This window comes from Gobius niger, assembly GCF_951799975.1.
Source record: "Gobius niger genome assembly, chromosome: 10".
Lineage (NCBI taxonomy): Eukaryota > Metazoa > Chordata > Actinopteri > Gobiiformes > Gobiidae > Gobius > Gobius niger.
In genome coordinates this window covers 10,310,626-10,598,983 of record NC_136861.1, presented here as the reverse complement: position 1 = coordinate 10,598,983, position 288,358 = coordinate 10,310,626, and the positions used below count along the sequence as shown (strand labels likewise).

The 288,358-nt window shown below is 42.1% G+C and overlaps 2 protein-coding genes across 2 annotated transcripts; one reads left to right on the top strand and one right to left on the bottom strand.

Annotated features, from left to right (window-relative positions):
* The first annotated feature begins 31,149 nt into the window (after positions 1 to 31,149).
* Positions 31,150 to 83,047, top strand: med25 (mediator complex subunit 25). The gene is made up of 20 exons (XM_079564653.1): positions 31,150 to 31,277; positions 31,997 to 32,144; positions 32,218 to 32,263; positions 32,342 to 32,466; positions 33,866 to 33,964; positions 34,111 to 34,231; positions 35,332 to 35,488; positions 39,445 to 39,569; positions 39,793 to 39,847; positions 41,572 to 41,825; positions 42,204 to 42,302; positions 51,044 to 51,129; positions 52,018 to 52,075; positions 52,171 to 52,278; positions 56,507 to 56,683; positions 72,814 to 72,933; positions 73,954 to 74,025; positions 76,075 to 76,236; positions 80,290 to 80,410; positions 82,807 to 83,047. Exons 2-20 carry the CDS (start codon positions 31,999 to 32,001, stop codon positions 82,905 to 82,907), a joined length of 2,232 nt encoding a protein of 743 aa, XP_079420779.1. The 5' UTR covers positions 31,150 to 31,277; positions 31,997 to 31,998; the 3' UTR covers positions 82,908 to 83,047.
* An 83,336-nt stretch (positions 83,048 to 166,383) lies between these two features.
* On the bottom strand, positions 166,384 to 284,108 carry lrrc4ba (leucine rich repeat containing 4Ba). The gene is made up of 3 exons (XM_079564427.1): positions 283,826 to 284,108; positions 184,232 to 184,771; positions 166,384 to 168,327 (listed from the first exon to the last, which is right to left on the bottom strand). Exons 2-3 carry the CDS (start codon positions 184,502 to 184,504, stop codon positions 166,396 to 166,398), a joined length of 2,205 nt encoding a protein of 734 aa, XP_079420553.1. The 5' UTR covers positions 184,505 to 184,771; positions 283,826 to 284,108; the 3' UTR covers positions 166,384 to 166,395.
* Between the last annotated feature and the right edge of the window lie 4,250 nt (positions 284,109 to 288,358).

Below are 288,358 nucleotides of genomic sequence, written 5' to 3'. Positions count from 1 at the left end.
TTTCCAAAAGTTTTTTACACTTTCCCCCCAATTTTTTCATGTGTTTTTTCCCCAATTTTCCCGAAATTGTCTTTTATTTTTATTCCAATTTTACTGAAATGTTTCCACATTTGTGTGAGGTGAAACAACAAAGAAACTTCCTTTAAAGCAGTACTAAGTAACTCTTCCCCCTAGAGGCCATAAGCGCAACTGCAGGTGTAGTAGCAAGTTACGATTTTTTAACTTATTAATTGTCTTGGAGAGTAAATACTACGCTGACAGAAAAGGCGAAGGGACAGAGGGATATTGTACATCCAATTATACAATGGAAATATTTTTTTTCACTCAAACTTGGCTGTAAATACTGTTTAAAGTGACGTTAGCCCGCAGTTAGCTTTGCCCGTTAGCTTCTTCTTCGTGATTCCATTAGTGTGTATTGCTTTCTCCGGACCGGTGGCAGTGAAGTTGCAAACATGGTTTTCTGTCCAGAGACACCAGGGGGAGATGAAAAACCCTCCAATCATCCCATAAACACTTGTATTACCCCCACAGGGACTATGAAACAGATTTATTAAGGGAAACACGTTACTTAGTACTGCTTTAACTACAAAAGGGCAGAAAAAGCAGAAATTTATTTTTTTTATTTATTTTTTACTTTTTTTTTCATGTTTTTCCCAAATTTTCCATATCTTTTCTGAAAATGTTCCCCAATTTTTCCACTTTTTCCCCATGTTTTCCACATGTTTTCCCCCCAATTTCTGCAAAATTGTCAATCTTTTTTCTTTTTTTCAATTTTTCCCGAATATTCCATGGGTTTTTCCCCATTTTTTTTTGAATTTTCACCCCAATTTTACCAAAATGTTTCCACATATCATTTGTTTGAGGTGAAACAGGTTTTTCCTCTACCCAGCCCATTTTTAACCTTTTTTTCATGTTTTCCCAATTTTTTTTAAATTTTCTTTAAAATTCTTTCCCCTAAATATTCCTCAATTTATCCACTTTTCCCCCCAAAATTTTCCAAATGTTGTTTCCCCAATTTTCCCAAAATTTGATATGTTTTTTTTTTTTTTTACTTTTTCCCTTGAATATTCTCAGGTTTTTTCCCAATTTCTTCAATGTTTATCCCAATTTTACCACACACTTTTTCATTTTATTTATTTATTTTGTTTTTTTACATTTTGAGCATCAAAACTTGAGATTTATATTTCTCTCTCGATACTCGATACTTATTATTTCGATACCAGTAGAACCTATACCAGTGTCCTTTACCTGTACCCAGCCCTACAGCCTGTAGGAATGACTCACCTTTTGGAGTTGAGATGTTTGGTTTCCTCAGACGGTTGTGGGAAGCTCTGGCGACTTGTTCAGACGGTGATTGACAAGATAATGAACAGCCACAACTAATTGAGACTCGAAAAGACGTCTTCTTTGTATTCCACAATCAGGCAAATTATACAGTTGGAAATAATAACTAATGCATCGACAACCGGGTCGACATGTTGCTCTTGAATATTCCAAAGATTATGTCACTCACAAACTTGTTTTCTTCATCAAGAGCTTTGTGTCAGAGTTTGGGCTGGAATGTTATAAATGTTAGCACAGAAATCTGCTCGGTGAGTGACAAAGCATGTCCATAGACTTATATAGGACAATATTTAAACGATAGAGAAAAGAAACAAGTGTTTCATATTTAAACCTCCTTTGTTTTAGTGTTATGGAATCTGGCAGAAATGACATTTATTTAAGTGCTTTGCATTGACACAAACCAAAGCTAGTATTCACTTATTCAGCCCCGCCCAGTTTTACTGTTCCTCTTTGTGTAAGCGCTTCCTGTGAGCTATGGGAAAGAGTGAAGAAAATGCAGAGAACTCACAAAACAAACAAAAAGGAAATAAGCTTCTCTCACCTCTGGCTTATAACAGTGCCATGAAAAAGTGAACTCATATTAGTTTCTAGCCATTTTTATTTATTTATTTTTTATTTAGCCAGGAAAGTCCCTTCCATCCATTTCCTTCCGCTTTATCCGGGGCCGGGTCGCGGGGGCAGCAGTCTCAGCAGAGATGCCCAAACTTCCCGATCCACACACACCTCCTCCAGCTGTTCTGGGGGGACCCCGAGGCCACACCAGGCCAGCTCGGAGACATAGTCCCACCAACGTGTCCTGGGTCTTCCACAAGGCCTCCCCCCAATAGGACATGCCCGGAACACCTCCTGAGGGAAGCGGCCAGGAGGCATCGGGAACAGATGCCCGAGCCGCCTCGGCTGCTCCTCAACGTGAAGGAGCAGCGACTCTACTCCGAGCTCCTCCCGGGAAACTGAGCTCCTCACCCTATCTCGAAGGGTGCCCCAGCCACCCTGTGGCGCACCATTGTCTCTGTTTGTTTGTGTTTTTAATAAAGTATTTTTCCATGCAGACAAAATCCAGAGCAGACAGGACTAGCCCGGCTGTTGCACTACATTTTGGCACAGATTGTTCTTAAATAGTGTGACCCCCCAGTACGCCCTGGGTGCACAAAGAACTCTGACCTACACCGCCTTTCGGATCATCATTTTACAGCACACTCAACGTCAGTCGTGTTTCCGAGTTTGTTTTCGTAAAAGAGGAAGAAATACGCTTTTTCGGATGTTTTCGTCGCAGTGAGAGGTAATATATTCACACAATTCATGTCACCCGCTGCAACAGAGAGTAGTTATAGTATTGTACACAAAGATGTCCCCCAAGTAGAATATTAAAAAAATACACCAAGTACCATTGTCTCTGTTTGTGTTTTAAATAAAGTATTTCAAACTACAGCGCACATTCCTCTATCATGACGTCACACCAGAAGCTTCAAGCAGGACTTAATTCATAAGTCATACATACAATTGCTCCAATGCAAAGAGGGCAGGCGAGAATAAATACCAAATTACTTTGCCTATAGCGCACAAACTTTTAACATTATTACAAATACATTTTTTATTCTCGTTTGTTTCCTTTACAGTGAAGCATTTGTATCATTGCCCGGACAACGTGGCGCTGTCAGGGCAACGGTCACCATGGCTCCCAGCTGCAGATGGACGCAGGCGCATCAACAGGCGCAGGCTGGGGCGCAACTACCCACCCTCGGGGGGGCATGCAGACACAAAGCTGCCCCCCCAAAAAAACTTGGAATAAGGTAATACAACTTTAGGCGTAAGAATCACATCATTTGTCTTGTAATAAATTTAGATTTTTTATTTATTGTGCTTAACACATTTTGCCGTTTAAGGAGTATTCCTCCTTCCTATCTTATAATTATTATAGTTTTGTTTTTGAATGAACCGCGAGTTGTGTCCAATAGCGCTCAGCGCTGGCCTTTAAAAACTCGGGGCTTGTCGGGAGGCTCCCCCGGGCGCTGCTGATTTCTGGAGATATTTTTTTGTAATGGGCTATATGCACAGTGACCCCACGTGATTTCCGCCTGGACAGTCAGCCAGACGCTGTCCTTCCTGTCCGTTATCTCTTCCCATTAAAAATTAGCAGGTCCCACAGAAATGAAGCAATAGCTTAAGATTTGGTAAAGGACAGCGAGTAAAAGTTAAGATGTGACTGGAGCAGGTTAAAAAATATTACATGAGACGTAACGACTTCCCTGGAGGAAACCTCCGTGTTCATAACGGTGGATGTTTTTGTCTTGAGGCTAACGCGGCAAAAACAAAATAAAAAATAAAACTCGCGCAAAGTTTTGAACGAGTGTGCGCAAAAAAGAATCGTCCTGTTAGTCGTTTTAATAATATTTACTTGTTTACATGTTATATTATCATTTTTCAACACTAGCCTTTAGCTCTAAGATAAAAGCTCCGCCCCTTACGACAGCTGGCGTTTCCTTTGGGTGCTGGATTCACAGCGAATTTACACTTGACTTTACTTATGTGTGATAAATAACTTCATATTCCACCAGAAAATGGCTAAAAAGAGTGAAAAATTGTGTATCTCTAAAGATTCTATTATCCCACTCGGCAAACGCCCCCTTCTATGACAAGATGCCGTCTGTATCTATGGATATAGATCAGGAATCTAACTTCTTGCCTCCAGCTAAACCCGGAATGTTTACAAACAACTAAAGGGTCTATAAGTGATTTGCCTCAGGTGCACTGTGGAGCGGGTCAGACTGTTTTTAATGCAGGCTAGCTGATACCATAGAAATACGCTAGCCTTGCACTAGCCTAGCGCCACGAAACTCTTGAAATATAAAAACAAAACTGCATGAATTACAAAAAAAAATATCTCCAGAAATCAACAACACTCTGGATAACTAGGAAATGAGGCCCTATGTCAAAAATCCTGAAATATCCCTTTAACTTTTGAACATGAATCTAAGGCCGAGTGTCAGTTCATTCGTAATTGAGATTACCTGTAAAAAACATTATGAATCTGCTCACTCTTGGTCCTGATTTGGATTCTATAAGGCTGACTTTCGCAGACATGGCCGTGGCGTGTGTAGCGCTCCCGTCGAGATGCTGTGGGGGTTTGGGAGGCAGAGCTGAGGTGGGGCTGCAGTCACACATGGCAGGCTGTTGATGCTATATTTAACCCTGATCCCGGGGCGAGCGGCGCGTTACAGAGAGGCTTCACATCCGCCCCCAGCCAAAGCAAAAAGCCCTTCTTCACCTGAACACCAGACGCACTTCAGCCCTTCTGCTCGGTTCGTTTGTCTGCACCGTAATCCACTTTGTAACGGGCAGGATTTAGGTAGATTTTTGCACAAGCATGAGCCAAGAAACCATTTTGAGCAGTATTTTTATTTCTATTTTCCAAAATCAATACTTTTCCAACCGACAGACACCACAAACCAGTTTTCTTTCCTTATAGTTTTCACAATATGGCCTCAGAAAGTGCAACTAGGGTTGATTTTACAAATCCGAAGGGATGCAGAAATATCACGGCAGCGGTTTGTTTTCTCCCTGCACAGGTTTCCTCCGGCTGCTCCGGTTTCCTCGACCAATAAAGTCCAATCCACTTATTTATAGCACATTTAAAGGTACACTGCGTAACATTTTAGACTATGCTGTGGCCGCCAAAACAAAACATGCTCCTAATGACCAGCTCAACACAGAAAATGCTGTTGCTGCAGTGGGTAATAAAATAATGGATCTGGATGAAAAACTGACCTGTCAAAATCTCAAATTTTATTGCCTTTCGTCACATCTCCATGGAAACGAGCCAGGGACGTACCCACTCCCAGTAAAGTACACAGTCATATCCTAGGAGGGGTGAGCTTTGTTAATGTTTGTTTGTACATTTATATGGTATTTATCAATGATGATAATATCTGTTATAAAATAAAAGCTTGTATTGCAATTTTGTTTATTGGGTAAAATTCTACGCGGTGTGGCTTTAAACAAAGAAAACATTTCCATGTGTAAAAAGAAAACAGCCATGTGTCTAAAGTGCATAAACCAAATGCCATATGACATTTATTCCATTTTAAAGGTGCATTATTCAACTTTTTATTGGTTAGGACAAAAAGTTGATTGATTTGTGCGAGGTCAAATTGCATGAATGGATCATTTTTTTCACATAAAAGTTGCATAATGCTCCTTTAAAAGGGGCTATATGCAAGTTGGTAATTTTATGCTCACTGCTGCCACATCAGGTCATTCGCGTAACTGCACTTTCTATATTAACCCTGTGCATGACGGCACTTCAGACCTGAAGTAACACCTTTTTGTGTGACAGTGCAGGATTTTAGAGGCAGTTGAGGTGAACAGGTCTGGGCTCATTCTACACATTAGGACATGGCTGGAACATGAAGGGGAGGAAAATACATAGTTTAACATTTTTAAACTCTGTATAGTCCCTTTAAGATTGGACAGTGCATTGACACAAAATCTAACAAAGTGCTGTGTAACTGTTACTGGAGAGCAAAGGAGTGCATGATAAAAATGCTTCCAAACACAAGTATATAGAATATTGCAATACTTGATAGAGTATTGCGATACTTGATAGAGAATTACGATACTTGATAGAGTTTTGCGATACTTCATAGAGAATTGCGATTCTTGATAGAGAATTACGATACTTGATAGAGTATTGCGATACTTGATAGAGAATTGTGATACTTGATAGCGTATTGCGATACTTGATAGAGTATTGCGATACTTGATAGCGTATTGCGATACTTGATCGAGAATTGCGATACTTGATAGAGAATTGTGATACTTGATAGCGTATTGCGATACTTGATAGAGTATTGTGATACTTGATCGAGAATTGTGATACTTGATAGCGATACTTGATCGAGAATTGCGATACTTGATAGAGAATTGCAATACTCGATACTTGATCGAGAATTACGATACTTGATAGAGTATTGCGATACTTGATCGAGAATTACGATACTTGGTAAAGATTTGCGATACTTGATAGAGTATTGCGATCCTTGATAGAGAATTACGATACTTGATAGAGAATTGCGATACTCGATACTTGATAGAGTATTGTGATACTTGATGGAGAATTACAATACTTGATAAAGATTTGTGATACTTGATAGAGAATTATGATACTTGATAGAGAATTGCGATACTTGATAGAGTATTATGACACTTGATAGAGTATTTAGAACTATACTGTTGCCGGCAGAACAAAACATGCTCCTAATGACCAGCTCAACACAGAAATACTATTACTGCAGTGGTTAATAAACAAATAGATTTGGATGAGAACCTAACCTGTTTAAATCTCAAATTATGCTGCCTTTAGTCACATCTTATGATACTTGTTAAAGTATTGTGTTATGATACAATATTTTGTCCATTCCCTTATATACTGCGTGTGTTGAAGAACTTTTAAATGGGCTTTTGTGCAACTGACTAAAAAAGTCTAAATTGTAATGATGATTTATTTCCCTCTGTTTTCGGCCCATGATGTGATTACGAATCAATATTGTAAAAGTTCAGCGTATTGTCAGATTACACTAATGCCAATATAGATAAGTAATCAGCAAACAACAAAGGCTGCAATTAAAAGTTCTTTGCAGAGAGCTAAATGTCCTGCCTCACAGGGTTTAAAACCTCCTGTCCCGTATAGACCTGTTCTTAAGGTTTGCCTGTTCACTTTCAAAATAAAATCTAATTACATCACTTGAGGAAAATTGCAAGTTACTCTGGAACTCGGGAACCCTGTATAGAGAGCCTTTACCCCTGTCCACTTCAAAGTAGTTTTTAGGGCAATACCTGAGCTGCACCGACCTGGAAAGGGCTTCCTCTGAGGCTGCGCGGGGCTCTCTGTAATTATTCAGCCACTTGGTCATGAATTGTTTATTGTGGCCGCGTTTTGCCTAAATGCAAAATGGAGCGTTGGGCCCACAGCGGATTACCCACTGCAAATGCAGTGCCTACTGTTGTTTTCATACCACAAAATAAACACACGCCTGTGCCACGTGGTCGCTGCTTGGCGCTAAGCTGCGGTGGCTACAAGGCAACATGAGCTAAATAAAACCTTTAGTTGGACAATCCGTGTGTGAGAATGAACAACTTTTTCACAAACTGAGCCAGCAGAATCCTAACATGGACGTCAGAATCTGCATTAGAATAGGTTTGATTGCCCTTGTTTGGAATTTTCTTGGGTTCAATTGTGCAACATGAAACATACAACATAGACAAATACTAAACTATAAAAACTATAAGGTGCAGTTAAGTGATAGCAGCTGAGTGTGGACATACCACATAGTGCAAGAGCAGATTACATTCAACAGTCTGTGAGTTATTGGTTCTTGTTATCGTTTATGAGTCTGATGGCGGAGGGAAAAAACTGTTCATGTGGCGGGAGGTACGAGTCTGGATGGACCATAGCCTCCTGCCTGAGGGGGAAGGGTCAGCTGTGATCCGACCCACACGTCTCCGGGTCCTGGAGGTGTACAGGTCTTGAGGTGCGAACACACCAAACGCTTTTTAGGCGTCAAAAACGTGCCTAAAGCCCGTAGTTAGACGCTTGTGCTTACCTAAAGTCAGACGTTTTATTGTCACACTTTATTGTCAATGTAAACCTGACGCTTTGCCGCGCTTGGTGTGAACGCACCTTTGGAGAGATGGGAGCTCACAGCTGCACGAACAAAGCGCTGCAGTTGATGCTTGTCCCGGTCTGTGGTACCGGGGGACCACCGGGGAGGAGGTGAGGATGGACTCGATGATGGCCGTGTAGGCCTGCACCAGCATCTTTGTCTCCAGCTAAAAGGTACACTGCACAACAACACGATAATTACGATACTTGATAGAGAATTACGATACTCGATAGAGAATAACGATACTTGATAGAGAATTGCAATACTCGATACTTGATATAGTATTGCGATACTTGATAGAGAATTGCGATACTTGATAGAGTATTGCAATACTTGATAGAGAATTCCGATACTTTATAGAGTATTGCAATACTTGATAGAGAATTACGATACTTTATAGAGAATTGCAATACTTCATAGAGAATTACGATACTTTATAGAGAATTGCAATACTTCATAGAGAATTACGATACTTGATAGAGTATTTAGAACTAGACTGTTGCCGGCAGAACAAAACATGCTCCTAATGACCAGCTCAACACAGAAATACTATTACTGCAGTGGTTAATAAACAAAGAGATTTGGATGAGAACCTAAGCTGTTTAAATCTGAATTTCTGCTGCCTTTAGTCACATCTCTATGGAGACGAGCTGGAGACGTACCCACTCCCACAAAGTGTCATATCTTTGGAGGGGTGAGCCTCATTAATGTTTGTTTGTACGAGGGAGCTGATGGTTGGTTGCCGTTTGAGGTCCTGGGTGATGGTGGTGCCCAGGAAACGGAAGGAATCCACAATGGAGGGCGAGGGGGGACAGTGGGGCTGAGTCTTTCCTGAACTCCACGATCATCTCCACTGTCTTCTGGGCGATCAGCTCCAGGTTGTCGTGGCTGCACCTGAACGCCAGCTGGTCTTTGAAATATGCCTGTTTCATCAGAGGAAAAAAAAAAATCCTTTGATGGAATAAGCTGGCCTTTGTAAACATGAGACTAGTATCAAAAGTCATAAACGAAACATCTTAAAACCCTCCATTGTTTGTTACAAGCAGATAGGTGAGCATCGTCCTATAGAGTTATGTTAGCCCAGCAAAATATTAATAAAGTAAAGAAAAGTGAAGTGAATATTCCTTTAACTGCTGGGTCGCCACTGTTCTTTTGAAATTTGTCATGGGCTCACTTTCCAAAATGCCTTTGAGGGACTGGAACTCTTTCCAATTACTTTCATGGCCCTCAAAACAAATCTCTCCGTTTGTGTTTTGCTCTGCGCCGTTAGAGGACCGAACCAGCCACTGATGCCATGACAAATGCGGTTCTCTGAAATGGCATTAGAGAAGCGAGTCCTAATTTCCATACCCAGACCAAATCATTGCAAAATTCTTAGAAAGTGAAGTCTATGGGACAGTTTTGAGCAGAGATGGGAGGTGTTCACGTTATCACTGTGCAGGCTCAGATACTTGACCTTATAGACCATGGTGTCAGAATACTTAAGTTCTTTACATTGTGGAAGGCTCCCATCTATTTCCTTAGTAAATTCCAAGACATACTTTTTATGGTACCAAGGGGCCCCAAGCATGAATGTCGGTAGGGGGGCCTCGGTAGGGGAGTACTGCGCACTGGGAGAGAGGACGTTATTTGGGCAGGAGCGGGCCACCTTAAAACTCCCACAATGCATTAGGGAACCATGACTCACTAAAGCAGCAGTAGGATGGGGATGAACAGCACCACGAAGCATTGGTGGAGAGATGATGTAACTGCATCACTAAAATCCTTAGGAAGACTGTGAAGCGTTTACTGCAGGCTTCTGAATAACGGGTTGGGACATGGGGGCCCTTGACTGTTGGGGGCCCCAGGCAGCTGCCTGCCTTGCCTCATGGCATGCTACGCCTCTGATGATGAATACTGACCAAGTGTCCGCATGTTCTGATCTGGGGTTGCTGCAGTTGGTCAGGTCTTTTTCAACAACACTATGAGCCCAAAGAAGTGAATTTCTTCTTCCCTGATGGTCTGGCGTATTCCAAGATAACAAGGCCAGGATTCATCGAGCTCACATTGTGAAAGGGGGATTGAGGGAGCATGAGACATCATTGATGATGAGACATCATCCAGATCTTAACCCCATTGAGAGTAGTTGGGATGTGCTGGAGAAGGCTTTGCGCTGTGGCCACACTCTCGCTCTTTCCAGGTCATGGGGAAAGTCTGTTGTGTTTTTATATTCACTGGGTCCTGGCTTGAATGTAAAGGCTCATTCACAAGGCGCAAGAGCTTCTTGTTCTTGCACCCTGAGCTGCAGAACAAAATGAAGTCACTTTTGCCTTGTCAACCTGGAACAGTCGTCAGTTACAAAACATTTCCATGGCTACAAAGCAAAAGTGACTTCATTTTGTTTGTGAAGTATGAATGAGCCATAAGGCAGAGTTTCACAGGTGACACTCAGGTGAGGAATGGTGTCAGAGCCAGGGGAAAAGGAGGAGCACAAATTTAAGAAGGAACGAGATGAGGAGGCGGAGGGAGCTGCGCAGGAGGACTGAGGAGGTGAAGGACCTGATAATGTGGGACAGGTCGCTCTGAAACAGGGACAAACCCTGGAGGCGCTGCACCGTTTCAGAGGATCGGAGGAGCACTGAAGGCAGCCAGCCAGGTTTCCTCCAGGTTCTCCAGTTTCCCCTATATGTCCAAAAATATCTGATCTACAATGTGCAATGACAAAGCACCTACTTACTTACTCTCCCATCATCAATACAAGATCTTCAAACAATGCCACAGTGAATGCCTGCTGTAATCAAAGCTAAAAGCTCAGTCAGTTTTCAGTCTGGCCGTGCTTAGCCCAGCATCAAAACAGCAGATGCCTCGCAGGGCTCCCCAAATATTGCTGGTCTGATCCAATAGAAGGACAGTCTCAGCAATTACACATATCAGAAACATGTCCCGTCCGGCTTGTTTGAGATTTATGGACATCGACATCCACACTAAAAACAACCCTAAAGAGACGACAGCTTGAGAACCCTTTCCCTCCTCAAATGTTCCTCGTCATTTTGCTCGGGGTGGTATATTTTTGCAGTGTGGCAGATATTTCTCGCGGTTACACGGTGCTAAATCCGGAGCGTGTGGTGACTCCGCGCTGTGGGCTGAGGATGTGTAAAGGCAGAGCTCTGAGGAGGAGGATTAAAGAAAGAGCAGCCGCGGAAACTGCCAGAATCCACACAGAGGAGGAGCGTGGGCGGCCCGGGGAAACCTGGGCCGGGGGACGACTGTAAATATGGACAATGCCGGGGCAGACGTGGTTCAGGAAAGGAACTGTCCACACGGGGGAGGAGTGTGGGTGGATCATGGGGGAAACCATGGGAATAACTTTATCGGCATGACGCTGGGAGTAGAAATGTTTTAGTTTAGTCTAGTCTTGGTCCATTGTTTTAAAAGTGGTACTTCTTCAGGTGATACTTACAGTCACCCTGAAGTTATAATTAATACTTTAGTAATTCATTCTAGTTAAGGTTTAGACATGATTTACACCATAGACTGTATATTAATGGACTAATTATAGCCTCCTTCTTCCGGAAGTCCCAAGGAAGTGCTTTGCTCTAACGGACTTTCTATTGAATCCTTTTTGCTTCTCTTTAAATCATTATTGAACACAGGCTTGTCCTTCTTACCTTCACATGTTTGTCTTTTTAACATTGGTCAATTTTCCTTTTGCAGTTTTGTTTTTGCTGGCTCCAAGACCCCAGCCGAATGAGCTTCCTTCATAATCTTAACAACGTCTCCAACATAAAGTCGGAACAAACTTTGAACACAGTCAGTTTTACAAAATGCAGGATGTGTAAGGGCTCCAAGATGTAATGAAAATATAAATCTGTCTACGCCTCAGCTGAAACAAGGAGACATGCATGCCTCTTTATTGTTTTGTTTATCTATGTTTTATTTACTTTGTAAATGTGTTATATATGTGCAAGTGCATGTGTGTGCAATGCTTCACTCTTTATTGTCTTAAATGTTTGTCGTAAAAATAATAATAAATTCGTCATCACTTAAATGCGACTGGATATTGAATACAGTTGAGTTTGTCTGGTAGAAATGTTTTCATGGCTCGAGTGTAATACGGACATATATAATTTAATAAAGATGAGCGGGTTCCATTCAGCCCCATTCATTGAAAAAGGTTCCCGAGTTCTGTGTGAAATTTAATGGCCGCTCTATCTCCTCCTACGCAGCCTGTTCCTTAAAAGGGCAAAATGGCGGGAAGCCCTGCACTCGCGGGGCGGGCGGAGCCTCCACAGAGCTCCAGAGCTTGATTGACAGGCTCTGGAGCCAGTCAATGCTTCCAAAAACCAGCGTGGTTAAAAAATATTTCACCTGCAGCGTGGTCACATGGGTCAAAGCAATTTTTAGACAAACAAAAACTCTTTGGAGCCAGGCTTTTAAGCCATTCTTGGGACGTTTGAAGTCTCATTAGAATCAATGATCCCAAGTGTCTCTTGGAGTCGCCCCTGGCCACCAGGGGGTGGTATTGCAGCAATGTCAGCGCCCCGCCATGAGGACCAAACAGAAGCATGTTCCTCGCCCATTGGAGACGGAGCAACAGCAACTGTTAGCATGATTGATATATATATATTTGTTTAATAAAAACATACTGTCTTAAACTTAAATCATATGTTTGTGCCTCTGATAGCTGACTCAGAGGACAGAAGAAGAAGAAGAGCTTTATTTATAGAGCGCCTTTCACACACATGGCCACAAAGCAAAGTAACAGTAAAAACATAAATATGTACATTTATGATCGCCTCCATTCTGTTTTTAATCCCTGTGCTTTTCCTTTAGTGAGGACATTTACACGTCTGATTTCTGCTTAACACAAACAATAAAGTAACAATGTGTAAAATACCACAACAAACATCTAGGTCTATATACACAAATGTGGAATGATTAATGAGAGCCTATCAATAAATCAGGACGCAGTAAAACATGTGGCGCTGTAATAAATGTGTGTGATAAAAGAGTTAAGGCTAATATAACTTAGCCTACGGTGTAGTCGGAATATCCCTCCTTCACCGGACGATAGCTCTCACCGAAACAGCCCGGCACTCGACAGCAGCGCAGCGCTTTAAAAATAATGTAGACGTAATAAAAAGAGAGGGGGAGGGAGGGAGGGAGGGGGCCAGCGCTGTCTCCATGGCAACGTTCCCACCGTGCAAAAAAGAAAAGAGAGAGAGGGGGGGAAAAAAATCATTTAGTCGGAAAGAGATTTGCATCAGTTCAGTGAGCTGAGAGGGAGAGGAGGCAGCGGCGATGACAGGGGTGTTAGCAGGCGTAATATCTGCAGCTAATATCTGATTATTGAAGATAATGGGAGGGAGAAAAGGCGGCGCCGTGAAATATTGATGCAATAATGTAAAACGGGGAGGAACAGGCTAATGTCGAACAGGGGAGCGGGGGGTTCTCACGCCGAGGGCGGGGGCAGATGGTGACACAGAGGCAGTTCAGAGGTCCTTATGCTTTAGCTGGAACTTTTGGGCATCTCAGTCTCGATGTTTTAGTGGAATTAAACAAGTGTGTAGCAGCAAATCTATTCCACTGCTTTTCAATGCAATTTTAATGTGGAAAATCTATAGGTATAACAACACAATGCAAAAAATCGGAGCGCTTTTTTGTCTCTTAGGATTTGCAAGGATTCCATCAAACAGAGGAATGAGGGAAATTGCAATGTTCAAAAGAAAACTGGAAACTTTTGAGGCAAAAGAAAGGAGTAAAATTTATATTATATTATATTTCAAGAAATTAAAGCAGCACTAAGTAACTCATGCCCCTAGAGGCCATAAGCGCAACTGCAGGTGTCATAGCAAGTTGCGATTTTTTAACTTATTAATTGTCTTGGAGAGTAAATACTACGCTGACAGAAAAGGCGAAGGGAGAGAGGGTTACTGTGCACCCAATTATACAATGGAATTTTTTTTTTTTCACTCAAACTTGGCTGTAAATACTGCTTAAAGTGGCGCTAGCTCGCAGTTAGCCTTACCCGTTAGCCTGTTAGCTTCTCCTTTGTGATTCGATTAGTGTGTATTGGTGGCTCCGGTCCGGTGGCAGTCAAGTTGCAATTGTGGTTTTCTGGCCAGAGACACCAGGGGGAGATAAAAGACCCTCCAATCATCCCATAAACACTTGTATTACCCCCAGAGGGACTACGGAAAGGATTTATTAAAGGGGCTAGGCGCAAGTTTAGCCATTTAATACTCACTACTGCCACCTCAGGTCATACGTGTAACTGCACCTTCTATATTAAGCTCATGAATGACGGCACTTCGGACCCAAAGTAACACCTTTTTTAGTGATAGTGCAGGATTTTAGAGGCAGTTGTGGTGAACAGGTCTGAACTCATTCTACACAATAGGACATTGTTGGAACATGTGGGGGGAGGAAAATACTTAATTTTACCATTTTTAAACTCTGTATAGTCCCTTTAAGGTAAACAAGTTACTTATTTCTGCTTTAAGATTTAATGCCAGTTTGAATCCAATTGATTTAGGCACATTAATACCTCTAATGTTGAAGTTATTACTTGTAGTTACACATAATGCCAGCAGAGGGTGCACTTGAGTGGACACAATGGTGATTCTAATTAAGAGATTTGTCAGCAATAGATCCTGGAAACATGCAAATCAGTGCAAATATATAATATTCCAATATAGCCTAATACAGTTTTCCCTTTACGGTGTTATGACAAAAGGAATTTACGTCAACAATAATAACCCCGCACTATTACAAATTTGAAAAGCATTTAAATAACCCTAATCATTTGTCAATCATTCATAAGCAGCGAAATTTTGATTACTTTTGATGACCATGAATATGTTTAGACACAATAAAGACAGTGTTGTACAATTGCATTGTTTCGGGGCTCATAAATAATGAACAATAGTTTGTAAATGGTTGTTTAAATGTGTCTTCACCAGTGCACTGCTGCTGAATACTGTGTCGAATCCAAATTTACCACAAAATGTGTTCAGGGAGTTTATCACAAAGCATGGCACATTATTACAAACATTTTGCCATTCAACTACATTTTGAACTTCTTACACAATGCTTCACAATCCTGTTCAGCCGTAAAGTCAACTTGCCCTTTCCCACGCATCATCATATCACTCATCATCCAGCATCCACTTCTTTTTACCCATAAACACAAATCCCATCTTTGTTTTACCTGTGGGCTCGTTCAGCTCTCTCACGGTTCGGTGCATCACGGTGCAAGTACAATATAAAAAATAATGCAATGTTTTGTCATTCAAAGAGCCTAAATGTTAAAGGAATAGGCCACAGTTTTTACATACTGAGATTATGTTCTTACCTGACCTTAGATGAGTTCATTTGTACCTCAGTACAAGTACTCCTGGTATTACTACGCCTTACAATATAGTTCCCCTTTTTACCCGCATAGAAAATCCACTATATTTTGATCGTGTAACACTTCATGTAACCATATTTAAAATGGGAAAACGTAGAGGAGCTTGGTGGCTTCTATCCTCACCTCGTTTGGAGCTATAGATAAATGCTAATGCCGTCTGTGCTGTGTTGACGTGACTGAGGGCACACGTGAAGACCATCCATCCATCCATCCATTTTCTTCCACTTTTCCGTTGCCGGGTCGTGGGGGCAGCTGTTGGAGCTGCCCAAATCACATTGCCCCTTATGGCTCCTCCTGCAGGTGGTGGGTCCACAGAAGGACGGCCTCATGGTTCCAACCGGGCCTGTTGGTCTCTCATAAGGGGCTTCTGAACCGCTCTTTGCCTGACCTGTCACCTAGGACCTGTTTGCTATGGGAGACATTACCATGGGCACAAAGCCCTCGACAACAGAGCTCCAGGATCATTCGGGTGCTCAAACCCCTCCACCACGTTTAGGTGGCGCTTCCAGGAGGGGTACGTGAAGACCAGACAGGTACAAATGAACTCGTCTAGGTTAAGATAAGAACATATCTCAGTATGTAAAAATGGTGGCCTATTCCTTTCATCATTAGACAGTATTTATAGTCTCGGAATAAAACGGGCAATGCATTCAAAGCTGCTTCATGATAAAATGTGTAATCGTAGCGCTCTAAAAATCAGAAGCAGTGCAGTCGCGTGCTCATACGTTTCAGTTTGAGGCTCGTGTTCTTGGACAACATTCTGCTGGGACTTTTTGGGAAAAAAAGCTTTTGAGGCCTCTGACAATGCGTGATGCTCAGGATCTATGATTTACCACAGCCTGGTCATCAGCAGGAGAAACAAATACAAGGACACATCGATCTCATTTGTTTTTGGAGGATGTAAACTGTACAGGTGTGGACTGTCTACAGCAGGGGTGTCAAACTCATTTGGGTCGCGGGCTGAAATTCAGCTCCCACGGTGGGTCGCGGGCCGCATATAGTAATAGAGAACATTTTCCCAATAAATGAATAATAATAAACTGTGATTTGGCTTCATTAATAACAACGGCTTACACTTGTATTGCACTTTACAAGCCTGTGTCACAAGTTCCTCAAAGTACTACACATAGTCTCCACACTCGGCTGTCTCGACTGTCCAATTACCACGTGGCTATATAATTAGTTGTTCATATCCTGAGCTCTTATTATGTCAGTGCCCTCTGCTGGACACAATTTAATGCCCCCTAGTGGCTAGAATGAACATTCTGGTTATTCTTTAATAAATAAATAAATAAATCATAACTCCGCACAGGATTGGGCTAGACACTTACTTTTTATTTTTTTACATACTCTGGAATTTATGCTCTACAGGGCAGGGGCCGGATTAAATCATCTGGTGGGCCTGATCCGTATGTTTGACACCCCTGGTCTGCAGCCTTCAATTTAGCAGTAAGTGATGATGACACACATGCGCCCTCTTTGGATGCGAACACACACGCATGGAACGCACCACGGAGTCTAAATATTTAGAAATATAGAGTAAAACTTGCACCGTGGTGGCATGGTGTGTTGTTTCACCCCTCTCCTTCACTCTCCCTCCTCTTCACGAAACCAAACCGTCTCAATCGGGAAACTTCCTCCTCGAAAAACATGAAAAATTAATGGTCCCGCTGATGTCCTCATTTCACTGGAGAAAAGTTAGTGGGTTGTAGATGCTGTGATGTGACGGAGAGGCATTAGCGCTAAATGCTCATACGTGGGATTATTAAAGCTAATGGTAATGGATCCCACGCCCCGTTCCAAGATGGCCGCCGTGTCTGTGGGCGTCCGCTGTGACAGGCCCATCTGCTGAGCGCTGATGTCTGTGTCACACGTCTAAATGGATTTAAGCAGTGGGCTCCCAGCTGTGCCCGCGGTGGTACTACGCTTTACAATGACAGGAACACATCCACACACGCACACGAACACAAACAATGTCATTATCGTCGTCTGATACAATCGGATAAACCTCACACGAAGAGGCGCATTTTGAACTGTTGCCAGATTACACGCCGTTGATTTGAATAAAGCTAATTGAATATTTGGCAAATCGCAAAGTCGGCAATTAAGCAACATAATGTTCTCTGCGTGAAACGGGATATTCCGTCACCAAAAAGGGTTTCAGAAACGTGCTATTCCCTTTAGTTTATGATGATTCTCAAACTGTTCACACAAAGTACCACTTACAGGTCTCGATCGAGATCAAATCAGGACTAGACCACAGCTAAAACCGACAAAACTGTGTATAAACTGGGTGTAAACTATGTCTAAACCAGACAAAACTATTTAAAGGAACAGGCACCGTTTTTACATACTGAGATATGTTCTTACCTGAGCTGAGAAGAGTTGATGCGTACCTGTCTGGTCTTTGTGCGTGCCCTCAGTCACGCAAATGCTGTTCAAATGTTTGTCAAAAAAATATCCCACGGTGACACCAGGCTAGTGAGAAAAAGAGTGTAGTGAGGGGTTTTACAGCCTTAAAACATATATAATAGTAGCTGACTACTTTGCAGATTTTGTTTATCGTGGGTTATTTTTAGAAAGTAACCCCCGCGATAAACGAGGGAACACTGTATTGGTATTCCTCTTCTCTTCAAAGAATAATTTTCTCATTTGGACTAAAGACATGAGGAGAGGACACATTTGAATTATTTTGCTGATCTGATCTGAAAGACAGATCAGCTTAGATTTGAGCCGTTTTAGAGCTGGCATGCTAAAGCCGTTTGCTAGCTAGCTTACCTTGCTGGTAAAGTGGACACTCTGGGTTATCTGTCACAAAAACAGCTAGTTTTCATCGATATTTCCCCTGCCAGATATCATAAAGCATCCTAGAACTTGTTAAAATCACAAATTACAGCACACTAAAATGTAAGTGTAGTGAAAGATGTCGGATTATTTTTACTTTCTTGTTTGTACTTTTCATGCACTATTTGCATCCCAGTTTTCTTAAAGCAGTACTAAGTAACTTATGCCCCTAGAGGCCATAGGCGCCACTGCAGGTGTCGAAGCATGTTGTGTTTTTTTTACTTTTTAATTGTCCGTGAGAGTAAATACTACGCTGACAGAAAAGACAAAGGGACAGAGGGATATTGTTCATCCAAATACACATTTTTCACTCAAACTTAGCGTGTATTGGTGACTCCGACCCGGTGGCAGCGAAGTTGCAATTGTGATTTTCTGTCCAGAGACACCAGGGGGAGAAGAAAGACCCCCCCAATCATCCCATTAACACTTGTATTACCCCCAGAGGGACTATGGAAAGGATTTATTAAGGTAAACAAGTTACTTAGTGCTGCTTTAAGAGCGGCTGTAACAAATACATATCAACATTGGGAGATTGATAAAGTCTTATTTTGATCTGTTATTTAAATGAATAAAGTCCTGAATACCACCTACAGAAGCCCAAGTTTGATCAGTAGCAAGGGAGCAAGAGAACCACTGGTTTAGAAACATATTTGTAGCCTTTTTACACAGCTGTGTAAGCTGTATGCAGAGCTGCCCTGTGATAGACTGACAGAAGATTGACCTATACTGTACTAATCTGCAACGTCAGCCGCTCAACACCAACCACTCACTCACACATCACTCAGCCAGGCTCCCTGTTATTCCTGCACGTCCTCCCTCCTGTTACCAAAGAGCTTTTGAACTCAAACGAGATCGACCGTTTACAAGGCGGTGTGGCTCTACTCACAAATTTTACTCGGATATATCAAACTTCAAATGTTCGTGATAGGCCATATGGGAGGTGAAGTGTCTGAATCTGTTACCTGCCAGCATAGGGGTTTAGGGTTAGAGTTAGGGTTAGCAATGATCCATCCATCCATCCATCCATTTTCTCCCGCTTTATCCAGGTTAGCAATTATGCATATCCAAATCTCAAAGTGTATTGACTGGAGAGCTTGAAGCCTATATCCCAGTGTGGTACCTCATTTGAAAGCCAAGACCTTCTCGTTTCTAAAAATATGTGTGAGATCTGTGTGAGTGAAACACAACATACATCGCATCAGAGGAATAGTGTCAAACCCAGACTTCGAGAGACTTATCCATGCGTTTGTCTCCAGCAGGATAGACGACTGTAATGGCTGCAGAACATCCAGAACGCTGCTGCTCGAGTCCTGACAAGAACCAGGAAATACGACCATATTAGTCCAGTGCTCCGGTCTCTGCACTGGCTTCCTGTCACTCAGAGAATAGACTTTAAAACCGCTCTGCTTGTTACAAGTCTTTTCAAGGTTTAGCGCCGAAGCACATCTCTGACATGTCACAGCCGTATGAACCATCTCGGGCCCTGAGAACTTCAGGGAGGGGCCTCCTGGTGGTTCCCAGAGTCAATATTAAGCACGATGAGGCTGTGTTTCAGTTTCATGCAGCAAAAATCTGAAACCGTCTTCAATGTTCAAATTTAGGCTGAAAACAGTTCTATTTGCCCATGCATATGACTGAAAGTATTTTATCTGCACTCTTGCCTTTTAATGTAGTTGATCAATTTTATGTTGATGTTTTATTGATTTTATCTGTTTTCTTGCAATTTTAAGCGACTGTGAAGCACTTTGAATTGCCCTGTGTATGAATTGTGCTCTACATATAAACTTGCCTTGCCTCTGAGACATCTCCATGACCAGCAGCGACTCAAGTTGCCAACTCCGGGCCAGTGAGACAGACCCTTTACCCAGCGAGAATATGTGGAGCTGATGCGGTCCTGTAGGCCATCACCTTCTTCGCTTTTTCTATATGACAAGCTTAATGCATTTACATATTGTGAAAATGTATATTGCCGCGACTGCAAGGAACTCCACTGATTTATCTGTGTAGTTTGAAGTGCTTGTTTTCGGGGGTGCTGCTGAGCGGTCGATGGAGTAACACGTGTATTCGGTGGCTCCTGCCAATTTCACTCAAAAGGGTTATTTAACCGTGCATGTTTTGCTACAGCCTACTATATTTTCTTGTTGGTTGCGTGGTGTGCCCGAAGACATATTTTTGGATCACTTTGCAATGACGGGAAAGGGGAAAAGTCGTACTATTCAGACGCACCTGAAGCCTTGCTCACAGGCCTCTACATCTGAACCCGCCTCAACACAGGTCGGTATGGACGCCGAAGCCATAAAACTCGACCTATTGTCGTCCCTGAAGGAAGATATTGCTGGAATTATTAAGAAAGAGCTGCAAGAGGTTATTGGAGATGCGCTGTCGCCTATTAAGACTGAACTACAATCTGTGAGATCCCAGCTGGCGAGTGACAAAGCTACTACGGATGCTAAGATGGCTAAGCTAGCGGGCAGCATGGGGGACGTGGAAGAGGCGCTCTCGGGATGTACTGATGACATAGTCGAAATGAAAACATCCTTCGAACGCCTCACTGCCAAGGTCGCTATGTTGGAGGACAAATGTGAGGACTTAGAGTCAAGATCGCGCCGCAACAATATCCGGATCCTCGGGGTCACAGAGGGTCCTAATACATGTTCCCCTAAAGCCGTGGCCATGATGTTGAAGGAAGCGTTCGAGCTGGATAAGCTACTGCTGGTTGATCGATCTCATCGCACTCTTCAACCTAAACCTAAACCGGGTGAGCGACCAAGAGCCATAGTGTGCAGGCTTCACTACTACAACGACTGCGTTGATATTTTACGTCGTGCGAGAGAGCCTCAGCCAATCAAACTCGGAGATAAAGTTATTTCGATCTTTCCGGATTACACTCCCAAGGTGGCCCGGGCTCGGGCGGCATTCAACGAAGTCAGGCGGCTACTCCGGGGCATCGAAGGAGTCAGATATGGTCTTTTCCACCCGGCGCAGTTACTTGTTACTTACGTGGGGACTGAGAAGAAGTTTACCTCACCGGAGGAGGCGAAGATATATGCCAAGAGTCTGATCCCTGGGTGAGCTGTACTCGTTTTATTGAACTTCCACTGTAGGTTATAGGTGTGTATACACTGCTTACTTCTGTTGGGATCTACGGTTCATTTGTATCATTTGGACAGGTGTTAATTTCTCGTTCGATGAATCATTAGGACATTGTAGTATCATGTAGTTGTTGCATTTACTATTGGGCTACTGCATCGAGTATTAATGTAATTTATTATTTCTTTTCATTAAGAGAGTGTTGTTTTTTTTTATTTGTTTTTTATTTTATTTCATTTTCCATATGGTTTTTAGATTAGGTACTATGCCACTAATCTATCCTAAAATCATAGTTTGTTAGTAAAATATTGCACATTTTATTTTCATTTTTTGAGGTTGGCGGGAGTCACTTTTCACTCAAGTCATACTTCTGCCTTTGATTGCTCAGTTTGTCTCTGAGTTGTTCCCATTTTACTGTGAGCAACTTTTTTGCTTAATATGACACTGCTGTCTCCATTGTTCTTTGGTTTTATGGGGACTTTGGGTGTACTCGTTCGGGGTTTGATGGGGGGAGGGAGTTTTAACTCAGCTCACTTTTGTATTTTTCCTCATGATCCTAAATGGTTAATACCACCATAGGACCCGGCACAACTAGTCCAGGCACAGCTCTTCGATTCATTAGTTGGAATATTAAAGGAATAGGCCACCGTTTTTACACACTAAAATATGTTCTTACCTCACTTTAGTCGAGTTAATATATCCCCGTCTGGTCTTTGTCCGTGCGCTCTGTCACGCAAACGGAGCACATACGCAGCCTCTCCCACATGTCATATAGCTCCGAAAAAGCTCACGATAGAAGCTACCAAGCTCTTCCACGTGTTCCCTATTTAAATAAAGTGACGTGAAGTGTTTTCATGCGAAGTATATTTACACAGAAATGTAACGTGTCGATTTTATAAGCAAATAAAGAGGGGGACTATATTGTGAGGCGTAATGATACGAGGAGTAAAACGTCCGCGCAGTAACTCCTAAAGGTTATTGACGGAAGTGAGCGGGGGAAGTCTTTAGGAGTTACTGCGCGGACGTTTTACTCCTCGTATCATTACGCCTCACAATATAGTACCCCTCTTTATTTGCTTATAAAATCGACACGTTACATTTCTGTGTAAATATACTTCGCATGAAAACACTTCACGTAACTTTATTTAAATAGGGAACACGTGGAAGAGCTTGGTAGCTTCTATCGTGAGCTTTTTCGGAGCTATATGACATGTGGGAGAGGCTGCGTATGTGCTCCGTTTGCGTGACAGAGCGCACGGACAAAGACCAGACGGGGATATATTAACTCGACTAAAGTGAGGTAAGAACATATTTTAGTATGTAAAAACGGTGGCCTATTCCTTTAAGGGTATGGGACATCCCGTAAAAAGATCAAAAGTATTCACACACTTGAAAAACTTAAAATCTTCTGTAGTTTTCCTACAAGAAACTCATCTTCGTACTATAGACCATCATAGGTTACAGTGCTCATGGGTGAGTCAAGTTTTTCATTCAGAGTTTAATTCTAAATCAAGAGGAGTCGCTATTCTGATAAACAAAAAAGTACAGTTTTCGGCCACTAACATCATAGCTGATAAAAATGGCAGATATGTGATAGTTGCAGGTATGTTGATGCAGAAAAAAGTTCTGTTAGTGAATGTATATGCCCCAAACACTGATGATGCTGAATTTGCCAATAGATTGCTAAGCAAATTACCATTTTTGAATTCACATTTGTTAATTTTTGGTGGCGACTTGAATTGTGTCTTTGACCCACCTTTAGATCGATCCAATCCCCGTAATCCAAATAAATCTTCGAGGGCCCAAGCATTCTCAGATTTTATGATGCAGAATGGCTTTGTTGACCCTTGGAGATCCCGCAATCCACTCATGCAAAAATTTTCTTTTTTTTTCTAAAGTGCATCATTCTTATTCCAGGATTGATTACTTTTTTATTGACCAGACTCTAAATTCTTGTGTTGTTTCCTCTGATTATTTGAGTATAATTATATCGGATCACGCGCCATTGCTATTAGATATTCAGATAGGTTTCCACAAGCGTAGCCCACCTCTGTGGAGGTTTAATTCTCTTCTTTTGGCAGATAAGGAGTTTTGTGATTTTATTTCTTTTTCAATTGATGAGTTTTTGTTGTTTAACAAGAACGACTCTACTTCATATTCGTTATTATGGGAGACACTTAAATCCTATCTTAGAGGTCAGATCATTTCTTACTCCTCAATGTCTAGTAAGAGGCGTAATTCTAGGATTGTTGAACTTACCACTGCTATTAGTCAGTTAGACCAAAGATACGCCTTAAACCCTACTCCTGAAGTGTTTAAACAGCGCATGGATGTACAATTAGAATTCGATTTAATTTCAACCAAAGAAGCTGAACGGTTGATATTACATAGTCGTGGTTCATACTATGAATATGGTGACAAAGCAAGTCGCCTATTGGCACATCAATTACGGCGTCAGGCTAGTTCTCGGCTAATAAGTAGTATTCAAAATACCTATCATACCATTACAACTGACCCCAATGAAATTAATACCACCTTTAAATCATTCTATTCCTCGTTATACACGTCAGAATTTCCTCCTGACTCAAAAAACATGAATGAATTTCTTCAAAGCCTTGATAATCCTATTATTGATTCAGATATGGCCAAAAGCTTGGACTCTCCACTCAGTCTCATTGAAGTAACACATTCTATTAAAGCAATGCAATCAAACAAAGCCCCTGGCCCTGATGGGTTTCCCATCGAATTCTACAAAAAATGTACTGAAAAATTGGCACCACTACTTTTAGCAATGTTCAGTGAATCGTTAGAACAGGGTACTTTACCACCGACACTGACACAGGCAACTATAGTTTTGCTTCATAAAAAGGACAAAGACCCAACTTTGTGTGGCTCTTATAGACCGTTGTCTTTGTTAAATGCTGATGTAAAAGTGTTGGCCAAAGTAATTGCCTCTCGTTTGGAGAACGTTCTCCCATCGATTATATCTGAAGAGCAAAATGGTTTTATCAAAGGGCGTCAATTATTTTTCAATATACGCACTCTTCTCAATATAATCTATTCAAAACAGTCTTCTGACTTACCCGAAATTGTAATATCGTTAGATGCTGAAAAAGCATTTGACAGGGTGGAGTGGGAGTACTTGTTCGCCGTGTTGAAGAATTTTGGATTTAATGATAAATTTATTTCCTGGATTCGCCTTCTTTATTCATCCCCAAAAGCTAGTGTTCATACGAATGATACATTCTCTGATTATTTTCCTCTTGGCCGTGGAACCCGGCAAGGCTGTCCATTATCGCCTTTGCTCTTCGCTATTGCTATTGAGCCTCTGTCTATTGCTTTGAGGTCTCCTTCTTCATTTACAGGGATTATCCGAAATGGAACTGAACACAAATTATCTTTATATGCGGATGATTTGTTGCTATATGTATCAAATCCAGCTAGTTCAATCCCCAAAGTCTTGAGTATTCTAAATAACTTCAGCTCTTTTTCAGGTTATAAATTGAACTTGGAGAAAAGTGAATGTTTTCCGATAAATTCTTCTGCCTGTGACCTTAAGCAGTCTGACTTACCTTTTAAACTTAGTTTTACTGGGTTGAAGTATCTTGGTATAAATGTGACGCGTTCATTATCTTGCCTAGCTTCAGCTAATTTCTCCCCCCTCATTACAAAAATAACTTCTGATTTTCAGCAATGGCGTAATCTTCCTCTTTCCCTTTTGGGTAGGATTAATGTTGTGAAAATGAATATTTTACCTAAATTTCTTTACTTATTTCAGTCGATTCCTCTTTTTTTGCCAAAATCCTTTTTTGATTCGTTGGACAAAATGATTGGTAGTTTTATCTGGGCTGGGAAACCTCCTAGTTCGCAAAGCATTGCTGCAGAGATGTAGACTCAGTGGGAGACTCGCTCTGCCCAATTTTCAGTTGTATTATTGGGCAGCTCATATACATAAAATTTGTTATTGGTTAAAATCATTTAGCTCCCCCTGGTGTAGAATGGAATTATTATCTTGCAGGGGGTCTTCTATTCCCACATTGATTTTTTCCTCTTTGCCAGCAAAACCCACGTTATATACAGATAATCAAGTGGTTCACAACACATTGAAAGTCTGGTATCAGTTTAGACGTCACTTTAACTTCGTGGCTGCCTCTTCTTTGTGCCCTGTGGCCAAGAATCATTTGTTTCCCCCCTCTATTTCAGATTCAGTATTTTCAATATGGCATGACAAGGGCATCAAACAAATTAGAAATTTATACTCATCCGGACTCTTTGACAGCTTTACCAATCTATCTTCCAACTATAACTTACCAAGCACCCATTTATTTCGTTATTTTCAAATTCGCAATTTTGTTTCTAAAGTTTTCCCTAACTTCCCCTCCATACCTTCAGAACAGATGTGGGATAATGTGATTTCATATAGTCCACGCCAGAAAGGGTAGATATCCAAAATTTACAATTTCATTTTAATGTTAAGCAATGAATCAAGCGACAAAATTAAAAACTCATGGGAGAGAGAGTTGGGTATACAGGTCAGTGAAGGGCTCTGGGAGGATGCTTTGAACTGCATTAGAACGTCTTCTTCATGTGCCCGTCTTAGCCTGATTCAGTTTAAAGTATTACATAGGGTCCATTTCTCCAAATCTAGGCTTGCTGGAATTTACCCAGAAGTGGTGGATATATGTGATAAGTGTAAGGGCTCTCCTTGTCATCTTGGCCACATGTTTTATCTATGTCCTTGCTTATATGACTTTTGGTCTAATTACTTTAAAATTATCTCTTTGGTGCTTAAAGTGAATCTACAGCCTTCTCCTTTCATTGCCATATTTGGGATACCCGATTCCTCATTGGTTTTAAATTCGGCACAAAAGGATGTTGTGGCTTTTACGCCTTTAATAGCAAGACGTTCACTATTGTTGCATTGGAAGTCTGCCAGGTGTCCTCCAATACGAGCAATCGCGATGACGTCACATCCGTTGGCTTTGGTAGGCATTTTACATTTTCATATTTGATAAACATTTTATTAAAATCCTATAATCAGCAAAAACAATGTCCATAAACAGTGCATTGCCTCTCTTGCGCTGTAACAGATCTATCCTTTTATAAAACCGAGCTAGAGGCCTGTATGCATCAGCTGTTGCCTACCATTCACCAAAACATCCGGCGAAAATTGCGGAAGTAAACAATAACAGCGATCGCTCGTATTTCCCTGTGGCTTAAGGATATGACGTCTTTTTTAAAACTTGAGAAAATCAAGTATTCAATTAGAGGATGTACTGAAAGGTTTTACCAAAGATGGCAATGTTTCATATCTTACCTATCAAACCTAAAAACGTTACCTAACTAGAGGTGCCTGGCTGTGCCCATTTTATTATTATTATTTTTTTTTTTTTTTTACTTCTATGTGTGTGTAAATTTGCAGGATGTTTATATGTCTATTTCAACAGTTGATTTTGGTGAGCTGGGGGGTGAGCTGGGGAGGGTTTATTACTAATATTATAATAATTATTATTATTATTTTCTTTTTTGTTTGTTTGTTTTTTGTTCCAGGGCTGGTGGGTTTAAAAAAAAAAAAAAAAAAAAAAAAAGACATTAAACAAGACTGTGCTTCTTGTAATATAATTGAAGTGTAAGTTGACAATGTTGTAGTGGTTGCATATATGTTTACTGAGTACATCTCACTGTGTCGTCAACCATATAAAGGAGCATGTACCTCAATGTAATTTCTACTATTGGTCTCAATAAAAATATTTGATAAAGAAAAAAAAACAAAAAAAAATAACAAACAAAAAAAAGAAGTGCTTGTTTTCACCTGCAAAATAACAATGCATCAACACAAAGCAGAATAGTCTATAGCGACCACATTTGCTTGCTTATTTCAGGCTTATGAGGTTTAAAAACAGGTCTGAACCGCCTATTTTTCCTCATTTGCTTCCTTCAGTCTCCAAACGCTCCGACTGTGCTGTGTGTCGGTCTTTGCAGTGCTGGTCCAGATGAAGGAAGCGTTGGATCTTGCGTTGGCTGTTTACGACACACCGTCTGGGGCCGGAGTCCAGCTGAGCTCCCCTGGTCTGAGAATAGTCGGTATCATCTGGACACCCACACAACCAGCGCCAGTCATATTCCGTAACAACATTCAGCACCAAAAATGGGCAATAAAGAAAGGCGCACTGGCTGGGTTTGCGACGCTAATGCAGGCTTTCAAAATCACCTGGCAACTGCGAGCAGACTGTAGAAAATAGAAGGCGAACACAATTTCCTCCCTGATCATTCATCCATCCGTCCAACCATCCATTTTCGCCCCTGCTTTTCAGGGGGCTGGGCTGTCGAAATCACATCCACCATAATGTTTCTCGCTGACAATTCAATATTCTAAATATTGTTTAAAAGAGCAAGATTGTGTACATGTTAGATTGTCTGCTGTTTTCTAAATCAGTGGTTCTCAAATGGTGGGACACATTTTCATTGCATGCAAGGATTTCTTGGGAACAGTTCTTTCACTATTTATCAACAGGAAAAACACATAAACCTCACTGAGTCTGTTGAAATGAGTTCTTTGATCATGATTTCAGCTTTATTGGTGTATCTATTGGATTTGGAATGATGTTACTTTCAGAACAGCTGGAGGAGGTGTGCGAGGATCGGGAAGTCTGGGCATCTCTGCTGAGACCCGGCCCCGGATAAAGGCTCATTCATACTTCACAAGACGCAAGAACTTCTTGTTCTTGCACCCTGAGCTGCAGAACAAAATGAAGTCACTTTTGCCTTGTATCCATGGAAAAGTTTTGTAACTGACAACAGTTCCATGGCGACAAGGCAACAGTGACTTCATTTTGTTCTGCAGCTCAGGGTGCAAGAACAAGAAGTTCTTGCGTCTTGTGAAGTATGAATGAGCCTTAAAGCGGAAGAAAATGGATGGATGGATGATGTTTTAAATGTTGTAATGTGTAAAGCACTTTGCGATACCCTTCTGTATAATAAGAGCTTTATCAATAATGTTTGCGTGATTGATTGATTATGTAAAGCTTGTCCAGAGTAATTTACAGGTAAATACAGTATTTTAAATGTCAATGTCAGCTTTATTTGTATAGCACGTTTACAACAACACTAGGTGCCCAAAGTGCTTCACACACAAGTACACGATGTATAAATTACAGTACAAAACAACAAGAGAAACGCACACAATAGAGTCATAATGCAGCTCAGCTTGAGTTAAACGCCAACGCAAACAGATGTGTTTTAAGGGCAGTCTTAAAGGTTTCTATGGTTGGAGCAGCTCTGACGTTAAAGGGGAGACTGTTCCAGAGTGTGGGAACAGCCGCACTAAACGCTCGATCTCCTCGCGTCTTTAAACGGGATCTGGGCACGTTCAAAGACAGCTGGTTCGCAGACCTGACTGATCTGATTGGGGCATAAACAGACTCAGGAGCAGGTAAATGGACTCAACTTATAAAGCGCTTTTCTACCTTTATCAGGCCCAAAGTGCTTTACAGTAAGTAACCAGTCACCCATTCATTTTCTCATTCATACACCAAAGTACACACTGGAGGCGAGCTGGGCGAAGTGTCTTGCCCAAGGACACAACGACAGTGTGCATTTGCAGGAGCTGGGATTCGAACTTATGACCTTCCAATCACCAGACGACCCCCATGATTTATTCTTACATGATTTATACAGCAAGTTTCATTCTTGTTTGGTCTAAACCAGTGGTTCACAGCCTCGAGTTCTTTATACTCCGAGTACTCCTGACCTCCAAGATCCTGCCAAAACTTGAACAAAAAAGATTTATCAGTGATTTGTAGAGCGTCGAGTTAAAAATGAAGCCAAAATATTCTTAAATTCAAACCATAAAAGCAACATTGTATTGAACTTATATCTGAAAGTGACATTGAAATATAAAAACATTTCTTTTCTAACTTTTCTGATGCATTTCTAACATCCCAGTTCTTCACAGGGATTAATTCATAAGCAATTTTGGGCAACTTTCAGGAATGTAATCTACATTTCTCTGAAAATGATGACATTGTCCAACTTTTTTTTTTACTGCATGAGTTCATCAAAAACACACACAAATAAAGTCCAAGTTCAATTGTAGTTTTGGAAGAAATTCAGCTCAATTCTTCCTCTGTTCTCAAAAGTTGTCTTAAAAGAAATATGCTCAGATTGCCTGTGTTTGTAGTATTAAAAACATAGCATTGAAAATTTGACTTTCAGCTGCCTGTAATTTTAGACAATGATTACAGTGACAATTGTAGGTATTTTTCCAGCAAATTTTCCTCAAATGTTCAACTGTACAATTTGATTAGATTAGGTGCACATGTCAGACATGATGCGTAATAATAATCCAGTGAAAATCACCTCAAATGAGATTATTATAATCCCTTTCCAAATTAGTATATGACTCAGTGGATTAATGAGTTATAGGAGCTTTGTCGTATGTGGGTAAAGTATTTAACCCGGAGCAAAAAGGAAAGTGTGCTATCTTACATTTAGGGGCCTGATGAATGTACAAAAATGGTTGTGGAGGAAGTCTAAACAATTAATTCTCTCAGACCCTTCATGGTAGTAAAAACAAGGATTTACTAGCATGCCATTATCCAAACGTTCTGTGGAGCCTCATCATCCATGCTGTGTCCACTTCAATAAAAGCTGCAGTCCTCCATTGTTCGTCTTATGGAGTTGAAGCTGTTATTTCGTGGTGATATTTGAAGCAGCCCGGAGCAGAGCAGACAGAGGTGGGGGGGGCCACAGGGGAGAGGCAGTGCTATTGTTGGCTCTTCCCTGTGCGGAGAGAGTGCTGTCAGGGGCGGGCGTGTGTGGGGTGCCCCTGACACGCTGTTAGCACGGTGATAGCACCAGCGCTACGCTAATTAGCATCTGTTTGTTGCACATGCCGGAGCAGAGCGAGGTGAGAGGGGGGATATTTTTAAAACTGGAAATGCCACATAAACCAGGCTCGTGAAATCAGGAAGCGTCGTCTCATTTGCTGCTTCAGAGGAGTTTCCAAAAGTGTATTTTCACAACAAACACATTTGAGGATGTGTATGAGAGTATTTAAGAGTATGTGACATGATGGTTAGTACTCTCAGCATGCTGGTCCTGGGTTCGATTCCGGGTGGGTTTGTGCCATCTTCCACATTAACCTTCATACCATGCACAGAGGGTTAATCAGACAGTGACATTTGTTGAAGGATGAGACAAAAAGATGATGGATAATGTGATAATGAAGACTCTACCCCAAGTTCTGACTGGACAATAAACACTGTATAGGCCTACAGCTACATTCACACAGTGGAGTCTTAGTATGTCCTATGCCCCCCTTTAATTTTATATAACAGTAAATTTAAATATAGGCTTATAGGCTCAAATCACCACTTCATGGCCATCTGGCTCCTATCAAGCCCTCAACAATCTGCCACAGCAAGTTGTACACAGTGTAGAGATCTGCTGCCCTCTGCTGGACATTATGCTGAACAACAGCGTTTCAATAAGACATTATTTCCAAACGTTCTCAACATGGTTTAGGCAGGGTATGGTTATTAATCATGTTTATTTTTTTCCAAAATGAGCAACAATATTGCACTGTGTGTGTTTCAGTTCGCTACCTTTTCATGTACATCTTGTGCTTTTTGTGGCAGTTTTTTCTTCTGGTTGTGTAGTATTTTTATACTAATATTTATAGTTTATTCCTATATTTTGAAGATGCAATAAAACAGATTTAAATGTGTTTTTATATTCCGTTTTCCTTTGCCTTATCACTAATGCTGTAGTTCCTGGTTGTTCCTCCAGGGGGCGAAGAGTTTTCAAATTAAGCGGCGAAGAAGAAACCATGACGTCACTTCCGTGAAAAGAAAACAAATGGTTAGCATAATGCTATAGCATCCTGTGTTTTTGGAGCGTGTTCTACTTTTTAATCAAACAGAAAGGTTTTCTAGTCCGACTAGCACCAGGTGAGTGAAGTCGCTTTAATCCCATGCAGCTAAATGAGAAGCATTTACATTTTAAACCCATTTAAAGCGTTTCCTGTTTAACGTTACTCCACCGAGACAATTCAGCACAAGTTTATATTAATTAAAGAGACTTTTATTATATGGGCACAAATACGGGAAAATATATTATACAGCCCTGTATGAAATAGTGTTTTTCTACAAGCGGGGCTGCAGATGCTCAAACAAGGAGACCAGCTCAGTGTTAACAAATACAGCGTTACATTGTGACCAAAGTGAAAGTATCTTAAAGAAACCACTTCAGAAGAAGAGTCCTGGCTCGGACTCTACACTTTGTGACGTTGACAGAGGGTTTGAAAGATTAGGGCAACATACCCTAATATAAGGAGATCTAGAGATCTATAGATCCTGTCTTCAAAGGGCCTGTACTGGATAAAACCTGCTTTAAGACCACTGCAAACATGTACTGAAACATAAAGGATTTTCTGATTTCAGTTTGTTTTCTCTCAAATGAAAACGAAATTAGTTTCACACTGGCACAATCTTGATTTGAACATTTATTGAACCACAGTCAGTACAATACAGGAAAAGTAACGTTCATTTCAATACTTTTCAACAATCTTTCAGCCAGAGTTCTCTTGTCTTCAGATTCGACCGTAGAACTTTACTGGAGGAAATATTGCACAGCCCGTCTAACCCGTCCCCCTGTGTGTTTTCCAAAGTGATGGTGGCCGGTACATCACTGATGGAGCCCACAGCAAAGCCCGGTCCGAGCCAAGTGGCCGACGTGGTGTTCGTGATCGAGGGAACGGCGAACCTCGGGCCCTACTTCGAGTCTCTCATGAAGAACTACATTCTCCCGGCCATCGAGTGAGAGCGATATCTGTGTGTGTGGTTTGTCTTGGCTCCAGTCGTGTATTAATGCCTTGTTTATTGTCTCCAGGTATTTTAATGGTGGACCTCCAGCAGAAACTGATTTTGGTGGAGATGTAAGTGGAGATTTATATCATTTATATTTAGACCGGCGTTTGTATTCCTGGTTTTACCCTCCGTGCTTCTTTTCCCAGTACGGCGGGACGCAGTATGGCCTGGTGGTTTTCAACACGGTGGACTGTGCTCCTGAGTCGTACGTCCAGTGCCACGCTCCGACCAGCTCCGCCTTTGAGTTCGTCTCATGGATCAACAACATCCAGTAAGAGACGGTCACACCTCATCTCTCTACCTTGCATTTTAAAACATTGGCAGTGGAAAGAGAAGGAAGTTTTATTGAAAGCAGTGAAACAACTGAGTTTGCTCTTTTTTAATCATAATGAAAAAAGAAAGTACCAAAATAACCCTGATCAAAAGTAGGTCTGGTACTGTGGAATATGGAGATGTTTCGTTGACGCTACTGGCTCCAGCAGAATCAGTGAAGGTAATAAATACTATAATGAGACAAAAAAAAAGTCAAATAGCCAAAATCTACTCAAACTCTAATTCTGGCACTTCAGAGTAATTTTCCAAAACAATTATTTTCACTGTTGTTGTTGTCTTTCATATTCTTTAAAAAAAAATAGTCCAAAAATCTGCCAGGGTATGTTAACCTTTGAGCACAACTGTGTGTCGTACAGAGAAATAAAGTTTTATGGTTCAGAGTTCAGACACCTTCACCAAACTTGTGCTGATCCTGTCACTCCAGAACAAGAGGAAGAATAGCACAACTTGCTGGTGTTTTGTTTAACTACACACACAAAAGGTTTTTTTCATTCATAGTTAGTGGTTGTGTGAAGCCATTTATGTTGAGTTTGATTTTTGGATTTTTTGACTACTTTTTTTAAACAATATGACAGATAACAACTACAGTGGAAAATAATTGTCTTAGAAAATTAATCTAAAGTGCCAGAATTAACAGATTTTGACTATTTGACTTTTTTTTTTGTCTCGTTATAGTATTTTATGTGGAATAATGCTTTTTTCAAAAAGCTGATTGCAGTTATTATTTACTTGTGTGATTTTCATTGGATGTTTTGATGAATGATAGAGCTGATACATTCAGGCGTGTAGGATTTATTTAAATTGCAGATGTGTTACAGCATAAGGGAAGCATTTTTTTGTATGTGAACCCTGTTTTTGCACATCATAGAAATATCTTTTATTCAATACATTTATGTTGCTTACAAGAGCTCCGTAATGAAAATCCTCTGCTGCCTGCTCACAAAAAAATCTATATATTATCTTAATTCAACACTTTTCAAGCCATTTGACTGAATTAAGGCAGTATTTTTTTTCCAGATATAACTACTGGTGTTTTCGAGCCTCATGCAGAATTTTTAGTCAAAATTTCAAAACAGACAAGTTTAAAGTGGATTTAAAAGCCTGAATGAAGCACATTATGACCCCTTTTAAAATGTTTTCCGCTGCCTGAACTTGTGTGTAGCACATGCTGTTCTGCATATCCCCACTCTTCATGTGCTTGACTTTAATGTTCAGTTTGACACTTTGTTCTGTGAAGCCGAGTCGACATCACGGCAACTCGACACCAACAACAAGCCCCGTTATTTAAATGTGTAATAATGACATGTTGTACTTTGCCTTTTCTCCTTTTTCTCCAGGTTCATGGGCGGAGGAGCAGAGAGCTGTAGCCTGATCGCGGAGGGACTTTCTGTGGCTCTGCAGCTCTTTGACGACTTCAAGAAGATGAGGGAGCAGATGTAAGTCTCAGTACTCTGACAGTAAAATGAGCACTGGCCTCATCACCACTTCTTTATCTTTGAAAGTTACTGCTGATGTGACATATTTACTTTTGCTCTACCCTCAGACCGAAGTATCTGAAAGTATTGTGTTGTGTGTTTTGCAGCGGTCAGACCCACAAAGTTTGCGTGCTCCTGTGTAACTCTCCTCCGTACCTGCTCCCGGCCGTGGAGAGCGTCAGCTACACCGGCTGCACGGCCGACAACCTCGTCAAGATCATTCGAGATGTACGAAACACAACTTCTACTTTCCTCTGGTTAATTGTCACGCAAAGTAACATGAAATACAATGAAATAAAGCAAGGAAGCACGATTACAAAGTAGTGGTTCAGTTGGTGAAATTTTCTGCATTCTATCTACTACTTTCAACTTTAACAAATGTATTCAAGGCATCATTTTTTAAGCTCTCTGTTGGTGAAAGCAGTTTAATTCTTCGTGCCCCGGTTCCTGAGAAATCAAAGCTAAACAGCTGCTAATTTTGATCAAAATCACTGTTTTTTTTTCTAGAAGCTGAGATGGGGGTTTTGTGCAACTCTCTCCTTTCCGATTAACTCCTCTCTCCTCACTGGACGGACACTAACGTTATGTGAAGAGGCAAATGCCTAAATATCTCCATTTCAAGTCAATTTTCAGTTGACAACATTGTTGACACGTTTTGAAACACCGCGGGTTTCTGCAGATCGATCGCTTCGACCGCGTGTGCCTTTAAACAGCCTGGTTCCCGGGCTGAAGACTTAACCCAGATGTTTCTCAGTCGTTCTTGGACGGATTTTGACCATTTAAAAAAAAAACTCAGAGAAACGTTCAAATCCCGACTGTTTCGATCTGTCCATGTGAAGCTGCTCTGCTTTGTCAAACGCGCTCCAGAGAGCGAGAGTGAAGTGTCGGGTTTACAGCTGTTTGCTAAGCAACACCACACCCCCTCAGACAAAAAACAAAAAGAAAGGCAATACTATTATGAAATGTCCAGATCGTGACTCTTCACAAGTTTTTGATTGTCATTTACTTCACTTCTGGTAATCACAGAGCTAAATCACACATACGGTGTATTAGAGTGTCTAGTTTTCATTTTCCATTTTTGGCACTCGCTGTGTTAACTGTATTTAGTTGCTTTATTGTCTGTGATAGTTGGGTTGTGTCAGCAAGAAAACCTTGAACCAATTCAAAGTAAGGAAAAAGATGAAACCTTTCGATCCTCAGTTGTATAGTCGGCAGTTATTTTGTCTGTCCTTTACCCACTTGTATCTGATGATGTTGCAGCATAACAGATGCATAAATTCACAGAAGAATACATTATCATAATCAACTCTTCTCTTCTGTGTTTGTAGAAAGGGATTCACTTCTCGGTTGTGGCTCCCAGGAAGCTGCCAGCTCTGAGGGCTCTGTTCGACCGAGCGTCTCCAGTGGGGGGCGCCGTGGAGCCTCTGCAGGACTACAGCCAGGAGGCCTTCCACATGGTGCTGGTCAGAGGCATCTCGCTGCCAGGTCAGGAATACAAGCGGCAGTGTAGTTGGCCATTTTATACTCGCTACTGCCACCTCAGGTCATATGTGTAACTGCAGCTTCTATATTAAGCTCATGCATGACGGTGAATAGGTCTTTTCACCTTCACCTTTTTGAGTGATGGTGCAGGATTTTCGAGGCACTTGTGGTGAACAGGTCTGGGCTCATTCTACACATTAGGACATTGCTTTAAAGATATCGTTTTTGGTCATTAAAATGGCATTGTTAAAGCAGTACTAAGTAACGTGTTTACCTTAATAAATCCTTTCCGTAGTCCCTGTGGGGGTAATACAGGTGTTTATGGGATGATTGGAGGGTCTTTCATCTCCCCCTGGTGTCTCTGGCCAGAAAACCATGTTTGCAACTTGACTGCCATCGGTGCGGAGAAAGCAATACACACTAATGTAATGACGAAGAAGAAGCTAACATGCTAACGGGCAAAGCTAGCTGCGGGCTAACGTCACTTTAAACAGTATTTACAGCCAAGTTTGAGTGAAAAAAATATTTCTATTGTATAATTGGATGCACAGTAACCCTCTCTCCCTTCGCCTTTCCTGTCAGCGTAGTATTTACTCTCCAAGACAATTAATAAGTTAAAAAATCGTAACTTGCTACTACACCTGCAGTTGCGCTTATGGCTTCTAGGGGGAAGAGTTACTTAGTACTGCTTTAAGCATTAAATTTGACTTTCTGTTATCTGCAAAAACCCTGTATAAAAAGATAGTCCAGTATTTTTGTAGAACTTGCTTTGATAAAACCCTGAATATAATTGTGTTAACAGTGTTCTAACTAAATCATTTCTTTCCATCCAGACGTTTTAGCGTAGTGTCTGTTGACTTTTCACCTCCTGACGGCCTAATTTGTAAAAAACACGTCACTCTAATTTACTTATCATTGCATAATCGAGTATCGGAGAGCGGGACGTGCCCATTATATCACCAGCAAAGCCACATTACGCAGCGCTTCAGCTCGAGTGCAAATTATGCTACATCCCTCTCCTTATGACGAATGCTTAAATCCCTCGCTCCGGTCTCTTTCATGAATCTCGCTAATGGCTGTAGATGGAGCGCTCTGGCACGCGCTTTCGTAAAATAGACAGTCCTCATTGGCACCGGCGAATCCTTGTAAATCGTTGGCCTCACTCCATTTGAGAATACGGTATGAGCGGGCTGTTATGAGCTCATGTAGCCGCTGTTATGCAAATGATGGGCTTTGTTGTTAGTTATTGCATAAATATGGCCGCACTAAACGCGAGCACGCGCCAGGCTGAGGCTCATTACAGAACATATAGCTTTGTTCAAGGGCTGCAGCATATGTCGCCGGATTCTCATTAGGGCAATGTTGGATAACGCAATGTCCACAAGAGGCCGCAGTATTTATCGCATAACCGCTGAAAGTCTTCCCTCTGACTGAGTTTCACACTTTTTTTTTCTCACATGGCCAAAGGCAAAACCTCCATGTAACTTAAAAATGTGCAAAAGTGCTTGATTTTCCTGATTTAGAGGCCATTTTAAGCGACATTTATGCTCTTCGTTTGAAACATATATGCGTGTAGCTCTCTGTCGGTGCTCTGTCAGTCGCTTTGTTTATCCGTTGTCATAGAAACGTAACAGTACATGAGTAACTGCCATAACTGCGGGGTATACAAGTGAAGAAGAGCAAACAGATAAACAGGCCATCACTGCTTTACCTCATTTTCTTGGTTATACTTCAGTAAATGTGGTGTAAAAAGCATCGTGGGTGGCGCCATATTGTTCGCAGTTCTTCATCTCCCATTTGGGTACATTTTCCAGCGCCCTCTGGTGGTAGCTTTCGATAACGCATGCTGGACGCAAAACTGGAACGCACGGATCTAAATGTACAAAATTAAAGCATAAGTTAGCCTTTAGACTCATTTAAAAGAACAGACCTTTTTATTTTCATATGCCCGTGGAAGAGCTTGGTCGCTTTTAACTTCACCCCGGTTGGAGCTATAGGAATGCATTAGGAGAGGCCAAATGCTAACAACATCTTTGGTCGTTTTGTGTGACTGAGGGCACACGTTCTTTCAAACTGAGATATGTTCTTACCTGAGCTTAGATGAGTTGATACGTACCTGTCTGGTCTTGGTGCCCGTGGAAGAGCGAGGCAGCTTCCAACTTCACTACGGTTGGAGCTATAGGAATGCATTAGGAGAGGCCAAATGCTAACAACATCTTTGGTCATTTTGCGTGACTGAACACACGCACAAAAACCAGACAGGTACGCATCAACTCGTCTAAGCTCAGGTAAGAACATATCTCAGTATGGAAAAATGGTAGCCTGTTCCTTTAAAGAGACTTGATGGAAGTTGGTCATTTTATGCTCACTACTGCCACCTCATGTCTAACTGCCTGGGCTCATTCTACACATTAGGACATGGCTGGAACATGTAGGGGATGAAAATACTTAGTTTTAACATGTTTTAAACTCCATATAGTCACCTTTAATGGGGTTTTTCAAAGTTATTATGCCACAGTTTAAAGGTGTATTAAGTAACTTTTTATGCAAAAAAAGCATGGCACCTTAAATTTCCCTCACAATGGCCTCTACAACGCTCCATTATTTTGAAGGGTTTCTGGTGAGAGGGTCCATCAGCAGTGAAAACCTACTAGAAACTCAAAAAAACAATTGATCCTGGAACATCATAGACACCACTGTGATGGAAAGTAAAGGTGCCATGCTGATCACTGGGTCACTAAAAGGTCAAATATGCACAAATATCAAGTTTGCTTTTTGTATTAAAAGTTCCATACTGCACCTTTAGTGAAAAATCAAATTAAGATATTTAAAAAAAAAAGTGTTTTAGTAAATTATCACCGTAATGGAATATTCAAGACAGTCACAAATACCTTAATGGTTTCTTACTTTCTGCGACTTCTAAACTTTTTATTTTTATTGATCCGATCCTGCATGTGACTAGTGTTTTCTGGGCTTCTCTCTTTCAATTGCTGAAAAATCAACAAATGCTGCAGTTTTCACTTTTCAGGGATCTCCCATAAATTTGGGCTCCACAATTTCAGAAAAAAATGTCTAGGAGCTGCGAAGTGCATGTTCTGATCCGCGCTCCAATTTCCTTCACCACTTAAAGGGGCTGGATGCAAGTTCGCCATTTTATACTCACTGCTGCCACCTCAGGCCATATTTGTAACTGCACCTTCTATGTTAAGCTCGTGCATGACGGCAATTCGGACTCGAAGTGACACCTTTTTGAGTGACAGTGCAGGATTTTAGAGGCAGTTGTGGTGAACAGGTCTGAGCTTATTCTACACATGTAGGGGGAAAAAATTCTTAGTTTTAACATTTTTAAACTCCCTATAGTCCCTTTAACAGTTATGTTAGCATTCTGTTGATCATAGCCATGCTGCAAATGAGCAGTTTCAGTATGACACAGTATACTGAAACTACACACTACACAGTATGACATGAAGGTCTTGCTATAAAAGTGCTCCTTTGACATTTCTGTGATACTGATTATTTGTCTTAAAAGGCACCAGACGCTTAATAATCCGTAGCTGTCACCATGCAACCATACTGTACATAAGGGCCATAAATGAGTCCCCGAACTGTCTGTGGAATATAATGTTCTCCCTGTTCATTTGTCGCTTACGTTTTATAACATAGAGTAGGTCTTCTTTAGGTTGATGTTGTTTCTTTTTAATTTAAAGCCGCTAAAACTAAATATGTGTACATTTTCTTACATATTATAGCTGTTTTAAATTGTCTTATTTTGGAAGGATTCGTTGATATTTACTTATTAACCTGATTCATTGAGCTTGTAACATTTCAGAGCCACTGATGATCTGTACAGTGATCAGTGGAGACATTTACTTTGCATGGAGACCCTACAGTGATTTCCAAAAGCATTCAAAGACAGTGCGCGGCTTCTTTAAATCCTGACCGTTCTCTTATGTTTCCAGTCTCGTCGGTGGGCGGATCAGGAGGTCACAAACCAGTGCTCCCGCCCCAGCCGCTGCCCGCCGTTCAGCCCATGGGAGCCGCCCCTCAGCCCACAGGACTCATGGGCTCCAGCCACCCATTCCAGGTACAGCCGGCTCCAGTCAGCTTCACAAGTAATCGTATTTATTAGCGCGATAAAGAGTCAAGCTTTCCAACAATGCTCCAAAGAATTACACAACCATTCTTGATGTCGGTAAAATTACCATCGTTATGCAATTTTAAAGCCTCTCCTCACCATAAAAACGTCACATTATGCTTTTGCTATCACTATTACCACTTGATATAAAGAAATGTCTGTCTGCTTTCAGAATGCCCACATGGCCGCACAGATGGTGGTGGAAGTTGCAACCAACCAGAAACGATGTAAGTTTCAACTAATTCAGTGTTTCCCAACCGGGGGGTATGCGAGAGTTTAGCAGGAGGTACTTGGAATAATTTCAGAGGATTTACATATAAGAATCAATATAAGATCAAGATTAATGAGAGGTTTAGTCGTTTACTAACTAATCCACAACACGGCCAAGACCGGTAGTGCTGGGAGTTTAAATGAAAGGACCATGGGTTTAGAGGATCTGTATCATGCTGTTTTAGCCATCCCAAAGCAAGGTATAGGCATTTATATGATATATTGTACCTCTACCACTATGGAGCACTATTTTTTGTGTGTAACCGGAAGACATGACAGGTAAGAAAAAAGAACAGGCGTGTCCAGAGTAGGTTAGAAAGAGCTCCTTCTTCTCAGCTGTCAGTCCAAACACGACATCTGTTCAGTCGCTCAGGGGGTGCGTTTGTTTTTACTGCAGGGGCAGCGCTGACACCTCGGGCACTTCTGTTTTATTAAAGGATCTATATCATGCTATTTTAGCCATTCCAAAGTTAAGTATAGGCATTTATATGAATGATTGTACTTCTACCGCTATTGAGCACTCATTTTTGTGATAAATATAAGTGTTTTCTGGAGGTATTTTTCAAACCCGGAAGACACAACGCTTCGATTCAGTTAACTCCGCCCCCGCTCTCCGCACATACTTTACCGTAATATAAATAAACAGCAATAAGTGAAGATACTTCACAATGCAGTTATAAGGAGTTGACATCTGCAACACAGCTTAATAAATGGCTAACACACATGCTAATATGCTAACCCGCGTTTGGACTGACTCACCGCTCTGGTCCATCGCTGTTTACATTATGGGACTCGCGTTGGTTATAAAAGTTAATCCACTTTGATTCAGGCGAAGGTTCACCAAACATCCATCAGTGACAGTCAGAGAAAAACAACCAGAATAAGTTGCAACGAGCTCCATCTTCACAGCTGCAGCGCAAACATGACTGATCTGTTCAGACGCTCAGGGGATGTGTTTGTTTTGGCCACAGCTGACTTGGAAGCACCTCGGGCACATCCTTTTTTTTTTCTTCTTTTTTTTTTCTCTTTGCATCTCTCTTACGACAGAAATAATGAAAAGGGTGGTTTACAAATTAAAATCAGTCCGTAAGCATAGAATTAAGACATTACATTACAGACGTCGAGCACTTCCGTTCCGCTATGTCGACACAACTGAACAGGTCAGTCGTTCACCAGGACGATTACTGAGAGCTGCGTGAATGAAGCCACAAACCACTCTGGGGGTGTTTTTGATGGAAATAGCATGACAACATGGCTAAAAGCTCTAAAAAGTCGATTTTGCATGATATAGGACCTTTAATTAAAATCAGAGTGTCACAAGTGAGTCGTTTTCCAGGAGAGGGCGGAGCAACTTCTCAGAGAGCAGGATTCAGGAGGATTGCTTAGAACTGCGTGAATGAAGCCAAAAACACTCTGGGGGTGATAAGGAAATAGCATAACAACATGGCTAAAAGCTCCAAAAAGTCGATTTTGCATTATATAGGACCTTTAAAAACTTTACAGGAGGGCCGGGCCAGTTGTCTTTTGGGGCGGTTCAGACAAGCATAGTTCACAAATAGTCTGTAATCACCGTAACACGCCTTAACAGCAGTGCCTTTCTTGATACAACATTAATGGCGTTTCTCTATTCGGGGCAGACTGAAGGGTTCGGCTTTATAAATGTACATATTTCCTGTTCCAGTCCAGAGCATCAACCAGGGTCCTCAGTTTGGGAACCAGCCCAACATGGCCAGCGTGAAGCTGAACACGCCCAGTATCTCCACGGTAACCACAGGCCCCTCCTCCATGATGCCCCAAGCCCAGGTGCCCCAGAACCAACAGCCACAGATCCAGCCCCCCGGACAGTCGGTGGCCAGTCAGCAGCAGCCTCCTCCACCGCAGCAACAACCGCAAGGACCCAACCAGGCCACGACCGCCACCGGGCAGCCCAACATGGTAAAGATCATTTACGGTTATTGAATAAAGAATATGTGTACTAAAGTATTGCCTTTGCTATGATGATAAACTGACTGGGAGCTCCGACATATTCAATGAAATCTTATTGTATATTACTGATTGAACCTAGTGAAATGCTAAGACTGCAAATGAAGTTAACTTGTAGAAAACAAAAATCGTGGACGACTGACAGTCTATATAAACATAAAGACTACTGTTGTGCTCAGCTAAGCCGCTGTGTTGAATGGACCATGCCATTCTCTGATTAATCTGCCAGTCAGCCTTATTTCTTAACATTGTCTTGTTTTGCCACTGAGTAAAATTGTCAAAGTGTTAAGAAATCTGAAACTGAAATCTGACGCTTTTTTGTGCCACCAGCCTGGAGTTTCCGGAGCTCAAGGAAATGCCAACGCCATCGGACAACCCCAAGGCCCCAACAAGGTGGTGGCCTGGTCCGGAGTGCTGGAGTGGCAAGAGGTAACACTTTCTACTCCTTTTTTTTAAAGTTTTTTTTTTTTGGACTGTAGGCTTTATTAGACAGGGCAGTTCAAGGAGAAAGGGGATTAAGAATGGATGAAGAGACAGTCAGCAAATTGTCGGGGCCGGGACTCAAACAGAGGACTGTGAGGTTAGGTTGAGACGTCATGAGTCATATCAGGCTCGCTCCTTCATTCACCTAAAGTATTCAACCATCCCACAGATAAGAAATATGACTAGAAGCTTTAGAGTCTTTCTAGTTGGGGTCATCTTTAAAATTGCAATTTCGATTTTATTGCCATCTCGAGTGTATCATGTCCTCAGTAAGTCGTAAAAAAAAGCCATCATTGATTATTGTTCCCGCGAATAACAGCTCATCATTGTCACCTCTTCATCGGTTTCACTCAAGGTCACATCGATCGGGTTTACAGCACAGAGCTGCTGAGTTCAGGAAACCTAGGTAAATGATTTTTATGTCTCGCGAGCCCGGGCAGCGTCTGTGATTCTGTGGATGGACCTGATCAATCCTGGATCGACTGTGTTCATTCAGAAGGCTCTGTTTTGTGAAATCGTTGGAGACAGTCAGACTGAGAAGAGGAAGACATGCATAAAGAACGTCCAAATGGCAATCAGGTAGAAGATTTATGGTTTGTTTTTGCATAGGGAAGTGATAGCAGCCACACATTGATAAAAACATGATAAAAAGAGTGCCACACCCAATGGAGTTTGAGCCCTGGGCAAATGGAGAGAGGTTTTGGGGATTCTGTAAACTATACCTTTTGAAACTTGGTCCTAGAGTGGAAACATTTCAAGATAGTGTTCAAGAAACTCAGACGCTCAATCGGTATTTCTCAAACTGTAGTAAGGGGGCTGCTCCAGTTGTAGTTAGTCCATGTTTTAAAAGTACTGGAAAAACACAATAACATAAATCTACGCACTGAGGAGACTGTCAGCAGGTTTTGAAAGAGTTTAATTTACCAAGTGAAAATCAAACAACCATACATATATTTGCAAGAAAACAAGTAACCTTTTTTTTGGGTAAATTTAGTTCAGAACTGGACGATGTTCATACAGTACACAACACAATCTGTATTAAATATAGTGAAAGTGTATATTGAACTGTAGATGAATTGTAGATGATTTCAAATATTGTGGGCTCTCATGTGGCGTTTGAGATTACTCTGAAAGGCAAAGGTGTTGTCACAAACTGAACACTTGTAAGGTTTCTCTCCTGTGTGTGTTCTTCTATGTACATCTTGATTGCCCTTACTAGCAAAGGTGTTGTCACAAACTGAACACTTGTAAGGTTTCTCCCCTGTGTGTGTTCTTCTATGTATATCTAGACTAAGCTTATGAGCAAAGGATTTGTCACAAACTGAACACTTGTAAGGTTTCTCTCCTGTGTGTGTCCTTATATGTACATCTCGATTTCCCTTACAAGCAAAGGTTTTGTCACAAACTGAACACTTGTAAGGTTTCTCTCCTGTGTGTGTCCTTATATGTACATCTCGATTTCCCTTACGAGCAAAGGTTTTGTCACAAACTGAACACTCGTAAGGTTTCTCTCCTGTGTGTCGTCTTGTGTGCATTTGTAAAGTCCATTTTCTCCCAAATCTCCTCCCACAAACAGAGCACTGGTGCTTCTTGCTCTCTCCTCCATCAGGTCTTGACTTGTCTTCATCAAATGGAGGTTCCCATTCTTCATCATTTCCGGCAGAGTTCTCAGTATCTCTCTCTGAGTGGACATGTGGCTCTCCCTGTGTTTTCTCTCGGTTCTCAGTTTGTCTGTGATGAAGCTGTGCGGACTGTTCTCTCTTCACACCGACCGCACTGGACCCTGGGACAGGCCTGAAAAATGAATAGAAATTTAAAGTAACATTTTTGTGAAATGGTGTGAAAGTCGTTGAACCTACACTGGCCTCCGCTCTTGCTCCTGTGTGACGCCCTGCTCCTCTGGCTCCTCTTTAATCCGTGGAGTTTCTTGGTTCAGACCGAAGCCAGAACTTTCTCTATGCAGCAGAACGCGCTGACTGCGGGCCCGGTCCAGGAGCTGCTGTGTCCTCTGGTTCCCCTTTTCAGATTGATGTAGTTCCTCCTCATACTCTGCATTCATTCTTTTGTACAGCGCAAATATATCTTTAGCAGCCGCCGCCTGCCGCTCTTTCACCAACGCGCTGAACTTTTGGCCTTTAGACATTTGTACAAAATCACAAATGGGTGATGACCGCTTCAGCACTAAACTGTGAAAGAGAAAATAGTCAGTGACTCTTCAGTCAATCTCCCATAGCAGGTAAAGCTGGACTTGGAATATCAAATTATAGCCTTTATCTCAACAAATTATGATATATATGGAAACATTTTTACCATAAAGTGCCCAATTGGATTTACTCTTCAAGTATTTTAGTAAGACAGATCTTTGTTGGGAGTTAACCAAGCTAACTGACGGTTGAGCTGTTAGCATTTCTCCTGAGGTTTGAAAACGTTGTCAAAAATTGATGCTGTAAATCCTGAAAATATGTGTAACACCCCCTCATAAAACTTAACACATAAATAAAACATATTTACTTACCTGTAAAATATCCTGTATTTCTAAAATCACCGTTTTGTTTGCCTCGTAGCAGCAGCAACAGTTTGGAAAAAGCTGAAGTGCGTTGCTACGGCAACACACAGTGAAGGCAAGACAATGCAGGCAAATGATAGATGGATGGATGGATACTTTATTAATGTAATGAATGTAAAATTTTCAGGTTTGGGACCAGGTTGCTCTTTTAACCTCTTACCCCTCCAGTTTGGCATTACCCAAATCTAAAAGCGAAAACAAAAAAGTGATCGAAATGCAGCAAAAGAGTGATAAAAAACTACAAAAGCAACAAAAGCTATGAGAAAGCAACAAAAAACAATAAAAACATGCCAAAAAATGACAAAAGCAATGAAGTAATGAAGTAACTAGCACATGACAAAAAGCGACAAAAACGCTTCAAGAATGTGACAAACGCAGCGATAATGTGACGACAAAGTTACGTTCACTTTTGTAGATCTTCAAATGAGGCATTACACTGTTGCTCTCCAGTTGAGAAACTTTTAGATTTCGGTAATGCCAAAATAGAGAAAATGCGCTTGGTTCAATACGATTTCACCTGTAATGAAAGACATTCTATAGTCCAGAGCTTTCAGAACTTTTCAGGTGTGCTTCATTATTACCCAGAACAACTTGTTGCCCCCACAATAAAACGTAGAAACGCTTGTTAACTTGAGCGCTTCCACTTAAAGAACAAACTAAGTAACTTGTTTACCTTAATAAATCCTTTCCGTAGTCCCTCTGGGGGTTATACAAGTGTTGATGGGATGAGTGGAGGGTCTTTCATCTCCCCCTGGTGTCTCTGGCCAGAAAACCACAATTGCAACTTTCCTGCCTCCGGGTCGGAGCCACCAATACACTGCTGGTGTAGTACATACTTTAAGTTATGCTAAAAAATACTACGACTAAGGTGCCTTAACACATTGAGGCCACTCTGTTTTTGGGATTTAGCTGTCGAGTGCCATCAATCCAGACCATTTTTTATGATATTTGTAGCACCACAGCGTATTCTATGTTATAGCTCTCGTTTTAAAGACGAGAATCTAAGCTCTCCGTAGGTGAAAGCAGTTTAGTTCGACGTGCCTCGGTTCCTGAGAAATCCTAAGCTAAACAGAGGCAAGTTTTGATTATAATGACAGAGATAATTAATGTTTTATCAAACAGTCTCCTTTCTGATTAACTCCTCTCTCCAACTCTCTCCTTCTCTCTCCTCACTGGAGTCACACTAACGTTATGGGAAGATGCAAATGCCTAAATATATTTGTTTCAAGTCATTTTTCAATGACAACATTGTTGACAAGTATTGAAACGCCGCGTGTTATCGATCGCATTTAAACAGACTGGTTATGGATTGAAGACTTTAACAGGATGTTTCTCAGTCGTCCTTGGACCCATTTTGACCATTTAAAAACTCAGAGAAACGTTATAGTCTCAACTGTTTCCATATGTACATCTGTAGCCGCTCTGCTTTGTCAAACAAGCTCCAGAGAGTGCGAGAGAAATGTGGGGTTTACAGCTGTTCGCTACGCAACACCATGCCCCAGCAACGCAATAATATATAGAAAATGTCCAAATCCTGACTCTTCACAAATCTATTTCACTTCTGTTCATCACAGAGCTACCAAAATCACACATAAGGTGTATTAGAGTGTCTAAATATTACAATGTAAAAACAAGTTTTCTGTTTTTGGCACTCAATGTGTTAAGTAGTTGTAAAAGCCTGAATAATACATGAGGATCTTTTAAGAACACAACTATGGCTCAGCTTTTTCAAACTTGGCAACACTGTCCGTGTTCCATTAACGTTAGTGTGAGAGAATAAAACACTATTACAAATGGGGCTTTAGCAGTCTCAAATTGTCAGATCACTCTGCTACATTTCTTATTAGTCTCTCGGAGCATGGAGTGATTTGTCCTTACGTTAATGTCCTAAGTTTCGCAACGGCAGCAGTAAAAACTCATTTGAGAAATTAGTTGTTGATAAAAGCCTCGCGCTCTGTGCCAGCTTCGGCTCGGCACGCCCTGATTGCATTGTTAACAGCTTCGTGATACATTGCATTTTGGCCAAATTGCAACCTTCTGTGACTCTCCAGGACTAATTTAAAGCATATAAATTCAAACTGCAATTGCTTTTTCCATTTTTCCGTGGACTGCAAGATTAATTCAATTGAAATGGCGGCAATTAGCAAATCGCAAAAGCAAATATCTCTTTGTCTTCATTAAGTCTCACTATATATGAAAGTTAAAGCTGGGGTACCAAGCTGTATTACATTTATATTTATATTTATATTTATAGACTGTAATTGCTCACTCTCGTCCTGCTCGTCATATAATTAAAATATCATGAAAAAGTGCATTTATTTCTGTTACTCAACTTAAACTGTGAAACTAATATATGACATTCATTCCATGCCAAGTGAGATATGTAGCCTTTATTTGTTATCATTTTTGATTAATGGCTCACAACTTGAAAAAATCTCAGAAAATTTGAATATTTTAAAAATGGACTGTCAAAATTATAACAAAAAAAGGCTTCACATAAGTCACTTTGCATGTAATGAATCTATATCATATATTAGTTTCACATTTTAAGTTGAATTACAGAAGCAAATGCACTTTTTCGTGATATTCCAATTATATGACGAGCACCTGTGGATTCATCTATCCATAATAAATCCATAATAGTAACTCAGTCAGTTCAATATTTTCTCTCCTGTTTCTCCTCCAGTCTGGTTTTGTTAAAATGTACAAATTACGTCATAATTTTTTTAGCGCAATATTTCTGGATTTAACTAAGGCCTTTGATCTGGTTGACCATTACTAGATAAACTTTAATTTATCTGATCTTCACAATAGATGTCATGTCAGTTTGTGTCATTTAATCGTGCTCCATCAGATCAAAGCAATATGGAATTTGGAGTGCCTCAAGGTTCCATTTTAGGTCCAAGTCTGTTCCTATTGTCTGCTTTTTACTGTTGTTTTGACGATTTGTTTAATTGTTTGATTTAACGTTTACCGGCCTGTGCCTGTTTTCATCTTGGATAATAGCTCATGGAGCTTTGTTTGACTTTGTACCACTGGTGGTTCAAGCCAATCACGTGCCAGAATTTCCTGGGCAGCGTTTTCGTTTGTTGACAATGACTGTTAGCGATACTTTTGCTGCGTTCCACTTTCCAAGCTCCGATCTGTAAATGGAAAACCCTTCCGACATGTTTTTTTGGGAAAGTCCAGTTGGATTTCTTTTACGGGAGTTAGAGAAAACATCCACCTGTCGGAGAAGTTATAAAATGGACTGAGATACTAATTTTTGAAAGCAGTTAAAGGGGAAAACAATTTGGAGAAAAAACTTTCTCTAATTATTCAAAAACTACTTTAACAAATGCTGAATTATGATTATAGTTTTCTACTAAAAAAAGATACAAAGACATGGAGAGGGGCAAAGTGGTTCAACAGCCCATAAATGCATAAAAAACAGAGAATGCTAGCATGGTGCTATATGTTAGCATCGTGCTAATGCTAATACTAGCCAGCGCTTGCTATGACTGCCGTTTTTTTTCGCTTCTACTGAACAATCTGCTGTGAATAAACATCCATATGGACCCGATTTAGACCTGACTTTATTTGTATGTGATAAATAAGTTGATATTTCGCCCGAAAATGGCGAAAAAACTGTTTCCCAAAAGATTCTATTTCCCCCCCCCGCGAGGCCACGCCCCCTTCTATGGCGAGATGCCGTCTGTATCTATATAGCCACACTGTTTGGCTTTGTTAACTAGCTATGGTAAAAATCTTCTTCGCAAATGATTTAAACGGGAGCTATTCCAGGTTGAACCATTAGCCGCAGCCTCAACTCTTTTCTAGCTCTCACAAAACTTCCTGCACATTCTGATTGTTGATGTATATTAAATATTGGCATGTTTCGGGCGAGTGTGCAGCTTTGTCAGGCGGCGAAGTGAAGCAGGGCGGGGGCTAATTAAAACTCTTTTGTGTTACTGATCGATAAAAGTGTGTGATATTTAGATGCAGACAATCTACAGCATCTTTTTGTTGCAGCTGCTGTATTCGATCGGATGCTCCTGGGCGAGTTTAAAATGCGCACCATCGCAGTACTTGTCAGAAAAATAACAATTTCATATTTCTCCCCAATTCATTCAGCCCTATTCCCATTTGTGCTTCGTGAAGCCATGCAAAACCTCTTTGTCTGCAGAGAAACCTCAGTTGCTTGTAATGGGTAGACGGAAAAGGTGATGAATTGCGCATTGATTTAGCATTGATTGCTGCAAGATGAAATGCCCCATGGGATCTGTGCAATAATGTCTTTAGAAGGAGGTCTTAATTTTCTCTGACATTTTGCAGCTCAAAATCACATCTTCAAAAGCGCATCAGAGCATTCTCGTCTTAATTGCTTGTCCTGATTGGGGTCAAAATGGATGAATGAGTGAACCAATACTGGAGATATTTTCTAACTTGGCAATCTAGTTGAAGTGTTCCCAGCGGACGAATAGGACACAGGAAGTAGCCTTGTCGTCCTTGGAAGTGATGAAGGACGTCTCATGGCTGAAGTATTGCTTTAGAAGAGCTTTAATCAGGCCCTGGTCGGTCTCACATTGATGATTCATTATTAAAAGGACAAAGAAGAAGAATAGGGTTCTCTGAAATCCTCGTATTAGGGACGATTATACATAAATGGATCCTTTATTTAAAAGCATTTAACTAGGTTCTAGTGTAACATCCTCATCAAAAACATGCCTGGAGGTTTTTTATACATGTCACACTGAGAAATCTATGAGCTCTCTCTGAATTTGTATTGTCTAAACCAGGGGTAGGCAAGTTTGCGTCGTGAAGGGCCGATTTTCATCATTCCCATGCAGTTTCAGATGGAAAATATTGAATAAAAGTTTCCTATAGGCTCGCGACCCACTGAAATGGGTTCCATGACCCACTTTTGAGTCCTGACCCACCAGCAGAGAATCTCTGTTTAACATTATAACCAAGTGGGATGTTCTAACAGGATATTTTTAAAATACTGACACTATTTCTCGCATTTTTAGACTACTTTAACAGGTATTTGATCTCTTATTTGCACAATAATATTTCTCAAAATCGTCTTGGGGACCAGAGGTTCTCTGCTGGAGGGCCGGATTTGGCCCTCGGGCCTGACGTTGCCTACCTCTGGTCTAAACACTTCACCTAATGTTCAGATCCGGTCTGTGGCCAAACTCCCTCACTATCATTGCAAATACTTTTAATTCGAATGCTTTCCATTGCAGCAGTAGAAGCAGGATGAGTGCCCCCTTCTGGCGTTGTGTATAACTGCTACATTATTTAAAGTGGACATATCGTGTATGTGGCTTCAAATAGACTTAAAAACATTATTTTGAGTGCTGCAGCATTGATATTTTCCATTTTATATTTTGAGATAATGGCTCTGTAAGAATTAAATGGTAACAATGAAATACAGGTGATGAAGACTTTGACTGTAGCTCCTCCTCCTGGCAGCTGTAAGAATAACCTATTAAAAAAACTAACTTTCAGTTTTGATTTACGGCCTGGTTTACAGCTTCAGCACAGGCTCAGAACCTAAATAATGTTGGATTATGGGCTTTTCAAATGGGGAGGACAGTTTCAAATTGGAACGATGAAGCAATACTATCCAGGAAGTACCAAACTAAGCGCTTAGTTTGGACAAAAGGGCTAAATTAAACATGATTACCCGAGGATTGCTCAAAACTGTGTGAATTATGTCTTCAACGAGGGAAATAAAGTCAATTTTGCACAAAAAGTTCAAAGCTAAGCCAAAATTAGTTTTAAGAATAAAGCATATTGTTGACAGAACGTTTAAAGAATACCTTTTGTACCTGTTGCTGTCTCTGCTGTCTCTACGTTTTTGTGGAATCTGTAAATTGAAACATGCAATTCTTAGTTTATTCTAAAACTAGGTTCCTAGCTCTGCTCTGGAGGAGAGTTTCCAAGCATTTCCGTTGACCCAGAGGAATTGAAGGAAAGGGGTCAAACGCAGAGGAACACTCCCTACATGGACAATCAATAGCGTTAACTTTGAAATAGTGGTTCTAGTGCCTCTCTCTCTGTTCTGGGCGTACAAATAGCAGGGGTTATAAAACAGCATTTTGACCTTTTTTTGGTTTTGTTTTTGTTCCCTCAGAAGCCGAAAGCCTCGACGATGGACTCGAACACAAAACTGACCAGATCGCTGCCCTGTCAGGTCCACGTCAACCAGGGAGAAAATCTGTGAGTATATCTTTCCAAAGTTAAAATAAAAAAAAACGGTTTGAGAGTCCTGTAATAGGAGGAAAGTCACCTTTTAGTTTTATTAATTGATAAATGACTTGAACAGATTATTTTGTCCAATTTATCAACAATAATTGAGTTTTTCTGAAGATGATGAGTGGGATAGGTCTTGAGGGCAGTATAATTAGTCGAAATTCAATTACAATTTTGATTATTAAACTACACAATTACAAAAATAGCATCACGAAAAAACGATCATTGAGGATGCTGTCCCGCTTGTCCATCCAAAGCGCAGAAAGTCTGTCCTGCGCAGTTTGTTTGTGTGATTCGCTGAACTACCGGCATGATAGAACTGTTGTATTTTTCAGGGATCATTTGAATTGTTTTTAGACATAGCTCTTGAGATAATGCTACCGATAAGTGCTCACCTTTTGCTCAAGGAGAACAGAAGTTTAGAAGCCTCTCTATCCATTGGCCAGACCCTGGTTATCTTCAGAAGAGCCAATCTTACGAACGGATCTCAAAGCAAACTCGTATTTTCCATGCCGCTGTGATGATTTCTGTTCCCTCTGCATTTCACGTGGCAATGGCTCATGCTTTGGTCCAACATAAACAAACAGTGCTGTATGATGATGTCATCAGGCCTCGTGCTTGGTTGGCTTGGGCAGGTGTGAGGGCTGGCCAGCAGGGGGCAGGTCAGACATGGAGGATTAGTTTAGAAAAGACTGAGCATATTTTATGTAATTTGGGCTTTTTTGTAATGTCCAAATAAAATGAAATAATCATAATCATGTTTTTTTCTATAATCGAGCTGTTATTGTCTGTGATGGGGTTGATTTGTTTTGTCATTGCCCACATTTCGCTTTCATTGCTTTTCTTCTATTTCAGGAACACCGAGCAGTGGCCGCAGAAGCTGATAATGCAGCTGATCCCACAGGCTCTACTGGTGAGAGCTTTATCACTCCCACTAAAATGTAAATTACAACTCTGTCGTCTAACTATTTCTCCATCCTCCGTTCGTTATGTCCTTTCTATCTGCAGACGACCCTGGGACCCCTGTTCAGAAACTCGAGGATGGTGCAGTTCCTCTTCACGAACAAAGACGTGGAGTCGCTCAAAGGCCTCTATCGCATCATGGCCAACGGTTTCGTAAGTTATTTTGATTTCTTTGAAGTTGCTACACCAGATTTCAGGATTTTTGGTCGAGCATTAAAAAGCACTACAAGACGTTAATTAATAAGTGCCAAAATTGAAAAAAGGCTTAAAAAGTAAAGTTAAATAAAATGTATTGTCATTGAAAGCATTACATTTGTTTCCATTAGGCATTGAATCGGAATTTCTTTGAAAACAGCAACATTACTTTATCTTTTATGCCACAATTTTATGCTCAAAATTGCATTCAACTGCATGCTTTATGAAATGTATGTAAACTTTTTGTCCGTTCTACACATTTTCTTTGCTCAAAAGTTGCCCAATTTGTTGGATATACTTAAACATATCACAATTGTGCTAAATTCCTCCAATTCATATAATCTTTGCAAGTCTTTAAGGCAGTACTAAGTGACTTGTTTACCTTAATAAATCCTTTCCGTAGTCCCTCTGGGGGGGAATACAAGTGTTAAAGGGAGGATTGGGTGGTCTTTCATCTCCCCCTGGTGTCTCTGGTCAGAAAACCACACTTGTAGCTTTCCCTGCTCCGACCCGGAGGCATCAATACACACCAATAGAATCACGAAGAAGAAGCTAACAGGCTAACGGGCAAAGCTAACTGCGGGATAGTGCCTCTTAATCAGTATTTACAACCAAGTTTGAGTGACAAAAAACATCTCCATTGTGTAATTGGATGTACAATATCCCTGTGTCCCTTTGTCTTTTCTGTCAGCGTAGTATTTACTCTCACGGACAATTAATGAATAAAAAAAAAAAACATGCTATGACACCTGCAGTGGCGCTTATGGCCTCTAGGGGCATGAGTTGCTTAGATCTGCTTTAAGAATTATAAATGCATAGAATTGTTGTGTTGTGGCTGAAGTAAATGTATTCGAGCATTAAAATGGCATGAAAAAGCCTTAATCCCTTTAGGGGTGCAACAACAATAAAAACAAACAATATGACGTGATGAAAACATGATCAAAACGCAAGGTAGGCCTTAGCTTTCAAATGAGGCGTATTGTGCTCCATTCAGGTGGGGTTTCTGAGATTAAATGTGACTTGCTGTTACCTGCATAAACCCTGTATTTGACCCAAACACTCGACAACAGAGCTGGAGCTTGGGCAGAGCCAACAACCTTTGGATTGGTGTGTCCGGTGTGCCACTGCCCCCCAAAGTTCTACTTAGTTTTCATTTAAGGATCTCATTCATTTGATAATAAATCCCTTAACTGTAAAGAAAACTGTTACCATTGCAGTTCAGCATCTATAGCTGTTCCTTTTGTAGTACGGCAGGAATATGCGATGCAACACTTCATACACATGCTTGTAATTATTACCACGTGCCTTGAGGTAGTTTAGGCGGCGCTCGCGTGTTGAGCTATGTGCGATCTCTCTTTGAACACAGATGCAGGCTTGACAATCACCGTGGCTGCACTATAAAGACGATATAAAGTCCTCTGCAGTGAGCAAAATATTCTGAATACGTTGCTAGTTTATTTTGGACTAGTTTAAGAGTCCTTATTACAATCATACAACATAGTTAACACAATCATATGTAAAACCTTTCTAAAATTGTATCTAGTTTTCTTAAAGGAATAGGCCACCGTTTTTACATACTAAGATATGTTCTTCTTACCTTAGCTTACCCTCCCCCTCTCCTCTATAGCTCCAAAACAGGTCAAGATAGAAGCTACCAAGCTCTTCCACGTTTTCCCAATTTAAATATGGTTACGTGAAGTGTTACACTACAAAGTATAATTACACAAAATTAAACAATGTGGATTTTCTAAGCGGATAAAAGGGGAAACTATATTGTAAGGCGTAATAATACCAGGAGTACTTTGGCATCCGCACAGTAAAGTGAAGATTACTGCGCAGTAAAGTGAAGATTACTGCGCGGATTTCGGACCTAGATAGAGGCAAACAATTTGAAACTGTTGCCGTGCCAACCAATGTTATGTCAATGGAAAATGAGTCAAACTGCTCTGGAACTTTACCTCTATGTCACTTCCTGTCGTTAGCTCAAGAATTAAAATAAAAATGACTTTTCTGCCCACCATGTTAATTTACTGCTTCACTGAAGTAAAGTGATAATTATTACAGATGTTATCCATCTAAAAGAATTAAAACCTGTCATATGCATTTTAATGTGTTAAGATGTATTCCTATTATTAAAAAGAATCACCAATAGATGCGCTTCAAAGATGGCATAAACATTAAAAACATAAAAAAAATACATTTAACATGTATAACAAAAGAAAATATGTCGCCAAATTTACATATTTTGATCGTTTTAAATATTATGTTCTAAACCATTTTAATGTTGTTTTTTGAGGGACAGTGCACTTTAATCAACATTATACAAGCAGAAAAAGCTCATTTTTCTCAGCAGCCCCTTTGGCAGATGTCAAAGCCAGCCTAAAAACGAAATAAAATTATACAACAATTTATAAAACACAACTGAGCCTCCACTAGCTAGTTTTTGGCATTATTTTAAAATGAGTAGAATGAGGGAGACTCGCGAATTGCTTCAGGAATTCAGTGTGTTCTGTTTTTGTTTTTTTTCATCCAGTTGTGTCGAAATTAGACTTAAAATGACCCAATGAGGTCCAACCCGAGGCTAAAATGGAAGTAAATTATGAAAGCATGACCTAAACTGAACTTGTTCTTGTTGTCGTCTGCTTTTGTTTTAGTCTTTTTATTGTGGCTTCTTGCAATACTGATATTGCATCACCTAATATTGCAATAATTTCTCCATATATTATGCACAATATTCAAAGTCTGCCATGCACTTCCTCTTCCCTCCTCTAGAGGGAGCTCCTGCCCATGCATTTTCCTCTGCGCCCCAGACAATATGAATTATATCTGCTCTCTCTGCCACTGGCTCGCTAAAACATTTAAATAGTTGAGCTGTTGACGTGAATTGTTAATCGGGCGATACCGCAGAGAAATCCCGCGCTGCCCGCTCTCCAGCTGCGCTCCTTCTCCCCGGCCCCGCGTGAACCGCAGCTGAGGGAAGAGGCGGGCGCGCTCAGAATGAAGTTAACATCATTTGCATTCAATTTGCGAGCAGCCATGTTTGAGTGGGCAGAGGATGTCCCTAAACTGCAGCACATCCCAAATTACATCTGGGGGTCTCGCATCCGTGTGGAACCCTTAGAATGCGATGTGCACTTTCACTGTAGACGTCCTTGATTCATGCATGTGATTAGAGAGGAATTTCTATTTTACATGTTTAGTTTACTCTTTTATTTTTGGGGGTAAAGACTAGCAAATTAGGCCCCTTCAAGTTTTAAATGAAATGTGATTAAATTCAATTATCGAATGGCACTTTTTATTCACTTATAATTAAGGCCTGACCAATATGGATTTTTGGAGTCCGATACCGATATGAAAGGGGTTGGCATGGCCGATAACCGATATAAAGGCCGATCCATCCATCCATTTTCTTCCACTTTTCTGTTGCCGGGTCGTGAAATCACTGTGCACCAGCCCCCTATGGCTCCTCCTGCAGGACGGCCTCATAGTTCTAACCAGGCCTGTTGGTCTCTCATGGGAGACAAAATGACATAGATGTAGTTATTGACAAAATAACTACGTTCAACGGGGAAATCATGGCGGATTTACAGACTCTCCCTCCCTAGCTCAGACGAAGCATGTTCCTAAAAAGGGCATAAGAGCGGGATCTTCACTGTCGACTCCGCCCTTACAGGCGTGTAGTTCGCGCTGCTCCAATGCTAGCAGCCCGGTCCTCATTAGTACGAGATTTTGAACATTTTTCTTACAAAAACCAGCCTGGTTTCTTTAATTGTAACTAACAAGCGTTATCATAGGAGGAATATATAGCTGTAGAAAGTTTAAGAAAACTAGAAGCCAGGCTTTAAAGTTGTTTTTAACTTGTCTAAAGGGCAATGCTTTCCAATGAGGTACTAGCGGCTATATGGAGGTAAAAAAAAAATTAATAAAAAAATTAATAAAAAAAAAAACAAAAAAAAAAAAAACAACACACACACAACAGCTCTCTCCCCTTTGGGAGATCATATAAGGGAGATCATATAAGATCATATAACTTTTATCACATTTGAACCATAGACGTTAGACAATAAACTTAAATGTGTAGCAGAATAAGTCAACTCAGCTTATATTTCACTTCAAGGAAAAGAGAATAGGAGAATAAGCTGTGAGTCCTCTGTGTCTTGAAAACTGAAACATGATTGCTTTCCAGGCGGGCTGCGTGCACTTCCCGCACACCACGGCGCCCTGCGAGGTTCGGGTGCTGATGCTGCTGTACTCGTCCAAGAAGAGGATCTTCATGGGCCTCATCCCCAACGACCAGAGCGGCTTCGTCAACGGCATCCGACAGGTCATCACCAACCACAAGCAGGTCCAGCAGCACCGCGCGGTGAGTCCCACAAACCAAACGCAGTCAAGACCGTGCACTTTGTGTTGTCCAATATCACAACAACAAACTTTATTTTGAACTCTAAACAAATCCATGTGAAGATTTGGGCCGTGTCCCCAGGCTGCTGTGAAGTTCGAAATGATTCGAGCGTGAACACAGCAGTCTGGCGTTAGACAGGTTGCCAATATTTAGCTCAAAAGTTGAACGTATCCAATTCTCATTCCTCTGTTTGTTGAAATGTTTGCAAATCTGAAGAAATAATATATGCGTATTATCCTTTGGGTTTAAGGTAGGGATGAACGATATGGAAAAAATTTCATATCTCGATATTCATACCAGAAATCTCAATATCGATACAATATTGACGTCAAAAATGAAGCATTTTTCTGAAAAATAAAATCATAATATAAGAGTGCAGTTTTAAAAATGAAAATCTATGTCATTTATATCTTGCTTTTTCAATTTTAATATTGTGAATGTTCATATCTCGATATAAATACGATAACGATGTATTTTTCTTTTGCGATATCTCGAAATAAATATGATAATGATATATCTTTCAGGCCTAGTTTAAGTAAATATCTAGTATTTGGGCCCTAAAACGGCGTTAAATGGCATAAAAGAGGCTAGATGCAAGTTAGCCATTTTATGCTCATTACTGCCACCTCAGGTCATACATGTAACTGCACCTTCTATATTAAGCTCTTGCATGACGGCACTTCAAACCCGAATTAACTCCTTTTTTGAGTGACAGTGCAGGATTTTAAAGGCAGTTGTGGTGAATATGTCTGGACTCATTCTACACATTAGGACATTGTTGAAACATGTAGGGGGTGGAAAATACTTATTTTTAACATTGTTAAACTCCTTATAGTCCCTTTAAATCTGACTTACTAAACCCTGCTTTATTTCTGTGGAATGTCTCAAACCTCACGGAGCCCGGCCTTCATTAGGGGCGTCAGATGAATAAGAACGACTTGTGCAGCCCTCTTTGCTCACATTTGTGTCTGTTGTAATGTATGCTGCTGTACCTCCAGGTCCCTGTGGCCCTCTTTAGTCTAGTCGTCTCAGTCTTGACCATCTCGGGCTAATGCTGTTGGTTAATGACCACCAGATGTTGAATCCAAGCCCCTCGGAGACTATCTCTTATGGCTCCTAACGCGGCTCAGAGGTGATAATGAGTGGGAATTACGAGCGAGCGGCGCCTGGGAATCGAGGTGCACTGTCTACGGGCATTAAACTGCATTGTTATTGACGTTTCATTTAGCCGGCCGCGTATCCTCCCCGCAAAACCCTCGGCGGCGGGCTAATGGGGCTAGCTTTAGCTACACTTGCGTCTGCTCACAGCGGCGACTCCCGACTCATTATCCAGCTCTAAATGAAAATGGAAGTGCCCCATACGTCCCGGCATTACGGTAAATGTACGCTCCGAAGCAGTTGTTTTATGCATGATCGTTTAGGATTAATTGTGCAATCTAAATCTGAGGGAGCGGCTGTAATTTTAGCTGAACAGTAAAACAATCAAACCAATATAAACCGTTAGGAGAAATGAGGTGAGCGGGAAATTAAAGGAAATGTCTCAATCCGACCAAGTGCGAGAGAGATGTTGGAAAAGCCGATTTGCACCGCGTTTTAGCCAATCGGAGCCAAGTAAAAACGTCTCTGAACATTAAAGCACTTTACTTACGTAGGACCTGATTTATTAAGTGTTAAAGACGCAGCAAATGAAAACACAGTGGCCTAAAGTAAAGCCCCCCCCCCCCAGTTTTCCAAATCCCAGTGCTGTTCATCGTATCTGTCCTAAAATGCGGGTGAGAGGTTATTAAGTAATTTACTGTATTTTCAGTATTTTCATGGCACTTTAACGGTATTTGATCCTGGGTTTCTTTAATAATATTTCTCAAAATCATCTCGGGAGCCTCCATGCTGGATTTTCTCTCAAGGCCTGACATAGCCTAAAACCTGACCTACAGAATCTAAACTTTCTATTCTTGTACTTCGTCATTTTATACTCATTACTGCCACCTCAGGTCATACGTGTAACTGCACCTTCTATATTAAGCTTGTGCATGACGACACTTGTGGTGAACAGGTCTGAGCTCATTTTACACATTAGGACATGGCTGGAACATGTAGGGGGAGGAAAATACTTTTTTAAACTCTAACTGTATAGTCCCTTTAACCATATTGTGACGGTCCTCTTTTAATAGAGGAATTTGTCTTGTCTTATTTAAAGGAACAGGCCACCGTTTTTCCATACTGAGATATGTTCTTACCTGAGCTTAGACGAGTTGATACTCACCTGTCTGGTCTTTGTGCCTGTGGAATAGCTTGGTTGCTTCTAACTTCACCCCGTTTGGAGCTATAGGAATATACTGGGAGAGGCCAAATGCTAACAACATCTTTGGTCTTTTTGCGTGACTGAGGGCACACACAAAGACCAGACAGGTACGCATCAACTCGTCTAAGCTCAGGTAAGAACGTATCTCAGTATGGAAAAACGGTGAACTATTCCTTTAAGGCAACATTTTTTTCACTTATGAATACTTTATTTAAAAAAATAAACAAGATTCAAAATCTCTAACTCATATAAACAAATTGAAAACATAAATTTAACCGATCGCATTTTCTCCAGTTCAGTTTTTCTCAAATCTAAAAGCTTCTCGAATGGGGCTTACAGCCTTTAGCCTCATTTGAAAGCTAAGACCTACAAAATTGATCGTGACTTTTTTGTTGCATTGTCGCTGCTTGTCACAATTTTGTCTTGTCTTCTGCGATTTTTTTCCCCTTGCTTTTTCACACTTTTCTGTTGTTTTTTGTTCACATATTTGTCACTTTTTAGTTGTGTTTTTGTCACATTCTTATTGTATTATTGTTGCTTTTCCGGCACATTTTTGTTGCTTGTTTTGTGGCTATTTTTTGTTTTATTTTCATCCTCGTTTCTGTCTCTATTTTGACGCTTTGTTCAAGAAGCTTTTAGATTTAGGTAATAACAAACTGGAGAAAATGTGCTCTGTCCAGGTGGGGGTTAAGAGTTTAAACCTGGCTCCATCCATTATTTAGATTCTGTCGCTGACAATATAGGTCATTCTCACACATACATGAAAACTTTCCTCACTAACCTCATTGTTCCCATCATTGTCATCTGCATGTGTAAAAGCCCGTACATCCCAGTGCACGTTTCCCTCCCCCTTTCATCATTCGTCAGCCCGTCTGTCTGTAAATCGCAGTGGGACGCTCAGCACTCGCTCAGCACATTTGTTCATATTTTTGATGCTCGTCCGGCGCTCGCGTGTTCGCTCCGGCTGAGATAAGTGTCCGTGTTGCATATTTGTGACAGAGAAGAGCTCCGGGGCATAAGAGTAGGGCCATAATAAGCACCGCACACGGGTTTTATATCTTTGACAACACCTCATTGCTTTGTTCTTCGCGGCTATGTTGCACACAAGGGCCATAAAAGCGGCTACAGTGAATTTTCCGGCACATATCCGCGCGTAAATCGACAATGCTTTCCCCTTCTTCTTTTTTTTCACCGCTAAACAGAGCGACGAGAGCTGCATCTTTGTGTTGGCTGCAGTGTAAGGGCCACTGGTTGGGTAGTTTTAGATGGTGTTGAACCTGGAGGGCCAATGGAAACGGAGTAGTTGTTTTGTCATTTGTCTCAGAAGGGAACGGGATGAAGGCAGTCACCAAATGAACATCGGAGCTTTAGTCTTTGGGAGGATGCTGAAAAAGAATGTGTCGTTGGCAAACAAACTGTTAGTGTAATGTGTTAAAAAACGGCCTCAATGCGATGGTTGATTTCCCCATTTAAATGCAGCCAACGTGAAGCAATTACTACTAGAGCTGCACATTTCATCACAGTGGAATTGATGGAACCTTTTCAGCCCCCCTGTCTGAACTGAGCGCATTTTCTCCAGTTCAGCTTTACCCAAATCTAAAAGCTTCTTCACTCATTAACTGCCAAAGACCTCTATAGACGTCAATTTGATTTTTCAATGGGAACAGCTGCTGCAAAGCCTTGAGCATGTCTGGTGTTACAATCTTAGTTGTGCTGCCTAATGCTGCCACCTAGTGACTCAATAAAAGAACTAAAAGTTATTTTATTGAGTCACTAGGTGGCAGCATTGCTCTTTCGTTGTCTCAGCTTTTTGGTCAGAAAACCGCATTTTGGGTGATTTCACCTTTTTTCTACAGACCATTACCAAAGAATGGAAAGAGGTACAAACAAACTCTTTTTTTTTTGATGAAAGAAGAGAGTCTAATCTTTCTTTTGGTGGGTTTCGTGTTGACATAGACCTAGACCTAAATTTTCTGTGGGTCTTTGAAAAAACAGTCAAAATCCTGAAAAACCTCTGGCAGTGGGGAGCTCTCCGATTTGAAAATGGCTGGCAGTCAATGAGTTAACTGGAGCAACAGTGTAATGCCTCATTTTAAAGCTAAGATCTACAAAAATGATCGTAACTTTTTTGGCAAATTGTCGCAGCGGTTTTGTCACATTTTTGAAGTGTTTTTATCTATTTTTTGCTGATTTTTCATTGCTTTTTTGTTGCTTTTATGACGTGTTTTCGCTATTTTTTTGTCAATTTTTTGTTGTGTTTTGGCCACATTTTGGCCACTTTTTAGTTGCTTTTCTGTGGCTTTTTTGTAGGGATGCACCGATACTGATACCACATGCTTGTACTCATACTCGTACTCATTAATGAGGTCCCGATACCAGACCTCATTAGCCGGCAGCTACTTCTTAGTTCTTCTTTAGTGGAAATACAATATTCCACATAGAGCTGACTTTATTACAGACGACACTCCCTAAATCAGAGTCTGTGCTGGATTCAACCAGAGCTAAATGTTGTTAGTGCTGCAGCGTGGAGTCTGCAGTGTTTACAAGATACATGCTAAAGTTGCTAAACTAGCCGCTAACTCGCAGCTAGCAGTTCAGGCAATTCTTACCCCGTTTTATGCGCAGAGCTTATTCAGCTGAAAAACTAACCCAGCGACTAAAAAGTATAAAGACATACAGCATGTCCCATACTGAGCGAAAATGAGCTGCAGCAAAACAATCAAAATGCTGTTGGCCACTGGCTAAATTGCTATAAACACACGAGAAAATCTACACGGAGCTGAAGTAAAGGAGAAAAGAGCATTGAGCTGCAGTAATAAGTAACATCTCAATACTATTGTTAAATAAAAATACATAAAGGAAATGTAAATGAGTAAATGAACTAATTACAAACCAATCTCCTGCGAAAGTCAGTCTATAAACCGTCTATTCACTAAGAAAATGCCTTGTACTCGTATCGTATCAAAGTTCTTGTACTCGTATCAGTTTTAGAAAATGTGGTATCGGTGCATCTCTAACAATAAGTTGATATAGTAATAATCATGACGGCCCCACATACAGCCAATAAAAGATGAAGTATGTACTGACAAAAAGTTCCATAATTCACCTTTAACTCCTTTAACTATCAAAGTAAAAACACTTGAGTGCCACATACGCAGCATCATTACTGCAGCTAAAAAAAAACACTTTTAAAAATGGTCCTCTGCCTCCATTACGTGTCTGCCTCCTCTCATCGCCGCTTGTTTACTCACTTCACTAATTTCGTGAAACGCGACAGCTTTATACGTCTCCAGTCCTTGTGTCTGCGTGAGAGAGAGAGAGAGAGGGGGACACATTTACCGCAGACATTAAATTATGATGATTCTTCCTCCCTCTCTTGTGTATCGTTGCATATTCAGCCCTGCATTGCTAATAGGGGAGCGCTACAGCAATCTTAACATAATTAAAATTTCAATTTCACTCGTTAAATGCTGTGCAGAGCGGCAGAGATCCAGGGAAAGCCGAGCAAAGTGCGGGGTGTATCTGGCTGCGGAGCAAAATTGAGAATTAACTTTATTTCTGTAGCTGTAAAAAAAAATGGAAGCATGTGACCAAATTAATAGCAATTAAATGGGAAATAAAGGGAATCTTGATTTGTATTATTTGTATTATTATATACTTTATATACTTTTTAAAGACATCTTGGATATTGCGGGTTTAAGTATGAACTTTCAAACGTGGATGAGTCTTATCTCTGGTCTCTGGTATTTGTTTAATCTCAATCAATCCAATTCATTTGATTTACTGCCCAGTTCTAGCAATAATAGATACATTGGCGCGTGATCTAAGTCAGCTCTTTCACACTAAGCTTTCAGTTTGAGTAAATCGTGTCTAAAGTGGTCTGAACTGAACTGGTCTGAACTGACTGACCCGGGCTGATACACAGACATAAACATCTCAAGGTTTTCTCTGCAGAGAATGCCTCATACTGCACAACACGAAATGTCCCGCCCCTATCCGACCCCCCCTCCCTCTGAGTCCGCCTCACCACTTCTAGCCCCCACCACCCCTCCCTTTTTTGTATCGAAGAAAAAATTCCACCGTGCTTTCCGCACGTACTGTGTATCATCCAAAAAATGTGTTATGTGTTAATGTGTGTGTATGTGCTTAAGACTTGCTTCTTACTTTTTCTGTAACTTTCGAAAGAAAAGAGTGGTGCGCACTGAATGGGTGCTGCTGCCGGGATGCTCTCTCATCGAATGTAATTTCTCCATCTGTGAGATCAATAAAGTATTATCTTATCTTATCTTATCTTATCTTAACTATGTTTAAACTATGTCTATGCCAGAGAAACACTTAACTTCAATCCATTACTGAAGCACGGGAGCGGCCCGAGATCTACAAAACAAGACACGAGAGTGCAGGGTTCACGAGAATGACACAAGATTTTGACATGATTTGTACCAATGAGCAAAGATTTCCTTTTAGTGAACAGTTTAAAAAGAGAAAAGTGAAAATCAATATTATGTAAACAGTGGTGAGTAACTAAGTAGTAGTAAAAAATTCCAAGAGGGTCTGAATTAGAGGCCGACCGATATGGGTTTTTCTAAGACTGATGCCGATATGCTCGGCCGATATTTTCGATTGATGGTTTTGGCTGATTTTTCCAAATGTCTGCTCTATAATCCTGTAAAAACACAAATACTTGGCCGCTTGAGCATTGGCCGATTTTATTTTCTTACTTTAGGTGATCCAATCATATTTTCTGTCCCAGCTTTGATTAGTTGTCATTAGCATATTGTTACTAGCCGTGACATTATGCGCAGCGATCAAAAATACAATAGTGGAGGTTAAAACTAACTCAGTGATTGGATTCTCCAGATTCTGCACTTCAAAATGACGCAGTCTACTGTCCATATTGACCGAGGTTTAGTGAAACCTGTGATTAACAAACTTGAAGGTAACCAATTTTTTCATAGCAATGTTTCTCACCTCCCCTGAGGCCTAGGGAGTTGTAAAGCCCTGACTTTGCTCTTTCCAGTGCAAAAAACAGGAAGTCTCTATCATTTTCAGTCCTGGAAATGTCACCTTTTTTCAGAGCTAGATCGGCCAGTAGCTGATTTTGTAAAATCCCCAAATATCGCCTCGATATATCGGCCTCTAGTCTGAATGCAGCCATCTTGGCGCTCCACACCTCCACAGGATGTGACGTCACCTCCACTCACTTTTTTCCGCAACATTTATTTCAATGAATCTCAATAAGACGTCTCTTGTAAACTTGACTCTCCTTAAGGTTAGGTTTAGGCTTAGTTTGGATTAGTTTAGTCCTGTGGATGTGTGGAGCTCCACGAATCACATGCCCATCCATCAGCTGCATCCACACCCTTCTCAAAAATTCCTTAAGGAACCTTTAAAGCCACACTGCACAACATTTCACCCAATAAATGGAAAACAATTCCTAGCATGTATTTTATTTCCGAGATTTTGTTGTTGTTGAAAAATACCTACGAAATGAACAATGAAAGCCTGTGTGTTTGCTGTGAGCTGCTCACTTCTCCTCAGAGCTAAATGTAACTTTACTGGAAGAAGGACGTCTCCAGCTCGTCTCCATGGAGATTCCAATATTACTCTACTCAGGGATGAAAAATCTTGTAGCTTTTCGATCTTGTGAGATCTTGGCCCATTCTTACTAAAGCATGTATTTCATTTTCTCCTATCTCCTAAATTAATAATGTTTTTTGTTTTTTTTACCCAGCCGCCAATACCTTTGGGCTGGAGTTTTTGTTTGTTTTGTTTTTTTTAACTTCAAACATGTAATTTGACAAAAATGTATCATGACTTTGAATACCTCCTGATGTAGTCTTCTTATTTAGTTAAAGGAATAGGCCATCGTTTTTACATACTGAGATATGTTCTTACCTAACCTTAGACGAGTTAATATATCCCCGTCTGGTCTTTGTCCGTGCGCTCTGTCACACAAACGGAGCACATACGCAGCCTCTCCCACATGTCACATAGCTCCAAAAAAGCTCACGATAGAAGCTACCAAGCTCTTCCACGTGTTCCTTATTTAAATAAAGTTACGTGAAGTGTTTTCAAAAGGTTATTAAAGGTTATTAACGGAAGTGAGCGGGGGAAGTCTTTAGGAGTTAATGCGCGGACGTTGTGCTCCTCGTATCATTACGCCTCACAATATAGTCCCCCTTTTTATCTGCTTATAAAATCGACGTGTTACATTTCTGTGTAAATATACTTCGCTTGAAAACACTTCACGTAGCTTTATTTAAATAGGGAACTCGTGGAAGAGGTTGGTAGCTTCTATCGTGAGCTTTTTTCGAGCTATATCACATATGGGAGAGTATGTGCTCCGTTTGCGTGACAGAGCGCACGGACAAAGACCAGACGGGTATATATGAACTCGACTAAGGTTAGGTAAGAACATATCTCAGTATGTAAAAACGGTGGCCTATTCCTTTAAAAACCCCATTGAGACTAATCCAGACCTATTCTATTCTATTCGAATTCGCCTTGAAGGGATATTTCAGGCTTTTTGACATAGGGCCTCATTTCCTAGTTTTCCAGGGTGTTGTTGATTTCTGGAGATATATATTTTTTAATTCATGCAGTTTAGTGATGCTAGTGCTAGGCTAGTGCATGTCTATGGTAACTTGTGGTATGGTAACTACCAGATGATTTTGAAGTTTTTAATGCAGGCTACTAGTTATCATAGTCATGCGCTAGCCTAGCACTAGCCTAGCACCACTAAGCTCTTCAAATAAAAGGACTGCATGAATTAAAAAAAAAATCCGTAAATATCCCTTTAAGCTCTATCAGAAGACCCTACCCACATACCATTAATCATTTCATTTTCAAAACAACTACCACAGTCATCTAAAAGAACTGTATTTTCTCCTGCTGTTCTGGTCCACTGTAAACGTTACGTAAGATCTCGCGGGTTAGTTGGTCAAGGACGGGGTATAAATCATGACTAATGCATCCGAACGGGGCAGCTGTTGTGGGTGCGCGGCGTGGACAACACGTGGAACGGCCGTACGCTCCCAGCCTGATCCGGACTGTAGTAAGATGGATCGCCGAGGTGCCTTCCACACCAGCGTGTACTTAATAATTCAGGCTAAAACAGGCACAGAACGCTAGACTTACCATGACGACGACTTCTACTACTACTAACACTGCTGCTGTAGGGCTGCCATCTTCAACCATCATCTGGGGTATTGTGACTTTATGAAGATAATATAGATGAGATGTGGAAGGTTTGATATATCCCCATATTATATGGGGATTTTAAGCAAATAATGCAATTATTGAATCCGGCTTTTGTTTTTTTGCTCTAAAATTAAGTTTGGGCTCCTAAATAGCATAATGCATCGCCTCTATTATACACAATTTGCACATGATATATGACTGTGATGTGTTTCTCCTCTTTGCTCAGTTCAACACACTGAGCCATGCTTAGTCAAGGCTTAGTCCATCTGGTTTAGTCCTGGTTCTGACCGGCTGCTGATTGGGAAACAACAGCAAGCAAATTACGATTGCGCATGCATATTTTCCTCCGCCTTTTTTTTTTTTTTTTTTTTTTTTTTTTTTTAATACTTTTATTTATAACTTTTTTATACATTGCAATAATACAAACAAAGCAGACTGGTCAAATATACATTGGAGATTTACAATGATTACATTGGCAATACAGAGTCCAAATGCAGCCGGTTAGGACCAAAGTGGTAGTCCGTTAAGATCTCTATTGCATTCTAGTCCCATTGCATCCAGGGGTTTCCTCCAAGTCTCTGCAAAGGCCTGAGTTTTGCCTTCAATAAAGTGTCCAAGTTTCAGCATGGTCATCAAGTCGACGATCAGAGATTTCCATAGAGAAATGGAGGGAGGGTCATCCCCCACCCATTTCAACATTATACTTTTTCTGGCCAGCATCAATAGTGATTGAACCACATTTTCATGCTTTTTAAATGAAACTGGGACAAGACCAAGCAAACAAATCAAAGGATTTTCAATTACTGGTTGTCCTATTGCTTTGCTTATGTTAGAGCAGACGTTTTTCCAGAATTTCTGTATGTAAGCACATTCCCAAAGGCAGTGAAATCTTGTGCCCACATGAGTTTTACACTTTGAACAGTTTGGTGATATTATATTTACTGAAGATATTTGGAGATATGTACACATTATGTAAAATGTTGTACTGCACTTCTTTAAATTTGTTACAGATTGAAACCTTTGACGGTAAAGACAGTATTTTGTCCCAGGTCTGTGAAGTTATCTCACATTTAAGTAAGACTCCCCATGACTTTCTCAGCCAGGAAAGTTTGTCCACACTGATGGAATATAATTCTGAGTAGAATTTGGAAATAAAATGTTTATGTTCTTTCTTATTAATTAGGAAAATTTCCAAGTTATAGGAGTCTGATGTAAGCTTAAGAGATTTATTTTTTTGTTGTACATAATGCCTCAGTTGTAAATATTTATAAAAGTCCTTATTCTGTAGGGAATATTGATTTTTGAGGGAGTCAAAGGATTTAAATTCTCCGTGTTTGAACAGGTCGTAAAACCTCTGGACCCCGGCCGAGTGCCAGTTTGCAAAACTTGCTCTTAAGATTTGTGGAGAAAGATTTGGGTTATGGACCAGTGTGGACAAAATTGAAAATGAATATTTACCTTTAGAAAGTTTTTGAAGTTTAGCCCAAGCTTGTAATACATTATTCAATAAAAGATTATTTCGAATTTTGTCAGACAGTGCGTTCAATTTGACACCCATTAGGTTGACAGGCGATGTTGGCTTACAAAGTACTGATTCAATATTAAACCATGGTGACTCTGATTTTTCGTGTATCCATGCACTCAGTATCCTAGCTTGTACTGCAAAAACATAATAATCTATATTAGGAAGGTTCCAACCGCCCTGTTCTTTAGGTAGTTGGAGTGTTTCTAATTTGATTTTTGGTTTTCTTCCTGCCCATATAAAGTCTGCCATAGCTTTATTAATTATTTTAATGTCCTCAGATTTCAATATAATAAACAACATAGAAATAGGATATAATATTTTAGGTAGTATAACCATTTTTATGAGATTAATTCGGCCTAGAAAAGAAATTGGGAGAGCCTTCCATCTTGTCATTGTGTCACATATACTCTTGATGGTCCCATCAATATTTTCTGTGTATAACTGATTCAACTGTGGGGTTACTCTTACTCCCAAGTAAGTAAACCCTGTTGGTTCCCAACGAAAGGGCTTAACATAAAGAGGTTCTGCATTTCCCGTGTCAGATAAAGTCATAATGACTGATTTGTCAAAATTCACTTTGTAACCAGATATTAGACCAAAATCCCGTATACACCCAATTAGGACTGACAAAGAACGAGGAGGATCGGTCAATGTCAACAGAATATCATCAGCGTATAGTAGTATTTTATGTTCCATCTCCCCAATCCTAACACCATGAATATTTGGATTCTGCCTAATGGCCATGGCTAGTGGCTCGATGGCCAAGGCAAACAACAATGGTGAGAGGGGACTGCCCTGAGCTGTGCCCCTGCCCAGCTCGATAGGAGAGGAGAGCAGACCGTTAGTTAAGACCGACGCTGTTGGACATTTATATAATAATTTGATCCAACCCACAAAATTGTGACCGAAACCAAATCTTTCCAGTATCTCAAACATATACTGCCATTCGATTCTATCAAACGCCTTTTCGGCATCCATAGAAACAACTGCCCCTGGAATTTTGTTACAATTTAGAAAATGGATAATATTAAACAGGCGTCTGGTGTTGTAATAAGAGTTGCGCCCCTTTATGAAGCCGGTCTGGTCAGCTCCCACTACCGAGCACACTACTTTTTCCAATCTGAAGGCTAATATTTTTGAAAGTATTTTGTTGTCTACCCCTAAAAGGCTGATAGGTCTATACGACGAACATAGTTCAGAATTTTTACCCTTTTTTGCAATTAGCGTTATATTAGCATGATACATAGAATTTGGGAGTCTAGCTTCTTCAAAGGACCTGTTGTAAACTCTAAGCAAAAGACTGCTAATTTTCCCTTTCATAGTCTTGAAAAACTCCACCGGATATCCGTCCGGCCCCGGACTCTTCGCTGATTGAAGAGAAGCAATTGCATTGTCTACCTCTAACTGTGTAATAGGAGACTCCAAGAAATTTGTTTGAGCCTCAGACAATTTGGGGAATTTCAGATCGTTCAGAAAGAAGCCAGACTCAAGTTTTGGAATGTCCATCTCAGAACTGTACAAATTTGAGTAGAACTCTTTAAAACTCTTGTTAATTTCTTGATTTCCTATATGCCTTACATCATTGCAGTCCTTGATAGCTGTTATATATGTAGTTGTGGGTGCGTTTTTTGCAATTTTCGCCAAAAATCTGTTGGGTTTATTGGCCGTTTCAAAAAGTCTTTGTTTGGCAAACATTACGTCCTTTTCGGCTTTGCGTTGTGTTAAGTTGTTTAAAGCTGTTCTTGCCCCTTTGAGCTCAGTTAATGTCTCAGGTAATTGTGTACTGTAATAATGTTTCTCCAGTTTTTTTATTTTATTTTCTAGATCTAATTGTAGAGAAAGTCTCTCTTTTTTCTTATAAGCTGTGTATGATATGATTACTCCTCTCATAAAAGCCTTATAACAATCCCATAGGATTCTTGGGTCAATATCTTCGGTATCATTGATTTCTAGAAATACAGTTGTTTGCTCTACTAACATATCAACACATTTATCATCCAAGAGGAGCAATGTGCTCATTCTCCAGGATCTAGAACGCTCAGTAGCCCGTAATGGATGCATACTGAGAGATACCGGTGCATGATCTTATAGACTAATAATGCCTATGTTCACTTGTGTGATTAGTTGACAGATGTGTTTAGACATAAAAATATAATCTATACGGGATGCAGAGAGATGAGGATTTGAGTGAAAAGTAAAATGTTTCACCAGTGGATTATGGAGGCGCCAAGTATCAATCAGATCAAGGTCAGCGAGTATCTGCAACAATAATTTTGAATTTTTGGTCAGAACTGATTGTGGGGGCATCCTGTCGGACTTCGGGCAGACCGTACAATTGAAGTCCCCTGCTAATATCACGTTGTCACACTCCATATTCACCAGTTCTGTTAATAACGTTATGTAGAATTCCTCATCTTGCAAGTTTGGAGCATATACATTTCCAAGAAGGACGTTTTCCCCATATAAAACCCCTTTGACTAGTATATATCTCCCTTCTCTGTCCTTATGGGAGGAGATAGCAGTAAATGGGATGTTTTTGTGTATTAGAGTTATAACCCCTCTCTTATTTGTAGAATAAGAGGAATAAAATATTTGCCCCACCCACTCTCTAAGGTATTTCTTATGCTCTTCGTCAGTTAGATGAGTCTCCTGCAGAAAAGCGATATGGACTGACTCTTTCTTTAAACAGTTCAGGATGGACTTTTTCTTAATCACGTTATTGGACCCTTTTATATTCCAAGTAACTATCTTAAGTGTCATTTGCAAGAAATGTAATACACTTCACCCATATTCCCACTTTAAAGTATATCTTAACACAAATAGACCAGTCTGCAGCAACGAACACAACTTCAAATATAGCGGAAACCAGGCAAAAACTAAACAACGAGCCTGGTTCCAGTAAACTTCTCATTGTCAATGAGAATGAAAAATAAAAAAAAACAAAAATAAAAAATAAGAACTTAACACACACGAAAACTCACTAGGTGTACTTTAACTTTAAGTACAACTAAAAGAGAGTCCGGGTTTAACCCCGCACCGAATTATTTTAAATATTTACCCAAATGGCTCATTATTATACCATACAAAAATAATAAGCAGCCCCAAACATTCAACCTACTTCACATTAACAACGTCTTTGCAGATCCCGTTATTTGGCTCCTGACAGCCTCTTCACAAAGTCATTCACCTCCGTCGTGGTCTTGAGGGTGAGACTGGTTCCATCAGCGTTGAAGATCTTCACGGTGGCGGGATAGAGGAAGGCGTTCTTGATCCCTGCATCCCGTAGAGCTCTGCGCGCACCAGCTGACTCTTGTCTCTTCTTCGCCACAGCCGCGGAGAAATCTTGATAGAATGACACTGTACCTGCCGCGGTGGCCACTGTGCCTTTGGCCCTAGCCGCCCGGAGGATCTTTTGAGCGTCGGTGTAGTAATGCAGCCGGACCAGGACCGCTCGTGGCCCCAGCGTCCCCGCGAGCCTCGTCTGCGGCCCGCTGCGGTGGGCTCTGTCGATAACGATGTTGTGCTGCAAGCCAAGAACCTCTGGTATCCACTTTTGGAGAAAATCCACGGGCGAGGCCCCCTCAGATCCATCTCTCAAGCCAAAAATACGCACATTTCGTCTTCTGCCTTGGTTCTCAAAACTGTCCAGTCTTTCCAGCGCTCTCTGGAGCTGCGCCTCGAGTGTGCTAATGCGTGACTCACTCACTGCTGCGTCTTCCAGGTCCGAGACTCTCTTTTCCACGGTGTCCATCCGCTCTATTAAACTGTCAAACTTCCCAGAGAGCTCGTTCAGGGGCTTCAGTTTGTCGTCAAGCATTTTGGATATGTTTGCAGTTACTTTAAGCACAATTGAGTCACTTTCCTCTTCACCGTGGCTAGCTAGCAGGCCTTCATCCTCGTCCTCGCCTGATTCACGCCCGGGGCTGCTGGGGCCGCCGCGTGTTAGCCTGCAGCTATTGCTAGCTTTGGATTTGGCTCCTCGTTTTCCCATTTCCTTCTTGTTGCTTAATCCCGACTGCACAATAAAGTCATCCAACGACATCACACACGCGTTTGGGGTGTTAAATATTCAATATGAGCCAAAAATATTAACTTTTATACACATTCGGTGCGGAGAGCAAAAAAGTACGTCTACCCCTCGGCGCTCATCACGTGACTCTTCCCGCCTTTTTTTTTTTAGCGAGCCATTTCAGTAATTCCGAAACCGTTTCTCAAAGTGTAAAAAGTATGATGCTTTTTACACTTTTAGAAACGGTTTCAGATGTAGAACTTTCTCTTTCTGTTCATCTGAGCTGTAGTTACTGCTCTGCTGCAGTCAGAGGGAGGGAGAGAGAGTGCACACGCAGCCGCTCGTCTGAGGGGATTCAGGGTCAGGTCCAAAGTTCGGATCCAAGGTTCGGGTCCGGATGGGCTGGTGAGTGGGTCCGGATCCGGGGCAAGGTTCGCCGTTTGGTGACCTCTGCAATAGAGGTTGTGTCCACGACATCCTAGATCAGTGGGAGAACCTTTGAGTCTGTTAAAATGACAATTATCTGGGTTTTTTCAGCTTTTTTGGCTTTATTTACGCCAATTCAACATGTTTTGAGGAAAAGACAACATTTTACAAGTGTAAGTTGTATTTGGGTCGTGGCTTGTTATCCCAGGGTGATTGTGGGTCCCAACACTGTACCAGTGTAGAAACACTGTCCTAGATTTTAATAGATCATAATTTCTATACAACTCAATGGGAAAGACATAGTTTTGGAATGAAATCTCCAAACAGAAAATCTCCAAACCTTTTTCCCTGATCATTATTTGGATTACAAAGCTGCCACTTTCATCTTATAGCTGAAAATCCTTTCATTTGACCAACATTAAGCACATCATTTTGAATGTTGTCTCCACTTTTGAACACCTTTCTGACAGTCATTTTGATTTTGAGATTTGTGACTGTCTTTGTTTCATGCGCAGGTCCAGCCATTACAGTGATATTAACCATACACCATGTCCACATTTTCTACAAAAACACAATCTACACATTTTCTCTATTGAAACTATTGACTATCCCTGTCTGTGCCCCAGCAGCAGATGGGCGCAGCCGTTGGCCCCATGCAGCCGGGACAGGTCCCTCAGAACCCGAACTTCATGAACCGAGCTCCTGGTCCAGGGATCTCCGTCTCGCACGGCAACGTCCAGCAACAGGTGACCCTTACCTTTCCCCTCTGACCTCTGAGTCAGACCACTGCTGTTCATTTTAACCAGAGGGAGACGGCGGGAACACTAGAGTGGCACGAACACAGTCCCGGCGGCCATGTTGTGACTGTAGGTGCAACTGGGAGAGCTCACCGGACTATTAAAGAGGCTACATCACACACAATTGACTAAAACGTATACCTGGAGTAGTGTTTTGTTTCATCTGTGCATGTTTTCTTGCAAATTCAGTTTTCTATCCCTCTTTCAAACTCATAACACACTCCGGTAAACGTCACGCAGAGAAACCCATGAACCTCCTCTGCCTTTTACGTCCAAGATACTCAAAACAAAACTTGTTCTGAATGGTCAAACTCCATTTTCTTGCGCAGATTACCATGTTTTTCACTAGCTGACTGTCTCCAAAGGTTTAATTTCCGCTGCTCTGATCTCCAGAGAAAACAAAATGGTGGTAGCATTGCAGCTAGCTGCTGAAGCTAATAAGAAATGGGGGCAGGCTCCGTAAATTCCTAGCTACAATGAACGTCCCATTAAAACCTTTTGGTTGGGAAAGACTGACCTGTACATCTATGCAACACCATTTATTATCTTGATAGAACAATAAAACAAAATGATTGTGTAGATTTGTATCATTAATTTGAGCTGGGAAAACCAAACTTGGCACGTAAAGATAAATAATTAGCGGCTAAACCACTTTTCTGTACCTGCACCTTAACCTTTACGACACGCAGCTGTACAAGTGACTGCTAAACATCTGTTATTGTCGTAATATTAGTACTTCATGTCTGTTTCTACTTGGATTAGCCTCTTCCTACTGTCACAAGATGGCAGCCTTGGCAGCGGTTGCTACGGCCGCTCCGCTGTTCTCCCTCCGTCCCTGTGATTTTAACACTTCTCTCACCTCTTCTGCTCCTCTGCCCGGTGTTATGTGCATGTTGACTGAAAACTCTCCTCCACTGCTCCCCCTCTGCACCCCCCCCTCCCTCCTCTCCTCCTCACGGGACGCTCCAGTCTGTGGTGGTGGGAATGCCCAGTGTGAGTCAGGTGGCTCTGATGGAGGAGCAGCAAAGGCAGAACAACATGGTGAGGTTCGACACGGGACACAGAAGAGATGAAGCTCAACAGTGTCCACGCGCTTCAAAACCTGCTCTGGTTCCGTTCATTTAAAAGGGTCACTGTTTTCCCAAGTTATAACACATCTGGAATAGTGTTTAGCTCATTTATGCGAATAATCCTGTTTACTTCGGTCATTTCGTCTTCTTCCTGTATTTCGTGTAGTAATAAAAAGGAGAAGTGGCGTTTGATCCTACCGTATGTGGATCAGGGTTTCCGTGGGGCATTAAAAGTCATGAAGTGAGATGTGCCAAAATTAAGGTCTTAACACATTGAGTGCCAAAAACCGAAAAAAAAAGTTTTTGCTGTTTTTTTACGAAACTAGACACTCGAATACACCTTATGTGTGATTTTGGGAGCTCTGTGATGAACAGAACTGAAATAGATGACGATCAAAACATTTCTCTGAGTTTTTAAATGGTAAAAATCGGTCCAAGGACGGCTGAGAAACATCCTGTTAAAGTCTTCAATCCGAGAACCGGGCTGTTTAAATGCACACGCGATAATTAGCGAAAGCGATCGATAACACAGTGTTTCAAAACGTGTCAACAATGTTGTCCTTGAAAATTGACTTGAAACTGAGATATTTAGGCATTTGCCTCTTCCCATAACGTTAGTGTCTGTGAGAGTGTCTGAGAGCGGAGTTAATCAGAAAGAGTGTTTCATAAAACACGCGATATCTCTGTTTCTAGAGAAAGAATCAGTGATTTGGATCAAAACTAGCCTCTGTTTAGCTTAGATTTCTCAGGAACCGAGGCGCGTAGAATTAAACTGTTTTCACCTACGGGGACCTTAGAGTCTCACCTTTCAAACGAGCCATAGCATGTGTCTATAGCTATAACATAGAATACGCTGTGATGCTACAAATATCATGAAAAATGGTCTGGATTGTTGGCACTCAACAGCTAAATCCCCAAAACAGTGCGCCACTTCATTAAAAATTCACTATAGATTAAATGTAGATCAGTATTTTTTTTTCTGCATAAATTCATCAATAATACAAAAATGATGGTCCAAAGCCATTCAACAGCAGTTTTGGATGAAATTGTGCACATTTTTCCCCTCAAATGTTTCCTGTTGTTAAAACTTACTTACATGTTTCTCTGTTTGATGAAACTCTTAAGAAATTAAATATGTACCGATTTTGTTGCATTGTGGCACTAAAAAGCATTAAATGTGACTTGCCTCTGCCTGTATAAACCCCACGTTTCAGCCTAATTAGCTGATACTTTAGAAACGGAAAACTTATGAAACCCTTTTGCTGTATTTTCAACTATTTGTTATATGACTTTTTCTCCCTTTAAAATATTCATGCTATGGCCAGGACTCACATTATCTTCCGTTGTGCCTTTAAATGATTAAATTTCAATATTAAAGCCTATGGGGGAAATGAAGGAGAAACCAGAGCGGGTTTTTGAAGAGGGCAGCACTGTTGAGCTCCATTTCCAAAATTCAACACGAGTCACCCACTCGAAATCATAAAAGTTGCAATCAACTCAGTACCTTTCACTGTTTCTGACAGTACGTGTAATTATGAAAGACATTGAAAGGATTACAATAGCCAGAGCAGCATAAAAATAAGTATCTTTCATCATTACAACGGACACTATTACGCTGCTAGTGTGTGTTTCTTTTTTACTCAACATGAAAGTGTACATGCAAATCTCCTAGATGACAGATTATCCAAAATAAAGCTCGAGTTTTTAAGTTTTTCCCAACAATATCAACTTCTTCAGAGTACTTTTTCTTTCTTTTAAGACTCCTCCACAACTCCTTTATAACATTTTCACGGGTGGTGGACTGCGACTCTTTGAGCATGTTTCTTTAGTTTGTTCTATACCTATAATAAAATGCATGAAATACTGCAATTAAACCCTCAGGTACATTGTATGAAGCGAAACAGTGTAATAAGTAACATTAATAATATCTATTATCTATATATCCAAAGGTAAACCAAACAGCGGCGTTGCGCTAGCTTTAAGCGTGACCCTCACTGTCTGTGCCTGGTGTTTTCCTCAGATGGCGATGCGAGCGACGGGCCCGGCCAATCAGCAGCCCCCGGTCAGTGGAGCCCCGCCCACTCAGGGAGGTCAGGCCCAATCACAGGGCCAGATCCTGCGCCTGTCGAACCCGGGTGCCAATCCACAGCTGCGCAGCCTCCTGCTCAGCCAGCAGCAGCCGGTGAGAACGCGGCTCAGATCTGCACTGAGAGATACAGGGGTTAATGCGTGTTGAGGAATTCATTTAGCACCTGAATCTGTCACTCAACACCGCAGCACATGTAGAGCAAAACACTATGGGATTAACAGGTTTTTCTATCCCTCCAGGATTTCACAGGCATTTTTTTTGCTTGTTGGGGCTAAAATGCCTGATTTCGAAAGCCATCTTTCCAAAAGTTGCCATTAAAGCAATATTACACCAAAATCAAAGAGATTCAGGGAAATAATTAAAGACTGAAAGTAGCCATGTTTAGTTGTATCATCTAAAAAACAGAACCATGTGCGCCCTGTGTCTTCCGCTCAGCTGTGGTCAGTGGGAGGAGCAAACAGGCACCTGTCTGTTGCTGTGAGTGCAGGCTTTGAGTCCACACAACCCTGATAATACAGAGCCCAGAACAAACCCAACGACGAATATTTATTTCACTCGACAGAGCTGTGACTCCTAAAGTTCACGCAGCAAAGAAAGCATCAGCACACAGCACCTCACGCGAACGCCACTGCATCAAGGGGGAAAGAAGTTATCTAAATGCACACGCTGTGCTTGATCACAACATCCTGGATGGTCCAAATGAAACAACAAAATAAATAGCGGAAGTAAAGAAAATACAACAAACAATGTAACAGTTCTTAGTAAGGCAAAGCAAATGATTAAAAGTCACTTCGACCGTCACGATGTCACCCCCTCTGTACGCAACCTTGGCATCATATTGGACTCCACCCTCTCTGCAACATTGCCCGCCTCCGCCCCTTCCTTACCCAGTCTCTAAGTCTCACCACTCATCTCCAATAACTGCGATACATCCAGAACTCTGCTGCCCGCCTCCTCACCCACACCCGGTCCAGAGAACACATCACCCCCGTCCTCCAACAGCTCCACTGGCTCCCTGTTCAATATTACATTCAATACAAGCTCCTCCTCCTCACCTACAAGTCTCTCCATAACCTGGCCCCGCCCTACTTTACAGAGCTCCTGCAACAACACCAACAGACCCGCCGCCTCCGCTCAGCCGCCTCCAACCGCCTCACTCCCATCGCCGCCCCCACCCTCTGAAACGCACTCCCACAGCCCATCAGAAACACAGACTCACTCCCGAACTTGAAATCAGTACTCAAAACCCACCTTTTCAAACTGGCTTTTTCTCAAAACTGTCTCTTTTCTTTGTCTGCTACTGTCAAGGGTCTTTGAGTGTCCAAAAAAGCGCTATATATGTTTGATGCATTATTATTATTACTTAATCGTCACAAGACTTGCTTGCTTTAAGCCTCACTTTGAGTTATTATGACCTTCCGCTGTTGCTTCCTTTCAGACCATTTCCTATTTGCGCAACAAAGCGAAAATCAAACCAAGCGACACATGAGAACGCAGGCTTGCGACGCAATAGAAGATCGTTGAAACATTAAATTTTTGTCACTGACAAGAAATCAACCATCTGAGAGTGTGTTACAGAGCGCTTGTCTGCATCAACGCCAGGAATGGATTCAATTAATAAACCAAAAATGGAAAAGAACATTTTTAACTTGTGTAACGACAAGGGATTTAACATTATAAGCCTGTTAGAAAACTGATTTTCGTTCTAAATGGAACAAGATCCGAGACACTCCAAAAAAAATAAACCCCTTTTTGGGTTACCGGGACATTCAGACGCGTTTCTGTAGCTTTGACTGTGTCCTCGTTTGTTTAATTAACACAATCTACCAGATCCCGAACAGCACCGGTTCATGGAAATACAGTACACTTTCACCCACTGGAGCACTCACTGTTCCCATTTTTGAACGGCCAATATTTCTTCCCCCATTTATAACCATTATCAATGATAAGTAATAATTTAAACCATGTATAATTCCCTACAATTTCATAGCTCAACAAATCTGTATAAACGAGCGAACCGTGCTGGAAGAGTCGAGCCAATTAAATGAAATGTGCCAAAATGAGGGCCTTAAATGTCATTATTAAGTATTAAATTGGATTCAGAGTGGCATTCAATCTTAATTTCTTGGAAAATAATGACGTTGCTCAACATTTTTTTTTTCATAAATTTATCAAAAAAATACAAAAATTATGGTCTTCAACAAATTTGACCAGGGCTCTTCAATTACAGTTAGTGAGCCTACCACCACCAGCAACGTATTCATATTGTTGGGATAAATAAATGGGAATTTCATTATCATCTATGCTTGAATAGAATAGGACCTAAACATAGAAGTTGTATTATATTCCAGCATTATAAAGCTTTAAAAAACATTGCAATAACAGATTAATACAGAATAATGAAGAGCCTAATAATAAACTAGGACAACTCAGAACTAAACCAGGATTAAAGCCAGGGCAAAACATGCGATATCAGGGCTAAGGCAGGACTAAATCACATAAACCAGACCAAAGGCTTGAAACAGAATGAGAATGTTACAGGTGAGGACCAACTGAACCAAGACCAGGACGTCTCAAACAACATGACCAACTCCTGCTCAGCCACTGCTCCTCTCAGCTGAAGGGACATGCGCTGACCAAGCACCTGAGCTGCTGTTCTGTCCACACCTCGTGCTTTATGAAAGAAGTGAATGAAGATGGCGGAGATGGTGCGCTGATTCATATTCAGCCTCTCTCTTTTACCTGTTAACTTCACAAAGAGCATCTCTGCACTCGTACATTTTTCACAAAGACGTATTGAATGAAGTCAGGGAAGAAAGCAAGCAGAAATGCATCTGTCAGATTCATGATACAGATGTTTTTTAGCTAAGTTAGAGCCCAGATAGCGAGGCTTAGCGTGTTGACCTGTTGAATGCTAGCTGGTGCAGGGCAGTTTTCCAAAACTCACACACCATCAGCTTCATCGTCTGCTTTACAAACATCCACAACTGAACAGGTGTTCCTTACCTTGAAGTAGCTGTTCAAGCCCTTAAAGGAACAGGCCACCCGCGGGCCACTTATTGAGTAGGCCCAGATTAGACTGAGGCCTTGGCTGAAATTCTTCACAATATTTTGCTCAAAAGTTGCCCATTGTGTAAATATTTAAGTTTTTCCTCATTCCTCTGATTGAATGTTTACACATCTTCAGACATTAAATATGCATAGATAAGACTGCATTTTAGATATCAAAGTCTGGCTGGCAGAAAACTTTCTCCAGCTTAAGCAAGACAAAACTGAAATGTTAATCACTGAGGGAGAGAAACGTTTACCCAAACTACAGTGACTGTCTATTAATCCTTCCTCACAGGTGAAAAACCTGGGTGTGATCTTTGACTCTGAGCTGACTTTTATTCCACACATTAAGAATATCACAAAGATAGATTTTTACCATCTGAAGAACATTGCCAGAGTCCGCCCCATTCTCTCTCGGGCCAACACGGAGACGCTAATGCATGCTTTTATCACCAGTCGTATCGACTACTGTAATGCCCTGCTTTCTGGTCTTCCCAAAAAGAGGATCTCAGGTTTACAACTTTTACAAAATTCAGCAGCTCGTGTCCTGATGAAGACCAGGAGGCGGGACCACATTACACCGGTTTAGAATCGCTGCATTGGCTCCCCGTGTGTTTCAGGATCAACTTTAAAGTTCTTTTAATGTTTTTTAAATGTCTTAATGGTCTTGGTCCTTCTTATCTCTCAGAACTGCTTTTACCTTATGAACCTTCACGGCCCCTTCGCTCCTCCGGCAGGGGTCTCCTAGTTTTTCCTAAAGTCAACAAAAAGACTCATGGCGAGGCGTCTTTCCAATATTACGCCCTCGCCTCTGGAACGACCTGAGGAGGAGCTCAGGGCTGCAGAGAACGTTCATGTTTTTAAGAGCAGGCTCAAGAACCACCTTTTTAGCTTAGCTTTTTACTGACATCTATTTATTTAATCCTAATATATAATATATATGGGAGGGTGTGCCAGGCGTAGTGTTTTCCGGTGTGAAAAGCTTTATAAATAAAATTTGATTGATTGATTGATTGATTGATTGATTGATTGAGATATGTTGTGTACGTGGCTTAAGAGCATTAGCTTTGACTTGTTTTACCTCTGTCTCTGCAGCAGGGCGGTATGTCGCACATGGCCGGAATGATGTCCCACCAGGGAATGGGGCAGCAGCTGGTCCACCCCACGCCAGGAGGGGGCGCTCAGATGCAGGGCCAATGGAGGCAGCCGTTAGGAGGTCAGTGAACCCCCTTACCCCGCCAAACCGAGGATGAAACGGGAACAGCCCAAAAATACGACTCCGAAGATAGCGTTCTAAGATCTGTCGGAATGAGAGAGAACTCGCCGTGAACCCACTTTCAAACTCAAACACAATTAAGTCGGACGTCGCCTTTTTTGCGGCTGTGTAAGTGTTGCATCAAGCGCTGAAAGTTTGAACCACTGTAGGGAAAATTTAACAGGCTTTGCAGACTTTTCAACCATTTGCAAATCGTTAGTGGTGCCGGAAAGACTCTTTTTACAGCGCTCTCACGAAACAGAATACAGTTGTTTTCAAGGCTTAAATGACGAGTTGAAGGTTCTCGTGTAAACTTTCACAAACTTTGAGATGCTTAAAAAAGTTTGGGCTAAGTGTTTTGAGGTTGAATATTTATGTTTCGTAAAGAACCCAATGTAAAGTAACCTCTTCTGCTATAATTTTGTAGTGGAGACTTGTTTCCATTTATTTCTTCTAAGATCTGGATCCTCTGACTTTCTTGAAATACATCAGACAGATTTGTATACTTTTCTAATTATTAGTGTGCAATTGTTAGTTAAAGGGACTATACGGAGTTTGTTAGAATTAAGCATTTTCCTCCCCCTACATGTTCGAGCAACGTCCTACGTCCAACGTGTAGAATTGTAAAGCGCTTTATGACTGTCTGTGAAAGGCGCAAGATAGATAACTATATTCTTCCTCTAAAATGAGCTCAGACCTGTTCACCACAACTGCCTCTAAAATCCTGCACTGTCACTCAAAAAGGTGTTAATTCGGGTCTGATGTGCCGTCATGCGTGAGCTTAATATAGAAGGTGCAGTTACACATAAGACCTGAGGTGGCAGTGGTGAGCATAAAATGACCAATTGGAATCTAGTCCCTTTGATTAACAAAAAAAAGAGTTTGATTTAAATAAATTCCTCCAAACGCGGCAGTCCTTTTACCTGTGCACAGCTGTTGCATGAGTATGACTATGAGTAACAGGCGAGAGGGTGTTGCTTAGTAAAAAAAGTGAGACGTCTACTGAGGTGTGGTTTATTGCAAACAGCACTGAGCGCTGCCCCTCAATGTGGAGCTGGAAGATCTCACATTGCAGTGAGTTATTATGTGCAAGTTATTATTGAATCACAAATTTCAAAGTTTTACGTCACCATTTTGGTGTGGAAGTCCTGCTCTAGAGTTTATGCACATGCATCATTTTCATTTAAAAAATAAACCCTCAACGATCCTGACGTGCTGTGACATCGTATTCCCTCTATTCACGTCACTTTCACCTTATTTAGTGTTTTAAAAATTGAAACCGTAACACCAATGATTGCGCTCTCTTTTTGGTCGTTGTGATAGTGCCCCCTAGTGATGAGGAGCGACTCCGGAAAGTGCGCTATAATATGGAATCCTATGAGGACTTTACATCTGACAACACATCTTAAAAGTCTGGCTCTTAAGAATATTATTGTTTCTAAAGATAGTTTCTTCGTGGGACGACCTTGAAGGGATTGTCATATTTTTACGCATGTTGGTTTCTGCGTGCATTCTGAGGGCCTTGATTGACAGGTCTAATAGAAACAGACGACGGCATCTCTGGAATCGCCCATGTGGTCATTTTTCAAAACAGTCAAGGGGGAAAACAATTGGGAGAAAAATGTAAACTTTCTCTAATTATTCCAAAACTACTTTAACAAATGCTGAATTATAAATATAGTTTTCTACTAAATAAAGATACAAAGACATGGAGAGGAGAAAAGTGGTTCAACAGCCCATATTTACATAAATAACAGAGAATGCTAACATGGTGCTTCATATTAGCATGGTGCTAATGCTAACGCTAGCTAGCTACGACTGTGTTTTTTTTCACTTCTATTGAACAATCTGCCGTTGAAAACATCCATATGGACCCGATTTAGACATGTCTTTTTTTGTATGTGATAGATACGTTCATATTTTGCCCGAAAATGGCTAAAAAGAGTGAAAAATTGTGTTTCCCAAAAGATTCTCTTTTCCCCCTTGGCGAAGCCGCGCCCCCTTCTATAACGAGATGCCGTCTGTATCTATGCCAAGTGTTCATCTCACATTTTGCTTTGTCGTGAAAGATAATTAGATGTCACAGTAGGGATTGTAAAATCGTGGGGCTGCTCTCGTCTCCACCGTGCGATGGTTCAAAGAGACAATCGTAGCTACTACACTGTAAAATGCGGAGCCGGACGCGCTCGTGCCCGTCCTCTGTTCGATCTGCCATCATGGAGTCTCGACACGTGGTCAATGCTCTAAATGTGGGGGAGAGACGAATAACCGTCTATCTTTACTATGTCTATGTATAAATCTTAACATTACGTAAGTCCCTCCTAACAGCCCCTTCTCTCTCTGTGTTCCGTCCCCAGGTCAGATGATGATGTCGGGGCAGAGGGGGGCGGTGCCTCAGCCCGGGATGCCGCAGGTCTCCAGTGTGATGGAGGACGAGATTCTCATGGACCTCATTTAAAACAAACACGCTCCATTTACATCCGCAAACACAGACCTGTGACAGTTAACTGGAATGGGACAGCGCTCAAGGACGTGGACTACACCAAGACCAAAACCAAACTTAGATTTGGCTTCGTAGTTTTGCATCAGACAGCCCTGCTTCTCTGCTTGCATTTTTTTTTTTTTTTTGTAGCAAGTATTCAGTTTTTGGACACAGGAACATTTCAACCAGTCTTTTGCTCTTCATGCACTTTAGAATGAGGAGTTTGCTATTTATCATGTTTTACACAGCCTATGAAGATATATTATGATGAAGACTTTAAAGTGGACATATCATGCATAATCAGGGGTTAAATGCTTGTTTTTTTGCCACTTCCACATTGGTTTCTTTGCATGTTTTACTTTAAAATTACTCTGTATGGACAAGACACTTAAGACGCATCCGCAAGCTCTGTGTTGGTCTTAATTTTCTTGTGAAGTCGATCATACGAGCTTTCATTTTTGATAATGGCGCAAAGTGATGCGGCAAAAAATGTATCAAAAAACAGCAACGTGACAAAATAATCTGACTAAATAATTGACAAAAAAGCAACAAGAACGTGATAAAAATGTGCCAGAGGTGTGACAAAAATGACTAAAACGTGATAACAAAAACAACAAGGATTTTTGTAGGTCTTAGCTTTCAAATGAGGCGATTCACTGGCACATATGGTGTGAGCTCCAGTCGAGAAGCTTTTAGATTTGGGTAAAACTGGAGAAAATGTGCTCAGTTAAGGCAGGGGGTTTTAAGCTTGTCGAAAATACAACAATGATAGTTCAAAACATATTCGGTTTTGGCTGAAATCGTACAACTTTTTTTTTTTTTTTTGCTCAAAAGTTTTCCGTTGTAGAAGAAGAACCAAACAAAGTGAAAAAAGGATGACTCAAAATTGTGTGACTGGAGTGAAACACCACTCTAGGGAACGATACAACTTGGATAAAAGCCGATTTTGCATGATATGTCCGCTATAGATAGTTCACGCTGACAGTTTTTTTTTCAAATGAGAAGATGTGAGAACAAAGTAAACGGCGCTTCAGACGGTGCGGGAACATCGCCCTGCCAGCCTCCCAGACTCCCATGCAAGTCTTTCCCCTGGCACTTGCAAGAATGTCACAGGAAAACTTTATAATGGTCACTATTTTGTTAATCCGGTCCCGTTTGCCGCCTCATGTTGGACAAGTACCCTCTACGCTTCCCGACTCATCTCCTCTGTAGTTTCTCGCCGCAGAAATGTTGGACATAATTAAGAAACAAATCATGATGCGGTTCTGCTGAAGTTAATTGGGAGCAGACTGTCCCAGCTTCAGCGTTTCATGTAAATCACAAAACTCCCTAATCCCCCATTCTGTACCACTGCAGACTGGACTGTTTTTGTTACATTTTATAGGCTACTGCTGTGGAACTGCGATCAGCCATAAGATTACGACCACTGAAACAATAAGGATTCTCTTTGTCTGTGTGGGATGTCAGTGGTTCTCAACTGTCATACTTTGGGGCGTGGCCGAGCAAGAGGAAGGACGTCTGTTATGGGAATCAGTATTTTTCACTCTTTTTAGTTGTTTTCTGGAAGAATATACATGCTTTTCAGTCATGTGACTTTTGTTGTTATGGCGGCCATTTTGAATACCGAAGAAGAATTATGCAGTACTACAACATGTAACAATATCTCTACTCAGGATGAAAATGAAAGACAATTGATTGACAGTGGCACTTTTATTTACTCATTGCTCAAGAAGATAACAGTTAAAATACGGCCTTTTATGTGAAGAAACCAGTGAGTGTTTATCTGCTCAAAACGTTATCATGCTACCAGTTAGCATTTAGCTTCAACAGCTCAGCTCTGACCTCCAAGAGAAAGCCCTGAACCACACTCCAAACATCTAGCCTTGGATACAACATGTGACAGAGGTCAGAGCTGAGCTGTTACTGTAATATTTCCTCAGTGTTCATAGATGTGAGCCACACATGTGTTTATCGTGTTGAAGCCATTGGTCGACAGTTGCTAACGGGTAGCATGGTAACGGCTTGAGCAGCTTAAACACAGACTCTGTTGACATGCCAAACTGTAAAAATCACAGAGAAAGGTTTTCTATTTCCTCTTTGATGTGCTAATGTAGTCTAAGGAGTGAAGCAGATCTTAAGTGAATCCTGCTGTAGCTCGACTGCTACGTCTGTGCCACATTTGCTGGTTTCTTCACATAAACGTTTGTCTCTGGGGCCATGTTTTAACTGTTTTCTTCTTGAGCAATGATTACGAGTACATAAAAATGCCACTGTTAATCAGTTGTCTTTCATTTTCATCCTGAGTAGAGCTATTGTTGCATGTCGTTGTACTGTATAATGCTACTTCAGTATTCAAAATGGCCGCTGTACCTATGTGTGATGTATAGGCATATCTAACGCACACAAATAAAGTCGAGTCAAATTCGGGTCCTTATGGATGTTTTGAGACAGCTGATTATCCTCTAGCCCCTTCACCTCCACCTGAACTGAGAACATTTTGTCCAGTGTCCCCGTCAAAATGGTAAAAAAAAAAAGTGCATCTCTGCGCTCAAAGCTAGCTGTTAGCATGTAGCCTTAAGCTAATGTTAGTTTTAGGCCCCATCCCTGGTGGGAATCGAACCCAGACCTTCTAGCTGTGAAGCACAAGCACTAACTGCTGTGCTACTGTGCCGTAAAATACATCCATAATCAGCCTTTGTTGTAGTAAATGGAAATCCAACCAGGACACACAAATTATTCATGATAATTTGGCTAATCTCAACCCAAAGACAACGTCAGTTATTAAGAAACATGGCAGCGTGACCCTTTTAGCCCATTATCCCCTTTTAAACCTTGTTAACATGCCATTCCCAGCCCTTTCTTTTGGTTTTATATGGATGTTAAGTAAAGTGCAACGGGTGAATGTGTCTAAACTAAAGGTTTGTGAGTAAAAAGTGGGACTGGATATTATGTTCTGTCCCCACATTGCCCTGTTTACAATACAGCTTTGCTAGCCTGTGTTAATCTATATCTACAACCAGAAAACGGAATAATAATGTTCATAAATATAACCATAGATTTTGTCGTTTGTGTTTAGACCTCTCCATAGCGCTGCCTCAGTGTCCGCCAAGTCTCGTAATTTGATATTGAGAGAAAAATCTATATATTTTTTGTGGAAGTGTGAAAAGGGGTGAAGTGCAGGGGAGTCACTTTTAGCAACTTGTTTGTGCCAGGATGAACTTGAACTCCCATCACTGAGGCAAATAAAGTGCCCAGCAGATGTGCGCTCCTCCAAACCCCTTGGGCAGTCGTCCTCAAAACTCTGCTTTTTGGGCTTCTTAAGACTTTATTCATTTTATATTGAGAGATCATATCATTTATGCTTTAGAAATGAATGGTTTGGACACGGTTTAGTCCAATTTAAGTTGATTTAAGATAATATTTGCCTTAATCTTGACCTGGAGGGACTTGGAATGGTTATTACCAATTTTTAACAGCAATAGACAGGCCGTTTAAATTGACCGTTTTGATTTTTTTACTGTGACACAATGTTGTTCTCTCATCAAAAACACACCTGGATCTGTGTTTCAAGCTTCTTGCGCATCTTTGAGTGATCTTCGGATCTTCTCCAGTGGCTACTCTTAGCAGCACAGGCGGCAACTCCCAAAAAGCTCATCCTGAGGTCCTACGTTTTCAATAGGTGCTTTCCTCACAGCTTCACTGGAAAACATGCTATCTTATTTTAGACAAAAATTACATCCTATCACCAATGGACTTCAAATGATTTTCTTCTGACTTTTTGTCTCATTTCAAGTGTTTGTGTTATTCTATGTGTTGAAGTTATTTTATTTTAAGCTACAATGCTTGTTCCATTGACAGTCCAAATCTCCCCAAATTAGACAAGATGTCATTTTTTTTCAATGTTGATCTCTTGCCAAGCTTAATCCTCTCATTGCTGAGTAAAACCTTTTGTCAAAGCTTTACTACAGCTACACGAGCCGCACTATTTTTATTTTCCTTTCTTTACTGAAACAGAAGTGCAGCAAAGGGGAGCCGAATTACCGAATACATGCAGAAATTGTAATACCCCTTTATGGGAGGCACAATGGTTAGCACTCGTGCTTCACAGCTAGCAGGTCCCAGGTTCGATGCCCAGGTGGAGGGACCTTTCTGAGGAGTTTGTATGTTCTTCCTGTGTCTGTGGAGGCTTTTTCTACCACTAAAACAATTGGCCAGAATGAATGTAGTAAGTGAGTGGTTGGTGGATGGCACAGACTGGTAAAGCGCAATACAAGAGTAATCCATTGTTATTTAATCTTAAAGGGACTAAACAGAGTTTAAAAATGTTAAAATGATGTATGTCCTAATGTGTAGAATGAGCCCAGACCTGTTCACCTCAACTGCCTCTAAAATCCTGCACTGTCACTCAAAAAGTTGTTACTTTGGGTCCGAAGTGCCGTCATGCACAAGCTTAATATAGAAGGTGAAGTTACACGTATGACCTGAGGGGGCAGTAGTGAGTATTAAATGGCCAACTTGCATCTAGCCCCCTTTAAAGAGAAATGGAAAATAGTTTTGACAAATTAGGACAGCTGGACATTTGGGTCTGGGCATGTCTAGAAGTGCTGCTCTTGTTTTCAGGTCAGTAATTGACTCTTCAAAGCATAACGCCGCCGCCCAAGAAGGGACTTCCTCTTTCAATCCAGCACACCAAAATAAAAGCACCATCTTATTCATGAGTTCAGCAGTTAAATTTTCTTTCTGCCTAACTATTAACAGACAAAACACTTAAAATGTGTGTATTTAATTATATTTTTGTAATGCTGTAAGTACCTGCTGAACTAATCAATGAGACGAGCTGTGTGCTTTTATTTTGGTGTGTTTGAAACAGGAAGTCACTTTTTAGGCGGCGTTAAGATTTGAAGTTATGCATAGTCAATTATCAGCCGTGCTTTAAACCTACAGTTCAGTCTTGCTTGGTTTAGTCCTGGATGAATCTTGGTTTAGTCCTGGTTTTCCCTCGTCCCCAGTCGGCAAAATGATCCAAGAAGAAACTGAACTGAAGTTGTGACAATAAGTTTTTGTTACGGGCGCTCAAATGACTGACAAGGGTAACGTTCACTTTACAGAATCCATATTAAACAGTTGGTCGTAATCTTCTGCTCGAGTCGCCTGCTGTGAAAGTTTCATTTTTCTATGGTGATGTTCCAATAAAAATCATGACGTCTGTCCGATGGTGTCGTCTCAGTGTCTCCACAGCTTATTTCACAAACGCCGTCCAGTGCGTCCGGGAGCTCGTGGGGGTGAAGGGAAGTGCCTGAAACGGTTACAGTTATGAGGCGCTCATTGCCTTTTTCCTGCCAAATAGTGTCAGCGAGTTAATTTTAACCGCCCCGACATGTTGCGGGCGCCGATAGGAGGCAGGGAAAGCAGATGGCGAGATTTGGACATGTTTCCCGTTTGGCATCGCGCACAATGAGGCTGACCGCGTGAGCTGGTGGCACCAAGTACGACCCCTCCTATACTGACAAATACTGCGCCCGCGGCAAATACAGGACATGGTCAGGCCTCAACGACTTATTCCTTGTAGCAGTCTGGATATTAAATAAAGGCGTTGCTTTTCTAAAGGTAAAATTCTACATGTTCAGAAAATTATGGAAAAGGAAAATCTATTTTGTACACATTTTTAATGAAGCCTATAACAAGAACCCATGGTGACATTAAAAATGGGTAAATGTGGTAAAATGTTTTAGGCAAGGCAAGGCAACTTTATTTATACTGCGCATTTCGTACACAAGGCAACTCAATGTGCCTTTTAGTCACAAGTTTAGTTTAGTTTGGTTTCGTTTATTTGTTCGAGCAGTAAACGTTCTGCTCAAAAGGAGTGGGCCGGAGCAAAACCCCCGAATCATTACAATAAAATGTTCATATCATGATAGTGCAAGTTACATATTGTTAGCCCCATAGCATAATTGCCTAATTTGTTTTTGTATTGTAACAATGGCAATAGTAGAACTCCAATGTGTTGCCTAAAAAACTGGATAAATGAGGTAGGCAGTTATGCTATGTGGCTAACGATGTTAGAAAGTAAATAGTACAAGGAACCTGCGAAAACAAGTTTCCAAATTTATTTCCATTTTGGCCCCAATTTTGGTCCTGATTTAGTTATTTTGTTTTTTAAGTCTTGCTTGCAATTTAGCAAAATCTATTTTTTGTCATATTTAACAACTTGTTTTGCATTTTTTTTTCCTTCAAAGAAACAAAAGGTTTGCGGTAAATCGGTCCAAAAATGTGGCATTCGTCTCTGGAGCGCACCTTTGTGGAGGGTGGACGTCATTGCCCGTGTTCTTGGTGAGACGCTGAGTGATTATTTACGTTACCGCTAAACAAGAGTGTGCAGTAAGGCGCATTGAGTTGCCTTGTGTACAAAATGCGTGTTATAAATGAAGTTGCCTAAGAACATGGTTGTTGTTGTTGTTGTTGCGTGAAAGGAGTGCAGGTTGAGCAGCTTTGAGGCGCGATGATTTCCTTCTCTCCATGATGCAAACCAATCAACACGATTGACAATTGTCATATGACACACAGGCAAAATGTCGTCCTCCAGTTGTCGGTCACGTGTCATTTGACCGATTCCATTCATATCTTACTGGGTTTTTTTGTTTTGTTTTTTTAGTTTATTTATTTATTTGAACAGGGACAGTGTACAGTATACATTAACCTCGAAAAGGAGAGATGCATTGTACCCGGTTGTAGCACGTGTGCTCATTTCCACCTGCAGTTTTCTCTTCATTTGTAAGATTGCACCACTGAAAATGAAACTGCTCAAGATCTAGGTTTACTGCTATAGATAGCTGCTCAAAATCGACTGCACATTTAAAAACAACAGTTGTTGACCAAAGTGCTTCACCAAACGGTTTACAGTTAAAAAAATATATATATATATATAATATACAGGCAGCAAAGCACTCACGGCTCAGATTCTGGCCATGATATGTGCTAGACAATGTTAAAACGTGAGATTTCATGACACAAATTAGATTTAGGGCCAGGGATACGGTAGATATTTTAATACACACTCAACATCAATGTAAAAGCACACTTTTTTTTGTTTTTGCTCTCATTTTTCTTGGGGTGAAGACAAAAAACTTTTTGTTTTTAAACACAATATCCATTTCTCCCAAATAGTCTTCCCCTTTCTGTTTTAGTGAGCACTTTTCCTTTGTTAGAGACTCCACCTCACATGCTCCAGGTGCCTCAGGCTGTCTACAATAAAAGGACACTCTGAAACGTTCAGTTTTGTTATATTGGGGGGGTCAGAAACCCAGTCAGTATCAGGTTTGACCATTTGCATCACGCCGTGCAGCACATCGAGTTGTTAGAGTTATTGATATGGACAAAAAAACTGATGCCTTTTATTGAAGGCATTTTGAAACAGATTTCCCCTATTGAGCATGTTCTGCCACAACAGACAAATGCAAGTGATCTTGAAACAAACAAAAAAAGGTTTTAAGATCATGCTAACCGGGTCAGTCAATGGTCAAATCCTGTTCTTTTTAACAGAATAAATATATAAATAAAAATAATTTCGACTGTCTGAACTTAAATCCCCTTCTTTGTCAAACTCCAAATGCCCTCCATGCTCCGGGACGGGGCCCGTATATAGTTTGTGAGGGACTGGAGCCCCAAACGTACAGTACACTATTATCAGCTTCTCCCACAAAAGTGACATCTTGCGCCGAGGTAATTAGTCTTTCATCACAGTTGGATATTGCCCCCCCCCCCCCTCCCCTCCGGCCCCCCCTCGGTGGCGGGAGGTGGTTGCTAAGTGACGCTGACAGTAGTTTCTTGTGTGGCACTCAGACAGTGGACCTTCTCTCCTCGCTCCGACTCCATCCCATAATAACCCCGGCTCTTCCTTCGCGGTGAGTTTTGTCTCATGGGCCGTGTTTTTATTGACTTGAAGAAAACACAATACTCTCCTTTAATAGAGGCGCTCCCTCCGCAGAGCGCATGGACCGTGTTGTTAACAGCGATAAGATTTCCGGGGCTCGTGAAGGCTCTCTCACATCGGCGGGAAAGACACTTTCTGGCTCCGTGATTGTAACGGTGGGAAGTGTGCGGGGCCGCGGCTGCTTAGGTCAGCGCTCGGCAAATACTGACAACTAATGAAAAGAATGGCTTACACTTGTGCTTTACAATCCTGTGTCACAACTTTCTCACTGTAGTCATTATTCACTCACTCCACTCTAGTAAGGAAAGTTTTCTTGAAATAAGGAAATTCGCCCGTGATTCAAGGCACTAATTTAAAAAAAAAAGTGTCTGCGGGTTCCTACACTTGAGATAAAAGATTTCATTGCACTCAAAATTAGGCCTATATAGATACAGACGGCATCTCGTCATAGAAGGGGGCGTGGCTTCACCGTGGGGGAAAATAGAATCTTTTGGGAAGCACATTTTTTCCCTCTTTTTAGCCATTTTCTGGTGGTATATGAACTTATTTATCACACATAAACAAAGTCAAGTGTAAATCGAGCTCATATGGATATTTTCTCACAGCAGATTGTTCAATAGAAGTGAAAAAAACAGCAGTCGTAGCTATCCCTAGCTAACCGCTTGCAGTAGCCGGATGCTAGCATGAAGCATCAAGTTAGCATTCTCTGTTATTTATGGGCTGTTGAACCACTTTGCTCCTTTCCATGTCTTTGTATCTTTATTTAGTAGAAAACTATATTCATAATTTAGTATTTGTTAAAGTAGTTTTTGAATAATTAGAGAAAGTTTAGATTTTTCTCCAAATTGTTTTCCCCCTTAACTGTTTTCAAACATGACCATATTTGGGCGATTCCAGAGATGCCGTCTGTGTCTAAAAAATATCTTAATTTACTTAAAAAGAAGGTTGTTGTTGATTTATACATACATGTTTGAAAACAGTTAAGGGGGAAAACAATTTGGAGAAAAATCTAAACTTTCTCTAATTATTCAAAAACTCTAACAACTTTAACAAATGCTGAATTGTAAATATAGTGTTCTACTAAATAAAGATGCAAAGATATGGAGAGGAGCAAAGCAGCATCGGGCTAATGCTAACGGTTAGCTATAGCGCTAGCTCCACTGCCGTTTTTTCACTTCTACTGAACAATGTGCTGTGAGAAAATATCCATATGGGCCCAATTTACGCTTGACTTAATTTATGTGATAAAGAAGTTCATATTCCACCAGAAAATGGCTAAAGTCTCGACGAAGTTATGCCCCCCTCTATGACGACAGATACAGACGGCGTCTCTGGAATCGCCAATATATGGTCATGTTTGAAGCATTTGAGGTGGAAAACAAAGAGGAGAAAAAAACCAGTTAACTTCCACAGACTAACAGAGCTAAAAAACAGTATAAAAAGTGGAGAAGAGCTGTCGAACAACTCCATTAGCTACTGAGTAAATACATCTAAGCGTTTTGATGTTAATTATTGTTACCATTAATCAGACACAATGCCGTCTGTATCCTACGAATATTGGGGTCTAAAACAGCTGCACTGTTGCTTGTTGAATGATGACATTTCCTCTTATTTCTGTTTGACAGAACAGTAAATGTAAATTTACTGTAAATTTACTGTTAAGTAAATTTGTAAATCTTAAAAAAATAAGCACAAATCTTTGCGTTTGTGGGATTTAAACCAGTACTAAGGAACCTTGTTTACCTTAATAAATCCTTTCTGTAGTCCCTGTGGGGGTAATACAAGTGTTAATGGGATGATTGGGGGTCTTTCATCTCCCCCTGGTGTCTCTGGACAGAAAATCACAATTGCTTCGCTGCCACCGGGTAGGAGTCACCAATACACACTAATGGAATCATGAAGAAGAAGCTAACAGGCTAACGGACAAAGCTAACTGCGGGCTAGCACCACTTAAATAGTATTTACCACCGAGCTTGAGTGAAGAAAAATGATCTCCATTGTGTAATTGGATGTATAATATCCCTCTCTCCCTTTGTCTTTTCTATCACTGGTTTGGTTTGGTTTGGTTTATTCTATCATTAATAATACCTTAACCATGCAAAAACACATGTAAGTAGATAAAAGGATGCTAGCAAATTAAATAGTTGCCTAGTAGTAGTAGTAGTAGTAGTAGTAGTAGTAGTAGTAGTAGTAGTAGTAGTAGTAGTAGTAGTAGCTGCACTGTCAAAATTAAAACAAAAGAGCACAGCGGTCTTACTTTTATCGAAAAGTACAAAAATAATAATAGAGAGTGCAGAGGATGGAGGGAAAGGTAGAGCGAGGGGACGAGAGCTGTTCAAACAGTTTCCATGGTTTCTGGACGTTTCCATGGAAATGCTGTGTGCCAATAAAAGCGACGTGGAGCCGCGCCGGCAGCAGGTCGCCACCAACGTGAGGCTTTTCAGCGGACAGGGACAGGGACAGGTGAAGGGCTGTGCGCTGGCACCACGCCGGAGTAGTATTCGCAGTAGTAGTCGTCATGTTGGTTGCAGTAATATTATTCGTATCAGTGTTAGCAGCAGCAGCAGCATTTTACTGTGGAAATGCAAAAGTTCTAACAAATAAATAAGTGCGTATTTGAAAACTTGTGTCAGTAATGAAGCAAAAGTGCTGTTTTTAAGTAGAGTTTTTGAATCGCTTTACTTTACTTGAGTAGTATTTGTGTTGAGAACGTATTACTTTTATATTACTACATTTGAAAACTACATTTCCCAAAAGCCTCCTAAAAGTTAAGGCAGTGGATATTTATTCATATTAATTTAATGCTTTTTAAGGGGAGACCGGGTAGCAAAAATATGTTTCCTAGGATAGTTGGTAAATGGTAAAATGGTCTCAACTTATATAGCGCTTTTCCACCTACATTTGGCACTCAAAGCGCTTTACAGCAACGATCCACTCACCCATTCATACTCTCATTCATACACCAATGTACGCAGACACTGGGGGCAATGTGGGTGAAGTGTCTTGCCCAAGGACACAATGACAATGTGCACTTTCAGGAGGTGGGATTCGAACCCCTGACCTTCCGATCATGAGACGACCCTCTCTACCATCTGTGCCACTGTCGCCCCAGATGATGAATGGTGGACATTCATCATCCAATCAGAGACTAACTTAAGATTAGGCACCAGCCCACTATCCCTAAGGTTATTGGCTAGGGCAGGGTCAGGGTTAAGCTGATTGGTTGATATATGTGTGACGTTTCACTCTCATGACTTGTGACTGGTGGATCTACCAACTATCCTAGGAAAAATATACTTACGACCGGGTATGGTTGTACTCACTTCCTCCCTGACCCCACATGGTGGTTGTCAAGGTTGCAAACAGGTGCATGCAGATTCTATAGAGAGAAAAAGAAATGTAGGTAAGAAAGCAAAATTTTTTGACCAAGACTATATTTTGTTTAGTGCTTATACTATTGCACATACAACTATATAAATTGTAGTTTCTCAGGCAGTTGTGATGCACATTTCCCCTGCTAATCTCAAACCATTATGCTAGTACAAATAGCTGAACAATGGCTGACAGGGGTGGGGATGGTTGTAACTAGGTGTGCCTTCAAATGGTTTTAAAAAAGCATCTGATGAGGTCACAAAGAAGGGCAAGTCAGTCAGATCAGTTGCGACGGCACATGGGATCTGCCATAACACAGCAAAACACAGCAGAAGCTGATAGAACAGGGTCCAGTGATCTTCCCAGTGTAGGTTATTGGAGCATCAACAAATCATCAAGTTTTCTCTGAGGTGCAGGAGGAAGTGTTGGCTGACTATTTGACTTAGATTGTAGACCCGGCTGAACGGAGGAACCCTGCATCCTGGAATCCAAGGACTGGACGCTCTGCAATCTTGGCCCGTCTGCTGAGGGATCCTTCGGCCCCGGGTCTCTATAGCCTGTCCGTCCATGGGAGGGGATCTCTCCTTCTGTGGTTCTCCCCAACTTTTCTCTTTTCTCCTGCCGGGTTTTTGAGGTTTTCCTTGCCGTGCTGGAGAGTCTAAGGACCCGGCCACTCGTCGCCACCTGCTGCCGACGCTTATAGGACATTATATTTGTCTGGATTCACCTGAACTTTGCATTGTCATATTCATTGCTCTGTTTTATTGCCTTAATGTTCGGTGCAGCCCTGTGAGGCGACTTCTGTTGTGATATTGGGCTATACAAAACCTTTAAACTTAAACTTAGACCTCTATTATGGACTGACTCCATGTGAGGTGAGCATAGGACAGGTTAGAGAGAGGGAGAGATTGTTCTGAATGATTTTATTTCAATAAACCTCTTTTTGAGGTTGATTGAAATGAGGTTTGGGTCTGTTTGTGCTTCTTTTGTTTAACTGTTGCAACTTACCCCAGCATGTGTTACAACCTACTCCAGTAGTGGTGTAGGTTGTAACAAAGGACCACCATGTATTTGACATCAATTCACAAGGTTTGTGATATTCTTGCAGAGGTTTATCTGTTAACAAATGTGGGTATTTTGAATGAAAGTTTGAGAAGTCTAGCTCAAAAATTCTGTGAGTTTCAGGACCTGAGGCAAAAAGTGTTACAGCCATACCCGGTCTCCCCTACCTGCTTTTCGATACCTATGCTTTTTAATGTCTTTTAAGGCCTTGATTTTTGCTCTAAATAGCTAAAACTGCACAAATACTCAGTAGTAGTAGAAGTAGTAGAAGTAGTCGTGGTGAGTGAAGTAGCCCTATAACGGTGACTGCATTTTGGATGGATTTATGACTGAAATGCAGAGACAGAGCGAGCGCGGAGGGAAAGTATAGCGCGAGGTAAACACACGCCGAGCTCGCCGACTATTTTGGTGAAGAGGGTTGTCACGGCAACGCGGCGCAGGTTCATAAACACTGGCGGAGTAACGGCGACGTACCGGAGGGAGGGCTGATCAGAGCCGACAAACAGGTACGGGAATCCAAGCGTAATGTATGCAGCTAATGGGTGCAGAGGGAGCGTTTTGTTTTCAGGGGCCGGAGAGAGCGTCGCCTCACGGGCTCCTGCTCGATGCTGTCGGGTCAAGAGGCCGAGGGTTCGTTTAACTGCCCAGCAGGAGGGGGGGTGGATACCAGGAACTCGATACTTGTTACTCTCTCATGAAAGCACCTATGGACTAATCATAAATGAGTAACACAAAGCCTTTCCTCTCAATAGGTTTCTTGGAATCGAAGCGTCGCTGAACTGAATGGGCTTCAGACATTTGTTTTTGCGAGTGCACGTCTGTGGTACAAGGGCTCGACTGCTGTCCTTGGGCCCGATCTTCCGCCTGGAACAAAGAGTTTTTTTCAATTAAACTCATGTATTTAAGCTTAAGTTCTTTAAGTTTAAGTTATGCTTTATTCATCTCTGTAGAGAAGTCGCTGATCCCACGCTGGCAGTTCACTGCTCCGACAGGTCTCCTACAAGTCTCCTACAGGTCTCCTACAAGTCTCCTACAGGTCTCCTACAAGTCTCCTACAGGGCTCCTATAAGTCTCCTACAGGTCTCCTACAGGTCTCCTACAAGTCTCCTACAGGTCTCCTACAAGTCTCCTACAGGTCTCCTACAAGTCTCCTACAAGTCTTCTACAGGTCTCCTACAGGTCTCCTACAAGTCTCCTACAAGTCTCCTACAAGTCTCCTACAGGTTTCCTACAGGTCTCCTACAGGGCTCCTACAGGTCTCCTACAAGTCTCCTACAGGGCTCCTACAGGGCTCCTACAGGTCTCCTACAAGTCTCCTACAAGTCTCCTACAGGTCTCCTACAGGTCTCCTACAAGTCTCCTACAGGGCTCCTATAAGTCTCCTACAGGTCTCCTACAGGTCTCCTACAAGTCTCCTACAGGTCTCCTACAGGTCTCCTACAGGTCTCCTACAAGTCTCCTACAGGTCTCCTACAGGTCTCCTACAGGTCTCCTACAAGTCTCCTACAAGTCTCCTACAGGTCTCCTACAGGGCTCCTACAGGTCTCCTACAGGTCTCCTACAAGTCTCCTACAGGTCTCCTACAGGTCTCCTACAAGTCTCCTACAAGTCTCCTACAGGTCTCCCGCAGGTCTCCCACAAGTCTCCCACAAGTCTCCTACAAGTCTCCTACAAGTCTCCTACAGGCGACAAACAGGTACGGGAATCCAAGCGTAATGTATGCAGCTAATGGGTGCAGAGGGAGCGTTTTGTTTTCAGGGGCCGGAGAGAGCGTCGCCTCACGGGCTCCTGCTCGATGCTGTCGGGTCAAGAGGCCGAGGGTTCGTCGAACTGCCCAGCGGGAGGGGGGGTGGATACCAGGAACTCGATGCTTGTTACTCTCTCATGAAAGCACATATGGACTAATCATAAATGAGTAACACAAAGCCTTTCCTCTCAATAGGTTTCTTGGAATCGAAGCGTCGCTGAACTGAATGGGCTTCAGACATTTGTTTTTGCGAGTGCACGTCTGTGATACAAGGGCTCGACTGCTGTCCTTGGGCCCGATCTTCCGCCTGGAACAAAGAGTTTTTTTCAATTAAACTCATGTATTTAAGCTTAAGTCCCTTAAGTTTAAGTTATATTTTAGTAATCTCTGTAGAGAAGTCGCTGGGCCCACGCTGGCAGTTCACTGCTCCGACAGGTCTCTTGCAGGTCTCCTACAAGTCTCCTACAGGTCTCCTACAGGTCTCCTACAAGTCTCCTACAGATCTCCTACAAGTCTCCTACAGGTCTCCTACAAGTCTCCTACAAGTCTCCTACAGGTCTCCTACAGGGCTCCTACAAGTCTCCTACAGGTCTCCTACAAGTCTCCTACAGGTCTTCTACAAGTCTCCTACAAGTCTCCAACAAGTCTCCTACAAGTCTCCAACAAGTCTCCTACAAGTCTCCAACAAGTCTCCTGCATGTCTCCTACAGGTCTCCTACAAGTCTCCAACAGGGCTCCTACAGGTCTCCTACAAGTCTCCTACAGGGCTCTTACAGGTCTCCTACAGGTCTCCTACAAGTCTCCTACAGGGCTCCTACAGGTCTCCTACAGGTCTCCTACAAGTCTCCTACAAGTCTCTTACAGGGCTCCTACAGGTCTCCTACAGGGCTCCTATAGGTCGCCTACAGGTCTCCTACAGGGCTCCTACAGGGCTCCTACAGGTCTCCTACAAGTCTCCTACAGGTCTCCTACAGGTCTCCTACAAGTCTCCTACAAGTCTCTTACAGGGCTCCTACAGGTCTCCTACAAGTCTCCTACAGGGCTCCTACAGGTCTCCTACAAGTCTCCTACAAGTCTCTTACAGGGCTCCTACAGGGCTCCTGTGTGTGTGTGTGTGTGTGTGTGTGTGTGTGTGTGTGTGTGTGTGTGTGTGTGTTGTGCGCGCGCATCCAAACAGGGCGATGTGTGTCATCGTCACTCACCCTAAACTGCAGCTGTAGACGCTCCGCACAGGTACAGTTACCTCCTCCAAAACACATCTGCGTGTCTTTGTTTAAGTCTCATCCAGCGCTGCGTCATGTCAGAGGCGCAGACAAATGCGTAAGATCCAATCCTGGCCGTATTCCGTCTCCAAAGCTTTGTCTCCGAAAAAAAGGACACGCAAAAATTTTCCCAAAACCTGCTCAAACACGAGCCTCTAATCAAACCAATGCTCCGACTGATTTCTCCTCCGTGTGAGTAAAAGTGAAAATGAAACTACCACTTAACGAGCGCACGGCCTGCACTGCGTAGTTTTTTTCTTTTTTTTTTACGTTGCTGCTGGACCATTTGTTTTCTATTTTGCTTTCACGTATTGTGAGCCCAGAGATACACTTTATTCTAAAGCAGCTTTGAACGCATTGCCAATTTTATTGTAAGGTTATAAATACTGTCTAACAACGATCATTAGGCTATTTCATTTCAAAACTTACTTATTATTTTTTTGATTGTGCACTACCGTGATGCACCAAACCACGGGTCCTGCACCGTGAACCAAACCGTTAGAGCTGAACCCCTAATATTTATCCATTATTATCCCACTGTCTCTTGAATTCTATTCCCCGAGTTTAGCGAACATATTGTCGTTGTAGTTTATAAGAAAGGAGTGCGGGTGCAACACTCAAATTGCAGTTTGTTTGAAATAATTTTTAGCATTCATTATTTTAAACATTTGTAGTGGCCATAGTTTTTGGAATGGGTTGGGAACCACTGGTTTACAGCTGAACTGTGTGACGGGTTGGACATTTCTTTGTAATAACTCATAATCTCAGAATATCAATATCATATATCATATAAATGCCTATACTTAACTTTGGAATGGCTAAAATAGCATGATATAGAACCTTTAAAGGAGCTATACCTACCTACAAAGAAACAGGGTCACTCAAATTTCAAATTGCTATTTTCTAGTCCAAACTTATCTCAAACTTCCCTAATGCATTTACAACATCAAAATTCATCACAGGGACTGAGTTTAAACCAGGTTTCACAGCTTTCAGGGAGGAAAACTGTCACTTCACTGTAAAATATGCACAATATCACTAGCCTGACATTTTATGACTGTTTAAAAGGCTTTAAAACCAGTGCTTTTGGATAAATGTCTGCTTTTACCATATACTAAAGGAAAAAACTAATTTTATTCCATAACAGAAAATAAAAAAAATCAAGTCTAGCTCCTGGCCGTCACTGCGTCTTCTCCGTCCGTCATGTTTGTTTACTCTGAAGTCACGTTTTATCTCGCGAGGTTTTGCGAGATGTCCCGCCTGACCTGGGAGTGTTCATGAGTAAAATCGGTTCTCAAATATCAATTGCAGCCTTAATTAGCGGCTAAAACTGGTTGTGTTATGTCCTCAGTGCGCAGTTTGATAAATCCAGCTTGAGTTGAGTGGTTATGCTCCCCTTTTTTAAATCTAGAAAAAATGCGTTTACACTAAATTTATCGTTGTTGTTTTTTTTACGGCGTCAGATGCTTATGGTATCGGCTGCATCCATCCGTCCTTCGCTCCCGCTGTCGTCGCCGATGCTCCTCAAACTGCTCTGTGGCCTCCTTGTTTCCTTTCCTCGCTGAAGGACAGAGGTTTTCCCACAGTCGCTGCTCCCTCTGTCGCCATGGAAACGCCGCTGCAGAGGAGAGAGACAGGACGGTGCGTGGAGGTGATGGTGAGTGTGTGTGTGTGTGTGTGTGTGTGTGTGTGCGTGATGGACAGGCCGCGGTGTGAGAGCGATGCTAAAGCGGTTCAAGCTAATGTTTCTTTCTTTAGGGAGCCGTGTGAAGGTCCCGTGTCCGGTGTTTGGTTTAGTCGGACAGTAATGAATATACAACTGATGATGTCCAGTGATGAAGCAGTGTTAATTTTGACAACATATTTTTATTTAGTTTTACAAATCGTCTCAATTTTAGTCTAGTTTTTGTCGACTAAAATTGCAAGTAAATTTAGTCGACTAAATTTAAGACTAATTTAGTCGACTATGCATTTGTAATATTGATTATAATCATATTTAATCTTGTTCCTCTGCTTCATGGAGCTGCTCCACATGAACAAAGCTCAGAGCTGATCCTTTGGCAGAGAATTTAAATGTTATGAGGCTCTTTCAGACGGTCAATAGAAGTTTGGATGATTTTAGTCTCTCCTTTTTATTTTTATTTAGTCTTATTTTACTCGACTAAAATATCTGGACATTTTAGTCATAGTTTTAGTCACATGAAAAACTTTTAATTTAGTTTTAGTCCAATTTTAGTCGTCAAAAATATCACTGACTAAAATTAAGACTAAATATTTTAGTCGACGAAATGTGATGAAGTTCATTTTGTCTTCTTAATCTCTTAATCTAATACGTTCTGTGCTGGAGAGAAACAGTGTTATGCCTCATTTGAAAGCTAAGGCCTATAAAAGTGATCGTAACTTTTTTGTCTCTTTTTGTTGATTTTTGTCATGGTTTTTGTTGCTATTTTCATTTCTTATGTTTTCACCTAGTTTTTTGATGAGTTTTCTCCTTGCTTTTAGATATGGGTTAAGCCGAACAGGAGGAAATGCGCTCATTAAGAGGTTTAAGGGGCTGTACTTGATATCATAGTAAGAGGAGGTGGAAGTTAGTCGCGTCCAAACTTATCTCGCATTTGTAACATACAACTTTTCACTTTTAAGGATCACTGTCACAGTAAGGCTATAAAAACTAGCCTGCAAGCTCACAATGGAAAATAAATGCTTTTGAATCCGTCTTTAAAAAAAAAAAAAAAAAATCCAATTAGGCTTTGACCTCGCCTAAATGTGGTTGATGCACAACATAATAATAATACATTTTATTTGTATAGCGCTTTTCAAGACACTCAAAGACGCTTTACAGAAAACAAGAATAAAATCACACATAAAATTAGCACATTAAAATAGAGGGCAGTTACTCGACATTAAGAGCCTTTTTAAAGAGGTGGATTTTGAGTTCTTTCTTGAAGGTGAGGAGGTCAGAACAGACACGGAGCGGTGGGGGCAGTGAGTTCCAGAGTGTGGGGGCGGCGATGGTTCGACGCTTGGTCTTACAGGAGAGGGACAGGAGGTTGGCGTTGGAGGAGCGGAGGGAGCGAGATGGAGTGTGATGGTGGAGGAGGTCGATGAGGTATGGAGGGGCCAAATTATGGAGGGCTTTGAAAGTGATGAGGAGGACCTTGAACTGGATGCGTTGAGGGACGGGGAGCCAGTGGAGGTTCTGAAGGACAGGGGTGATGTGTTCACGGGAGCGAGTGTGCGTGAGGAGGCGGGCAGCGGAGTTCTGGATGTACTGGAGTTTATTGAGGGTTTTGGATGGTGAGCCGTAGAGGATGCTGTTGCAGTTGTCAATTCTGGATGTGATGAAGGCATGAATCAGAGTTTGAAAACATCTCAGTCCTTCTTAATTGTCAATGTCTGATGGCTAAAGGCTAACGGCTAGACCGGGCCTAAAAACCCCGACCCAAGCTCCACCAATTGACTTGAATTGTCGGCCCATGCCCAAAAAAAAAAAATCATTTAAGGTTGCCGTCCCCCTGATCAGGGGGCTAGGGTTAGGGGTTCAAACACTGTAGTTTTAGAAACTTGAAGGTCTTGGCTTTATAATGAGGTATCACTCTGGCATACAGGCTACACACTCTCTTCCTCCTGATGTGCATAATTGCTAACTCTAACCCTAACCCTAAGCTGGCAGGTCATAGGTTAAGAGCGCTCTCAGCACAGTGCATTCAGCAGCAGCAGCAGGGGAGATCGAGAGGTGCACGAGCAGGCAGACCAGTGACATCTCGGCCCGAATTTTGGGCACGGGATCAGGTCTAAGACCTAAACCAGGGGTCACCGATGAGGTGCCCTTTGAGGCGTGCCCAGTAGCCCTTCAGACTTTTCAGGTGCTAAGGTGTAAAACACTTTCTTGAATCTGATTCTTAAAAATACAGTTATTTCTCTTCGTGTGACTCAAAACGAGTTTAAAATAAAGCTATTTTGATATATGGAGTCAATAATACGTTGAAGTCTTTAGGATTTGTTTTTAACTGGTAGCTCTTGAACAACTTAATGCTCTTGAAGTCGCCCTTGGCTGAAAAAAGGCTCTAAAGGATCTAAACTCCGCTGTAGGAAAAATACATTCAACAGGCGAACAACAAACCCCCTGGATTAGCCGGCTTGCTAACTGTCCGCATACTGTAGGGTCTTAACGCCGCTTCTCCTTTTTATTTCTATGGCTGTACGTACAGAACAAAGTGAGCCCTCTGCTGGCCACTAGCATAACTGCATTTTATGAAATCCTCAAACCTATCCTCGCATCTTTTCTCACAACAAACATTATTTCAATAGATCCTGAAAGTAAATACAAAGGCGAAGGGGTTGAAAGCAGTTGTGAAAACCTAAATTAAACATTTTTGGCTCATTGTCGAACTGCTCTTTTGTCACATGGAAATTAATTAATGAAAGTGTACTGTACCAGCCTGCGGGCCCCTCTCCTCCCTTTTTGAGTGCAGCCCCAGTCCCCCGTCACACCTCTCCCGCCCGGTTGCTTCCTGCTGCATGTGTCCGGGTCCCCTGTGTCTTAAGCTCATTGTCGCCATCATCATTATTGGGTCATTTAGCAGACAGCGGCTCCACAGAGAATACCAATATAGACATGCTTCAGTCAGTCACTGCAACTCATTATCAGACCAGCACTGCCGGGGCCGGAGCGGGGCCTGTGCACGAGGAGAGCGTGTTCGTTACATTTACAAACAGAGAAATGCATCGGCTTTCGAGCATATCCATAGATTCTGCATGACGTCGGAATGTCCCACAGGCCTGCAGCGTTTCACTGAGATTCAGGGCAGGCAAAATGACCATTATATTAAACACTATTTGGTAAAGGAATATTTGCTTCCAAAATAAGCCGAATGCCCATCTCGACTGCGCATGCCTGGGTCAATCAGGCTCAGCTACAAAAGAAAACACTCCACCATTGAAATGTGTGAGCGAGTTCAGGTAGCGGAGCGTGAACACTGAAGTGTATTGAGCCATAAAGGCTTAAAGGAATAGGCCACCGTTTTTACATACTGAGATATGTTCCTACCTTAGCTTTGACGAGTTCTTTAGGACCTGTCTGATCTTCCCCCGTGCCTTCAATCACGTAAACACAGCGCAGACGGCGTTAGCATTTAGCCTCTCCCCCTCTCCTCTATAGCTCCAAAACAGATCAAGATAGAAGCTACGTTTTCCCTATTTAAATATGGTTACGTGAAGTGTTCCACTACAAAGTATAATTTCACAAAATTAAACAATGTGGATTTTCTAAGCGGATAAAAGGGGGGACTATATTGTAAGGTGTAATAATACCAGGAGTAGTTCGAACCACCACGTAACCATATTTAAATAAACTTGCCTTGCCTTGCCTTAAATAGGGAAAACGTGGAAGAGCTTGGTAGCTTCTATCTTGACCAGTTTTGGAGCTATAGAGGAGAGGGGGAGAGGCTAAATGCTAATGCCGTCTACGCTGTGTTTATGTGACTGAAGGCACGGGTGAAGATCAGACAGTTCCTATAGAACTCGTCAAAGCTAAGGTAAGAACATATCTCAGTATGTAAAAACGGTGGCCTATTCCTTTAAGGACATTTGTTTAAAGACTTTAAGTGTCAAGTGACATTTGTTGCAAATCTTTGTATTGTCAATGTCTTGAAAGCGAGGGAAGAGTCAGGACGGCGGCTCCTTTGGCAGGAGCGGACCACAGCGGACCATAGTGGACCATAGTGGACCATCACGGACAGGGGATGACAGGACCTGGGATCAGGCCGACACAGACACGGCCACTTTTTAAATCATTGGCTTGAAATCACAGGGAAAAGTTTCAAAAGATTAAGTAACTAAGATATAGTGGGTACATTTCCGTCTGTCAAATTAGCGATCGATTAGCTATGTTGTACATCAGATCACTCGTAAAAAAATACAAATAATTTAAAAAAAAATGTATTTACATGGCAAAGCCTATGTGTGTATGTGGATCTCGATCTGGTCACAATTTACGTTTACCGTCCACCAAAAAGAGAAAAGAAGGATTCTATGTTTTTATTTCTCATTCCAGTTTAAATATAATGAATATCGGTGACATGAGGCCAGTTTCAGACCCGGGACTTTGTCCAACAGTCGCCTTCAAGGGTCAAACATGTATTTCTCACATAGTTTTTCCAACTATGTGAACAAGGACTTATGAACTTATGGAGCATCTCTACATATGAACGGTCACTCAGTCCTTTCAGTTTCTGTCTATCTCCGTACGCAGTCCTGGTTGTGAAATTAAACTTAAAGCTAATATTATAACAAGCTCCACGGCAACAACAAAAACACTTTGAATCATCAACTTTCCAGAGGTCAAAACGGTCCAAATCAGAGCTTACGCTAACTATCAATATTGTTTGGTTGCCAAAAGAAATTCCATTACCCATAATAAGCTAAGGTAAGAACATATCTCAGTATGTAAAAACGGTGGCCTATTCCTTTAACCAAATCTTAAAGCTTCTTGGAAAAAGCATCAAAATGGCGACAAAAACGGGGATGAAAAAGCAATGTGTCAAAGTGTCAAAAAAGCAACAAGAGGGCGATAAATACCTAGATTTAGATCATTGACTATTTCCTTAACAATGGCATTAAAAATGTATCTGATTCAAAGTGTAACCATGGCTGAAAAAGGACTAAACCAGGACCAATGAATCCCTGCGTTTTCCTGAATCCAGCAGCTGTACCCTTTGTATGTAAAAACCCATAAAAAACAGGACTTTAATACTCCTCTGTGATTGGCCGATTGTTCTCTTCGGCGGCGTCCTCATCTCGCCGCGTTTGTTTGCACAGATTGTCCGCTCTGTTTTTTAAAACGCTGGAGGTAATTATCCTTCTACGGCCGAGCGCGATACCGGCCCCCGAAGCTCAGGCGCATTGTCCGGGCCTGAGGGGTTACCATGGAAACCCCTGCGACTCTCGAGCTGCGACGTCGTCATTTACAGAAAAAGGGGAGGAAAAAAAAAAAAAAACGGGGAGAGAAAAAGAGATTACACGACTTCCCTGGACAAACTTGATCGATCCACGGGGGAAATTATCCGCTCACAGAAGCTAACGACACGAGTGAGATGCGGAGGGAAGAAAGTGATACGAGAGTTAAAGCCGCGCTGCAGAACATTCCAGGTTATACGTCGCGATGTCACGAGGGAAACGAACCTGTTACAAAACACTGGGTCATTTAAACCCGTCCAGTCCATGTATACTGTAAATTCTCTAATACTGGCCTGTATTCCATTAGCGGCCGGGTCTCTAACAGTGACCGGGTTCGAAGCTGGCGGAGGCAAATTAAAGCCGGTCTCTAAAACAGGCCAGGGCTTTTATTAGAAACTACAGCGGTAGAAATATTCCCCAAGTTAGGAATTTGTCTCATACTCGTGTAAATGATAACTCATGTGCAGGAAGTAAACAAACGGGAACCCAGGCCGAGGGGGACGCTGCGGAGTGGAGCTGATCCGAACATAGCTTTGACACAGATTTAGCCACTTTTCTTTCCCTCCAGCGTTTTAATAAAGTCACCATTGCGTCTTCAAAGCACGTCCAGCTGCTCCGTGTGCAGGTAAGTCCCACGCCTCAAAATAACTCCTCCGATCAGCGCGAGCGTCTCGTCTTCTCTCGGGTCAGTCTCATGATCGATCACAAACACAAACGCTCCGTCTAAACTCGCCTTTTACACAAGATAACAACAAATAATCCGGTCCACGGTAAAAACGAAACAGAAACCTGCAGTGACATTGATGTCAAAGCTCCGCTAAAAGCAACGAAACACTTCCTGTTGTCCCGACAAAATAAAAGGCGTCAATGTTCCAGCCGCTGGGAGAGGGTTTGAAATGTTGATTAATAAATGAACCTAATATTTTAGGTGCAAATGGACACAAATCTCGTTTTTCTTCATTTTCCTGGTCGTCCATTTTGTGGCCTGGTTCCAAAAAAGGCCTGGTCCTAGATGCCCTTGAGTAAATAAAGGCCCCGGCCTATATTAGAGATTTTAAGGTATATAAGTATAAAAAGATGCTTCGTACTGGACTTTATCTCTTGGAGCGGCAACACTTTATTTCACACCAGGGCTTGGCAAGTTCGCTTCGTAGTGGGACAATTTTCTTCATGAAAAGTTCAGGGGCCGAACCTTCCAATTGTGGCCCAAAGTGAAGCTCCACATTCTCCAAAACCCAGGGTTGTTCATCATATCTGTCCGAATATGGAGGCTGGGGGCGTCCTCTGTTGGATATTCCCCTTTATAGGGAACTTAAAATCATCATGGGGGCCAGTGGTTCCAAGCCTGAAGCTGGATTTCCCCCCCATCATGCTATTTTACATTCAATTTGGCAGGTTCATTGTACTAAGGATTCAGTACAATGAACCTGCCAAATTGAATGTAAAATAGCATGATTTAAATCTGAGAAGAGTAAGGAACGGACATGTTTTGTCTTTGTGAAAAGTATAACAGGAATAGCAGCAGCGTCTTGGGACTGTGCCAGGTCCAACACAAACTCTGTCCAATAAGTCCTTGTTTAATGCACAAATAACAGCACTTTGGTACAAAGGATGGTCCACAGACAATAATGCAATTTCAACCTGAAAAGACTCACAGAGACAGAATGGAAGTTTTATTGAACATGGATCATGATTGGGGCGCGGACCCAGAGCCACCTTATCCAATGGGCTAGCAGGGGCTGGAGCCCAGGGGCCGGCCATAGTCAAGGGCATGTCAGAATTAAAGAAAGAAGAAAGATTTTCATGTCAATATCTTCACTTTGCGGCATGACTAGCCGTATGCGATGATTGCACTGTGCTCCTATGTGTGTACCTGGAGTAGGTCCGAGGGTTAGGGTTTTTGTGGGATTTAGGGTTAGGGTTATAGGTTAGCGTTAGGGTGGGGGGGGGGGGAGGCCTATATTTCTGTTTAAGCCCCGGGGGTCCATGGGTACATTAAGGGGTGCCTGCTCGGACCCTAGTGGAAGATTGCATTGGCGATATGGGATACATGGTGATGATGGATCTGTGCCAGAATCTTCCCCCGGAGGCCGGACACCGGGGGTGGTAGGAAGAGACCCGGGGCGGCCGGTCGACAAGACGAGCAGATAAGATAACTAACTAAAGACGTTATCTTTATGTTCTGTAGGCATACATTGAAACGATGCTGAAATGCTCAGAGTTATAATAGAGTTTGGGAAAATCCACAATATGAAATGGAAAATGTATGGGTCTGGTTCACATGAAGCACACATTTACCGATAATGACCCTGCAGCTACTTCAGAGTTATTTGACGGCTTATCTGGACTTGTCAGACTGTTTTTTTTTTTATCAGTTATTAAACTACTACGGACATAACCAAATCAAATCAAAATCATATGAAATCCAATTCACTTTATTTATTTATGTAACACAGCAAATATCAATGGTGATAAAACTAAAACTAAAAGGTCCTGTATCCTGCAAAATCGACTTTTTGGAGCATTTAATGTTGTGCTATTTCCTTATCAAAAACAACCCCAGAGTGTTTTTTGGCGTCATTCACGCAGTTCTCGGCAATCCTCCGGGAACCCAGACTTGTGACACTTTACGAAAGAGTCTGTAATGTAATACCGTACGGCCTGATTTAAATATATAAAACAGCTTTTTCATTATTTGTAAAAAAAATGTAATAAAAAAAAGAGGAAGTGCCCGAGTCCGCTCTGCCCCTGTGGCGAAACTACTCTGGACACGCCTGTTCTTTTTTCTTACCTAACGACAATGTCACGGGGAAAAGCGTGTTTGGCGACGAGGACTGGACTTTATTCAACCTTCCTAAAGAAGAGGACACTCGCCAGAAGTTGGAATTTCTTTCCGGGATTCGGTGACTATCAGCTAAAATAGTGTTTTTCTGTGACCGTCTCTTGATGGATGTTTCAGTGAACCTTCGCCAGAATCAAAGTAGATTAACTTTTATAACCAACGCGAGTCCCAAAATGTAAACACCCGATGGAGCGGCCAGGACAGAGCGGTGAGTCAATCAAAACGCCTGTTAGCTTGTGTGTTAGCGTGTGTGTGTTAGCCATTTATGAAGCTGTGTTGCAGAAGTCAGCTCCTTATAGAGACAGAAGGCATCTCTGGAATCGCCCATATATGGTCATGTTTGACAACAGTTAAGGGGGAAAACAATTTGGAGAAAAATCTAAACTTTCTCTAATTATTCAAAAATTACTTTTACAAATGCTGAATTATGAATATAGTTTTATACTAAATAAAGATACAAAGACATGGGGAGGAGCAAAGTGGTTCAACAGCCCATAAATACATAAATAACAGAGAATGCTAACTTGATGACACATGTTAGCATCGGGCTAATGCTAACGGTTAGCTAGCACTAGCTACAACTGCCGTTTTTTCACTTCTACAGAACAATTTGCTGTGAGAAAATATCCATATGGACCTGATTTAGACGTGACTTTATTTATGTGATAAATAAGTTCATATTCTACCAGAAAATGACTAAAAAGAGTGAAAAAATGTGTTTCTCTAAAGATTCTATTTTCCCCCTTGGCGAAGCCACGCCCCTTCTATGACAAGTTGCCGTATCTATAACTGCATTGTGAAGTAACTTAACTTATTGCTGTGATATTTATATTTCTTTTACTGCTAATGTTGCATGGGCGGATTAGCTCAGACAGAGGGGGGCAGAGTTAACTGAATCAAAGCGTCGCGTCTTCAGAAAATACCTATATTCATCTCAAAAAATAGTGCTCCATAGTGGTAGAGGTACAATATATCATATAAATGCCTATAGTTTACTTTGGGATTGCTAAACATATTACATCTGCACTGAAACTCACCAGCTCTCTCTCTCTCACCGTTGAAACTTTGATGTCAAATGTAATCCTAATTTTATAATTGAACGGAATATGTCCCGTTGGTCCAGATGTGCCCAGCTGACCTGCAGCCGGGACACGAGGACAGGTGCGTCTGCCTCGGTGCGGCGTTCTGCTCATGTGGATAACCGTGCATGTAACTCTGTCCCGAGGTAGATTTCATCTTTTATCCCGTGACCTTTCTCTGGCACGGGCATTTTCTGCTCCGTCGCGTCCCAAAAGTGAGACGCTCTGCTGAACCGGCGAGACACTGGATTTGTGAATACTGTTCTTTGATTCTCACTAATTCTTGCATGTAAACAGTTCTCAGGTGATTCATCAAAAAAGACAACGCAACAGTGAAGTAATAGAAAGCAGAAGAATCATTTCCTGTGAGCCTTGGTCCTCGTTTATAGAGGAGGACCGGGTTTATGAAGTGTACACAACCATCTTTCATACTTTTCCAGTTATGCCTTGGCTTCAGAGCTTGATTTCATTCCCTATTTGGAGAAATGTATTACGCCATCTCTCAATTTTTCGAGCTAAAAGATCCAGCAAACATTTGGGCTGATGTAATAGTGTTTAATACAAGTGCTATACGGCGATTGTTTGGGCCTCGTCCTCCAATCCATCACACCCGTCCAAAAGTGTTCCTGAAACTGTTTCTATTATGTCTGCGGTTAGCGTTAATTATGGTTTTGCATCAGTGAAGAGGAGAAGAAGAGGAAAATGGAGTGACATAGAAGGAGGAGAGAAAGTTAGAGCAGTCTTTTCCAAGGTTATTAAGACAGATCTGTTTCAAACTAATTCTACTAATATAAAAGTCTCACGTCATGCCATAAAACTTCAGGTTAATCCAAATCTTAAAATGTCAAAATAGCAAGAGAAAATAGATGAAAACAAGGATCAAAATGCAACAGAAGAGTGACAAAAAGGCGATGAAAAAGTGACAAAAATGAAACACAAGAGCCACAGAAAAGTTATGAAAATGTAACAAAAATGTCCCGAAAATGCATTAAAAAAAAAGATGACAATGCGGCAACGACGCGAGGATAATGATCCGTTTAGATGAGTTTTGTAGATTTGGGTAAAGCTGAACTTGGTTAAGGCAGGGGTTAAGACGTCAACCTATAACCTCATGACCAATTTCTACATTATAGATACAGACGGCATCATGTCATAGAAGGAGGCGTGGCTTCGCCGAGGGGGAAAATAGAATCTTGTAGGAAACACAATTTTTCACTCTTTTTAGCCATTTTCTGGTGGAATATAAACATATTTATCACACATAAACAAAGTCAAGTGTAAATCGGGCCCATATGGATATTTTCTCACAGCAGTTTGTTCTATAGAAGTGAAAAAAACACAGTTGTAGCTAGCGCTAACTAACTGTTAGTATTAGCCCGATGCTAACATGAAGCATTGTGTTAGCATTCTCTGTTATTTATGTATTTATGGGCTGTTGAACCACTTTGCTCCTCTACATGTCTTTGTATCTTTATTACAAAGACATGTAGAAATCTATATTCATCATTTAGCATTTGTTAAAGTAGTTTTTGAATAATTAAAGAAAGTTTAGATTTTTCTCCAAATTGTTTTCCCCCTAAACTGTTTTTAAACATGACCATATATGGGCTAATCCAGAGATGCCGTCTGTATCTATCATTTTATGACAACAATTATGGAAATTCTACCAATCGGTTCATGAAACCTCCGTAACACAGATCACCATGGTAACGCGAGTCCATCTGCGCCATAAGGCACAACACACGTCGAACACTCTTAAATATCTTTCTCTAAAGCAGGGGTGCCCAAACTTTTTGCCTCCAAGGACCAAAATGAAAAAGTGCCTATGGGTCGTGGGCCAAACAACTGCAAATTTATAATAATAATTACTTTATATTATTTTCCGGCATACATTTGCATTTGATTCTGCAAATAACATGCTTCAAGAAAACAAATGTTGACTGGTTTTAGTAGAAAATCAAAAATTGTAGCAATATAGTGCAAAACATAAACAACTGTATTTACAGCGCCTACAGTGACTTTACCTCTTTCATTTGTTAACTCAAATAAAATGCCATATTTGATCATTTCTAAAGTGTCAGTTCAGCATAAAATCGTTTTTTAATCAGTTTTTAACACGCACCTTTGTTGATGTCAACAACCTTTGCAATAAAAGTTGGAAAACTGGTTGCTGATGTGCTACAACTTTGCGAAAGGAGCGAAACAGCGGCCCCAATTTGATGCTGGTGGCCAAAAAGTGTACTGCATCCAAATTTCCCATAGAGAATAAATGGGAGAGAGTTAGTATTAATCATACCAGCGCAAAAGAAGTCACTCTCTGGCGGGCCATAGGAATTGTTTTCGGCCCGCGGGCCCCACTTTGGGCACCCCTGCTCTAAAGGTTCAAAATTAAACGGTTGAGCCACAGCAACATTTTGGCCGCACCACTTCCACACATTTCTAGCATTTACATTTACTTTCAGTTGTGAGAAGACTTTTTATATTGGACCTGTAAAAGCTAATAATTGTTTATATTTTTGGCAAAACACTTGAAGTTTTAGTCCAGTCCCGTGACTCATAAAAACTGATATTCGTTCCTGTTAGACTTGGCAAACGTCTATTTCCTGTGTTAATTTCCTTATGTTAAAAAATTTGGACAGGAAACAACTCACGATCCCACAGGAAATCAACGTATTCTGGTGAAACGAAAATCTTGCCGCTCTTCACATCTGCCTCACCGTGTTCCTGGTCCCTGCAGCCTCCAGGCTCCGCAGTGGTTCATTCGTTCCCTGCAGATCCTCCTCTGAGTCTGGCCGCTCTCCTCGGACCCCGTTCTGGAAACGAGGCTCACGTCAGAGTTCTTCCTCCTCCTCCTCATCCCCCTGTTGCGTCTCTGCCCCGGCGTCTGCGCTCCAAACATCTGCCTGGCCTAGTTGTCAGCTCAGATCCCTTCTCTCTGCGCTTCGGGGATTAGTTTAGCGAAATGTTGCCAGATTTTACCAAAACAGCTGCCGAGGATTCGAGATTGTCGGAGCTAATGGAGAGTCGGGGGAGGGAGACGGGGAGGGGTCCGGCAGAGGGGAGCAGGGAAAGGTGGTGTGTGGGCGAAGACTGGAGTTTAGTAGAGATGGAGGACGAGAAGATGAAGAGGAGAAGAGTAGGAGCATGGACTGAACAAGTGCTCTACAAAGGAAGTTTAAGGTGCATTGATCCCCAGTAAACCAATTATACTTGCTGGTTTCTCTATTAATCCATGTTTATTATTAATGCTTGAGCTCAGGATGTCACATACGAAGAGGTAAGTTGTGTAAAACTTGCTGTGCGATCACGCCAGGTATAGAAATAAAAAAGAGAAGCAATGTTTGGTCGAAGTGGAGATTTTTAGCTAGTGTCCTCCCTGAACTTAAAGGAATAGGCCACCGTTTTTACATACTGTGATATGTTCTTACCTCACTTTAGCCGAGTTAATATATCCCCGTCTGGTCTTTGTCCGTGCGCTCTGCCAGGCAAACGGAGCACATACACAGCCTCTCCCACATGTCACATAGCTCCAAAAATGCTCACGATAGAAGCTACCAAGCTCTTCCACATGTTCCCTATTTAAATAAAGTTACGTGAAGTGTTTTCATGCAAAGTATATTTACACAGAAATGTAGCATGTCGATTTCATAAGCAGATAAAAAGGGGTTCTATATTGTGAGGCGTAATGATACGAGGAGCAAAACGTCCGTGCAGTAACTCCTAAAGGTTATTGACGGAAGTGAGCGGGGGAAGTCTCATACTTCGCATGAAAACACTTCACGTAACTTTATTTAAATAGGGAACATGTGGAAGAGCTTGGTAGCTTCTATCGTGAGCTTTTTTGGAGCTATGTGACATGTGGGAGAGGCTGCGTATGTGCTCCGTTTGCGTGACAGAGCGCACGGACAAAGACCAGACGGGGATATATTAACACGTCTAAGGTTAGGTAAGAACATATCCTAGTATGTAAAAACGGTGGCCTATTCCTTTAATCTTAGTTTACATGTCTGTATAAAAATGTCAAAACCTCCCCCGTACGATGCTTATCTTATGACTTTTTGTCACAAGCGAGGCAAAGATAACCCAGAAGTAGCAACTACTACTAATGTACATGGACAATCTGGCTTGTTCGGAAACCGGTGGACCAGACTTTGTGCAGACAGGGGGCGCTTTTGAGTTACTGTAGACCACATGTGTCAAGGTCAAGGAGATGATTTAATGTGGCCCTTTGAGGAGCATGAATTTCTGAGCATGTCAAAAAAAAGCATGAATTTCTGAGCATGTTGGGGTTTTTTTTGGGTTTTTTTTTAGCTCTTATCTTTTTGTTTCACATAAGTTGCAAACAAGACAATCTATGTGGTTTTTCCTCTCATGTCCCACCCACTTCCCACTTCCCACAAAACACACCAACAGAAATAAAGCCAAATAATAATAACAAGAAAATTAATTCAAAATAAATACATTTAAATAAATAAATAAATTTAAAAAATGCATTGTTACACTTAGCACTATGAATAGCAGTAATAATCATAGGGATGTCATGGTCGTTGTTTTTTTTCCTCTTTTTTTCCCCCCTCTTTACACCATTATTATTATCATATTATTATTATGTTAGTAATATTAATAATTACTGTTTTATTGTTTTTCTCTCCAGTTTCATTCCATTATTTTATTCCACTTTCTTTCTTGATTTCTTTCTTTTTGTTTATTTATTTTCTCTTCAATTGAGTTGAAATTTGTCATCCTAATTGAAATTTCATTTAAGGGAGATCAACTTAGAGAGTTTTGGTCATCGTGACATCGATATGAAACATGTGTAGTGCAACAGTACAAATACAGGTATAAAGCAGCAACCATCATTTTATGCCATCTAATTCCTACTTAAGTAACATCCAAAGGTACATTTACACAAATGATTCCAGAACAGATGACACAATTTTGTTACAAATGATAAATAATTAGGGTCTTAGCCCATAGTCACTTTTCTAAAGGAATCGTCCATGCTTGAAAGTAATGGGTCCCATAGTTCATGAAAGGTTTGGGTTTGGTTATATTTTTCAAAAGTCCGCTTTTCCAGTGGTAAAAATTCTGACAACTGAGACAAAAATGTTTTGAAATTTGGAGGAGATTCATGGATTTTAGAGAAATAACGAGTTTCTTCACTCCAGCCACTAGGGGGCAGCTTAAATTAAAAAAGGAAAGAATTCCACATGTGCCCAGCAGAGGACGCTGATATAATAAGGATATAAACAGCACATTATAGCCACGTGGTAAATGGTCAGTCTGCCCCAGGGCGGCTGTGGCGACAATAGTAACTTACTGCCATCGAGTGTGGAGTGAATGAATAATGACTTTATGTAGCGCTTTGAGAAACACGTGACACAGTCTGATAAAGCGCAATAAATGTAAGATATAAGGATGTCACATACGAAGAGGTAAGTTGTGTAAAACTTGCTGTGCGATCACACCAGGTATAGAAATAAAAAGGAGAAGCAATGTTTGGTCGAAGTGGAGATTTTTAGCTAGTGTCCTCCCTGAACTTAATCTTAGTTTACATGTCTGTATAAAAATGTCAAAACCTCCCCCGTACGATGCTTATCTTATGACTTTTTGTCGCAAGCGAGGCGAAGACAACCCAGAAGTAGCAACTACTACTAATGTACATGGACAATCTGGCTTGTTCGGAAACCGGTGGACCAGACTTTGTGCAGACAGGGGGCGCTTTTGAGTTACTGTAGACCACATGTGTCAAGGTCAAGGAGATGATTTAATGTGGCCCTTTGAGGAGCATATAAACAGCACATTATAGCCACGTGGTAAATGGTCAGTCTGCCCCAGGGCGGCTGTGGCGACAATAGTAACTTACTGCCATCGAGTGTGGAGTGAATGAATAATGACTTTATGTAGCGCTTTGAGAAACATGTGACACAGTCTGATAAAGCGCAATAAATGTAAGATGTTGTTATTTATGAGGCCACAGTCCTATATATTAACAATATACGATATAATATAATAACAATATTTGGTTTATATGATTATATCCAGTGTGGGAAATATGGGGGGGTGCTTTTATTTTTTTGCCTCCTGTTCTTCAGTTCAAAAGCAGAACGTCTTTGTAAAGAATATAAGCATATTTTGATTTGTTTTATCATGGTTTACACGCAGTTTAGACATAATTTATAATAATTCATGTTATTATCATGTTCGAGGCCTGTTGGCACTTAAGGGGAGACACTACAGGCAAAACTCAATTTTTTCAGTTTTCAGATTTTGGGCCAAATTGGTCTCTGAACATACAAGCTTTCACCCGGAAACAGAAAATATGCCTAATCTTCACAACAACATGTTTAAATATTGCGCTGATTCAATGTTTGCCCATAGACTTATATGGGAGAATGCAATTTCAAGGGCCTTTTTCTCAAAACACATTTTTCTGTCATTGTGGCGACACTATGTCCACGTCAGTCGGACCTAAAGACTTCAAATTTTCCAGCCTTGGACTGAACAATATTTGGAAGATTTTTTCAGAGCGATTTTTTATTATCTAATCCCTAGCCCCATTTATTGAGTTTTGAATGTCAAAAAATAAGGCGAAAAAAAGTCTTGGCAAATCATTTATCAATAAAATGAAACCATAAATTTGAATGTAGCTCTATCCATTATTCAGATTTCGTCGCCGAAAAGATGGGAAATTGGGGCATTTTTAGGCATAAAACACCTTGTTCTTATATGAAAAGATAAAATAACAGAAAACTTGCAATGTATTTTTTTCTCACATTTATGCCAGTGATCTACAGCAAAAGTTGCAAATTGATATCTGTAAATATACATTTTTTCCCTATTCACCTGCAGTGTCTCGCCTTAAAAACGAAATCATGAAGTGGTGCTTGGTGTGGGACGTTTGTGATCGTCTAAGAGCGTGAAAATAGCAGCTTTTTTTGTTCTTGATAAAATTGCCGGTTCAAAAGCTGCTAATCAATAGTCACCACAGGCAATATACACCTAGAATATAAACATAGAAACTTGTCATCTACAAATCATCTGTCACCTCTGAGAAACAGATAATGAAGTGTTTCCTAAAAGACTTTTGACTCACTTTTCACATGTGTCTATTCATTTGTCAAGCTCGTGTCATGTATGTTCATTATGTAGATTTCTGTGGATTTTTGTCCTCGATCTCAGAGCTCCTTCCTCTCAGCTCTTGTTTGCACGTTGCCGCTCTTTATCCTCGCCGGGTAAATCTGACGGCGTTCCTGTAAACAAGTGTCAGCTCGGCGCATGTGCTCAGGGTATGTATCGATGTATAATTTAGTTTCAGAACGACACTTCAGATCCTGCCATCGACTGAAGATGACACCGTTTCCCCCCCCCCCCCCCCTTGTGCAAATGTGGCAATGTTCCCTGTGTGTCCTGTAAGAGTGTGCAGAGACAGGATGGCAGCGCTGTGCTGGGGAAATGGGGGGGAAAAGTACATAAAGAATCACAAAAATGGACTCTCACTGTTGGTCTGTTAGATCGACGCGCTTGAACAACCTCTACCCTCTATCATGTGTTTCTCATTTGTAAAGAAAGTGGATGAATAAGATGTACACAGCTTGAAAAAAAAAAGGTAATGTTCTAGTATTGTGTTGTTCCGTATTTGATTACTGAACAGAAAGCTTCAGCAATGTCAGAAGATCCAGGGTCCGATCCTGGGCGCATTGCGTGGGCTCAGTATGAAAGTCAACTTAGATGGCACGTAGGCCTACTACACTACCACAATTTAAGTAGAGTAATTTGCTGACAGTTCCTAAATCTGACCAGCCATCAGTCAATGAGCCCTTCCCCGTGAGTGTCAGCTCCCATCTGAATATCTGCCAAATATCCAACTAACTTCACCGCGGTGCCAGCCCGGACATTATCATAAATCAGCTGCTGCAGAGGTTTGTTTTTCTGCGTGAAACCAGTGAACTTTTCCAGGATATACATGAGTTCTGAACAATGCGACCGATGATGCCCGGCGAGTTTGTTTTTCCTAGGATAGTTGGTAGATCCACCAGTCACAAGTCATGAGAGTGAAACGTCACACATATATCAACCAATCAGCTTAACCCTGACCCTGCCCTGTAGCCACTAACCTTAAGGATAGTGGGCTGGTGCCTAATCTTAAATTAGTCTCTGATTGGATGATGGATGACCGTTTACCAACTATCCTAGGAAAAATATTTTTGCTGTCATTGCCATCATGTGTCCCATTTTGGGGATGGGATGGGGGGCAACAATTCGGAGATGGGGACCTCCGAATACCGATGGGTATTTCGCACTCTGATTATATCCATGGTCCCGCTCTAGCGCCAGTATAAAAAGTGCTCCACGCTGCAGAAACATTATCAAAACACCAGCACGTGCACCAATCCATTTGTGAAAAATGATGTCTCATGCTTCCTGAATTCTTTCAGAATATGTGCCCGATGAATCCTGGCATTGTCGCCTTGGAATATTCGATTGGGGACCAAAGTTGTGACATTGTTTCAGTTTTCCAAATGGCGCGGTTGGCGTTCACACCTCTTTTTTGTCAACCAAACCAACTTTCTAAATGCTGAGCGCCTCTGCACGCCTGTGGGGGCGCTCTAGCCGGAAAAACAGGAAAAACAGTGAACAAGTAACACGCTTCTCTGATTGGTCGATTAAACTCCACTTCCTGTTTAGTCTTTTGTTTACAAAATGGAGCGACTGTGACTGCGTTGGTTTTTCCTTCCGCACTTTTTAGCATGACAGTGACAGTAACTACGCTCAGAACGTATAGATCTTTTTACGGACGAAATGGGAAATAAATGAGCCGATGCTCATCATGAGATGAGATGATGCCAGACGAGGCAAAACTAAACCAGGACAACTGTGAAGGCTCCGGGCAGAGACATCGAAAACTACTAACGACGACTGTCCGAGGGAAAGAGACGTGGAAGCAAGGTAGTAAAAATGATCTGATCAGGGCTTTGTTCTCCGGCCTCTGGCGCTATTAACTGTTAGCTCTAATGTGTCTGCACGTGTGTTTTCATTAAACATTCTGTAATGAATGTGGTGATTGTCTCAGCGCTGTTCTGTCTTTGTGTAACTCGTTTGTTTTGTTTGTATCAGACGCACAACGTCCTGCAACTTTCCCTTCCTGGTTTTGTTCCGCTCTCTGGTTCAGTTGCGCTCAGAAACCAAATGATCCACTTCAGAGTTCCTTTGAACCGGGCCGAGACCCACGTTTTCACCCGGACCAGGGTTTGCTTCTTTTTCCTGGATCAGAGTCTTTTTACACGTTCACGACACCTCAAGCGAACCGGACTGTCCGAGCAAACAGGACAGGATCCGGATCAAGAGGGGGTTGTGAATGCGACCTTAGTGTTTTGCATCTCATCTTTCGTCAGCAACTATCTTTAGCAGACGGCTTGATATGGATTTATACCACTCACAAGATCGTTAGTTGCTGACGAAGCCTCTTGAGATGAGAGGTGAAAAGTTCTCATTGTTAAAAATGTCCTGTTAAAGATGACCACTTAGGAACTTTACAGTTGGAATCTCCTGGTCCAGATTTTTTTGCGTTCCTGCTGCCTTTGTGCTACTGGGCAAGGCACTTTACCGTTTACTCCATGCACAGGGAGCGCATCTGATGCAAAACCCAAAGAAACTGGTTCCTTTCATCAAATAAAATAAGTTAAAAGTGGAAAGATTGGACGGAACCAAACAATATGGCGGATTTGTCATAAGTGTCCTCCTCCTGTCCCGCTGGCGTCTCCCTCTCCCCGAGACGCTTCCACCTCCTCCGCTCGGGCGCAGATCAATACCTCATCCGTCCCCGTCCACGGGCGCCTCCCCCAAAGGAAAACAAACGTCCTTCTACAGGACAAACTCAAGGGGGCGGGGCAGAGCGGCAATTACACACGTTAGAAAAGCTGCGTCTGCATGTGCGCCTCGACACCACGGGGCGACCTGACCTAAAAACAGCACACGGGGAGGACGTGGAAGTTCTTAAGCCATCATCTGTACTGGGTTATTTTGTTGTTGAGGATGTTTCACCTCTCACCTGACGAGGCTTTGTCAGCAACTAATTGTTTTTGGTAAGGAGTGTTTGGTTAATGATTCCACCTATCGTTATTCTACAGTGTTGGACTATGGGCGTCTGTTTAGTCTTTGACACAATAAAATCCAGCAAATACAAATTGGAGAACTTCTGCAGAAAAAGAAGAAATGACCAAAGTGAACGGGATTACTACTGTGTGGATGAAATGAAATATTACTTACAAACTTATAAGGCTCAGAATGGTTGAACTTGCTTGATGTATGTTTCAAAATGGTCTATTAAATAGTTGTAAAAAAGAACTCTGGCTAAAAACTACTCCTCGGGGTCCATCAACCAAAATATTTTCATCATAGTAAAATACCTCATACATGTACAAACAAACTTTTTTGGCTGAAGATTTTTAGACGTCACATTGCACGACGTGGGGATTGTAAAATCGTGGGCTGCGCTGTGCGATGGTTCAAAGAGACAATTGTAGCTACGATCATAGTTCATCGTAGCGAATATCAGGCCATAGAAGGCATGTGTTCAGCTGAGGCTGGGGTTTATTTCCGTGGAAAAGTGCAGGGAAAGTCCTGTAAAAGGTGGAGTCGGACCTGCTCTCTGTTGCTTTTGACTCTTGAGGCGTGCAGTGTTGACGGGACACTTGACAGAGATCTTCATTGCAGCGAGAGGAGGTTCACTCTGCAACTGTCTTTCCAAACTGTCAGACACTGCCTGATGACAGTCGTAGCTCGTCTTTGGTTCTTTTATAAATCTTTGTCCCTATCTCACTATTCGACCTACGACCTGCGATTTTCCCCACGACGAGTGATCGTTCGTCGTAGACAGCCAAAACTGTGCAGTGTACACCCGGCCTAAAACATGACTGTAACTTTACCGGGAGTGGGTACATCTCCAGCTCGTCTCCATGGAGATGTGACTAAAGTCAGCAGAATGAGAGATTTAAACAGTCCTTAAACGGTCCTCATCCAAATCCATTATTTTATTAGAATCAATTTGCTGAGACTGGCTTGTAGAGTAGCTTGTGCTACGTAGCGAACGCAGTCAAAAGAAGCAAAATAAAGTCTGAGGCACTTGAGTCATGTAGCAAAAATAAAAGTTGAAGACCTATGCGGTCGAAACGCGTAGGCTGGTCCATAATCAATAAAGGACTTTTATTTTTGCACATGACTCGAGTGCCTCGGACTTTATTTTGCTTTTTTTGACTGCGTTCGCTACTTAGCACAAGCTACTCTAGAAGCCAGTCTCAGCAAATGTATTCTTATAAAGCTCAGCCCAGTCTTTGAAGAGCACCGGTCTACTTCTCACTCTTTCCCAGACCATTGATGCACTCGCCTTCTTCTATTTCCATTATTTTATTAAGTTAGGCATTGTATGGATAGGAACAGAAGTCCAAAATGTGCCTTTAAAGGGACTATATTTCAGGATTTTCCTAGTTATCCAGAGTGTTGCTGATTTCTGGAGACATTTTTTTTGTAATTCAAGCAGTCCTTATATTTGAAGAGCTTCGTGGCGCTAGGCTAATGCAAGGCTAGCGCATTTCTACGATATCCGCTAGCCTGCTCTGACCCGCTCCACAGTGCACCTGAGGCAAATCACTTATAACACCAGACTAACGATATAAATGTCTGTGTCGACAGAGTAATTTTAACCATTTTGCATTTAAAATACCTTTTATTTGAGCAGCATCAGCTTCGTGGTTGTATAAGCTACGCAGCGGTGGAGTGATCTGCGAGAAAATAGTCCGTCAAAATGTGATCATTCATGTGATGCAAGGTCAGTTATATTCCAAAAATCATTCTATTGACACACAAACATTGATATGGTTAGTCTGGTGTTATCAGTGATTTCCCTCAGGTGCACTGTGGAGTGTTTAAGTTTTCAATGCAGGCTAGCTGATACCATCGGAATGCACTAGCCTTGCACTAGCCTAGCGCCACGTAACTCTTCATGAATTATAAAAATAAATATCTCTAGAAATCAGCAACACTCTGGATAACTAGGAAATGAGGCCCTATGTCAAAAATCCTGAACTATCCCTTTAACATAGAAGCTGCAGTTACGCGTAAGAGCTGAGGTGGCAGTAGTGAGTATAAAATAACTTGCATCTAGTCTCTTTAAGTGAGTAATGCTATGTGAGAAAATGTACCTATCAAGATGTACCTATTGGTTATTGTTTATGTCTTGGTTTGACTGAGCCTCCCAATGTGAATTTGTAAAAAAAAACAGTGTGGGTCAGTCTGACAAGGACAAGACAAGACTTCATCTATTCAAAATAGAGTTACAAAAGTAGAAGTCAAAAGTACGGCGCCTTATTCTTATTCTTCAATGCGACTGACCTCTGAACCAGGAAAAGGTTGGCACACACCGTTTAACCAAGAGGATCAAACGAAAGAAGACAGCGCTGAAGTAGAAAAAGGCCATGAAGCCGTCGTCTGAACCGTGCTGTTAATACCTGCGGAGGACGCTCAAACGCAGGCTAGATCAGCGCTGGTTTGACCTTCATATCGCTCTCCCGACCTCTACCCACAGAGGAGCGCTGCAGAAACATCCCGAACGCTCCGGCGCATGTTCACGACGACCTACAAGGACACGCGCCTGCTCTCGAACACGAGGGCGGCGGGAGAAATCACTCAGCTTCAGACGGGAGTGTGAAAATCCCTCCTCCCCCTGTCGCCCTCACCAGCACCGCCGCCGCTTCTTCTTCTTCTTCTACTACTGCCTTCATGGATGAAAACGCCCGCTTGATCTATTTTTAAAGTACAATTCAATTTTGATGCGAAATTATGTAAAATGTATGTTTCGTTTGACTGCTCCGTGTATAAACGGGGCCCGACACGCTCATGAATTAGTCACACACACAGAACATATGTATTCAAACAGGATTATGCCGCGTGTCTTCTTCTCTTTCCAGTGCAGGGCGTTTCAGGAATTCACTACGAGATGTGATGACGCTCGAATAACCTTTTGGCACAATACGTTTCATGAAAAATAACTCAAATTGAAAAGGTTTTAGCAGCGATGTGAAGTTTATGACCCAAACTCTGGCACTTTGACACGAACAGACTGAGCGAACACCACAAACACCACAAGCAGAGCATTACACCGCATTACAAATTATAATGCAAATTGTATTTCAGTGTCAAAAAGTAAAAATGGTATGATAATGGATGGTATTGTGTCTCGGGTTTTCTTGAATCCCTGACATCAATCTCAGGCGTCTGTGATGATTAGTTGTCAGATCATGCCCATTTAAGGGAAAAACTACTGAAAAATCCATATTAAGTTCCATATTATTAAACAGACCATCATTTTCAAGCAATAAGGGAAAGGAAAAGGATCTCTGCTGATGAAAAGCGTGAAATAGTTGAATGCCTTGGACTAGGTATGAAAACCTTTGATATTTCATGAAAGATTAAGCGTGATCATCGGACTGTTAAGACATTTGTGGCTGATTCAGAACACACACATGTTTGAGCAGATAAAGGCACAATGAGGACGGTTTCTGCCAGACAAATACATCAGATTAAGAGAACAGCAGCTACAAAGCAGCAAGCAGGTATTTGAAGCTGCTGGGGCCTATGGAGCCCCCTCCTGGAGCCGCCACCTTAACGTGGTGGAGGGGTTTGAGCACCCGAAGGAGCTCTGTTGTCAGGGGCTTCGTGCCCATGGTAGGGTCTCCCAGGGCAAACAGGTGGATAAAGAGCGGTTCAGAAGCCCCATATGAGAGACAGACAAGCCTGCTTAATCGCGAGGCCGGACCCACCACCTCCAGGAGGAGCCATAAGGAGCTGGTGCAATGTGATTTGAGCAGCTCCAACAGCTGCCTCCACGACCCAGAAACGGAAAAGTGGAAGAAAATGGATGGATGGATGGATGGATGGATGGATGTCATATCCAAGAATATGTCTAATGTGTCATGTGCACTTGAAAAAGGCATAGAACAAACCCCAGTGTAGTTAAAAAAATATGAACGCCCCTCAGAGTTGTCACAGGAGGAGACTTTAGAAGAATATATAGTCTTTGGAGCCAGTTTTTTTATGCTGTTTTTTGGAGATGTAAAGTCCGTATTGGATTCCATAGTCAGAGCCAGGCCATTAGTGCTGCTGATGAAGCTTCGTGGATGAGAGGGGAAACATCCAACGCTCAAACTACAGAGCACAGATCACGGGCGAAAGAGGCTTTGTCCACAGCATATCACGTCACTAACACGGACACGAACCAGTGACCAAGATTTCCACATATATATTAACATTCCCACACTGAATGTATGCATCAGTGTAGCTCATTACCACCCACCTCTGCTCCCTGTAGGGCCCCTATAGAAAAACATGCTACGGCTTTTCCCCAGTCACAGATAACCTGCTACCAGCCACTTCTCTCTATGCTAATCCTTGTGGCACGACTCCCGGTGATGGAACATGCGCTGCACACGACAACATGCAAAACAGCACTCTCAGTTTTATTTTTGTGCATCTGTTTCCTGTGCTGCACCCACCCACGCAGGCTGCAGGACCAGTGCACAGCGTCTAACCGGATTACGATAATCAGATTACAGAATTTAGAAGAAGGGGGGGGGGGGGGGAGAAAGAAAGAAAGGCAAAGTTTCTAGATTACCGGAAATGAATGCGGCCCGTGTAGATGCGAAAGCTGTTTAAAAGGTAAGGCTCCACAATGGCGTGAATGGGAGATTTGAATCGTTAGGGCGAGACAAAGGCGGCATTAGTTCTCGTTTGATTGTGACATTTTCTATAAAAAGTAAAATACTCAGGAAATTGCAGACATTCAGAGAGCGTATGCCTATTGGCCCTGTCTTCATCCTCTAGGTTTGCTGGTGAATTCAAAGGCCCCTTCCGAAACCAGTGAATTGGTAAGAGGTCCAAACTGGGTGTGCGTCAGGATCCGCCATGATAAGAAGCATCCGAATTGGGCTGTCGGTTAGGAAGGAGTTGGAAAAAGAAGCCTCAATGCTAACTATCATAGCCACTTTAGCATAGGGACCTCTGGTGCTAACTAACCGGTGAGTAGGACAGAGCCGTGGGAAGATATTTTAGTTAGGGGTGCTGAGGGAAAAAATTGACCCCAAAAATGTATTAATATGGCCGGCAGTTCACAAACTATCCACCTGGAATCCCACGGCCTTGGATTTGGAGCTATGTGCCATCCCATAAGCCAACTAAAGGGAAATGTGAAGGATCATTTGGATTTTTCTTTTTTTATCACCTTAATGTCTTTATTTGGACACTATGTTGTTGTTGGGCGCTAAACAGTAGGTGGCGAAATAAAGTTATTGGCCTGCACTTCACCAATAACTTTAAAGAAGAAGAAAAACAGCTGTTGGTGATGTCACTTCCCCTTTCCCCTGGGTAAGGATGGTCGAATTGGGCAAATAGCTCTGCAGTTGACCCCATGAAATGTTAAGGATTAGTTGCTAGTGTTGACTTAAAGTCCTGTTTTAGGTTTTCTTGAATTTAATTGTGTTAACTACGTTTTGTACAGTGGCGCAGCGGTTAGCACTCGTGCCTCACAGCTCGAAGGTCATGGTTTCTGTGTGGAGTTTTCATGTTCTCCCTGTGTCTGTGTGGGATAGTGGTAAAAACATGTGCAATAGGTTGATCCTCCAGCCAGGTGTTTCTGACCACCAGCCTGGCTCCACATCATGGAGATGAGTCCCCGAGCCCCATGCCGGCAGCTCACTGCTCCTACAGGTCGCCCAGTGACACTGAGGATGGTTCAAATGCAGAGAACACATTTCTCTACAGAGATTAATAAAGTATAACTCAACTGAACTTTGTTAACTTAATGTAGTCTAATGTGTCACATGCACTTGAACTCTTACAACATCTCCACTTTAGTAGCTCCTACTACTGCTTTTACTACTTAAGTCCTACTTGAGTCTATGTTGAAGGTTTTTTCTAGAGAGATCTACAGTAATACCTTGCAAAAAAAACAAATTGATTTTTTTCAAAGATATTATCACAAATAACAAACTTTTTCATTATTAAAACAAGGAATCCAAAATCCCCTCCCTCTGAACATCATAACTAATACATCACAATGAACAAAACCATAAACATAAACCTTGCTCGAACCATTTTTTAAAGACTTTGTTGTGAAAATACAGGTAATTTGGGCCATTCTTATGCTAAAAGTGCATTGGTTTTAAAGGTATGTATAAAATGACTTTTCCCTCACATACGTCAGTAAAAGTTTCAAACTGATATCTCTTACCCGCAGTGTCCCGCCTTAATGGTGCAGTAATCAGTGTGTCGTCCTGAGCTCGGGACAGTCGCTCCTGCAGGACTGTGAGCCCGGCCCTGCAGTATTTCAGCGGCTCACTCCGAGCTGCTCTTCTACAGATTAGGCCCGGGCTCAGCCCCGCTCTCAGCTCCGGGCATTGATTAGCCTTCACTCTAGATTAGTTTATTGACCGCGGTTTAAGCCTGGACATTTATAATACTGTACACATGTCAATGAGAAGAGCGAGAGCTGTTCTTCACTGTTCACACCACTGCGGTCTGACCCCGCAGTCTGCTGCCGGTCACTGCTCAAACTGTTTGGATAAATCCACAAATTAACAGCCTTATGCTTTTCTTTTTCCTATTGATTAATTACAACAATCTGCCACATCGTCTACATTTAAAGGGACGAGATGGAGGGTAAAAATGCTAAAGTTATGTATTTTCTACTCCCTAATGTAGAATGAGCCTAGACCTATTCACCAGAGCTGCCGCTAAAATCCTGCACTGCCAAAAAGTTGTTGCTTCAGGTTCTGAAGTATGGAAACTCATTGCTGCCAGTGTGAGTGAAACATTTTTGACTGCGCTGTCTCGTTCTAACGTAATACCATCTCGTTCGAACGTAATACCATCTCGTTCTAACGTAATACCATCTCGTTCGAACGTAATACCATCTCGTTCTAACGTAATACCATCTCGTTCTAACGTAATACCATCTCGTTCTAACGAGTTGCCAATGTCGTTCTAACGAGTTGCCAATGTCGTTCTAACGAGTTGCCAAAAGCCCAACGCACACCAGAGCGCAGCGGCACATCATCTGACGCGCGTCCATTTCGGCACAGGCGGCGCGTCAGGGCACTTCAGTTCAGAGGCTTTTCCTCAAACCATGTGGTGCTTTAAACGCGTAATTCATACATTTATCATTAATAAAATAAGACACGTATGTCCGTGTTGCGAGAGAGAGAGAAAACGTGTCTCTCTTTTGCAGGTTAATAGGGGGCTGGCGAGTTTAACATGCTCCACCTGAGCCCTGATGATGGTTCTGTCTCCGCTGCTTCTATCATCCCCTTAAACAAAGTGTACGGCGGTCTCCCTGTTTGTCACAGCCGAGACCCGTCTGTGTCTCTGCAGCAGGTCAAAAACGTAGGCCTATGTGTTTACCCCGCGGCACCGCGTCTGGATCACAGGAGGCGGCTCTTTTGCCGCACCGACATGCGTCTGCGTTGGGCTTAAAAAGTCGTTCACACGACATTGGCAACTCGTTAAAACGACATTGGCAACTCGTTAAAACGACATTGGCAACTCGTTAGAACGAGTTGGCAACTCGTTAGAACAACATTAGCAACACGTTAGAACGAGATGGTATTATGTTCGAACGAGAAAGCGCAGTCAAAAATGTTTCGCTCACATTGGCAGCAATGAGTTTCCGTACTGAAGTGCCGTCATGCACCAGCTTAACATTGAGACTGCAGTAATGTGTAAGACCTGAGGGGGCAGTAGCAAGTATAAAAATTACAACTTTCATCTAGTCCTTTTAAAGAAAAAATAAGGAATCAACTATGCTCCTGGTTTATGTGCGGCTTAGTACCTCAAGGGTTAAAACTGCTTTCTCTCTGTACATGAATAATTTTGAAGTATAAGGTATTAAATATATATATGAAAATGTGTATTTCTATATTGTTTTGCGTTGTATCTAGGACCACACAGATGAAATGTGGCTGTATCTACAGGAGTGGTAAATGTGGTGTACTTTATTGTCCCCATAGGGAAAGTTGTCCTCCACATTTGACCCATCCTTCGATGCTACTGAGGACAATGGCAGAGACCCATCTCCAGATGTGCAGCCAGGCTGATGATCCCTGGCTGCAGGATGTACCTATTGCACGTGTGGTTTTTAGCGGTAGGGGAAATCGGAATACCTGGAGGAAACCTACACAGACAGAGAACATGCAACTCCACACAGAAAGACCCTGTCCAGGTGGGAATTGAACCCAGGACCTTCTAGCTGTAAAGCACAAGCACTAACCGCTGCGCCACCGAGTCAGTAAATGGTCTCAACTTATACAGCACCACCACCGACATTAGGCACTCAAAGTGCTTTACAGCAAGGAACCACTCACCCACTCATACTCTCACTCATGCACCTGTAGACACTGGAGGCAAGGTGAGTGAAGTGTCTTGCCCAAGGACATGACGACAGTGTGGGATTCGAACCCCTGACCATCCGATCAGGACAACGCGTTCTCCCACCTACGCCGCTGTCGCCCAAGTGCGAGTCACACCAACACAACAACAACATAAAACAAAATCTACTTTCACCAAACCGCTGTTCCATCTCAGCAATAAATAAGGCATTGTGAGTTTATTTCAATAAGTTATTCAAAGTGTTTTACAGAACAAGGAGGAAGAGAAGCAAAGAGGAATGTTTTATGAGGCATTTCTCATTAATAAAAAACCCTCTGATCGAGGCCGTGGGAACCTGGGGGGCTGCGAAAAAAAATGCATTTGTCCCTCAGCAGCACCTCCTGACCAAAATGTGCTCCCACAGCTCTGCTTGGGACAGAATTAAAGCGACTTTTAAGGAGCTTTGACAAATGCTCACCTGTTTAAAATTCACATAATGAATGAGCACAACAAATGCGTTTCCATCACAACAGAAATTCACTTGCTACATTCAGCTTTCAAACAGATCACTCAGGTTGTGCAAAATAGACAGGAAATGTGCAAACAGTTAAACAGAATCTGCTTCTATCTTCCAAAATGCACATTTCCCCAAAAATCTAAAAACGCCTCAAGCTGTTGGTTAAACCTTTTATGCAAATTAAAGGTTTTAGTTGTGACATTTCCACTCGTTTTGACAACTGAAAGTATTTTATCTGCACTGTTGCTTTTTACTGCAACTAATTCATTTTTATGTTGATGTTTTATGGATTGATTTTATCTTGGAATTTTATGCGACTGTGAAGCACTTTGATTTGTCTTGTGCCTCGTACACAGCGTTAACAATTATTATGCAAATCGTATTTCAGTGCCATTTAGGTAAAATAAAAAAAAAAGGTTTTCAAAGAAACTCAGGGATGGTGTTGTGTCTCAGGGCTCTTTGAATCACTGACATCAATCTCAGACGCCTGGGATGATTAGTTTTCAGGTTAAAGGAATAGGCCACCGTTTTTACATACTGAGATATGCTCTTACCTAACCATAGTCGAGTTAATATATCCCCGTCTGGTCTTTACTACTCGTAAAGACTTCCCCCGCTCACTTCCGTCAATAGCCTTTAGGAGTTACTGCGCGGACGTTTTGCTCCTTGTATCATTACGCCTCACAATATAGTACCCCTTTTTATCTGCTTATAAAATCGCCATGTTACATTTCTGTGTAAATATACTTCGCATGAAAACACTTCATGTAACTTTATTTAAATAGGGAACACGTGGAAGAGCTTGGTAGCTTCTATCGTGAGCTTTTTTGGAGCTATATGACATGTGGGAGAGGCTGCGTATGTGCTCCGTGTGCGTGACAGAGCGCACGGACAAAGACCAGACGGGGATATATTAACTCGTCTAAGGTAATCTAAGAACATATCTCAGTATGTAAAAACGGTGGCCTATTCCTTTAAGCCCAGTTAAGGCAAAAAATACATTATTAAGCAGACCATCATTTTCAAGCAATATGGGAAAGAAAAAGGATCTCTCTGCTGATAAAAAGCATGAAATAGTTGAATGCCTTGGTCTAGGCATGAAAACCTTCGATATTTCATGAAAGATGAAGCTTAATCATTGGACTGTTTAGTGATTTGTAGATGATTCAGAGCACACTCGGGTTTGTGCAGATAAAGGCACAATGAGGACGGTTTCTGCCAGACAAATACATCAGATTAAGAGAACAGCTGCTACAAAGCCCGAACATCATGGTGTAGGATCGTCCAGAGGCTGCTGTTGTACGTAAACCATCTATCCTGCCTCCCCTAAACTGTTCATTGAATGTTGATGAGCAGAAACAAAATTATGAAATAATACTGGCATAATAATTGTTAAAGCCGTGTATGAAACTTGCCTTGCTTCATTACTTATGCGAAAATTCAAAATGCGCATTGAAATCCCTTAATTGAGTTGATGTTTTCTCTTTTAAAGCTTATCCTTTCATCGCAGGGTACCAGCAGGCAACAACATTCGCCATAGCTTCCTCCACAACCACATTCCCTGTTTTACTTTTCTCTCTACAGAAACAGCTGCACAGCGAAGGGGAGCAAGGGGACGGACTTGTGCTGAGTTTGTCAAAGCCATTTTAGAAGTGTAAAGCAGTGATAAAGATGTGTTTGATTATGACCAAATACCTGCAAAAAACCCTTTGAAACCCCGTCCTTAAAGCTGGTGTATTATGGTGTTTATTGGTGAAATGTTACAAAGTGTGGCTCGCAAATTTGTGGCGACAGTTTGTGACCAAAATGCAGCCCTCCATCACACTGCAGCGGCCATGTCCGAAACCTCCCGAGACAAAGTGAAAAGAACCAGGTCATAAATAGTTTAGGGCGGACTTTTACGGCTCTGCTCTTTGAGACTTCACCGGCTCCGAAACTTTATGAAGTCCCCGCGACCTTATTTTAAACCGTGAAACTTTCCAATAAACAGAAATATCAACATTATGGCCGCTGACAGGTGAAGTGGGAAACACAGAATCTGTTTTAGTGAGTCGTTATGTTGGGCCGCGGTAACTTTGTCCGAAAAATGGATGTTCTTCGAGCCGGAAAAGGGATTCCAGCGAGTTTGTGAGAGTTTCAACAGAAATATATAACAACCAAAATCAGAAAGAGTACAAAAGAGTACAATCCAAAATCCAATAGAAAGTCTATGGCAAACTGACTATATCCTTTTTTTCCACCACTGTATATGTCATTTTAACTATTTTACTCAAATGGAAGAAAAAACTTCAGTAAAAAATGACTTAAGATGTGGCTGATTCATAGATTTTCACAGTTATACTGAATATTGTGTCATGTTATCAACAACAATGCACCTACATTTAATCATAGATAGATAGTTTTAAACACTCGGCTATTTCTCATGAAATAACTAAATAAAGATGTAATAAAAGGCTCCTATTCCAAAGAAAAAGTTGTGCGCAATGGAGAATAGCTTAAAGGGGCTAGATGCAAGTTTGCCATTTCATACTCACTACTGCCACCTCAGGTCACATGTGTAACTGCACCTTCTATATTAAGCTTGTGCATGACGGCACTTCGGACCCGAAGTAACACCTTTTTGAGTGACAGGGCAGGATTTAGGAGGCAGTTGTGGTGAACAGGTCTGGGCTCATTCTACACATTAGGACATGGCTGGGACATGTAGGGGGATTAAAACACTTAATTTTAACATTTTTAAACCCTGTATAGTCCCTTTAAAGACATTTGAGACCTACAAATGTCTTCTTATGAGACTCTGAAGAGGCACCAAGAACCTCCCACACCTGAAGCACAGTGGAGGGCCAAAATATATATATATATTCAATTATAAACAGATATATATATAAAAAAAAATCTATAATGTTGCTAGAATTTGCTGCGGGCCCACAGGCTGTAGTTTGGACACCCCTGGCTTAACAGAATGTTTTTACATATTATGTTCTTGCCTGAGCTTAGACGAGTTGATGCGTAGCTGTCTGGCTTTGTGTGTGCCCTCAGTCTCGCAAAACGACCAAAGATGTTGTTAGCATTTGGCCTCTCCCAATGTACTCCTATTGCTCCAAATGGTGAAGTTGGAAGCTACCACGCTCTTCCACGGGCACACACATAAACCAGACAGGTACACATCAACTCCTCTAAGAAAAACGGTGGCCTGTTCCTTTAAAGAAAAAGAGAAAATATCTTGTAGACTTTAAATAAGACAAAAACAACACTTGAAATCAAAGGCTAGATTCTTGTTCCATTGACATAATCTGCTCAAAATCAGCACAAATCACAAATCTACTGCAACACTTCCTCCTGATGCTGGCACTACAACTGCAGCGCTGTCACTACATTGTTTTAACCAGAGTGGGATCAGAGCGGAAGCAGGTGGAAGCGTCCATAGACGGCATCGCGTACAGTGGTATTTGAAATCGCTGCAGAAACGCTGTGGGGAAACAGGAGCAGATGGCGGCCATGTTTAATTGAGCAGTGGGATGAGATTAAAGGAGAACTGGCCATGAGAGAGAGGAAAGTCGGGACAAAATCACATAGATTCACAGTATTAACTTTGCTTTTTTCTGTGCAGCTATGTTCTTTTTTCTTGTGTAAATAAATAAAGACATGTATTTTTGTGCTGCCTATAAGTAGCAAAAAAATACATGTTCCTAAACCTGAACCAGAAGTGAGTCAAAGGGTTCAGAAAGCATCACAAGCTACATGTGGCTCCAGGCGAGAGGAAAATGGCATCGGCTCAAGCTGCGAAGGAACGCGAGGGGGAGAGAGACGGTGGGAGACGAGCCCAATGAGCATTTTCAAAGAGCAGCCTTTAAACACCGTGAGTCACCACCAGGTCCGGGACGGTCGGACACAGACGTCGCCAGCACTGCGGCTAAACTGCTGTGTTTTCATGCTCATTTGGCCTGTTCTTCGTAGACTGTCAAGCTATAAGGCAACCTATGCCTTTTTATTTTATTTCTGATCTGACCTCCATTCATTTTTTTATGATATGTAATATGTTCACTATCCTCTGAGTTTTTGACCTTGAACGCTCTCTTTTATTTCTCTCACCATTCTTTCAAAAGGCGGTTTGTCACCCCCGACAAATATGAACTGAGTTGCTCTAATCACTCCTTGTACCTCAAGTTTCGGTGGCAAAAATGACATTTTGACGTTTATATTTGTCTCTGGCATTTCTCTGTTTGTTTAACATTAGGGCTGGTTACAGTTAAACATTACCACGGTCTATTTGTAACTCTCCCATTCATTATCAATGGGAAATATGGATGCAGTACACTTTTTGGCCACTAGCGTCAGATTGGGGGCGCTGTTTCACTCCTTTCGCAAAGTTATGGAAACACTGTTGTGGTATATTGGTGTTTATCAATCACAGTGTTGTAGTTGAGTGTTGTAGCACATCAGCTACCAGTTTTCCAACTTTTTTCGCAAAGGTTGTTGACATCAACAAAGGTACTTGTTAGAAATTGATTTAAAAAATATTTTTTGCTGAACTGACACTTTAAAAATGATCTATTATGGCATTTTCTTTGAGTTATCAAATGAATGAGGTAAAGTCACTGTTGGTGCTGTAGATACAGGTGTTGCTGGGTCAGTTATAATTTTTGGAATATAACTGATCTTGCATCACATGAATGATCACATTTTGAGGGACTATTTTCTAGCAGATCACTCCGCCGCTGCGTAGCTTATACAAACACGAAGCTGATGCTGCTCAAATATAAATGCAAAATGGTTAAAATGACTCTATCGACACAGATTATGGCGATTATGTTTATGGCGTTATAAGTGATTTGCCTCTGGTGCACTGTAGAGCGGGTCAGACTGTTTTTAATGCAGGATAGCTGATACCATAGAAATGCGCTAGCCTTGCATTAGCCTAGCACCACAAAACTCTTCAAACATAAGAACTGCATGAATTACAAAAAAAATCTCTAGAAATCAGCAACACTCTGGATGACTAGGAAATGAGGCCCTATATCAAAAATCCTGAAATATCCCTTTAAGACAGAGACATTTCTCACTGAAGTCTGCCCTAAAACCAAACAACATGCAAACAAAGCTGGAAAATGCGGCAGAAAAGCAGGTTCATACGCCACATCTGAGCATTGTCGACTTAAATAAACACATACATGAAGTCTGCATGTTTCATCCCAGGCTTGTGTTGTGGCGTTAGAGCAGAGAGAGCGCGGGGCCATGGAGGAGTCAGCCCCCTGCAGCGCTGCGTGACATATCCAGGCCTGTTCCTCATGTCTCTATCCGCAGCACAGTCAAACAAACAGGGCGCTCGCTCACACGCGCTGTGGAGAATGTGTGCTAACGTATGCTCACACTCGGCCATTAGCGCAGGGCGCAGCGCGTGCTAAAGCATTCAGGCATCCGCGCCCGCAGGGATGTGTCAGCGCGCAGTAAACAGTGTTAGTGTATGTATGAGGAAGTGTGTGCTCACATGTTATGGCCGATGCTTCAGACTTAGGACGGGACTCTCGCTGGGTCAGCTTCATCCAGGGAAGAATGTGCATTTCAACTTGGACCTTCATGTCTTTCACAATCATTAATATTCATTTATTGAATGTGTATTTATTGATTTTTAGCTGTGTTTGATTATGTATATGTTACCACGGATTTTTTACACTATTTTGGCTATAGGCTATACATGCCTTTCAGTCATGTGACTTTTGTCGTTCTGGCTGCCATTTTGAATACCGAAGTATAATTATGCAGTACTACAACATGTAACAATATCTCTACTCAGGATATAAAAGAAGACAACTGATTGACAGTGGCATTTTTATGTACTCGTAATCATAATCGGCCCCAGAGACGCATGTGTGATATAACCAGTGAGCCAGTGTTTAAGCTGCTCAAGACGTTAGCATGCTACCGGTTAGCATTTAGCTTCAACAGCTCAACTCTGACCTCTCCAAGAGAAAGCCCTGAACCTCACTCCAAACATCTAGCCTTGGATACAACATGTGACAGAGGTCAGAGCTGAGCTGTTACTGTAGTATTTGAGCCACACATGTGTTTATCGTGTTGAAGCCATTGGTTGACAGTTGCTAACGGGTAGCATGCTAATGTTTTGAGCAGCTTAAACACTGAGGGCCAGATCTTGTGGCGGCGCACGGGGCGGCGCAGGCTCTTGGCGAATTATTTTCCGAGTGGCGGCGCTATATGTGCCATTCGCCTCCGCCACCTGTGAGGGGGCGTCACAAGAGGAGGTGACTGCACTGATGGAAACAAGGCTGACATTCACTTCCTCGTTTACATTGCGCTGTCTTGCGTTCTTTCTTAAGCCTTAGGCTCTCACAGGTCAAACTAAAAACTTTATTTACCCCATCGTGAGCTAAACGATGTTCACGTCTCGAGAGAAAAAGAGCTACAGCGCCCGCTGTGGTGTGGATCGGCCGCGCTTGGCGTGAACGCGAAGCAAAACAAAAGCACATGTTCACCTCCCACACAACCACTCTCCTGGACGCGGAGTCGATCTGGTTGGAGGAAAATGTGTGTCTCCTCCCACTTAAATGCGCTAAGTCTGGAGTGGCAAGATCACAAAGTGCTCCTACTGAGCAAAAAATGTCACGCTATCGTTTTCGTTTTGATGCACGAGATCGGGCCCTGAGAGTCTGTTGACATGACAAACAGTAAAAATCACAGAGCGATGATTCCGAGTAAATAAAATGCCGCTGTCAATCAGTTGTCCTTCATTTTCATCATGAGTAGAGATATTGTTACATGTTGTAGTACTGCATAATGCTACTTCTGTAAAATTCATGAAAACCCGAGAGCTCATTGTCCGCTCCAAACACTGCCAAGCTGCAATGTTTTGGGGGTCTGTAAACGAACATTATCCAAACTAGGACCGTGAGTGGAAGGATCTGTCTGTTATCCATGATCGACCTTATAAAGGTTTTTCCTCAGCCCCACTGCGAGCCACAGGTGACACGTGGACACACATTTACTGAGCAGGCTCCGTATTTACAGAGAAAGTTTCTGAAATCATAAGCATTTTGTCTTTGTGTGGGGATAGCCTATGTTTCGCTGCCTGCCCTAAAGGAGCCAGGCAAAGCTCCGGCGCAGAGTATGAGCAACTGAGAAGGTCATCTGTGCCCCTCCCCCCTCCATTCAGACCACCCATCTCACCCGCAAAGCCTCCAGAATCACGACTGGTCCCTCACACCCCATCGTCTCATCTTCAGTGCCCTGAGGGGTGACAGTGCAGAGGCCGGGGAATCTCTCAGTCAGAAACTCAGATTTGTCGAACTCTGCATTGAAAAATTAGTACAACCAATACAATTATCATAAAAAAGGAAAATGCATGATTTAGCCAGGAAAGTACCAGGCAGTTGTAAAAGTCCCATATATGGTAGAAAATGGACGTATCCCGTTGTGCCCTTGGTTTTCATCTGTACTTGTCGATATACATCAGTCAGTGAGGAATATCTCGGGGGGAATAGTGGAAAATAATGTAAAGATCCCCTTGACGGTGCTTTGACTCTCCGACATTTCTCCAGCGCGGTCCCAGGTTACGCGCTCGCCCGTCGACCTCCACAGGCTGATCCGTGATGACAGGGCTCTCCCAGTGCCGGCAAGTGCGGCGTCCCCATCGCGTTGTAGCCGCTACTTTGGGCCCGGGGCGGAGAGAGGGGCCGGGGGCCGCCCCGGGGCTGGAGTACGGCGTTGAGCCTTCATGTCCCGCCGTTTACTCGAGCTTTAAAAATAGACAGAAGAGCAAACTGAAGAGGGCAGAGGGACGGCAAAGGTTCAGGGAGTGCACTAGGTAAAGTTTGAGCCTCTATGTGCTCAGTTTTATTCATGAAAGTACATTTTCCTCTTTGAAGTAACGTCTGAGAGTAGTTTTCATCATGGAGACAATGGGACTTTGAAAAGACAATCATGCCAAATCAGTTACAATATGTTTTACATGAAAATAAGGAAATGTTATGGAGGCATCCTGAAAAAAGTGATGTGAAGATTTGCCACAACCCTTTTTTAAATCGTCAGGCCTGCACACAGCACTATGTGGGTCATGATCCAGAAAGGCTCATTTGGTCTTCAAATGTTAACATTATACGATTTATTTTTGCTTGACTGTTTTAGATATAGCTATCTGAGCCTGGTCCTACAGATGTGTCTCCAGGGGCAGGTCTACTGTATATACTCCAGTGTCCAAATGTGAACTGTAGTAGTAAACAATACATTGCGATGTTTTAGCAGATACAAAAAAAGTTGATTTTTGGTAGAGCTGTTTTTCATGTGGTTAAAGTTTTCATAAAAATCGAGATTTCTATTGTCAAAATCTCCAATTCAAGGCTATTAGAGCTGCTCTATAATCAAGAAAAATACAACGCAAATTAAAGGTTGCGCCGTAGGTCAAGGTTTATGGTGCGTTCGAAAACTATGTCGGTAGATCATAATTAACAAAAACAGTTCAACTCTGTGTGGAAAGCAATATTTGATGCCCTGTAACTGCCCCAACGCTAGCTCAGCTTAACTCATTTTTTTTTCTTATTTCTTTTTTAGTGGTTGCTAATTCTAACTTTGTAATGCTAAACTTTTTCTTTTTTCCTTTTTTTCTTTTACAGTCCATTCAAAGAAGCACCACCAGTGTAACGTGTGCGTTTTTTGTGTGAATGTGTGAATGAATGAGTTCTTTTTCTTTCTTTTTTTTCTTTTTTTTTTTTTTTCCGTCTGTTTTGTTTTGTTTTTGTTTCGTCTTGTTTGTGTGTCTAGTCTTTTGTGTTATTTGTCTAAATTGTTTGTCTTGTCAATGTCCCTTGTCTTATATGTAATAAAGAAAAAGCGTTGTATGTAAATTGAAGGGGAATGTACATTTTGGTTTTCTTCCCCCTTCCCCTATTGTATAGGGGACATTGTTTACTCTTGTTTACTTGGATGGAAGACCAGTTGTCTGTTTGCCCTGCCATTGTGCTAATGTTTTAATTGCATAATAAAAACAATGAAAAAATGTATGGTGCGTTCATGTGGTCCTCGAGAACTCGGGCGAATGAATTAATTATGCACGTGAACGCTGGCTCAACTGGGGAAAACGACTGGGGAACTCGGGTCAAACCGAGCTTCCCGACTTCCGCTCCTGACCACGGAAAGTCAGCTGATTTGTTCTTTTATCGTCTAATGTGAGCTTTTTAGTTAAACACTGACTTTTTTGGAGTTTAGTGTGAGCTGTCGTCGTCCTCGTAGCAACGTTAGCAATAAGGAAATGTACGTATATTTTTTTAAACTAACACACTAACGTTTAGCTTTTGAGACGCTAATAAACCATTTAACCCCTTAACTCCCACCTGAACCGAGCACATTTTCTCCAGTTTGGCTTTACCCCAGTCCAAAAGCTTCTGGAAAAAAAGCTGTGAAAATAGCAACAAAACTGAGACGAAAACAATGATGGAAATGTGACAAAAAAGCGAGAAAACATTGACAAAAAGTGACGAAAAATTTATGAAAAAGTGGATAAAATGTCACAAGAAATTGAAAAAAAATTGACAAAAAAACTGACAAAAAAACTGACAATAATGTGACAAAATGTGACAAAAAAATTACAGAAATGTGACAAAAATGTGATGAAAAATTTGACAAAAAAATTACAAAAATGACAAAAAACATGACAAAAATGTGACAAAAAATGACAAAAAGATAACAAAAAAGTTACAAAAATGACAAAAAACATGACAAAAATGTGACAAAAAAATGACAAAAATTTGACGAAAAATTGACGAAAAAATGACAAAAATGTGACAAAAAATGACAAAGAGATGACAAAAAAGTTACAAAAATGACAACAAAAAAAATGATGGAAAAAAAATCTGACGTGAGGAAAAAGATCCTCTCGGTTCAGGCGGGAGTTAAGAGGTTAAATGATTCGCTAAGCTAAGCGCTAATCAACGATAAAAGACCGTTTTTATTTGATGTTGTCCAAATCCCCACTTTCCCACATAAAAACCACATGAGCACAAACCAACTGGGGACAACGCGTCACATCTCGGCAAAAACGAGCTCCCCAGTCCACATGAATGCACCATTTGGACAGTTTTGGGACGGTTTTGACTGTTGTTACCCTGGCAACGCGATGCTCTTCTGCCCTTTCACAACTGCTGCTGCTCTGAAGCTCATGTCTGAGATTTTAACCAAATGTTGACACTACACAAGGTACAGGTAAGTGAACTTGTAGTTGTTAAACAGATTTTCCAGATTTAGTTTCGATATTTTCACCGTATATCATGATGATGAAGAAGCTAACATCTCTCAGAGCTAGTAGCTAATCGTCAGTTAGCTAGCGTTAGCTTGACAGGAGAGTAACTGACATTTTGTTTCTTCATTTTATGATTTTAGGAGTTCATAGACTTACTTTAACTTCAAAAATAGTATCAAAAAGTAAAGTGAAACGATCCGCAGAACAACTGAAAGTCACTGATACATTTATTTAACAGGATGGACCACTGGAGCGTCCAAATGCTGTTATAATGATAACTCCTGTAGGCTCATCATCAGGGGATGTGCCAGAAATCCCAGAGATCATGAGGGTTTTAATAGCACAAGATATTCAGTACTATTAAACTTTAACATTAAATACAAGAACGGAAAATTCTTGTAGGCTTTGAAAAACAGCAGTACTTCAGAATTTAAAAAGTGGTTCTCCTTCTACATGCGCCGTAACGTTTCCGAATCCAACCCCAAAACCTCACCTAAACCCAGTGCTCCCTGTGTACTCTGCATCTGGGGAACATTCACCTTCTGCTGAAAGTGCTGCTGTTCCTCGACACTCCCTCAGGAACAAATGATCGTGTACATAAGGCTGCTTCTTGGTGAAAAGGGACATAATAAGAGACCAATCTGGAACCTGAGAATCAAAAAGTCTCCCCTTAAATAAAAGGAATTTCTATTTAAATTATTTACACTATTTCTCATCCTTTGTTTGCATCAGCTGTAAGAAAATAAGATACCATGGCTCCTAAATGTGAATCTAATCAGTTCAAATCTCATTGTTTTCTCTGTTTCCTCTGGTTAGGTCTGACCCGTCTGTGACTTTGTGAACATGTCTAAAGGCCAAATGTTCAGAGCGTTGGTGAACGAGTGGCAGGCGGCGGCTGCGGAAGATTTATTTACACTGTATAAAATAATGATCGCGGAGAATGAGGAGGAACTACGTCAAAGTGAGGAGGAGAACCAGAGGAAGCAGCAGCTCCTGGACCAGGCCCTGAGTCCAAGAGTTCTGCTGCACAGAGTCGGTCCTGGTCCCGGTCTGAACCAAGAAATTACTCCACAGATTAAAGAGGAGCCAGAGGAGCAGGACGCCACACAGGAGAAAGAGCAGCTGTAGGTTGTAGGAAAAACAATGTACTTTAAAAATTTACTTTAAATGTGTTATAATGTTTCAGGTCTGTCCCTCATGTCAGCTCAGAGCTGCAGCTCCACTACGAGGGACTCACTGAGAACAGTTATGAAGACTGGACACGTCCACTCAGCTGGTCAGACGTAGATATGGAGACAGATTCTGATGGAGACGAGAACAACCAAGTCCAGATCAGGGGCAGAAGTACCAAACGCTCCGCCCGAAACAGGCCTGCACCAGAAACCAGCACCACTGTCCACGCACCAAGACCTGACGGAGGAGAGAGGAAGAAGCACCAGGGCTCTGTTCGTAGAAAAAGATGTAATTTGCAAAAGCACACGAGAGTACATGCAGGAGAGAAACCATTCAGCTGTTCATTCTGTGAGAAAACATTTGTTTATAAAAGTGCTCGAGATATACATATCAGAACACATACAGGCGAGAAACCTTACAGCTGTGCAGTTTGTGACAAAGCCTTTGCACTGTCCTCTGCTTTAAAGACACATGTTAGAACACATACAGGCGAGAAACCTTTCAGCTGTCCAGTTTGTGACAAAGCCTTTGCACAGTCCTCTGCTTTAAAGACACATGTTAGAACACATACAGGCGAGAAACCTTACAGCTGTGCAGTTTGTGACAAAGCCTTTGCACAGTCCTCTGCTTTAAAGACACATGTTAGAACACATACAGGCGAGAAACCTTACAGCTGTGCAGTTTGTGACAAAACCTTTGCTGACCTCTCCACATTAAAGAACCACAACAAAACACACACAGACGAGAGAGCTTATAGCTGTTCAGTTTGTGAGAAAACATTCAAAAGTAAATATGTCCTCAGAAAACACATGAGCATCCATGATATTTGAAGTGTGTTTCAGTATGTAATATTTAGAATAATTGACTACATTTCCAGAGTAACCTAATGCATGTTTACAGTAATATTACATGTATATTTTGGTTTAATGCATGATTGTTCCCCATTTATGAACATGGTTTACTACATAAATGTGTTGGGCCTGATGAAAGCAATAATACAATCCACTAAAAGTTAAATGTTAAGTCACTCTTTTGTAAATACTGTGCTTATAAATCACTGTAAATACGTTCTCTTTGTTCAAATCACAAATCTTTGCATACTTCCAAGCAGATTTGTCAGTGTTTGTAGACTAGAGGTAATGTCTCCTGATTTTTGACAATCTTTCATTCAGTTGTTTTGTTTTCAAATTGCAAATAAAACCTTCCCAAGACCTCATCTCTGCTGCTCATGCATTAAAACGTCAGTCTTCACACAAGGAGAGACAGCCTTCTATGGGAAATTGTTACTTGAGGAGGTACCGATAAGGTTATAAATTTGGCCAGTTTCGAAATGTAATAAGCCGATGATGTAATAACGTCAAATAACGTAAAAACCGTAACAACGATTTACAAGGCGATAATGTAATACTTATTACGTTATCGGCTGGTTCTTACATTATTGGCCTGACAAAATCTTTCAAAAATGTAATAAAATTAAGCCTGTAATAATACATCAATTTAAATTTATTTAAAAAAAAAAATCTAACACTGAGTTTTTGTGCCGTTTTGTCTAAATTGTTAGAGACCTGCTACTTTGTGGCTTTTTCATCAGCTTTTCTATTTTACTGTTTTATTTGCTGTTTTGTTTTTCCCCTCCGGTATCTTGTCGTATCTCACAGGCCTTTTCCTGTGTGGTTCAACAGCCCATAAATACATAAAAAAAACATAGAATGCTAACATGATGCTACATATTAGCGTCGTTCTAATGCTAACGCTAGCTAGCACTTGGTATGACTGCTGTATTTTTCACTTCTACTGAACAATCTGCTGTGAATAAACATCCATATGGACCAGATTTAAACGTGACTGTATTTGTATGTGATAAATAAGTTTATATTTCGTCAAAAAAGGGCTAAAAGAGTGAAAAACTGTGTTTCCCAAAATATTCTATTTTCCCCCTTGGCGAGGCCACGCCCCCTTCTATGATGAGATGCCGTCTGTATCTATTACTAAAACTCCATGTGGTATTTCCTGTATGAGTGTTTGTGTAGCCTATAGCGACTTAGCAAGTAGCTAACAACATTTGGAATATTTTTGCTGGTGCTACATTTTGTTCAATATGGACGTGCTGTATCTCTTTAATTTGCATTTTCTGAGTAGCCTACTTTCTAGTCGCTGGCTTAGCTTTACAGATTGTGCTCCATAAACATGAGGCGGCTGAAGCGTCACCAGAGCCGTTAGCTGCTAGCTAACTAACAACATTAGCCTGCAAAACCAGCGCTGCGCTATAATGGAGACAACATTTAGCACTGGTTAAACCCAGACTCTGATTTTTTTGTCTGAAATGTCTGTCTGAGCCGGTACCTAACACTGGTATCGATGCCTCCCTAGTGTTTATTTCAGCTCCATCCCAGTCCATACTGTGGTTTTACCTGCCTACCTTCTCCAGCAGAAAAACGGCACCAAATCTGTGTAAACCGGCTACCAGAAAAGAAGTGAGCCATTGAAACAGGTTTGAAAACCACAGTGATGTGATGAAAAAAACAAAAACAAACCTTCATCTTCAATTCAGAACATAAGAAAACCCAGGCTGACTCTCGAATGCCGTGGCTTCCCTGCTCACTATATTACTCTAAAAAGATTTCTAGTGACTTTACAAAAAAGACAGAACAAAAAACGATTCCCTCTGACAATGCTGCCCTTTTGTTTCGTAAAGAGACAGCAGCGAAGTTGGCAAAATAAATCAACCCGAATGAAAGAAACACTTTGCGCCGTTGACCATGGCGTGAACCTAAAACTGTTTTACGAGCAATCAATGGAGCCCCATAAAAGTTTATTTCATATTGATGACTGTTTACAGCGGTTTCATTTTGCTGTGGATGCTTTTGCGCTGAGAGGAGGAGGTCCCTGGGCTCAGACCGAAACCTTTGGCGCAGACAGAGGAAGCTTGAACTCTGACCCTCGTCGTGTGGAAAACATCAAACCATCGGGTGAATAATAACAGCTGTCGAGTCTTTTTCTTTGCCCTGTGTTTCAGAGTTCAAAGTATCATCTTCTTCATAGACTTGGAAACAAATACAATTGAATAATAGCTTGAAAGAAAAGAAGATGGACACACCAGAGCGGGGATTTCCCTTGCTTCAAAGCTGCTCAAATATATTTAGTGAAACATCGTGTTGTTGCTTAGAGGAAGTAGGCGAGGTGATTGATTGGACGGGACAACGTTTTCTTCGATAAAACTAAGAGAAGACTGAAGACGCCCCTCCCACCTGATAACGGAGCTCAGTTGTGAAGATCCAGAGTCTTCTCCAGCACATCGCAAAGATTCTCAATGGGGTGAAGATTTGGACTCTGGAGGCGGTCAATCCATGTGTGAATCCTGAACCGCTCTTTCACAATGTGAGCCCGATGAATCCTAGCATTGTCATCTTGGAATATGCCCGTGCCATCAGGGAAGAAATCCGTTACTGGAACAACATGGTGAAGCTCGTGCTTAACACAAGGTTCTGTGTTTGATCCCCAGCAGGAGAGGGCCTTTCTGTGTGGAGTTTGCATGTTCTCCCTGCGTCTGCGTAGGTTTCCTCCAGGTAATCCGGTTTCCTCTACCGCTAAAAACATGTACAATAGGTCAGGATGAATGATGTGTGTGCGTGAATGAATGAATGATGGTGGTGGTGGTGTATGGTCTTGACTTGTATAGCTTTGGGTCTGCCTTCATTAGACCCAACCACTCACCCATTCACACTCTCATTCAAACACACTGGAGGTAAGGTGGGTGAAGTGTCTTACCCAAGGACACAACCACAGTGTGTCCGTGCCCTTCAGGAGCTGGGATTCTGACCCCCGACCTTCCGATCATGAGACGACACACTCTACCAACTGCGCCACCGTCGCCCCGATGGTGGTCCGAGGGTCCGTTTGGCGTAAATGTTTGCAGTCATGCTTCTGTCAGTCTACCTTAGGGGAAACTGAGGCTCCATCGTATCAGGAGTGACTGAAGAACGAATCTCCTAAAACTGTGTGAAGCACTTTGGGTTCCATTTAAGACAGGGGTGCCCAAAGTGGGGCCCGCGGGCCAAAATTGACCCACCGTAGCAATTTTGTTGGCCTGCCAGAAACTACTTTTGCGGCAGTATGATGAATAGTAACTCTCCCATTCATTCTCAATGGGAAATATGGATGCAGTACACTTTTTGGCCACTAGCGTCAGATTGGGGGCGCTGTTTCACTCATTTCACAAAGTTATGGAAACACTGTTGTGGTGTCTTGGTGTTTATCCGTCACAGTGTTGTAGCTACTAGTTTTCCAACTTTTATTGCAAAGGTTGTTGACATCAACGAAGGTAGATATTGATTTAAAAATGATCTATTATGGCATTTTCTTTGAGTTAACAAATAAAAGAGGTAAAGTCACTGTTGGTGCTGTAGATACAGGTGTTGCTGTTGTTTATATTTTGCACTATATTGCTCGTCGGGGGGCAAAGCTCTCGATTTACCGATCGATCTACGTTCCCACCCTCACCTATGGTCATGAGATTTGGGTCATGAGATTTGGGTCATGACCATAGGACCCAAGCGGCCGAAATGAGTTTCCTTCGCAGGGTGGCTGGGCGCACCCTCCGAGATCGGGTGAGGAGCTCAGTTACCCGGGAGGAGCTCGGAGTAGAGTCGCTGCTCCTTCACGTCGAAAGGAGCCAGCTGAGGTGGCTCGGGCATCTGTTCCGGATGCCTCCTGGTCGCCTCCCGCGGGAGGTGCTCCAGGCATGTCCTAATGGGGGGAGGCCCAGGACACGGTGGTGGGACTATGTCTCCGAGCTGGCCTGGTGTCGCCTCGGGGTCCCCCCAGAACAGCTGGAGGAGGTGTGTGTGGATCGGGAAGTTTGGGCATCTCTACTGAGACTGCTGCCCCCGCGACCCGGCCCCGGATAAAGCGGAAGAAAATGGATGGATGGACTATATTGCTACAATTATTGATTTTCTACTAAAAGCAGGCTTTTGCCATAGTTAACGTTTGTTTTACTGTAGCATGTTATTTGCATTGCTAAAGTTCCTAGTGTTGCTGATAGACCTCACCTACTCCAGATCGTAAGTTGGTTAAATCCAGGTGGTGACTTTTTCTTGGCTAATGTACAGTATTTGTTACATGTTCCCTCATAATCGTTGTCAGGAGTTGCCTTGTGTATGAAATGTCCGATATATGTCTTGCAAAAGTAAATAGAAGTAGTCATTTTGGAATCGTCTTTGTGTTTGCTGCTACAAGCTTCTTCTTGTGCATTATGTAAGTGTAGTGGATTCAGGAACTCGTGATAATACGTGATCGAGCCATTCACAAAGGTTTTCCAGTTCGCCTTTGGATCCAGGCCACATCCTCTCAAAGTCTATGGGTGATGGCGCTTCTTTTGGCAAGTTTGTAAACTTGAAAATAAAGACAAATGTAGGTAAAAATGTGCAGTTTTCTTCCATAACTGTGGGTGTTAGTTCAAATAAATGTGCTTTAAGACCTCATGAGACCTTCACTCCTTTTACCCATCACCTCAGTGGCAAAAAGAAAAATGTCACAGAAATGCAGATTATAGTAGGACATGGCCCGGTTACAGAGATTAAAAAAGGAGAGGTGCAGACTCAGCACTTCTTTTAATAGATCCTCTCTGGAACAGGGGCAAGAGAGAAGCCCTTAGTGATGGTGAATGTTCAAAATACTTTACACGCCACAGAGGAAAACTAATGTGCATGTTTTTTTTACTGGTGTTTCAAATAGATCCAGTGTTATTTTACTGCAAATTCTTTCAACAATTTCTCCATCTTTTCAGTTTATGGGGTAAGAAGTAAGAAGAGAAGACTCGTGCCCCGTTAAGTCAGCATTAGGTCCGTAATTAAGGGTACCTTCATGGGACATAAAGCACGGAGTGATAGCACAAGCGCTAATCGAACGGGCCATTGTTGACCCGGGCGTTTGGTTAAAAGGACTGACGTGGGTCGATGTGTCAGTCAGTCGGTGTCAGGGAGAGAAGCAGGACTCCCTTACGAGCTGTTTCCTGACTTTTTTATATATATATTTTTGTTGTTGTTGAGAACTTGTAACCTTTACTTCATGACATTACCCATAATACTTTGTCCACTACATTTCTCTAAAGCAGGGGTCGGCAGCATCACGCCCGTGGGCCAAGTCTTGTAGTCTAACTATTCTCCATTCCCCTGATGATTTTGAGAATTATGAAACATTTCCTTTTTACTCCTGTGTTACACCAAAAAGCTAAAAACAACAACAAAAACTACTGTAATAAAAAATAGTCTACAAGGAGCAGCTTCTATTTTTGTTTGTGGCAATGTGAGTTTGGGCCATAGGGAGGAGACTCACAACAGCACGAACTGGCCTATATTCTGTGGTAGTAGTTTATTTCTTCAGTCATTATGAACTCATGTCACTTGTTTTTGTTTAGTGTTTAATCAAACACATATTTATTAGCATTTTCTATAGAGGTTTTGTTTGTGTTACTGATGTTATTAGAAATTAGTTATTGGGTGTAGGTGCAAGTGGAGGTAAAGGTATAGGAAGACACTGAGTTATATTCAGGCAGTTATGGTTGATATTATAGCTAGGATGCTAGGATTTATTTATTCTTGGAATAAACTTTTTTTTCTGGATACTCACCAACAAAAGAATGTACAAATGAAAATAGGAGAAGGGGAACAAAGGAAGGAAAAGTAAAAGGGGAGAAAGTGCAAAGAATAAGGGAGGAAGGAGGAAAAAGAAAAAAGATCAGTGGTTGATTGTTTTGAGTTTTCTATCTGTAATGTGTGGTGGTTTCCTTTTCTGTTTTGGGGTGATATCTGGTTCTTTTTTTTTTTTTATCTCTTAGGAAGCTGAGACTGTTCTCTTATCTTTGGTCATGTCTTTTTTCTTTCCCCTGGATTCGCCCAGCTATTTCAGGACTGTTACTGATCAAGATGTACCGTCTATTTACAAAATAAATAATTAGAACTCATCCCATCCTGGAACCGCCACCTTCACGTGGTGGAGGGGTTTGAGTGCCCGAATGATCCTAGACCTCTGTTGTCGGGGGCTTCGTGCCCCTGGTAGGGTCTCCCAGGGCAAACAGGTCCTAGGTGAGGGGGTCAAAGAGCGGTTCAGAAGCCCCTTATGAGAGACCAACAGGCCCGGTCAGAACCATGAGGCCGTCCTTCTGTGGACCCACCACCTGCAGGAGGAGCCATAAGGGGCCCAACAGCTGCCCCCACGACCCGGCAACGGAAAAGTGGAAGAAAATGGATGGATGGACAATTAGAAATCATGTCACATATTTTCAGTGATCGAGCACATTGTACAACAGGAATACATGTATTTTAAGCGCTAAATGATGCCTGACCAAAAGGGTTTAGGCTGAAGTCAAGAGTTAATATGCCTTTCCCCATTATACTCCAACGACAGTAACACAGAACACAAAGCCTACACTTCAAGAAGCGAGAATGACACAAGAAAAAGGTCATGTGTGTTTTTACGTATTAAAGAAGCTTCAGCGCAAATTCAACCTGGAAGACCTTCCTGTCTCATCACCGGCAGCTCTTCACCAGTCATCCAATCACAGTCCCATCTCAAGCCACACCCTCGCGACAGCCAATCGCTCTGCTGTTTCCCAGTTGTGCTGCGACCCTCCTCCGACCCTCCTCCGCCTGGCCTCTCCTCGGCTCTGCTCGTCGTTGTCAACTTGCTCTCCCTGGATCCTCTACCACCAACAGTGTCCAGATCCTGGGGGAAAACTCTCTCAATCATGCAATTTCAGAAAGTATTTTACTTCTCTTTCAGGTGTAGCAAAGTAAAAATAAAAAGTACTAACTAAAGCACTACACAAGCAAAGCACAGATTCTCAAAAACTTAAATTCTTTCTGACCACTTCTGCTTAACAGTAAATAAGAGACGATTTTGTCCCTGCTATGTTGCCGTAGATGTGGTGATCATCATGTTTTTTAAGCCTTTGAATAACTGCGTTTTTATGTACTGCAAATACAAAACACTTTTCCACCAGTAGTATGTGTGCTTTTTCTCCAGTACTTCGACCGCCACTGTCCAAAGTGCTCAAGCGTGTTTGTGTATAGAAACAGAACCGGTTTGAAAAACGTCCCGAGGGGAATTAAGAGCTTATTCTCCGCAGTGACACATGAAAACGTCCACTCGCATCTCTCGCTGGCGTCACACTGACACGCACAACACTGACAGGATTTTTTATGTTTCTTTTTTCCCAGCGCTCGCTTCGACGTCACGGCCCCGAAGTTGTGAAAAGCTGGTGTCGACAAATCCACCGGTGGCGGGTCAAAGGCGGAGAGAGGAGGGAGAGGACAGAGAGGGGTGACACGGGGGCACAGAAGGCACGGATTTTTACAGAAACGGGGAAGAGATGCTGCCTGTATGGACGATGGTGTTGTAAGAACTGGGTTGCGTGCAGGGAAATGTCAGGAACAGAGACAGTTAGTTTTATGCAGCCCATGCCCCCGGTTCAGTTGGAGGGCGACGCATCCAGAGCGACTTGACCTTAGGAAGTGCTTTCCTCAAAATGCCCCCCAGTGCTTGCCAGTTACGCTCCAGTATCCTTCCAGTGACCGTGTTATGTGCTCGGGGTGCATTTTTTTTAGTATGTTGCCTGTAGTTTGTTTTGAGGTATTGTAAGTAAGTAGAAAAGGTTTAAAGTTGAGGTTGTTTGGTTGTTGGGCAAGTTTTCTTGGGCCGATTTTCTTTATTGTAAACAGACCGAGGGCCGAAGCCACTGATTTTTAGCCCAAAGTAAAGTACAACACTGCAAAAATGACCATCTTAAATGAGATAAATGACTTAAAATTACTTGAATTAAAGTTCTTCTATGTTGAATTTGAGTCGGTTTGAACTAATCCACGATACAAATGCTAGCGCCAATGGAACAAGAATAAAACCCACTTGAAATCAGAAAAAAAATTGACAAAAAATCATCTGAATCAAGAGAATAACTACTACTAAAGGTTTTATCTCTTGTAAGACCAGACCAAATCTACTCAAATCTTTGATTTAATCTGTTCATTCAAGTAGATTTATGTCATTTCTTCCTTAGATTGATTATTCTTTTCCTCTTTATTCTTCCTTCAAATGCCAGTGTTGTACATATTATATGACCTAATTGGGTGTATTGACAGTGTTTCTACCTTTTTTTCCCTCCCTTTTAAGTCTAATCATGTTAAAAGTACTCTCTGATTAGTGTAATAATGTTTCTAAAAATTATCTTGAGGGCCAGAGGTGCTGTGCTGGATGGTCGGATTTGGCCCCCGGGCCTGACGTTGCCTACCCCTGTCTTAGGTCATAAAGGACACTATTATTATTACTGGAGTGGACTAAATAAGATCCAGGCTCCTCCCAGGAGGAGGGAACCTAAACTGCCAAACGACCCATTAGCCTGAACAATGGGCTAATGGGTCGTCAATACGTCGCTATAGAGCGGGGACAGCCCCTCAGTACTACCTTCTCTATTGAGACCAAGTGGTTTAATTGGGACAGTACATGACTCCCCTGTAAAAGAGATTAATATCAGTGAGACTTTCCGGGTTAAATAAACGTCAAATGAAAAAAAAAAATTAAGTTAAAGGGGCTAGATGCAAGTTAGTCATTTTATGCTCACTACTGCCACCTCAGGTCCTATGCGTAACTGCAGCTTCTATATTAAGCTTGTGCATGGCGGCAATTCGGACTCGAATGAACACCTTTTTGAGTGACAGTTGTGGTGAATATGCCTGAGCTCATTTTACACATTAAGACATGGCTTGAACATGTAGGGGGAGGAAAATACGTTAAACTCTGTATAGTCCTCTTTTAGTGGTGGGGGAAACCGGAGGAAACCTTTGCACTTGGTGTCTGTTGTTTTACAAGGATAGCTTCCTTCATTCCCCGATCGTACCGTCTCTTTTCCCTTGCTAGTATTTTAACCTCTTTGTCTTCAAAAGTGTGTTTAGAGGCTTTCAGATGGAGATGGAGCCGCCTGTGGACCAGGGACTGTTTTCCCTGCGGTGCTGTGTCATTCTTTTGAAGAGAAGTTGCTTAGTTTCACCTATGTAGTGCTCACTGCAAACTTCCTGACGCTGAATAGAGTAAACTTACTCTGTTTGATGATCGGTGTGATCATATGATAACTTGAAGTAAGTAAGTAAGAGCTTTGTTTGTCATTTTACAATGGAAATATATACAACGAAATTGAGTTCAGGTGTTGGGTTAGTCCTGAGCCGCTGCGACTGAACCGGACCAGCATGTTTCTGTGGTAGAGGAAACCGCACTGCTGCCTGCTCCTCTGAAACGATGCAGCGCCTCCTGGGTTTGTCCCTGTTTCAGAGCATGGTGTCCTGCACTGGTCAGCTCCTCCACCTCCTCTTTCCTCCTGCGCAGCTCCCTCCGCTCCACAACAGTCTTTCATCATCTTCTGGGAAGAGCGTAGAAGGCAAATATAATCCGTGTTATTCTCCAGTGAATGAACATTAGTCAGAACAGTAGTCGGGATATTTAACCTCAACCAACAAGCGATAAATGTGACAATGTTTGGGGTCCTTGCTTCTGAAATGGGGCAAATCTACGGATATTGGCAGGATTTAAGTGTGTCATAGTCTAAAAAAATCTAAAAACAAGCTGCACTATAGATGGGTCTACAGCATTCTACGTTTTCTTGAATAATTAAGAGTAAAAAGCATCTGTGATGATGATATAAAAAGGGGCTGCCTAAAGATTAAACAGAATAAATAAAAGCTAAATAGATGAAGAAGAAGAATCTGTCTGGCCTTCATTGTTTCGTTGTAAGTTCATTTTAACATTGCTCAAATCTACGTGAACGAGACATGAAACAAAGCTAAAGTCTGGTTTTCATAACAGAGCTAATGATGAAATATAAAGTAAGGGTTCATTTACCAATATGTGCCCTTTATCCTTTACGACTCTAGATAGGATTGAGCATTAAGCCTATATATATTCATAAAATATAAATGGATAAGCTCTAAAATTTTATCCCCCTCTTTCCCCGACTCATGTGCATCGTTAAAGTTATGTCCCGAGTTAAGTCCGAGCGATTAACGAAAGCTGCAGACGAGCGTTAAGAATCACTTTACCCAGACAACAGGTGCCGGCGGCGTCTACGGCAGCGCGGCGCCAAAACCATTTGTGCAACGGGAACTGTCTGCCGGGTTTCACGCAGGCGGAGAGTGACCGACCGTCCTTCTGTCATGGCTTAGTAGAAATAAAACTAATTTGAAAAATGAGGGAAAGAGGTGGCGTTTGACCGTTACACATGGAGGTCAAAATTGGACTTGCCACCATTAGGCACAAAACCAAGATGGAGGATTCGGTGAGAGCCCTTTCCACTGTGCCACTAAAGACGCCTGCTGTGTTTAAGGAGACCATCAACAATCATAACGCTGTCTCGCATTCAATGTATTTGTTTTGTTCCTGACATCAAGTTAAATCATTGTGGTCTTATTAAATGTTTTGGATTATACTGTTGCCACCACTCGGAGACACTATGGTGCCCCTCGGAGCACTTGATGCCCCTCGTAGAGTGCGTTATGAGCTTATATCAGCAAAACATGATCCTAAAGACCTGCTGGACAATGAAGATGCTAGTTTTACAGTGGGTTTTCAAAGAATGGATTTGGATGAGGATCTTGCATGTTTACCCTTCCCTCTCCCGGAACCGCCACCTTAAAGGAAGATTTCAGGATTTTTGACATAGGGCCTCATTTCCTAGTAAACCAGAGTGTTGTTGATTTCTGGAGTTTTTTTTTTTTTTTTTAATTCATGCAGTCCTTATATTTGTAGAGCTTAGCGGCGCTAGGCTAGTGCATGTCTATGGTATCAGCTAGCCTGCATTAAAAACAGTCCCGCTCCACAGTGCACCTGAGGCAAATCACTTATAACACCAGACTAACCATATAAATGTCTGTGTTGATGGAATATTTTTTTTTACTATAACTGACCTTGTATCACATGAATTACCGCATTTTGAGGGACTATTTTCTAGCAGATCACTCCGCCGCTGCGTAGCTTATACAACCACGAAGCTGATGCTGCTCAAATATAAATGCAAAACAGTTATGATTCTATTAATGATCGATGGATGGATGTATCAAACATGTTTAAATCTTATATCTTCCTGCCTTTAGTTGACATCTCCATGGAGACGAGCTGGAGACGTCCCGCCATCCAGTCAAATCTGAGGAGAGTTGTAGAGTCCACAGAATGATACCATATCTGTATTTTTTATACAGATGGGCATGTTTACAAAATTCACATTTTGCATGGTTCCAGGAGCAGCCTTAAAGGAATAGGCCACCGTTTTTACATACTGAGATATGTTCTTAGCTCACTTTAGCCGAGTTAATATATCCCCGTCTGGTCTTTGTCCGTGCGCTCTGTCACGCAAACGGAGCACATACGCAGCCTCTCCCACATGTCACATAGCTCCAAAAAAGCTCACGATAGAAGCTACCAAGCTCTTCCGTGTGTTCCCTATTTAAATAAAGTTACGTGAAGTGTTTTCATGCGAAGTATATTTACACAGAAATGTAGCATGTCGATTTTATAAGCAGATAAAAAGGGGGACTATATTGTGAGGCGTAATGATACGAGGAGCAAAACGTCCGCGCAGTAACTCCTAAAGGCTATTGACGGAAGTGAGCGGGGGAAGTCTTTAGGAGTTTCTGCGTGGACGTTTTGCTGTTAGCTTGTTACATGTGTATGTGCTCCGTTTGCATGACAGAGCGCACAGACAAAGACCAGACGGGGATATATTAACTCGGCTAAAGTGAGGTAAGAGCATATCTCGGTATGTAAAAACTGAGATATGTTCTTAACTCATTTGGAACAATAGAGGAGAGGAGGAGAAGTTTGGGTCTGCAACTTGTACACCTAAGTTATGCCTTGTACACCTTAGTTACGGCTGATATACGTTAGTTACGCCTTGTACTCCTTAGCTACGCCTTGTACACCTTAATTACGCCATTGTTATGCCTTGTAGTACTTTGATACGCCTTGTGCACCTTAGTTATGCCTTGACACTTTAGTTACGTGTGATATACCTTTTGCTTTGTACACCTTAGTTACGCCTTGTACACCTTAGTTACACCTTTGTTATGCCTTGTAATACTTTGATACGCCTTGTACACCTTAGTTATGGCTGATGTACCTTAGTTACGCCTTGTACTCCTTAGTTACACCTTGTACACCTTAGTTACGCCTTAGTTATGCCTTGTACACCTTAGTTACGGCTGATATACCTTAGTTACACCTCGTACTCCTTAGTTACGCCTTGTACACCTCAGTTACGCCTTAGTTACACCTTGAAGTACTTTGTTGCACCATAGATACGCCTTGTACTCCTTAGTTACGCCCTGTACACCTTAGTTACGGCTGATATACCCCTTGTACACCTTAGCTATGATTTCGTTATGCCTTGTAGTACTTTGTTACACACATCTTTGTTACACCGTAGCTACTTCCATTTGAATGTCTGACGGCTAATGCTAACGGCTACAGGGAAAATACAGCGAACAGGCTACAAATCTTCCCGGAGCAGCAGAGCCATATCTGTTTCCACGGTGTCGCGTACTTGGTCTGCCTTGAAATGATTGGTGGCCACACTTTTTTTTCTTGAGTGCACATTTTGAGCATTTCCGCCCTTTAACAACATTTTAACAGCCCCTTATCAGTCAAGCGTATGATAATTTGTGTGTTATTTGCACACGGCCAAATGAATATGTAAATCGGCGGAGAGTGAATCCCCTGTGATGTTGGGAATATGGAAATGCTGGTTACACTCTTAATCACAAGACTGGCTGAATTAATGGGCTGGACTATGCTAATGTGATGCATAGGGGAGAGCGGCGCGTTAAGACGTAAGCAAGGGTGCAGATATATGGGGGAAATGAGGAAATTAGATGCAAATACAGCCTATTTTACTGCACAATACATGACTAAATGATCATTGCCCCGATAATAGACACTTGAGGCATGCGCACTTCCTGTTTCTTGTCACCCAGGTGAACGACAAGCAGGAATGTACCCGTGATTTTAGTTACCAATAACAATAAGATGATGAGACTAAAACTTAAATTAAAAGTTGTTTACAAGACTAAAACTATGACTAAAATCTACAGGTATTTTTCGTCAACTAAAATGTGACTAAATCTCAATTCACTGCCAAAGTCACTGATCTGTGCTTTATTCATGTGGAAGAAAAAAACGTTGATGAAATATGATTTTTAAGTATCATGATTGCAAAGTCGACCAAATTTACAAGCAATTTTAGACTAAAACTAGACTAAATTTTAAAGGGGCTAGATAGATACAGACGGCATCTCTGGAATCGCCCATATATGGTCATTTTTGTAAACAGTTAAGGGGGAAAACAATTTTGAAAAAATGTAAATTTTCTCTAATTATTCAAACACTACTGTAACAAATGCTGAATTATGAACATAGTTTTTACTAAATAAAGATACAAAGACATGGGGAGGAGCAAAGTGGTTCAACAGCCCATAAATACATGAATAACGGAGAATGCTAACTTGATGCTACATGTTAGCATCGGGCTAATGCTAACGGTTAGCTAGCGCTAGCTACAACTGCCGTTTTTTCACTTCTACTGAACAATCTGTTGCGACAAAATATCCATATGGGCCCGATTTACACTTGACTTTATTTATGTGTGATAAATATGTTGATATTCCACCAGAAAATGGCTAAAAAGAGGGAAAATTGTGTTTCTCTAAAGATTCTATTTTCCCCCTCGGCGAAGCCACGCCCCCTTCTATGACGAGATGCCGTCTGTATCTATGCAAGTTGGCCATTTTACACTCACTACTGCCACCCCAGGTCAGTAGTTTAAGGTCTGAGCTCATTCTACACATAGGGCATGGCTGGAACATATAGAGGGAGGAAAATACTTCGTTTTAACATTTTTAAACTCCGTATAGTCCCTTTAAATTGAAGCTAATTATTTGACTAAATCTTGACTAAAACAAAATGACATTTTCGTTGAAAGACTAAAACTAAATATAAACAGAGTCCAGATCTAATCCCCATTGAGATTCTTTGGGACGTGCTGGTGAAGGCTTCGCACAGTGGTCACACTTCCCCCCAATACAAGACCATGGTCAAAAATGAATGCAACCCTGGATCTTTTAGCATTGCAGAAGCTTATTGAAACAACGCTACAGTTAATCCGTTCTGTAATCAAAGCTAAAGGCCGACCAAATAAATATGAGAGCTTTTTTTGGTCAGACAGTGTATAAACCTCCATCCATCCATTTTCTTCCACTTTTACGTTTCCGGGTCATGGGGCAGCTGTTTTTAACCTGTTTTGCAAAAATGACAATGCAACATCTTCTAATAATGCTTGACTCAGTCATAGAGTTTTATTTTGTAGAAAGCAGTTGCTTCGTTTGATGTTTACTTGTCGTTTATGTTCGATCTCAGATGGTGCTTTAGCTCCTTTCTTCTTTACAGCCGTTGTCAATCAGTCAAGCCCATAATGACAAGTCATTGATGAACCGATTCATCTTGAACACCCCTCGTGTAGACCTGCCCAAAGGTAATAAAAATACAATATTTATATAAATAGATATTTGCAAACAATGAACCCTTGTTTTCTTCTCGTTATTTAACCAGAACAATCTTTGAGATTTATCTGTTTATTCAGGGAAAGTGAAACACCCAAGAGAGAAACCTTCTGTATATGTTCCAGACACCGCAGCAGCTGGAGGAAACCTTCACAGACACATGGACAAGAACATCCCATATGGCGGCCGGTGGTGTTTGAGTGACGTGAATCATTAAAAAACAAGACAGACCATATTTACAGTGGGTCAGGTGATGGTGACAGAAATGATCTACTACAGGGGTTGGCAAGTTTGCTCAGTGGAGGGCCGGACAAAAAGGCCAAATGCGGACCTGCCAATTGAGGCAATTGAAGTAAAGCATCACTTTCTTCTTCATCACTTTTTTTTTTTATGTTAAAAGTCGGTTTGAACCAATCTAAGATCAAATAAAAACGTTTATGCCAATGGAACAAATAGAAATCCCACTGGAAATCAGACAAATTAACTTTTACTGTAAAAAATGATTTATTCTTCACGTGAAATTATACAAAATAATCTGAATGAAGAAAAAAAAATGTTCCATTGGCAAGAATAGGTTGAATCTCCTCTAAGGCCAGACCAAATCTACTCAAACTTTCTACTCAAGTAGATTTAAGTCATTTCTTCCTTTAGATGATTCTTCTTTTAGGATTATGGCCTAAAAGGGGGCTCTGCTAAGACATGTTAAGGAATTGACAGTATTTTCCACATTACTAGAGTACTTTTTTACTATTTTGATCTCTGACTTGGGTCATAATATTTCTCAAAATCATCTCGAATGCCAGAGTTTGATGATTGAGGACTGGTTTTGGCCCCCGGACCTGACGTTGCCTACCCCTGATCTACTACATCTTATTATTATGCTGCAATAATTACAACATAATAATTTGCTAATTGCACCAACTCAGATTGAGAGTTTGATCAAGTCTCTCCCTCGCTGTTTATTTTTGCTCCTTTTCTTACCAAAGATGCAGCAAAGGATTCACGACAATTTCTGGCACAGTTGTGTAATCATAAGGGTGCCTAGTGTATTTCACAGACACCAAAAAACAGTTCACGCCGACATGACTCGAGCCGTGGCGTTCGTCCTGTCGTTAAAATGCGGTAACTTTCCCGGCGTGTTGCAGAATGACATTAGGTAAGGCGGCTGTAACTCTTGCTGCAGCCATCTACTTAGCATTCGAAGCCCAAATCAAGGCGCAGTGATAAGGCCTGTCGCAGCGGCAACAGTTGCCATGGGAAACCTGAGGCAGGATGCTGAGGAGAAGGAGGGGGCGCGGGGAAGCGTCTGGGGAGAGGGAGAGGGGGGCACAGCACCATAGAGGAGGCCGAGGGGAGAGACTTTGCTCGATAGGGGACGATGCGTGGACCTGATTTGTGAAAAAAGGGAGTATCAGGTGACGGCAGCTTCTTGTTGAGTGTCAGAAATTATCATTATGAATATGCTAAGTTTCTAATTTTCGTTTATAATGGGAAAACAGACCTCGTCACTATTCTAAATGTTCAAATTCAAAGTGATGTGTCTCAGATGGGGAGCTGATTGTGATTTACTTTATTCAAAACAAATTAGCCTAAAATTGTTCAGTAGAAACGATAAGTGGCACTTGTTGCTAACGTTAGCATCTGTAGCATGAAGCTAACGTTAGCTTCCTGGTTAGCATTGTCAGTGTTTCACATATTTATGGGCTGTTAAATCACTTTGCTCCACTCCATGTATCTGGATCTTTATTTAGTGGAACAATATGTTCACAACTCAGCATTTGTTATTAGACTTATGACAGAGTAATGGGAGAATGTTTAGTGCTTCCCCTGATGCTTTTTATGTTGATATTCTTTGACTGATATTGATTATTGATCTGAACCCATCAGACCTCGGAAACGAAGCAGGAAGGGCCTGGATGGGAGACCGTTTGGGAGCACCAGGAAGCCTGGGCGAATGTAGTGAGTGAGTGAGGTGGAGACAGTGGTCGGAGGGGCCGATTGAGCAGATTGACAATTGACTTTTATATACCTACCTCAGGGCAGCTGTGGCTAGAATAGTAGCTTATACCACCACCAAGTATGGCGTTAATGAATAGTGCAATGTAAAGCGTCCAGAAAAGCGCTACATAAAACCAATGCATTATTATTATTATTATTATTTTTGCCATCTCAAACGGCACATATTTGAAATACATCTCTCTTTCAATATATAAATGTATATATTACAAAATTTTGATCATGTAGGTGTGTTATGGATAGTTGTTATGTGTTCTAGGAGTCTAGGTTTAAGACAGCAGGAACATTAGATTGAAAGAACAGTTCAATTACATTTTGTGGTTTGTTGCTACACTGAGATGTCCAAAATCCTACACTGAGATGTCCAAAATCAGCATATTTTATACCATAATCTGGTCCAATCTGAGTAAAAAGGTATATTTTTTCCTAAAAGATCTCCATGTTTGCTATGTACATACCCACTCATCTCATAAACTTTTGAAGAAGATCATTTTTACACATCGACGATGAAGAACCAAACTAGAACATACTAATTAATTATCGTTGGACATGTGACCTGCCTCACATCTTCATGCAGGACGATATCGCTGTGATTTTAAAGCACAGATAAAGCCCGAAAGGCCGTGGGACGTGAGTGACAAGAGCGGCGGAGCCTCCGAGAGGAGCTGATGATGGCTGCGTGTGATGAACGACGCTGTGACGCAGGTGGGTTCGGTTTGAAGAGAGGGAGAGAGAGACACAGCGCATCGCCATGGAAACGAGGTGTTGACTTAGCGCGGTTTCGATATTCCAGTGACGTGACGCAGGGAGAGAAAGGGAGGCACATTCGGACATATGGGCACTGAGAGGTGAGGAAAGCAGGCATGGCCGAAGGTGAAGAAGAGGAGAGAGTGACGCAGAGACGGTGGCTCTGATGTGGAGCTCGTGAAAAAGTGAAGATCTTCCTACAGGTTATGTCACCCCAAGCCATGACCCTTATTAAACTTTTCATTTCAGTTTATGCCATGCTAAACCTGTATCAAAGTCACACCATTCAGCAATTCACTGACTAAATAGAATAAGTGTTTTTTTAGACCTTTAGCGGGACATCTCCAGCTCGTCTCCATGGAGATGTAAAATGGACTTAGCTTATATAGTTACCGACGGCATCTCTGGAATCGCCCAGTTAAGGGGAAAACACTTTGGAAAAAATGTTTATTAGTTATTCAAAAACTACTGTAACAAACCCTGAATTATGGATATAGTTTTCTACTAAATAATGATACAAAGACATGGGGAGGAGCAAAGTGGTTCAACAGCCCATAAATACATGAATAACAGAGAATGCTAACTTGATGCTACATGTTAGCATCGGGCTAATGCTAACGGTTAGCTAGCGCTTGCTACAACTGCCGTTTTTTCACTTCTACTGAACAATCTGTTGTGACAAAATATCCATATGGGCCCGATTTACACTTGACTTTATTTGTATGTGATAAATAAGTTGATATTCCGCCAGAAATGGCTAAAAAGAGTGGAGAATTGTGTTTCTCTAAAGATTCTATTTTCCCCCTTGGCGAAATGATGGGATGCCGTCTGTATCTATAGAGCTTTTCTACCTTCCTTAGGCTCAAACAGCTTTGCAGCAAGGAACCAGTCACCCATTCACTCTCCCATTCATACACCAGTGTACACAGACACTGGAGTCAAGGAGGGTTAAGTGTCTTGCCCAAGGACACAATGACAGAGGGAACATTGGGGAGTTGGGAATCCAAACCCCGATCTTCCGATCACGAGACGACCGACTACCAACTGCACCACCGTCGCCATGCTGTGGAGGTGTCGAACACTAAACATCCATTGTTTGATTACCCACTGCAATAATAGCTTTGAGGGTGTGGAGTTGGTCATTCGGAGCATGTTTTGTGATCAGGGCAACAGTATAGTCCAAAATGTTAACGTTTAAATGGTTTATTATTGAGTTACATGTAATAAGCCTAAACTCAGCCCCTGTGTTTCAGTGGTGGAAGAAGGACGTCATTTTCTCTTAAAGGCACTGCCTGTTTGTTTTTTTCTAGTAAATGAATAGAATTAGTTTTGTCCTCCTCTAGTACATTGTAAACGCAGACATTTCTGGCTTCTATCAGTTTCATGAACTTGCAGGCTAGTTTTTTTTAACATTTCTGTTAAAGTGATTGTGGTCATATCGCCTTTGCGATGCCCAATCCCGTCAGACCTTGGAAGCTAAGCAGGGAAGGGCCTGGTCTGTACTTGGATGGGAGACCGTTTGGTAACACCAGGAAGCCGAGCGAATGTGGTGAGTGAGTGAGTGGTTGGTGGTGGTCGGAGGGGCCGATGGCTCAGACTGGTTGCCTTGCTTCCGTCAGTCTACCCCAGGGCAGCTGTGGCTACAACAGTAGCTTACCACCACCGGGTAGGAGTGAATGAATAATGCAATGTAAAGCGTCTTTGAGTGTCCAGAAAAGCGCTATATAAAACCGATGCATTATTATTATTATTATTAAAGTTTTTGTGACTTGTTAAATGTGCCTGTAAAGTCGCCCCTGTGAACCGTCGGGAGGCAACAAATATGTTAGGAAAGTCAGGAATGATTTTGGATCACAACAATATTTTAATTTAGTGGCTTCCTATAGTGCAGTTATGTCAAGCTGGCGGCCCACGGGCCAAATCCGGCACGCGAGATGATTTAATCTGGCCCCTGACTTGTAGAGCACAAATTATAGAGCAATACAAGTTTAACACATTATTATTTATTTTAGCCCTGTCGGACTTTTATTTTAAAATCACAGCTCATTATTATTCATTTATTGGAAACACGTTTTCCTAATAGTATTTTCATGTTGACATTATATGTGGCCCGCGACCCAAATGAGTTTGACACCTCTGCTATAGTGACTTTAAGTAAAAGTACAGATACAGAACAAACCAATTCACTTAAAGTAAAAGTGTCAAAGGAAAAAACTGCAAAAGTAAAAGTATTGTATTTTATAAGTAAACAGTATGTATGTTGTTATATAACAAGGTCGAAATCAGGTGAAACGTCAGAGTCTGAATGAGCTGCTGGTGATTTCTGACCTTATTATTCTGTTTCTGTGTAGAAATACTTCACTGCCCCTTCAGATTCACCCGCGGCACAAAGAGGTCACTGTGAAAATAAACGCATTTACACCTCATTCAAAATAATTTAACATTTAATCCCATTCAGTCCACGGTGAAATTCATTCAATTCGAAATGTAAAAGTAAAAGAATGCTCATAAATGTTATGTACACCAAATTTGCAATACTTTCTGCTTTGTTACTTTCACTGCTGTGTTTAAAACAAACTCGGGACATGTTTTCCTACTTTTCCCGCAGCTAAATATTCCAAGAAATATTCCCTAAGGCTTTCCCACTGAAAATGTTTCCGTGAACCTCTTTTTGATCCCGACGCCTCAGCTGAAAACCACTGTGCTGATTTCGAGGATGGCTTTGCTCTGACAGGTTTTGTAATCTACATTCTTCAGCCTCTCGGAGGATTTGGAAAAAAACATGATCCACCTCCAGTGTCTCCTTTCTTTGAAGCTACAGGCATTCAGCTCTTGATTTTCAGATGCACTACGTGGCCAAATACAAACAAAAAAGGTCATTGCACACCAGTTTAGTTTCGATAAGCTTCTGCAATGTCACAACATTCATTTAAGGCCAGTGTTAGGTATTACATTCATTTTTTACAAAGATCTTATACTGAGTCAGACCACTGTGCAAATGCATATCCCAAAGATTGTCAATGGAGGCGGCGATGGTGGCGCAGTTGGAAGGTCATGGGTTCCAGTGTCTGCGTACACTGGTGTATGAATGAGAGATTGAATGGGTGACTGGTTCCTTACTGTAAAGTGCTTTTGGCCTGATAAAGGTAGAAAAGCGCTAATAAGTTGAGTCCATTTACCATTCGTTTTGGCGTAACTTCTTATACACCAAGCTACTTTACAGGTCCGGACTAGCCATTGTAGCCTGCCTGGCCTGCCAAACTACATGCTTTTTCATGGATATTTCAAAGACATGTAGTCTGGGAGACGAGCATGATCCCAACGATTTCTCGGTGGGCGTGATCAGCCAATCAGAGCAACACTAGATATGTCGCAGCAACAAGCAGCAGGAGGCTTTTCCAAAAACGTCCTTATTTACGAGAAGCGCTTCAAACGCTGTTTCTTGCTCCGGTTTTAGGGATTTAAAACAGACAAAAGAGCAGAAGAAAACATTGCATCACTTGCCGCACATGCCATCTCTATTGTTTTGGTAGAGTGTGGTGACGGCTTCCGCCTCTTGGGGGAATGAAGTCCCGCCTCTTGGTGTGTCATTGGACCGATGTGGGTAAAATCGTGAAATGATAGGCTGCGAGGAGCTGTCCAGACGGTTCTTCTTTTGAACAGAAAGGAGGAGTGTCTGGCAGGCCAGGCAACCTACTTACTGCGTTTTGTGCAAGGGTCTGGACTTTCACAATTGAGCTCCGTTATCAGGTGGGAGGGGTGAACTCCTTTGAAACGATTGGATCTGATTTTCGCTTGCGTTTGATCGTGAAGTATATAATGCGCCCGAGCAGCTATCATAACTCTATCATAACTATCATAGCTCTGTCATAACTCTATCATAACTATCATAACTCTATCATAACTATCATAGCTCTATCATAACTCTATCATAACTATCATAGCTCTATCATATCTCTATCATAACTATCATAGCTCTATCATATCTCTATCATAACTATCATAACTCTATCATAGCTCTATCATAGCTCTATCATAGCTCTATCATAACTCTATCATAGCTCTATCATAACTCTATCATAGCTCTATCATAACTATCATAACTCTATCATAACTTTATCATAACTATCATAGCTCTATCATAGCTCTATCATAACTATCATAGCTCTATCATAACTCTATCATAACTCTATCATAACTCCATCATAACTCTATCATAACTCTATCATAACTCCATCATAACTCTATCATAACTCTATCATAGCTCTATCATAACTATCATAGCTCTATCATAACTCTATCATAACTCTATCATAACTCTATCATAACTCTATCATAACTCTATCATAACTATCATAACTCTATTATAACTCTATCATAACTCTTGGGAACATTCCTTGCATATTCCAAGGCTTCAATTTTAATTTCTGGATATTTGGGAGCCGAGCCAGGACGGATTGAAGAGCTTCCATTACTTTCGTATCCGCCGCCATTGCTAAACTACAACCCGCAAATCGGCGCAAATGTTTGATGTCACCGACAAGCCCCGCCTCCCCCGCTCGCTGAATGGTAGGTAGAAAGTCAAAATATCTCACGCAGCCACTGAGATCAGGCCCAGACGTACATGTAGGGAAGTAATAATTGACCGGAGTTTACAGATGGCTAAGGCCAGGATAGGTCCGGACAGTTGAAAGATCCATAGACGAACGCAGCAAAACCAGGATGTAACTAAGGATGAGATCAGCTGACGACCTGAACATCCTGAATGACCAGGTCAATGGATTTCTTCTTCCCTGACGGCACAGGCATATTCAAAGATGACAATGCTAGGGTTCATCCCACTCACATTATGAAATACTTGGCTCAGGATTATGAGACTTCATTTTCACCCCATCGGCCGGCACAGAGTCCACATTCTAACCCCACTGAGAATCTTTGGGATGTGCTGGAAAAGGCTTTGCGCAGTTGTCTCATTAATCTCATTGAGATAAAAATTCTCTTTTAGAGAGTGCCCTGGGATTCACCCGTCATCAATACAACATCTTGGTGAAAAATTCATGCAACACTGGATCTTTCATCATGGCAGAAGCTTATTGAAACAATGCCACCGTGGAAGTGTGCTGTAATCAAAGCGGTCCAACAAAACATTAGAGCGTGTGACGTTTTTTTGACATGTAGAGATGGGTCCCTGGGGGCTGCACTGAAGTCGCCCACTTCTCCTGACAGTTGCCCCAGCGGAATCGAAAGATGGGGCAAATGCGGAGAACAGATTTCCCTACAGGAAAGTGATGACTTTTTTGAGGGGTTCAGGCAGTGCATTTAAAGGAACAGGCCACAGTTTTTCCATACTGAGATATGTTCTTACCCGAGCTTAGACGAGTTGATGCGTAACTGTCTGGTCTTTGTGCGTGCGCTCAGTCACGGAAATGTTGTTTTAGCATTTAGCCTCTCCCAGCATAACATAGGAGTACTTCGACATCCGCGCAGTTATATCACTTTACTATTTAAATATGGAAAACATGGAACAGCATGGTAGCTTCTAACTTCACCCCAGTCTGGAGCTATACCTTTGCTGGGAGAGGCTAAACGCTAACAACATTGCGTGACTAAGCGCACGCACAAAGACCAGACAGTTACGCATCAACTCGTCTAAGCTCAGGTAAGAACATATCTCAGTATGTAAAAACGGTTGCCTGTTCCTTTAATACAAAGCTTCATTGGCTATGAAAAAAAAGATAATTCATGTCAGCAAAAGCATTGCTAAGCGGCGTGGCCATACCGCCTTTGCTCTGCCCAATCTCGTCAGACCTTGGAAACCAAGCAGGGAAGGGCCTGGTCGGTACTTGGATGTGAGACCGTTTGGGAAACACCAGGAAGCCTAGCAAATATAATATGTGAGTTAGTGGTTGGTGGTGGTCGGAGGGGCCGATGGTGCAGACTGGCTGCCTCGCTTCTGTCAGTCTACCCCAGGGCAGCCTTGGCTACAATACTAGCTTACCACCACCAAGTATGGAGTGGATGTAAAGCATCTCTGAGTGTCCAGAAAAGCGCTACATAAAACCAATGCATTATTATAATTATTAAAGAAACAAAGTAAATGTAATATTTTGGTGGTGTCAGGTGTTTAAAAAGATGACATCATCACTCTACTTAACCCCCCACGAGCCCCTGCACAGCCTGAGATCCTCAGACAGGCCTCTGTTAGCTGTTCCAAGGTCGAACCTCCAGATGAAGGGCGATTGGGCATTTCTAGTCCGCGCGCCTCGGCTTTGCGCCTCGAGCTGCCTGTGAGATAAGGCTGGAACCATCAGTATCTTCTGCTAAATCATGTCTTAAAACTCACTTTTATAGATAGGCCTTTTTATAATGTTTTTATTTGTGTGAACTCAAGATTATCTTGATGCGTCTGCTCCCTGAACCACTCTTTTGCAATTTAAACCTGATAAATTGTGGCTTAGCTATGTTGGAATATGCCCGTGCCATCAGGTCCTTTATTTTTGAATATCTCCAAACAAATAAAAGCATTGTTGGTTCCTATCTGATTTGTTGTTGCTGTTTATTTCTGTTTTAAGTTTTATAAAAGCTTGTGAAGAAGCAATTTGATACAAACCTCATATATTCTGCAGTGTGGGTAGTACCAAAACATTGTTCTAATCTTTTCATACCTGCTTCACAGCCAAATGCTAAAGTGACGAGACAAACAGATTAAAGGCGTGAATTTAAATTGAACAAATAAAAACTGGAGTCATGAAGTTTTTTTCCACAGATTTCCACTGCCATTTTATGTGCCAGGTTTTTTAATGTTCAAAGTGACCTCTGCTAACAGAACATCTCTCATATGATAACCAGTGTAATCAGCTAATCAGAGTAACAATAACAATTACAATAAAGGTAACACTTGATTTGCAAAATAAAAGTGGAAAAAAAAATCAAAACTAGATAAAAACCCAAAATGGAAAATAAAAACACACTTAGAGTAGTTTTATTTTTTTTTCTTCAAAAGTGATCTATAAGTTTCTATATTTTTTTCATTAACTCGTCTTTAGAATAAAAAATATTCACTTATACTGCACTTTGAGTCTCTCTCTGAAAACAAACTCAGCTTACCTTTTGTCAAAACGGCAATGTCTTTACTTCCTCCCCGCAGCCGAGGCGCACACGAAAAAACACGGAAATACAGTTGTGAAATAATCCTCTGTCAATGAGCAGTCAAAAAAGTTTTTCTTCTGAACCCAAATTTCAGGACGATGAGGACAGAGGAAGCCATTTTGAATTTTATTTCCCTTTTTGATGTGTGTGGAGTTTCGATAGCATCCTTTAGCCCGACGAGGTCCATTGCTGTAACGGCGAGATCCTATAAATCCGTCTCCAAAACAGTGGAAAGAGGCTTTTCCAGTCATTCACAGGCACTAGTGTTCACAATAGCAGCTATGCTAACGCTAATAGCGATACTGGAGCTTTGCCGCGCTCTCCGGGTTTCAGATTTGATTTGACGGCCAGCCCCCTGTAGCGCTGTTAGCTTCACACGTGCTATCATCAACGCTAGCAGAGCAACATCCTGTTTCAAGCATTTCACAATCCGCAATTGCATTTCTTTCCTTGTCCACAGCAGACGAAAAACATTTTGCATGGCTACAAAATAGAACAAAATACTCTCACTCCCGTACGTATACATGTATATATCCCGTATTTTTTGTTACAGCTTAGCTCCGCAATTCCACGAAAATACTGTATGTCTTTAGCAGCACAGTCAGAGCGGCCATCTTGAAAAATCGCAAAGGCGGGCCACCACAATAATCTCTCTTTTTTTATATATATATTCTTTAAGTGTCCCCAAAGCTCAATAAAGATTTTTTTTTTCTGTTTTATAATTTACTTCTTTGAGTGAAAATATATTTACGGTATATATAATATGTACTTTATGTCCTTTGTCACAATATAGCTCTCCTTTGTCCATTGCACTTTCCTTCAAAAGAGACGGTAGCCACAAAATGGGTGAAAAAGGTTTGAAAAAATGATTTGTTGTCCCGTGTTTCTATGGAAATATTAATCCAGGTTAGAAATGCTTTCCCAATAGGCTCCCAAAAAGCATCATTTGTTATTCGTCGCCGCTGCCAAATCCGTCACAGCTAAGCGATAGGCTGTTAAAGTCTCTCTCTCCACGTATATATACACGCCGAGTGGATATATTGTAATTCAGATTGCGTCGCTCATTGCTTTTTCCATTTTATTGTGGCCACAGATGACAAAAATTGGCTCGGTTTTTCATCCGACTTTGGCAGAACAGTGATTGCAACAGATTGTACATGTAACTGAATGATTGTGGCGTTTACATAATATCCAAGCTGCGATGCCATCCATTGATATTGTACTGTGTTCCTCCCTCTTCCGAGCCACTTGTTCCCATCGTCGATTTGGTGACGGGGAAAAAAGTACAATCTATTTCAACGACAGTAGGCAACAATCATCATCCGCTTCCCGAAACTTTTCAAATTCCCTTTTATTTTTTTTTAGATTTGAGTCTCTTGCACGTTTTCTTTCGAACCGCTTTTGAAAAGGAGTGGCTCGTTTTGGCCTTTGCCCATGAGGCCTTTCAGCGAGCTGTGCAGGCCCAGTTGAGGCAACGGGACCGGGGTGGGAAGGGTCCCGCAGGTGGACATCCCTCCTCCCATCGAGGTGGGGATTTGGGTGCAGGATATGGTCTGCGCTTGGGAACACAGGGATGGATTGTTATTATTATTCAGGCCGGAACCCATCCCGAGGCCCATCATGTTATTGTTGAAATGGTGCGTTTTGTAGTAGTGGTTCATGTGCTCCGATCGGGCCAGGTTTGGTAGGTTGACGATTTCCGGGTGGTGCAGCCTCAGACTCTGCCCTCCGCCTATCCCGCTGCTGCCGCTTTGCGATATGGTCGATCCTCCGGAAATGCCGCTGCCCCTTCCGCTAACCCCGCCGCCTAACTCGTCCTCCACGTTGATGATTTCGATCGCTCTCGCCGGACCGTGGTGCTTGTGTAGCTGATGCTGTTTCCTCAACTTGTAGAAGACCACTAGCATGACCGCCGCCATGAAGGTGATCGCCACGAAGCATCCGATGATAATCTTCGTGGTCTTCATGACGTCATCCAAGCCGGAGTACCCCGGTTCCGTTATCGGGACCGTGAAGGTGGGACGCGTGGTTTTGGGAGACCAACTGATGATCGAGGAAACGGTAGTCGGGATACCATCCGGGATGAGAGTACCAGGAGTCGGGCCAGGATGGACCCGAATGAATGTTTCATTGATAACCACAAGCGCGGGCTCCTCCTCTCCGTTGGTCTCCACGGTTTCAACAGTAACCGTGGTGAAGTAAGTGTAGTTGACGCTTGCATCTGCTGCGGTGACGTTGAGGACTGCCGTCGCCGTGGTGTTGCCGGCCGCGTTGGTGACCATGCAGGTGTACTGTCCGGTATCACGTAAGGTAACATTCGTGAAGTTGAGGGTGCCATCGTGCAGGACCGATATTCGGACCCGATAAGAGCCGTGCGTCATTAGGGTCCCGTTTGGCGTGATCCAGTTGACAGAAGTTGTCGAGGTGCTTGTTCGGCATTTAAGCTCCGCCGCCATGCCTTCCGTGACGTTGAGATCGGTCGGCGGTTCCACGATGACGGGAGCGTAGCACGTGAAGTGGCTCTGGTCCAGCTCTCCGATGTACTTCCCTTTCAGAAACGGCGGGGCGTGGCATCGGGCGCAACAGGTCGTGTTGCTAGGCACGGCTTCTTTCAGCCACCAGCTGAGCCAAAGGATGTCGCAGTTGCACACCCACGGGTTGTGATTGAGGTGCACCCGCTCGAGCTGGTGAAGCGGCGTGAAAAGGTCGTGGGGCAACGAGTGCAAGGAGTTATGGGACAGATTGAGCTCTTCCAGGCTCTTCAGATCGTCGAAAGCGTTGCGTTCGATGACGGAGACCTGCGAGTGCATCAGCCACAGCTTACGCAAAGAGACCAACCCTTGGAACGAGCCGGGACGGATGATCTCCAGGCGGTTCCCGGAAAGCTCCAACTCCTCCAATCTCACGAGAGCGGTCAGTTTGGGAATGTCTTTCAGGCCGCACATGCCGAGATTCAGGTAGCGCAGGTTGACCAGACCAACGAACGCGGCGTCGGAAATGAACGCCAGTTTTTTGAGTTCGCCCAAGTCCAGTCTGCGCAGGGAGGGCACGCGGTGAAATGCGTGTGCGGGCAGTGTCTCGATGGGGTTGTTGCGCAGCCAGAGCTCGCGGAGTTTGCTGAGGTACTCGAAGGCGTGGGAGGGCACCAGGGTGAGCCGGTTGTCGAACAGCTCCAGCGTGTTGAGGTTGGGGAGGCCATTGAACGCGCCCACTTCGATCTGACGGATCTGGTTCTTGGACAGCTGAAGGATCTCCAGGTGGCGCAGGTGTTTGAACGTGTCCGACTTGATCACCTAGAGGGAGACACAGAGAGGATGGAGAGGTTGTCAAACGCCAAAAATACATATCGAATGAAGGCAGTATTTGTACACAAGAGCACAGTAAATGAGATCAAAGCACTAGAAACCAAAGGGTAGATTTGAATGACAGTTTTTTAGTTTTGTTCTTTCTTACAGCCAATGGTAACCAAAGAACTCAGAGAATACAGGAAAGGACTTTATTTGTATAGCGCCTTTACCTGACATGGTCACAAAGTGCTTTACATAAGACAATTTTACATTCACGCCATTGGTGTTGGTAAGTGACCCTAGTAGCAGCAGCTGCCCTGGGGGTGGAAGCACTCTGACATACACGCATAAAGAAAACTAGGGCAAATTTTTATCTGATTACGATTTTAATAAAGGTTGATCTCAATAATCGCTTGGTGCATTTTAATAGACAGGACAATTGGTCAACCCTGTCGCATTCTGGAAAAAAATTACAGACGCCGCAATGCTGCAGCGCCTGCCAGGTCAAGCCCAGGGTCTCAAAAACAGGATGGCTTATGCCACAGCAAGAGGATCTGGTGAATTTAAGAGTAAAATCAGCTACAAAGTCACGGTAATTCGTCTAATGGGCAAAACAGTAACACGTGAGGAGCCGTCAGAGGACCAGTGTGTGTGCATGTGGACCAACTTTTCATCGGTCGAAGGGGAAATCTATCAATCGCTGTAATTGGAACATGTGGAATAGTTTTGAGGCTGCAACTGAAAGATGAGTGGATTAGCTGGACTTCTGACAGTAAATTGTAAATTTGATTGTCTTTTATACTTAAATAAATAAATGCGCTGCTTTCTAGTATTTCTTACATATTAAAGGGATATTTCAGGATTTTTGACCTAGGGCCTCATTTCCTAGTTATCCAGAGTGATGTATATATATTTTTAAATTCATGCAGTCCTTATATTTGAAGAGTGTAGTGGTGCTAGGTCAGTGCATGTCTATGGTAGCTAGTAGCCTGCATTCAAAACCTCTTCAAAATCATGGGGTCGTCCTCCAAACGTTGTGAATTCCACGTGTAGTAAAGCCGGCCGCAGGTAAACAAACTACTGTAGGATCACTCCGCCGCTGCATAGCTTACAACCAGGAAGCTGATGCTGCTCAAATATAAGTTCTTTCAAATGCAAAATGGTTATATTTCAAAAATTGTTCAGTCAACACAGACATTTATATGGGTAGTCTGGTGTTATAAGTGATTTGCCTCAGGTGCACTGTGTGCTTGGGTCAGACTGTTTTTAATGCAGGCTACTAGTTACCATAGACATGCGCTAGCCTAGCACTAGCCTAGCACCACTAAACTCTTCAAATATAAGGACTGCATGAATAGAAATAAAACATTTTTAAAAAATCTCCAGAAATCAACAACACTCTGGATAACAGGGAAATGAGGCCCTATGACAAAAATCCTGAAATATCCCTTTAAGTTGTTTGCACGGTCGTTACCTTGTGAAGCTCAGCGCTCATTGTCTGCTTCTGACGCTCTTCAAACATTCTCACTTTTTTGCAAATGTGTGCGTTCAGATGTTGTGTACTGTGAGGCTAGAAGTGCGGAGCTTGTCTTTGAGTCAGCAGGACAGAGTTAGCTGCAGATTCCAGTCCGGCCACAGCATCTACAGACTTGCTAGTCCAGGAAAAGGCCACTGTTATTGTTTTAATCATTAAGACAACAACAACCAAAAAATCGAATCGACCAATATGGAGAATACAACAATCCCTTGGGAAAACCTGTGCAGATACAGGGAGACGATGGGGATGGAACCCGGGACCTTCTACCTGTGAAGCGTGAGCGCTAACCACTGTACCATCGTGCAAACTCCTCAAAACCCACACCCGTCCTGGTGAAAAGCAACACCTCTAACCTCTATTTTCAACCAAACAGGCTTAAATGTCACTTGTAGAAATGCGTTGTCTACTTTCGAAAGAACATTCATTCATCCGGAAGAGAGCAGTGTTTGGAGACTCATTTCCGAATCTTGTTCCCCCAGAGCTCACATATGGCCCTTAGACCGTCCCAAGTAGGTCTCTCGTCAAAGTTATGCTTTTACACCTAGACACTAATGCCTTTTATCTTTTGTTAAAGGAAACCTCAAGTGTTTTCTTTATCATACAATATTCATTTGTTTAAGAAAAGCTGCTGGACTCTGTAATCTGAGAAACATTTTCAGCTCTACTGTACATGTCTTGGGTTGATCTACTTTTCTCTAAACTGCCATAGCTACTGTGCACGTTAAGTAAACTAAACTCCAAATATGTGCTGAACAGCTAAAAACTCCACCTTTCAATTATTCAGGGCCTTAAAAATTGGGAAAAGTGTGTTAAAATAAACAAAGCATAAAGATGAATTATTAATTTCAAAGCTCTTAAACCGAGCTTTGGTCAGATGGTTCACGCGGCTTCTCTAATTGTAGTCATTTAGTATTTAGGCTCATTATGCAGTAAAACCAGTCCCAGTCCTGCATACTTATGTTTTTATGCCTCTCCTGGCTCCGAACAGCTGCTTTCACCAGAATATTACACTTTAATGTCCAAAGATTAGAGTTAATTTGGGCAGGTCTGTGGAAAGGGAATTGGCACGAAGGGTAATTTCAGTAACCCAATAAATATATAGATAATAATTTAGTTCCAGACTAAAATAATTTGTTTTAATGAATCTGTATTGTGTGTATTGAGGTTAAGTCAGAAAAGTGGGTTTTCTGAGGGGCAGTGACTTGTGACATGTTTAATGACAGATGTTTCACAGTAAAAAGTTCAAATTAGTTAAATCAGCAGCTCCAGCTTGTGGCGCTTATAAAACCGAGGAACATGGTCTCCTCTGCGGTTGTTTCAGGCTTCGCTCCCCCACAGTGAAGTGCTTCAATACTATAGACCCTCTTTTATTCTCTGGCTGTTCAAGGATGTTATGTCTACACTATTATCTGTGAATAAAAGCTTTAGAAAAATACACTTTTAAAGCAGTACTAAGTAGCTCATGCCGCTAGAGGCCATAAACGCCACTGCAGGTGTCGTAGCAAGTTTAATGAGTATTTTTTACTCATTATTGTCTGTGAGAATAAATACTACGCTGACAGAAAAGACAAAGGGAGAGAGGGATATTGTGCATTCAATTACACAATGGAGATCATTTTTTTCACTCAAACTTGGCTTTAAACACTGTTTAAGTGGCGCTAGCCCGCAGTTAGCTTTGCCCGTTAGCCTGTTAGCTTCGTCTTTGTGATTCCTTTAGTGTGTATTGGTGGCACTGACCCGGTGGCGGGGAAGTTGCAATTGTGGTTTTTGGCCAGAGACACCAGGGGGAGATGAAAGACCCTCCAATCATCCCATTAACACTTGTATTACCCCCAGAGGGACTACGGAAAGGATTTAGTAAGGTAAACGAGTTACTTAGTATTGCTTTAACTTGTAAAACAGATACTTTTTTTCATAGAAATACAACATTACTTGGAAAAAGAGGATTTATTTTAGTCTGTAAAAGCGACTAATGAAAAAAAAACGTCTCTGTAGGCTCTCAGTTGTACAGGAGTTGTCCATCTTCTACATATGTTCTTGCGTCATCTTCTGTACCCTGAAGTGTAGAACGGTTCGCCTCTCATTCAAAAGCCTAGTGCCTTGCTTGCCTTGCTAGGCTTGCGCCAAACAAGACTGCATGAAATAAAGTCCTTATATTTCATGCAGTCTTCAAATATAAGGACTGCATGACTTTAAAAATATATAAATCTCCAGAAATTAACAACACTCTGGAGCACTAGGATGTGAGGCCTTCTCTTGTTAGGTGATACTTCCAACTTAAATCTGACGATTAATAATCGCAGAATTTTATTAGGTGGTCTTACTGCTGCTCAAAAGATGGTAGTTTGCCGATGGAAGACAGTGCAGCCTCTGACTGTGAGGGAATGGCTCCGGTCCTACAGAGATATCATTCAGTTGGAGCTCTCTGCCGCTCGAATGCATGGAGCAAAAACTGAAAATATCTCATGCTGGTCCAATTTATTAAATACATCCAAACTGGTTTAGATTTCAAGATATAAACTACAGTGTTATAATGAACATATTTTTTATTACATAATGATATGTACTATGTGAATTGATTGATGTATTGTACATAGCCATATGTATACTGCTATTCCTCTGGATGTCTTTGACGGAGGAAATTTGCACCTTGTATTGCTCAACTGTACATTTTACTTCACTTATATATGTTAACCTGGACAGGATTTATTTTTTGTTTTATTTTATTTTTTGTTATTTATCTAATTTTTCATTTTTGGGGACTGCTTTTTACGCAAATTTGAGTTGCTCTGCCCATCATAAGGGAAATGGGGATGTGGGTGACAAAAAGGGTATAAAATGAAAGTGTAACGCATGCAAAAAAGTGCAAAATGCCAATGCAATGTAACACTTCAATAAAAAAAAATGTATCACAAAAAAAAGGATGTGAGGCCCTATGTCAAAAATCCTGAAATAACCCTTTAAAGCAGTGCTAAGTAACGTGTTTACCTTAATAAATCCTTTCCGTAGTCCCTCTGGGGGTGATACAAGTGTTTATGGGATGATTGGAGGGTCTTTCATCTCCCCCTGGTGTCTCTGGCCAGAAAACCATGCTTGCAACTTGACTGCCATCGGACCGGAGCCACCAATACACACTAAGAGAATCACGAAGAAGAAGCTAACATGCTAACGGGCAAAGCTAACTGCGGGCTAGCGTCACTTTAGACAGTATTTACAGCCAAGTTTGAGTGAAAAAAAATATGTCCATTGTGTAATTAGATGTACAATATCCCTCTGTCCCTTCGTCTTTTCTGTCAGCGTAGTATTTACTCTCCAAGACAATTAATAAGTTAAAAAAACCGCAACATGCTATGACACCTGCAGTTGCGCTTATGGCCTCTAGGGGCAAAGGTTACTTAGTACTGCTTTAACCGACTGATACCGCGCTTTGTAGTACAACTTTTCCAAAAGCTCCATGTCTTTCTTTGTCAACCCGGGTGACAGGAACTAATCCAGGTTCAGTTCAACTAGGTTCATAGTACGTATATCCCCCTGATGAGGCTTCTAAACAGCACCATCGCCCCCACAAACCACTCCCTGACGAACACACATGATGTCTTGCTCAAGGACACAGTAACAGTCTGCACGAGCGGGAGCCATGATACAAGAATACGCCACAAAAGCGCTGCTACTGTAACCGGAGACGAATAATCCGTACACACAGCAGTAGTTTTTGCTTGTGTTTTTAAACTTGCAGAAACAACTCCCTCCACATTTCGCTCCATAATAATTTATTATGTTGATGTTTTCCCTCTTAAGCAGAATGCAGTATATATTAGAGGAGGAGGCTGCAGGGACCAGCTGTGGACCGAGAGCCACTACATCATCACCGCCCATTATTTACACGCGCCGCGGACCACGCACTAGTTTATAGGCGACGTCTAAATTATGCATTTACTGGTAAATGTGGAGATTTGTGTTGATTTATGCAATGAAAATGTTTTATTTAAAAGTCACTTCACTCTTTATGGTGTCACGCAAAGGCCAGGAAAGACAAATGAGTGGAATAGTTTATTGATAAACTTTTGGTGCTTGAAGAAAGGAGAGGGTAATGTCATATGTGGCGGTGAAGAGGAGAAGATGGAGAGGCTGAGGAGTACGGGTGCTTCATATACGGATCATATACTGCTCTGACCTAAATACTTTGTTTGAATGTGTTATTATTTCTCGTTGTAGGACTAAGTGCAAGTGCTAAGTAAGACTAAGTGCAAGTAGTGCTCAATTGCAGGTACTTTTGTAACTTTTAGAGCAGTTTTCAAATACATTACTTGTTTTACTTCTACTTGAGTAATAATATGAGAGTCCCAAACACGCCCGTGCCATCAGAGAAGAAGAAATTGACGGAGTTACTTGGTCTTTCAGGACGTTGTAGTCGTCAGCTGATCTCATTCTTTCGGCACAAAGCTTAACCTAGACCTGACCAACTACAGCAATTTGCTATTTTACTTAAAGCAGAACTAAGCAACTTGTGCCCCTAGAGGCCATCAGCGCCACTGCATGTGTTGTAGCATGTTGCGTTTTCTTTTTACTCATTAGTTGTCTGTGAGGGTAAATACGACGCTGACAGAAAAGACAAAGGGAGAGAGGGCTATTGTACATTGTGCCACAACTTTACACAATGGAGATACATTTTTTCACTAAAACTTGGCTGTAAACACCATTGATATCATATATTAAAGGCTAGATGTCTCGCTGCTGGCCAATGGAGGTCGACGTCCACACACGGCGGCCATCTTGCCACAGGGAGCTCGCTCACTCGAAACATTGTGCTTTATGGTGCATGTACTTTTTAAATAACCATAACTTGCTCAATTTTCTACCGATTTTGTAGTTATGATACTGCATACATATGAACATGAACATAATCAGCATGTTCCAGCATTCAGAATTATAGTCCTGTTAATAACGTTCGTAAGAAACCAAACTGTTAATAAATCCGTCAAGATTTCAGCGAGATAAGAGGAGATTAAGAGGAGATTTGTGTTCGTGCTGATCACTCACTTACTTGAGCTCGCCAGAAAGCTTCCCTGTGGCAAGATGGCCGCCAGTTATGCAGGAAGTGTCTCTTGCTTAAGACATCAAGCCTTTACTATATGGTATCTATGGTAAACACTGCTAAAATGGTGCTAGCCCGCAGTTAGCTTTGCCCGTTAGCCTGTTAGCTTCTTCTTCATGATTCTATTAGTGTGTATTGTGCCTCCGACCCGGTGCAGAGAACGCCGCAAGGGTGGTTTTCTGGCCAGAGACACCAGGGGGAGATGAAAGACCCCCCAATCATCCTATTAACACTTGTATTGCCGCCAGGAAAGGGTTTATTAAGGTAAACAAGCTACTTAGTTACTTGCTCTACTGTGAGTAAATCCATAAGTGGCAAAAGCTTCATGTCGACATAAAACAGTTTGTTTCACATGCCTTGTTCTTCATCGTTTATTTTTTCTTTGGCAGTGAAAGAATAGCTCTTACTTCAGCTATTATTCGGGTCACTGCATTATACTTCTATTTCAATAAAAGTATTGTGAAGTAGTGTTTCTCTTCAGTGAATATGTCGGGTACTCTACCAGCCCCTGACGATTCTTTAAGACAGAATGATATCCCTCCAGTGGCCTGACAGACGCGAGTCCCGTTCGTACAGAGGTCTATATGGACGACGCACACTTCATATTTATGAGTCCAAATGCAACCTCAGCCTGGAGTGCAGCTGAAAGGGGCCCTAAATCTCAGAATGAGCCTCGTGCATATCTAAGCGAGAGCGAGAAAGACGGTTAAGGCTTTACACAGAGAAAAGGGGAGGAAGTATAGTCAAAGAAAAGTAGGATGCCTTCAGGTGCTAAAACATTTTTAGATTTTCAATTATTTCAAGTGCGGCAGCGGGAGGATACACAAAGTTAATCAGAAGAGGCAGCAGATATTTTTATTTTGTCTCTTACAGGCTCCCGTAGCTCTTTATATAAACGGATGTGAGTTTGCAGAAGGTCACGGGGCCTTTAGGCTGCGACCCGGTGATTCTTCATTTAAAGTCGGCTTATGGGGCTTAAAAATAGACTTAGAAACATTACTTTGGTGCATTGGCTTTGATTTTGTTTTGCATTTTATAATTTGAAATAATGTCTCTGTAAGTATAAAAGAAGTAGCAGTGAACTATAGGGCTGGTGAAGACTTTACCAGAGGCTCCCCCTACTGGAAGCTGTGGGAATAACATTCAGTTTTGACTCACGGCGCGGTTTACAGCTTCAGCAAAGCGGCTCACAAATGATATAATGTTGGATAGTGGGCTTTAAAAATTAAAAAAATTGGGTTTTAAAATGACACAATTGTGAGGATTTTATCCTTATCTTATATACACAATGGAATAATGTGTATTAGTATTTTGGACCTAAGAATCGCATGTCTTTTAACATTATGTACCTCCAAAGTACTAATACAAGTTATTCCATTGTGAATATACTGCATAGGTATGAGTTATTACACATTGTTGGAGAGCACATTACGTTGCACTAAATTGAGTCAGGTACAATGTATCAAGGTAGTGTAAAATAAAGCAACACCAATAAAGGGAAACCAATTCTTTTTCAGATATGTTTTTGACCTGGGAACGTTGTAAATATTTTTAAAGGTGTATTATGCAACTTTTAAAGTGAATAAAAAGTTGATATTTGTGCATATTATTTGACCTTGTAGTGACTCAGCGGTTGTATGAGTGGTCAGCATGGTGCCTTTACTCTCACAGTAGTCTCTGCAACGCGAGACACACAGGGTTTTTCTAGTGCGAGGGCCCATCAGCAGTGAAAACCTTCCACACAATTGATCCTGGAGCATAGAGGCCACTGTGATGTAGAGTAAAGACTCCATGAGGACCACTCATACAGACACTGGTTTACAAGGTCAAATGCGCACAAACATCAACCTGTTTGCCACATAAAAAGTTGCATAATGCACCTTCAAAGCTCAAAATGATAGTCTCCTTAGTTATTGCTGGTGTTGCTGTGTACATGAAATATCTATTATGTGCTTTATTTTACGTTCAGAACAAAAAAGTATTGAAATTAATGGTAATACAGCATCTTTCTCAAGTTGGAATATCTTCAGTCAAGTAAAATAATCTTTAGTGAGCCTTCGTTTGATCTCATTAAGTAAATAATGAGATCTTTGGCTTTGGGCTCGCGTCTCTCCAGGACCTGTACGTCTCCGGGACCCGGGGGCGAGCAGGTCGGATCACAGATGACCCTTCTCACCCTGGACACAAACTGTTTGACCCTCTCCCCTCTGGCAGGAGGCCACGAACCTCCCGCCGCATGAACAGCTTTTCCCCTCTGCCATCAGACTCATGAACACTAAATAAACTGTAACCTGCCGTTTGCACTACATGGTTATTCACACCTGGAAATCCACCAGTCACGCTGGTGTTTGTCAGGACAACAATTTACCAGCCGAGCCAGTTTCTGTCTGCTCCAAATAGTGGGTATGGAAGGAATATGTAATACAATTTAACTGCATTATGCAACATTTTATGAGAAAAAAAAGTTTATATTTGTGCGTATCTGACCTTGTAGTGACCCAGTGGCTGTATGAGTTTACTTTCATAGTGGTCTCTACAACACTCCATGGTCATTTGTTTTGTAGGTTTTCTGGTGAGAGGGTCCGTCAGCAGTGAAAACCTTTGATCCTGGAGCGTCTTAGAGACCACTGTGATGGAAAGTAAAGGCGCCATGCTGACCACTCATACAGACACTGGGTGATGGCGGGTCCTGACTTGAAAACAACTGCTATATTCTATATCTTGTATATCTTTTAACCCCCACATTTTCCCTAGAAGGCGTGACCCAAATCTAAATGCTCCTTGAAAAAAAAGTGATGAAAAACTGACAAAAACACCACAACAATGTAGTAATAAAGTGACAAAAAGGCGATCGAAAGATGACAAAAATAAAGTTACCAAAGAGCTACAAGAGACGAGTGATGATAAAAGAAAAGCCAAAGTCACGGCAACAACGCAAAGAAATTGATCCGTTTAGATAAATGTTGTAGTTTTCAAAAGAGGTGTTACTCCGGCCAATATGGCTGTAAGCTGTGTTGGGAAGTAACTAAATATTTGTATTTAGAATACTCATCTTGAGTAACTGTTTTCTGGTAAAGTTACACTTTCATTTGAGAGTATTTAATGTTACCTTAGAATGCAGTTACTTTCCAAATATCAAGGGAATACTTTAAAGTGTTTTAAGGAACTGATCACTCATGTAACTTGTAGAGTTCATTAAACAGTAATAATAATGCCACATTTATATAAATGTAACAAATAAATACAGCAAAAGGGGGCATAAAATAGCGCCTTTAAGTGTTTAACAAATGCTGTAAACAGAAATCAAAGTGCCATTTCTTATACTGACAAGGGTTAGGGTTACTTTGGCTCAGAAGCCCGTGGTTCAGCTGTTAGCTGAACGCTAACATTAGCATCGAGGACGTCTCTGTGTTTGCCCAACATGTTCTACATTGAGATGATATTTTAGACGGTGGAAGGAGAACTCTTTTTTGTACAACTGTCTATCGTCCCATCAGGATGTTTTTTAAAACAACGGGCCGAGTGAAGCGTCTCCGTCCGTCGCTGTTGTGGGCGGATCTGCGTCAGATATACGGGTGTACCAGAAACACGCAAATAGAAAGGTTCTGGCCCGGGAGTTCCGACTTGGGGCAAATCGGGGGAAATACGATCAATTGTGTTAAATGAATTAACACATTAAAGGGACTAAATGCAAGTTGGCCAATTTATACTGACTACTGCCACCTCAGGTCATACGTGTAACTGCAGCTTCTATATTAAGCTAATTCTACACACTAGGACATTGTTGGAACATGTAGGGGGAGGAAAATACATAATTTTAACATTTTTAAACTCTGTATACTCCCTTTAAAGTCTTTGTATAGAATTAATCTAAATTAACGCGTTGAAGTCCCACCCCTAGTTTAATGGTAAGTGAGTTCCAGTAATCAGTATTCAGTAACTAAATACAATTCCAAAGTATTCTCCCCAACACTGGCTGGAAGCTCCACTCAAGAAGCTTTAAGACTTGGGTAAAGCCAACCTGGAGAAAGGCGGGGGGCAAGAGGGGGGTAAGAGACTCATTATTTAGTTTGTTTCATGTTGCAAAATTGCACCGCCAGTGAATGCACCGTCACTGACAAAGGCGACCCTGACACAAAAATCTCTTCCCCTGTAATCCAGCGTAACACAAAGAGAAAACCCCTCACAGTCTGGGAATTAAACCCGGGTCTTCTGGCTCCGAGGTCAGCGTGCGCTCCACAACATTACGTAAACACGCTGCGTCTGTGTAGAATCCGCGTCCCAGTGAAAACGACGAGGGCTAAATTTAGACCACGTCTATTTTAAACACATTTTTGGGAGGGGGGGGTGTACGCCTCGCTGTCCTATTTCTGCCCCGCGAACAGCACGTCACCGCTCTTAATCAGAAGTTCCCTCCGAGGGCACGACGAGGACGCTGCTTTTGACACAAATCCGGGCCGATCTAACCGCGTTTAAGGAAACCACGGCTCCTCCATTAGACGCACGGAAAACCGATATGAGAAATGGCCGAAGAACAAAGCGCTGTCAGCATCACCAGGGAAAGATCCAATTACTTTAAAACGCTTACAGTAAAACGAACGCGGCTTGTTTTCGGCGCACGGGCCGGGGCCGCTCTGCGTGCAGCGCTGCTATCGACGGTCCGGGGGCTCTAAATGATGCTCCCTTTCAGAGGTAAGCCCGCGAAACGGCGCCGGGGGACTGCAGACGAATCGTTAATGCATGCGGAAAACAGAAGCGCGCGCTGAAAAATGCCACACTTTTTGTGCATAAAATATCCCCTCGGTTGTAGCGGTGGCTTTAAGTGCCTTTACGGCCCTCATCGCCGCTCTTTTTCGCCCCTAAAAGTTCCTAAAAAGAAAAAAAAGCTGTCTCCGTAAGTGAGGTCTAATGCAAAGCGAAGTGCTTCCCATTGAAAATACACATTAACAGAATCGCAAACTGCCCAAACAATTACGCCGTCGATGCCTCAAGGCGACAGCGCGCAGGTTAGGGACTGAAACAGCTATCGGAATTTCCAGACTGTAAGCTGATACTTTTCACACGCTCTGAACCCTGTGGCTAATCTATATCTATAGATTTTTATGGCATAACGGCCTCTAGGGAAGCGGCCTCTAGGTGGAAGACATAGATACAGACGGCGTCTCTGGAATCGCCCATATATGGTCATGTTTGAAAACAGCTAAGAGGGAAAACAATTGAGAAAAATCTAAACTTTCTCTAATTATTCAAAAAGTACTTTAACAAGTGCTGAATTATGAATATAGTTTCATACTGAATAAAGATAGAAAGACATGGAGAGGAGCAAAGTGGGTCAACAGCCCATAAATACATAAAAAACGGAGAATGCTAACTTGATGCTACATGTTAGCATCGGGCTAATGCTAACGGTTAGCTAACGCGAGCTACAACTGCCGTTTTTTCACTTCTACTGAACAATGTGCTGTGAGAAAATATCCATATGGACCCAATATACACCTGACTTTATTTAGGGGTGATAAATGAGTTCATATTCCACCAGAAAATGGCTAAAAGGAGTGAAAAATTGTGTTTCTCTAAAGATTCTATTTTTCCCCTCGGTGAAGCCACGCCCCCTTCTATGACAAGATGCCGTCTGTATCTATAGGGTCCGATCTGCAGACTATCCTTTTGCACAGATAGAGGGCGCTCTGTGCAACCTTCTGCTCCCATGGCGATGTTATGTACAGCACTGGGCCCTCCCCAAGCTTTACCTCCTACAGACCGTACTAGACTGGAATATTTCCAGCTACTATGGGTGGAGGGTGGGAGGGCACATGGGCTGCTGTTTTGATTTGTTCCTGCGGCGTGGAGTTTGTCCCAAACTCTTTAATACTGGAGCTAAAGCCTGAGTATCGATATATACTGAGCTGCTGGACAGTGTTTGACTCACAGTGGGAGAAATAGTTTGTAGTTTGTCTTAATAAGACACACAAGGCTGTGCACGATGTTAATGTAGAGAAGAGGAGAGGAAAGAGAAAGGTTTTGTTGTAGTTGGTGCTGTTTGTAGTTTAGTTTAGAATATTAAGGGAGTGCCCCTTGAGATGTGCCATCTCGTTTTTGAGGGGGTTCACAAACACAAAACACAAATTACAGTATAGTACAGTATAGTACAGTATAGTATACTGCCAGGACAAAACACACATCAAGACAGTCACACAGACCATACGAACTTGCTCTTTAGTACCCCCAAATCCTTCCAAGATAAGAAGATCCAAGATTATCCAAAAAGAACAAAAAAAACAAAAAAAACAAGTCAAAACCTTGAGACAAGTAATTAAACTGAAAAATGAACTAAAAGTACAAAAAAAACAGATCCAAAGTAATACAAAGTTATGTTAAAGAACGAATGGATGCAGGTAAACTGTTTTCTTTATTTATACGTGGGACAGTAAAAGTAAGAGAGTCAGTACTTCAAAGTACTTTATAGCACACTGCGGCTTAGCCGACCCCTGTTTTCTCTAAGCGACGCCCTCAGGTGACCGGTGAAACCACTGGTGCACCGTTGCTTGTACACAAGATACCAACTTTGTCTTGGGCAATGCTGTTGTTGCGCCAGGCGGTAGATCAGCCCCATAACGCTCTGAGAAAGACGCTAGGTTGATTGTAGGGATGTCCTAATCCACTTTTTTGAGCTCCCGCCCAATTCGATATTTTGACACTTCATGCTGGCTGATACTGATATGACAGTCGTTTCACCAGTTGGCATTTTATATATTTTTTATAAACATGCAAGAAGTTTTGGATTTCGCCTTGAATTTTAAATTAAAAAGAGGTTAACAGCAGGTTAGCAACAGTAGCCTAGCTTAGCGATGGCATTAAGGTCGTGGATCTGCAGGTTTACAGCCGTTTGTATCAGACCCGATCCCGTCATTAAATCTGATCCGATGCTCTCAAAATGCCTGGATCGGCTACTGATACCGATACTGAATATCGGCATGGGACATCCCTAGTTGATTGTGTTTTGAACATGAACACAACCTCATCATGGAAACTACACGGAGAAAGATGATGATAGTGTGCAGGAGGAAGATGAAGACCTTTCTGGTTTAGGCTGAAGTATTTTTCATTTCTTAAACCAGGTGCGTTTCACTGCTCTTTCTGTGTAAATATGTTACCATGTGGACACCTGCGGCTTTTGACAAGTGTGGCCTATATAAAAGCTATAATTTTAACTATTTTGCAGAGTTTGCAGCCAAAATCCAGTTGAAGCATGACCTCGAATCAGAGCTCTGGGTCTCACGGTCAAAATGGCGCCTTTAACAGTAAAAAAGTCATGTGACCAAAAGCCATCTATTTCTATTAAACAGAGGCTAATGGAGACACAGCGCCTGCTTTATAACGCGTGTCCCGTGGCGTCGATGCGGCACCTCGAGCCGTAATAAACGAATCGATCTCTGTATAAAACAAGTCGAAGGCCCGGCTCCATAAGATGAAGCGTATTTGTCCACAACAATCAGAAATCACATTCCGCATGATAAATGTAAAAGGACGGCGTGTTCGGCTGTGGACTCGTCTTTTTTTTTTTTTAAGCTTTTTATTAACCCCTGTCAAGACAAAAACTAACTTTTCTTCGAAATCAATATTGAAATTCTACTCAGTTTCACCTTTGTTTTAAATCTAAGGTCATTCCAAGGCTGCCAAATGAACAGTGTTTACCCCTGGTTGGGAAACACTGTTCATTTTATGTTCATTTTTATGGCCAATATTTTCAGCAGTGAAACACAAATGGTTTTATTTAGTTGAAATAGGATTCACAAACACATTTTCAGAGGGGATTTTGAATCTTATTTAGTTTTTGAAAGAGCTAATCATGAGTAAAAATATCAGTACAAATTTAAATTTCACCTTTTTGTGGTTCAAAGCTCAGTAAATCAGGCAGGACACTTAAAAGCCCTTTGAAAATAACTCAAAAATATGTGAAGTCCAAGAGGTGAAGTCCATCTTGCGGACAAAATGTGGCCCTTTGAGGAGCATGAATTCCTGAGTATGTAAAAAAAAAGTCTCTAGCCCATTCCTGTGCGGAGTTATGGGTTTACCAGTAATTACCAGTATGCTGACTCCAGCCACTAGGAGGCAGCTTAAATTAAAAAAGGAAAGAGTTCCACACGTGTCCAGCAGAGGACGCTAACATAATAAGAGATCAGGATATAAACAGCATATTACAGCCACATGGTAAATGGTCAGTCTGCCCCAGGGCGGCTGTGGCTACAATAGTAACTTACTGCCATCGAGTGTGGAGTGAATGAATAATGACTTTACGTAGCGCTTTAAGAAACATGTGACGCAGTCTAATGAAGCACATTTTTTGTATTCAAACATATAATTTCACATGCCACTAGAGGGCACTGCAGGCTAATCGAGCAGCAGAAAGAAAGTTTGGAGGGAGCAAGAAGCGGAGGTTACTCTTAGAGAAGAAAACAAAACAAAGCTAGTCACGGGCTAAAAGCTCGATGGCCACAGCTCGAGGAACGAGTTCGCAAATGAAAGCTTGAAAAACGTGCTGCCGGGAGAGTCTCGTCAACGGTGCAGTTATGCCTCCGTTCCCAGGTCGTTGCCATGACGACTGTCAGAAGTGACCCCGAGGATGAAGATTTCAATGGATTTAGTGATTTGGAGTGAGTTCGAGAGTTTGGTTTGTTCTTTATGCTATAGTTATCTGAACTGTTTATGTGGCGTCAACATACAAGTAATTTTCACTTAAAGCAGAACTAAGTAACTCATGCCTCTAGAGGCCATTAGCACCACTGCAGGTGTCGTAGCATGTTGCGTTTTTCTTTACTGATTAACTGTCCGTGAGAGTAAATACTATGTTGACAGAAAAGGACATTATACATTGTGCCACAACCCAATTACACAATGGAGACAATTTTTTTCACTCAAACTTGGCTGTAAATACTGCCCACAGTTAGCTTATCCCGTTAGCTTGTTAGCTTCTTCTTAGTGATTCCATTAGTGTGTATTGGTGACTCCGACCCGGAGCAGGGAAGTTGCAAGGGTGATTTTCTGGCCAGAGACACCAGGGGGAGATAAAAGACCCCCCATCACCAGAGGGACTACAAAAAGGATTTATTAAGGTAAACAAGTTACTTAGTTCTTCTTTAAATCTTGACCATCTCTGACCAAATTGAAATTCATTGTCAAAATCAACACGGATAGGCTCCAACTGTAATATGCTTTGTCCCATCTCGGCCGCCCCTAAAGCGGCTCATAAACATTCCCCGTTGCCCCGTCCCGTTTACCTGTATGGAGTTCTCCTGCAGGTTGAGGTATCTGGTGTTGACTGAGATGCTCTCCGGCACCTGGTCCAGGGTCTGCCGGGTGCAGATGACGCGGCTGGCCTGGTTGGAGCAGGTGCACAGGGTGGGACAGGACTGGCTCGTCGCGGAGGGGGAGGAGCCGGCGCCCCCCACCAACTCGGGACCGGGGAGCAGGAGGAGCCCCGAGAAGAGATGGGCCGCCAGAAAGAGCAGGGGGGCGGGGCCGGGCAGGCAGGTCAACGTGCTGATGCGCATGGCAACTGGAACATGTCCCCACTCTGTAATCCGAATGGACTGATGAGAGATTCCACTGGGGCGAGAAAAAGAAAGAGAGACTTCCGCGGGACGCCCCGTACAGAGGGGGAGAGAAGTGTTTTTTTTGTTTTTTTTAAAGCATCCTCAAAGGTAATCCAGAGGTGACGGGGAAATATCCGCAGGTTGTGGAAAGGAAAACAGATGGTATTCCCGTTGGTCCGTCTCACGATTGAGGCTTTGAGGGTGAAGCGGAAAGTCCAGGAGCCACTGCAAAACACACAAGAATACATTTGATTAAAACTATGCACAGGACATTCGTGATGTTCTTGGAGGATGGACAAATCAGAAGCAAAGGCCTGTACCAGTCACAGTGTCTCAATGTTTAAATATTATAGAAACAATATGGCTTCAGTGAAGGATGCTTTGCTTTTTTATTTATTGAGATTTATAGGTACAACTGAGCAGATTCCTGACAGGACGTGACTATTCCCAATGCGGGCCGTGGCCGTGCATATTAATTGGAGCCATTTATCGTAACACATGGTGTCAGGTCGCAACAGTTTGTGACGGCGCGTGAAGCCTCTGCCCCGACCCAATAATGAAATTCCATTTGTGACCGAGGATCCCGAATGTGGATTTGTGGCATTCGTGACTTGTCATCGTAATGTGTGTAAACCTTGCGTAAAAATTCAACATGTTTCCGCAAAACTATACGCCCAAAGAATGAGATCAGCTGAATATCCTGAACAACCAGGTTATTTCATCAATGGATTTTTTCAACTGGACTTACTTTAAAAAAGAGCTGACATTTTCGCTGTCCATCCAGACTGCCTCCTCAGAGCGGTTATCCGTGGTGACCACACCCACCAGCTATACATGCCTTTCAGTCATGTGACCTTTGTTGTTAAGGCGGCCATTTTGAATACCGAAGAAGCATTACATAGTACTACCACATGTAACAATATCTCTACTCTACTATGAAAATGAAAGACAACTGATTGACAGTGACATTTTTATGTTATCGTAATCATTGCTCAAGAAAATAACAGTAAAAACACGACCCAGAGACGCACATTTATGTGAAGAAACCAGTGAGTCAGTATTTAAGATGCTAGCATTCTACCGGTTAGCATTTAGCTTCAACAGCTCACCTCCAACCTCTCCAAGAGAAAGCCCTGAACCGCACTCCAAACCTTTGCTACAACTTGTGACAGAGGTCAGAGCTGAGCTGTTCCTCAGTGTTCATAGATGTGATTGAATAAACTGTCAATGGTTGACAGTTGCTAACCGGTAGCATGCTAACGTCTGCTAACGAGACTCTGTTGACATGACAAACTGTAAAAATCACAGAGAAAGGTTTTCTGTTTCCTCTTCGATGAGTTAGTTCGGTATTCAAAATGGCCGCCGGAACTATGCGTGATGTCATTGGAAACGCATGTATAGACGCGGTGGGTGTGGATGGTGAATACCCAGTGACGACCGACCCCGGCACAGACCCATCCGGACCCCAGCTTGGGTCCAGGCTGTGTCTGCGGCCTCCGGGTATTCTGGGTATTCCCACCGTGTCCATATTTGGTGGGTGTGGATGGACAGCGAAACTGTCAGCTATTTTGATTCACCTTTTTTTTAACCACTGGACCTTATAAGAAGCTTATTCAAACAATATGACACAGCAACTTAACTATCGGTGACACCAAACATTCTCCTAAAAATCAGCCCGACACCGACAACAAAGCTTTTCACGTGGCAGCTCCCTGTCCTTTCATTTAAATGCACTCTCTCCCCCTTTCATTTTCCCAACGTTGCAGCGACAAAAAGCCAAACCCATCTCCACCACAGCAGCAGAATCATCAGTCTCCTCAAAATCTCGTCGTCTTCACCAACATCGCCACTGTCTTGGCTCCAGAGGGTAGATATTTCACCTTTTATCAAGTCCTTTGTGGAAAAAATAAAATAAAGGCCCTTTGTTTGTGAATTTACACTGAGGAACATAGCATTTTGCAGTTTGGTTTATCTGATTAGAACTCATTAACCCAGAATATGATCACTTCGAAATGTTGCACAGTAGAGAAGTATTGGTTCACATTCCTCAGCGCTTACATAAGATTCGACAAAGTAAAAGCTAAAACAGTAATGAGCCTGTAATGTCACGTGGAAATTGGCAGATCTTCATCACAGATTTCGCTGTTATCTCCGGCAATCAACACATCGGCTTTTATCTTTCTAAATGAGGTGAAAACAACACACTATTTTTAACTGTGCCAATAAAACAAGCAGCACTTATGCCTCTGCGAAGGGCGTACTGGGGTATTCTGTGGAATTGGACAGAGCTCTTGCCAGAAGGTTATTTCGAACCTGACATCGAATTTGTCCTGCGTTTGGCCCATCGTTCAGTCCCGCTGGGTAAAACACGAGGAGCGGTGGGCGAATCGAACCGTTTCGCATGTTTGAGGAGAGAAAACCCGACACGAGGAAAACATGCAAATACACGGGAATCACAATGGTAGTTTATGTGGTTGCAATTAGCAAAACAACACGATATCCCGCCTCCTTGGGGTCTTATTATGTACAAAACCAAACATGTTCTGAAATGTACGTGAATCATTTAGCAGTTCATCTTTCAGTTCAAATGGTGCACGCATTAATTTTTCACCAAGATCTTGTATTGATAATGGGAGCGTGTAATAATCACTGCGGAAAGCCTTTTCACAGCACATGCATACAAACGGCATCTTTGGAATCGCCCACGTTCAAAGGAGAGACAAAGAGGGGGGGAAAAAACCTTCCTCCACCAATACTTTAACAAATGCTGAACTATGAATAGATTTTTCTACTAAATAAAGATGCTTGGAGAGACTTGGAGAGGAGCAAGTGGTTCAATAGCCCAGAAATACTTATAAAACGGACAATGCTAACCAGGAACCTACGTTAGCTTCATGCTACATATGCTAACGTTAGCAACAAGTGCCGTTTTTTTGTTTTTTTTTTCACTTCCAATTTTCTGTGAACAAACATCAATATGGACCCGATTTTGGCTTGACTCTATTTGTGTGTCATGAATAGGGCGGGGTTTGTTTTTACGATGCCAGTATCATATCGGAAATAAAGGGTACTATTGGTGTCGAAAAAATATAAAAGTATCGAAAGCAGGCGTAGAAAAGAAATCTTTATATTCAAGTGTTGATGCTGTTGGTCATCGAAATTTAAAAGAAAAGTGAAATGCAAGTTGAAAAAAAATTTAAAAGGGGAAAGAAATGGGGCAAAAATGTAAATTCTGGGAAAATGAAAAAAAAACAAATATTGAAAAATGTGGGATTTTTTTAAATTTATTTTTTTGGGGGAAAAGGGAAAAATGGGTTAAAATAAAAATAAAAAAAATAAAAAAAAACTTGGAAAGTGTTTTTCCGCTGTTTTGTAGTTAGGAAGTTTCTTGGTTGTTTCACCTCAAACAAATACAGATACAAATGGAAAATAAATTAGATGGAAGGAAAAGGAATACATCTATTTTATGGTTCTTCATGAAAAATAATTTAGCACAGCCTTATATCGAAAAAAATATTGTTCAGGTATCGATATTGAAAAAAAAAAATCATTTTGAAATTAAAATAAATCATGATGAGAAAAAAATCCAATGAGAGGTTTTCTTCCCTCTCGGCTAGGCCACGCCCCCGTTGTATGACACGTCGCAGTCTGCATCTATTCCAAGGATTATCAATGGGATCAAGGTCTGGACGTCTCACGCTCCCTGAACCACTCTTTCACAATGTGAGCCTGATGAATCCTGGCTTTGTCATCTTGGAATATGCCTGTACAATCAGAGAAGAAGAAATCCAAAATCACCTGGTCATTCTGGATGTCCAGGCACTGCAGCTGATCTCATAGCACAACCTAAATTGGATTAAGTTCCGCGTAAGTCATGTCTTGACCTGAAAAAACCTATAAAATCACCGATGACCCCCTGATGAAGAACCACCAGTGACACACGTACCACAGTTTGAGAAGCACGGAGGTTGATGCTTTGATTTGAAATGAACCAAAGTGTCAAAACTGCTGTAAATACTCTGGGGAATGAGCCGTGGGTAGAGCTGGTGTGTGAGCTCAGTGTGCCGGCTGAGGGCTCCTGAGCAGAACCGCGAGTGGTTTTATAAGCAGTGTTTTGCAGCAGCAGCGTGTGGCGGCGGCGGCACTGAAATGCTAATGCGATTCAGGAGCTCAGGGGGCTGAGAATGGAAGCAAATGGCGCAGTCTGCAGCACCAATAATACATGATGCATTATGAAGAGCACTTTCCCTGTAGCATGTTGCAGACCGGGGCGCCTTCATCATTTCTGGGAGAAGGGTTGGGATTTGGGGCATGTTTGTTCCAACGCAAACAGGGAATGAAGAAATAGCCCTGAGCTGTCCTTTCGGATAAAACCTCCGGCCAACGAGAATCCTTCAAATCAATCAAACATTATAAAAACGCCATTGTTTTTCGCAGTTGCTCTTTGAAACTGTCATATTTGGTTTACAATTATGAAATGGTGTCAAGTGTGTATTAAGAAGGGATGTGGAGATTGCTCTGGCTGCTGGTGGTTCTGCCGCTGCTGCTGCTGCTGCTGTGACAGAGACTAATGAAGGCAACATCGATTCAAAACCTCTTTAACGGCCCATTGATTTTTGTATCAAAGCTACAGTACCGGTCAAAAGTTTGGAAACACTTTTTATGTATTGGCTTCTCCTTATTTTCAACACGGTCTACATTTTGTGATTCTCATTGAAGGCATTAAAGGGATATTTCAGGATTTTTGACATAGGGCCTCATTTCCTAGTTATCCAGAGTGTTGCTGGTACCTGGAGATTTTTTTTTTTGTAATTCATGCAGTTCTTTTATTTGAAGAGTTTCGTGGCGCTAGGCTAATGCGAGGCTAGCGCATTTCTATGGTATCAGCTAGCCTGCATTAAAAACAGTGTGACCCGCTCCACAGTGCACCTGAGGCAAATCACTTATAACGCCAGACTAACCATATAAATGTCTGTGTCGAATCATTTTTGGAATATAACTGACCTTGTATCACATGAATGATCGCATTTTGAGGGACTATTTTCTAGCAGATCACTCCGCCGCTGCTTAGCTTATACAACCACGAACCTGATGCTGCTCAAATAAAAGGTATTTTATATGCAAACGGTTAAAATTACTCTATCTATACAATGTATACCTGATTTTGTCCTGTCCTCCTTTAGTATATTGTAAACTCAGACATTTTGGGGGAAAACACTTTACATTTTCTCATAAGCACTTGCATCAATTTCATACTTTTCCAGGCTTTCTGTGACCCTGAAACGTGACCCTGCAAGTTGTGAAACGTGGCTATAAACTCATTCCTGTGAAGAATTCAGATGCTACAATAATGTAAGAAACGTTTTATTGCCAACAACAAGCATTTGAATTGCATTGTTTGTAATTTAAAAACAAATCTGCTATAGGACCTTTAATAACATTACACTTCCAAAACATAATCTGACTCAATTGCTGTCTTTTATGCAACAAACTCCGATATTACAGACCTAAATAGTTTGTGTAGGCCCCGTTGTGGTGACAAAAATAAACCAAGCAACGTGGAGGCTTTGGAAAAGTCTGGATGCGTTTGGTGCACAGGTTTGAATCAAGAGGGCTACGAGGATTAAAAGCGAAAGGCGACGGCTGTTAGATGAGGAGGTAAAAATCCCAGATGCAAGATGTGGATGTTGTTCGTCATCACATGCGACAAGATACAGCTTTTGTCGTCGTGACATGCCTTTCAGTCATGTGACTTTTGTTGTTATGGCGGCCATTTTGAATACCGAAGTAGAATTAGGCAGTACTACAACATGTAACAATATCTCTACTCAGAATGAAAATGAAAGACAAATGATTGACAGTGACTTTTTATGTACTCGTAATCATCGTTCAAGAAGATAACAGTTAAAACACGGCCCCAAGAGAAGAAACCAGGGAGTCAGTGTTTAAGCTGCTCAAGACGTTAGCATGCTACCGGTTAGCATTTAGCTCAGACCTCTCCAAGAGAAAGCCCTGAACCGCACTCCAAACTTCTAGCCTTGGATACAACATGTGAAAGAGGTCAGACCTGAGCTGTTACTGTAGTATTTCCTCAGTGTTAATAGATCGACAGTTGATTGATGACAGTTGCTAACCGGTAGCATGCTAACATCTTGAGCAGCTTAAACACTGACTCAGACTGAGACTCTATTGACATGACAAACTGTAAAAATCACAGAGAAAGGTTTTCTGTTTCCTCTTTGTCTTTCATTTTCATCCTGAGTAGAGATATTGTTACATGTTGTAGTACTACTTCAGTGTTCAAAATGGCCGCCGGAACTAAGACAAATGAATGAAGGATCGTCAACATTCAAAGTTACAATACGTCCAACAATTCCGGAAATAAAGTCTTTGCTTATTCTGTTCGATTGCCTTTAAAAAAATACCATTAATTTCATTTTACTTGTACTTCCTTTCCTGTACGAATAGGGCGATAGAGAACGTGGGCGCAGTGATTTGCTCAAGGGCACAATGACTCGCACCAGGAAGCAAACCGCCGACCCCTGGGCTTGTTGAGGAAAAAACTGGGGGGAAACTGTTGGAGATCATCAGCTGCAGAGAGAGAGAGAGAGTTCAGCTTCGACGGCCGTAGTAACGACGACGGGAGGTATAGACACAGACTCATTTGACACGCGCCTCATCCCGGGCCGGAGAGGAAGGCGAGGGGGGAGACACAGAGAGAGGCAGAGAGGAGGGGATATTAATCTGATAGGGGAGTGTATGGCTGCGGGCAGAGAGGCGAATTATCAGCGCTACAGTAATGGATGAATACTGAGCAGCGGGGAGAGAGGCGCGATCCCAAATCAAGAGATACGTGAAGTGTTTCCAGAAAGAGACGCCCCGCGGAATATCAATGTTCGGAGGAAAATGCATTCGCTGAGGAAGACTTTCATGGGATTTCTGTTTTTTTTTTCCTCAAAACTAATATAGAGTTTTAGAGGTGGCGGCGGCTGAAGGAGAAGAGCAAGTCATTCAATTGAAGACATGTTGGTGCAATGGCCGCTCTGGACGTGCACGTTTAGCCCGTGAACAAGACAATTCCATGTATTATTTAGCTACGACCGGCACTCGGTTTGTGCATCTGGCTACCAATCTGTGCAGAAAGAGCTCGGGATTGTGTAAAAACATTATGATTCATTGGATTTAACGATGGCTAATGGAGTCGTTCTGTGGCTCTTTACGTTGTTGTTTAAAATGCCAGATTTCTATGGTTAACGTTCAATTCCCGTCATCCACCACATTCATGCACAGGCTCGAGGGGTGGAGTGTCCAGATTGCTGCAGGGATTGGACACTTCACTTTGGGTTTGTGGGGGGAAATCATTCACTCCTAAATTCACAGTGCGGACGATTCCATTCCCAGGTGAAACCAAGTTCACCCGTGTGTTGCTCGGTGAAACTCATTGGGAAATTTGTCCTTTTCATGCGGACAAATCTGCAGCAGCATTGGGACTGCCTGTCAGGAGCAGTGAAACCACAATGAAAGGCAGGCCTGGGCAAACTCTTTGTTGATGCAAGGACCACAAAGAGTTTAAACAAACTAAAAGCCTTTCAGCAAAGAAACAAAATAGCAGCAGTTGTGGTTTAGAGTTTCTCACCTTATTAAGCTAATGCATACTGGCCTTGTTCATGTTTTGTGCGCCGGATTGAAGGTCAAGGTAGACCACGTTTGGCATCACCAACTGTTGAGCTTGGATCTCGGTCTGGACTAAAGCTCCACAATAAATCAAATCACTATTTTAATGATTGCAGTTACTGTTTTGCCCCTCCTGGAATCACCACCTTAACGTGGTGGAGGGGTTTGAGCACCCGGAGGAACCTGGGAGCTCTGTTGTCGGGGGCTTCGTGCCCCTGGTAGGGTCTCCCATGGCAAACAGGTCCTAGGTGACGGGTCAGACAAATAGCGGTTCAGAAGCCCCTTATGAGAGACCAACAGACCTGAGAATCGTGAGGCCTTCCTTCTGTGGACCCACCACCTGTAGGAGGAGCCATAGGGGCTGGGGCAGTGTGATTTGGGCAACTCCAACAGCTGCCCCCACGACCCGGAAATGGAAAAGTGGAAGAAAATGGATGGATGGATGGATGGATGGTTATTGTTTTGCAGTATTCTATAATACAGAATATTGTATCCTTTGAGGATTGCGTTCACAACCTACAACCTTCTAACCGTGTAGCTAAGACCTCTACAAACATTGTCTGAAATGTACCTTGTTTTTAGATGAGTTTAGAGTTTGTATTTCAGTCTTCTCTTCACATGCCTTTAGGTGTGTCTAAATTATGAACTGAATCTGGACTTTGGAACATACTCACATAATCACAATTGCAATTTTGGTTAGTCCTACAGAAAAAAACCTGCAAACGCTACACTGACTGGCCCCACACATCAAGGAATCAGGACAACTGCATTGTCAAAACAGAGCTAAACTTGACCATAACTCATCAGCAAATCGGCTCTTTTTAGCGGAGATAAGGAAAGATTTCTGTTGGCATCTTAAAGGAACAGGCCACCGTTTTTCCATATGGAGACATGTTCTTACCAGAGCTTAGACGAGTTGATACGTACCTTTCTGGTCTTTGTGCCCGTGGAAGAGCTTGGTCGCTTCTAACTTCACCCACGTTTGGAGCTATAGGAATATACTGGGAGAGGCCAAATGCTAGCAACAGCATTGGTGTTTTGCATGACTGAGGGCACACACAAAGACCAGACAGGTACGCATCAACTTGTCTAAGCTCAGGTAAGAACATATCTCAGTATGGAAAAACGGTGGCCTGTTCCTTTAAAAAAAAAAAAAACATACAAAATTTAACCAGTCTATCAGTCTCTTTCAAATGAACGGATCCCAAAGCTTCAGTTATTTCTAAATCCTGCCAAAGCTGTAGTATTGACCAAAAATGCGAGGGACTCTTGTTTCAATTCTGCAGCCATTGCACATTTCAGACTTGCTCCTCGACATGTTTAAGGCATTAAAACAGAATCTTGAATTTCAAACATAAATCTATTCACAATAACATACCCTTTTTCTATCTCGCCCAGCTTTGCACTTATCCAGCCAAGTGCATAAACCTATTTCACGTCTATACCTACAGCTCGAGCCATGTATTGTGTGCCATTATGCGCCCGGAGAGGCTTGGGGGATGCTGGGAGATTGAGTTGTGCGGAGCGATAGTGCTAGGGCTAAGTGCTGTGCTATAACAGGGTATAACCAACGCGAATGGGCAGATCTGTGCTCGCGGCGAGATAAGGGAGCCAAATCAGCACGGGACAGTTACATTAATATTAATAATTCTCACTCGGAGAAAGATAGAGACAAAAGAGGGAGGGAGTGGAATTTAAAATAGACGGTGAAAAAGCGAGCGTGGGGGCGCGCATTATAGGGCCTTTAGCGTGCAGTGTTGACTTTCTTTTGACGTTTTAATGATGCTATCAAGTTATAACCTTATCAAAAACCGAAAGTGTTGTTTCTTTCTAGGCCCCCAAGTTGTGGAACTCACTTCCAGTACTGCTGTTACTGAGCAAAATGTTTCCAAATCCCAGATAAAAACACATATATTCAGACTGCCCTTTAACTCAGAGCCAGTGACTCGACTGCTGTTGTTTTATTGGTGTCGTTTTATTCTGTGGAAAGCATTTTGTGCATCTTTTGGCTTTTGTAAGGTGCTATACAAATGCTGCAACACTGGGGGCCCGATCTTGTGCTTCGTAGTAGCAAACTTTGCCGACTGTGCCGATCCTTGTCACAGTGGGACCCGCTAAAGGCGTCATCTCTTTCTCTCGAGACACGAACATTGTTCAGCTCACGGTGGGGTTAATAAAGTTTATAGCTTGACCTGTGAGAGCCTACAATGCTTAAAGGAATAGGCCACCGTTATTCCATACTGAGATATGTTCTTACCTGAGCTTTAGACGAGTTCATTTGTACCTGTCTGGTCTTCACACGTGCCCTCAGTCAAACACAGCACAGCGTTAGCATTTAGCCTCTCCTCCTCTCTTCTCTAGCTCCAAACGAGGTGAAGATAGAAGCGACCAAGCTCTTCCACGTTTTCCCTATTTAAATATGGTTACGTGAAGTGTTACACGATAAAGTGTAATTACACAAAAAAAGGGGGAACTATATTGTGAGGCGTAATAATCCCAGGAGTACCTCGACATCTGCGCAGTAATATCTTCACTTTACTGCGCGGACGCCGAAGTACTCCTGGTATTACTACGCCTTACAATATAGTTCCCCTTTTCATCCGCTTAGAAAATCCACAGTTTAATTTTGTGTAATTATACTTTGTAGTATAACACTTGATGTAACCATATTTAAATAGGGAAAACGTGGAAGAGCTTGGTCGCTTCTATCTTCAGCTAGTATGGAGCTATAGAAGAGAGGAGGAGAGGCTAAATGCTAATCCTGTGCTGTGTTTACATGACTGAGGGCACGCGTGAAGACCAGACAGGTACAAATTAACTCATCTCAGGTAAGAACATGTCTCAGTATGTAAAAACAGTGGCCTATTCCTTTAATGTAGAAGCTGCAGTTATGCATAAGACCTGAGGTGGCGGTAGTGAGCATAAAATGGCCAACTTGCATCTAGCCCCTTTAAGGAAAAACACAAAGCAGCTCAATGTAAACGAGGAAACGAATGCGAGGCGCCCATCAGTGCTGCTTGTAATAAACCGTGCCTCAGTCAACCTCTTTTTTTTTTTTCTTTTTTTGCGAAGTCATTTTGCCAGGCACAAGATCTGGCTCTGGATCTTTTAACATTCAGAATCTTACTGAAACAATGCCACGGTGAATGCCTTCTGTAAATCAAAGCTAAAAGCGCTCCAATTTAATAAGTGTGCAACTTTATTTTGTGCTGACATTGTTTTTTTGGTCACACAGTGTATTTACTCAAGTAAGATTAATGTTACTTTATAATAATATTACTCATGTCAAGTGGTGACTCGAATAATTATTATTATTATAGTTACTGTTCAAGTGCAAAAACCTATAGGCAAACTATGAAAGTTGCGTAGGGCCCCCGCAGCCGCAAGGGCCCCACATCTCAGTCAAACCACGGTGTTGTTACACTGATTAATCAATGTGTTTTTACGGCCTTTTTGTCTCAAAGATGAGTTGAATCCACACGGTTCTCATACATGCAGTTACTGACAGTAACTCTGGTTCTCTGAATGTGCACAGTGTAAAACGAGTTGGGCGACTCACAGGCTAATTCTCAGAGGATAGACAGAAATAACCGTCAGGTGCAGGTTTCAGTTTTAAATCAACAGTTCCCAAACTGTGGGTCAGGTACCAGAAGTGAGAGAATGTGACCATTTCCATCCATCCATTTTCTTCCGCTTTATCCGGGGCCGGGTCGCGGGGGCAGCAGTCTCAGCAGAGATGCCCAAACTTCCCGGTCCACACACACCTCCTCCAGCTGTTCTGGGGGGACCCCGAGGCGACACCAGGCCAGCTCGGAGACATAGTCCCACCACCGTGTCCTGGGCCTTCCACGAGGCCTTGTCCCACTAGGACATGCCTGGAACACCTCCCGCGGGAGGCGACCAGGAATGTGACCATTTGCCATTTTAAAAAGTTGGGAAATAGACTAGTTGTAGTCCTAAATCTCAGTCTAACAATGGCTTAGTGGTTAGTGGTTCTCACACAGAGGGACGGGGTCTGAATTGAGGTCATTATGTCCCCCTTCTGCCCTACACTACTGCACAGTGAAACTGTTTTTGACCGTAAATGGGTTTGCTCTTTGTCGAATAACCATGGGGTGCGAACTGTAGGGCCCTCACGTGGATTTTTGCTTAGGGCCCCAGAAGGGCCAGCACCGGCTCTGGCAAAAACACTGAGCAAATAAACCCATTTCAAGGCATTTTTTCTAGAATACGTTCTGCACGTGCATGAGTCAACAATTTGTGTTTCACACCCATTTCACGCTGTTTTCTATCTCTTTAAGTCATTTGCATCAGAAACCTACGGAGTCAGCCATTGCGCTGTTAATAATGCATTATTTTAGTCTCAAAGTCAACAAAAGAAAGACATTTTTTTCTTACACCAGGCCAAATCATGTGTCATGGCAAATCTTCCTGCTAAACGCAATGCAATCAATGGGAAAACTTTGAAAACAAATTTGCCAGGCGGATAAATGAGTCAAGCATAAACTGAAAAAAATCATTTGTTGTAATTTTAACAGCTTAAAAAAATCATTCTCAACTCACTTCCAAATATTCTGTGCCACACGAGAGCAGCGGATTGATCAATAATGCAAAACGGTGCGGTTCAGTGACATTAGACCAGACAAGGACACAGTGATTAATTATGAGGACTGGAGGGACAGGGACATGACAAGAACAAGAGAACAACAAAACAAACGCACCTCTCTGCTCCCGTCTGTCTGTCACGTTCAGGAGACAGAAAACAGCTTCACGTCACTCACGGCAGGAATGGCCTCTGCCTCGGACGAGTTCAACAAGCGACCTCTGAATGTTGAAGTTTGCAATTAAATAAATGAATGATCAGGGAGGAGGCTTTGTCACCTTCCATCAGTGACGTGACTGAAAGTGGCACCTCCCTAGTTGACATTATCTGACCGAACAGAAGCATGTACAGACTGAACAAAAGGGGGCCTAAGATCGACCCCTGAGGAACATCTACAGGTCAAAGGAAAATCGATACAAGACGGCATTGTTTATTTCCCTTGCACTGAACTGTCGCAAGGTTTGTTAGTTCACAGACTCGCGCTGATTAGTTTGAGTCTGCATCGCTGGTGGATCGAGCCAAAACAAAATTAAAGGGAGAAGCAGAATTTTAGTCATATGCAAACAGTTAGCAAGACGGCTAATGTGGGAAACCGAGTTCAATAGAGTTTGGGGTGGAATTATATTAATTCACTGTTAACATGTGGATACAAGGAAACATTTTCCATAGACTAACATAAGCTAAAAACAAGTGGAAGAAAAAAGCTGTGCAACAACTGCGTCAGCTGTTGAGTCACTACATGATAAATACTGTACATCTAACAGACTTTTGTGGCCAAGTGTTTTAATGTGAACAATAACTCCATTAGTTTATTATACGGAAAATCCCACGATTCTTTGCCTATGACATTTGGGTCCAATTGCTGATAGAGGTAACTACAATTCTCTTTTATAAACATATGATCACACAAAAATATTACATTTACTCTGGGTTTTCTTTAGTAATGCATTTATCATATTAATTATCATTAAAAATAATAATTATTATTATTATTTTGCCTGGAGAAATTGTGAGATATTTTATAATTAAATGTAGAACAGTTTTTGGCCTTTTATCTGTTGTTATTTCTATAGAAGCTTGGTCATTGTGATGTATTTTTCTTATAGCCGTTAGCATTTAGCCATGCCACATCCCAAATTATGAAAGATGTTTTCAGGTGTTGTCACCCCCTTATAAACATATTTATCACATACAAAGAAAGTCAAGTCAAAATCTGGATGTTTTCCGCAGCAGATTGTCCAAGCAGAAGTGAAAAATCGGCACTTAAGCTAACGTTAGCTTCATGGTTAGCATCGTCTGTTTTTCAAGTATTTATGGGCTGTTAAACCACTTTACTCCTCTCCGTGTCTTTGTATCTTTATTTAGTCGAGAAATATTCATAATTCAGCGTTTATTTAAGTGCTGGGAGAAAGTTTCTTTGTTTTCCCCCTCTGGCTGTTTCGTACATGACCATGTATGGGCGATTCTAGAGACACCGTCGAGGCACATCGAAACACTTTGCAGTCTTTGGTCCGCTGTATTAATTTTTGCTACACAAACTTTGATATCCCCTTGAACCGAGCGGTGGGTCAAAAGTCCCCTTAATTATTCCCATTTGAGTGCACCGTGTTGTTCTTGCCGCTAATTCATCCTTCACCCTCCCTCACACCCGCACGGTCCCACAAGGCACTGCATCCAGAGGCCCATTCTTTAGCGGGGTTATTTTTGGACTCGGCTCACACCTTTTTTTTTCATTTGCACCACGTTTCCAGCGGTGATGAGGAAGTGTCAGCGCGCTATTTCGGGTATAACAGAGCGAGGCAGACAGAAAGACTGAGAGAGAGAGAGAGAGCGTGAGAGGGAGAGGAGCAAAGGCCCGGGTTAGTGCTGAGATCTAAGATGGCGTCTGCATGTTTGGTAGTCAGCGGGAGTCCATTGAGGAGTGATGCTAGTGGGAGCTGACAGCTGGTTAGAGGCTCCTGATTGTCTCACTATCTCAAAGTTAAAGGGGGTACATTATGCAAAATCGACTTTTTTAGAGCTTTCCGCCATGTTACAATGCACTTCCCTTGTCAAAAACATATCTGGAGTTGCGTTTTGGAGCCATTCATGCGTGTCTGAGTAATCCTTTGCTTCCTTCGCCGTGACTATCCTTGTCCCCCGCGGCCTTATGCTTCTTAGTTGGCTTTGAGGATGGGTCATATGTGGAAGGAGACAACATACGGGGGCAATAAAGTCAACCTTTACCTTTCCAAAGTAGTCGCCAGCGGATTCCTCTAAGGGACGACTGGTACTAGACTTGAATGTGTGTGTGTGTATGTGGGAGAAGGGTGTTAACGTGAAAATCTTCTGTGGATGTCAAATTTCACACAATGTCACAATAACAACACACCTTTTCCAATCCTGAAGGCACTGTGCGGATGTAAATGTGGAAAAGAACAGCCACGTTCTACAACAGATTCACAATAATGACTGATAATTCCTCCCTTGTTATAGTGAAACCTGCTTTGTGCAAGTATTTGGTAATTATCTCAAACTCAGCTTTATCACAATCTTGCAGTTTGTTTTGTTTGTTAGAAAATGCAATATTGATCTTAAACAGATGAAACAAAAATATCCAGTAGATTCACTTCCTGATTTTCAAGCGACCTCACGTTAGCCCTTCCCATCCTCCATCCTTATGCTCGCCTTTGCTGTGCAGCTGTTTCAATAACATAAACATTAGAATATTATAATAAAATATATTTCATTGGCGTGTTACTTTGCGATGAAAAGATTAAGCTTGCCAAGAAATCGAGAGAGTGCCCCACCAAAGTGCCACGAGTATCCATTGGAGAAGACACAAAAACTACTCAAAGGTGCGCGATTGGGTCGAAGGTCTGTGTTTGATGAGAGAACAACATTGTAACACGGTAAAAAGCTCTAAAAAGTTCATTTAGCTTTATATACCCCCCCAGGTTAAGGTGCATCAGAGGCTTTTTGCAGAAACTGCACTTGTTACTTTAGTTTTTAAAGACGTTTTAAAATCGCAAAAGTTTCATGTCGATCTTAAATACTGTATGTACTTTGTGTTTACCCTTCTTCATCACAAATATATATTTTTATGTCAGTTCATATTTTCATATTATTATATGTTTTGTTTATAACAGTCACTCAGTACTCACAATACTTAGACTTTTTAAACTTTTACTTGAGCATTTATTTGGGTTTTTATTTGTACTTGAGTAAAATTATTTCAAGGTTACTCTTACTCGTGTGAATATTTTGGCTACTATCCTCTGTGGTATATTATTGTCGCTGAAATGTATCCTCTGCAGGTTTTGTAGTAGATTAGAGTATTATTAAACGGATATTTCAGGATTTTTGACATAGGGCCTAATTTCTTATAGTTATCCAGAGTGTTGTTGATTTCTGGAGATAAATATATATTTTAATTCATGCAGTCCTTATATTTTAAGAGTTTAGTGGTGCTAGGCTAGTTCTAGGCTAGTTCTAGGCTAGTTCTAGGCTAGTTCTAGGCTAGTGTATGTCTATGGTAACTAGTAGCCTGCATTAAAAAACCTCTTCAAAATCATGGGGTCGTCCTCCAAACGTTGCCATATCTGATTTGTAGAAAGCTCCTTTGTCAGTTCAACGTGTAGTAACGCTGGCCACAGGTAAAACTACTGTAGATCCGGTAACCTAGCAGATCACTCCGCCGCTGTGTAGCTACAACCAGGAAGCTGATGCAAAATGGTTATATTTCAAAAACTATTCAGTCAACACAGACATTTATATTATTAGTCTGGTGTTATAAGTGATTTGGTTCAGGTGCACAGTGCTTGGGTCAGACTGTTTTTAAGGCAGGCTACTAGTTACCATAGACATGTGCTAGCCTAGCACCACTAAACTCTGACTGCATGAATAAAAATATATATATGTATCTCCAGAAATCAACAGCACTCTGGATAACTAGGAAATGAGGCCCTATGTCAAAAATCCTGAAACATCCCTTTAAGTAAGTAAGTAAAATGAGCTATACTTGTTTTAGGTCAATGGGTGAACCTCACACAGTCCACGGATCAAACCGCTCAGCCACCGTGCGCACTTGACCCGCCCGGCTCTGCTCCGACTGAACAAGGCGACACCGCTAACCGCCGGATTTAAGCATCGCCATAACTAACACATCAGACAGCAGATAAAGCCGTAATCCGGAGTCATAAAGCGCAGATTTATTTGGGTTTCCTCTGCTCCTCCTCCTGTTGCTGTGGTGAAGGGCAGGTCCATATTTCTCCTCCGCGCAGTGACCAGGGCGTGGGGTAAACAGCATCGCGACCTTGAGTTTGATGAGCCATTAACCTTCCGCAGCGGCTCGCTTTTAACCCTGCAACCCCCCCCCCCTCCCGTCGCCGCCGTCTCGCTACTCTGCAAAACACCGAGCGGTTTGGTGTTTTACGGCTTTTATCTTATTCACTCGATGTAAATCAAAACAAAAACACAAAGATATGTTTAAGGTAAAGTACTGGCAGCTCCAATAACAGTCTGTCAAACAGGGACATTCATGCTTTGCTACAAGAGGGACAATCCCAGTGCTAAAGAGCGATCAATTATACAAGTAATTTTGATGACCAAAGAATAATAACAAGGCAGGTGGATGCAGGACAAAGCAGATAAAAGATTGAAGCGACGTAATCCAGAGGTGGAAAGTAACACAGTACAAATTTGAGGTACTTTTACTTTATTTACAGGGATATTTCAGGATTTTTGACCTTGGGCCTCAATTCTTAGTTATCCAGAGAGTTGTTGATTTCTGGGAAAAAATAAATAAAAAATCTAAATTCATGCAGTCCTTATATTTGAAGAGTTTAGTGGTGCTAGGCTAGTGCTAGGCTAGTGCATGTCTATGGTAACTAGTAGCCTGCATTAATAACAGTCTGACCCGAGCACAGTGCACCTGAGACAAATCACTTATAACACCAGACTACCCACAAAAATGTCTGTGTTGACGGAATATTTAAAAAAAAAAAACATTTTGCATTTAAAAGAACTTATATTTGAGTGGCATCAGCTTCCTGGTTGTAGCTACGCAGAGGTGGAGTGATCTGCTCGGTTACCGGATCTACTGTAGTTTGTTTACCTGCGGCCGCATTACTACACAAGGAATTCACAAAGGAGCTTTCTACAAATCAGGCAACGTTTGGAGGACGACCCCATGATTTTGAAGAGGTTTTTAATGCAGGCTACTAGTTACCATAGACATGCGCTAGCCTAGCACTAGCCTAGCATCACTAAACTCTTCAAATATAAGGACTGCCTGAATTAAAAAATATATATATATATCTCCAGAAATCAACAACACTCTGGATAACTAGGAAATGAGGCCCTACGTCAAAAATCCTGAAATATCCCTTTAAGTACCTTTTATGATTACTACTTTTTACTTTCACGACAGTACATTTAAGAGCTACATTTTTGATTTGGAGTTAAAGGAACAGCCCACCGTTTGTCCATACTGGGATATGTTCTTACCTGAGCTTAGATGAGTTGATGCGTACCTGTCTGGTCTTGGTTGCGTGTTAGCATTTAGCCTCTCCCAGCATATTCCTATAGCTCCACCGCTAACTAGTGGCGAACACAAACAACAACTTTGGTGGAATTGTCAGGAGGAGGTTAAAAAAACGCAGAGGGGCCTCGTGAACTTCTCTGTGTGACGTATACCAGAGCGTGGGCTGCCAGATAAACCAAACACTCCACTCCAGGTCGAAGATAAACCGCCCTGTACCTGATTTACTCATTTACAAACAATGAGAGACCGGCCGCGCTTACCAAACACATTCCTCGCCTCCTCACTGGGATTAGTTTATAAGCTTTCGGGGAGCAATACTGTCTCAGCAATGTAAACGACAGCAACTTGCCTCCGAGTTCACGATCAATATTAACGCTTTGTAACTAGATGCGCAGAACACAAAGGTCTTTTCTTCAACAGATGTCTGCTTTCAGAATATACTGGAAGATAATTATTTGCTTCTATATTTGAGAAATGCACGGGCAAACTGGAGCGTCTCCCATTAAAATCCCCCCACTAAGTCGACTTTTCATGAATCAGGCCCTAAATAAATCCACCTGTGAGAGCAAATGACCGCGCTAAGTGAACATGAGTAACATGCCCGGTCCTCAAGGTGCCATTTGTCGGGCCGATAACGCCGACAAATGGCTTTATTAGCTTTAGACGCTCCCCCTGTCCTCAAAGATCATTGTAAACCCTTCGCTGCGGCTTCTTCTTCCTCTTCCCCCCCCCTTTTTCTCATTCTGGCGTCGCATTCAAATCTTCTCCGGCAGAGTTTCCATGGTTACCCATTCACCACAGCCTCGGCCGGGTCCAGCTGTAGCCCTCCCTCTCCCCAGCCGCCTCCCCCACCACCCCCCTCCTCCTCCTCCTCCCCTCTCATTAGCGCCCTATACATGCAGCGCTTGCCCAACATGCGACGCTTTCTTTTCCGTGCCATTTAATGCCTATAGAGCGCCGGATAAAAGCGGGGAAAATGGCGGATTGTGCGAGAGCGGCGGCGGCGGCCCAGGTGGAGTAGACGGGCTTGTGCGGCGAGCGAGGCCAAAGAGAGAACACGGGGCTTGTAAAAAAAAAAAAAAAAGATTAAACATGCTGCGGTAAAAAGGACTGCCCTGCGCTGATATGACGGACTTTGAAGGCTTCTGAATGTGCTGTGAAGTTGCTCTCTCTTCAAACACGAGCAGACCTGCAAAAACCTCCGGCGAAAAACGAGAGAGCGGAACGCCGGGCCCCACCTGTTGATTCCCCTCTGTCTGTTTGTGAAGTCCAGACTGTAACACGCAAGGTTTTGTGATGTAAAATAGGCAGTTCAGCCGCCATTTTCATCGCCAAAGTAAACATGTGTGGTTTAACTCCTGCTTTTTGTATCTGTACAAAAGCAGGACCGACTGGAACTTTGCTCACAGCCAATCAGATCTCGAAAAGTTTCATGTCGGTCCAATCACAGAGCACATCGACAGGAAACAAATTAACAAATTAATATTCTATTAAATGTATTAGCAAGAATGTACCTGCGTGGATGTTGATGCTTCATTTTCTCTAAGAGGATCTACTGATTTTCGTCCTGTTCCAAACGTACATCGATTGAAACAGCCGTTTTGCTAATGACTACTACGTCCTTAAAGGGATATTGCATGATTTTTGAGATAGGGCCTCATTTCCTAGTTATCCAGAGTGTTGTTGATTTCCAGAGATTTATATATATTTTTTTGTTACTCATGCAGTCCTTACATTTGAAGAGTTTAGTGGTGCTAGGCTAGTGCTAGGCTAGTGCATGTCTATGGTAACTAGTAGCCTGCATTAAAAACAGTCTGGCCCAATCACAGTGCACCTGAGGCAAATCACTTATAACACCAGACTACTGATATAAATGTCTTTATTTTTTTAAATATAGCCATTTTGCATTAAAAAATAACTTATATTTGAGCAGCATCAGCTTCCTGGTTGTAGCTACGCTGCGGCGGAGTGATCTGCTAGGTTACCGGATCTACAGTAGTAGATGCGGCCGACATTACTACACCTGGAATTCACAAAGGAGCTTTCTACAAATCAGATATGGCAACGTTTGGAGGACGACCCAATGATTTTAAAGAAGTTTTTAATGCAGGCTACTAGTTACCATAGACATGCACTAGCCTAGCACTAGCCTAGCATTAACCTAGCACCACTAAGCTAAGACACAAACAACAATTTTCCTTTTGGAGGAGAGGGGCGGGAGCTTGATCATTTACTTTTGATCATTTAATTCTCTCTCCTCATTTTGCAATCTTACAGACAATCACTTTAACTGCTCAATTACCTTTAACTTTTTCCAGATTTGACTGTCAGAAAGGCCAACACGGATTACTACAACCATCGTCAGTACTGACCAAAATACTTTAAAAACAACTCACAGCGTTCTCAGGATGAGCAGAATGAGCCCCATAAACCTGCTCATATTAACAGTATGTAAGATTCTTATTCTTATTATATGGTTTGTTTCAGGAACCTGTGTGATAAACTGTAACTGATGGAGGAGTAATGTTACTAATGCTGCTGATAGTTTTTTGTGTGTTTTAATGTTGTGCACCTGCCCGGGACTGCAGATGGAAATATGCATTAGATCTGGTACAAAGCATCTTTTCTTTATGATGAATGTATATTGTACCTGGTCCTTGTGAAATACACTAATGAAGTACATTAAAACTAAACTAAACTGAGAATCGCCAAGTACTATGGCTAAAATCAGCTTGGAAATTTAGTTCAGTTTTTCCAATGATGTCGCCACTGGGACTGGTTTCAAAGATTAAAACAATGATTTTATTTGCACATAGTTTCTTGACTCACTATAAAATTAAACATTTGAATTCGAGTCTACTCTAGTGCTCTACAATTACACTACAACACTTTATAACAATAGGCTGCTCTTGAAGAGAAGCCCTAAGCTCTAAAATGGTTGTTAGATACTTTGTTTTGTTATTAATCCTTTACCTTTACAGGTTAGTCTCATGAGACTCGATGTCTCATTTGCAAGAGAGACTTTTTCAAACACATTAATCACAAAAATGAGCACAAACAACTGTGTAAATGTTTCTGTGCTGATGTATTTAACTGCACAGTTAATCAGGTTGTCGCACTGCTGTTCTTTATATTATTCAGTTTTGTTTCAGCCCAGGGGTGGAAAAACTTTTTTCACTGAGGGCCACAAACAGAAAAATATACAAACAACTGGGCCACACTCAGAGGTCAGATATATAACTTCACCTCTATTGAATTAATGTTAGCAAATTCAATAAATATAATAAATAATGCATTTTTAATTGAATATCCTTAAAGGGGCTAGATGCAAGTTAGCCATTGTATACTCACTACTGCCACTTCAGGTCATATGTGTAACTGCAGCTTCCATATTAAGCTCGTGCATGACGGCACTTCGGACCTGAAGTGACACCTTTTTGACAGTGCAGGATTTTAGAGGCAGTTGTGGTGAACAGGTCTGAGCTCATTCTACACATTAGAACATTGTTGAAACATGTAGGGGGAGGAAAATACTTAATTTCAACATTTTTAAACTCTGTATAGTCCCTTTAAAGAAGAAAAAACAGCCTTTATCACAGTTTTCTATGAATGAATTCTCATTTATTTTCTATATACATTCAATTAAAGCAACAACAAAAAAAATACATTTTTAGAATTTGCTGTGAGCCAATTAAAAGTGGGCCGTAGTTTAAACACCCCTTTAGCCAATGTTTCTTTTTAGCACCAAAGAGCCGTAGCGTTCATAGACGACCTTCACAATGAACCTGGACTGCTCGTATACAAACAGTAGATAAAGCAGAAACTGTTTATACACTGCAAAAACGAGCATCTTAAATTAGATAAATGACTTCAAAATTGTTTGAATAAAAGTTCTTTATGTTGAATTTGAGTCAGTTTTAAACGGACTATACAGAGTTTAAAAAGCATTTTCCTCCCCCTACATGTTTCAACAATGTCCTAATGTGTAGAATGAGCTCAGACCTATTCACCAAAACTGCCTCTAAAATCCTGCACTGTCACACAAAAAGGTGTTAATTCGGGTCCGAAGTGCCGTCCTGCACAAGCTTAATATAGAAGGTGCAGTTATACATAAGACCAGAGGTGGCAGTAGTGAGTATAAAATGGCTAGCTTGCATCTAGCCCCTTTAACTAATGAATTAATTAATGAATAATATTGCATTTAAACCATACAAAACAACCTGCCATGAGTGAGACTGTTAGAGCTTATCTAATCTAAGACCAAAATGCTAATGCCAGTGGAACAAGCACAAATCCCACTTGAAATCAGACAAATTAACTTTTACATTGATAAATATTTCTTTTTCACTTGAAAGGCGCAATATGCAACTTTTTATGTGTAAAAAAAAGTTGATATTTGTGTGTGTTTGACCCTGTATGAGTGGTCAGGATGGCGCCTTTACTTTCCATCACTGGTCTCTCTAGGACGCTCACCAGAAAACATAGAAAATAAGCATAAAAATCATTATTCTTCTCCATCATCGGCCAAGAGCAAAGATCCCCTGGAGCCGCCATCTTGGTCAGGAGCAAACTGTCCCGCGGATGAGCCTACAGTCACAGCACGAGGAACCTCCCACCTAGAAAAGCCTCCCGGGATGAAAACCGCGAGCGCGCGAACAGAAGAACGTATTGATATTGATCAGAAAACCCGCTCATATCAATCACTTGGCAGGCAGCGCGCCGTAACAGGGCTTTAATTAGGAGCAAATGACGAGTAAATGAGCAGCTGTCACACTTCACGTCAGCCTAATACAAAACATGAGGACTTAGTCGACTCTGAGCCGCAGTGTGGGATTTTTTGGGCATGAGAAAAAAAGAAGAAAAAAAAAACGCTCAATAGGAGAATGAGCGAAAGAGAAAGCACCGAAGTGGGAGAAAGCAGAAAAAAAAAGCTAAATTAAATCGCATTACAAAAACATAAGCATTTCCATTTATCTGCGAGGTATGATGAAATGAGATTTGCGCCGCGCTGCCTAATGAGAATCTCTCCGCTAAAGGTAAGTTAATTCTAAAGTGCTGTATTGTTCATTTTCCCCGCGTGCAACAAGAAATTTCTATTACGCCGAGAACAAAATGCTTGAAACGCATTTCCCCCTCCTCCCTCCTCCTCCACGGCAAGGAATGAAGTCACGTCAATCCGAGCCGCTCACACGGAAGCGCCCTTTCCATTACTCCTGCCTTGACATTTCAGCTATTTGTGATGCAACCGTCATTCTCCCCCCCCCCCGTCTCCATCAAAGGCAGGAGAACTAAGAGCATCCTGAGCCGCTCGGTGTCATTTTCTGTAGCGCGGTCACGCCAGCGTCCGAGGCCCTCGAACACATCACGCTCAGCTGCTTTTCCTCATGTCTTTTAATCAGGCGTGTGGATCTGGTAAAGTTGTGAGAAGCTAACGGAGACAATACATCAGCAACCTCGTCATTTTAAGAAGAAGAGAGACAGGCCACCGTTTTTCCATACTGAGATATGTTCTTGCCTGGGCTTAGACGAGTTGATGCGTACCTGTCTGGTCTTTGTACGTGCCCTCAGTCACGCAAAATGAGCATTTGGCCTCTCCCAATGTATTCCTATGGCTCCAAACGGGGGTGAAGTTGGAAGCTACCACGCTCTTTCAAGGGCATAAAGACCAGACAGGTACGTATCAACTCGTCTAAGCTCAGGGAAGAACATATCACAGTATGGAAGAAGTGTGTGCCCTCAGTCACGCAAAAAAAACAAAGATGTTGTTAGCATTTGGCCTCTCCCAATGTATTCCTATGGCTCCAAGCGGGGGTGAAGTTGGAAGCTACCACGCTCTTTCATGGGCACACACAAAGACCAGACAGGTACGTATCAACTCGTCTAAGCTCAGGCAAGAACATATCTCGGTATGGAAAAATGGTGGCCTGTTCCTTTAAGGTGAGACACTGCAGGTGAATGGGGGAAAAAAATATGTTTAGAGATATCAAATTGAAACTTTTACTGAACATTACTGATATAAATATGAGAAAAAAATGTATTGCAAGTTATCCGTCATTTTATGTTTTCAAATCTTAATAATGGATGGACCCAGATTTGAATGTATTGCTGCTGTATTAGTAATGAAGGTTTGTTCAGAGGAGATTTTGGATCTCGTTTAGTTTTTGAATAAGCTAATCATGAGTGAAAAAATCAGTAAAAATTTGAATTTTGGTTCAAAGCTGAATAAATCAGGAATTAGATCCCTCTGAAAAAACTTCTAAAATATTATGAAGTCCAATACTGGAATTTGTAGGAGCGACTATAGGTGACAGGCTTCAGGTGTCTATGGAGATCCTGAGGGAGAGCCTTGCTAGCTACCAAAAGGCAGTCAGGGAGGCGAAATGCCAATATCTGTCGAACATTGTCTCCTCCAGCTCTAGCAACCCTAGGGTGCTCTTTAACACCATACAGTCTGTAATTAGTCCTTCTGGCAGCGTGCTGAAGAATGTTTCTGAATCGACATGTGAAAGGTTCCAGAAGCATTTTGTGGACAAAGTGGCATCAGTGAGGATGGGCATTGGCTGTAATGCTCACTCTGTTGTTTTTTATACTCCTCCACTGCCCCCTGCTGTTCTCAAAGAGTTCGAGCCTGTAACACTGTCTCTCCTCTCTGAGGTGGTTCAGGGGACGAGACCCACAAACTGTCCTCTAGATATCATTCCATCCAAAGTTCTCAGAGATGTTTTTGACACAGTTGGCCCCTACCTTCTCGCTCTGTTTAATAGCAGCCTCAGCACTGGATCTGTTCCTGCAGCTTTCAAGCATGCTGTGGTTAGGCCACTATTAAAAAAACCTAATCTTGATCCTGCTGCTCTGTCGAATTTTCGACCTGTCTCTCACCTACCATTTTTGTCAAAGGTTTTAGAGAAACTTGTTTTTATTCAAATGCAGACCTTTTTAGAAAATAATTCAATCCTGGAGAAATTTCAATCGGGCTTCAGATCCCGTCACAGTACAGAGTCAGCCCTGCTTAAAGTCCACAATGACATTTTGCTGTGTTTGGATTTGAAGCAGCCAGTGCTTTTAATGATGCTGGACCTGACTGCAGCGTTCGACACCGTGGACCACGCAGTTCTCCTCTCCCGGCTGGCGGAGCATGTTGGTGTTCAGGGCACGGCCCTGCAGTGGTTCAGGTCTTACCTGACTGACCGGAGCTTTGCTGTGATGGTCGACGATTATTCCTCCTCTTCTGCCCCGCTGTCATCTGGGGTGCCTCAGGGTTCCATCCTTGGCCCGGTCCTATTCTCACTGTACATGCTTCCGCTCGGGTCCATCATTTCTAAACATAATTTGTCCTTCCACCTTTATGCTGATGACGTCCAGATCTATTTACCGGTACTCCCCAACACTGCCTCTGCTCTCGAATCACTCCATAGCTGCCTTTTGGACATTAAACTATGGCTTGCTCAGAACTTTCTCCACCTGAACGAAGCCAAATCTGAATTTGTTCTTTTTGGTTCCGGGGATGTCCTTCAATTTCATTCCAGGGTCATGGGTCCAGTTCGCGATGCAGTTCGGAACCTGGGAGTCATCTTTGACCGCGAGCTGAATTTTAAACAACAAATAAATGCTGTTGTCAAAGCCAGTTTTTTCCAGCTGCGCCTTTTGAGCAAAGTTAAACCCTTTCTCTCGCGCCAAGACCTGGAGAAGGCAATGCACGCGTTTATCAGTTCTCGGTTGGACTATTGCAACACTCTCTACTCAGGCCTTCCACAGTCGTCACTCCACCGGTTACAGTTAGTACAGAATGCAGCAGCCCGTCTTCTCACCGGTTCATCCAGACACAGCCACATCACTCCCGTCCTCTCCTCCCTGCACTGGCTCCCGGTCCGTTTTCGGATTGATTTCAAAATTTTAATGTTTGTTTTTAAAGCCCTTCATGGTCTCGCTCCGTTATATCTGACTGAGTTGGTGACCGTACATCGCCCCAGCAGAACTCTCCGGTCTGCCGATCAAATGGTTCTGGACGTGCCCAGGTCCCGGTACAAACAGTGGGGCGATCGTTCTTTCAGGGTTGTAGCGCCAAAACTGTGGAACAGCCTGCCCCTCAGTCTGCGTGTTCTCACTGAGCTGTCCCTCTTTAAGTCTAGATTGAAGACACATCTTTTCAAACTAGCTTTTAAGACTTAGATCGCACTTGTTTTATTGATTGATTTTTTAATATTGTTTTATCTGTCTGTGAAGCACTTTGGTCTTCCTTGTGTTGTTGTAAGGTGCTATACAAATAAACTTTGATTGATTGATTGATTGACTATATAGTGGCTAGTTCAAGGAGCACTTCGGCGTCCGCGCAGTAATATCTTCAGATTTCTTCAGGGGTGAAGGTATTACTGTGTGGACGGCGAAGTGCTCCTCAGGTGTAATTAGGCCTTACAATAGAGTACCCCACAAAGACCAGGCAGGTACGCATCAACTCGTCTAAGCTCAGGTAAGAACATATCTCAGTATGGAAAACTGTGCACTGTTCCTTTAAGGTTATAGGGTTAGAGTTAGGATCTTATGACTTATTACATTATGTACCTCCAAACCATTATTCCATTGTGCATGTAGCCCATACAAGTTATTACACATTAATACAGCAAATTACATTGTACTAAATTTACAGTGTACAAGGGTAGTGTAAAATAAAGTGTCACCCAAAATGTCCTTGTTTGTTAAAGCTGTACTATGTAACTTGTTTACCTTAATAAATCCTTTCCAAGTGTTAATGGGATGATTGGGGGTCTGTCATCTCCCCCTGGTGTCTCTGGCCAGAAAACCACAATTGCAACTTCGCTGCACCGGGTCGGAGTCACCAATACACACTAATGGATTCACGAAGAAGAAGCTAACAGGCTAACGGGCAAAGCTAACTGCGGGCTAGCACCACTTAAACAGTATTTACAGCCAAGCTTGAGTGAAAAAAATTGTCTCCATTGTGTAATTGGATGCACAATATCCCTCTGTCCCTTTATCTTTTCTGTCAGCGTAGTATTTACTCTCACGGACAATTAATGAGTAAAAAACCACAACATGCTACGACACCTGCAGTGGCGCTTATGGCCTCTAGGGGCAAGAGTTATTTATGATGCGTTCCAGTAGCAACTAGTAACTGGTATATTTCCCACCTCCTACTTGGAAAAATGCCTTGGAACGCTGCTCGAACTGGTCATTACGTTAGCATCGTATGAGCTAACTGTTGTAGCATTAGCCATTTTGTTTACATATGAGATTAATCACCTGGGACGCTCTGAGGTCGTAAGGCGTAATTTTCAAGTGGGAAAAAACTGGAACGCACCATTAGTACTGCTTTAAAGGCACACTGCGAAACATTTTGGATTTTGCTGTTGCCATCAATACAAAATGTGCTTCTAATGACCAGTTTGACACAGAAAATGCTAATATTTTTGCAGTGGGTAATCAAACAATGGATCTGGATGAGGACCTAACCTGTTTAGACCTCATGTTTGGCTGCCTTTCGTCGACATCTCCATGGAGACGAGCTGTAGACCCTCCGCTCCCATGCTCAATGTCCTTTCTGAGATACAACTACAAGAGTCACAAACCTTCCAGATTACATTTGAAGTTTTATGTGGATCAAATAGTCCGAACCCTAACTGAGATCCGGCGAAGGTAAAGACGCACATCTCAGGGAAACCGAGCAGAGATTTCCGACCCCAGCGGCCCCGGCGCAGATCAAAAACACGCCTGCCGTTAACCTCGTCTTTAACCCCGTCACGCCCGGGGCCCTCCGTCATCAAAAACCCACACAGGAAAACGCTCAGATCCAGCCAACTTCATTTCACATTCTCGCCCTGATCCTGAAGATATCAAATATGTCAGAGTTAATCCGGCTATTTTCAAAAGACGGGCTGCGGCATGTTAATGTTTCCCACCCAACCGTAAATGTGGATGGCATTAAAATATGAAGAGACTCGTGGGGGAGGTTTAAAAGACATAAAGCGCGGGATTTTGAGCAAAAGTAAAATGGATATTACTCTTTATTTGTTTGTAAGCCTCTATAGATAGTTTTCATTGACATTATCTGGAGGGCAGACACATTGTTAACAATATAGACACATGATTGTAAGCAGATAGGATTTAAAACATCCAATATGGAATAAAATACAAACTATGATCCATAGATACAGACGGCATCTCTGGAGTCGCCCATATATGGTCATGTTTGAAAACAGTTAAGGGGGAAAACAATTTGGAGAAAATTGTAAACTTTCTTTAATTATTCAAAAACTACTTTAACAAACGCTGAATTATGAATATAGTTTTCTACTAAATAAAGATACAAAGACGTGGAGAGGAGCAAAGTGGTTCAACAGCCCATAAATACATCAATAATGGAGAATGATAACATGATGCTTCATGTTAGCATTGGGCTAATGCTAACAGTTATCTAGCGCTAGCTACTGCCGTTTTTTCACTTCTACTGAATCTAACTGATTTTTGGGGGCGACAGTGGCGCAGATGCGGGTTGTCTCGTGATCGGAAGATCGGGGGTTCGAATCCCACCTCCTGAAAGTGCACACTGTCGTTGTGTCTTTGGGCAAGACACTTCACCCACATTGCCCCCAGTGTCTGCGTACATTGGTGTATGAATGGGTGAGTGGATCCTTGCTGAGTGCCTAATGTAGGTGGAAAAGCGCGATATAAGTTGAGACCATTTACAACACCACTACTAACTCGGAAAAGGATCTGCGCTCATTGTGTATTTAGCTCAAGTGTCCTCTGAGCTAAATACTAAATCACATTCAGTTAAATTTCTGCTTTTTGTGATGTCTGATACACATCCAGTGGCCACTAAACATCACCTGATAATATGACAATGATAAAGAAACCACGGAAACGGCCATGTCATTCCTCACGTTGCTTTTACATAGGGCCTGGCTTCTCCATCCATTTGTAGAGCTCTCAGTTCAAACAGGTCCAGGAGCAATAGACTAACAGAAGAACGCATTTGTAGAAGCATTTCTGTCATTTCTATGTTTAGATCTATTTCAAAAAAGAAGTCAAGAGAGGTCATTCCAAACGCTGCCGTGACAAATGTGGCGCCCATCTTCCGATTGTCTTGTTCGCAAAACTTTAATTGAAAGTAATGTAAAAAGGGGGGCAGAATTGTCCATGATTAAAAGTAAAAAAAAAAAAAATGCAGATACAGCAGTAATTTGGGATTTCTATTACGGAGGTTCATCCGTCTTTGTCAGGTCAGACTTTTGCTGAAATATAAAATGAATATCAATCCCTCCAACACTGCACTGCGGCGCGGGTTTATACAGAATTGTGAAGTGTATTTGCAGGTGAGTACGGTATTGATTAACACATTTATTTATCACCAATAAATATGCAGGCTTTAACCTCCTAGCCTCTGCCTTAAAGGTGCATTATGCAACTTTTTATGTTCGGGAAAAACTTGATATTTGGGCGTAATTGACCTTAATGTGACACAATGGCTGCATGGGTGGTTATTATGGGGCTTTACTTTCCACCACAGTGGCCTCTACAACGCTCCAGGGTCAATTGTTTTGTAGGTTTTCGAGTGGGAGGGTCCGTCTGCAGTGAAACGCTACCAAAAACTTTAAAAATAATTGATCCTGAAGCGTTACAGAGGCCACTGTGGTGGAAAGTAAAGGTGAATTAAAGGCCGCTGGGTCACTGAAAGGTCAAATAAGCAGAAATAAAAACTTTTTTTCCCCCATATGAAAAGTTGCATAATCCACCTTTAACCCTCGTGTGGCCCTTCATTTTGCACCCTTTCAAGACCCTAATGACAAAAAATGTACACTCCAAAAAATAGCCTTAAAATAACCATACATTCCTATTTTTCTGCTTCTTTTTACAAAAATCTTCAGTGGCTTTTGGGTCATTCTGATAGGCCGTGGGCTCCAGTGGCTTTCGGGTCAAAATGACCGAAGGCCCCACCCGAGCACATTTTCTCCAGTTCAGCTTTACCCAAATCTAAAAGATTCTCGAATGGAGTTTACAGCCTCCAGGCCAGAGCAATGCCTTATTTGAAAGCTAAGACCTACACAATGGATCGTAACTTTTTTGTTGTGTTGTCGCCACATTTTTTGTGACATTTTTGAGGCATTCTTGTCTGGTATATATACGCAAGTTTTTTGTCACGTTTTTGTTGCTTTTTGAGGCCCTGTCTGTACGAAGTGAAGCTGAGGACCAAACGCAAAGATATTTTATCACTCCGGTGTATCGTCCATACAAGCCCGGCGTTCTGGGGGTCTGTAAACGAACATTTTCCAAACTAGGTCCCAGAGTGGAAAGATTTAAAAACGCCGTTTACGTGGCTCCGTAAAAACAATAACATCACAGCTCCAGAGTGGTGTCTGTGATGATAATCTACTGACCTTATAATGAGTTTTAGTCATGAATCTATGATGGTTTTACTCCTCTCCTCTTTGCTCCACTACAGTCCACAAGCCACAGGTGACAAGTAGAAAAACACGAGTCAGTCTGTGTTTTTGGACTGACTGTAAAAGTCACTGACAGGTTTTTCTGCTTTAGTCCCGTTACGTCTGAAGAATAAACTCTCCTCCTCGTCTCTTCTGTAGATCCTAAAGCCTTGAATCAGCTTCATTTTCACTGTTTACATTCCACATAAGTTTACTACACTACCCTCCACATCTTGTTTTATTATCGGTGTTAGCGTCACAGCGCCTCACACAGGCCTGGAAGATGAATTGCGCCGTTTTCACAGACCTGAGTCGACCCATGTGGACGCACAGTCGCACACATTTACTGAGCTGCTTCAGGCTTGCAAAGAAAAGTTTCTGAAAACATAAGCGTTTTGTCTTTATGTGTTATTGTTGCTTTTAATCATGTTTTTGTCACTTGTTTATTATGTTTTTGTTGCTTTTTAATCACTTTTTTGTTTCATCCTCCTCGTTTTCGTTGCTATTTTTATGATTTGGGTAAAGCTAAACTGGAGAAAATGTGCTCAGTTAAGGCAAGAGGTTAATGAGCAAAAACGTGCTGATGCTGTGAGCCAATCAAACACACGACCGCTTTTACCCACTCTACCAGGGAAGTTTATCGCGTCGGTGTGTGATTTGGAGAGAAAGTAAACAGCCAGTCTTTTTTAGGAGCTTTCCCGCCCTCGCTCTTGTAAACCAATGCAGCAGCTGGCCCTCTGTTTTATGGAGATGAGTGTCTTTGTGGTAATGGCTCCTTAATAAAAGTTAAACCAGGTGTAAAGTCGTCCTCGCCGTCACCTTGATGTTCCACTGCACACAATGTTAATGACGGTTAAACTTGAGACTTTTAACGTGAAGAATCACATCCCCAAAGATGTAAGAAGAGAAAATGCTTTTAGTCGCCCACTTTGTCAGTCAGTCATGTCTGTTGCTCGACAATATTTTCATTATTGTATTTGTTAGAAAGGGATTAAATGTATTCTCTATTAATTAAAGTTACCATCAGTGATATACAATATTCAACGTACTTTCTCTAAAAGTAAACAATGAGAAATGCTTTATGGATGGTGAACTAAGCATCCATATGGGCCTGATTTACACTTGACTTTATTTGTATGTGATAAATAAGTTCATATTCCACCAGAAAATGGCTAAAAAGAGTGGAGAATTGTGTTTCCCTAAAGATTCTGTCTTCCCCTTGGCGAGGCCACGCCCCCTTCTATGAGGCGATGCCGTGCATATGTAATTAACGTCCTTTTGCATCTCGGGTTCAAGAGTCACACAGTTTAATTTCTTTGCATGTGCTTTACGTGTGATGGATTTGACAATAAACCTAATTGAATTGAACCATTACCCTCTCACGTCAAATATATATTTACCAGGTCGTATTTCTCAAGCCTTTCTTCGAGTTTTCCGTGATTGACAAACAAATTAAACAATGTGAAAAAAGCCAGATGTGATGTACGGTGGCAAAACACCGGAAATTGTCAACATTGGACCTTTTCCGAGGGAATTAACAGGAACCAACAGGGAATTAACACTTTGTTGGCAGATATAAACTGGAGAGTAAAAATGGATGTATCTGTCAGAGGAAAATGTCTGAGCACCAGGGTTTGAAGTGGACAGTGTTTTAGGTTGTGGTCGATACAAAGAAGAGCTTTTGGGAAAGGAATAGACTCATTCCATGTTTATATCTTGCATATTATGTTCGCCAAATGCATACGGATTTACAATATTACATTGTTTAAGTCTTTAAATTAAGTCTGTTCAGTTTAACGCAGCTCGGTGTCACAGGCACCGGCCTCGCTCACTCCTTATTGGTCAGCGTTCTTCCTGATCTGAGTTAGAGACGGGGAATTTAACAAAATGACAGTGTAATAAAACAAAATCATGATTTAAAACTTTGCCGATTCTCCCACCACTCATGAGAAAGAGAATTAGGAAGGTTGAGGGTCGTGACAGGACGGTATGGTCCTCACTCTTCTTGTTCGGGTCTGGGATGTGACATCACTCAAACGCATGTGTTATGGTTCAAAAATATAAATCATGGATAGCTACTAGTTAACAAAAAATATGCAAAAACGTCATGTTTATTTAAAGGGATACAGAGTTTAAAACTAAGTATTTTCCTCCCCTACATGTTCCAGCCATGTCCTAATGTGTAGAATGAGCCCAGACCTGTTCACCACAACTGCCTCTAAAATCCTGCACTGTCACTACTAAAAAAAGGGTCCGAAGTGCCGTCATGCACAAGCTTAATATAGAAGCTGCAGTGTCGCTTAAGACCTGAGGTGGCAGTAGTGAGTATAAAATGGACAACTTTAATCTAGTCTCTTAAAGAGTTTTCACAGCATTTTCCCTCAAATTTCCTCAAATTTATAGGGAATTATCTGCCCCTTTGCATCCCTAGACACAGGTGGCATGCTGCATGTTTTGCATACTATGAAGCTAGTGTACACGAGCAGCCTTAAAGGAACAGGCCACCCTTTTTCCGTACTTTGATATGTTCTTACCTGAGTTTAGACGAGTTGATGCGTACCTGTCTGGTATTTGTGTGTGCGCTCAGTCACTAAAACAACCAAAGATGTTGTTAGCATTTAGCCTTTCCCAATGTATTCCTATAGCTCCAAACGGGGGTGTTCCTTTAAGGCGGGTCCTGAATCCACAGTAAGTTTTACTCAAACTCCAGTAGAAGATTCTCCTTGGACTGTATGAGTTAGGACATGTGGAAAATGAAACTAATTTCCTGTCATGTGATGAGCTTATAAATGTGTTGTTTGGTGAATTACTTCTTAAAAAGCCACGGACAAGATGAAATGGTTGGTTAATTCTAATGTGTTTAAATTGGCCTCCTTTGTCAGTAAAGCCTGGAAGAGGCGGCAGACTTGTCTATTTAAATAACTTTTACCATTATACATTGCGCCCACTGTTTGGAAATGGTAAATGGCCTCTTTTTATACAGCTCTTTTCGATCTATTATGCACTCACAGCGCTTTATAACACATGACAGGGCCGGCCAAGACACAGAAACTAACTTAAGTGCATTAAATCGCTCACTTATAAGCCGTGGATTCTCTTCACCCCTCGATGTCGACACTGCGAGCTGAGGACAAGGCTGAATGTTCTGAATGCCCCACTGCCCCGGTCCTTCTGTCTGTTCAGCCTGAGCACCCGCCCGGATCTGACAGTCCCAGACCCTGAAGGCATCGCTGGAGGGAGGGCTGAGTCTCCCGGGGCTGGCCCTGTATTTCCACAAACAAAATCTGCCGCTCCTCACCGCTCCTCGCACTTCAGGCCGCTCTGACTGAGGAGGTCCGGCGCATTTCTTATGACCCACCGCCCCCGGGCTCATTTACCAGGTCAGTACCCGCGCAAAATGGCCCCTAAAGCCGTCCATGTGTGACCCTCGGACGGAGGCAATATCTAAATACGAGATACTTCTAAATTAGATTGGAAATGCAGAACGGGCTGGCAATAGCAATGAGGGGCACTTTCACTTTTCAATTAAAAGAGAAAGGGTTTCAGACTGTAGTGATAAAAACTCATTTAAAACTTTTCCTTCTTATAGATTACATAGATATATGGGGGGAAATGTAAGCTTTCCATCATTGCAAGGGCCGTATTATGCAAAATCACATTTTCAGATCTTTTTCCATATTACACGGTTGTCAAAAACAGATAGATGGTTTTGAGTCATTCATGCACGCCTATGTAAACTTTGAATCTTAAAGGGACTATATGGAGTTTATAAATGTTAAAATTATGTATTTTCCTCCCCCTGCATGTTCCAGCAATGTGTAGAATGAGCCCAGACCTGTTCACCACAACTGCCTCTAAAATCCTGCACTGTCACTCAGAAAGTTCTTTCTTCGGGTAGTCATGAGCTTAATATAGAAGTTGCAGTTACACGTATGACCTGAGGTGGCAGTAGGGAGTATAACATGGCAAACTTGCATCTAGCCCCTTTTAAGGGGCTAGATGCAAGTTAGCCATTTTATGCTTTTTGAGTGACAGTGCAGGACAAGCACTGACCAGAGCTGTTACCAAGAAGCCTGTGATGACCCTGGATGAACTGCAGAGAGCTACAGCTCAGGTGGGGGAAACTGGCCACAGTGCACTGCACAAATCTGGCCTTTATGGAAGAATGTCATTTTTTAAGTAAGGGATAATGTATAGAACGCTGGTCATTATCGGGAAAATAAGCACCGACAGGGCGAACCGGACCCCGACGCGAAGCGAAGGGGTCTTGTTTCGCCCTGAAGACACACAACATAAACTTCGTACACTTTTATGAAGGTCGAAAGGTTTATTTAATGCCTTTCGCGACAAATAGTTCCCAAAAGTTTGCGTGTTGCTAGGCAACGTTTTGCTAGGCTAGAGGCAGCAATGCTAGGAGCTAGCCTAGCTACTTAGTTGAAGGCGCAGTTGGAGGAATGGTGGTGAATCTCTTGGTAAGTTGAAAATCAGACTCACGCTAACTTCACGAGCGATTCCCCCAACTTCTCTCTCAGTGACGGGGACAGAGAGAGTGTCCGCTACTACGTACGCGCGGAGTGATATGAAAGCACGAACTCCGTTGCCATTGGCAGCGGTCATTATTTTTCTCAGAGGTCCTTTATCAGAAAATAATGACCGGTAGAACGTTGGGAAATCACATTCAAATCAACGGAGCTTCTACTTACGTTGTGAAGAGCCGTATAATAAAAGAAAAGGAGCCACATGGTGTCTTCTGGCAAACTGTAAACAGGATTTCTTATGTTTTTAATTTTTTTAAATAGCTTGTTCTAGCCCAGAGGTGGGCAATTACTTTTCATAAGGGGCCGCATGAGAAGCCTGAATTTAGTCGGAGGGCCGCACCAACAATAACTCAAACTTTTATCAGGATATAAGTATAATATATCAGGAGTGTATCGCCGGGGTCCATAAAAAAAAGCTCCAAAATAAAAAATGATTTTGATTGGGAAAATACATTGAGCCACAGCTGCCCAGGGGCAGACTGTCCATATCCCACTTGACTACAGTGTCTTGTTTGTATCCTGATTTCTTATTATTTCAGTGCCCTCTGCTGGACACCTGTGGAATTCTTTTCCTTTTATTCTTATTTAATCTGCCCCCTAGTGGCTGTCGTGAGCATTCTGGTAATAAAAAAAAAAAATCATAACTCTGCACAGGAATGGGCTAGAGACTTAGTTTTTTTTTTTCTGACATACTTATGAATTTATGCCCTACAAGTGGGCCGGACTGAATCATCCCGTATTTCTCCCAGGTCTGTTCCAGCCTCTGCCAGGGGTGTTATTTTGTGCAATATCATTTATTGTGGTATCGTCAGGCTATCGTTATTGTGCGCCGTGTATCATATCGAATCGTGAGGTGCCCTGAGGTTACCGCCCCTAAAAAGAATATTGAAATACTTATCACTTTCCTTTTTAGGATCTGATATAATGATCCCCTGGTTTGGAAACGCTGTCGAATTCCCCCCCAACACATCTGTCCAGTCGCACTAACATCTCTGTTTCCTTATGTGAACCGTGAATCTCTCTCTGCCGCCTGTGATTGTAACAGCGGGACAGGGCCGACCGCAGAACAATCTCCCGCGCAGCCCCGCTCTTTCCCACACTCGCCGCCGCTTCATCTCGTCCCGGGACGGCCTCGAAATGAGCCGCTCTATCGCCGCCATCTCCAGAATCAGGGAGTTTAGACGACGATAAACCAACGCTAATGTGATTATGTCTGCAGTCTACAGCGCTGAGCCACAGACGGCTTAGCGCTGAGAAGACCGGCATGAGGGGGAAACAGGGAGAGAGTCAACGGTTTTCATGCCTGGATTTAGGCCTCGCTTAAACTTAAAGAAATAACAGAGCGAGAAAAGGTCCGTTTGGAGAAGATAGAATAATGATAAGAATCTATCTATCTACACTGCAAAAACTCATATCTACATAAGTTCAAAGCACTTGAATTAACAACAATTCACCATAGTGATTCTGACTTTAGTTCACTATGTTTAGATTTCCACTGTTGTGGGATTTTTGTGGAGAATATGAAAACTATATAGGCCGAAACTCACAACTGTAGCCGAAAGTAAAGCACCTTTTTTCTACAAATATAAGTTGTGCACATAATATATGACCTAATGGGGTGTTTTGCTGGGAAATGTGAAAATATTGACAGTATTTTCCACATCTTAGAGTCCTTTTCATGTATTTGGTCTCTGACTTATAATAAATGTTTCTTCAAAATTCTCTTGGGGGCCAAAGGTTTTATGCTGGAGGGACGACTTTGGCCCCCGGGCCTGACGTTGCCTACCCCTGCCTTATGGTATAAGAAATGAGAAAAACAATGTTTCCCTTGTCATTTGGTAAAATTGTGCAATTATACCATTTTTCCATTAGAGTATATGGGGAGTTCTGTTCGTCGCCATGAAACATATGAAACAGGGTTTCATTGACTTTTTTGATTGGGACGAACAAATGGAATTTTATGCCAAATTTCATAAATTTCCACCAAACTACGTTATTTACTCCCCATATAAATGTTCTTTTCACAATTATCGCTATTTCTGATTGGTTATTGAATGAAGTTTTCAAAAATGTATAGTTTTTGTACTGTCCACAAATATACTCCTTGCCAAGTACACAAATCTGCCAATGGAATGGGTATTTATGTATTTAAAATAAGAGGTGAAACACATCTATTTCAAGTAAAATCAGTTTTATCATCTAATTTTAAGAGCTCCATTGGCAGATAATTTTACTTATCTACTCAAATCATGGGAAAACATATCTATTTCATGTAATTTTTAACCAATTTTAGACTACTTTTTGCAGTGTATCTATCCTCACTACAAAAAGGAAATATCAAACATTGGCTTAAATGACTTGATTGAAGAAATGTATCTTGTTTTGAGCGGTGTTCACTGATTTACATGTTTTAAAGTTTACATTACTTGTTTGATGACATTTCAGGCTCGTCAGGGGATCTCAATTGAAACAACAAAGTCAATCTGACAATGGGATGAGACCAATTTTCTTACCCCAGTGACAAACAAATAAAATAATCTAGGTCAAATGCCCAACTACATTTTAGCTAGTCAAATTTGTACGCTCAAATTGAGGCATTTAAACTAATCGAGTTAATTACTTTTTGCAGTGCATCTACCTGCCCACCTGCACTGGGGAAAAAACAAATCTCATCTCAGACAAAAATGACTTAAAAGTGCTTGAATTATTGGAATCTGTGCTCATTTTGAGGAGGTTAGGGCTGTATTATTTGACTTATTGATCAATCTTCTTTCAAGACAGTCCAAACCTGCTCAAAATCAGCATTAAATGTCATTATTCAAGCACTTTTCAAGCCAAGATTAAGACAAGTTCAAGATGTCACAGATGCCCCGATTTCCATTTGTTCCTGTCCAGCTATTTCCACAAAGTACTGTATTATTTAGCGCTATAGCAAAACTGTCCCTTGTGGATCGATAAAGTTTGTCTGAGTCTGACAAACTCTCTTAAGTCGAGGCATGTGAAGCCGTTTATTGTCTGCATAAGATGGTCACTTTTTTTTGCAGTGAGAGGAGAGGAAGAGAGAGGAAGAGGGAGAGAGAAGCTTCCTGTTCTATACAAACCGCTCCGATCCGAACATTGAAAACCCCATTCACACAGACCTCCTGCGGCCCCCGCTCCCCGCCCCCTCGCTCACCCCCCCGCCCCCCGCCCGCCCCCCGCCCGCCCCGCGCGTCATTCTGAAGAAAACTCTCAGCGACAGTCATTCTCAAACTTCCTCACCCAAAGTCACAAGTGCATGCTCCACGGAGACCAGCTGCAGAGGAGTCACAAAAAAAAAACGTGTCTTTTCAGGGCTGCAGTTAACAAGGCCATAACTATTATCCGTTTTTCTACATATTTGCATTGGTGTTTCATTTTTAAAACCAAAAATATGACCTGAAAACACCTGGTCTGGACAAACACTGATATAGCTACACTGCAAAAAAAAATACGTTAAAAGTAAGTAAGTAAGTAAGTAAGTAAAAAAAAAAAGGCAAAAACACTTAATCTGCCAGATTCTTATTGCTTAAAGGGACTATAAAGAGTTAAAAAATGTTAAAATTATGTATTTTCCTCCCCCTACATGTTCCAACAATGTCCTAAGAATGAGCCCAGACTTATTCACCACAATAGCCTCTAAAATCCTGAACTGTCACTCCAAAAAGTTGTTAATTCGGGTTAATATAGAAGGTGCAGTTACACGTATGACCTGAGGTGGCAGTAGTGAGTATAAAATGGCCACCTTGCATCTAGCCCCTTTAGCTTCTCAAATGGAGTGCAAATATACTGATTTCTTGGTTACATCTTGCAGTGATGTTGTTTGGATTTTAGGCTTTGTACTGGAGGCAAACTGAGCTCTGAAAAGAACAAATATGGGGGACCCCGAAGTCAAGAAGAGAACAAGCAAACTCCACTCAGAGAGGCGCCACTTGACCTGGGAAACTGAATCCAGGACCTCCTCGCCATTCAGTGCTTGAACTCAGTAGATTTTTTTCCTGATCTGACCCAGTTTACTTTGCTCGTTTGAAACATTTCAGATAGTTCTAAGTTAATCTCGCTTAACCTCTTATCTCCCGCCTGAACCGAGAGGATCTTCTTCCTCACGTCATCAGATTTGTTTTCCATCATTTTTTTTGTTGGGTATTCAACTCATTTTTGTAACTCATCTTTTTGTCACATTTTTGTCATTTTTTTGGTCTAATTTTTGACAATTTTTTAATCACATTTTTGTCACATTTTTTTTTGTCATTTTTTTGTAACTTTTTTGTCATTTTTTTGTCATTTCTTTTGTCATTTTTGTGAATTTTTTGTGAAATTTTTGCCACTTTTTCATCCATTTTTCGTCACTTTTTTGTCAAACTTTTCTCACTTTTTTGTCACGTTTCCATCATTGTTTTCGTCTCAGTTTTGTCACTATTTTCACACCTTTTTTCCCAGAAGCTTTTGGATTGGGGTAAAGCCAAACTGGAGAAAATGTGCTCGGTTCAGGTGGGAGTTAAGGGGTTAAAATAAGAAAGTAAAACTGCCAATGCGATAAGTTTCATACCCCATTGCAATTTTCTTTTTATACCTGAAATAAAGAGGAAATGGATCGAAACGAGTCAGAAACATCTCAGAATAAATAATCTGGGTCAAATACTAAATCTTAACTAGTCAAAACAACTCAACATTTTGATTATGATGCACAAATTAAGGCATTTAAACAAATCTAGTCAGTTACTTTTTGCAGTGTAGATGGATGCGTTTCTTGCCACACGCCGCTGTTTCCCTCTCCATTCAGAGAACTTGTTTTACTGCTCAGACATTATCATTGAAACACTTTTTTATGATATTTATGTCATTTAAGTTTTTTTTTTTTGCTGCAGTGCTCTCTCCCCCTCTCCCTCGCTGAGAGCTGCTGTGTCCTCGCTGCTGAATGAAGACTTGACGTCACTGACCCACACATTCACAAACTCTGACTAATCTCAAATCATCGTCCTCGGGCCCCATTCAGACTCGAATCCATCTGCTGCATCACTTAAAAAAAACACACACACACACACACACACGGTTCTCTGCAAAGTGCCTTGCTAAGAGATACATTTTTTGTGGGAGGAATGGGGGATTGAACCATTGACGGGGAACTGTGTAAGAAAAAAATGATAGAAATTATGGAAAGAGAGTTGAGTTGACAGTTTCCCCACCTCTGGACTATAACATTAACACATTGAGTTTTGTTTTTTTTAATTATTATTACCAAACTAGACATCCTAATCCACCATGTGTGTGATTTTGATAGGTCTGTGATGAACAGAAGTGAAATAATTGACGATCCAAAACTTGTGAAGAGTCACATCTGGACATTTTATTTATATTATTGCGTTTCTTCGCTCGTTTGACAAAGCAGAGCGGCTTCCCATGCACAAATCCAAACAGCTGAGATTTCAAAATCGATCCAAGGACGGCTGAGAAACATCTGGGTTAAGTGTTCTATCCGAGAACCAGGCTGTGTAAAAGAAGCCTAAGCGTTATTTCAACCTGGGAGACTGATTTCAGCATCACCTCCAGCCAATGATCGCTTCCGAGAGGGCCACACCTCCACCTCAGCCCATCAGCGTAAGAGCCGCACCTCCGTAGCAGCCGATCATCGCCCTCTGTCCCGCTTTTAACCCCCAGAAATCATGGTTCGTTCGCTTCCCTGCTGCGCTGCGACCTACCTCCGCCCCATGTCCGCCTCTTCCGTCCACGGCTTCTACCTGCTGCATCTTCTCGGGTCTCCTATACCACCACCACGGCACGGTGGCACAGCGGTTAGCGCTCGTGCTTCACAGCTAGAAGGTCTGGGTTCGACTTGGAGTTTGCATGTTCTCCCCGTGTCTGTGTAGGTTTCCTCCGGGTACTCCGGTTTCCCCTACCACTAAAAACATGTATAATAGGTGAATCCTCCAGCCAGGTGTTTCTGACCACCAGCCTGGCTGCACACAGCTCCTACAGGTCGCCCCAGCGGCATTGAGGATGGGTCAGATGCAGAGAATGAATTTCCCTACGGGGATTAATAAAGTATACCTTAACCTTAACCTTAACCAGTGTCCAGGCTCCGGGGAGACATCCCTAACTACAAGCAGTTCATCCATCTTGACTTTCATACATCGATGTCTACCGCTGGGGTCTGATCACCAAAACTAATATACATGTTAATAAATCTTCCTAATTGCTGCTTTTGTCTGTTTGAGTCTATCCAGGGTGAAATGCACACGTGAAGAAAAAAAAAAGCAATCGATCTGCAGCAACACGCAGATCGAGTCAACAATGTTGCCATTCGCAATTGACTTAAAGCTAATATTTTTAGGCATTTGCCTCTTCCCATAACGTTAGTGTCCGTCCGGAGAGGAGAGAGGAGTTATTCAGAAAAGAGATGGTTTCATAAAACACACATTATCTCCATTTCTAGAAAAACTAGCCTCTGTTTAGCTTAGATTTCTCAGGAACTGAGGCACGTACAATTAAACTGTTTCCACTTACGGAGAACTTAGAGTCTCACCTTTCAAACGAGCCACAGCATGTGTCCATAGCTATAACATAGAATACACTGTGATGCCACAAATATCATGAAAAATCTCTGGATTGTTGGCACTTGTTGGCACAGCTAAATCCCAAAAACAGCGCAGCCTCAATGTGTTAAATTTGATAAGGCTTGATTTAACAAATGATAGACAGTCATAATATCCAGCGTATATCAGGCGTATGGCACGTTTCTGTGTTTAAAACAGTCGTAAAAATCCCACCTCATAGTTTCACCCTCATACTCTCTTGATAAAAAGCCACACGGTCCAACAACAACAACAAAAATCCTTTAAAAAAAGCTGAATGAAACACAGCTCACCCTGTTGTTATAAATGCAGATCAATGCACCTCTCGGATTCCAATCTCTTTCTCTCCTCCATCGTTTATCCTCATGATTGCAAAGTCTAATATTCCCGCGTTACTCCCGGGGCGGGAAACCATCTCCGCCGGCGTCGGTCTTAACGGCAGGTTTTATAAATGCTCATGTTTTTGAACAGGTAAATCAATGGCGGACGCTCAATAACGTTTCTCTGTGGGGTTTAAAGGACAGACGTATGAAGAAAAGTGCAAATCCGAGCATTGTTCGCGATATCGATCCGATCTGTGATGCCTCCACCGCCGAGTCCCACCGGGGCACGTCTCTGCTGTAACATATTTGTACGTATTGAGTAGATTTTGAAGGCTATGGTTTTTAATAGGTTCAGCGGCGATGCAAGACAAACTAAAGAGAGTGACGCAGTTTACACTTAACCCAACGTTGTGCTTGTCGTGGAGTAAGACGGCTTTAGTGGGAAAACGTCTTTGTGAGCTTTGCTTCTCATGGTAAAATGTATTCAATTGTGAACACAGGCGAGTTGTTGTGACAGTGAAGCTCTGATTCTCTGACTGAAAGCTGTGAAACAACCTTAAAAAGTTATTCTTAAACTATTAGGTTAGGTTACTTTATTTGTACCAATAGGCAAATGTGTCTATTCTGAGAAAACTAGTCGAACAATCACATTAGAGAGTAAAAATAAACTTCACAAATATGTAAATGCTCCACATAGATACAGACGGCATCTCTGGATTCGCCCATATATGGTCATGATTGAAAACAGTTAAGGGGGAAAACAATTTTGAAAAAAATCTAACCTTTCTTTAATTATTCAAAAACTACTTTAACAAATGCTGAATTATGAATATAGTTTTCTACTAAATAAAGATATAAAGACATGGAGAGGAGCAAAGTGGTTCAACAGCCCATAAATACATAAATAACGGAGAATACTAACATGATGCTACATGTTAACATTGGGCTAATGCTAACCGTTTCTCATGGGACTTGAGCTAAATCCCGAATATTTACATCACTAGTTGTCTGTTCATTCATATGCACTGTCCCATTCAAATAAATTAATAAATGAAATAAATAAATGAACTGCTGCTGCCGTTTTTCACTGAACAATCTGCTGTGAGAAAATATCCACATGGGCCCGATTTACACTTGACTTTATTTATGTGATAAATAAGTTCATATCCCATCAGAAAATTGTTTTTCTCTTAAGCAGACATTCCCAAAGTCCAGGACATCGCGATCCCCTAATTGATCAGAAAATCTCTCGGGGGGGCCCCCCTAAATCATAATATTATATAATAATTTCTTATTATTCACAGCTAAAAGGACATGAAAAGCAATAACAGAATACTGGTTTAAACTGGTGCATTTGTCCAAATAAATGTATTTTGTATTTTTGTATACAAGCTTTGGGGGCCCCCTTGTAGTGCTTCTAAAACCCCCCCGGAGGTCCCCGGACCCGACTTTGGGAACCACTGTTCTAAATTCTATTTTCCCCCTCAGCGACACCACGCCCCCTTCTATGACGAGATGCCGTCTGTATCTATACTGACAGGATGTGCCTTGCTAAAGATATCATCACATTTTAAGGGTGAGTTTGGACCACAACTAACCAGTAGTCAAAGTTTTTACTGCTACTACTGGTCAGATATTACTCTGGTAAAAGTTAAAGTTGCTCAGTCACATTTGTACTTGAAGCCACACCGTGCGCAAGTACAAGCATTTATTTGATTGCGGATATTGATAATCTGTAAGCTGAACTGTATTACAAATGTAGTACATTGTGAATAATTGGCCAGGTGGACAAGCAATTTGATGTACGGAAGTATTATGAAATAATTATATTTTTTCTGAAGTCCCTCCCTTTGCTCCCTTTGACCAATCAGACGAGGGGCTTCAAGGAAAAAGGTTTTAACATAATGGAGTTGAAACGGGAGAAAGTTGTCTGTATCTATGGGACCGTTGTATTTAGCATATAGAGTTCAGGAATGTGATGTCATATCGCTAAGCATTATGGGATTAGCAGCAATTGTAAACTTATGGAGATTTTAAAAGTTAAAATACTGGAGTTATTGTTCACATTAAAACACTTGGACACCACAGTGATTTAGATGTATTTACAGCAGTAACTCAGCAGTAGTTGTTCCACAGCTTTTTTCTCCACTTTTTATACTGTTTTTAGCTAATGTTAGTCTATGGATATGTAGGCTAACAGCTGCAAAGATGGCGGATCTCCATGGCAACAGTGGAATTTCCCGAACTCTGTTGAGCACACACAAGTAAAATCAAGTCAAAATCAGATCCATATGAATGTCCGGTCTCATTCTGGTATAAAAAAAAGCAGATTGTACGCGGTAGACGAGAAAGAACGAAGCTTGAATTTAGCGGCACTCGTGTAGCATGAAGCTAACGTTAGCATTATCTGCTATTTATGTGTTTTTGGGCCGTTCAACCATTTTCCTCTCTATGTCACTGTATCTTTATTTGGTAGAAAACATAACACAGCAAGTAGATGTGGAGTAATAGGTGAAAGAGTTGTTCTTTTCTCCCTTTTGGTCACAGCCCGGTGCGATCCTGCCGGCGTTGTTTAAGCGTGCAGGACATCGCTATAGTAACGTACTCTATATTGACATTGCGTATCAGCAGACATGTTGCGTGATGCACTGGAGCAGCTTGCGTTGGGGAGTGAAGAGGGAGGTGTCAGGCCTAAATATGAACGTATGAATATGAGCAGTGAGTAAACGCTGTAGACAGCTTACACTGAGTCAGTACAAGTGAGAATGTCAGGCGGTATATGGGAGCCTTTAGATCGTGCGTTTGTAAATAAATATAAGCTCCGGCGTGGGGAGGAAACCGAGAGGAAAGGAGTTTGGAGAAATGGAGTTGGTAACACCTTTTGGCTCGTTTTCCCTCTTTGTATCATAGTTTTAGCGTCATAGTAAAAATAACAGACCAAAATCACGCATAAAGACTCACTTCAACTTCATTTTATGACAACTTTAGGCTTTGTCCTGAAATCACTCAAAGTTTGCAGCCTCTGTCTCAGTCTATAGCCACACTAACACTGAAAATAGAACAAGATGTAGAGGCGCATGTGCAGTAAACTTATGTGGAATGTAAACAGTGAAAATGAAACTGATTCAAGGATTTAGGATCTACAGAAGAGACGAGGAGGCGAGTTTATTCTTCAGACGTAACGGGACTAAAGCAGAAAAACCTGTCAGTGACTTTTACTGTCAGTCCAAAAACACAGACTGACTCGGCCGTGTTTTTCTACTTGTCACCTGTGGCTTGTGGACTGCAGTGGAGCAAAGAGAAGCGAGGTAAAACCATCATAGATCCATGAGTAAAACTCATAAGGTCAGTAGATTATGGATATCAGACACCACTCTGGGGCTGTGATGTCATCGCTTTAGTAAAAGTTGCAGAGACGTCGCAACAACAGAGCCACGTAAATGGCGTTTTGAGATCTTTCCACTCTGGGACCTAGTTTGGAAAATGTTTATTTACAGACCCCCAAAACGCCGGGCTCGTATGGACGATACACAGGATTGATAAAATATCTTAGCGGTTAGTCCTCAGGTTGACTTCGTATGGACAGGGCCTCAGTTCACAAAAACATGACAGTGAATCTCTCCCCCTTGTTTGCTCCTTCGCTCCTTTCAGTTGCTTATAAATAATTAACAAATGATTCCAAATGTTTTATAAAAGATGAAGGAAGTGTTTACCAGTGCTTTGCAAATGCGCGCTGTGTAGCCTAACAAGTGAAATAAACTAATGTACTGAGCTCATACATTTAGAAGACTGTTTCTGTCACTGCCTCTCCACCCGTCATCTTTGTATGAATGTTACTCCTTTGCATCGTCCGAGATAAGTCATAGAGTAAAGCAGTTTCCTTTCTCCTTTAATCCGTTCGCTCTGAAACAGCCTCCTCTGTCTAAACTTTGCACAAAAAGGATCAAAACTTCCCCTCAGAGTTTCCATGTTGTTTTGTCGAACATTGCCGTGACAACGGGGCTGTGCTTCTTTGACAGCATTATATTACTATAGCTTCAGGGCGGACATAAATATATTGGTAAAAAGATGTTTTAAAGCAGTACTAGGTAACGTGTTTTCCTTAATAAATCCTTTTCGTAGTCCCTCTGGGGGTAACACAAGTGTTAATGGGATGATCGGAGGGTCTCTCATCTCCCCCGGTGTCTCTGGGCCAGAAAACCAGAATTGCAACTTGACTGCCACCGGACCAGAGCAACCAACACACACTAATAGAATCACGAAGAAGAAGCTAACAGGCTAACGGGCAAAGCTATCTATGGGCTAGCGCCACTTAAACAGTATTTACAGCTAAATTTTAGTGAAAAAAAATATCTCCATTGTGTAATTGGATGTACAATATCCCTCTTTCCCTTTGTCTTTTCTGTCAGCGTAGTATTTACAATTAATGAGTAAAAAAATCGCAACTTGCTACGAGACCTGCAGTTGCGCTTATGGCCTCTAGGGGCAAGAGTTACTGAGGAGACCTATCCATATGTCATCTATAGTGTACATAAATTACTGTCTAAATGATTCTAGGCGTGATAGATTAAGATCATATAGAAAATATTCCTCAGACCAGAAGCTATTCATGAATTATGGAACATCATATCAGTTTGGCGTCACTGCTGCATCATCCTCCGCCCAGACACTTTCAGGCCAGGCCTATGGAATATGTAATTTGATGATTCGGGCAGAGGCTTCACACGCCGTCACAAACCTTTACGACTTATTACCACGTGTTATGATTAAGATCGCGAATGTGATATCTATAATTCGAAGTAAATATAACTAAAAGCCCTCCCATTCTTGTAGACCTGGGCAATTTTGGCAAAAAATAATCATGATTACTTTGCCCATATGGACCGATCTCGATTTTTGTTTGATTTTTTTGTTTAAAAGAAAAAAACAATAAATGTGGTCTTTCCTAGACTAGCATGTAAACAGATGCTGCGGCCGAACTGAAAACTGCTGCTAGCTCAGCAGCAAAAACAAACTCCACACTTCTAGCCTCACAGTACAACATCCCCCTCACAACAACATACAAACATCTGCAAAGGAGACGCAAAACATTGGAACGTTTGAAGAATGTCAGAAGCAGAAAACGAGCGCATGTTTGTGGGCGGAGCCTCAAAAGGCCACAACGTCACGGGGTGAAGCGATACAACTTAATGTGTAAATAAAGAAATGAGTAAAAACCAATTCACTGTTAGAAGGCCAGCTAATCCACTGCTGCAGCCTCAAAACAAATCCACATGGTCCAAATAGCAATAGTTTTCCTCTTGGAAGGTAAACTTTTCATCCCCATGCGCACGTCCTGGTCCTCTGAGACTCCTCGTTTGTTTCTCTTTTGAACTTTAGATGAGTTAGTGCAACTTTGTACCAGGTCCTCTCCTCTTTGTGCCGCAGGTATCATCCGTGCTTCCTGTTTGTTTGGGCCGAGTGTTTCCCTGGGATTGATCTGACAGGCGCTGCACCCATATTTTTTTCCAGAATGCGACAGAACTGGCCAATTCTCCTCGATTAAAACGCACCACGCGATTATCATGATCGACCCAGCCCTATATTCTTGTTTCCTCCTCCTCACAAAGTTGCTCTTCCTGGTCTTATGTGGAGGCTGCGTTGTCCTCCAGCTCAAGGTATATCGCACTTAAGCCAGTGTCAATCAATGAAATAAAGTTTCCGAATAACTGAAGAGTTAATTTGCACAAACACATAAGTGCTATTGGAAGCCCTCTCCATCGGCGCGGCGTGGGGTGTCCATCAAATTTGAGCAGAAAGCGTGAGAGAAAACAGTGATTCCCGCTCCACAAATGCCATCACGCTGAATTACGGATCACCACAGATCATCACGACAGGACGAGCTCCAAAAACATGCCCCACGACTAAACCAGCGTAACGGTGCATCGATGAGGTAAAGTCAAAGCCGTAACTAACCTCCGACTTTCATGACTCGAATACATTTATTGCGGCTTGAAATCAACCCCCAATTTAAACCGAAACCCATTTCCCATCGCAATAATCTCAGCTTCTTCACAGCCGCGCGCCCGTTAGCTCACTGCTTGAACTCATGTACTCTCTTGTACGTCGCCTGCCTGTAACATTCATATATTTATAAAGCTGCTGCGCTGGTGCTGCTGCTGCTCAATGTCGCTGGGTCAAATGGGCTTAAGACTGAACGACCTTCCCCTCGTCGTCCTGGCTCCTCCCGGCTTCGTCTTTGTTTACGCTTTGAGGCTCTCGGCGTGATCTCCTGACCCTGACGCCTCCAAAACGCCGTCTTAATGTGTCTCAATAGAGTCTTAAATCTGTGCAGGATGAGCTTTTTTAATTGGTTATATGTTATTATGGCGTTAAACATTAATTCTAATCATCGTGTGCAGTGAAGCGTGGTATGGACCGGAACAGTTCTTCCCAACCTTTATGAATTTTTACTTACTTTACGGTTAATATGTCGGTAATGGCTGGACCAATTCACATGGAACACAAAGTCACAAAGTTCTTCCCCCTTAGCACATTCTTCTGTCAAAGAAATGAGCAGGGAACACATTTAGACATTTTCTATTTTGAAATTTCTTTCCAAACGGTGGTGGAACAGGCTGCTGAACTGAAGTTATGACATGATATTTTCCAATGTTGTGAAGGCATCCTGTTATTTCCCCTCCCTCAACAAGAAAGGCCGAGCAGAGGATGTTCTTCCTGAGGCAGCTGAGGAAACTAAAGCTGTCGATCAAGATGCTGGTGCAGTTTGTACACGACCATCATGGAGTCCATCCTCTCCTCCTTCATCACCATGTGGTACCCCAGCGCTACAGACCGGGACAAGCATCGACTGGAGACCCGGAGGCGTGTGGGTCGGATCACAGCTGACCCTTCTCACCCTGGACATGGACTATTCACCCCTCTCCCCTCAGGCAGGAGGCTACGGTCCACTCAGACCCATACCTCCCGCCACAAGAACAGTTTTTTTCCCCTCCGCCGTCAGACTCATGAACGAAAACAAGACCCATTAACTATATCAGACTCTTGAACGAATAACCTGTTCCAGCTCTATTGCACTATGTGGTCTATCCACACCATAGACTGTAAGTATAATGGACGTCTGCTCCTCACTCCTCCCCGTTTACCACAATGACCACGCTCGAGGGGGAAATCATGGCAGGTTTACAGACTCCTCCTCCCCAGCCCTGACGAGGCATGTTCCTAAAAATGGCATAAGGGCGGGATCTTCACTGCAGACTCGGCCCTTGCGTGACGTGAAGTTTGCGTTGCTTCAATGCTAACAGTCCGACCCTCATTAGTACGAGATTTCGATTTCTTACAAAAAACACCCTGGTCCCATTAATTGTAACAAACCCAGCGTTATCACAGGAGGAACATCTAGCTCTAGATAGTTAAAAAAAAATTGGGACCAGGCTTTAAAGTTGTTTTCAATGTGTCTAAAGTCCAATGCTTTCCAATGGGAGACTAGCGGCTATATGGAGGTACTACAGCAATGGCGAAGCAATGGCGGAGCAAGGGCGGCCCCTAGTGTCCTTGTCAAAAAGCAGAGCAGCCAGCGGCCATTGGTCCACACGCATAATGTGTTTTATATGTATTGGTGGAGCAGAGTTCTCTACTCCGCCTACTGATGAAAAAAATTCAAAAACACATTGCTACAGGCAGCTTTAATGTTTTATATTTGCATCAAAGAAAAGTCCTGTTCACCCACAATGTCACTAAAACCTATTCTGATCCTGATTTAAACATTTATGCTCCTGGATGTGTTGAAAATGTGCATTGTAAATCCAATCTGCTTTTGTGCCATATTTTCACGTCCACCAGCAAAAAGACAAAACAAAACTTTCAAATGTTACATCAAACAGAGGAATGAATGGGAAACTTTTAACCTCTTTACCGAGTGCATTTTCCCCAGTGCGGCTTTACCCAAATCTAAAACCTTCTCGACTGCCGCTCACAAGCTAAGACCTACGAAAACAGATTTTTCTTTTGTCACATTCTTCTAGCTTTTCCAACTTGTTTTTGTCACTTTGTTAGAGGTGGATGATAGTGATAGTGGAGTAATGCCTTTATTCTCCCAGAAATTTTGATTCAATTTCAGCCAAATCCCACTTTAATACTTTTCAATGACATTCAAAGCCGTTATTTGACCACAGTATTGTCAGAAATGGCCTAACACTGCTCTGCGCTCAGCTATCCCGGCTCCTCTGACTCGCTCACATCACCCGGCTCCACATATGTCCAGATCTCCGGCTGGGCACCTCCTCTGTTCCACGCTGGGATAAAAGTCTCTTCAAATGTTCAGATCTTCAAGCTCATCTTCAAATTCAACCCAATTAATAAACCGTCTGTAGCCGGGAGTTTCCATGTGGGGCGCCATATTGTGAACCTTTTAATCTGAGTTTAACCAAAAGGATTTGTCACTAAACGTTTCTCAAAGTGCCCACAGAACGCCTTTCTGGACCGGGACGCTTAATGCTGTGCCAGGAACTGAAATGCGGCTGTTTATTTCTCCGCAGTTGAGCATCTGACCGTCTCCTCGTGTCTTTGAAGCTGCAAAGTACGTACTCGCATTTATTTAAGGCGAGGCGCTGCAGGTGGATCGGAGGGAAATAAATGTAGAGATATCATTTTGAAACTGTGGATTACTGACATAAATATGATGGAAAAAACTAAAGACGTTGACGATGCTTTTACATAATGAGAAGCACTTTGCAAGAACTGTCTGTGAAAAATTCTCATAGGTTTTCACTACTGATGGACATAATTCCACATAATGGGCTGTTTCTCAATTGCCAGGATCCGTCCTCCGCTTGTCCACATCGTTGACGTCCTGGGCTCTTCCAAAACGGAGCTGAGTGTCTCTTACCGCTGCATTTGAGCTCAGTTGGAACAGCCTTGGAACAGACTGAAACAGCTGGTCAGGAGGGCCATCATGGACAACACCGCACGGGACTGTAGAGGAGCTGAGCAGCTCTTTCAGTGGCAGAAGGACAAAGGGCCTTTGGTAGCGCCGCTGCTCCAATGCTAACAGTCCAGCCCTCATTAGTACAAGATTTCGAAATGTTTTCTTACGAAAACCAGCCTGGGCTCTTTAATTGTAACTAACCCAGCGTTATCACAGGAGGAATATCTAGCTCTAGGGTTGGGACCAGGCTTTAAAGTTGTTTTTAACGTGTCCAATGCATTCCAATGGGGGACTAGCGGCCATATGGAGGTACTACAGCAGAGCAGCCAGCGGCCATTGGTCCACACTAATAATGTTTTTTATATGTAAACACGTACCTTTGGTGATGTCTACAACCTTTGCAATAAAAGTTGGAAAACTGGTAGCTGATGTGCTATAACGCTCTGTGATTGATAAACACCAATACACCACAACAGTGTTTCCATAACTTTGTGAAAGGAGTGAAACAGCGCCCCCAATCTGACGCTAGTGGCCAAAACGTGCACTGCATCCATATTTCCCATTGAGAATGAATGGGAGAGTTAGTATTAATCATACCAGCGCAAAAGTAGTCACTCTCTGGCGGGCCACCAAAATTGTTACAGTGGGCCAATTTTGGCCCGCTGGCCCCACTTTGGGCACCCCTGACTAAAAGGCATGATGCATTTTTTTTTCCTCATAGTGGAAACTATTTTGTTTTGTCCTCTTTCAGTATATTGTAAACTGAGACATTTGTAAAAACACTTTCCATTAGTGTTTGTATAATTTCATGAACTCTCACAGCTGTGACAATGACCCTGAAAAGTGACCCTGGAAGTTGTGAAATTGGGACATTAAAAATATGTTGGGAAAATAAAGTTGGGAATGGCTTTGGACCACAACAAACATATTAATTTAGTGGCATCTACTTTCATTGTTTGTAATAAAACTCAGAGAGGGCCTTTTAAGCTCATGAATAAAAATTGGCGTGAACATCTTTTGCTTTTACTGGAGTAATATCTGACCAATCTGTTCTTTCACTAAAGCACGGGACGTCCACTCTCAGAGCATCGGGACGGTCTTTTTTGTACAAACCTTAACAGTACAGTTTATTCAGTTAGCAAACGTATCCAATCACCGCCCACCTCCGTGCAGGCGAATTAATCAGAAATCCTCCTGTACGCGGAGATAAAGGCCCTGAGCGAACGGGGCAGGCTCGCGCGGGGCAGCTGAGGAAAAACATCTCGGAGCCATTTGCAGAAGCGTCTGCAAAGCGAGCGCTTTTCAGACGGAGCCCATGTCGCTGCGGGCTGTTTGTAAAGCCGGCTCCTGACTTCAGCGCCTCGACTCTGCGCTCCGGCCCCCCCCCCGCGTGCACTCGGCTGAATCCTGTGAGCGAAATACCAGTCCTCCAGTAAAACTATGGATCCGGCTCGGTGAAGTTATACGGCAATCGAGCGTAATGTGAGGTGAGAGTCGGCGACACAGGAGCATTTCTTCAGAAGCTCGACTTTTCCCAACAACTTTTCAGATTGAGATTAGATTTGTATCTAATGTGGATTTACTCACGTCCAGGAGCAACAACATTCGAGAGAAGACTGATATAGGAGCTGCCAAACTAATACAATCCCCAGTAGAGGTTTAAAACTGCGGGTTTGCACATTTTACACATAAAAAACATCCAAATGGAGACTGGTTACTTTGTTGCTTGCCTGAAAAACGGCAGCCATTTTGTATCTTGCAACCTTAATCGTGGTATACGTGAGATAAGGGACGGCTGGTATAGAGAAAGAAGAAAGAATAAGTTGCATTTGTCATTTATAATAGTTAATTTTATATCATAACTAATTGCCTAATGTCATTCCTGTATGCATCTTGTATGTATTGTTTATGTGAGTCTTGTCTATGTATATGTCTTTTCATACTATGGACCTAGAGTCTGAATAAAGAAGGCTGATTTCTGTGTATAATCATTGTACTTTTATACATCTGATCACGATTTTTACCACAAGAACAATAAAAGGGCTAGTTCTGATTAGTCCTGAGAACGCGCATCAATATAACAGAGATCAATAGATGGCAGTGCCGCAGGTCCCGCCTCCAGCACATACACACACATATACTTGGACCCTGGACCCAATCACAGAGCATTACACCACGCCGAAGACTCCTCATTGGCTACTTTCACTTAAAGGAACAGGCCACCGTTTTTCCATACTGGGATATGTTCTTACCTGAGCTTAGACGAGTTGATGCGTACCTGTCTGGTCTTTATGTGTGCCCTCAGTCACGCAAAACGACCAAAGATGTTAGCATTTGACCTCTGTGTATTCCTATAGCTCCAAACGGGGGTGAAGTTTGAAGGCAAGAACATATCTCAATATGGAAAAACGGTGGCCTGTTCCTTTAAGTTGCACACGCTCTCTGTAAACAAAAGCGCGAAACTAGCAAGCACCGGTGGATTACTCAGATATTCTTTGTTTTTTTTGGACGACTTCTCGCCACGGGACTTCCCGCTTGCGACACATGTAGTCGGGAAGCCGCCGTGTGTTTATGGAGTTTCAAACAGACGAGTCCATGTTTACACCACGGTTCACATCTGTCCGGGTTCAGAGCTGCTGTTAAACATAAACAACTCCTTCATGCTGTCATATCATTTACCGAGGGTCAATGCACTGTTAGGAAATCTGCTGTTTAAATGATGTTTAGGAGCTGCCTTTGCCTTGTTGTTGGTCTGATGCTCTGGGAACAAGAGTTGTCTGTAATGCTTGTTCCGTGGGTATTTGCTGATATGTAGTAACATGCTTCTTTTTAGTCTGACAAGTGGTGGTAAATGTGTTTAGTATATCTGATTGTAAAAAAAACAACAACAAAAAACACCTAGAGTCGCCAGCCGCCACTGCGTGAGATTATACTGTAGGCAACAAGTTTATCTTTGTCTGTAACTTTTAAGTAAACATCGACCAATATACCGGGCCAATATTTGGGCATTTTACAATATCAGCTATCAGACGATATAAAGTGATAGTTTGGAAGTCTAAATGTACTATACATTTTATAAAATGTGCAAAATTGATCACCTGGCCTTGCTTTTTGATGTAGTAATACTATATATATATACATATATATATATGTTATTTTTTGTAAAGTCCCTCCTTCCCGGATCTCAGCAACTAATCAGAGTCTTGTATCCTCCTGTGTTGACCAATGAAGACGAGCTTTTCCTGTGAACCAGCCTGTCAGGACCAATCAGGAGAGGTGGGGGAGGAGCTTGATAGTTTACATTTGAAAATTATGTTCCTGTTCTCCTCGTTTTACAAACAAAGAAGGGCTTTCTGGTTAAAGAGGGGAAGAATTTGTTTACTTTCAAATTTCACTCCATTTTTCCTCACTTTGCAAACTCACAGACTATCACTTTAATGATGCTAAAACGCCGATATCTCCAGAACCAAAGTGATAGAGGCTTCCTGATAGAGACATTTTGGATTGGAAAGAACTCAGTCCGAGCTTTAAAATAAGCCCTGCCACAACTTCCTTTCAGTTTATGTTTCAGATTTTTGCTCATAATATTAGGACCATAACGTTTTTAGTTTGGGAATCTTCTGTTTTTGTCTTTAAAGGTGCATTATGCAACTTTTTATGCGAAAAAAAAAAAAAAAAAAGTTGATATTTGTGTGTATTTGACCTTGTAGTGACCCAGCGGCTGTATGAGTGGTCAGCATGGCGCCTTTACTTTCAATCATGGTTGTCTCTACATCACTCAATTGTTTTGTAGGTTTTCTGACGAGAGGGTCCGTCAGCAGAGAAAAACCTTCCAAACTTTTGATCCTGGAGCGTCTTGGAGTTCACCGTGATGGGAAATAAAGGCGTCATGCTGACCACTCATACAGCTGCTGGGTCATTTCAAGGTCAAACATGAACAAATATAAACTTTCTTTTCCACATAAAAAGTTGCATAATGCACCTTTAAATGAAAAGTCCTGAATAAATTAGCCCTATGCCTCAAATAAAGCGCCCCCTGCTGTCACACTTCAATACTGACACTTCACACACAGCAATATAGACATTTGGAAACTGTTGTGTGACTGTTGTGTGGAGTTTTTGAAAAGGACCTTGATATTTTTCGGTCCTTTTTCATACAATTTTGCACAAATTTAACTCAGCCAATACTAGAAAACGGCACACGAGCAGAGACCAGGAGTGAAAGGTTTTCGCACCGAATATCACTTGGTAAAGGCAGTCACAGCCGCTTTTCATCAATTGTGGCATGAAGTTTTATTTGCATTTCAAAGGCGAAAATCAATCCTGCTGTGAACATTAGTGATTTTAATCAAAACGCATACCCCTGAGCAAATTAGGTCTAAGACAATGCGAGTGTTCTGGCTGGCTTCTTAAAAAATCAATATAAAAATGAGCCAGTCTTTTTTTTCTTCTTTTTTTTTAAAGAGAGGGTATCATGCTTTTTGCAGGTATTTGGAAATAATCTCAAACACATCTTTATCGCTGTCTACACTTTGTTGGTTGGAAAATGCAACATTGATCCTAAACAGCTAAAGCAAGATATCCAGGATAGTTCAAGTGAGGTAAGGTAAGATATACTTTATTAATCTCCGTAGGGAAATTCATTCTCTGCATTTGACCCATCCTCAATGCCACTGGGGCGACCTGTAGGAGGATTCACCTATTGTACATGTTTTTAGTGGTAGGGGAAACTGGAGTACCCGGAGGAAGCCTACGCAGACACGAGAGAACATGAAAACTCCACACAGAAAGGCCCCGTCCCTGGTGGGAATCGAACCCGGACCTTCTCGGTGTGAAGCACGAGCGCTAACCGCTGTACTACCGTGCCGCCTGTGAGCTCGCCCACCCCTTGCCACGTGCTCCCCTTTGCTGCACAGCTGTTTCAATAAAGAGACAGAGAACAGGGAGGCCTTGTGTTGAGTGTTTTTACTCCACGATGAAAGGATTAAGCTTAGCAAGAGCTGCGCTGTCGCCGTGCAGCTAAGAACAGCCACTGGTGAAGAAGTTAGAGTCGCCAAAATATTTACTCAACTACTTTATAATGGGGGTAATGTCTGAAGATCCCGGTTATCAGCAGTTTGGCTTTTCCCATTAATATGAAACTGTGGATATTTGGTTAATGAAATGTGCAGTCACTAATCACATGCTGTACATTTAAGTGTTTTATGTTGGACAAGTGTTCAAAATGAACATCATTATTTCAAAAAATTAACCACAATTAATTGCATTTCACAAGTGCGATTAAAAAAAATGTATCGATTGACAGCTCTAATATACATATACTTTTTTTTACTCAATAATATCTTACCCCCACCTTAACTGAGTGCATTTTCTCCAGTTTGTCTTTACCCAAATCTGAAAGCTTCTCAGCCAATAGGCCAATCTAGCACCTCATTTGAAAGCTAAGACCAACAAAACTGATTTTTTTATCACTGCATTTTTGTCACATTTTTGTAGTGTTTTGTCTCTTTTTTGTCTTGTTTTCGTAGTTTTTTGTTGCTCATTTGTGGCTTTTTTGTTCTTTTTTTCATCATTTTGTAGTCGTGGTTTTTTCGCTTTTTTATTGCTTTCTAATGCGTCAACATTCTCGTTTTTGTCGCTATTTTGACGCTTTTAGATTTGGGTAATGCCAAACTGTAGCAAATGTGCTCGGTTCAGGTGGAGGTTAAGAGGTTGCTATTACTCAAGTAAAAGCAAAAAGTACTGAATGATATAACTACTCTAATAAGTACTTGTATTTGAATATGAAGATTGCTCAAAGATGCGCGAGCGGCTACAAACACAACTCCAGGTATGTTGTTTGATGAGAGAAAATAAAACCGGGGGTCAGTTTGCGGCGCTGGGCGTCCCGCGCTGGGCGTCCCGCGCTGGTCGTCCCGTGCTGGTCTCGAGTGGCTCCTGACTGACAGAGGGACTAATCCAGAGGCAGATAAACAGTGGCGCTGACAAACAGGATAAGACCGGCCCCAAAGAGCTCCGACACGCAAGACCGAGTGATGGACGTCTCCGCGGGAACCGGTGATGGACGTCTCCGCGGGAACCGGTGATGGACGTCGCCAGGGAAACGGGTCGCGGAGATGGAGGAGGGGAGACTGCGTCCAGGGAATAAGCCGCGCCACTGAGCAATAACGAAACTCTAGTAGGACGTTCCAAATGTGGCGGCCATCTTGCCATCGTCTTATTAGCCAAAATGAAAGTAGTGCAAAAAAGATATACTGATATGAAGGGGGTTGGCATGGCTGATAGCCGATATATAGGCCGATATTTTAAGCAGTTTCATTTGATGTTGTTGTTTTAAATCTCTCAAATAGCTTAAAGTTAAACATTTATTATTATAGTAAAGGTTTCGATCAAAGAGTTTCTCTTTTTCTAAAAATTGCTATGACCTATGTGACCACGCTGGTGTAGGTGAAATATTTCTAACCACGCTGGTTTTTGTTAATCAACCCGAAATTTGGAAGCATTTTCAGTGCATTGACTGGCTCCAGAGCCTGTCAATCAAGCTCTGGAGCTCCGTGGAGGCCCCGCCCGCCCCGCAAGTGCAGGGCTGCCCGCTATTTTGCCCTTTTAAGGAACCGGCCTACATAGGAGGAGACATAGCGGCCACTTAGGTTCACACAGGACTCGGGAACCTTTTTCAATGAATGGGGCTGAATGGGACCCACTCACCTTTATTATATTACATCGATGGTCGGACCCTAGTCAGTACACTGCGCGGGTATATCCAACATTGATTAATATAGGTATTTTATATAGTAAATAGCAAAAATTCCCACTTTATTTAAAGATTTCTTTCCATTAGTACGGTAGAGCATGGAAATTAGTTCAGGAACACATATAAAAGTGATATAATCAAAGTCAATGAGAAGAAGAGTTTTTAGTAGTGTGTTTGTAGAATAGACAATCCGTAGAAATAAAAAGGAGAAGCGGCGTTCGGTTAGCCTGCTCAATGTATTTTCCTTAAAGCCGTTAGCATTAGCCACCAAGCATAGCAAATTATGAATGATCAAGATGTTTTCAGCTGTTGTCAACCCATCCACTGTATTTAGGTGAGGTCAAAGCCAAGCTAGAAATCATTAGTAAATGTACAGCCTTTTAAGATTTTACTTTAGATACAAATTGGCATATAAAAGTCTGAGCTCTATGCTAAATCATAGTCAGCTATGTTTCTGCTTTCTCTGGGGTCAGATACACATCCAACAGCCACTTAAAATCTCGTAAGATGTTAATGAAATAGGAACCACAGAATATAGATTATATAAAGGCCATTAAACTGACATGTCACACTCCACCAAACATTAGTATTGCGCCTGGCTTCCTTATTCATTTGTTTGGGTACAGAGCGCTCAATTTAATCAGTCCTGGAGCCGTTGGCTGATAAATGTATATGTTTGTAGGAACAGGCTCAGGTAGCTATAGGCATTTCTCTGATTTCTATGAGACAATCACAACATGGCCGCCAGAGCAGGACTTTTGTTCCAGTGGATTACCATGGCAACTCGAGCAAAAATCTCTGTTTTGATAATCACTTTAACTGCATTTTAGCCTCGTTCGATGACGCTTTATTTCCTTGAAGTGATGAAACATGATGAAAACACAAAGTAACTACTTCAAGAAAACGCACTGTATTGAAACGGTTTGGGAATTTGTCACAGGGATCTTCACAAGACTCATCAATGTCAAATAATACGCACATCAATTCCCATTTGAATAGAGACATGCAGGTATGGGATACGTTTACAGGCCCATATCATGAAAATTTCATATCGTGGGACTTGAAAACGTTCAATTTAATTCAGTTTTGTTTTATTTCCGTGTGTATCGGTGGGCCAATATATGCTCGCTGTCTCTGTGCAACGTCAAATTACGAACATTGTTTCCTCGTAGATGGATTGCCTCGTGTCTGTGCCCCACTTGTTCCCGTTCCTGTGCCCCAGATCTGTTCGCACCTCCCTGTCAGCCATCACACACCTCTGTCACTTCAGCTGCACATCACCCGCTCCCCTCCTTGTCTCCTACAACCTCGCGTCCTACATCCTCCACTCACTTCCCTTCCTCTCCTTCCTCGTGTCGCGCCTCTGTAATGAAGCGCTGCTTGTCTCCTCGTCAGCAGACAGCCTGGAGATTTTTTTTTTTTTCTTATAAAGCTACGGTATTCCTTTAAAAAGTCAATCAGACAAGCCAATCTTTGAAGAACTATGACAAAAAAACTGTGGACATAATAAAAATGATATGACACATCTTTGAAACAACCATTACTTCGACCGAGTGGTAAGAGTTCCAGTAAAAAGAAAACCGGCCCCAAGACTCACCCTTGTGTCACACCACAGGAAGAATTGTTCACGTCTTCACGACTTTTGCTCTTCTGCAGATGATATTGAGGAAGTTAAAGTTATTTGGTTGAAAATACATCCATCCATAGATGCAAGTAGTCATTTTTATGCTCACTACTGCCACCTCAGGTCTTACGCGTACCTGCAGTTTCTATATTAAGCTCGTGCAACATTAACAACTTTTTGAGTGACAGGTTTACAGGTCATTCTACACTTTGGGGGCATTGCTGGAACATGTAGGGGGAGGAAAATACTTCTTGTTTTTTAATTTTTAAACTCCGTCTAGTCCCTTTAAAGTAACTGCAGTAGTTGGTGAAATAGTAGTTATTTTCCCTGTTTGTTATCTCTCTCTGGGAGCTTCGAATGTGACCATTTCCTCCACAGATTAAGGATCTATATTGCTTGAGTCTTTGTAAAAGGTTCATACTGTCTTCTTCGATTAAACTGTGACTGTTTGTTCTTTTAGTGAGACAGAAATGTTTGTTTACCTGCTTTACTAGTTTCGATTACCTGGGATGCCGTCCTGGAGAAGTAGGCGCTCCCATGTACGCTGCCTACGACACGTCACCTCCACCACCAGGTGACGCTTCTGAGGAAGATAGCAGGAAGTGATCGAAACTAGTAAACAAACATTTCTGTCTTGCCAAAAGAACAAACAGTCATAGCTATTCCTTGAGTGTTGAATTTGAAAGACATGAGGCTCTTTCGAACGGTCTTTGGAAGCTTAAACCCAATTCACACGGGATTATAATACAGGGACCTCAGGTAAGAAGTAAAAATGACTGACGTCCTCGGAGTTTCTATGCCCGTACGGATCTGCCATGTCGGTAATTTGGAAGGTAAGAATTCCCTTGATTTTTACTTTCAGGGTAATCCTTCAGGTCATTTGAGATCTACAAACATCTTCTTCTGAGACACTGAACAGTGAAGAGGCACCAAGAGCCCCCACACCTGCAGCACGGAGGAGGCGTCACAAGAGGAGCTATAGGAAACAACAAAAGGGACCAACGAGGAGATGGTGATAGACTGTGGAGGGAGCTGTGCAGGAGGAAGAGGAAGGACGAGGTGGAGCGGACCAGTGCAGGACACCACGCTCTGAGACGGGGACAAGCCCAGGAGGCGGTGCACCGTTTCAGATGATCAGAGGAGACAGAGGGCAGCTACAGTTTCTCCATCCTCCAAGGTCATGCGGGTGGAATGGCTGAAGGACAACGAGATCATCGACCCGGCCGAGGACAGGAACTTCTACATCACCGTGGACCACAACCTGACCATCAAGCAGGCGTGTCTGTCCGACACGGCCAACTACACCTGTGTGGCCAAGAACATCATGGCCAAGTGCAAGAGCTCCACCGCCGTGGTCATCGTCTACGGATTTCCCATCAACCAGTGCTCCTCCTGTGACCAAAACAGTGAAGATGGCGGCCGCGACACAACGATCTTTCACCAAAGAAAAAAAAAGAGTGGTGCGCACTGAATGGGTGCTGCTGCCGGATGCTCTCTCATCGAATGCAATTTCTCCATCTGTGAGATCAAAAAAGGTCCATCTTATCTTATCTTATTTGAGTTGGAAATGTTTTTAATAAGCGTAATGGAGTCGATCAATGAGGACACATCGATTCAAAGCATGTTATTAACAGTATATTTATGTCTGCATTTAAGCTATAGTAATAATATCATGCGTCAACAAATGGTGTTTGTTTATCCACTTGAAAACTACCGGAAGCACGCCCCGCTGTCATGGCAACGTCAGACAGACCAACGTGGCGGCTCTGATGGAAAGTTTGGATGCATTTGGTGCAAAGTTTAGACGGAGGAGGCTGCATCAGAGCGAATTAATGAAAAGAGACGGGAATCTGCTTTAATGAGACATGGCAGATTCGCACGGGCTCAGAAACTCCGAAGACGTCAGTCATTTTTTGCTTTTTACCTGAGATCCCCAGATCATTCCAATCCCGTGCGAATAGGGCTTTACTGCAGAAATATTACTTTGACTTTGGATTATTTTTGTTGACAAAACTAACTGGAAACACGCTTTCAGTTACAAATATTTATCTTGATTGGGGCCTTTTTGCATTCATTTGAATTTGTTTGACTTGTTTGACAATATTTTCAAGATGGATTTCTGAATTTCAAACACATTTATTCCGTGTCTGAACTAAACTCATCTCACATGTACGGCTTTAATCAGGGCTCGTCGAACAGGTTTCTACGTTTCCCTCCACACCTCCTCTGCGTCTCTCTCTCTCACTCTCGCTCCTCGTCTCCCACGCCGCCGATGCCAAATGGAAGCTCTGTCGTCGTTGCCGAGGCTCGGGGTTGCCATAGTAACCCGCCATAGTAACCGGCGCAGCTTCAGCATCAGCATCAGTGGCCGCGTCTCTCCATCTCCTCCATCAGCGCCATCCGCAGACCCATCATCGCGGCATCGGGGGGGAGAAGGCCGTCCGCAGGCCCAGAGAAGAAGCTCTTAACGCGGACAACGCCCCCAGTGAAGACCCCTGCAGACCCCCCGCCACCTCCACGGGAACCAGACTGTTGAATGACTGGGCTTTTATGGAAAAATCAGACCTGTAGCTAATGTATCCTAAGTTAAACAAGTTATATGAGTATTCTTACACTTAATGATAAGAGTTAATGTTATCTATAGCTTATGTATGTGCTATTTCCTACACTGCTTCTTACTGATCTGCTGAGATTTAGATGTCACGTTGCACATCACGGGGTCTGTAAAATGGTGAGCTCACTCTCGTCTCCACTGTGCGATGGTTCAAAGAGACAAACGCTTATGATCAAAGTTTTGTGGCAAGTGCTGCATGCCAGTGGTTTTTTTTTTTCCACGGAAAGGTGCAAGGAAAGTCCTGTAAAATGCGGAATCGGACCCGCTCATGGCTGGCCTCTGTTGCTTGTGACTCTGGCGGCAGTGCGCTGTTGACGAGACGCTGATAGAGATCCTGTTTGCAGCGAGAGGAGGCTCACGCTGCGATTAGCCTTCCAAAATATCAGACACTGCCTGATGTCGGTCGTAGCTCATCTTTGGTTGCACGACGGTTCTATTTTAAATCGTTGTCCCCGTCTCACTGTACGACCGACGACTGAAGATCTTGTGCTACGACCTAAGATTGCGTGATCGTGTGATCGTTCATCACGGATGGGCAAAACCGCGCAGTGTGCACCCGGCCTTGCACTTTGTTGGCTGGAAACATAGACATATTATTAATAGACCGTCATTCCTTTCATTTCATTCATTCATTTCATTTCATTTATTAATTTATTTGAATGGGATAGTGCTCCTCCCTGTTTACTATGACCATGTTTGAGGGGGAAATCATGGCGAACTCCTCCTTCCCAGCTTTGACGAAGATTGTTCCTAAAAAGGGCGTAAGGGCGGGATCTTCACCGTAGACTCGGCCCTTACGTGACGTGGAGTTCGCGCAGCTCCAATGCTAACAGTCCGGCCCTCATTAGTACGACATTTCTAAAAAAAATTGTCTAAATTTTTTTTGTTACTAACCCAGCGTTATCACAGGAGGAATATCTAGCCGTAGAAAGTTTAAGAAAATTAGAAACCAGGCTTTAAAGTTGTTTTAAACCTGTATAAAGTGCAATGCTTTCCAATGGGAGCCTAGCGGCTACATGGAGGTACAACAGCAATGGCGGCCCCTGGTGTCGTCATCACAAAGCAGAGCAGTCAGTGGCCATTGGTTAGAAAGCAGTGGTGTGCCGTTAGGGCCAGCAGGGCATTCTCTGTTTGCCCTGGACAAATGTAAAATGTCTTAATAGTATATCTCATTTGTAATTTATTTATATAATGTACTGTTGAGTTGCTTATATTGGTATTGTTGAGGTGTAACTGTAATTTCCCACCCAAAAAGTGCCTTCAACACCTCTGGTGAGCTGCTCCGCCTCAGGGCCTTCTCCACAGATTGAGACACCCCCCTGTTGTCAGGCCGCACTCATGATTGATGCTCAGCGTGACTGACAGAATTATCAGCCAATCAAAATTTGACGAACATTGGCAGTGCATCCCCAGGCCCTGCTGCGTCTCAGTCGCTTCCCTTCGTTTTCCTCACCTCGGAAAACCGCTAATGTAACTGCGCATGGGCAAGACTTTCCAAAACATCAGAACAAGTGCAGCGCAACTCACCCAGATAAACGAGACCAACGAGAAAAATGCAATATTGATTTAAAACATAATATCCAGTGGTTTCACTTCCTGGTTTCCCCGCGATCTCACCATAAGCCCCTCCCACCCTCTCCTCTTTCTCCACTTGGATGCGCAGAGAGGGGAAAAAGGTGGAAAAAATAATCTGTGTGGCTGTAGTGAAGCGATGGCGGATAGTTTTTACTCTGGATTCCGCATAGAAAGAGATCGAGAGGTGAGGAGAGGAGAGCACTTCCTGGTTATATAGGACCTGGTGAAGATTCAAAGATTACTCAAAGATGTGTGAGTGGGTCGAAACAGGCTCCAGGTCCAATTTCCATTGAGAGAACAGCATTGTAACAAGGTATATTAAAAAGCTTTATGACTATTTAAGGAGCAAAAAGGTATTATTTACTCTGCCAGTTCATTCTACGTTTCATTTGTAGACCAAGCGGGACTAAAGTAGACAATAGGGAGCCTTAGTCTCCTTTACAAATGGGAAACATTGTTATCTATCCCTTTGTAAACCTGTTAAAATGTTGCCAATGACGACTTGGCAACACGGCCGTCGAGCGTGATTCTTTTTCGCTCCTTTTTTAGCGGTCTGTAAAGCACATTTGAGCAAACTTGTCAACTTTATTTCACTCTTAAAAATAAAAACTTGGCGTGTAAAACCAGAAGGGGCATCGAGCGGCTGCAGAAATCCACCAAAGGACTTGAGGAGTGGAATAAAATTTGACAGAAGCTGAAAAAGTTGCATTTCTAGGTTAGATAGCAGCATGGGGCCGCCCGGTACTGTCTTACACTGTGTGCTGTGAGCAACGCAGCCCTGCCTCGACTGCACTCGAGACTTAGCTCTGGCATTTTACCAATAAAATACTGTATGCTAATAAACAGACGGAACAAAACAAAAAGGCAGATACGGGGCTCATGAAGTGGAGCGTGGAGGCGACAAGGTGAGCCTAACTATAGGATTGTAAAGGTTAAGAGTTGAACTTTTTTTTGTGCCTCATGAAAAACAGACATTAGAAAATCCACTCAGCATAAAAACCTGACCTGATACAGAAAAAATGATGTAATTTTCCGATTCTACGTTGCAAAAATGTTCTAAATCAGTAAAAGAATTATAGACACGTCTCAAAAAGTATTTTTGTGTCACCCATCATTCATCGTTGAAGAGATTTTTCGAATATCATCGACTGCACTGGGTTTTCTAATAAACTGGTGAGTAGTTGAGTTTATGACCGTCCTGATCAAAGAAATCACAGAAATGTCTTTAGTGTCTGAGCCTGTTCGAACCAATGTGCACATTTGTTTGCCAACATATGCCTTACACTTTATTATTGCACTTTACAAGCCTGTATTACCAAGTTTCCCAAGTGCTACACTGTCATTCATTCACTCCATACTTGGTGGTGGTAAGCAACTAATGTAGCCACAGCTGCCCTGGGGTAGAGGGACAGAAGCGAGGCAACCAGTCTGTGCCATCGGCCCCTCCAACCACCACCCGCTCACTCACTCCCAGGCTTCCTGGTGTTACCAAACGGTTTCCCATCCAAGTACCAGCCGGGCCCTTCCCTGCTCAGCTTCCAAGGTCTGACGGGAACTGGGCAGAGCAAAGGCCTTTTTATGGCATGTATATCAGTTCTGTGGTTTCTTTAACATCAACATCTTAAAAGATGATGTTTAGTCAGAGGCGATTGTGCTTTTTCAGTTGCAGGCCCAACATTGTAGAAAGCACTGCCCCTGCACCTTAGACAGAGCTGTTTTTAAGTCAGCTCTTTAAACTTATCTGTTTATTGTAGCTTTTAATTGAGTTAAAGGAACAGGCTACCTTTTTTCCATACCGAGATACGTTCTTACCTGAGCTTAGACGAGTTGAAGTGTACCTGTCTGGTCGTTGTGTGTGCCCTCAGTCACGCAAAAAGACCAAAGATATTGTTAGCATTTGGCCTCTCCCAATGTATTCCTATGGCTCCAAACGGGGGTGAAGTTGGAAGCGACCACGCTCTTCCACGAGCACAAAGACCAGGTACGTTTCAACTCGTCTAAGCTCAGGTAAGAAGTGGTTCAAAAGCCCATAAATGCATAAAGAAAACGGAGAATGCTAACATGATGCTACATGTTAGCATCGTGCTAATGCTAACGCTAGCTAGCGCTTGACTATGACTGCTGTTTTTTCACTTATACGGAACAATCTGCTGTGAGAAAATATCCATATGGACCCGATTTAGACTTGACTTTATTTGTCTGTGGTAAATAAGTTCATATTCCACCAGAAAATGGCTAAGAAGAGTGAAAAATTGGCGGCGCTCTCGGTCACAGCGGCTCAGGACAAACCCAACACCTGAACACCATTCCCATGTACAATAAAGCACTTACTGGTTTGTGTCGAAAGTAGGCTTTGACCTATATGTGCTTGATGGGTTGACAATAGTTGAAAACATGTGAACCATAATTTGCATAGCTAGTAGGTGGCTAATGCTAACAGCTATAGGAAAAATACACTGAGCAGGCAAACAGACACTACCTGTTAACTGTCCGCACACGTTAGGCTCAAACACCGCTCCTCCTTTTTATTTCTCTGGTCCTGACCCCTCCTCCTCCGAGACCAGAATCTTATAGGCCTATTACTTTCTTTCTGACCACAAGAGCGAGAAGAAGCTTCTGAAGATCAAAGCATCAATTCCACAAACCTCGCCCAGGTAATTGGGACCGCGGATGGAAATTAGCTCTGAGCTAAATCCGGCACATTTACAGCACTAGTTGCTCCTCATGAATATGCATTGTCCCATTCAAATAAATTAAATGAAATAAATCTCTACAGCCCACTGTGCAGAGTTGTTTGAGGGAAACCAAAGCACCCGGAGAAAATCCACCCAGGAATAAGACGAACAAAGAATGGTAATGCTCTCAGTTTATAGAACATTTTAAACCTATGACACTTATTACGCATTTACCGAGCGTTTCCCCATGTTCAAAAGTAAAATAATTTCGATTGTGTTTATGGTGCCGTAACCCGGTAAAAAAGGTTTGACATAGAAATGCGTCCCCTCCAACAAAGCCACTGATGAACCCAAATGGCTCAGTTTATGCCCAATTAACACCTCGCTGGGAGGAGAACTCGAACCGGGACGTCCTTCCACCGCGAAACACCGGCGGAGTAAAACTGCAGCGGGGCAGGATGTATAAATAAAGGCAGCGGGAGTCCTGAGTCGACAGTATGCACATGTGTGTGGAGTCCAGGGACACGCGGAGCACACATGCGCTCGGTCACGCCGCGCTCCCAGACTAATGCGGCGCTACAACGTTTGATTTATCAGCCTTTGTTCGCGGGGCTCGCTGGTACGAGGGCTTTTCGCTGGATTCAGCTCTGCGAGTCCCTTTCAGAGCCACATCCACGGTACACATAAAGTACACATAAAACCTGTATAGCTCTACAAACATGTTCTTGCAGTAGCTTAACCTCTTATCCCCCGCTTTAAGGCAAGGCAAGGCAAGTTTATTTGTATGGCACATTTCATTCAGCTCAATGTGCCTCACAGCAATACCAGACAAATGAATTACATTAAAAAAATACATTAAAAAATTACATTAAAAATTACATCAAAAATATGTATATCTATATGTTAAAATTAGCTAAAACACAATCAATTGCCATAGGCAGCAGTAAAAAGGTGTCCTTTCAGCCTGGACTTAAACATTGTCAGAGTTGAGGCCTGTCTCACGTCCTCTCTAAGGCTGTTCCAGATTTTTGCTGCTTGAAACTGAAACGCAGCCTCACCGTGTTTATTTTTGACTCTGGGAACCACCAGGAGACCCCTCCCTGAAGTTCTCAGGGCCCGAGATGGTTCATACGGCTCTAACATGTCAGAGATGTACTTTGGTGCTAAACCATGAAAAGACTTGTAACAAGCGGAGCTGTTTTAAATTCTATTCTCTGAGTGACAGGAAGCCAGTGCAGAGACCGGAGCACTGGACTAATATGGTCGTATTTCCTGGTTCTGGTCAGGACTCGAGCAGCAGCATTTTGGATAAACTGCAGTTGTTTTAACCGAGCGCATTTTCTCCCGTTCAGCTTTACCCAAATGTAAAAGCTTGTGTATTGCCTCATTTGAAAGCTAAGATCTACAAAAGTGATCGTTACTGGTTTTTTTACGCGTTTTTGTCGCGTTTTCTTAGTTTTTCTTTATCGTGTTTTGGTCACTTTTTCATCAAATTTTTGTCACTTTCTGATTAGATTTTTTGTTGCTTTTTCATCACTCTTGAGTCGTGTGTTTTGTCGGTTCTTTATAGTGCTATTAATAGCACTACAAACTGTTGCTTTTCCGGCATGTTTTTTTTCTTTTTTTTGGTAAACCATCTGGACAGCTCCTCGCAGCCGATCATTTCACAATTTTACCCACATCGGTCCAATCACGCACCGAGAGGCGGGACTTCATTCCCCCGGAAGCCGTCACCACACTCTACCATAACAACAGAGATGGCATGTGAGGCGAGTGATACGATGTTTTCTTCTGCTCTTTCGTCTGTTTTAAATCATTACAAAAAAAAAAAAATCCCTGAAACCGGAGCAAGAAACAGCGTTCCAAGTGTTCCTCATAAATTACGTTTTTGGAAAGGCTTCCTGCCGCTTGTTACTGCGACGTATTGGTTGATGCCGTCTGTCAATCACGCCCACCGGGAAATCGTTGAGACCATGCTGCTCCCAGACTACATGTCATAGAAATATCTATGAAAAAGCATGTAGTTTGGCAGGACAGGAAAGTTTAGCATCCTGCTGCTAGCATTAGCATCCTGTTGCTAGCCAAAATACAGTTACAATTGCAGAGGCTAAAACTAACTCAGCGATTGAATCCTCCAGGTTCTGAGCTTCAAAATGACATGCTTGTCCATATTGACTGAGTCAAACTTGCAGCAAACAAATTTTCATTGCAATGTTTCTCTGTTCCCCTAAAACCTAGAGCAGGGGGAGGCACGTTTGTGTCATGGAGGGCCAATTTTCTTCATTTCCAAAACGCCAAGGGCCGAAACTCACAATTGTAACCCAAAGTAAAATAAAATATAATTAATAATTATAATAAATATTGACAGTATTTTCCACATCATAGAGTCCTTTTCATGTATTTGGTCTCCGATTTATGAATAAATGTTTCTTCAAAATTGTCTTGGGAGCCAAAGGTTTTATGCTGGAGGGCCGAATTTGGCCTCCGGGCCTGACGTTGCCTACCTCTGGCCTAGAGAGTTGTGGGAGGACTCGTTTTAAAGGACTCTTTCTAATGCAAAATATGGGACGTCGTTATCAGTTTTGGTCTCGGAGATATCGGCTTTTATCGGTGCTAGATCGGCTAATAGCTGATATTGTAAAACCGGCCTGATATATCGGCCGGCAGATATATTGGTTGACCTCTACGCACGACAACCCAAACATGAAGCTGCGTGCCCGACGTTTGACAGACGGGTAGATACAGTGTCTGTATTGGAGCTGATGTCGGTGTAGATGTCGTGTTTCTGCAGTGTTTCTCCTCAATTGTCTTGCCCAAGGACACAAGTCAGACTGCGATTGCAACACAAACGCCCCCTTCTCTATAAAGGACATTCTCTTCCCATTAGTTGACAGGAAAATCGCCGCAGAGACCGAAGCACGTGCAAATCAAGCCCGCAAACATTTGCATCCAAACACGCCACGGCCATAACTCTTCCGGTCGGTCAGTTTTTACGGCGCGCCTCCTCGACTCTTTCTCGTCACAGCGGCGGCATCAATATTGAAATCCAGCTGCCCGGGGCGCGAGTCAGGCGGGGACAGTGCGGTTAGCCCCGGCTTCTGCACCACTGACCCGAAACAAACCTCCGAAGGGGACCCATGGGTGCGAGGCTGGTCACTCGAGCCTGTAGTGAAGGCCATCATTACACCGTCGCATTCACTAATTGACTGAAGGCGTCTTGCAGCTGCTACGGTGGTGGAGGAAGTACTCAGTGTACTGTAGTAAAAGTACAGATACAAGAGCAACACAAGTACCAAAGTAAAAGCAAAAGTGTCCGATTCCAATGTTGCGTTAAAGTATCCACTTGCAAAGGTCCTTTAGAAGTAAGAAGTAAAATTGTTTGACTTTTTTAAGTATTGGCGACACATAAACAAGCAGCAACCTCCCTCTCTCTTGATACAGCAGCGTTTTTGTCTTTTTTTTTTTTTTGAGAACTGCATTTGTGTTTCCCGGATACTTTCCTACGTCTTTGCCGTGTTTTGTGGAGTTTGACAGATATTTTTTACTGCAAAGAGTCCATAATGGTCCTGAAGAAAGCAGCTTGTTAAACGTAAACAAACAGCTAGCTTATGAGCTAAAGACATCCGAGACCAACTTATTTCTTCTTCTGAAACACTGAAACACTGGCACCAAGAGTCCCTCACACCTGCAGCACAGTGGAGGCATCACAAGAGGAGCTACAGGAAAGAAAAAAGAGGACAAACGAGGAGGTATCCGGGCCAGACTCACAGCTAAGCCACACAAGCTTTCTGTTGCTCTGGCTAATGGATGTTTACGTACTTACTTACTTAGACAAGGACAAAACCGGGGCGAAACTACTTCTAAACCAGGACTAACCTGGGTGAAATCCGGACTAAACCAGGACTAAATCAGGACTAAACCAGGGCGAAATCAGGACTAAACCAGGACTAAATCAGGACTAAACCAGGACAAAACCAGGGCAAAACCAGGACTAAACCAGAGCGAAATCAGGACTAAACCAGGGCGAAATCAGGACTGAACCAGGGCCAAACTATAGGGCTAAACCAGGACTAAACCAGGACTAAACCAGGGCTAAACCAGGACTAAACCAGGGCGAAACTATAGGGCTAAACCAGGACTAAACCAGGGCTAAACCAGGACTAAATCAGGGCAAAACCAGGACTAAACCAGGGCTAAACCAGGACTAAATCAGGGCAAAACCAGGACTAAACCAGGGCAAAACCAGGACTAAACCAGGGCGAAACCAGGACTAAACCAGGGCGAAACTATAGGGCAAAACCAGGACTAAACCAGGGCAAAACCAGGACTAAACCAGGGCGAAACCAGGACTAAACCAGGGCAAAACTATAGGGCTAAACCAGGACTAAACCAGGGCAAAACCAGGACTAAACCAGGGCAAAACCAGGACTAAACCAGGGCGAAACCAGGACTAAACCAGGGCAAAACTATAGGGCTAAAATGGGTCTAAAGCAGGACTAAACAAGGGCAAAACTAGGGCTTTTTATTTTTTCATTTTCTTAATTTATTTGAACAGGGACAATGCACATTAATCAACATCTCTGTAAATGTGCCAGTTTTAGCGCTAAAGCTAGTTTTCAACCGTTGTCCCTGAGCAAGATGTAAACTTTTACTTTAACTTGTAAAATGTAGTACTCAAGTAAAGTAAAAGTACCTAAAATTTGTACTTTTTACTTTGTTTCTTTCCACCGCTGCTGCTAAAATCAAATCGTAGCGTCAAATGTCAGGAATCATGCGGAGCGCCCCCCCCCCTCACGTCAGTGGTCCGGCGTTAGGCTCTGGATGGCTGCGCGGTGCATTCAAGGACCGGGGTGAATCTGTCCGTCAGCGCTCACTCACGCGTTATCCATGGGCCACCGCTTCATGAGTCAACGTTATCAATTGACATGAGGGAAATTGTCATGCCATATGAGCCACTCGGTCCACATTAGAGTCATGGGACGGGTCTGTGTCAGGGCGTTTTGATAGTTTTTGACTGATTTTTGGTCTAAATGTAAATCTCAGCCCTGTAAAGACGGATGAGTTGGGAAAATAGAGAAAAGAGAAAGAGAGGAGAGTGAGAGATGCGAGAGAAGAAAGAGAGAGAGGAGAGAGAGAGAGAGAAGAGAGAGAGAGAAAAGAGAGAGAGAAGAGAAAGAGAGGAGAGAGAGAAGAGAGAGCGAAGAGAGAGAGAGGAGAGAATAGAGAGAGAGGAGAGAGAGAGAAGAGAGCAAGAGAGAAAAGAGAGAGAGGAGAGAGAGAGAGAGAAGAGAGGAGAGAGAGAGAGAGAAGAAAGAGAAAAAAGAGAGAGAAGAGAAAGAGAGGAGAGAGAGAGAAGAGAGCAAGAGAGAAAAGAGAGAGAGGAGAGAGAGAGAGAAGAGAGGAGAGAGAGAGAGAAGAGAGAGAAAAGAGAGAGAGAAGAGAAAGAGAGAAGAGAGCAAGAGAGAAAAGAGAGAGAGGAGAGAGAGAGAAGGAAGAGAGAGAGAAGAGAGAGTGGGAGAGAGAGAAGGAAGAGAGAGAGAGAAGAGAGAGAGAGAAGAGAGAGTGGGAGAAAGAAGAGAGCGAGAGAGAGAAAAGAAAGAGAGAGAGGAGGAAGAGAGAGAGAGAATAGAGAGAGACGAGAGATACAGAGAGAAAGAGAAAGAGAGAGAGAAGAGAGCGAGAGAGAGAAAAGAGAGAGAGAGAGAGAGAAGGAAGGAAGGAAGGAGAGAAGAGAGAGACGAGAGATACAGAGAGCAAGAGAAAGAGAGAGAGAAAGAGCGAGAGAGAGGATTGCCCACAATTAGGGGGAGACTGAGGCAGGTTACATACTGTAGCTTGCATTTGTGTGTTTATTTTGGTGAACAAAGTCTTATTTTAAATGAAATACACGAGTGTGGCTGAATGAACATTGTGTTTAAACTGTTTGTAGTATTTCTATATCAGTTGACCGGTTCTTCTCGTCTTGTACTGTGTGTCGACCTGTATATGGCAAATAAATCTAATCCAAAAACTACTCAAATAAAGCAACCATAAAAAAACGTATACAATTTATTTATTAATCTCTATGAAAGCTTCAAAGTAATATTCCCCTGTAGCGTCAGACATGCACGTAATCGTAATACTTCATCGCTCCACATCACGATCTTCTAACAAACATCATCGCTCTGTTTACTCTTATGTGCGCGGCAAACTCAACATATATCGCTAAAATCCATTTCCCCCAAACTTGGGACCCGTTGTCCTCGTCTCCCTGAAGCACCGCAGTAATTCCCTCGCCCCTGCCCGGCCGCGGCTCTGACTCCGAGCAGCCGTAGTAAACAAACGCGCGGCGGAATAGTTGTTTATCTATTAGCGGTGGCCGTTAAATTGACTCGGGGGCCGGACCCTCCTCACCTCTCGCATTAAGTCGCACGGGCGGCTTCAGACCGGCCGCCCGTGACAGATAAGCGGAGGGGAAATGAAACGGATGAATATGGAGAGATACGAATGATCTCGGCGGAATAGGCGTCATAAATAATGCATGGACATAAAGCCTCGCCAAAAGAGCGTTAAAACACCCCTATGGACGGGTTTCAATGCAAATAGCTGCTGGAATTTAAAGTCGTGGATCCTGTGTTCTGATGTGGGAGAAATGCTGATGATGTTTGGCTCTGATGTGGAAGAGGAAAAAACAGCAGAGTTTCCTCCATGTGTGAGACAGAAAGAGAAAGCCCGGGATCATGCTCATACATGGACCACAGGAAGACCAGGACTGAACCAGGACTAAACCAGGGCGAAACCAGGGCGAAACCAGGGCGAAACCAGGACTAAACCGGGGCGAAACTCGGGCGAAATTAGGGCAAAACCAGGACTAAACTAGGACTAAACCGGGGCGAAACTAGGACTAAACCGGGGCGAAACTAGGGCGATACTAGGTTGAAACCAGGGCGAAACTAGGGCGAAACTAGGACTAAACCAGGGCAAAACTAGGGCGAAACTAGGGCGATACTAGGACTAAACCGGGGCGAAACTCGGGCGAAACTAGGGTGAAACTAGGGCGATACTAGGGTGAAACCAGGGCGAAACTAGGGCGAAACTAGGGCAAAACCAGGGCAAAACTAGGGCGAAACCAGGGCGAAACTAGGGCTAAACCAGGACTAAACCAGGGCTAAACCAGGGCAAAACCAGGGCAAAACCAGGACTAAACCAGGGCAAAACTAGGGCGAAACCAGGGCGAAACTAGGGCTAAACCAGGACTAAACCAGGGCTAAACCAGGGCTAAACCAGGACTAAACCAGGGCTAAACCAGGGCAAAACCAGGGCGAAACCAGAACTAAACCAGGGCAAAACCAGGACTAAACCAGGGCAAAACCAAGGTTAAAGCAGGATGAAACCATGGCAAAACCAGGCCGAAATCAGGACTAAACCTGGGCTAAATCAGAACTAAACCAGGGCAAAAAACCCCGTTGATGTCAGCCAGGTTTTGTCCTTGTCTGGAACTGTCAAAATTCTAGTGGTCATCAACCTGGCACTTTATAAATGCATCGTTTCAAGGAGAAGTTGCAATCCAGATCTTCAAATCCTGATTCATTTAATAGTTTTTGTGGACAGTGAATTCTTCTAAATACTTATTCTACACATGTTACTCCACGCCTGAAAACTCCCCACACTAAACCCCATGAGTATTTTTGCACCATGTTGTCCTATAAGCGCTCACCTCCATATTGCACTTTGATAGACCCCCCGCGCACTCAGACACCCATGAAGAAGACTCAATGGGAGGAAAAATGGCGGCGGTCCATTCTGCCGCCGCCTCTCAGCGCAGCCCGGCTCACTGTGGGGGATGTATTCCTCCGGGGGCAGAGCTCACTATTCCTAATTATGTCAATGCAATGGGTTTGAACATTCATTTGGTGCCGTTAGCCGCGGTCATTTTCTCGATAATTAAAGTTGGGGCGGTTACGGAGATCCCTGAAGGCTGACACCGAGGGCACGGGCGCGAGCTCGGACCGATCGCGGTTAATAACGTCCACCGCCCCGTCACGGTCAGCGGAGCGCACGCGAGCGGCGGGCGGGTCAATGGCTGCGAGGCGGAGCGGGGTGAGTGAGATGCAAAGACTCCCGCTTCAAGATAGAATTGGGGTTGCAAGATAAACCGTATTAACATTTGTATTGTCCCGATTAGGAAAGGTTGAAACGATTTGGGGACTATCATATCAAAGTGGATTTCTCCATTATGAGATCAATAAAGTCCTATCTTATCTTGAAGAATGGCTTTTTTGGAAAATATGCAACTTTACAATATTGAGTTTATCTACAATTTCAAGAAATGTTGAAAAAATACACAATAGGGGGGAAAATAGGGGGAAAATACGGGAGAGATTGGGAAAATCTGGAAAAAATGGGGGGAAAGAAACAATTAAGATAAATCGTGGGGTAAAAGGAGGGAAAAATAGGATCATGAAGGCTATTTCAAGTATACATTTGGTGCAACACCTTTAGCTGGCACTCGCTCTTTAGCACCTGTCTTGATAAATAAGCTCCATAACATAAACTAATCAATACATCTGCAGGAATAATCCCAAGAGCTCCAGCCACTTAGGCCCTGTCCAAACGAAGTGAAGCTGAGGAGTAAACCAAAGATATTTTATCACTCCAGTGTATCGTCCATACGAGCCCAGTGTTTTGGGGGTCTGTAAACAAACATTTTCCAAACAGGTCCCAGAGTGGAAAGATCTCAAAACGCCGTTTACGTGGCTCCGTTGTTGCGACGTCTCCGCAACTTTTACTAAAGCGATGACATCACAGCTCCAGAGTGGTGTCTGTGATCCTTAATCTACTGACCTGATAATGAGTTTTACTCATGGATCTATGATGGTTTTACTCTGCTCCTCTTTGCTCCACTGCCGTCCACAAGCCACAGGAGACAAGTGGAAAAACACGAGTCAGTCTGTGTTTTTGGACTGACAGTAAAAGTCACTGACAGGTTTTTCTGCTTTAGTCCCGTTACGTCTGAAGAATAAACTTGCCTTGTCTCTTCTGTAGATCCTAAATCTTTGGATCAGTTTCATTTTCACTGTTTACATTCCACAAAAGTTTACAGCACATGCGCCTCTACATCTTGTTCTATTATCTGCGTTAGCGTTACAGCGCCTCACACAGGCCTGGAAGATGAATTGCACTGTTTTCACAGACCTGAGTCGACCCATGTGGACGCACACATCTACTAAGCTTCGTGCTTACAAAGAAAGTTTCTGAAAACATAAGCGTTTCGTCTTTGTGTGGATATAGCCTTAAAGCCACACTGTGTAGGATTTTCACTTATAAATAAAATTGAAATACTAGAATTTATTTTATGATAGATCATTTCATCATTGGAAAAATACCTCATAAATGTACAAACATTTGCTGTGAGTGGCTCAGCTCTCCTAAGACATGACTGTAACTTCACCGGGAGTGGGTACGTCTCCAGCTCGTCTCCATGGAGATGTGACCAAAGTCAGTAGAATTTGAGATTAAAATAGGTTAGGTCCTTATCCGAATCCATTCTTTGATTATTCACTGTAGTAATAGCATTTTTCTGTGTTGAGCTGGCCATTGAGCATGTTGTGCACTGATAACAAAGTCAAAATGTTACACAGTGTCCCTTTAAATATCAAGAAAATGTAGCTCTCAAGTCTAAGGGTTGTCTCTAAAAACATTTTCTACTCTTAAATAATAGCACACAAACATTTGGTGAAAAATGCCGCTGTTTCTACAACACTTTCTCTCAGCTCCTACAACTACGACTACAACTACAGCTACTACTTTGTCACCAGCTGCCTCCAGAACATACTGCTATAGTTCTGTCATGCTTGTCTTACGATATGGACACTAACAACCAAGGAAAGACTTGAACCAGTGACTCGACTGTACAACTCAATGCACAAAATCCACTGCACTGCTCTGTCACTGTCGAGAGACTTGACTTTTTATGTTCTGAGCCGTGGGATTAAGCTCTACTTTCATCTGATGAGCAGTTACCCATCAGCCTCGCTGTCTATCCAGTCCCAAAACCCAACTACAGATGAGCTCCTACACATGCCACACTTTAGAAACCTTTAAAGCCACAACTCCCTTTTATCACGACTACTTCTATACAAACTATTTTATATGAATATGAAGCTTTAGTCACTTATACATTTACTATTGGCTGGGTATTGCCAACAACTTCATGATAAGATACAGAATTCATGATACAGAATTCACGATATGTTACATATCGCGATTCAAGTGTGTCGCGATAGAGTGCCCATATTACAAGATGTATTCTGTATTAGAAGAAAAAAGGATCTTATAGGTGCACAAAATGTAGGTTTTTCTTGTGCTGAATAAGCTCAGAGTAGTTGAGTGCAAGTTGTGATAAGTTCTGAATAAAGACTAAACTCTAAAATAAAACTAAAAATAAAGAGTAGGGCTCAACTTGCACATTCTTATCAAATTAATTTTGGGGGGAAATATCGCAATTAATTATAAAATTATACATTTAATTCTTTGTTCATTGAAATATATTGTATCGCAATACATATCGTATCAGGCTCTCAGTATCGTGATACATATTGGATCGCGGAAAAAGTGTGTGGCCTCAGCCCTCCTGGTTAGATAAACGATAACGATATATTGCCTTTATGACAAATTGATGATATGATATTTTTATGATATGATATATTGCTGATATGATATAATGCCAATGTGATATATTGTCGATATGATATATTGCTGATATGATGTATTGGTTATATTAACATTGACGATATGATACATTGGTGATATGATATATTGCTGATATGATATATTGCTGATATGATATATTTATGATATGATATATTGCTGATATGATATATTTATGATATGATATATTGCTGATATGATATATTTATGATATGATATATTTATGATATGATATATTGCTGATATGATATATTGCTGATACGATATATTGCTGATATGATATATTGAAGATTTGATATATTGCTGATATGATATATTGATGATACGATATATTGCTAATATGATATATTGCTGATATGATATATTGCTGATATGATATATTGCTGATTTGATATATTGCTGATACGATATATTGCTGATATGATATATTGCTGATATGATATATTGCTGATATGATATATTGCTGATATGATATATTGCCGATATGATATATTGCTGATTTGATATATAGTGCACAGTCCTAACATTTCCTCATAAGTGAGAAGAGTAACCAATTGTTTTACTCCACTGCTCTCCTTGAAAATACAAAGCCTGACCAAAGAAAAGGTCACACGCTCTAACATTCGGTTGTTCCGCCTTTAGCTTTGATTACAGCAGGCATTCGCTGTGGCATCGTTTCAAAAAGCTTCTGCAAAGTCAAAAGATCCAGTGTTGCATTTTTCACCAGCATCCTGTCCTGATGACGGGAGAGTGTGGCCACTGCACAGAGCCTTAAGTTTGAATTGAAGTTATAAAACATTCCCAAAGGAGTCCAAAAGTTTGTGAAAAAGCCTGAATAACACCGGTGTTACTGGACCTGCAATGACCCCTTTTATTTTCCAAATCATAAGAAGTCATGCTCAGGCCTTTATGTACGCGGCTGATACGGGGAACGCGAAGGCAAACACTGTCTCCTGCCTCGCCTCTGTTTGAACTACCGCGCTGCAGGAGCACTATAGATTCATCAAAGAACAAAGCGCCTTCTGAACCTTCTCCCCGTGAGCTGTCTCCACTCTCAACTCTGCAGAAAACATCGGCTCTAAAGACTGTACCGGGCCGACATACTGCAACACGCTGCAATATGTGCCCCGCAAAGGTGAAGGTGCGGCTCGTAGTAAATGCATCTGATCCAAAGAGAAACAAAACCTTACAGTCGAGAGAGACGGTGATGGGAAATGCGGCTGCCAACAGGTGAGGGAGCATTATCATTTGTGAGAAGACTGGAAGTGAGATTCCCATGCGTTTCGGAACATGAGAGACAACGCGGTGATCAAAGTTGAGATTTTTTAGCTAGTTTTCTCCCTTCTCGCTTAATGTCAGAGTGAAAATAGACCAAACTCACCCTGTACAATGCCCTTTTTCATTACGTTTCCTATCGTTGCCATACCTTTGTGGCTTTGGTTGAATAGTTATTGTCTACTTACATGCATTTGTTTATGGACTGACTGTCATGGACTTTGAAGTGATCAGAAAATAGTGAATTATTCAAAAGGGTCCCCCGCAATCTGTCAAATTTAAGGAGTTGTTTCATACTCTGTCTCCTGTCCAAATCAGTACGAACCCGTGTCAGCCTTAAAGTGACAGTCTGTAAGTTGGCAAAGTGAGGAGTTTTAGGGTGAAATGGGAAATGTAAACTCCTCCCCTCTAGGACCAGAAAGCCCTTCTTAGTTTGCAAAATGAGGAGAGCAGGAACAGAATTTTGAAAGTAAACAATCAAGCTCCACCCCTCCCCTCCTGATTGGACCTGACAGGCTGGTTCACAGGAAAATCTCATCTCATTGGTCAACGCGGGAGGATGCTAGACTGTGATTAGCTGCAGAAATCTGGGAAGGAGAGGCTTTACACTAAATAATTATTTGTACTTACTTTACATCAAAATGCAAAACCATGTGGTGGATTTGGCACATTTTAAAAAATGTGCAAAAAAAATTTAGACTTCCAGACTATCACTTTAAGTTATAATGTGGACAATACTTTTTTCTCCTTAAAGGGGCTAGATGCAAGTTTGCCATTTTATGCTCACTACTTTCACCTCAGGTCTAATGCGCAACTGCAGGTTCTATATTAAGCTTGTGCATGACGGCACTTCGGAGATAGGATTTTAGAGGCAGTTGTGGTGTCTGAGCTCATTCTACACATTAGGACGTTGCTGGAACATGTAGGGGAGCAAAATACTTAATTTTAACATTTTTGAACTCTGTATGGTCCCTTTAAATCTTTGTCCCTGTCTCCTGTACGATCGACTACCTGCGATATTGAGCTACAACCTAAGATTTTCCCCTTGACGAGTGATCACTCTTCACAAACGGCCACGATTGCACATTGCACACCTGGCTAGATGCAAGTTGGTCATTTTGTACTCACTACTGCCACCGCAAGTTTTATGCGTAACTGCAGTCTCTATATTAAGCTCGTGCAACACGGCTTTTCGGACCCGAAGTAATAACTTTTTGAGGTCTGGACTCATTCTACACATTAGGACATGGCTGGGACATGCATGTAGGGGGAGGAAAAATACATAATTTAAACCTTTTTAAACTCCGTATAGTCCCTTTAATGGTGACAGACGACCGAGATAACTGTATAGTAATCCCAATATGATCATCTCCTCTCTGGGAGATGGCAGCTGTAAAAGTCTATCGGAAACATACTTGTGCTGACGTAACAAAACTTGACCAAACTTTCTGCCAAAACCGGCTTTTTTTCTTTCTTGTGAATGAACTTTGTTTTGTCCTGCTTTAGTATATTGTAATCTCAGGCAATTGTGGGAAAACATTGTGCTTCTAATTGTGAAGCATTTGCTTAAAGGCAATTGAAACACAAGCATTTCTTTTATGACAGATATTTTCATAATTGAAAAATACCTCATAAATGTGCAAACAAACATGAGCTTTTGCTGTGAGCGGCTCAACTCTACTAAGACATGAAACTTTACCAGGATTGGGTAGCTCGTCTCCATGGAGATGTTAAGTAAAGTCAGCAGAATTCAAGATTTAAACAGGTTAGGGTCTCATGCAAATCCATTCTTTGACTATCCACTGCAGCAATTGCATTTTTTGTGTCAAACTGGCATATTTTGTACTGATGGCAAAAAGTAGTCCAAAATTTTACGCAGTGTACCTTTAAATTTGATGAACTTCCAGGCAGGTTTTCAAGCATTTCTGTGAAAGTGTCCCTGAAACGAGACCCTGCCAGTTGTGAAATGTGCCGAGAAATGTGTTCCTGTGAAGAACTGGGATGCTGCAAATACGTTCCGAAAGTTATGGACCACAACTACCATTTTAATCATTGTTCGTAATAAAACAAATCAAGTATAGGGCGTTTAATCTTCGGCTTTTTAACTTGACACACTTATCCTCATCCTCCATCTCTCCCTTCCCCCCCTCGTCGGAGCCTCTCCCTCTGAAACCTGCAGCGCTCAGCAGGCCCCGTGTCCATCCGTCACTGCCGCCCGGGAGAATGAAGAGATCTGCCCCCACCTGCCCCGATTAGAGGCGATCGGGGTCATCCATAACGCGTGTCCCGCTGCTCGCCGTAAACACCGCTACGCCGCCATCGCCACTGCTCTCAGCGGCGGCAAATTTAGGCCATCTCCTCCCGACTCCGGCGCGTCCCATAATGTGGAGGCAGCTGAATTAATGCGCCTCGCCGTCCTCCGGTACAGTGCAGAGGTGACACTCTCAAACCAGATTGAGAGGCTTAATACCAGAGATGGGCGCGGGGGTGACATTGGGGGAAACTTTGAGCGCGAGCGGCGACGGTTTTATAATGCACTGTAACCCGAGCATGTGTTTCGAACGAGGGCGGAGCAGCGTTTTGACAGGACGGAAAGATTTGGGAGGAAAATTTGCCTTTTTCTCCCATGTCGGAATTACAATTAGACGTGCAATTTGTGTTTTCAAATCATTTTCATACCTGTCAGAGTCCCTTTTTGTATTGTCAATTGTTACTGTTACATTTTTTAACATTTAACTTGACTTTTTACAGCTTGCAACGTTGTTTTCTCATCAAAAACATACCTGGGGTTGTGTTTGGAGCCATGAGCGCATCTTTGAGTGATCTTTGAGTGTTTGTTTGAGCTGTATTAGATCAATGTTGCCTTTTCTAAGCAACAAAATGTAAAGATAAAGATGTGTTTGAGCTTGCCATTGGAAACGTATGTCTCCATTATTCAAGATGCCTCTTATAGATTCTGCTTTACGCTGCAGCCTCTTCATACTATAAACCTGCAGGCCAGAGCTTCTGCAGATCCACGCACCACTTTCACTTCACAACAATGCGCACATACTGATACATGTGCTTCTGCGAGCGTCGTCCGGCAGCATTCAGAAACAAAAAGCGCTGAGGAGCTGAAAGAAATATCAGTCGATCCTCATTCATAAAAAGAGAGGAAGGGAGAGCTGAGTAAGAAAATCACAAACAAAGTGTTAATGTGCGCCGTGGCTCCTCCTCTGCACGTCAGAGTCAACACTGGCAAATAAGTATTTCAGCTTTAAATCCCCAAGAAGCCTGCACATATTATATATAGCCTGTGTTTTTATTAATTGGAATTGATAAGAGAACTGCATTGATTAAGTTAAAGCCACTCTAAGCGATCCCGTTTTGTCAGCCCGGCACCGATGCATCACCAATAAGCGCCTCTAGATGCGCCACCTTTTGCGCCACACTCGCAAACTGTAGAAGAAGACCAGCGCTGCACCTCCTCGCACCTCCATCACCCGTTTATTATAATAGACCCATGCCCTCACCACACAGCACACCCCCAACACAAACATATGAACAAGAGATGCAAATGTTCGAAGCAGAAGACGAAGCTACAGTTAGCGGCTAACAGTTTAGCATTATGGCAGAAGTTTACAAAAAGATTGTGAACTGACAAACATCTGACCGACCTGCTCTGATGCAGCTGAAATCCTCGTGAAATGTCCGTTTGTTTATTAATCCAATATCCACAGGAGCTGTCAGGTCTTTTTCCTCCTTGTTTTTCCTCACAAAGCAAAGCAGCACCAGAGGAGAGGCTGAGGCGTTCAAGTACTGCGCTGTAAACTTAGTTCTAAATGGAATTATTATGTTCTGAATGTCAAAAAAAGTGACAGACTTTCATGAAATAAATGTAAATCTCAAAATATTTACTTGAACTTGAATTAATGGGATTTCCGTAGCTCATTGAATGCAATCAGAGCAGCGTGTGGTCTAAGCAGTGCCGAGGGGAGTGAGGGGCATGGGCGACGGGGGAAAGCCAGGTGAGGGGAGGGGGTGGTGGTGGAGCAGAGCAGAGTTCACTACTCCACCTACTGATGAAAACATTTCAAAAAGACATCGCTTAAAGGGGCTAGATGCAAGTTTGCCATTTTGTACTCACTACTGCCACTTCAGGTCTTATGCGTAACTGCAGCTTCTATATTAAGCTCATGACGGCACTTCGGACCCGAATTAACACCTTTTTGAGTGACAGTGCAGGATTTTAGAGGCGGTTGTGGTGAACATGTCTGAGCTCATTCTACACATTAGGACATGGCTGGAACATGTAGGGGGAAGAAAATACATTATTTTAACATTTTTAAACTCTATATTGTCCCTTTAAGGCAGCTTTTAATGACGTTTTACTTTATTAATCCCGTAGGAAAATTCGTTCTCTGCATTTGACCCGTCCTCAATACCGCTCGGGGCGAACTTTAGCAGCAGCCAGCGTGGGCCGGTGCTCGGGGACCCAATCTCCAGATGTGGTCAGAAACACCTGGCTGGAGGATTAACCTATTGTACATGTTTTTCAGGGTAGGGAAAACCAGAGTACCCGGAGGAAACCTACACAGTCACGGGGAGAAAATGCAAACTCCACACGTTCTAGCTCCCTAATCATGCCTGCAAAAAGCATAATACCCCCTCTTTAAACTCGACAGGCAATTTTTGGATTATTGTAAAATCGTTGCAGTTTTTTAGACGATAAATATAATTCATTTGATGCTTTCATGACCAAAACTGTAAAATAGTGATCAATTGCTGCACAGCCCATTGAGTTCTTATGGGGCGGCTGTTCCAACCTCAGCATCGTGGCTCCAACTATTGCTGAATATCTCTCTCCGTTCTCCCTTTATGATTTGTGTAATGAATAGTGACTCCAGTTTTGTATGGTTGCTTAAGTGCACGGCTCAGATTGACTTAAATTATTCTTTTTGGTAAAAATGTATCATATTACTGCAGACCCGCACACCCCCGTACCCGCAGACTCTTCCAACAGCCTTAAATAAACCGCTCTGCCGTCCGTAATCACGACAGAGCCCGGCCGAGGCTGTACTCCGGTGCCCCAGCGCAGCGCCGTCTTTTGGACCGTTAATTTCTATTGTCCATGTTTATGATGCTTGTACAGGCTCCCACGGCGTATGTTGTTTGGCTGCGCGGAGGAGACCACTGCAGTCCTCACTCATGCGCTGTCCGTCCCACTCAAATGTGCCAACACAGGATCATCAAACCGGCTGAAACCTAAGCCAGTGTTTTTGTACCACAACCAAAGAGGCCGTCTGTAAGGTGTCAGCCATGTTGAATATTTTTTTTTTTTTAAGGTTAGGGTTTGATTTGTTCCCTGATGTTTTTTGTTTTCGTCGACCTGATTCTGCTTTGGTTTGTTATATTTTAGCCTTGATTCTGCTTGAGTCTTGATTTTCCTGTGTTTTTTTTGTTTGAGAAAGGCTGCTGTACTGTATAGTGCTATAGGCTTAATTTACAGAATTACATTTCCAGATAACCAGATCCTTGTGTCCTTGTTATTTGCATCTTGGTCTTGAAGAATACATTGCTATTATTACCACAGTTATGGACAACTTGCAGTTAGATTTTTAAATGATTTTTTTTGTTGCCAGGTCACCCTTGCTGTATGGTTCTCTGCAGGAGGACCGTATTTTGCCCCTGAGCCAGACGTTGCCTATCCCTGGTCTACAACCAAAACACACGGTGGCAATAATATATAAAAGCTCTGTTTAAAAGGACTATACAGAGTTTAAAAATGTTAAAATTAAGTATTTTCCTCCCCCTACATGTGCCAGCCATGTCCTAATGTGTAGAATGAGCCCAGACCTGTTCACCACAACTGCCTCTAAAATTCTGCACTGTCACTGAAAAAGGTGTCACTTCAGGTCTGAAGTGCCGTCATGCACGAGCTTAACATAGAAGCTGCAGTTACGAGGAAGACCTGAGGTGGCAGTAGTGAGTTAAAATGGCTAACTTGCATCCAGTCCCTTTAAGTCAAAGTCAAAGCCAAGTACGAGTAATTTTATTGAAAACTCACAATAAAATGTGAACATAAACACTGTATAACAAAGCTCCCTAAGGTGCACATTTAAAATGTAAAAAAAAATCTGAAATAAAAATAGTGTCTTACAGTCTTACAGTGCAAATTTGAACTATATCGATATATGCAATATGGTCTAATTCCATATCTCATTGAAAAATATATCTATAAAGAGACTAGATGCAAGTTGGTCACATTTTATGCTCACTACTGCCACCTCAGGTCTTCCGTGTAACTGCAGCTTCTATATTAAGCCCGTGCATGACGGCACTTCAGACCCGAAGTAACAACTTTTTGAGTGACAGGTCTACAGGTCTGGGCTCATTCTGCACATTAGGACATGACTGGAACATGTAGGGGGAGGAAAATACTTAATTTCAACATTTTTAAACTCTGTGTAGTCCCTTTAAATATCGATATATAGCCCAGGCCTCGTTAAAACCTAACCACGCCATAAATCGGAACTGAAAGTTATTCCTACAGCTGCCAGCAGGAGGAGCCACAGTCGAAGTCTTCACCAGCTCTTGCGCCTGTATTTCATTGCTACTATTTAATTCTTACAGAGACATAATTACAAATTATAAATTAAAAAAACTGTTTTTGATATGACCACTTTAAATTTATTGGAACAAACAAATTCGATAACAAATCTAATTGCAATCTCATTACTAAGAAAGATCGTAATTAGGTTTCATATTTTGAAGATTACGTTTTGCTTAAGATCAAAAAAAAAAAAAAAAAGGAAAGTGAATGTATGTCTCTAAAAACTAACCTTCCTGTACTAACAACCCTCTTTATGACACACACCTGGGGCTCCCGCATGTCCCGCCTCAGCCTGCACCTCCAGGACTCTGCTGTTTTTGGCCATTACCGATGCAGCGTGCCGTGTCCTCGAATCCGTTTTGCCGCCACCAAATTCCCCAGACGGAGCCGCGCCGGGTTCACGGTCTCCCAGCCATAAAATCACATCAGAGTTGTTGAATAAATCACTTACTTGTTTGCCCCCCCCCCCCCCTCGTTCTCTCCCTTGTTCAGCGACTGCACACTCACAAATAGATGCCTTGGCTAACCTGCCCCACTTTAAACATTTGGACTGAGCCAGCTCTACAGTACGAACCCGGGTTAAGGTAAAGCCCCGCTAAAGCAGGACGAAATTCAGCAGAAAAAGATGAAAATAAGCCCGACTATCCTTACGTAAGCTGGACTAACATTGGGACAACGGTCTCAGGCAGTGGTGGGGAAAGTAAGAGTACAGAAAAATAACTTTGCAGCTTCAAAAACACAAAATTAATGCGCCCAAACTCACTACTCGTACGGCGACTTAATAAGAACAGAGCTTCTTCCTTATTTTAAATCTATAGCATTGAAATAAGCGCCACCTACTGTTCTGGAGTGTGCATTGTAGAAATGTAGCCTAGTAGAAAGTATATATTTCTTTCAAATGTAGTAGAGCAAAAGTAAGAATTTCAGAACAAAACTTCATTACTGAACACCTCTGTGTACAGTTGGCATAAAAAGCAGTTTTAAGCAGTACTAAGTAACTCTTGCCCCTAGAGGCCATAAGCGCAGCGATTTTTTTAACTTATTAATTGTCCGTGAGAGTAAATACTTCGCTGACAGAAAAGGTGAAGGGAGAGAGGGATATTGTACATCCAATTACACAATGGAAATTTTTTTTTTTCACTCAAACTTGGCTGTAAATACTGTAAATACTAGCCCGCAGTTAGCTTTGCCCGTTAGCCTCTTCGTCGTTATTCTATTAGTGTGTATTGGTTGCTCCGGTCCGGTGGCGGTCAAGTTGCAATTGTGGTTTTCTTTCCTAGTCGTCCCAGTAACACTTGTATTACCCCCAGAGGGACTATGGAAAGGATTCATTAAGGTAAACAAGTTACTTAGTACTGCTTTAATTTCATCGACTGAAATATTTTAGCATAATTTTAGTGAAAGTGATATTCTTGCTGGCTAAAGTTAGACTTAAACTAAATTAAAAGCTGTTTATGAGACTAAGACTGCGACTAAAATGTCCAGAGATTTTCCGTCGACTAAAAATGTCTAAATGGAAATGAAAGAGAGACCAAAATCATCAGAACTTCCAAAGACAGTTTGAAAACGCCTCATATCATTTTCATTTAACCAGGAAAGTCCCACTGAGACTAAGAATCTCTTTTTAAGGGGAATCCTGGCCCCAGAGGTGAACCTATTGTACATGTTTTTAGTGGTAGTGGAAACCAAAGTACCTGAAGGAAACCTACACGGACACGGGGAGAACATACAAACTCCACACAGAAAGGCCCCGTCTTAGTGGGAATCGAACCCGGGACCTTCTAGCTGTGACGCACGATGCATTCTCTGCCAAAGGAACAGGTCTGTGCTTTATCCATGTGGAGAACATAAAGCATAAATATATCAAATGTTGTAAATGCAAAGTTGACGAAATTTGCATGCAATTTTAGTCGACTAAAACTAGACTAAAATTGAAGAGAATTAGACCAAAAATGACAAGACATTTTCGTCAAAAGACTAAGCCTAAAACTAAATTAAGATGTGTTATTAATGTGGATGTGCCTGACAAGTGTTTTTCTTCTTTGTTAGATCAATAAATCTTATCTCTTATTTTAAGAACTGCCATTAACCTGAGGTTTGTTTCTGTTAAGGGTACAGGCAAAACTATTTTTTTTCAGTTTTCAGGTTTTGGGCCAAATTGGTCTCTAAACAAATCATCTTTCACCTGGAAACAAAAAATATACCTAATCTTCACAATAACAGGTTTAAATATTGCCCCATAGGTTTATATGGGAAAACGTAATTTCAAGGGCCTTTTCTCATTGTGGCGACACAGCTCCACGTTAGTAGCTCCTAAAGACTTCAAGTTTTCCAGCCTTAGACTCAACAATATTTTGAAGAGTTTTTTTTTTTTTTAAATCTAATTCCTAGCTTGATTTATTAAGTTTTGAAGGTGAAAAATACCACGAAAATTAAATTTTTACACATTTTTCCACTAAAAAACATCTTATTTGAAAACTAAATACGATATCCACAATACCCTCTGAAAAAGTCCTGGTAACTCATTTATCATAAAATAAAACAAAAAATTGAGCTCAATCCATTATTCCGATTTTGTCGCCGAAAAGATGGGAAATTTGGGGCACTTTTAGGCATAAAACACCTTGTTTTTATATGAAAACATAAAATGATAGAAAACTTGCAATAGATATTTTTTCTCACATGTACGCCCGTAATCTAAAGCAAAAGTTTCAAATTGATATCTGTGAATTAAAAAAATGTTCCCTATTCACCAGTGTCTCACCAAAATCAACATTCAGTTTCAAATTACTGACATGACCACAAACATTTACTGCAGAGAGGCATTTCAGAACATGTTTAGAGGTCGACGCTTCAAGGTTAGCCTGTTTTATACCTCAGAATCCTTAGAAACAGGGTCTGCAAGAGATATCGTCCAGCCTAAGTAATTGCAGTCTTTGGAAATTGCTAGTTGCAGCCATTTCAATTGCGATTGCGGTGATTTGAGCAGCCCTACTTTCCTTTTCTCCTGCCGCCTCAGGAGCGTGGTCCCAGGCGCAGCGCTGTGGATGACCCTCCGGACGAGTGGAAGTGGCTTTGATGGACGGGTCAAACGCTGAAAAAAAATTTCCCTGTAGAACAGACCCGTTAACCTGAAAACCACGGTCAAAAGCATCTGAATGTTTATCTCAACAGCTCGCTCTAACCAGAAGATGAAGCTGCAACTTACACTTTTTAATCACTTTATCTGTTGGTTTTTAATGAATCAGTTTATATTCGGAGAGCAAGACGTTTTTAAGTCAGAGATTTTGAACAATTAATTTGAACCGTGGTATGACGCTCAATCAGTACCTGTGCTTTATTCATTTATGTATTTTTATTTAACAATAGTATTGAGATGGTTATTGCAGCTAAATGGCCTCTTTGCACCTTTACTTCAGCTCTGTGTGGATTTTCTCATGTGTTTAGAGCAACATATCCAGTAGCTACAGCATTTTGATTGTTTTACTGCAGCTCATTTTCGCTCAATATGGACATGCTGTATGTCTGTAATTTAGATTCTCTGAGTAGTTTTTAATCGCTGGTTTAGTTTTTCAGCTGAATAAGCCCCTGGGCATAAAACAACGTGAGAATCGCCAGAACTGTTAGCGGCTAGTTAGCAACACTAGCCTGTATTCTAAACACTGCAGATGGAGTCTGCAGGAACTATTATGTTAAATTGACATATAGTAGCACTGCAGACTCCATCTAAACACTGCAGATGGAGTCTGCAGTGTTTACAACATACACGCTGCAGCACTAACAACATTTAGCTCTGGTTAAATGCAGCACAGACTCTGATTTAGGGAGTGTCGTCTGTAATAAAGTCAGCTCTATGTGGATTATTGTATTTCCACTAAAGAATTCTCCAGTTTGTTGCTATTTTCTCTCCTCAGTAGAGAGGTGAGAAATCGGGACGTCATAAATGAGCATGAGAACAAGCATGTGGTATCGGCCCAATAGGTGTTTCCCTATTTTATACATTTATACAATGATTTATACAATGATAAGAGCCTTGAAACAGGCGTCAAGGCTGGTGATGAGTTTCCCTGCTGCTCCCTCTGGTGGCAACAGTGGGAAAAACAATCTTTCAGTGACAACAAACAGCAGCTTTACGGCAGTATCTGTGATAAACACACTTGAAGCACAGATCCAGTGCTGGTAAATGTGACGGGTTTTGCCACATGATATAACCCAGGAAGAGCAGATCGAAGCACTCCTCAAAAGAAGAAACAACTAAAGTGAAAACAATTTCCAGAGGATCAGGCAAAACTGCATGAGTGAAGTGAAATACTACTATATGTCAATTTAACATAATGGTTCCTTTAAACAACCCAGATGACGGTTTAAGAAATCACAGAATAACCATAACAACACAAACGTCTGCTCACTATACGACCTAAATCCAGACCGGGACTCGGACTGGACTTGGACCAGGTCTTAGGTAACACATTATGCAGTGGAGAGAGCGGTGAGCTAACCCGTCCTGGCATTTTGGCTGCGGTTTTTAAAACAGGAGTAATTCTTGATATTTTAGTGTTGCCGCAGGCAGGGGGACCGTGCCTTTAAAAGTGATCTCAGGAGACAAGCGGCTCGAGATCCTGACCCCCGCCCGTCTGAGGGAGGCTTAGGGATTACTACAAGAGACATAAGTTACTGTCTCAGGGTTTCACGCCTTTTACTTAAATGTTGCATCTATCTATGTTCTTGTTCTGTCCAGCAAAGTTACAGGTCATGTCTGAAAAGAGGCAAGCATCAAGGAAAACATGTTGAGGAAAGCCATTTTGGGGTATTATGCACATTCGCCTTTTTTTTTTAGACCTTTTTTCCCTGTTACAATGTTATTCTCTCATTAAAAACAGACCTTAAGCTGTGTTTCGACCCACTCACGCACCTTTGAGTAAGCTTTGAATCTTCTCCAGAGGCTATTGTTAGCGCTGCGGCGGCAACTTCTCCAAAAAATCTCCTCCAGGAAATACTTTTCTCACCTCTCGGTCTGTTGCTTAGCTCAATCCTTTCATCGCCAAGTAAAATCACTCGCCATTAGGGCTGGGTACCGTTCGTTTTTTTTTTGTCGATACCACTACTTTAACGATACCTGCTTATCGCTACCGGTGTCTTAACGGTACTTTTTCCGATACCTATGTTATTTTACTTGAGCTAAAATAATGTGTATAAAAAGTATCGTTCAGGAGAAAGTCCAAAAACGGCCCAAGAGAACGAAAACAGGCCGCAGCAGCGTCACCTGTAACTTCATTTTTTTGAGCAGAATTCCCACTTAAAGGTGCATTAAGCAACTTTTCATGCAAGAAAAAATATATATTTTGTGTATTTGACCTTGTAGTGAACCAGCGGTTGTACGAGTGGTTTGCATGACGCCTTTACTTTTGATCACAGTGGTCTCTACAATACTGCAGGATCAATTGTTTTGTAGGTTTTTCTAGTGAGAGGGTCCGTCAGCAGAGAAAACAATTCCAAACAATCGATCCTGGAGCGTCCGCGAGACCACTGTGATAGAAAGTAAAGGCGTCATGCAAACCACTCATACACCCGCTGGGTCACTACAAGGTCAAATACGCACAAATATCAACTTTTTTTTTTCGTATAAAAAGTTGCATAATGCCCCTTTAAGCAGCGATAGAAAGAGAGAGAGGACGTTATTACCTCCTGAGCTGCAGGGACAGACCAGATCCACATCAGGACACCGTTTTACTTCAGATAAACTTTTCTAAACACACTGCGCTGTTCGACAAAGTGAAAACACTCCACGCGTAAAAGATCTGTTGCATAGTGAGAGCGCTCACTCTGTCACTAAAAATGTACCATAACTGTTCCAAAAATGGCTAATGCAGAGTGAGCGCTCACTTTATCCACAAACAATCTTTGATCCCAAATGCTCCGGTGATGCCATTTGGTGCAGCTGGAGTTTAGTAACAACAGCAGTAACTTCAGGCTCTGCGGGGCTAAAGGTAAAGGTCCTTTTGTCTAAGAGCTCTAGTTTCTTATTTAGTTTTATTTAACCTTTTCCTGGCTCAGGCCGCAGCTTCTGCCATCTCAAATAATGGCTAAAGTGTTAGTAAGTTATAGCTTTGCTTCGCTTTAAGAAAACATCTGCATTTGTGCTGAAGCTACTCATGAGTTCAGGCTTTTTTAAATTGTAAATGGTAATTAGTCTCAACTTATGTAGCGCTTTTCCACCTACATTAGGCACTCAAAGCGCTTTACAGCAAGGATCCAGTCACCCATTCATGCTCTCATTCACACACCAATGTACGCAGACACTGGGGGGCAATGTGGGTGAAGTGTCTTGCCCAAGGACACAACGACAGTGTGCACTTCCAGGAGGTGGGATTCTAAACCCCGACCTTCCGATCATGAGACGACACGCTCTACCAGCTGCGCCACTGTCGCCCCAAAGCTTTGCCTCGCTTTAATAAAACATCTGCATTTGTGCTGAAGCTACTCATGAGTTCAGCTTTTTTAGACTTTATTGCTGGGTTGCAGGTGACATCACAGCAGTCTAAGGGCCTATACTATTATATAGAGGTAAAATTGTTTTGTTTTTGAGGAATTTTTTGGTCTTACACAGGAGGGTCATGGACCCAGTGACCGATATTAATGATAATTGTTTTTAATTCATAAATTTGATTTTAAGCTACGACTTGTGAAAGTGTAATGCTGTTAATAGGAAAAAATGGCTCCTGCCCCCCGTTGGGTCCGATGACATCATCATATTCTAGAACCTGCAACCCAAGAATTGACGTTTGGAGAGAAAAAGTTCAGAAAATGAGCACCGAAAAACCAAAAGGTTTCCGATACCGCCCCCTTCTGGAGCTTTCCGGTCGGTACCCAGCCCTACTCGCCATAGCCACACAAGCTATTTTTCTCTTTATTGAAACAGCCGTGCAGCAAAGGGGAGCGAGAGGAAGGGGAGGGGCTTACGGTGAGATGAAAACCAGGAAGTGGATATTACGTTTCAGCTGTTTTAGATCAATATTTCATTTTCTAACCAACAAAGTGTAATAAAGTGATGTGTATATGTGACGTTTTACCAAATACCTCTTTAAAAAAAAACGACACACACACACAGACACTTCTTCGTCTTTCCTTTCTTGTGGCTGGTTCCTTAAAGCTGCTCTTATGTTTGTGGTGGGAGGATGGACTGCGTCATGCTCCATGCTCAAATCTGTATTACAAACTGACATGACTTTGATCTGACTCCCACTCGCTGTGCATGGCATTTCCAATGTTGCATTCATTACATTCATTCGGTTTGGCGCGCGGGTTTAGAGCGAGCGCCGTCGAGGTTTAGGCGACCTGTACTCATTCCGACCCATTGTTTAGTTTGGCGGAGATATAGCGATTTGTAACGAGGAGTGGGCGACTGCAGTGGACATTCTGCTGCTTTGACTGCAAATGCGGTTGCGAAAACTTTTCACACCGAGTCACGCCTCATGAAATATTTGACCTTCCGAGTAGCAGCCGGCCTGCATCAAGATCAAATCAGCGCTAAAGCAGGTCTGGAAACATCTCAAGTGGATTAAACGATGTCTAAACTCCGCGGCCCTTGAACCATCTCTTCCAGTATCTGCTATCGGGGCGGAGACTGGTGGTTTACTGTTGATAAGAGGCGCCTCTCCTGCACTGCGCTCTAATTTACCTACTGGCACCAAGAAAGACATCGAATCTAAATCTGCCACGGCGATTCATTCACTCGTGTTCTGCATTCACACAGGCGGTGGGTGAAGTGTCTTGCCCATGGACACGACGAGAGCCGGGATTTCAAACTGTCGACCACCCCTGAGCCACTGCCACATTTATTCTTTAATCTATCTCAGTTTTGATTTCACGGTTTTACGATGTACTCACTGTAAAATCCAATTGTATCCATTACTTAAAGCAGCACTAAGTAACTCTTGTCCCTAGAGGCCATAAGCGCAACTGCAGGTGTCGTAGCAAGTTGCGATTTTTTAACTAATTAATTGTCTTGGAGAGTAAATACTACACTGACAGAAAAGGCGAAGGGAGAGAGGGCTATTGTGCATCCAATTATACAATGGAAGTATTTTTTTTTCACTGAAACTTGGCTGTAAATACTGTTAAAAGTGGCTCTAGCCCGCTGTTAGCTTTGCCCGTTAGCATGTTAGCTTCTTCTTCGTGATTCTATTAGTGTGTATTGGTGGCTCAGGTCCGGTGGCAGTAAAGTTGCAAGCACGGTTTTCTGGCCAGAGACACCAGGGGGAGATGAAAGACCCTCCAATCACCCCATAAACACTTGTATTACCCAATGGCCGCTGGCTGCCCTGCTTTTTGACCACAAACGTGGGGGCCGCCATTGCTCCGCCGTTGCTGCAGTACCTCCATATCGCCGCTAGGCCCCCATTGAAAAGCATTGGAGTTTAGACACGTTAAAAACTACTTTAAAGCCTGGTTTCAATTGTTTCAACACTAGACGAGGCTAGATATTCCTCCTGAGATAACGCTGGGTTAATAACACTATATGAAACCAGGCTGGTTTTCGTAATATGAATTTTTGAAATCTCGTACTTAATGAGGCTCGGACTGTTAGCATTGGAGCAGCGCGAGCTACACGTCACGCAAGGGCCGAGTCTACGGTGAAAATCCCGCCCGTATGTCCTTTTTAGGAACATGCTTCGTCAGAGCTGGGGAGGGGGAGCCTGTAAATCCGCCATGAATTGCCCCACGGCCGTGGTCAATCTGGTAAACGGGGAGGAGTGAGCATAAGACGTCCATTTTTTTTTACAGTCTATGGTATTACCCCCACAGGGACTACGAAAAGGATTTATTAAGGTAAACACGTTACTTAGTTCTGCTTTAAGATGACTTTAAGTAACTGCAAGAGATTTACCAGAAATTGTCTCACTTATTAACATTTTCTACATTTATTTTTTCATTGAATGTCTAGTATGAATGTGGTGAGTGTGTGAGTGAGTGGTTGGTGGTCGGAGGGGCCGATGGTGCAGACTGGTAGCCTTGCTTCCGTCAGTCTACCCCAGGGCAGCTGTGGCTACAGCAGTAGTTTACCACCACCGAGTGTGGAGTGAACGAATAATGACGACAGTGTAGCGCTTTGAGAAACTTGGTAATACAGGCCTATAAAGTGCAATACAAGTGTAAGGCATTATTAGTAGTAGTAGTGTCAGTAATAGGGCTGCAACGAATAATTATTTTGTTTATCGGTTAATCTACCGATTATTTTTAGGTTTCTATCAAAAATAAAAAATGTTCATGTAGCCTAATTTTTGCTCTATTTGAGTTCGTGTTTACTAGAAAATAACTATTTCAGTAATTGATTAGTTGTTTCAGCCCTAGTCAGTAATGTATTTAAGTAAAAGTGTCTGTAATACTGACATGGTAGTAAACATTACTTGAAATATCTAGTGCACCAAGTTTACAAACAATTCTAAGTAAGCAGAAAGATTTGGATTTTACAGTGTGTTGTGGATTCTAGCGATAACTGTAATTGAACCCTGGACCTTCTCACTGTGGGGAGGTTTATTTCAGTCAATTCAAGAACCAGAACCAAGGACTAGACTAAAGGTAATGACAAACTAGTGCTAAGTAAGTAAGTAAACAAAAACTAAAACAGGACTAATCAAGACAAAGGACAAAACCAGGACTAAGGACTAAATCGGATCTAGATGAGGATCGAACCAAGACTAAACCACGATTAAACAAAAGGATATGACAAAGTAGGACTAAGGAGTTGGCCAAGACTAAATCAGGACAAAACCAGGACTAAATTACAGGACAAAGGACAAAATCAGGACTAAATTGGTCTAAATGATGATCGAACCAAGCCTAAACCAGGGCTAAACAAAATGCTATGACAAAATAGGACTAAACCAGGATTAAATCTGGTTTGGATGAGGATTATTTAAAAAAAGGACTATTCAATGAGTAAACTAGGACCAGACAAACTAGGACTAATGACTAAACCAAGACTAAATCACGACTAAACAAGACAAAGGACAAAACCAGGACTAAATCTAGTCGGATAAGGATTTAAAAAGGTTACTTCAAAAGGCAAATCATTTAATCTGAATGAAATGATGACTAAAGTATTAAGAACTGAACCCGGACTATACATAGGACTAAACCAAGCCAAAACCAGGGCAAAACCGGGACTAAACTACAGGACAAAATTAATTAAACTACAGGACTAAATCGGATCTAAATGAGGATCGAACCAAGACTAAACCATGATTAAACAAAAGGCTATGACAATATAGGACTAAACCAGGACTAAATCTGGTTTGGATGAGGATTAATTAAAAGAAGGACTATTCAATAAGACCAGTGAAAACCAGGACCAGACAAACTAGGACTAATGACTGAACCAAGACTAAATCAGGACTAAACAGGACTAAATTACAGGACAACGGACAAAATCAGGACTAAATTGGTCTAAATGAAGACTAAACCAGTACAAAACAAAATGTTATGACAAACTAGAACTACACCAGGATTAAATCTGGTCTACTGTAGATGAGGATTAATTAAAAAAGGACAATTCAATGAGTAAACCAGGACCAGACAAACTAGGACTAATGACTAAACCAAGACTAAATCAGGACTGAACAGGACAAAGAACAAAACCAGGCCTAAATCCAGATTGGATGAGGATTTAAAAAGGTAAATTCAGGCAAATCATTTAATCTTGACCAAAATGAAAACAAAACCAACACTGACAACAAGCTGAAACTCTAAACTTTGAGATAAACCAGAGCTAATCCATACCATGCCCCTTGGCTCGGTGCTTTGCCCCCATCTGCCCACCCCTGACGCTGCCCCAGTGCCCCACTTCGCCCTCCAACGGCGTATTAATAATAAAACCCATCCGCCCTATCGCCACAAAACTTATACGGGGCTCCATCATCTCATCCACGGAGACACTCAGAGGGAAAAAACGTCCCGCGCACGACATTAGCATATAAATCCCCTCGTAACCGCCTATTGTGACGCGGATCGCCGTTCATCAGCGGTGTAATCTGCCTCTGCTCCGTGTCGATGCCTAAAGTCAGGCCTTTTTATTTTTTTATTCTGTAGTTCTTTTTGCATAATGTGGGGGCCAAGAACAAGAAGGAGACTCCAGGAACGGCCATATAGAGGTTTGAGGAACCAAGAAGAGGAAACATCAGGACTCTAGGACTAAACCAGGACTAGGAAAGATCCAGGACTATGGATGGAATTCTAAACCATAGGACTACTCTTGGACTAATCTAGACTAGATTAGGGCAAATCTATAGGACTAAGAACTGGGGAGACATTAGGACTATAGGGACTAAACCAGGACTAAACGAGGATCGGACCAGGACGAAATTACGACTAGATTAGGACTGTGAGCAAAACCGGGGACCAAACAATATGACAAAAGATGAAACCGGGATTAAATATGGTCTAGATGAGGATTAAAGCAGGATGAAATTACGATGAAATTAGGACTGAGGACTAAATCGACACTTAACCTGGACTAAATCAGGTCTGAATGAGGACCAAACCAGGATAACTCAGGACAAAATACTAAACCATAGGACTACTCCTACTCGAGACTTAACCAGGACTAAACTGAGTCTAAATTAGGATCGGACCAGGGCGAAATTACGACTAGATTAGGACTGGGAGCAAGACCCGAGACTAAACAATATGACAAAAGACGAAACCAGGACTAAATATGGGCTGCTTTAATATGAACTGCTTTAATATGGATTAAAGCAGGATGAAATTACAATGATATTGGGACTAAGGACTAAATCGGGATTTAAGAGGTTAACCTGGACAAAAGTATTACTAAACAGTAGGACAAGGACCTAAACCAGGACTAAATCAGGTCTGAATGAGAACCAAACCAGGATAACTCAGGACAACATACTAAACCATAGGACTACTCTTAGACTAAACCTAGACTAGATTAGGAGGACAAGACTAGAGGACTAAGAAAAGGACCAGGGCTGTATCGGCGAGACATTAGGACTATAGGAACCAAACCAGGACTAAACTGAGTCTAAATGAGGATCGGACCAGGACAAAATTATGAATAGATTAGGACTGGGAGCAAAACCGGGACCAAACAATATGACAAAAGACGAAACCAGGATAAAATATGGTCTAGATGAGGATTAAAGCAGGATGAAATTACGATGAAATTAGGACTGAGGACTAAATCTGGATTTAACCTGGACAAAAGTATTACTAAACAAGAGGACAAGGAACTAAACCAGGTCTAAATTAGGTCTTAATGAGGACCAGGATAACTCAGGATGGAATAACAACTAAACTATGGGATTAAGGGTGGGGTATATACTAGGACTAAGAAGTAAACCAACCCAAAATCAGGACTAAACAACGGGACAAAGAACTAAATCGTATCAAAATGAGGATCGAACCAAGACTAAACCAGGACTAAATCTGGTCTGGATTAGATAAGAAAGGACTAATCAATGAGTAATGAGTAATCCAGTTCTAAAGGGTATCACAAACTAGGACTAAAGAGCAAACCAATATTACATAAGAACAAAAAAAAAGACTAAATCTGGTCTGGATGAGGATTAAAATAAGGACTATGTGATGAGTAAACCCGGACTAAACTAAAGGCTGCTATAACAAACTAGGACAAAGGAGTAAACCAAGACTAAACTATAGGACAAAGGATTAAATCGTGGCTAAATGAGGATCAAACCAAGACTAAACCCAGACTAAACTAAAGGCTATAACCAGAACTAAATCTGGTCTGTACTAGATAACAAAGGAGTATTTATTGAGTAATCCAGTACTAAAGGGTACCACAAACTAGGACTAGGGAGTAAACCAAGATTAAATAAGGACTAAACTACGGGACAAAGGACTAAATCGTGTCCAAATGAGGATCGAACCAAGACTAAACAAAGGCTATGGCAAACTAGCACCAAACTAGAACTAAATCTGGTCTGGATTAAATAAAGGACTATTCAATGAGTAACCCATGACTAAAGGGTATCACAAAGTAGGACTAAGGAGTAAACTAAGATTAAATAAGGACAAAACAGGACTAAATCCAGTCTGGATGAGGATTAAAATAGGACTATATGATGAGTAAACCTGGACTGAACTAAAGGCTGCTATAACAAACTAGGACTAAGGAGTTAACCAAGACTTGATTGGGACTAAACAGGACTAAACTAAAGGTTGCTATGACAAAGGAGTAGGACTAAAGAGTAGACCAAGACTAAATCAGGACTAAATTAGGACAAAGGGGAAAAAAGAGGACTAAATTCAGTTTGGATGAGGATTAAGAAAGGGCTATTCAATGAGATAACCAGGACTAAAGGTTATCACAAACTAGGACTAAGGAGTAAACTAAGATTAATTGGGGACAAAAGGACAAAACAGGACTAAATCTGGGCTGGATGAGGATTAAAATAGGGCTATATGATGAGTAAACCCGGACTAAACTAAAGGCAGCTATAACAAACTAGGACTAAGGAGTAAACCAAGACTAAATCAGGACTAAACTAGGACAAAGGGGGAAAAAGAGGACTAAATTCAGTTTAGATGAGGATTAAGAAAGGGCTATGCAATGAGTTAACCAGGACTAAAGGTTATCACAAACTAGAACTAAAGAGTAAATCTAAATCAGGACAAAACCAGGGCTAAATCCAGTCTGGATGAGGATTAAAATAAAGACTATATGATGAGTAAACCCGGACTAAACTAAAGGCTGCTATAACAAACTAGGACTAAGGAGTTAACCAAGACTAAACTACAGGACAAAAGACAAAACTGGGGCTGAATCTGTTCTGGATGAGGATTAAAAAATGAACTATTCAATGAGTAAACCAGGACTAAACTAAAGGTTGCTATGACAAAGGAGTAGGACTAAAGAGTAGACCAAGACTAAATCAGGACTAAATTAGGACAAAGGGGAAAAAACAGGACTAAATTCAGTTTGGATGAGGATTAAGAAAGGGATATTCAATGAGTTAACCAGGACTAAAGGTTATCACAAACTAGAACTAAAGAGTAAATCTAAATCAGTACAAAACCAGGGCTAAATCCAGCCTGGATGAGGATTAATAAGGGACTACTCCATAAGTAAACCAAGAAGGCTATGACAAGGGTCTAAACCAAAATCCAAATGAGGACCAAAGCTGCGCTAAAGGACTCGCTTGGACACGGGACTAACCGAGACCAAATCAGGACTAAACGAGGACTTAATCAGCCCCTAACAAGCTACTGCAGCAAGTCAAACCCCACTCTGCGTCCGGCCCTGCTTCAGCTCGGGAGCCGTTCACATTAACACTACAGGGATGACGAGTGATATGGGTGTCTGACCGCGAGTCGTGTCAACAGATGAGCAAGGCATGGATGCGCAGATTTAACCCAAGGAAATCGGCCCAAGACGTGGGAAAAGTTGCGTTCCGCGGCCGTGGTGACGCGACAGATGGAAAGTGCGCGTTTTTTTGTGTTTTTTTTAATGCGCGGAGACGTGTCATTTTGTGGTCGCTTTTTTTTTTTTTTTTTTTTTACCGATGCCTCTTGTCTTTTTTTTTCTCCCCCCTCCTCAAGGTAAACGGCTCTCGGTCAGACCACCCGTGTTCCCAGAGCCATATCCCCTGTAGATTTTTTTTTTTTTTTTTTTTTACCACATATCGAATCGTGAAAACGCACACACTGGACCGGCTGACAGAGGCGCTGCTTGTTCCCCCCCCCCTTTCGCTCGCGCTCACACACGCATCCAAATGAGCCACCGGATCGCGGCCACCACATACGCACGCACGCACACGCACTTTTCTATCTGCATCTGCAAAAAAAAAAGGAGGAGAGGGAAAAAAAAACAGCGGACACCTACCTCCGGTGATCTCTGGCGCGCGGGGATCGTCTCGTCTCGTCGCGTCACGTCACATCACGTCCGCGGTTCGTCCGTCTCTTCGTGGTCCAAAAACAGGGGGGGTTATAGGCGGTCGCCCCGGCTCCGGCTCCGGCTCCAGCAGCAGCAGCAGCAGCAGCAGCAGACGGTAAAAGTCCGAGAGAGCGCGCGCAACAACGTGCTCAGAAATCCCTCCGTATCCCACTGCAGAGCTGCCGCCGACGCTGTCTCCTCTCCTGCCCCTCTCTCTCTCTCTCTCTCTCTCTCTCTCTCTCTCTCTCTCCCTCTCTCGCTGTCTCTTGATTGATTCGACTCTCTCTCTCTCTCTCTCTCTCTCTCTGCGCTGCCTGCTCGCCATGGGAATAGTCTCCAGAAAATCTTCAGGTGGATGATGTACAAGCGAAGCGAGTGATGCAGGGGTTTAGTGATGCACCAGGTTACTCCTATATAGGGCTGTTTTTTTAACTCGCAAACAACCTTCTGACTCGTTTATGTTTTTCCAAGGACTTTTTTTTTTATAAGACGCACGCGCTGCCATTGCGCACAGCCACACTCGGTACAGGGTACACGCGCTGGCATGAGAGTCATTTCGAACAGACTCCTTCACGTTTCGGAACGAACAGTGGCGACAACGTGGAAGTGTGTGATCAGTTATTTATTTTGTACTTTTTTTTAATTTTTTTTTACAATGAAAATTAACTCCGGCTCATGGTGACCACCCGAAATAAAGTGACAGTACATTTTCCGGACTAAGTTATATAAGCAAGTTAAATAATGAGGCGAATATTAATTATGACAAAACAAATACATTTAAAAGTTTATTTTAACCCCTTGACTCCCACCTGACTCTTTACCCCAATCCAAAAGCTTCTGGAAAAAAGGTGTGAAAATAGCAACAAAACTGAGACGAAAACAAGGTGGAAAAAAAGTGAGAAAAAATGGACGAAAAAATGACAAAAATTGACAAAAAATTGACAAAAAAGTGAGAAAAATTTGACAAAAAAGTGAGAAAAATTTGACAAAAAAGTGAGAAAAATTTGACAAAAAAGTGAGAAAAATTTGACAAAAAAATGAGAAAAATTTGACAAAAAAGTGAGAAAAATTTGACAAAAAAATGAGAAAAATTTGACAAAAAAGTGAGAAAAAATTGACAAAAGTGAGAAAAATTTGACAAAAAGTGAGAAAAATTTGACAAAAAAATGAGAAAAAATGGACGAAAAAGTGATAAGAATTTGACACAAAAAAATGCGAATAATTTGACGAAAAAGTGACGAAAAAAGTCACGAAATTCTGACAAAAAAAAGTGATGAAAAAAAAATCTGATGATGTGAGGAATTTAGTTTTGTAGGTCTTAGCTTTCAAATGACGTGTTACACTGGCCTACAGGATTTGGGTAAAGCTGAACTGGAGAAAATGCTCTCGGTTCAGGCGGGAGTTAAGAGGTTAAGCTAAAGTTTTACGTAATAATAATAATAATGCATTGGTTTTATATAGCGCTTTTCTGGACACTCAAAGACGCTTTACATTGCACTATGCTTTCACTCCATACTCGGTGGTGGTAAGCTAATGTTGTAGCCACAGCTGCCCTGGGGTAGACTGACGGAAGCGAGGCAACCAGTCTGCGCCATCGGCCCCTCCGACCACCACCAACCACTTACTCACTACATTCGCTAGGCTTCCTGGTGTTACCAAACGGTCACCAGGCCCTTCCCTGCTCAGCTTCCAAGGTCTGACGGGATTGGGCAGAGCAAAGGCTGAAGTCGGATCTCGGACCCCTTTTGGGAATCCTGACTCATGAAGCCTATGCGTAAATTCAGCCTGAGAGACCAATTTCAGCATCACATACCTCCAGTCAATGGGTCACACCTGGTAAGTCTCCGCATTAACTTGATTTCTACAACGTAACATACGCAAGCAAGCAGGAAGTGGAGCAAACCAATCAGCGAAGGGCAGTCAGTGGCGCTATTAGCGGTGTTGCGTTAATATTCAAACAGATTCATGAATTACAAAACTCACCTACTGTCCATGTGTTTTGGATTAGAAACAACACGTGACCGCAAATAAACGAATCTGATTGCAGTGAGCGCCCTGCCCGACTGATATCCCCCGTGTACAAAAAATACACAGCCTATCAGGGCAGAGTATGGCCGTGCAATTAATCGAAATCACAATCTCTACTTTGGTCGATCTCAATAATCGTCATGTGACTTGATAATCGACAGGTTTACAGCCATTTCTTTGGCACAGACAGTGTCTAGTTTGGGAGTTTGGACAATGGATGATTTGTGTGCGTTAAATGAGACTTGATGAAAGCATTTGTTTTTGAATAAAAGATGTATCTAAGTTTATGAATCAGCAAGATGTATTTCATTTGTTATGAAGAATAAAATAGAACAAAAAAATCGAGGTCGATCAATATGGGGAAAATAATCGTGATTATTTGTTTTCCAAAATCGCCCAGCCTGAGCGCAGAGCCACACTTTCATCAGCCAATCATTGCCCTCGGTTCGGCTTTGAAGTCTCCAGTGTTCTGCTCCGCTTCCCAGCTGTGCTGTGACCCGCCTCTACCCCTTCACCGCCTTTTCTATCTGCAGCTTCTACCTGCTGCAGCCTTGGCCGGTCTCCCATTCCACCACCAGTGTCCAGGCTCCGGGGGGGACGTCCCTAATGCTAACCTACCCATCCACACTAACTTTAATGCATATATCGATGTCTACTGCCAGGCTCCATGGATCCATCCATCCATTTTCTTCCACTTGTTCGTTGCCAGGTCGTGGAAGCAGCTGTTGGAGTTGCCCAAATCACATTGCACCAGCCCCTTATGGCTCCTCCTGCAGGTGGTGGGTCCACAGAAGGACGGCCTCATGGTTCTAACCGGGCTTGTTGGTCTCTCATAAGGGGCTTCTGAACCGCTCTCTGTCTGACCCGTCACCTAGGACCTGTTTGCCATGGGAGACCCTACCAGGTGCTCAAACCCCTCCACAAAGTTAAGGTGGCGGTTCCAGGAGGGGCACTGCCGGGGTCTGATCGCCAAAAATAGATATATGTCAATAAATCTTTCTAATCACTGCTTTTGTCTGTTTGTTCTATCCAGGTTGAAATTTCAGGTTGATACAGTTATGGAAGTTCTACCTCATCATGTGTCACTTTCTGCGCCCAAGGATCAATAATAAACATCACAAAACATGTCAAAGCTATAGCAAAATATGAACACAACTGTTTCAGTTATGTTCTTAGGAAAACGTTGTCTAATGTGTCATGTGCACATTAAACGTCTAATGTTGCGATCTAGAGTCCGGACACATTCCCAATGGCGCATGACCTCTCCAAATGTTTACATATAACACCACACATGTCACCCAAAACACATTTTTTGCATAATTTTTTATTTTTGCCTTGGACAATTCACCCACGAGGCCCTATAATCTCTATATAATACGATGATGCAAGTGTTTACAACTTGTTACAGGGAACATTTGCTGCTTGGCCCGTTCCCTTGGCAACTCCGAGGCACACTCCGTCCTTCCTAAGCCCCACCTGTACGTGCGTCTGCCTGCTGCCTGCCTCGCTCTCTGCGGTAGCCATCTCGGATAAGCTGCCATTGTTACAAGGCTGAGTGCGGCGCTATACGGGGGCACATGTAAGAGGGGAAGGGGGGGCCGTATGTAACACGCAGGAGCCAGGATAAAATGGATGGGGTTGGGGAGAGGGCCAGCGTGACACGTCGATCCGTCGGCGTTATGTCATGTATAGGCCTTACAGTGATGCACAAAATGGCAACAGGTTGATGCTCAGATGTGCCAAGACTGAGCTTTGGCAACGTGAAGATGAATATAAAAGTTTCATATAGAAATGGCACTCTGGCAATGGAGAAATCCATGTTGAGGACCTTTGCTACTCAAAGGATAGAATACTCTTGTTCTGAATTCCTCTTTGTTTTGGCAGCGGTCCTAATATTTCACCACGTTAGGCCCATGAATACAGTAGCTTCAGTTAATCCTGGGCCAAGAGATGATTTTGAAAAATCTGTGCCTATTCCCAGATTATGTATAGGCTTTGTATAACCTAAGCCTGGCTAGCCGGACTGTACGCTTTACAAATAGTCTGGGACCGGGTGTGATTTCTTCAAGATCCCGAAAAGCCAAGAAAAGCCAGACATGACGTAGGTGACATGCTGTGTGATTTGTGAAGTTATGAGTGGGTTGTATGATGGCATTGGCCAGTAGAGCGGAGAGAAATGGGAACGATCTGCATCGCTTTTTGTTTCAAAAAGAAGTCGTCTGCAAGTCGGTTCAGATTTTTAATCATCTGAGATTTTCCTACAGGTCAACACAGATGTGCATCAGCTGTGTCAATGTAGGCTACGATTGGAACAGGACAAAAATACTTTCAATGCAAAAACAAGAAGGAAATAATAAAGCCGTCAAAAAACAGAGAGGACAGTGAAGATGATTTGTCGTCGCCTTTCACCCTCTGAATTGATCACACGTAACCTGGAAAGAGCCAAATAGATAT

Excerpts from the sequence above, each read along its gene's own strand:
- med25 (XM_079564653.1), top strand. The coding sequence starts at position 31,999 with ATGGTGGCCGGTACATCACTGATGGAGCCCACAGCAAAGCCCGGTCCG. Across the intron at positions 39,570-39,792 it reads GCTCCAGCCACCCATTCCAG|AATGCCCACATGGCCGCACA; the intron begins GTACAGCCGGCT and ends GTCTGCTTTCAG. Across the intron at positions 41,826-42,203 it reads CCACCGGGCAGCCCAACATG|CCTGGAGTTTCCGGAGCTCA; the intron begins GTAAAGATCATT and ends TTGTGCCACCAG.
- lrrc4ba (XM_079564427.1), bottom strand. The coding sequence starts at position 184,504 with ATGCGCATCAGCACGTTGACCTGCCTGCCCGGCCCCGCCCCCCTGCTC. Across the intron at positions 168,328-184,231 it reads TGCAGGAGAACTCCATACAG|GTGATCAAGTCGGACACGTT; the intron begins GTAAACGGGACG and ends GTCTCCCTCTAG.